At 44.2% G+C, this 233,332-nt stretch overlaps 4 protein-coding genes across 15 annotated transcripts; 1 reads left to right on the plus strand and 3 right to left on the minus strand.

Annotated features, from left to right (window-relative positions):
* Positions 1-4,230: 4,230 nt before the first annotated feature.
* Positions 4,231-27,513, minus strand: ANKRD16 (ankyrin repeat domain 16). 6 transcript variants are annotated; one of them, XR_004301969.1, is made up of 9 exons: positions 27,111-27,513; positions 24,702-24,922; positions 22,789-22,831; positions 20,406-20,514; positions 19,933-20,094; positions 18,997-19,075; positions 10,422-10,851; positions 7,275-7,373; positions 4,231-6,152 (listed from the first exon to the last, which is right to left on the minus strand). XR_004301969.1 is itself a non-coding variant. In XM_032425895.1 (7 exons), exons 1-7 carry the CDS (start codon positions 27,428-27,430, stop codon positions 7,348-7,350), a joined length of 960 nt encoding a protein of 319 aa, XP_032281786.1. In that variant the 5' UTR covers positions 27,431-27,513; the 3' UTR covers positions 7,165-7,347. The 6 variants fall into 6 exon arrangements, 4 of the variants coding, with proteins under 4 accessions (XP_032281786.1, XP_032281785.1, XP_032281784.1 ...); XR_004301970.1 differs by lacking the exon at positions 10,422-10,851; XM_032425895.1 differs by lacking the exons at positions 4,231-6,152; positions 10,422-10,851 and having other exon boundaries at positions 7,165-7,373.
* A 733-nt stretch (positions 27,514-28,246) lies between these two features.
* FBH1 (F-box DNA helicase 1) lies at positions 28,247-178,975 on the plus strand. 4 transcript variants are annotated; one of them, XR_004301967.1, is made up of 23 exons: positions 38,876-39,022; positions 41,212-41,813; positions 45,783-45,913; positions 46,020-46,155; positions 47,844-48,034; positions 50,514-50,606; positions 50,954-51,048; positions 53,008-53,176; positions 53,876-54,098; positions 54,767-54,854; positions 54,939-55,025; positions 55,745-55,881; positions 57,709-57,808; positions 57,903-58,024; positions 59,967-60,042; positions 60,648-60,845; positions 61,373-61,498; positions 63,143-63,249; positions 79,369-79,500; positions 79,863-80,057; positions 80,870-81,045; positions 178,468-178,616; positions 178,883-178,975. XR_004301967.1 is itself a non-coding variant. In XM_032425888.1 (21 exons), coding segments are annotated over exons 1-21 (3,132 nt in total). In that variant the 5' UTR covers positions 28,247-28,325; the 3' UTR covers positions 80,034-80,789. The 4 variants fall into 4 exon arrangements, 2 of the variants coding, with proteins under 2 accessions (XP_032281779.1, XP_032281778.1); XR_004301968.1 differs by lacking the exons at positions 178,468-178,616; positions 178,883-178,975 and adding an exon at positions 143,590-143,724; XM_032425888.1 differs by lacking the exons at positions 80,870-81,045; positions 178,468-178,616; positions 178,883-178,975 and adding an exon at positions 28,247-28,326 and having other exon boundaries at positions 79,863-80,789.
* IL15RA (interleukin 15 receptor subunit alpha) lies at positions 87,079-144,638 on the minus strand. Of its 4 annotated transcripts, none has more exons than XM_032425898.1 (7): positions 144,401-144,638; positions 112,631-112,825; positions 108,517-108,609; positions 106,145-106,339; positions 104,493-104,525; positions 98,185-98,260; positions 87,079-89,127 (listed from the first exon to the last, which is right to left on the minus strand). In XM_032425898.1, the coding sequence occupies exons 1-7, from the start codon at positions 144,495-144,497 to the stop codon at positions 89,046-89,048; spliced, it is 771 nt and encodes a 256-aa protein (XP_032281789.1). In that variant the 5' UTR covers positions 144,498-144,638; the 3' UTR covers positions 87,079-89,045. The 4 variants fall into 4 exon arrangements, with proteins under 4 accessions (XP_032281789.1, XP_032281787.1, XP_032281790.1 ...); XM_032425896.1 differs by lacking the exon at positions 87,079-89,127 and adding an exon at positions 94,399-95,500; XM_032425899.1 differs by lacking the exons at positions 87,079-89,127; positions 108,517-108,609 and adding an exon at positions 94,399-95,500.
* On the minus strand, positions 178,698-201,060 carry IL2RA (interleukin 2 receptor subunit alpha). The gene is made up of 11 exons (XM_032425524.1): positions 200,921-201,060; positions 195,777-195,829; positions 193,419-193,474; positions 192,242-192,311; positions 191,054-191,236; positions 189,109-189,204; positions 186,556-186,771; positions 184,904-184,987; positions 184,288-184,359; positions 183,051-183,117; positions 178,698-178,722 (listed from the first exon to the last, which is right to left on the minus strand). The coding sequence occupies exons 1-11, from the start codon at positions 201,058-201,060 to the stop codon at positions 178,698-178,700; spliced, it is 1,062 nt and encodes a 353-aa protein (XP_032281415.1).
* Between the last annotated feature and the right edge of the window lie 32,272 nt (positions 201,061-233,332).

Genomic DNA, 233,332 nt, shown 5'->3' on the forward strand with positions numbered 1-233,332 from the left:
TACTCACAGTAGCCCAAAGGTTGACAACCCAGATGTCTATCAGTAGATGAATGGATAAACAAAGCGCGGTCTATACATACAGTGAGATATTCAGCCAGAAAAGGAAAGAAGGACTGATACGTGCTGAGGCTTAACGCTAAGCCAAAGACGTCCTGCACAGAAGGCCACATCTTGTGTGATTCCATTTGTATGAAATCTCCAGAATAGGTAAATCCACAAAACAGAAAGCAGGTGGGTGGTTGCAGGCCCCGGGGGGAGTGGAACGAGGAGCACCTGCTCAAACAGGTTTTATTCCGGGCCGAGGAACAGGTTTTGGAGCGGGGAGTGGTGGTGTCTGCACAGTGATGGGCATGCACGGAATGCCGCTGCGTTGTTCACTTCGGAATGGTGAATTTTGCAATGTGAGATTCACCCCTGTCAGAACCAAAACAGCCTCTGAAGTGGTGCGTAAGCTCCAGAAAGCATGTGACGAGGCTGCCCAGGAGAGGAGGGTGACCGAGCGCAGGGTGGCTCAGGACAGCCTCTCTGGGGAAGGGACTTGCTCTGGGGGTCGGTTTCCTCCGAGTGGCCGTGCGCAGGGGCCGAGTTCTTGTTTCCTCCTCCTTTGCACGGAGGCTGGTGTTTCTCACCATAAAATCGGGTCTCCAGGCAGGGTTGGACCCTGCGTCTCGGCTGTGTCTGCTACAGCCATTCTTGGTGTTTGTTACTCTCGTGGGGAGGCTGGGACAAAGGACTATTATCAAGGGCCTGCGTGTTCCCTGCCCGGTCACCGTGGCCCCGCGCAGCATCCCCGGAGGCCAGCAACAAAGCCGCCCTTGTGGTGTGGACGAAGCAGTTACAAAGTACATTTTCCCTTGGGGAGAACTGCTGAGCTGTCAGGCAGGAACATCTCTTTCCATTTCACAGAGCACCTTGTTCTGTGCCAAGGGGTCACGGGCAACAGCGTCTGCTCAGGTCTAGGCTGCGCCCTGCAGAGTCGGGGAACGGTGCAGGGGGCAAGGGGCCACGGGTCACTCTAGGCCTCACTGTTAGCTTTACCAAGGGTTCAGGCCCGGAGGCCTCGTCCCCAGCTTCCCTGGAAATCCCTGGTGACTGACAGAGAATCAGACAGAAGCTGATGGAACGTGCAGAGCCCGGGATTATGGGCACGCATTCCCTGGAAGTCGTCACTCCGCTGCTGCCGGCTCGGCAGGCCAGGAGGCAGTGTCCATTCTCCTCCCTGGGTTTGGGGGCCCCCATTGTGATGCCCCACCCAGACCTTTCCTGGCTTCTCTTCTCTGATACCATCCCACCCATTCTGTGTTTCATTCTTTCCAAGTCCTTCTGACACAAATTCAAAGTACTGTTTGGAGGGCCACCTGGGTGGCTCAGTCGTTAAGCGTCTGCCTTCAGCTCAGGTCATGATCCCGGGGTCCTGGGATCGAGCCCCGCATCGGAGGTCCCTGCTCAGCGGGGAGTCTGCTTCTCCCTCTCCCTCTGCCCTCTCCCCTGCTTGTGCGTGCGCCCTCTCTGACAAATAAATAAATAAAATCTAGAAAAAAACACCCCAAACTACTGTTCGGAGGTTTTGTTCTGGCCAGACCCTAGCGGGTGTTTATCATATGCTGGTTCCTTAGTCCTTGTGATCACCACGTAAAGTGGTTATTACTAAGTTCATTGTATACATAAGGAGATAGACTCCAGGAAGACTGGGATTTGGCCAAGGTAAACAGCTAGTTAGCGGTGGGAGAGGATTCAAACTTTAAATTTAATGTTCTATAAACTGATCCCTCCCTAATAAACCAGTGCTTGGAGACATTATCCCTCCCAAGTGACATCATATCTCGACAGACTAAAAATAAGAGGTTTCACGGTAGTACTGGTATATTTGTAGAGAGATGGGAGGTATTTGGATATATATTTTTTCAGGGGAGGGTCTTTCTATAACCCCCAAACTGCCACATGTGACTGCCTCGTCTACGTTTACCAGAGGCTGCTGTTGACGGGTTTACTTAGCACTCGCTCAATCGTGGTATTCACGCCTTGAACTGACATACAGGTGACTCTGACGTACCGGCACCTCCTTAACTTATACGCCGGAGAACGGAATCAAGAGCAAGGCTCGCCTGAGGTCACAGGCGAGCTGGAATGCTCTTCACAACTCGATTCAAGTCTCTGTCCTCCGAAGCCCCCAGACCCCACCCCACCCACCCGAGCTGCCTCTTTCGTGCTCTTCCCTCCACTAGACTCTGGCGTATTGAGCGGGGCTCTGTGTGAGTAATCGTCTCATCCAGTGCTCTTTCAGTGGGGGGCAGGGGGACAAAAAGGAAGAGAGTGGGGAGGGGAGGAAGGAAGCAATAGAAGTTTCCAGGTTTACAACTCAGTATAAAAAGACAAGCCAGTTAAAAGATGGGCCAAGGACTTGAACAGACATTTCTCGAAGCAAGACATACAAATGGCCAACAAGCACGTGAGAGGATGCTCAACATCAGGAGTCATCAGGGAAACGCAAGTCAAAACCATGAGCTACCACTTCACACCCACTAGGATGGCCAGAACTGGAAAGACAGACAATACCAAGTGTTGGCGAGGACGTGGAGAGATCAGAACCCTTGTACACCGTGGGTGGGAGAGTAGACAGCCCCTCAAACGATGAAACTTACCCATTTGGCTTACTTATACAGGGGCTTGTCATACGCCCTAGAAACTCCACTCCCACTCTGCGCCCAAGAGAAATGGGAACAACACGTCCAAACAAAAACTTGTAAAAGAATGTTCACAGCAGCATTAAGCTGTGTCACAGGCGAAAACAACCCAGATGTCCATCAGCTGATGCATGAACAGACTCTGGTCTCTGCACGCGGCAGTGTTGTTTGGCCATAGGAAGGGACGGAATTCTGACACATGCTACCATATGGATGAACTGTGAGCACATTGTGCCGAATGAAAGAAGCCCAAAGACCCCGTGTTCTAGGATTCCGTGGTGTCTGTGGGTCCACAGGGGCTGTTGTGGGAGTCGGAGTGGGGCATGGGGTTTCCTTGTGATGATGAAGATGCTCCAGAGTGCACTGTGGTGGTGACGGCCCATCACCGCGAATATTCTAGAAACAACTGAACTGCACGATTGCCCTGTATGACATGTGAATTATACATAAACTGTTTTTTTCCTCAAAGTTTCCAGAAGGCACCGTACCCCCTTCTGCAGTTCCTCTTTGTTCATATTAAACTTAATGACTTGAGTTTTGGCTTTTAAATACCTGATATAGATTTTTAAATTCCTCATAAGCATTTTATTTTTTATTTTATTTATTATTTTTTATTATTATTATTTTTTAAAGATTTTATTTATTTATTTGACAGAGAGAGACAACGAGAGTGGGAACACAAGCAGGGAGAGTGGGAGAGGGAGAAGCAGGCTTCCCGCCGAGCAGGGAGCCCGATGCGGGGCTCGATCCCAGGACCCCGGGATGATGACCTGAGCTGAAGGCAGACGCTTAACGACTGAGCCACCCAGGCGCCCCCCTCGTAAGCATTTTAATAAATACATAGCTTTTAACAGCCATTTTCGAGGTTTCTAAATACATAAACCATTTAATTTCTTAATGTAAGGCACATGTTCTCTCCCAAAAGCATAAAATACTATCCTCTACCAGGAATTTCAGGCCTCCGCTTTGTCCTCCTCATAGCCCAGGTCCCCGACTCCATCTGTAGAGTTAGTGTCAAGGAGGAAGGACGTGTTTGTGGCCTCTCTTGCGGGGCAGCAGCGGCGGGGAGAGTCTGCAGGAAATCACAGTCCACTTCCTGCCTGGCCCCGGAGAAATGGAGAGAGCAGCGGGGTCAGATCACAGCTCAACGCTGTCCCAAATGCACGCGAATAAGGTCAGACCCGGGAGAGGCGTAAAGGAGTCCACCCTTGAGAAAAGCATCTGACAAAAATGAGAGCCTTTTGATTTTTAGGAAGATATTTACAGTTTGTACAAAGAGATCTACTTAAATTCAGCTGTAGATGACCAAGCAGCTGGAGAGTCTCACAAGTGACATTTTGGCCTGGCACGTGCTTGTCTTGTCACAAGACCAGCCACGCCTGCTCCTGGCGTCTGGCAGGACCTAGCCCTTGGTAGGAGCGATTCAGAGAAGAGTTCCTGGTTCAACGAACAATGATTCAAACGTGTGTGCAGGGCCTGGCTGGCTCAGTCGGTAGAGCATCAGACCCTTGATCTTAGGGTCGTGAGTTTGAGCCCCATAAAGGGCTGTGGAGCCTACTTAAAAAAATAAACAAATAAAATTAGTTTCATCATTAAAAAAAGAAACACGTGTGTGTGTGCAGATGCGCACAGGCAGGGAAACTACACAAAAAAGTGAAAGTCGTGAATTTGTATAACGAGAGCACGATTACATCAAATCCCCTAAAACTGTCTTTCAGTATGATTATGATGTTGTTAAGTAAGATGTGGGTTAAAATATTCACCTGCAATTATACCCACTCCGTGGAATCCTATGTAGCAGTTAAAAAGTATAAAGCATGTCTATAAAGTACTAGCACGGAGGGATGTCCAAGACACTGTTAGGGGGTAAAAGAAAGTAAATTCCAAAAAGAAAGTATTAATAAATAAATAAAGTATTAAAGGATGATCATATTTTTTTGTAGTGCCCTCCCCCTATATGTGTTTGGTTGTATACAGATAATCTAGAGAGCTGTCCACTAAGCCATTAACTCTGGTTGTTTCTGGGAAGAAGGCTAATAGGAACTTTCACCTTCTGTGTTCATGTTTTTATATTACTTGCATTATTTATATGTACATATTTCTACTTTAATAAACATCTGAAACCTATTTTTAGGCATTTCTTCCTTTTTATGTTTTCCTACACTTGATCATATATTAACTTTGGAGTTAGCAATTTAAAAAAAATGTAAGTCATCCTTAGCTACCCTCAATTTTTTTTTTTTTGTAATTTCATTTTGAAAAGTCTAATTTTTGCAACTTGGGTTCAAGCTGAGGCTTGCACACACCCGTTTTCAAACCAGCACCGTATTTAGCTTTTCAAACGCTCTTTCTCACGATGCAATGAGCCGCTCTTCTATCAAACGGCTCCTCCTTCCTCCCTCAGTGACAAGTGAAATCACCCAGCTATTTTCAACTGCAGTCATGATTTTCTTCCCATAACCTGTCTTCTCCGTCTTCTGTTTTTCCTGTTTATTGGAGGGGTAGTTGTGCGAATTGTCCAGCTGTACCTGGCCACTAGGAAGAACAGTGACCAACTCCAGAGGGGATGATAACACAAGGGGAGCTGGACTTAGTTGCTGACCTCTATTAAGAGTTACCACGGGAAATGCTCTCAATGTTTTTTTTTTTTTTTAAAGCCAACTATAGTGAGTCTTTGGTTGTTCTAGGAGCCCCTCAATTTTGAGGCCTGGAGTTGTGTTATCTATGTGGGGCACCCCAGAGGGTGCCACGCACTTCGGGAGGTCTGCTCCTCCCTCCTGGGAGACAGAGCAAACAGGATGTGACGGTCATTTCTCTCTCAGGGAACACCCTTTCAAATATTTGCTCTAAGTCATAAACCTCATCTTACTTTTGTCAAAGGTATTTTTTGAGCCTCTCTATAGAACGAGGTGTTTCATTTATCACATAGCCTTGAACATACTACTTGCCAATCTGCTGGGGGGTGGGGGGGACAGTCTCTACTGTGATTTGCCCTGTGAAAATGTGTCCAGACTAGAGAAGGGAATCTTGTTACTCGCTGGAAAGAACTTGTACAGAAGAACAGGTTTGAGATGTTTTATGGGTGAACCATTTTGAAGGACACGATCTGCTTGTGAAGTGCACCTCCTCATCTTTGGGTTAAGAGGACAGGGGGAATTGTTGTGTATCCTTAAGAGCTGGGAGAACATTTGATTTCAGCCCCTGTCCCATCTTTGGACACTGGCAGATGGGCGAGGCCACCACCATAAACCAGCCAAGGCTGCCGCAACAGGTCACAAAGCCGGGATGTCTGGGAAACTCATGTTGGTCATGACTTCTCTCTTCCTGAGCTCACGCTGCCGTGTCTCTCGGAAAACTATTTGTAAAGATAAATGAACCCAAGTGGTACAGATGCTAAGCACGGGAGATTCCGCTTCATGATCTCAGGCTCCGTCGCTGGGTCATTGGAAGTTCAGCCTCCTAAGTTCCCTGGACATGGCAAAATGAAACCAAAGTTGAAAACCAAAAAGCAAAGCTGGGGGAAAACGTGGTCAGGCCGTTTCATTGTCAGTCGTCATTAGCAACCCACTCTTGGTGGAGACTAATGTCTGAATCGCTGGGCAGAGTGAGTGGGGCCTGTGAGGGGGACTCAGCCAGGCCACACGGTCAGGCGCGGCGAGGAATCAGAACATCTCGCAGGCTCTTCGCCAGATTCCACGCAGGCAGCGTGAATGCTGGGAGCGGGAACCTGGCGGTCCAGCCGATCCCAGCCAGCACCCGGCTCTGATACCTGAGGGGGAAAGCAGCCAAGTCTCCCGACGGCCTGAAGAAAGGAACACATGCAGCCTGACCCCTTCGCGTGGAAACGCCCGGGGGACAGCGTGGACACTGGTGAGCACTGTGCCCTGGTTACTGAGAGCGCACGGCGCTGGCTGGATTTTGAGACACTTGGCTGTGTGAGCTTGGCCGAGTTATTCAACGTGACTGAACCTCGACTCGATTGGATGGTTTCTTAGATTTAATAATTCAAGATATGAAAAACTTCGATGCTACTGTTCTGTGTTGCTATTGGGAAACCAGCACCATGCGGCAAGCCACGGAGATACTGTTAACGGGTTGCAAACAAAGTAATAATGCTATAGTACCAACTCTTCCCTCAGTACCTCCTGCACCCGGGCGGCATGCCTGGACAGCACCGCTGCAAGGGACGTACTGGGTGGCCTTTTTACAAGTGAGAAGATTCTGGAACGCGGTGCCAAGTCTCATGGATGGAGGAAGGCGGGGCTGTGATTTGAACAGAACCGCGTCCCTTCCATTGGCGCTTGGCTTGGTGGCAACGAGCTCGGGGCACACGGGAAAAGGACCTTTCCTGGCCCTCCTCGTGTCTGGGTGGAGCCACCCGTCTGGTTTTGCTACTGGAAAGAGGCCAGCGTTGACGCGGGCCATTTGCAAGCCTGCCCACAGAAGAGCCACGTGACTTGTCAGGCTGCCCCTGCCCAGTTTGTGAGACCACAAACAAAGGACTCCAGGAGGTGGCACCGCCGCTTAGGGGAAAACTGCCCCGGGGGTGGGGGTGGGGGTGGGCAGACGTTCCATCAACGAGAAACATACCTTTTTTCTGTTAAGCTTCTGAGATTTTGAGGTTATTTCAGTGATGGTTGAGATGCTGGGCTCCAAATTCAGCTCACTTCATTTTTTTTCTGTGTTCAGCTAACAAATCAAGTTCAACAAAATGAATTAAAGGACATATTGTGTGCTTGGTTCGGCGGCACATATAATAAAGGACATATTGTTTTCCCCCTTTAAAGAAAGAGGCCAAGTTTATACATGAATTAGCATTTCATTTAGGATTGCCAAACTCTGCACATGAAAACACAGATGCCCAGTTAAATCCGAATTTCAAATAAACAACAAATACCATTTTTAGTATGAGTGCGCTCTGTGTAATACTTGGGACATACTTATACTGAACAATAATTCATTTATCTGAAATTCAAATTTACCTGCATCATACCTGGCACCCCGAATCTCATTCTATCACATCCTTGCTGTGGACCCTGCTCAGAAAGCTTTTCCCCATCACCTCCACAAACCAACATTACTCCCACCTTCCAGTCCCAGCTCGAATGCTGCTGATTCCTGGAAACAGCCTCCCACGGTCTGTCCTGTGTAGCCCCTGAGCAGCTCTGGCCACACACACGCCCGCCGTGCGGGTATCTAACAAGGCTTGCTTTTTTTTTTTTTTTTAAGATTTATTTATTGGGATGTCTGCGTGGCTCAATCGGTTAAGCTTCTGCCTTCAGCCCAGGTCATGATCCCAGGGTCCTGGGATCGAGCCCTGCATCGGGCTCCTTGCTCAGCAGGGAGCCTGCTTCTCCCTCTGCCTGCCGCTCCCCCTGCTAGTGTTCTCTCTCTCTCTCACAAATAAATAAAATCTTTAAGAAAAAAAAAAGATTTATTTATTTATTTTGAGAGAGAGAGAGAGAGAGAGGAAGAGAGAGTGCACCCACGTATGAGTTGGGGGGAGGGGCAGAGGGAGAGAGAGAATCTCAAGCCGACTCCCCGATGAGCGTGGAGCCTAATGCAGGGCTTCATCCCATGAACATGAGATCATGTCCTGAGCCAAAGTCAAAAGTCGGACGCTTAGCTGAATGCATCCCCCAGGTGCCCCAAGGGTTGCTCTTCCTTCAGATTTTAGATTCTTGAGGGTGGAGATAGTTTGTTTGTCTAGCCCTCGCCCTACCATGTGTTCATTGAACACATATTTACAGAGGGCCCATACCACAGCACGCACAAGACAGGCTGGGTTGTTGACCCTGCGGGTTTCACAGTCTTGCAGGAAAGACAGGCATTACTCAAACAGTCCCAGTTATGAGAAGGAATATCGCCAAGTGTAGAGACCCCAACTGTCCGCCAACTTCAATTCTGCTCTAGCGCTCATGTAGCTGAGCCGTGGCGCATGGGGCGTGAATGGAAATGACACACGAGCCATCTTAAAAAAGGTGCATTTCCTCCCTTCGTCCTTGTCCCCTTCACAGGCTGTGAGCTGGCCTGGACCCCACAGGAGGGCCGCATGCTCGGGATGGCAGAAGCACCAGGAGGGGGGATCCGGGTCACCGACACTGTGAGTCTGAACTGACCTGACTCACCTGAGCTTGGTTTTGCCCAGGCTCTACCTAGGAGAGAAATAAGCTTGTGTTCCTGCTGCTGTAATCTGGGGCTTCGCTTCACTTGGAGAGTTTATATCCTAACTGGTGTAGACAACATATGGGGTGTGAATAGAGTACAAAGGAAGGTCTGAGAGGGAGCAATTACGTGTGAAAGTCTCTCGAATGACCTTTCCCATTGTGTGTGTGTGTACCTGCATCAGGTCAGGGACGTGGGGGTTGTGAAAACACAGCATCCACACCAACAGTGCAGACGTCCATCTTTCTTTGCGTTTGCAGTGTTTTCTCTACTTGCAGAGCGGTTTCTGTCAGCGAGGTCAGCCGGGGAGGGAAGGCTGTGAGACCCGCGGCTCTGAGCCCAGGGGACAGCGCAGCCCCTAGGCTGAAATTGGCGCCAAGGCCTTCCATGTCCATCTGAACCATAGTTGATTGTGGATTTTCAGGAAACGGGGAAAAATAAAGCCCGCGCTTGCCGTAGGCCGCGCAGATGGACGCTCTAGAACTCTGGGGGTTGTTCCCATGCGGCCGCACATTGCCGAGGAAGCAGCAACGCCTCGCATCCCAGCTGTGCCCCCTCTGCCAATCACCCAGTGAACCTCCGGGTGTGTTCGGGAGAGAAGTTGGGTTTTAGACATCACTTCTGCAATGTAGTTGCTTGTTTCATTCTTCTTTCACTTACAAACATACAGCCCACATTTCATTGTTACTATCTGAATTTTGTGTGAAGCTACCTAACATAAAAAGGACTCTTACAAATCAACAAGACAGACAAAACAACAGACAAAAGATAGTGCAAGAGACTGATTTCATATATGGCCCCTATCAAAGCCTGTCTGTATCGTGCACGGGTTGGTGGCCTCTCACACTCATGCTGCGCTCGGCCGCCTGGGTGGTTTGGCTAATGCACTGAGTCCTCCTCTCTCCTCTCTTGGATCCCGGCCACTGTCAGGAACATAAGCCCGGGCTTGCCTGAGAGGAAGAGTCACATTAAAGCAGAGCCAATCCACCCGACACCAGCCTGCTGGCGCGACCTGGCCGCTGACCCCAGACACGGGAGTGAGCCCAGCTAGCAGCTGAGTTCAGCCAGGATCAGCAAAACCACCCAATGACCTGTGGAAAAATTTTTTTTTTTTTTACTTGAGAGAGAGAGAGAAATAGAGCACATGCGAGCCAGGAGGTGAGGAGGGGAGAGGGAGAGACAGAATTCCAAGCAGACCCCCCCACTGAGTGCAGCACAGAGCCCGACATGGGGCTGGATCTCATGACCCTGAGATCAGAACCTGAGCTGAAACCAAGAGTCGGATGCTTAACTGACTGAGCCACCCAGGCGCCCCACCTGCAGATTCTTGAGAAATAATTAACAGTTGTTGCTTTAAGCCATGAAGCCCAATGTGGCGCTCGAATTCATGACCCCGAGATCATGACCTGAGCCGAGATCAAGAGTCGGGTGCTTAACTGGCTGAGCCACCCAGGCGCCCCTTGAGGTAGTTTGTTCCTAGGTAATAGCTAACTAATACAGATAAAAAATACAAAAGGTCAATAAGCAAATCTAAAAATGTTTGATCTGACCCATAATTAAAGAAACACAAACCTGAAACAATGAGATATTAAACCAGGTTAGTAGAAATCAGGTGTGGTAACACAGCTTTGCTGATGGTGTGTTAGAATCCGGCACTTTCGTGTATAGTAGATTCTGGAAGATATTTTGGCAAAATGAATCATGGAACACTACATCAAAAACTAATAATGTAATGTATTGTGATTAACATAACATAATAAAATAAAATTAAAAAAAAAAACAAGTGTAATGGGCATGTGGCACTCAAGGCCCATCCCAACCCCCTTTGTATGTGACTTCATGCATCACAGAAGCAGGAAGTTATAAACTACGTCCCTGAGCTCCAGTAGAGCCAGATTTCTCGATGTGAGTTGGATTCTGCTAATTGCTTGAGTTTGAGGAGGAACCGGCGCTCCTGGGGGTGAACTGTCATCCGTGATTGTTTTCCATGGAGACATCCCGCCTGCAACCAAGACAGCATGCCTCTGGAGCTGGAAGGCGAGGGGCAGCGGCCCAGCCAGCAAGGATTCACCTGACGAAAAAGGCAGCACTTCTTCTCGAGGCCCAGGTCTGCAGGACAGCTCTGGAAGTCATTGCTCCACATTCGACCGAAACCTGTCTTTGAGCCATTGCAACGATTCTGCACACCAGCCCACACCCTGCAGTAAATCTCTACTTACTTACGCTGGCTGGAACGCATGGTGTGCTCGGTACCTGCTACAGCCAGCGACACACAACATTTACAACATGTCCCTTGATCCACATCTAGGAATTTATCCTCCAGTTACACACAGAAGGACACAGAGATCCGTGTTCATTGTGCCGCTGTTTATAACGAGGATTCTCAAAAACCCAGGGTGCATCCTGAATGTCTATGGACAAATCATGGAACATCTGAACGATGCGGTGAGAGAAAGAAGGAGGTCTGCAAGGACGAATGAGAAACACTGTCCAGGGTGCGTTGGTACGTTACGAAAGTTGCACAAGACTAAGTATTACAGGATCCTCTTAGGTAATCAGAACCCCTCGGTGTCTGCCTCTGGTTGGAAAGCCCCCAACAGCGGTAACTTCAGGCCAGTGAACAGACTGGGGAGGGGATTTTTATTTGCAATTGTCTGAATTCTTTTTCACCAGGAGGAGGATTATTACACTTATCATAAAAACTCATTAAAAATTAAATAAGATGCATTAGTGTTACATCGTATAAGCTTATTTCAAATCCACAAACAATTCCTTGAAGGTGCGACATGGGCCAGGCACTGGGCACGGTGCTTCTGGGGTGTATGAGCGAGAAATATGCCAGGGCTGACTTCAGCAGGCTCGACCAGCACACACGCAGCTCCCACACACGGCAAACACGTGATTGATGCTAGAAAGTGCAGAGCAGAGGGGCACCTGGGTGGCTCAGTCGTTAAAAATCTGCCTTCGGCTCAGGTCATGATCCCAGGGTCCTGGGGTCCAGCCCCGCATCGGGCTCCCTGCTCCGAGGGAAGCCTGCTTCTCCCTCTCCCATTCCCCGTGCTTGTGTTCCTTCTCTCACTGTCTCTCTGTCAAACAAATAAATAAAATCTTAAAAAAAAAAAAAAGAAAGTGCAGAGCAGAGACGGGGAGGAGAAATGGGAATCTGGAAGAGGCCTGGAAGGACGGATTGCTCCAGGAGCTCGCGTCGAAGCCTCTGGCCTTTGAGGACCACGGATGTTTCCTGTTCATCGTGGGCCTCGCGTGTGCTAAGTGTTACATGCGGAGACTTGGTTAAAGTTTCCAACGACTCCATGAAGTCGGCGTGTTATCGCCTCATTTTGCGGATGAAGGAATGAGTTTGGAGATGCTCAGAAGCTAGGCTAAGGCGTGGCAGGTGTGCGGGCCCTTAACCACCGCGTGCAGAGCCAGGGATGGGGGGTCTTCTCTCTGAGGGCAGGAGGAATCCGAGGGCAGGCAGGTGCTGGGTATTGACTTAGGTTTGAGGCATAAACCACGTACTAGATATTGTGCTGAATAATCCTTTGCTCCACTTACCCCATCTTTTTTTTTTTGTAAGATTTCATTTATTTATTTGTCAGAGAGAGGAGAGAACACAAGCAGGGGAGCAGCAGGGAGAGGGAGAAGCAGGCTCCCCGCTGAGCAGGGAGCCCGACATGGGACTCGATCCCAGGACCCTGGGATCATGACCCGAGCTGAAGGCAGACACTTCACTGACTGAGCGGCCCAGGCGCCCCCACTTATCCGATCTTGAGGAAACCTAACTTTGTGCCTACTCTGCACCTGAACCCGAGCAGCTGCCCATGGCTGGAGAGGCAGGACGATGAGCCTCAGCCGATGTCCTCCTGCATTTCCCCGGGGCCGGGGGCTCTCACACTGCTGGTCAGACTGGCAGCGTCCACATCAGCGCCCCCAAGCCTGTCAGGGGTGCAAACCCAGACCTCACATCTCCCGTCCAACTCCCCACTGGACCAGGCAATTTGTGCCCAACAAGCATCCAAGCCCAAACTCCCGACCTTCCTCCTCAGCCTGCCCCCTCCTCTGTCTTTCTTGGCCCAGTACCTGGTGATTCTACCCTTCCATCTGCTCAGGCCCAAAGAATGGACTTTCCCTGTTTCTCTCCCATTTGTCATCTAAGTCACCAGGAAGCGCTGCTGATCTCCCTGGACACAGAACCTACACCTTCTCACCCGGGAGCTGTGGGCCAGTGCATGTCACTGTCACACCTCATGTGAGTTACCGTAATGTCCCCTCACCAGGTTCTTGCCTCCACCCGACATTCTGAATGAGCCTGGTCCAACTCATGGCAGATTTCATCACTCCGCTGCTCATACCCTCCTGTGGTTTCCTCCTTCTTGCCCAGAGTACAATGGCCCCAAAGGGCCTGGATGCCTGGCTCACGGATGCCGGCCACAGTCGCTCCCCACCCTCCCTGCACGCGGAGGGCACGTGGCCTCACAGACTTGTGCAGCTGCAGCCCCCACCCCTGGAGTCTTTGGTCAGAGGTCCCCCACGCGGCCCCTGACACTTCCTGCCCCTTCTCTGCTTTATTTTCCCCCCTGGAACTCCCCACTACCTGACACTTCATATCCGTAACTAGTTTCCAGTGTTGGTCTGTCTCCCCAGCTACAACGTGTCTCGGAGATTCCAGGATGAATTTCCCAGGTCCCACGGTGAGTATCCGAATCCATCCGAATCCAGGAAGCCTGATTCTCGCCCGTCCTGGAAACCAAGCTCTGCTGCATCCACCCCGTGAAAACACCTGAACAGTAACCCCTGTGCAGGACGGGGTAGGACGGGTATCTCCACATGTGGCTTTGGTGACTGGGGCGCCCCTCATGCTCGAGTCCGTGGGGCCCTTCAGGGACGGGGCAGGAGGAGATGAGCGAGCACCAGAGGTGGGCGGCTCATCACGTGGTCCCTCCCCAGGGCTCTTCTCAGGGACGGTCATTGGAACTAAGACTCTGGAAGGGCTGTGACGGGCCTCCATCACGCACACCCAGCAAGTCCTTCCCGCCACAGCTGGGCCCTCACTTCTGCCTCGTCCCTTCCCAGTAAGAACCACATCACCCTCTAAGTGGGCGCTGACGTCCTCCACACCCTCACTGGCTCAGGAAAGCAGTTCCCCCAACTGTAAGTTAATATTTACATACGCATTCTACCAACCCCACACCCACCAAATACTGATGTTACATGAGACACACACACGGTTGCACCGGAAACTTCCTCCTTGTCATCCTGTCTTCCTTCTTGTGTGCACCTGATCCTGATCCTGGTGTTCCGCCCCCTGGGGCTTTCAGGCTCCCTTCCGCCTCCTTCCCCACTACCCACAGAGCCCGGCTCCACCAACGAGCCTTCATCTCTCCCCCGAACTCGGCCCTTATCAGAGGCTGAAACACTGGGGTCTCACCCTTTCTGAGAAAACCTATGCTGTTAAACGGTCTTCCTACCTTTCCTTTCTTTTCACCACTCAGCATCTCCAGGAGCGCAGGCCCACTCGGACCCAGCAGGCCCCTGTTGGCTCTGTCTCCCAGTCCCATGAGGCCCTGACCTGGGATCAGACCTGAGCCTTTTTCAGTTCTGATGCCCCTGCCTTTGCCTTCTGTCGAGTCCAAGGGCTTTACTGATGTCCCAGGTCTTCTCTTAACACAGCAAAACGAAAATGAGAATGTCAGAAAATAAATACGGACAGCAACTCTGAGAAGCATTAGATAGTGAACAAAAGTGTGCAAAGTTTTGCAGAGTGTTAGGATATGCTTCCGACCTAAAGTTAGGGTAGACTGTGTGCACGACGTCACCTCCAGCATATACACTTAAAGGCCAGGAGGAAATAAGGGTGGTTATTTCTGGGTAGTGGGAAATAGGCAATTTCTGTTTCTCCTTCACTATTTTGTACTTTTGGTGAGCCTTGCAAGCTGGCGGGACCCCACGGCCAGCTCTCGGGTCTGCCCCCTGCTGGCGGCCACCAGCAGCGAGTGGGGGAATCACATCCCACGCCCGCCCCTCCGAATCCTGAGCTCTCTTCATGGAGTTCTCCGTTTTTTGGCCTGACTTGTGTAATTTCTTCTCTGTTTTGAGAGTTCCTTTTTATTTTGTCTTGTGAATATTTTCTTGCATATTTTTTCCCAGTAATATACGTTAGGCTGTAACTATTTTCAAATGATTGCAATTCTTACTTATTTCTATCTCCTTCCAGAGGCTTCTGCCCCGATCGGTCTTAGGAACAGACCCTCACTGTGGGTCGGGGCGCTTGCAGGACCAGCCAACAGCCCTTGTGGAGGCAGGCGGGGAAACACGTCCGCGGTCAGCACCCCAGTCACCTCGGTGAGAACTCTGGGATAGCCGCACGGGGGACAGCGTTGAGGAGGGCGGGCCCAGGGGGCAGAGGGCACAGTCTGGAAGCTGACGCCACCATGGTCTGGATGATGGCTGGAGGGCTTGAACCCAGGAGTCATAGATTCCCAGCTTCCAGCTTGAGAGACTGTGAACTGCAGGGACATCAACATGGCGGCCAACCGGGTACATATGTAAGCAGCTTACAGAAAAAGTCGGTTTGGGATAAACTGAGTGTGGGATGGCCTAGAACGGACAAGGGTTACAGGGGTGCAGCATCCCCTGTGGGGGGTGGGATCCAGAACAGATGAGATGGCCAAGGAGCACACGCGAAGCTAGCCGACACAAGCGGGGGGTGGGGGGCACACCAGCTTTTCAGGACAGGCCCTAAAACAGGTGCTCACGACGGACACAGACACGGACAAGTCAGAAACACCCAGGAGTGCGTTATCAGCTGTGATGAGGAACGGGCTTCCGGAAGGCAGGAGGGATTTGGACCAACAGTCACACCACTGAAATGAAAGGATCAGTAACATGAGGGCTACACATATATTGCTCGATCTGTCAGCTAGCAAGGCCCTGGTTTCCCTGCAGGGCAGCAGTGAGGGGCCGGCGTCTGTGAGTTGGGGGGGCTGGCTGCAGAAGTCTGGGAGAGAAAGGGTGCCCGACGTGGAGTCGTAACGAGGGGGACGCAGAGAGACCGTGTGGGTAAGGCACTCAGCACCACGTCCAGGACACAGTACATGTTCAAGAACTACGAATCACCATTCACTCATCGACCACATAATAATTTAAACGCCGCTTCATGTCAGGCACCATCTGGGTCGTGTAGACAGCGAGTGAACAAGGGAGACAAAGTCCCACCCCGGAGCTCATGCTCCAGTCGGGAGACATACAGGACTCACAATGTGTGGCGTATCGGGGTGGTAAGTGCTAACAAGGAGAAAGCAAGAAAGGGGCAGGAGGCCTGAAATGCTGGAGGAGGGGATGCAGTTTTAGATCAGGTGGCCTGGTGGGGCCTCCCTGGAAGGTGACTCAAGCACCCATGATTAGGAAGTGAGGGCACGACTCTCTCCTAGCGCGGTGACCCCAGGGGCAGACTGTTCCTGGACTGTCTGCCGCCTTTGCCACAATTAACACCACTGGCATCCACACTCTGGTCCCTGGTCCTCGAGAAGCTTCAGCAGCCACGGGTCTACACCACAGAACGGAGACGGGAGTGCACGGGGAGCAAAAGCGTGGCCTCATGCACCCCAGTCGCTGCTGGTTTGTGGGGCAGACGTGCAGCTGGAGACGTGCAGGGACCCCTCGTGGAGCCGCTGCGATCAGAAGCTGCACCGCGTGTGTGCACAGGGAAGGCGGCTGGCGCCACACCCACCCTTCTGTCCCCCCGCAGGTAATAGGACCATCTTCAGACCCAAAGGGCAGAGACATGGGGGGGACCTCTGAAGCAGCGGGAACTGAAGCTCGAACCAGCGCAGATCACACGGGGTGCCACTTAGAGGTCACGAGACAGATGATACCAGCAGGTGTTGGCTGTCGGACTAGGAACCAGCCCGTGCCATCTGGGATGATAAAGAACTGGAAAGTCTTGCTCCTTCCCTGACCCAGCATGATGCTCAGGCCGGACAGACATGCAGTATGTCCTTACTGGGTCACGACCAGCACGAGGATCAAGTCTGGCTTGTGACGGATGCACGTGATTTCCTAAGAATGACCTGGACTAATTATTCTTTGTGACCCAGAGAAAATGATCTTCATCACCTCCCCCCAAAAGGAAAAAGGAAAAGAATCTAAATGCCTGAGGAAGCAGCCTCCCTTCAATCTATTTAAACTGCTACAGAATTTTTGGAGTTACGATGTCAAGAGTCTTCAACACTCACAGGCTCCAGTGGGCAGGGGTTTGGGACAGGAAATAGGGCATGCGTTTTAAGAACAAACTTCATTCTTTGACTGAGGCAGTAGAAAAGTTTGGAAAATATCTTAGCTGCATTTTTAGGTGTGTTTATTATCTGAAGAAAGCCAACACAGAACCATCAAGTAAAAATAACCTCAAGATTAAAACGTTATGGCTTAACTAGCAGCGCTTAGAATGTACAAATATTTCCATTATTTTCTCTCAAATATGTGTAGGCAGCTCCTTCCTGGCTACAAAACCAAAGTGAAACCACTGTAATGACCAAGAAGAAGCGAGGAAGGAAGGAAGTGGCAGGCCGGTTATGTTTACGGCTCTTGTACCGTTAACATCATCGTCATTGCCATCCCTCATAAAACACCTGACATATTTACGTGAACACGTACTCTGGGTTACATTCACGTGGGTCACGTGCTTCTCTAAGGGCTCCAGACACTGGCTTCATGAACATCCCCTAATTCCACTTGAAGGGCAGAAAAAGCGGAATCCGGGTCCTGGAAAGACTCCACGTGTAGGTCACAGGGCTCGGGAGGTGGCGTCCTCACAGCCCTCTGGCTGGGGACCCCAACGACAGCAGTGGCAGGACGTGGTCACCGTGCCTGTCCTTGCTCAGAAGCACCCTCAGGACTCGGGGTGGCGGTCAAAGCACTGAAGGACGTCTGCACTGCGAGCGAGCTGCTGAGCCAGGGCGCCCGAGACGTCCGGGGAGTCGCTTAGCCCGGACCGCAGGAGGAGCTCGACACAGGCCGCGTGCTGGCCAGCGCAGGCCAGGTGCAGGGCTGCGTGGAGACAGAAGCCACATGGACTTGGAGCAGGACGCCGCAGCGATGCCCATCTGGCGAGCAGCTACAACCCAAAACAAAACTCCTTCCACTACGCAGATTTTATATTTCCACGATTCCTCTCTGTGCCCTTGCCTCTATGGGATCACAGTATTTTCCCTTTTAACCTGACGGGGTTGGAAATGGTTTTAAAAACATCAACCAATTAGAGAATATAAGAGATTTTTGTCTAAAGCCACGAAGCAAGTTCATGAACAGGCGACTTTAAATGGCACAGAAACCATTTTAAAAGTTTTGTGAATTCTCCGTGTCAGTAAAAATATCGCCACGAATAAGAATGACGTGATGAACAGAAAAATGGACACATCCTCCCCTTTGAGAACTAGAGCTCAAGGTTCCTGGTGCTGCGAGCCCTAGGATCCTGCGTTCTGCAGACTAAGCCTCGTGTCCATGGACTTAGTGATGGTCCTGTGCAGCCTCGGAGGGAGCTTCTAAGCATCAGAGAGAGGCTTGCCAGGTGGCCGTGGTGCACAGAATGTTCACAGGATAGCTTATTCTAACCTGAGTCTAAAGAATTAGCTCTCGGGGCACCTGGGTGGCTCAGTCGGTTAAGCATCTGCCTTCAGCTCAGGTCATGATCCCAGGGTCCTGGGATCGAGCCCTGCATTGGGCTCCCCGCTCAGTGGGGAATCTGCTTCCAATTCTCTCTCTCCCTCTGCATCCACCCCCCCACCTAAAATAAATAAACAAATCTTAGAAAAAAATTATAGTGACTCTAGTTTTCAAATGCACTCCAAAGAGAGACGACCTAGGGGGACTCTGAACTGAGGCGGCCGGCAGCGTGGTGGATTTAGCAAGTGTTCTCAGGAGCACACAGTGCCGTGCTGCGAAGTAGAACAGCAGGGACCAGCGGCAGGCCCTGCCATTGCCGTGGGAACAGAGACATTGCCAGAGCTTTGCAAATATGTTGTTTCAAAGACGGGTTGCTGAGCTACTACTAGAGGAATAGTCTAAAACCAGTGTTTTTAACATCAAAGTCCGTGTATTGTTTACATCGATTACTAGTCATTCCCTAGGCGCGAGGGACACGAAGCCATACCTGATCGGTTTCTTTCATCTTTGGAATTGATGTCGGCACCCAAGGATAGGAGCACCCGGACTGTGCTCACGTGTCCTTCCTGAGGGTTGAAATACACTTGTTATCCCGTGACGAGGAAATAAACAAGCCTTTAAACACAAACTAATACATGTTACGTACTTTTTCTAAAAAACTCAGCTGCTAAAATGGAATTTTCACATCTAGAGGGAGACTCACACAGCTCTCAGGTTGGAATGTAAGCTGTCAAATCCAGATTTTGGTGACATTTCGTTATTAAAATACAGAGGATCTACTCTGTAGGCCAAATTACCGACTACTGCTGTTGGGAGCATGCATCCTGATTCACACGGAACATGTGCTTCCAGAATCTCTCCCAGCAAACATGCTGTTTGCTGGAATTTCAGAGAGAAGATAAACAGGGAGTCTGCGACCTGTCCTGGACGTTTGTCACAGCATGCATCACAGCACGTGTCACCGATTACAAGCACCTGACAGGACTCCTGTCCAGCTGGCCAGGCCTCGAGTACCCAGGGAGACAGGGAATCATGGCTGCAAATCCCTTCCATCCCCTCCGCGGCCTCCGCCAGGCTCGGGGCACCCTCGTCTCTCCACTGCCTTCCTGGGGGATAGGAGAGTGCCGTTCACAGGGAAATAATTATTCCTGCTGCTGCTGGAAAAGCCAGTCGGGGCAGGTAGCCAGTGAGGCTGAAGATAACCCGCAAAACACGCCTAACAGTTGAGACCGGGCGTGTAAGCAGTGAGCCTCCACTGCAGAAATATTCCCTTCTGGATTCTAGTGTAAGGACAGAGCAGCAGGACTTTACATGGGGGATTCTTAGGGCTGCAAACGACATTATTCCTGAAAACGGAACAAGGGCAGGTGCGAACGAAAGCCTGGACATCACACGGAGGGAAGGCTTTCCCGGAGAGACAAACCTTAGCGGCGAAATGCAGCGGCGTCAGGCGGCTGGGTGCTGCCCTGGAGTTCACGTCGGCACCCAGCTTGGACACCAGGAAGCGGAGGGCCTCGTCCTGCCCGGTGACGGCCGCCCTGTGGATGGCCTGTGCGCCCAGGGCGTCCCGCGCCGCCCAGCAAGCCTGGTGGGCAGGGGAGGGGAGGCCACATGTGAGGAGCAGGGACCTCCTGGTGGATCCCCAAGGCCTCTCTGGCCAAACACAGGCCAGACCCCACGCTCTGGCCCCTGGCGCCCTCGGTGGGCAGCCTGCGCTCACTCCTGCGGTCCAGCCACTTACTGGATCCTCCTCTAACTGCTCCCTGCTCATCACACACGTGAGCCTCGCAGGGGCCCCAGACAAGGACGTCTGCCTCCCGCTCGCCCACCGTGACACTGAGCCCACATCAGAGGTGCTCCGTGGTCTGAGACTCATGGGAAGAACCGTTTCTATACCTCATGCTGTTCGAGCAGCAGCTGGGCCACATCGATGTGGCCGCACTGAACCGCGTCCATGAAGGGTGTGCAGCCACACCTGTCCGCGCAGTCGGCTCCATACTGGCACCTGCCGCCCGAACCCAAAGCGGCAGGTCAGACAGGGGTCCCTGCCGCACGTGCACGCACACACACACACACGCTGTGGAGACCGGAGCGCGGTCCCTGTCCCCCAAACTCAGCCCCTCCTCGGACTTCCTCACCCCGTTTACAGGCATCGTCTTCCCCTCATGACCAGCCTGTTACCAAAATCTCAATTCTGGGTCCACTTCTCCCGCCGTGGCTCCTGCCTTGCTAACCATTCTCACAGCCACCGGACCACCCTGGGTATGGCCACTCCTGCTTGAAACCTTTACCTCCCAACCACAAAGGAAAATCTAAACCCTCATGACCCTGGGGTCAGGATAATGTGGCGTCTACTCATCTCCCCAGGCTCCTCGGGGCCACCCACGTCCTTCCTGGTCCTCCTCCTCCTCCCACCTCCTTCCCAGTCCTGCTTTTCCCAACTGTCCTACCTTCATCTCAATCCTGCCTTTTTCTTTTCCTACCTACTCCGCTGTCCTATCCTTTCTATTCCTACCTGTCCTTTTTCTTAATTCAGCCTCCAATGTGACCTCCTTCCATTCCTACCTTCTTCACAGTTACCTGTCCTACCGTCTCCCTGGTTCTCCTCTCAGTCCCGACTCCAAATGGACCTACCTTCTTCTGTTCCTACCTTCTCTATGATCCTATCTGTCCTTTCTTCTTGGTCCTGCCTCCTACCTGACCTACCTTCTTCCATTCCTACCTCTCCTCTCTTCTTCTGTTCTTACCTTCAGGGTCCTATCCGACCTACCTTCTTGGCCCCCCTTCCCACCTTTTCTACCTTCGTTATGGTCCTATCTGTCCTACCCTCTTCTTGCTCATTATCTTCTCCTCCAGTTGCCCAGCTTTTTGCTGCCTCTGCATTTGCTGATCCCCTCTGCTTGGAACACTGGTTCTCCCTCCTTCACTTCAGATTACAGCTTCGACATGACCTCACAGAGGCCCCTCTTCTCTCCTCCATCCACAGGAGGACCTTTGCTCCCTCACAGCACTGCATTAAGTCCTGGTCTCTTCTCACTATTCAGTATCTGCTCTGGTAATCTCTTCCACTCTCGTGAATTCAGTCATCAGTTCTATGTTGATGATGCCCACGTTTGTTTCTCAGCTCACACCCCTCCTATAGGTTTCAGATCTGTGTCTGTAGCTGGCCACTCGACATCTCTGCTTGGGCGCCTCAGAGATGCATGCAACTCAATGTGTCCGAAAGTGAAATTATCATCTTCCTGGCGAACCTGCTCCTCCTCCAGGGCTCTCTGTCCCAGTAAATGGCATCAGCACCATCACCAGTTGCTCAGCGAGAAACCTGTCATCCTGACATCTCCTCCCTCATTCCCTTCATCAAATTATTCACCTGGATCTATTGATCCCACTTAAGTATCTCCATGTCTTTCTCTTCACCCCTACAGTCAGGGTCTTAGTCCAGCTACCATTATTTCTCTCCTGTTGAACTGCAACGGCCTCCCAACATTCACGGCCCCCACTCCTGCTTCTCTATTTTCCTACCAGAGGATTTCTGAAAAATGCAAATTTCTTATTACTGTCCACCCGGCACTCTGCTTAAAACCCTTCAATGGCATCGCATACACTTAGAATAAAATCTGAAGTCCTCACATAGTCCTCTGTCCTCCCTAAGTCTGGCCTTCCTCATCATGCACTATTCTCCCTGTCACTCCTGGGGTGTGACTCCAGCACACACTGAACTTTCAGTTTACTAAAGCACCATGCTTTCTCTTGGCTCTGAGCATTCACGGGGATTGTTACCTCTGTCTGGAATGTGGCCCACCTCCCACTTTTAGCCTCCTTCGGATCATAGCTTGAATATCCCGGGGGCCAAGATTCCTCACTCCCAGGCAAGGTGGGTCTTCCTGGCATATGTTCCTGGAGGGATCCTGCGATTCCTTGTACTCCTCGGACTCACAGGATGTGAACAGTGAATCTTGTCTGCCAGTGTGTGAGTTCCATGGGGAGGACCCCTGTCGGCTGGCTTCTCTTGCAGCCCGTGCACATGGTATAGTGCTAAGTGAGTGCTGAGGCACTGAGTATATGAATACTTGCAAAATGAGCAGATGCATCGGTGATTTTTTTTTTCTCATGTTACTTAGCGATTTTTGTTTTATATTCTTTGAGTTATGTCCATTGTTCATCTCTCTTTGGGTACGTTAGTTTCTTTCTGAGCAATTTTTCTGAGCTTTTCCTATAGCATCGATATTAACTGTCACAATTAGGGAACCCTTCCCCCCATTTGCTGTTTTGTTCTTACCTCTGGAGAAGGACCTTCACTGCGTCTAAACAGCCATGCATTGCTGGAAGAAGAGAGTTGAGAGTCAGAGCTTTTTAGTGCAGGTATAAAACTCTTCTTTCCTCCTCTCTCTGCCCCATCCTTTTAGCTAGGACTTACGGGAAGCAGTCATTAAATCAGGGACACTGTTACCATCCTAGAAAAATAAAAATTTAGCTGGGTAAGTGGTAACGATGATGTTTTCACTTAACAGGCACTTAGCCAACACTCGATTTTCTTGTTTTTTTGAGCACTTCCATGGTAAATTCTCAGTCCTAAACTTTCTCCTCACTTTTGTGCTGCAAATCCTTAGGGCCAGTCAGTTTTTGCCCAGGAAATGTAAAACATATTAATAATGATCCATGACAAAATAAGAAGGAATGTAATTCTCCTACTAAAGAGAACGACACTCAATAATAAAGATTTCAACTATCTGTTCTCCACTCTTTTCTGTGAACGGCTAGGTGCTGATTGTTTCTAGGGGAACTAGTCAAATAATTCATAGCAGAGAAAAGTTTTTCTACTCACTTGTAAAGATTTAAAAAGAGGGCGCCTGGGTGGCTCAGTTGGTTAAGTGACTGCCTTCAGCTCAGGTCATGATCCTGGAGTCCCGGGATCGAGTCCCATGTCGGGCTCCCTGCTCGGTGAGGAGTCTGCTTCTCCCTCTGACCCTTTCCCCTCTCATGCTCTCTCTCACTCTCTCTCTCTCCAATAAATAAATAAAATCTTTAAAAAAAAAAAAAAAAGATTTAAAAAGAATTCCTTGGTCCCTAACTGCTCTCTGTAGCTGTAATAATTCTATGCATATTTCCTAAACTATATCATGTCACAGGTATTGATGTTTTGAGAAACTAAGGCCCGTATTTTATTTATTTATTTATTTATTTATTTAAAGATTTTATTTATTTGACAGACAGAGACACAGTGAGAGAGGGAACACAAGCAGGGGGAGTGGGAAAGGGAGAAGCAGGCTTCCCGCCGAGCAGGGAGCCCGATGCGGGGCTCGATCCCAGGACCCTGGGATCATGACCTGAGCCGAAGGCAGACGCTTAACGACTGAGCCACCCAGGCGCCCCAAGGCCCTGTATTTTAATTCAATGTACTATCCAGAAGGCTAAAGATCATTTTTTAAATTTCTTGATCCGGACTCTTGAGGTCTTTAATATCCGTGTTGTCTTACACCACAGCACTTTTTGCTTTTCACTAATTTAAAATAATCTATGAATAGATAGATAATTCAGATTTAAGGATAATTACTCATTGTATCCCACATATTTATTGACATTATCACTAGATAAGTCAAAGACACTCAGGCCCAGGGACCTTCATTACAAGTTCCTATATTTATTTAAATGGATTAGCACTGTGGTTAAGTATTGCTGAGGATATTCGGAAATATTGTCTCTTTTCCTCCTTTGGGTAACAATGACAACGTAAACCCGATCCTGAAAATAGCCACACCCAGTTGTTCTGTGCTCAGTGTGTGTCAAGCACTGCAACAGGGGATTTATATACATCCCGTTCCTTAAACTCTATAGCAACCTTGTGATATGGGCATCATTACCATCATTATTTTGCTGATGAGGAAATTTGCTTAAGAGGCTAAGTCCCTTGCCCAAGGTCAAAGACAGTGAAGAACAGAATGAGCTTTCCAACAAACTGGGGAGGACAGGACAGATACGAATATGAGAAAAAAGAACATATTATGTGCCAAGTTCTATTAGCTGTAGGAACAAACTATATGCTGAAATACCCCAAAGCTGCTCTTATTCCTGGCCCTCTAGTTTCCAAACCCCTCCAGCTCTGTGGGTGCCCCTAACTAGAAGGCGTTCTACAGGGCCCGGTGGGCGGGCTGCACATCCGTGCCTGCGTCTCTGCAGAGCTCCCAGCCATACCTGCCGTGTGCAGAGGAGTTCTCCCGATTTTGCTCTCTGTCTTCCAGGCGGTTGGGCAAACAGTGAGCAAGTACTGGAGGATCAGAGGGTCACCCTCTCGGCTGGCAATGTGGAGACTATTCCAGCCGTCTTTGTTCTTCAGAAGTGGGTTGGCACCATGTTCTACAAGGTCCTGGATCACCTCCAGATTCTTCCTTGTGCAGGCCATCATCAAAGGAGTCCTAAGGCCAATCAGGACAAACTGTCAGACGGAAGGGCAGCTGAGACATTAGAAGTGAGCAGCCGGGTCTTCAGAAAAGCACATGCCCTTGGCAGAGATGGAAAACCTAGAGGACTCAAGGGTCTGGGAAGCAGGAAAACAGCATTGACTGGCAACTTCTTTGCCCGCTGTGAGACTGGGAGAAATAAGAAAGGGAAAGTGATTAGGATGTAGGCGTGCCTGCCTGCAGGAGGGGAATACTGAGGAGGCAAACCTGCTTCTGGACAAGTTTAGACTATGGGACCAAACTGAGACAGAGTTAATCAAAACCATAGACAGTTTGTCTTGAATAATGTATTTTTAAAAAGATTTTCTTTATTTATTTGAGAGAAAGAGAGAGCACAAGCAGGGGGGAGTGGCAGAAGGACAGGGAGAAGCAGGTTCCCCACTAAGCAGGGAGCCCGACATGGGGCTCGATCCCAGGACCTCAGGATCACGACCTGAGCCGAAGGCAGATGCTTAACCAACTGAGCCACCCAGGCGCCCATGTCTTGAATAATATTTGTGTAAGAGATACTCTGCTGGACTTATCCCATTCACTTCAATCAGTAATCATTTATGAATTAAATTGTGCTATAAAAGGGCTAAAAAAGAACATTTGACACAGTGCCTACCCATTAGGAGCATACATTGGTGACATAAACGGAACAGTGTGATTACAGTAAGTTTCTGAACTGACTTGTGTCCACAATTATGGGAATAAACTACATTAATATCAAGGGAGGTGGCTCTATCCTTTCTCTTCTCATAAATGATCTTGGATGAGCGATTTCAGTTCCATGAGCTTCTGGTTTGTCATCTGCAAAACGAGAGAGACATAACCCTTGGAAAGCAAGGGCAGGTCTTATTTACCTCCTGATTCCTAGGGTTAGGACCCATGTCTGGCACACAGCGGGAGCTCACTATACCTAGGAGACCTCTAAGGCCGCATCTAGGATCTATCTTCTAAGATTGCTATGATATTAATTAATTACCAACACTTTTGGGGGGGGGGGATGTAGCAATGAGAGTGAATGAGAAATTACAGAGGGAGAAACCCAGATAAATGAAGGCTGGAACTTTCCAGAAGGACTTCACAGAGGGAATAAATCTTGAGCAAGGCAGGATGATTGGAAAAGCAGGGAAGGTATTGCAGAAAGCCAGAAAGGTGAGAATGGGCAAAAATTTCTCACTGCAACTACACGTCTCACATACAAACTCAAATGAACTTTGCCTCTTTAATGGATTTTTGGGGAAAGGCCAGTTCCCTATCCACAGAATTGTTCTGAGGCATGTATGAGGTCATATGTCTGTTGGAATGGTCTTTAGACCAGTTCACCAGCAGCAGAAGAAAATCAGTCTTGTGCTAAGTCATAGCCAAAGTGCAGCCCTCAAAACATAACCATGCTGACTCCCTCATCCCAGCAGGCAAGATGCACTTTATTTAACTATAAGTCTATCTGTTGTGGTTCATATTTATATCAGATCAGAAATCACTTGCAGGCAGGAACTTCATTATGTTATGAATCTTGGGATGTTCATCACCACATAGTGAGTACTCGAAACAGTGTCTGTCTGACAAAATGCAATTGGTTTGTGTGATGGTACTTCGGAGTATCTCGTCTGTGGAGGTGCTCACGCAAGGCTATTCATGTGATAAAATCACATAAAGCACCACACACACTGAAGTGTCTGTGTAACTGGTGAAATCTGATTAAGTACATCGACCGTAGTAGCAGTGTCAATTTCTTAGTCTTGGTATTGCACTATAGCTGTGTAAGATGGGAACTTTGGGGGAGTCTGGGGGAAGGGCGCACGGGGCTTCCCTGAACATTTCTTTGCAACCTTCTGTGAACCTCTATTCCAAAATAACAAATTAAAACAATGCTACTGGTGAAGTAATCATTTAGCTAGGCGAGGCTCAAGCTATAGGTAGTACAGACAATTCATTGTTTGATCGTATTCCATACTGTTTCATAAAGGGAAAGGGGTTTGGAACAGAGGACTGGAACAGTTTAATCCCGTAAGAGTACCCCACTGTTCACAGAGGGTAATCTGTCCTCCAGGGGGAGTCTCAGAAGCTATGGTGTCGAGGCGAAAAAGTACACGGGAATCCATAACTCTGCGGAGAAGTTGGGGGGGGTGGTCTTTCGGGAACCCCAGCCACCTACCAGTCGGCTTTCTTCAGGCAGTCGACCGCGGCTCCTCTGCCCAGCAGGTAGCGCACGCAGTCCCGGTGGCCCTGCGAGGCAGCCTCGTGCAGAGGCCGCTTGTAGTCTCGGTTGGCGGCCTCGATGTCCATGTCCCAGGTCTCGACCAGATAGGCCAGCACGTCCCGATGCCCGAGGCGGGCGGCGCAGTGCAGGAGGGTGTCCCCGGCGGGCCCCGGGCAGCCCGCGCGCCCGGCTCTCCGCAGCTCCTCCCGCAGGGCGCACAGCTGGCCTTCCTGCACCAGCCGGTAGAGCCGCCGCGGGTCCCCCGGCGCTGCCATGGCCGCGGGCGCCGGTGGGGGAGGAGGGGGCGTGCGGGCCCCCAGCCCTGACCCCCGCGGCCTCCGGGACGCCCGGACCTCCGCTGCTCTATGCGCGGGTGGTCCTCCAGCGGGCGACTCGCCTCGCGGGCCGCCGCGGACGCGCGCTCCGGGTGCGGGCCCGGCTGTGCTCACGGGCCCAAGGCTCGTTCCCAGGCTGCCGCCCGCACGGGCTGCATTTGGGGGAGCCACATCAGGTGTGAGGGGTGCTGCCGCCCATCCGGCCCCGGGCCAGCGCTCGCTCCACGCGGCAGCAGGGTCCGCCCGGCCCCGACAGCAGCCAGCTGGGCGGCGGCGGCGGAGGAGGAGCCGGCGCGGGGCTGCACCCGAGGGGGGCCGGGATCCCAGCCGGGAGCGCCGCCTTCCCGTCGCCAGGAAGCCGCGGGCCCTCAGGGAGGGGGTGGGGCCCCGCGCGTCCCCACCCTCAGCCCCTCCCTCACCCAACCTCAACCCCCCCCTCCACTCCCGGCCGCGACCCCTCCTCGGGTCCGCGGGCGCTCGGAGGAACTCTGGGAAAGTTTCCACTCGCCTCCTCGGCCCCAGCGGAAGCACGGACGGGGCGGGGTCCGCTGGCGGTAGCCGCGCCCCCTGGGGAGCGCGTTCCGATTGGTCAGTGGAGCAGTCCGTCAGCACGCCCCTCCGTGTGCCGTTCCGATTGGACGTGCAGGCAGTCCGTCAGCCCTGGCGGCGGGCTCTTCCCGGGGCTGCGGCTAGGGCGGAGCTGGGGGAGGAAGTCCGCGGCCTGCTCGGGCTGGCGCTGCCCTGGGGACGCTGGGACTGGGAGGCCGGGCGGCCCGGGCCCTGCGGCGGCGGCGGCGGCGACGGCGGCGGCGGGAGGCCCGGTCCGGAGCGCCATAGTGCGTGAGGCCGCGGACGTGGCAGGGAGCGCGGGCGGGGCTCTGCCGTGTGGACACTTCAGCTCTTGGGGTCCTGAGCGGGGGTCCGGCCTGGCGGGGCTGGGAGCAGGTCCGCTGGGGGCGTGGGGGCCCGGGACGAACACAGCTGTGCAGGAGCTCGGGTCCGCCGCGGGCTGCCAGGCTGGAGGGGGTCGGCGAGGCGTGCACGCAGGAGGGCGAGGGGCGCCCCCACACTGCGTCCTGCGGCCGGGGAAGGGGGGGCTGGTCGTTCACCGTCGGTTGCAGAAGGAGTCACGGGGGACGTGGCCTCGGTGGCTGACAAGCCCGCATTTCCTTTTCTACCCTGGTGTTTTGACCTTGGGCGAGTCATTTGATTGTGTCTTCTTGCACAATCCTTATCTGAATACCTCTCCTCTGAATACTAAGAAAATTAGGGTGATGTGGGAGGGCCTCGAGCTTGTCCTGTGGAGGGTATGTTGAGATCTAAGCAAGCTGAATGGGGTGATGCGAGAGATTAGGGCAGGTGCTGAATTCTTAACCAGGTCTTATTGGGTACTAGTCATTCAAACCTCCTGGTTTTTCAGTCCAAAAGTTGCTACTATTTGCCGGGCCTGGAAACAGTTATGCTTTACATTTTGTGTTACGCTGTATGGTTTACAGAGTACGTTAATTAATTTGCAGACAGCCCTGTGAGGCAGTATTACGGGTGGGGAAATTGATGCCTCAAGAAGTTAGTGATTTCCCCATGGAGCTAGAGGTAGTGAAGTCCTCTGGAACAAAGGATGGTGGCACCTAGTAAGCTCCTGCTGGGGCCTGGCACTGTGCTCACATAAATTAAGGGAGATAAAATGAAAGGAGACCTCTGGTATGGACCCATGCAAACAAGCCCATTTCACTAATGAGCAGATTGAATTTGGTTAATTTACTGAATAATATGGGTAGTCACTGGAGACAGAACTGGGTCCAATATCAGCTTTGCCAAAGTTATTGTTCCATTATATCTTGCCACTTCAGCAAAGGGTAGGCTTAAAAGTATTTTGAAATGCGTCAAGTTTTAGAACATGCCCAGCATTGCTCTTACTGCGGCTGTTGGTTTGGTGCAAATGGAAGCTTAGGCATCTTGTAACTTCAAATTTTTTGTTGCTCATGCCCCCCAGCCCCATCCTAATCACAAACGACCCCACTTTTTCTTGCCTTATGTCTCCAGTTTCCGTTTTTATTTTTTAAAGATTTTATTTATTTGACAGAGAGAGCAAGAGAGGGAACACAAGCAGTGGGAGTGGGAGAGGGAGAAGCAGGCTTCCCGCCGAGCAGAGAGCCTGATGTGGGGCTCGATCCCAGGACCCTGGGATCATGACCTGAGCTGAAGGCAGATGCTCAACGACTGAGCCACCCAGGCACCCCTGGTTTCCCTGTTTTTAAAAACAAAATGGGGACACATGGATGCACATAAGACTAGTTCTTTTTTTTTTTTTTTAAAGATTTTATTTATTTGACAGAGAGAGCACAAGCAGGGGGAGCAGCAGGCAGAAGAGGGAGACGCAGGCTCCCCGAGGAGCAGGGAGCCTGATGCAGGGCTTGATCCTAGGGCCCCGGGATCATGACCTGAGCCGAAGGCAGTCGCTTAACCAACTGAACCACCCAGGTGCCCCACGATAAGAATATTTCAAATCCAGATAATTGGTCACTTACCTGGTGCCCTCAATGCAAATCCTCTCCTGTGTTCTTTAGGAATGTAGCTTCTGTATCCCCCTATAGATAACTAGATGATAGCGTATACACATCTGACCATGGCCCTTGTGATTTTCTAGAGGAAAAGCTTGGTGTAGAGGGGAGGAATCTGTACAGTAAGCTGACAGATGGAACTGTGCTTTGGTCTTGCTGATTTCCCAGTTGGGCTGCCCATTTCTTTTCCGTAGGCTTTTGGAATTTGTGGTCTGCTATTTAGTGTCTCATTTCTCTTGTAGTCAGTATTGGCATTGGGATTTGCTATGTGGCTGTCTTCTCTCCTTTCTCCTACGTTGTATTTCGTGGTCCTGTAGCATTCAGCTACGGTCATCGGTGTCCTGATTGTTGGCGTGTTCTGTGGTCTGTGAGTGTGTGAACACTGTTGGTATTTGTCATAGAACTGTGAGTTCAGTTTTGCTGCCATCATCTTTTCTCTGCTGCTTCTCATATCCCTCTATCCTTCCTAGGCGGATTTTATTTGAAAACCGAATTGGATTCTATCTTTGCCCTTCTGGCTTGGAAATCACTTACTCCTAGAAATTTATCTCACAGCATCTCACATCTTACGGCTTCTACTGTCACTCACATGCCTTTTGAGGACCAGTCTCCTATTTCAAAGTTCAGCTTGGAGCTTAAACCGGCATCCCACAGATAACTTTAAAATGAAGCAAAACAAACAACTGCTTTCAAAACGGGGAAACTTTCATCTTCCCCTTCCAGGAAAAAGCAAGAAAAACAAAAACACTCTCTTTTACTCCTTAACGTGGTTGATGACGTGACTTCTGGGTTCCCGCTAGAAATGTCAGTTACCTTTGTCACTCCTTGTCTTTCATCGTTCTTCTCAGTCTTGTTGAAGAAGATGTGTTGATTTTCCTGTTCCTCTCCTCCCTATTTCTGCTGCTGCTCAGGCCTTTCCCAACTCCTGTCTCGGGTAAGGAAGTGGCTTTCTGTCTGATTTTCCCGGTGGTCTCTGTGTCTGCCCATCCTCTACCCAGCTTCCAGGATGACTGTTGTAGAGTGTGAATCTGACTCTACGTTGGCCCTGCTGCTAAGCTAGATGATCCCCCGAAACACCTACACGGTGAAGCCCACAATTTCTTTAGTGCTCTATTTAAGGACCTTTACAATCTGTGCCTTCAAATTCCTTTTCCAGCCTTCTCCCGCATCTGTGAACCTCTTGTTCTAATGAAATTCGGCTTCCCACTGCACCAGTGCTGTGCTATTTCTCTGTGTTTTGTACATACTGTTTCTTTTGCCCTACTGAATCCTACTCGTCTTCTGAGGCTGACTCTTCATAAAGTCTTTTTCAGCATCCCTCCTCTGTTCCCTTTACTCTCACAGCACCGCATGCGTATAGTGCCTGATGTACGGTGATTTGTGATTGTTTTGCTCGCTGCCTTACGCGCAGGCAAAATTGTGTTTTGTGCGCTCGCTGTTTAGCATTCGACACCAGAGAGGAAGCCTTCACGGTGTTTATAATGAATCTGGGATATAGTGACAACTTAAAAGTGCTTGTGGAATGAATTGACAGAAGGAAAAGCCTTTCAAATATATAAAAATATACTCTAGGCTGTAAGTAACAGTCATTTTCTTATTTTTCCTTTCTTTTCACCATTCCTTCTTATCCTTGTGAGAAACCTGCACCTCCGTCCTTTTGTGTTCTAATAAATGAATGCTTTCTCTTCGGGAGGAGCAGGTGTTTGCGGAGTGTGAGATGATCTGAGGAAGATCAAGCCTGTGAGCCAGGCTTGTGGGATTTCTAGGGAAGCAGGATGTGGCGATGGGAGGCACCCCTGTCAAGGGAGCTAGGACCACAGTATCTTCTTTCTGCGTTTATTTCTTGCAGTGCTAATGGGGACACAGTATTTTGAAGTTTTTCCATTTTGAGCTTACTGTAGTTAGTGATTATTTTCTTCACAGTTATGTTTTCTAAATACTCACTTGTTATTAAGTCTTCGGTTATGACATTTCACAATGATGAAAAAAAGTGACCTAGAAATCAAGCCTGAAGTTTTCAGAGGCTGCTTTAAAGCCTGCTGGATACAGAAGGCGGAATGTTACAGGAGAAAGAACACTGCCCCTGGGGAGTCCGAACAGCTAAGTGCTGTCGCCTACAAGCTGTGTCGTGACTTGAAGCAAGCCTCCTCTGAGCCCCGGTTAAAGCGTGGCCCAGTCGTAGGATCTGGTGAGGTTCCAGTGAGGATATGAAAAGGAACTTCTGGGTTTCGAAGTCAAGGAAGAACCAAACTTCTATGGAGGGAAGCGGGGGAGCACTGCGGGGGTGCATTTGTCTGATCGCCAGTTACACATGGAGTGGTATGTGTTGGGTGCTGGGCTGAGGGAGGCCCTCGCTCCTGCCTCCCGCCAGATGACAGAGCTTTCAGTCCGAGTGGAAGACATGTTAATACGCACACAAACAGTTGATGATAATATAATAACAGTAAAATACACTATAGTAATTTGCATATGAGGCATATCGAATACACAGTTTTACAGATAATTGTTACAAGTATCTCAGAGACCTACAGGGTGGTTTTATTACTGCAAAGTGCTTCCTGGCTTGAATGAATACTTCCTGCAGGGCTGAAGTTGGGAAATAATACATTAACTGGTTAAATTGGGCCCTTAGGTCTCACAGGTTGCAGTTTGAGCTGTGAAGTACCTGGATCCTTGCCATAATGGGCCACATTGCAGCGCACCCTGCTATCTCCATAGGAAACCCAAGACGGGAAGTGTCCACTTGTCTGTCTTCACTGAGCCCCTCCGAGAAAAGCAGGCGGCTTGTGGGGAACTAACAGGATGAGGTTAGGTGACTCAGTAAGTTAGCAGAACTGCCCTCTGTGGTTCTTTTAGGAGCAGTCTGTCCGGTCAGGTACTTTGTCCTAGACAATTACCTTTTCTTTTCTTTTTCTTTTCTCTCCTTTCTTTCTTTCTTTCTTCCTTTCTTTTCTTTTGTTTCTTTTCTTTTTCCTTTCTTCCTTTCTTTCCTTTCTTTTCTTTCTTTCTTTCTCTTTTAAGATTTTATCTGTTTGTTTGACACATACACAGAGAGCACAAACAGGGGGAGGGGCAGAGGGAGAAGCAGACTCTCCGCTGAGCAGGGAGCCTGCTGTGGGGCTCGATCCCAGGACCCTGGGATCATGACCTGAGCTGAAGGCAGACGCTTAACTGACTGAGCCACCCAGGTACCCTGATTTCTTTTCTTTTCTTTCTTTTTTTTTTTTTTTTTTTAAGCAGTTATTTAACAGTCTTTCCCTCCAGGAATTGTAGAATTGTAGATAGTTATTATCTTCATCGTGTCCATTTAGGTCTGTAACCTGTAAGTTTTAGAGGACTTTTTGTTAGAAATTCTGATTAGCAATGATAGGGGAAGAAAGAAAATTATTTGGTATCAATTTCAAATGATCCTGGGATGGTTAGAGTAGGCTTGGCTACAGTAACAAATAGACCCAAACATGTAATGACAAAGTTCATTTCTCAATCTCAGGACAATCTAAGGTGGTTCCAGGTTGTGTGTGTGAGAGTGTGTGAGTGCGTGCGTGCGTGTGTGTGTGTGTGTGTGAGTATTGGAGAGTGGGGGGGAGTGGCCCTCTTTGAAGCAGTAATCCAAGGACCCAGGCTGCTGGAGGTGCTTCTGTTTTGAACATGGGGCCTCTACGGATGCTGGGGAGTCAAGTTCCCTGTTAACTGGAATGGGGGCAGAAGATGGAGGAACAAGCCTGAGAGGTTTTGTGGGCCAGGCCTGCAAGGGGCCCCGTCGCTTTTATTTGCATCCTGTTGGCTCGAGCTCTGTCAGAGTGACATCCTAACTGTGGTCAAGACAGAGAAGTGTAGACTCGCTGTGTGCTGAGGAAGAAGAGAAACAACCCAGAGCAGCTCGTTTCACTTTCTGTGACTTGTTTTGTAAGTGGTTTTGCAGTGAAGATTCTGGAATGAAGCCGACTGATGAGAACAGAGTCAAGGAATCATAGCGGCATGCATCTCATTCAACGAGAAGCTCAGGGTCTGTTACTTGCAAAGTATTAAGAGCTTTGAGGAATAAGGTGGTGAGACATGTTCCCAGCCTTCTAGGGGCTTCCAGTCCAGGAGAGGTTGAGAACAGCTATTGCTCAGGGGAGACCTCGGTCAGTGGGCCTGTCTAGAGAGGGGTGGCCTAGGGAGGCAGGGCTAGGGCCGACTGTCATCAAGGTGAAGAGATTTGATGATGGGTACAGGTAATAATCACTGCAGGTAATCACCACTTTGAAGTCAGCACAGAGTGGGAACCTGAGGTGCTGCTCATCTGCTGAGCTGCGGGTTCTTGAAAGGGGGGACCATAAGAGTGGGGGGTCAGAGAGATGTCATGCTATAAGAAAGCCATCACAGAAAAAGCAGTGTGGTAATGGGCAGGGTTCTGTTTGACAAAATGGCTTTCCTACGTCCTCAATTTTTTCCTGTCCTGACACATGAGGGAGATGACACATTTCTGTTAGTCACTGTGGTAGAGTCTCTAAGAGGGGTACAAAACACCCACTTGGGTACAGAGGAGATTCATAGCACAGGGGCCTCATGCAGCTTGGAAAGCCCATGAGTGATTCTGGTCTCTCGCCATCCCTTTAACTGTGCACACTCATCACGGGACACTCTTTACCTTTGCTCCTTAAAGGATCACGAGCAACTCCTAACAATGAGAGAGGTGCCCTTTGAGACTCGGTGCACAGCGCGCTTGCCATTTAGACGGGGGAGGAATGCCACGAAGTTTGGGTGACTCAGGGGAGGAGGAGGTAGCATTTGAGCATCTTTATTTTGATAAAATTGTATTTGAACTGTTGGTTTAGAAGTCTGTTAATAAGAATAGAAGGGTGGTTAGAATTTTGCGGTACTGTTTTTTTTTTTTTTTTTAATTTCACAAGAATATTCATGCTCTTAAAATAAAACGCATGCACCTTTAAGGAGACACCGAGCGTGGTGGGGTCGACATGTAGTTCTAACATTTCAGCCGATAGGTTTTGTCAGCCTCGATATGGATGTCACAAAGTATTTTCATCTGTATTGTCTCATTTGAACCTCAGTCGTCCTGTGAATTCAGTGTGGCAGGTTATTATAGTCCCCATTTTTAATGATAAGGGAATTGAGGCTTTAAGTGTGGAATACACCTGCTAAGTAGAGGAGGTCTTCTGACTCCCAATCGGAAGGTAGCACACGTTGAACCACAGTTCAGTGATTTGTACGACTCCAGAGGTAGACAGACACAGGACTCTGGCTCCCAGTTGAGTTGCGTGAAGCACTCCATCTCTCAGAGGCCTGAGACTCAGATAAAACGCAGTCTGGTTTTTCTGACCTCTAGCTGAAGTCAGAAAAGTAATTTTTGATATGGAAATCCAATAAAAGTGGTAACTGCCTCCCAGGTCAGCAGTCATGGGTGGCTCAGGTGACGCCACTTCAGATGATAATATCCAGAAGCCAGATTGCTCAGCCTGGGTGCCCCTACTCCTCCGCTCTTACCCTTAGTTCCTTCCGCGATAGCTTCATGCTGGAATCCATGGGAATTTACCAGAACTCTCTGGAAGCAGAATACTATATTCTGCTCACTCCTGTTACGTCTTTCTTTTGCTCTTGTGCCTTTCTAAGATTTCTGTAGGCATTTCACCTTCTCAACAAACATTTAAGATTCTGATGTATTTTACAAAATAAATATGTAAATAAGAGCCTACTCTGTCCATGTAACTTAGTTTTCCAAAAACAGTTCCTTTAAGGTGTTCTTGATGTTTTCTCGTGTGGTCTGCCCTTGCCAGTTTCCCCATGGAAACTGTTCTGAAAGCAGTTCTGCAGCAAATTCCTAGTGATCTGGAGCTTAGGGTCCTGGGCCACCCAGCCTTACCACGCTCCCTGCTCTCTTCTCATCCTTCTCCTCTCTCAGCGTTCACTGAACAGGTGCCATGTGTCCGGTACTGTGCTATGTTCAGGGGGTACTGTAGCGGAAAAGACAGAATAGTTCCTTATCTACTTGGAGCACGCTGACTGGACTGACTCCTGGGCGTGTGATTAAGACATTACCCACTAGTTGATGGTCTTTATCAGTGCCTCCCATGTTTTCATTGTGGCATCATTATTACAGATAGCTGGCTGGGGAAAGCTGGGGAGGGCTGGGATAAAGCCATTCTTAGGTACTTTTTACAGAAAAAGTTCCAAGGTGCGTGGCATCTTAGTACCTCTTCTCTACACACCTGCTGTCAGCTACTGTCTTGTTTAACAGTTTGCCAAAGCTGAATTTAAGGGTATGTTGTAGATTTGTGTGGGCATCTAAACCCTTGACTGACCCCAGTGTTCTAACTGGTTCTATGTCTCTCTTGTCTTTTAGATGTCTTCTGTTACCCGACTCATCCCAGTAAGCTAAGCAGGTCTGCGCTGGCCCCAAGGCCCTGGATCGTATGAATTTGAGTGGTTTGATGTTAATCTTATTCCTTTGTGATTTTTATCCACGACAGGTTTTCCTCTCCAGGCCAGTTTGGCAATAGACCTTCACCTTCTTTAAATAAGATATTGTCTATTAGTAGCTTTTTGCTGTAACCTCCTGTTCTAATTCTAGACGTTCTGTTTGCCAGCTCTGAAACAGTTGTGGGTATTTGAAGAGCCAGAGAAGCAAAGACCAGTCACGTATTTGGGATCTGCAGTGTTAGTGGGTTTATTGGTTGGAATTCTGCAGCTGCTACTGTAAGTTGAACCAAGTGTGCTTGGAGCACCCAAATTAGGGGCCAGGACTTGTCAGTGTTCTGGAAGGGTCACTGTAGTTCTACCTTCTGTCTTTTTGCCAGTCTGGCTGGAGTCCGCATTCAGGCAAAATAATTAAGTTGTTGACTTTGTAATATGAAGGGTTTGAGGCAGAAGTGGTCAAGTCGTGCCTTGTATATAAAAAGAGAATAATCAGACCTTAAGCTTATTTTTTTCAATGTAGAAAATTTCAAATATATTTTATTTTTTTAATGTAGACAAAGTGCACATTCATTTTTTGCCTCTGTAAGTGTGAATAAGACTCTTGGTTGTTAGCGTCAAGGAATATATTCAACAGCAACAAAAAAATCAGTTATAAAACCGTTACACTGGAGGGGATATTTTCTGTTCATAATAAGTAATTAAGCTTTTTTACTTTTTTTTTTAAAGATATTCCCAGGAATACAGACATGGTTGTGATTGGACTGCTAATGCACTTCATGTCTTACCGTTAGGTGGCGTCTTTATAATTTGAAAGTTATTTCTGTGTTTTATGCAAATCAGTCATAGCTAAGCTTTGTTAAGTAGAGTAAGCAGAGGGGTATATTTGTGTGGGGCTTTATAGTTCAGTGACTGTTTGTGGGTGTATTTTCTCATTTAAGCATTGTAACACCTCGAAGTCTTAGAGAAGTAAGTGGCCTGAGGTCCGGCAGCTGCTGTGTGGTGGGCCAGGAGCTCACACCGGTGCCCCTTCCTCTCGCTGTGCTTGCCGCTTTGATCCCTCCAGGCATGTTTGTGTCAACGGCTCCGTGCTTCATGTTCTGTCTCTGCCTCTAGCCTCTCAATTCACATAGCAGAAGGTCTCTAGCATCCTTTTAGAGGGCCTTGTACAACTGTTTTTGCATGTAGAAATCATTATTTTAAAGTCTTAAGATATCCATGAAGATTTTTTTTGTTCTAAAACTTCTGTTTAAACCTTGAAAGAAGGAACTGAAATTTGGAAGGATTGTTTCTGAAGAAGCTAAGGGCCGAGAGGGGGATTAATGATTAAAAAAAAAAAAAAGTAAATTGTGCTCATTATACTCATCAGTGACTTAGTTTTAGACATTTTCATGCTGAAATGTTGAGTGAGATTCTGGCATCTGACACTAGAATTTACTCGAGTATTTTTAGGACCTGTAAAAATATGGTACTGACAGGAATGGATTTTATTCTTTCTTGACCATCTTCTGTAAAGGATGACTCTAATTCTGTTATATCTATTCTTGTCCTCTCTCTCCTTTTTCTTTCTTTTTTAAAGTGTAACTATTCAAAGTGTTTAACATTCAGTATAACCGTTCTGTTTAATGCCATAAGGAGGTAGCTAGATCTTACATGTGTTAACAGATACAGAAACATGAAAGTCTTGGTTAAATATGAAAAGGAGTTACCTGATAGACAGTGACTAATGTAGAACTACACATGTCAGTACTCTGAGACAGAATCCTAGGTACAGTTCCTGCTGTAATACATTGCTAAGGCAGGGTATGAAATTTCCTCCTGAAGATCCTTGGGAGCGGATTTGATTCTCTTCTACTCGGGGGCATCAGTCCTGTCCCCTTACATCAGCGCCAGTACGGAGATGCCCTGGGGGCTGACAGGCATACCCGGTGGTCCCCTCTGGGAATTTACAGGGACTGTTCCATTAGTCACCGCGTTCTGCTTCTGAGACTTGGAGAAGCTAGTATATACTGGGGATGATGAATGAGTTTATTTTTGCAAAGCTATAGCCGACTCTTAAATACTTACTGTTATTATGGGAATATAAATGGCTGAAGTCAAAGAAAAGATGTTGGATCCCAACTTACGCATTAGTTGAATAAAGAGTTCATGATCAGGGCTTCCAGAAGGTATAATAAATAAAAGAATCATTTTAGGATCTTATTTTAAAATTTTTAAATTCTAAGGAGGAAATGCTAAGAGACTAGGAAATAACTAAAAGTGGATAGGAACATGGGGAAGAAGGAAAGGTCTGGCTGGGGTGGTCCACAGTCACTAGATTCCTGAAAATTAAGTATAAGCTGTGGCTCACTTGGAGAGTTGGTGATAACTAACAAGTGTCCCATTTCTTCTGCCCGTTGGTACAAAACAGTGAGACGGAAGCACCTTACAGCCATCGACTGCCAGCATTTGGCTCGGAGTCACTTGGCTGTGACCCAGCCCTTCGGTCAAAGATGGACCAACAGAGACCCGAACCATGGTCTCTATCCTAGACCCAGAACAAAAAGAGGGACTAGGGGTATGTCTTCCAAAAATACCTTGCATTTCCGAATCTGTAGTGTGTGTGACCTTTGACTATCTCCTGGTATTTGTAAGTATTGCTGCTGTGATCTTGTAGTTCTGTTGCAATAGTTTGACACGTTTTTCATTATTTGTGAGTTTCCGTGAAAATGGAATCCTATGGTAGCGGTTGGCCAAAGCCCCAGGAAAACGTGGCAGAACGAGTTGCGTTAGCTTGCTGTACCACAGGGTGGTGGAAGACGTGAGCCAGCGTCTCGCTCCTCCTCTCTAGACTGCTGCGATGTCCTTTCTCTAGTGGTCCGTCACTGGGCCCACCGTGCCATTAGTTTGCTCCGAAATGCCCCCATGCCGTGCTTTCATGGTGGACTGTGCCCTTTGTCACCTCGTGCCCAGCTGCTGCAGGGGCCCTTCTCCTTGCCTTCAGGTGTTATTTCTTCCAGATTGGCTGGAACATACAGCGTCAAGTTAATATCCTTGAGTTCCGTTTTCTGTCCTGCCACTCAGGCACCTGCCGTGAAGTGTTTCCCTTTATTATTATGGACGCAAGCTCGGACTTGCCGTCACCTGGTATTTATTATTAATTACATGCAAATTCTACTTCTGGCACTTTGGTTTTCTTATCACCCATCTAGGTGCCAAACAAATTCCTACTTTTGTTAGTGATACCCATCAGGAGAATCCCGATTGCCTTATTTCCCTTTGATATATTTAATTTCAGAATCCAACTCAAATCCTACCAAGTCATCTAACTATTGTAATACGTGTTTGTCACATTTTGGAACTACCATAACCAATGTATGAGGCAGTTTTAAACTCAGTGGTGATATTTTGTTTGTTTTGTGTGTAGAAGTCAACTTCTCTGTGTTGTGAGTTCACTGACAAAGACTTTGTCAGCGTGTGTACATTTCTGTGTGGAGTCCTGGCACTGAGCACGTAGCGGGTTCTTCGTGGATGTTGGTGTGATCGAATGCCACAATTAGAAAATAACAGGATTTCACCCAGATCTGTTGCCTTTAAGCCCTGGGTTTCTATCAGATTGCCCCAGAATCAGTTATGTTTTTTTCCTCTAACATAGAAAAAATATTAAATCTTAGGAATTCTATTAAAGGCTAATCCTGGTCTTCTTCCACTCTCTCATTTTCCACAGTAAGAATTCCAGCTACAGCCACTTCAGGAAGGAACCATGTATTTTGTTATATATTGATAAGGCGTTTAAATACTTCACTGGCATTTTACAATAGGGCTTAAAAATACAGTGGTGATGCGTGAAATCACCGTTTGGACTCCCTTAAGTGCTTGAAAGTCTGAGATCAGGGACTGTATAGGCTGTGTTTCACTTTCTATTTGTCTCAGAATTATAGGTGCTGAATGAACAGCTATTGAATAAATGTGTGGACTAGGTTAGGTATCAATACCTTATCATATGAAGAGAATTCTGACTCCCTTCTTTTTATTTTATTTATTTATTTATTTTTTAAAGATTTTATTTATTTGACAGAGAGAGACACAGCGAGAGAGGAAACACAAGCAGGGGGAGTGGGAGAGGGAGAAGCACACTCCCCGCTGAGCAGGGAGCCCAATGCGGGGCTCGATCCCAGGACCCCGGGATCATGACCCGAGCTGAAGGGAGACACTTAACTGACAGCTCCCCAGGCGCCCCTCCTTCTTTTTATTTTAAAATCAGTTAATGTGTCCGCTTCACAGGAGGAGATAAAAATAAATTAAAAGGGTTTTAAGGGAGGCAAAGAGTGGGTTTTCCTGAATCCTGATAACCTGAAGCGTTTTCTCTTCTACTTAAGCAAAGCAAACTTAGATTCTGTGTTGTATGAGTAAGGCAGGAGAAGTGAGTTCTCGTAAGTGGGTGTGTTCATGTGAGCGGTTGTTGACTTTTTGTCTGTTCATTCGGGTGTTCAGTTTGTACATACTGCAAGGTAGAACGTGCTCTTCAGACCATCTAGAGACTGGTGTCTGTCTCCCTTCCCATGTATGTGTCTGACTACGTGATAGAGCCAAATAGAAATATTTTCTGGATTAAGCTACATATCTATAATCAGTTGGCCAGTAGCTGTATCCTTGTCTCTGTTCTCTATTAATGTACATAATTAAAAATTAGCTTTTCTCATTTGGATCAACAGAGTGTCAGCGGTCCTTCCTATCTTGTTCATTGTGTTTGGGTTCTCTGTCCAGGTCAAGGATGTCAAAGATACAACACTGAATTCTTCCCAGCCAGCCAGCAGTGGTGCATCAATGACATGGCCAAAAGCAATTCTGTGGGCCAGGACACCTCTAAGGACTCGGAGGGGGAAATGATCTTCGCTGCAGAGAGCAATTGTGCCCTGCCTCAGGAAGGTGATGCCGAAGTAAGACTGGGCTCGTCGGGATCCGCTCTGCCTGCAAGGAAGCGGTCTCGGTCCTTTGAGGACGACAGGAATCAAGGGACAGGGACCAGTCAGTGGGATGGGGTTTCTAAAAAGACTCCACGGCATCGTTTGTCCCTGTCGTGCGCAAGACCCAGGGAAGCCAGGCAAGAAGCTGAGGACTCTCTGTCACGGCGCTCCGCAGAGTCTGGAGAACCTGGCCAAGAAGTGGAGGACATTGGTCCTGATCCCATTCCTGACTCTTACTATGGGCTTCTTGGGACCTTGCCCTGCCAAGAACCCCAGAGCCACATATGTAGCCTGCCCAGTGAAGTCCTCAGGCACATCTTCGCCTTCCTCCCCGTGGAAGATCTCTACTGGAATGTGAGCCTAGTGTGCCACCTTTGGAGAGAGATCATCAGTGATCCGCTGGTACGTAGAACGCTTGTGGCTCTGTGATGCTTTCTCGAAAAGCACACAGGTTAGCTTTGCTCAAAACAGACCTCTGATGCTATTGTTTCTTCAGAAATGGTAGTTTCCCTTTGCCTCCAGAATAATACCCGAATTCCCTGGAGGCATTTAAGGCTTTCCATGTTTGTCCTAGTGTTTGTTTACAGCCTCATGGCCCACTTCTCAGCATATCCTTGTATTCTGTCCACCACAGGTGATTTTCTGCATCCCAGCCATAGGCTGCATATTCCTTCCCCTCTGTAGGTTGGTCCAGCTACCTCACCACCCCCGCCGCATGTAAAGGGCCCCTCGTATCTCTGTTGCCATCTCATGTCTTCAAGGCTTCAGTGTATTCCTAGGAAAGTGAAATAGAAATTTCTCACATTCTCTTCCTTGTGCTTCTGTAGCAATTTATACCTCTGTTTGAAGCTTATCACGTTCTGTATTACAGTTTAGAGAATGTTCCGCCTCTTTTTAAAGATTTTATTTATTTATTTAGAGAGAGAGAGTGTAAGCAAGCAGGGGGAGGAGCAGAGTGGGAGGGAGAGGGAAGGGGAAAGAATCTCAAGTTGACTCTGCGCTGAGCGCGGAGCTGTCTCAGGGCTTGATCTCATGACCCTGAGATCATGACCTGAGCTAAAACCAAGAGTTGGGCGCTTAACCGACTGAGCCACCCAGGTGTCCCCCTTCTTTCTCCTTTTAAATTATTGGCTCATGGATAGAAGGCTGCTGGTCCTATTTGTTTTTGCATTCTCCATTGTGCCTCATGATATTTTATATACAGTAGGTGATTCATAAATGAGTCGTGTGGAATCACCCTGGTGTCCCTCTTGCCGTTGATACAGTGGGCAGTCCATGCTCTCAGAAGAGACTTCCTAGTGCTGACTCCATCCTGTCACTGCTCTGGTGCCCTGCCCTTCTGTTGGTGCTTCAGTTACACTTTTTCCCTCCCAGCTCTGGGTTCAAGGGTAAACCCGAGGGCTGGGAGCATGTGTTGCTTGGCTTACGATATCCCTTAGACTAGCCATTGGGGATAAACCCTACAAATAAAGGTGAACTCTCCCTTCAGATATAGTGAAGTTTAGAAATTTAGGGATGGAGGGGCGCCTAGGTGGCTCAGTTGGTTGGGTGTCTAGGACTCTTGGTTTTGGCTCAGGTTGTGGTTTCGGAGGTCATGGGATTGAGCCCTGCATTGGGCTCTGCACTCAGTACAGAGTCTGCCTGGGATTCTCTCTCCTTCTCCCTCGGCTCCTCCCCTCACTCATGCGGTCTCTCTTTCTCTTTCTCTCTCAAATAAATAAATAAAATCTTTAAAAAAATTAATTTAGGGATGGAGTGCAGGGTAGACATAGGAAGACCTAGTACATTTTTCGTCTAAGCACGAAAAGTTTTGGAGAAATTTCGTATCACTCTTACTTCATTCTTTGCTTGAGGTCTTGTCTCCTACTTTCTGAGAACTGTTCTTCTGCCTTTGGATGTGAACTCTGTTTTGTGTCATAGTATTTATTCCCACTAAACTGAGATGTCTCCCATGTGAACTGAGTAGTCACAGATGGGGATAAGTGAGTTTTCTCCATTCTGCTTGAGAAGATCTGGGGAAGGCTATCCCAGTTTATATTTACCTCTTGAAATGGTCGACTGACACTGTTTTTCATCAACAAGGCTGTGACATATTTACTTCTGGTGATCTGCCATAACTCTCATTTTCCTTTCATTGCTCATAGTATCTTTCTCTGGCCTTCTCTGGTTATGCCAGCCTCATAGAATAAATTTGGAGGTCCTCCCTCCTCTTTACTTTTTTTCTGAAGCATTTGAGAAGGAATGATACTAGTTCTTCTAAAGAAATTAATGCTCATTGGAGTTCTCCAGTGAAGCCATCTGGCCCTGGGCTTTTCTGGGCTGGGAGGTTTTTGGTTACCCCCTCAGTCACTTATTATTGGTCTGTTCAGATTTTCTCTTTCTTCATGAGTCAGCCTTGGGTTGTGCTTTCTTCTAGGTTGTCCAGTTTGTTCATGTCCTTTTATTTCTGTTATCAGTTGTAATGTCCCCTCTTTCATTTCTGATTTCAGTTATTTGAATCTCCTCTTTTTTTCTTAGTCTACCGAAGGGGTTGTCAATTTTGTTGATCTTTTAAGAAAACCAACACTTAGTTTCATTGATTTTTTTTGTTTGTCTCTTCTCTATTTCATTTATCTCTGCCCTGGTCTTTATTATTTCCTTCCTTCTGCTAGCTTTTTTTCTAGTTCCTGTAGGTATAAAGTTAGGTTGTTGATTTTTGGTCTTCTTCTTTAATATAGGTGTTTGCAGTTATAAACTTCTCTCTGAGCATGGCTTTCACTTCATCCCATAAGTTTTGGTGTGCTGTGTTTTTGTTCTTATTTGTCTCAAGGTATTTTCTAATTTCTTATGATTTTTTTTTGACCCATTGGTTGTTTTAAGAGTGTGTTGTTTAATATCCACATACTTTTGGGTTTTCCAGATTCTTTTTTTTTTTAATTTTTTTATTTATTTGACAGAGAGAGACACACAGCGAGAGAGGGAACACAAGCAGGGGGAGTGGGAGAGGAAGAAGCAGGCTTCCTGCTGAGCGGGGAGCCCGATGTGGGGCTCCATCCCAGGGCCCTGGGATCATGACCTGAGCCAAAGGCAGACGCTTAACGACTGAGCCACCCAGGCGCCCCTGGTTTTCCAGATTTCTTTCTGCTACTGATTTCTAGTTTCATTCCATAGTGATCAAAAAGGATACTTTCTATAACTTTAATCTTTTAAAATTTCTTTTTTTCTTCTTTAAAAAAAATTTTATTTAAATTCAGTTAACATACAGTGTATTATGAGTTTCAGAGGTAGAGGTCAGTGATTCCTCAGTCTTAGGGAAAACACCCAGTGCTCATCACATCACATGCCCTCCTTCATGCCCATCCCCCAGTTACCCCATCCCCTCACCCCCTCCACTCCAGCAACCCTCAGTTTGTTTCCTATGATTAAGAGTCTCTTATGGTTTGTCTCCCTCTCTGGTTTCATCTTGTTTTTGTGGCGTAGCATGTGATCTGTCCTGGAGAGTGTTCCACGTGTACCTGAGACGACTGTATATGCTGCTGTTGTTGGGTAGAATGTTCTGTATCTATCTGTTAGGTCCCCTTGTTCTTCTGTTGTTCACATCCTCTGCTTCCTTATTGATCTTCTGTCTGTTCTGTTTATTCTTGAAAGTGGAGTATTGAAATCTCCTAGGACTATCATGTTGCTGTCTGTTCCTCCCTTTGGTTCTGTCTGTCTGATTCCTTCATTGAGGAGCTCTGATATTTGGTACATTTGTTTTTATGATTGTTATATCTTCTTGGTGAATTGGCCCTTTTATCATTATATAATCTCCTTTCTCTTGGAATAGTTTTTGATATAGAGCCTTTTCTTGTCTGATATTAGTACAGCCACAGGTGGGTTTTTTTTTTATTTTTAAAAAAGATTTTATTTTTATTTATTTGAGAGAGAGAGAGAAGAGAGCACGAGCTGGTGGGGAGGGGCAGAGGGAGAGGGAGAAGCAGGCTTCCCTTTGAGCAGGGAGCCTGATGCAGGGCTCGATCCCAGGACCCTGGGACCATGACCTGAGCTGAAGGAGATGCTTAACTGACTAAGCCACCCAGGTGCCCCCAGCCACAGTTCTCATGTTATTTGATCTTCATTGAAACTCGGAGCTGTTAGTGTTCTCACGAGGGAAATCACACTAGCTTTTCCCACACTCTATATCAAGTTAGTGTTGGAACCGAAACCAACACCCAATTCTCCTAGTTTCCAGACAAAATGTGTGTAATGTTTCTACCCTACTTGCCCAGCTTTTGAATTGTGAGCTCTAAGTGCTTTTCAAGTGTCAGACGGTTGTCCATATGTTTGTGGCTTAATCTGCTGTCTCATGGCCATTGCCTGCATGTTATTGTGCTTTTTTTTTAAACTATTCAGTTCATTCCTTGGAAAAAGCTGTATCATCGATACCTGATGAATGAAGAGCAAGCTGTGAGCAAAGTGGATGGCATCCTGTTGAACTATGGTATTGAGAAGGAGTCAGACTTGTGTGTGCTGAACCTCATCCGGTGAGTTGGCTTTTCTACCTGGAGGAAGACCTATTCGGAAGTCCTTTCCCATGTATTAGTACTTAGGATCCCGTTTCTCACGGACTCTGCTATGAATGTCGTACAGCTATACGGCCACGACGAAATGCTCCCCCAGCGTGGACCCTGGACGGGCGCTGTGGAGTCTGAGGGACCACCTCCTCCTTCCTGAGGCAGAGGCATGCGTGCGTCAGCACCTCCCTGATCTCTATGTGGCGGCTGCCGTAAGTGAAGAGGCCGTGGGGGATTGCAGGCAGAGGAGACACCCTTTCTTCTCTCGAGAAAGTGTAGTAGTGATTAAGTCACTTAGATGTATTTTCAAAATCCCGCCCCCCCTTTTCTTTTTTAAGAGAGGGAGTTGGGGGGTGCGGAGGGAGAGGGAGAGAATCTTAAGCAGGCTCCATGTCCAGTGCAGAGCCGAATGCCGGGCTTGGGCTCGATCTCACAACCCTGAGGTCATGACCGGAGCCAAAATCAAAGAGTCGGACACTTAACCGACTGTGCCACGGAAATAACAGGCCACATTGTTATAGATTCTTCAATTGGGAAGGAATCTTAAAAAGCATTTAATCCAATTTCCCATTCTGTGGAGGAATCTTCAACAGAGGATGGTCATCTGGCCTCTGAAAGCTTTGATTAATAAGAATTTCTTTACCAGGTAACCCATTCCATTATCAACAACTGGGTTGTTGACAGAACCAGAGAAATGAAGGTTCTACAAACACTCATGAGTCAGTGGGAAGCTAGAAATAGTCTTCAGTTTCCTGACTCAGCTTTTTTTTTTTTTTGGTAAAAAAAGTAAAATTTATTTATTGCTTATATATAATAAGATGAAAAGACACTAAAATGTTCACCATTCCCATATCTTTGGGTGTTGATATGACAGATGACCTTTTATTTTTTTAATTTTTATTTATTTATTTTAAAATTTTATTTTATTTAAATTAATTAACATACAGTATATTATTAGTTTCAGAGGTAGACTTCAGTGATTCATCAGTTGTACCTGACTCGTTCTTATGGCTCCTTATTTAGATCAGGGATTCTTAAATTTTATCTTGGAAGCTATGTGCACCCTCAGCCTGTGTTCTGCAACCTGCAGAGGGTTGGAAATCTAGCCATGTATATTTGTCTTTCTGTCTTTAGTGAAGTGATTGCTGGTGATGGTGGGGGGAGAGTGCTTTCACAGATGGTTGGAGTGAGAGGACCCTGAAATTATAACCGGGATACTTGTAGTAAAGTGAAGAATGAGAAAGATACTTTTCCAGTATTTGACTATTTCCGTGTTCATGAACATTTTCTTAGATACTACTAAATAAAGTATACTGTGTCCATAATAATAAATTTTCAATCATTTATTTCATATTAATTGAAACATTAGAAGTTTAAAGAAAATTAAAACATCTGATTAATATTAGTTAATTAAAATATCAATCAACTTAAATATACCACAAAGTAAATAGTAGATTGATGTCTTAATGCCCAGGAATTGTCAGTCTTGGTTTTGTCCCCGAGAGACCGCTGTCTTCTTTTGCGTCTCCCCTCCGTTGTGCCTTCCCGGTGGGCACTGTTGCCGGGTGAGCTTGCTCTAACCTGTTGAGTCTCTGTGGACCTGAGGGCTCACACTGACCTGGAGAGGAATGGTGGGGTGGTGGGCGTATCCTCTCTAGGCAAGGTCCTATGTTAGATCCTTTCTTAATGTTCAACTAAAGAAAACTAAGAACTCAAATCCAGAAGTGATGAGGAGAAAGGAATCCAGGCTGAAAGGAAAGGTTGCCGTGTTTCCAGAAGTCCCGTGGGAAGTTTGCCCTCGGCTCAGGCAGCCTGAGACTTGGCTCTTCCGCTGGTTGTCTGATGTGGTTTTATTAGTCGTGTTCTGTGTCTTTTCTCCCCGGTCTGCCTCCCTCCACAGGGTGTCAACGTGTGGGCTCTGGTAGCGGCCATCGTCCTGCTGTCCAGCAGCGTGAACGACATCCAGCAGCTGCTATTCTGCCTCCGGAGGCCCGGCTCCACCGTGACCATGCCAGACATCACTGAGACCCTGTATTGCATCTCTGTGCTTCTCTACGCCATGAGGGAGAAGGGGGTCAACATCAGCAACCGGTAAAGCGGTGGGAGGAAGACGGAAAGGCCCCGCACTGGGCAAGCCGTGGATCTCCCAGGGCCCCCGCCCCGTGCTCGTGGCGGGAAAGGGAAGGTGCTGTGAGAACCAGATGTGCCCTGCGAACAGCAAGTGCCGTCCGGCTGTGAAACAGCGCTGAGGCAGGCGGACACTCAAGGCTGTTGAAGCCTGACCTGACGTCCCCTCGCTAAAAGGAGCCTTTTCCTTCTTCCTATGTGGCTATATTTTCCTAAGGAAGCATTAGTATTTGGCTCCTCCATTTCTCTTTTGGGACGGGATGTAAGCATTGTGGCTGAGTCTCTCCTGCCTTCCCGTCTCTAGCACGTGGGTGGTTCGTTCGGAGTGACCGTCGTGGTTTCACTCGCCGGCAGGTGTGCACAGGGCAGCTGGGAGAGAGTCAGCAGATCTGAAGCACGTGCTGCATGTCAGATCGTTTTTCAGGCACTCAGGATGCCCCATGAATGAGTCAGCCGCTATTCCAGTCCTCGTGGACTGTGTGTTCCAGGGAGGGGAGGCAGGTACTGTATTAAGTAAGCGCGTTAAACAAGAACATTGTAGTGAGTGAAAAGTGGTACAAAGAAAATGAACTGGGTGACCAGCAAGGGAGGTGGGGAACACTACGTTAGACTGGGTGAAGAAAAGCCTCTCTGAGGAAGTAACATTTGAAATAAAACCTGAATGTCAGTTTTAAAATGACATTTTAAGACTTGAGGGGAGAGCATTTTAGCAGAAGGCATAGATAATTTCAGGGTCCAAAGACGGGAATGAATTTAGTATATACAAGAAGAGAAGCGGTCCAGTGTGGCATGACTGTAGTGAAGAAGAGGGAGACCGATCCAGGGTTCCGTGAGGCCGGCAGCAGCCAGACAAGGGAAGCTGATGTAGGCCACAGTGAGAGGTCAGAATGAAATCCACACCATGAAGGGCAGCTGTCAGAGGGCCCTGATCCCGGACCTAGAGACAGGCAGTGTGCTGTTGCAGCCCGTCCTGGGGAAGCAGAAGGCCCAGAGGGGATTTCCTTTCTCTGGACTCCATGAGCCCTGGGAGGAACATGGCTGGGGGCACCATGTGAGCTGTGGCCCAGTCGTCCTTGGTGGAGTTCAGGGATGGAACTCGCATGCTCCAGAAATGTCAAGAGTATTTGCTGTGTTTCTGAGTTATGCTTCAGTTTATTAAATGTCAGTTATGTTGTGTCCCACACCATGGCATTGAGGCATGGGACGAGACAAATACACAAATGGTGAATAACGTCCTTAAGTGCAAATACGAACCTGCAGATTCTCTCCATGTTCACAAGGACAGGGAGGAGGAATGGAGGGTAGGATATGTTGAGTTTTGCTGTGTTCATGTATTTCTTCATGCTTTACCTGAAGATAATATGGCTGGAGATTGAAGTGTTGTGTTATTAAAGATATTTGTGCTCAGAGATCACTTTCACTCTGGGGATGGGGAGCAATGTTCTAAATGTGGGCAGTTGGTGATGGAGGGAGAAGAGTTTGGGGTCATTGTGAACCCAGAGAGCTTTGGAGTGGCTTTTAGCGGGCTGTTTGCCCATTTTGGGGGCCTCTGCTGACTGTTCCCATGTCATCTTGGGCCCCTCTTGGTGGCTTGCAGGCTGTTTCGTTTCCAGTCCTTGGTAATCATATCTTGTTCTCTGTGTAACACCCTTTCTTTGGGACCTTTAAAGATAGAATGTTCTTCACGCTTCTACACCAGTTACCACCTTACAAGAAGCAGGGAGCAGAGCAAAGGAGTCTGAGAAAGATAAGATGACAGTAGGTTGATGTCGAACAAGAATTGCACTGCTTGGAGTAGAATTTACATTTGTTTTCAGCTGGTTCTTTTTTTTTTAAGATTTTATTTCTTTGTTTGACAGAGAGAGAGAGTGTGCACGCGCACACTAGCGCACAAGCATCGGGAGGGGCAGAGGCAGAGGGAGAAGCAGACTCCCCGCTGAGCAGGGGGCCCAGTGCAGGGCTCGATCCCAGGACCCTGAGATCATGACCTGAGCCGAAGGCAGACGCTTAACGACTGAGCCACCCAGGCGCCCCTCAGCTGGTTCTTAGTGCTTTTATGATTATTTGTCTCTTAGGGTCACAGCTAGTGCCTTGTTCCCCAAATAGCATGTCCTGGTCTCTCTCCTTTGCCATTACACACTGGAGCCAGGCACCTTTCCAGAGCTGGGCTTTCCGAGAGGGCTTTGGTCAGCTCTAGGTATATTTAAAATCCCTTCCTTCCTTCTTTCCTTCCTTCCTTCCTTTTTCTTTCTTTCTTTCTTTCTCTCTCTCTCTCTCACTCTTCCTTTCCTTTCCTTTCCTTTCCTTCCTTCCTTTTTTTCATAAAATATTGGTAGGTATTTTCTTTTTAGAAATGGTAAGGAGTCCAAATACATCTAAGGGAAAACAAGATAGAGATTGTGACTTAATTTGAAAATCTCTAAATCTGCTTTTTCCCTATTAGGATTCACTACAACATTTTCTATTGCCTGTATCTTCAGGAGAATTCCTGTACTCAGGCCAGACAAGTTAAAGAGGAACCATCAGTTTGGCCAGGGTATGTATATAGGGGTTTGTGTGTGTATGTGTTTTGTCTTCTATTCTCAGTTCCTTCTTATACTTAAGGAGGAGAGGTATTTTGTCTTAACAATTTCATTGAGGTATAATTTACATTACATAAAATTCACCCATTTTAATTGTACAATTCAGTGATTTTCAGTAAATTTACTAAGTGTGCAACCAGCATCATTAACTAGCTTTGGAACATGTTTATTACCCCAAGGGGAGGCCTTTCGTTTGGTTAATTTTGTTCCTCCGATCTGCCTGTTTGCTTTGTGACAGTCCATCACCTGGTCTTTGGAATTCCTTTTTATTTTTCTAATTTCTTTTCTGTAATGATTATAGCAAGAAAACAGCCATCCAACTTACACATGAACAACAGCTGATTCTGAGCCACAAGATGGAACCTCTCCAGGTGGTAAAGATTATGGCATTTGCAGGTAAGGGAGCTCACCATTCCTGGATTAGAGAGTCAGGTTCATGCCTCTTATCCCTGCATCCCTCTTCCCTGCTACCTGCTAGAATTTCTTTACCTTGGTCTATTATCCAACTACTGCAGTTAAATTATTTAATTTAATTTAATTTAATTAATTTATTTACTTTTTAAAAAAGATTTTATTTTTATTTATTTGTCAGAGAGAGAGAGAGAGAGCAAGCAGAAGCAGGGGGAGTGGCAGGCAGAGGGAGAAGCAGGCTCCCTACTGAGCGAGGAGCCTGATGCAGGACTCGATCCCAGGACCCTGGGATCATGACCTGAGCCGAAGGCAAACGCTTCACTGACTGAGCCACCCAGGCATCCCAATTAAATAATTTTAAAAGCAGTTAAGGAATGTTTGGTTTTTTCTTTTTTTGTTGTTGTTTTACCACTCCAGGGAGCATCCACACTGGAGTTCCTGGTTGGACAGATAGTTCATAGGAATTAGTTTGTGGGATAGATACCACCAGGATTGACCCAACCTGTCATTTATCGTTGTATATGCTCAGGCACTGATTGTTCACGGAGAGGCAGGCTGTGTTTCCGTAGCTCCCTGATTTCTGTCAGGTAAAGTCTTGGAGGCTCTCCCTGCACTGGATTCTAACCTACATTCCTAAATATGCTGTCTGTAATTCTCCTGCTTTAGTCAACTAATTGTACTTAACAGTCTCCTAAAGTACTTGGTTATCCTTTTGTCTGAGCCTTTGCTCATACTATTTTCTACCTGGAATTCCTTCCTCCTTCTTTTCTGCCTAAATATCCTACAAACAACAGCAACCATTCATTCAGTGCCTGGCACTGTGCTAAATCCTAACAACATTCTGGAAGGTTGGTTAGTTATCTCTGTTTTATAGATAAGGATCTGAAGCTCAGAGAAATTACAATGATTTGCCCCAGGTTAAAAGCAAATAAGTGGAGAACTTAGAATTCATAGCTGGGTCTGTTTCTCTCCCAGAGCATGCCTTCCCCCACCTCCCGCCCGCCTTCTTTGCCATGGTCTGTCTGACTCCCAGCATTGCTGTTTCTTCTTGGTGGAGGCTTCTTTAGCCATTTGAGTCCTATGTGATCTCTGAACTCTTACTGTAACTAATCATCTGTATTAACTATTTGGTGCCCAATTATTTAATAAGTATAGCCAACACACACATTTTATAAAGACTTCTGCACCGTGTCATTAATCTTCACAGCAGTAGCCCTGTTAGGTAGTGAAAGAGGTACTATTTTTCTTCTTTTACAGGTGAGATTTTTTGTTTCCAAATTCATACTCTTTTTTTGGTCTACTGCGTTGTCATTATACTCTCATTGTTTCAATTGTGTTGGTATTGTTTTCCCAATGAGATTGTAGTACAGGAACCTTGCTTTATGGGTTTTTTTTTTAACATACTTCCAGTGCTTAGCATACAGCTGAGCGTGGAGTAGGTGCTCATAAGTACTTGTTAAGTGAATGATAACTGAACGAACGAATGGTGGAGGGACAGGGCACACTGGAGAGCGCAGAATGGGCCAGAAGCATCCTTGAATCTCACTTGCATGCTCTTGCCATTGAAGCATTACTGATGCCTAGGCCAGCAATAGGTACTCTTACTGAGTCCCTCTGCTGGGTACCTGATGATTGCCTTTATCCTGCCAGACCCTACAAGGTCAGCATTACCCACGCATGGCTGAGGAGTACACTGATGGTCAGTGAAGTCGAGTGGCTCGTCCTTCACTGCTCAGCTAGAACCAGGAGCCACGATCCCAGCCCAGGTTAATCTGGCTTAGAATCTGCCGCTCTTTTCACTACGCCTTACCAGGATTGAAAAACTTGTCACGGTCTGGTCTCAAGCAAGAGGCAGGATAAGCATGGATAAGACCTGATTAGGGCATCCTTTGGAACAGTTTTTCCTGGTCAGAGGGTCACCTCCTTTCCTCTTGGCTTCCCCAGGCACCGGGAAGACCTCTACCCTGGTCAAGTATGCTGAGAAGTGGTCTGAGAGCAGGTTTCTGTATGTGACATTCAACAAGAGCATCGCAAAGCAGGCCGAGCGAGTCTTCCCCAGCAATGTCATCTGCAAAACCTTTCATTCCATGGCCTATGGACACGTCGGGCGGAAGTGAGCATTGGCGCTACCACCATCGTTGTCTAATTCCTGGTTTTCCCATTGTGATTATCATGATTACATATGAACTTAGACACAGCAACACTGAGAAAATGGAATGCTTTCAGCTCCACTTATAGGCAGGAAATAGAAAGATATTTAGTGATTTGCACCTTAACCTGTAAAAATATGTTGTTTGCAAATAATAGTGTCTTACTGAGGTGAACGTTCTCATTTCTCTGAGGCACAGAAAGTCCAAATGACTGGTCTGGAGTGCAGGCTCTCACCAGTCTGATGGATAGGCTTCCCTTGGATGAGGTGGTGGGGGGACACTCAGCTGATGGGCGCTCGTCCGGGCTTCCTGGGGCCTCTGAACTAGCATTCCCTTGGATGGGAGAGCTTCAGGGAACTCGAGTGTCCCCTTAGGGACCTCTTGGAATCTAGTCCACACCATGGCGTAATGGCATCTGCCGTGAGCCACTTCATCTTCTGGGTTATTATCTGAGAATTCCTGAAAGCTGGATGAAGCCATTTCAAATCTTGCATGGACCTTGTTCAACTTCTCTGGCTTTTGTTTACCCTTAACCTATTGTGACATTTAAGGTGGCCAGGTGGTATCACTGTAGGGAAGGGGGTTGGAGTGGGGGGAGACACTTAAATACCATATTGCAGTGGTAACAGTCAAATATTGTTCATTTGGGATGTGTATTACAGGTACCAATTAAAGAAGAAATTGAATCTCTTCAAGTTGACCCCCTTCATGGTCAATTCTGTCCTCGCTGAAGGGAAAGGTGGATTCATAAGGGCCAAGCTAGTATGTAAGACTTTAGAAAACTTCTTTGCCTCGGCCGACGAGGAGCTGACTATTGATCACGTGCCTATCTGGTGTAAGAACAGCCAAGGACAGAGAGTCATGGTTGAACAGAGTGAGAAGCTGGTGAGTATCTAAATATCTTCGGTGTCAGGGATCAAGGATAAATGAGAAGAGCCGACATGATACACTGTTCTGCTTGTCTTTCATTTCTTCAAAACTGCTAGCAGGCAGTCTGACTCCCAGGCCTGTGGTAGCCGTGAGGTGTAGTATTTTCTGTGAAGAGGACTCAGACATGTGACTTAATCTGCACACTGGTCCTCTTAATTCAACAGATGAGGTTCCTTCTACCCAAGGTTTGTAGGAGCTTGTCATTGGGTCTGCAGGATATAGAATCTAAAGATAAGGAATCTCTTTTCTGATTTTTCTCGTCTTTTCAATCATTGGCCATTCTTTGTATGACTTAGTGGTCAGTCATAAATCTAGAGAACGAATCCAGCCTTATCTGGTTCATCATATCTTGTGCTCTTCCCCCCTCCCCAACCACCCCAGATCTTGTACTCTTTGAGCGATGCTTTATCACTGGGCTTGGGATGGCCCCTTCTTACTCATCTCTGCACTTGACATTGTTCAAAGGCTGTCATGGAGGCAGAGGAAGGTTAGGGGGGCACTGCCCCTCACTGTGCTTTGATGGTGCCTTCGTTCGGACCTCTGTATGTGAGAATGAAAGTGATTTCAGGAGATGTCTTTTCCAGGGTCTTAAACTATGACTTGCCATATCACTTGCTTTCTAGAACGGTGTCCTTGAAGCCAGCCGACTCTGGGACAACATGCGGAAGTTGGGGGAATGCAAAGAAGAGGCTTACCAAATGACTCATGATGGTATGCCAGTTCCCACGTCTTGATACCTGTTAAATGTGACTGCTCTGCTTGCGAGTTCTGACTCTTACTGCCCCCTTCTTTTAGGCTATTTGAAACTCTGGCAGCTGAGCAAGCCTTTGCTTGCCTCTTTTGACGCCATCTTTGTGGATGAGGCCCAGGACTGTACCCCAGGTGATAAACTATTCAGGACATCAGTAGTCTCAAACACATAGAAACAACATCGTGATTATGTAAGAGGACATACGTGTGAAATAAGTTGATTATTCTTATTTGTCATAAAGAAGAGGAGCAAATGGTCATTTAGTCACACAGAAATCCTTTATTATTTCACTTTGGATTTCAGCAGTTGTCCTTTACCGCCCCCCCTACCACTCAAGGCGAATTTATTTTTCTGTAAATGTTTTGCTTCGGTTATTCTTAAAACGTTGACTAAGCATAGGTCGTCAGGCGATTGGGACCTAGACTCATGCTGAGTAGGAAAAGCTAGTCAACTTAGAGCGGACAGTTTGTGTTGTGTGTTTTTCAAGTGGCTGATAGAAAATAGCGTGCCTTTGTGGGGTCATTTTTGAGCTTTGAGTTACAATGTTAGAGAAGACAATTTGCCTCATTTTTTATTTGCTTATGTGGTTTTTTTTTTTTTAGACTCCATCATTTATCCGGGACTAAAAATAATCTGCATTCCTAGGCTTAGAAATGGTTTCTCTTGTCCATTATACAGTTGTTTCTTTGCATTGCCTGCATATTCTGCAGGGAAAGACAACTCTGTTGTCCAGCATGCCCTGGCTTTGTTTCATGAAGCGTTTTCATCTTTCTGTCGTAAATATGGTTTCTTTTTGCTCTGTGAGTTGGCATTCCTTCAGCTCTCTTACTGTCCCTCTTATTGGTTGCAGCTATCATGAACATAGTTCTGTCTCAGCCATGTGGGAAAATCTTTGTAGGGGACCCACATCAACAGATCTATACCTTCCGTGGTGCAGTCAATGCTCTGTTTACAGTCCCTCACACGCACGTCTTCTATCTCACACAGGTAAGAGCTCTCTCTGCTTCCCAGTGCCCAGAACTGTAGAAGCAAGCATTGTGGTTCCCCACCCTCGCTTTCCCGTGGTTACCCTGTGCCAGGCGCCCAGTACGTAGCAGATCCTTCCTTCTAAGCAGTGGTTCTCTGTGGCTCTCAGGGGGTCTGCAAAGTCAAAACTGTGTTCACAACGCTCGCGTGGGCCATTGTCCCTGTGTTCACATTTGCACTGCTGATGCCTGCCCGTGAGCCAAGGCGGTGTCACCACATGGTGCTGGCAATCATTGTGCTCTTCTTGCGACGCACTCAGAGTCAAACAAACAAAAGCGGTTCCCTCCGGAACGCCCTGGTGTGACAGCAGACTGGATGGACTGCTGGCCCTTGGGTGTGTCTCTAGTACTGTGTGCGAGCAAGCGGCAGGTGTGAATAAAGCGCTTCTGCACGTGGACGTGTGTTGGCTGTCTGACCGAGAGCACTCTTGGGATTGAGCTGTGAGCTCAGCTGGATGTGTTTGTCGTTGCTGTCCGTCCTTGAAAGAGCAGCTGACAGACTCGGGCCTTTGGCATTCTCTCAGAAATGAAGCAAGTGAGCTGTGACTTCAAGGAAGACAACCGACAAATGTTTGTTGCCCAAGATAAAATTCTTGCTTTCAAGTGAAATAAAAATCTGGAAAACTTGTGTCTGCCACCGTGAGCGTGACAACTCCTGGCGTCCTCGGCTGTCTGAGAAAGCTGTCACGATCCTCCCTTTTCCAGTACCTGTCTGTGGGAGGCTGTCGGGGTATCTACATAAATTATTGAGAATTCCTCTGCAAAGAAGATTTTTATCTTCTTTCCCACTTACTCAATCGTTTGTTTATATCAGCGTGGACTCATGGTTATTTTATTTTATGTTTTGGGTTATGGCTCACTCAGAATGGTCCTGTAGCAACAAAGTACTATTTGTCGAAAGTCTCGTGTTTTCCTAAGTATTACTGATGTTCACCAAAGCACATCGTAGTTTATTACTTTAAGTCATAAGTGCATGGAAAAGGGCAATAAGTACCATGAGTTTGGTGTTTTTCCAGCCGCAGTGATCAAGGAAGTAGGGTATGGGGCTGTGTTTTGAAGGGTAGGAGACTGTTTTGCCCTGCGCCAAGGCGGGGAGCGCAGGGAATGCTCAGGAAGTGAAGGTGCTTGGGGCTGGCTGTGTGGGGCGGCTGTTTTAAATTAATGTTGAGGGAGTCTCTGAGGCGAGGGGAGAAACCCCCTGGCCCTCCCTCAGTCTTTGTATAATTTACGCTTTTTCATTTGCGTTGATTTGGAAGGAAGGGTAGATTTGATTAAAAGAGAAGTTTTCCATTGGTCTTGGGGAATGGAAGGGAAACAAGGCTGTCTGGGCTGTGAGGGCTGTTCAGAGTGCACGCATCACCTTCTTCCTGTTTTGTAGCAAGGTTGTGGCCTGATGAAGGTTTGCGGGCAAGAGTCATCTGACAGAGGCATAGAGACGCATCTGGCCGTGGGAGGGAGAGACCAAGTGGGGGAGGCATGGGGTTCAGGTTGCTGAGCTGGGCTGGTAGCAGTGGTGAGAAAAATAGTCTAGGTCCCGTGGTGGGAGAATTGCCCAGATTTGGATTTGGGGGCAAGGCGTAAAGGAAGATAGTAACCTGAAGGTTTCAGGATGGAAGCTGCAGTTCTGAAAGCTTAGAAGTCAAGTCAGTGATCATTTGATTGTGAGTGGGTTTATGAGTTAGGAATCAACAGTTGGGTTTGGCTAGGCCGGGACTCACGGGGACAGAAATGTGCTAACCTACTTCAGGGAGGGGTTGTTGACTCCGTTTGTTTTGTCGTTTTCCCACAGAGTTTCAGGTTTGGCGTGGAAATAGCGTATGTGGGAGCTACTATCTTGGATGTCTGCAAGCGAGTAAGGAAAAAGACTTTGGTTGGAGGAAACCATCAGAGTAAGGCTTTCAGTTAGTCTTCATTTATTTGTTCCAAAAATTAGTTTTCCTGTTTATTTGGTTTTGCCACAGAGTTTGTGCTCTCTCCCAAAAGGTGGCATTAGAGGTGATGCCAAAGGCCAAGTGGCCCTGTTGTCCCGGACCAATGCCAACGTGTTTGATGAGGCTGTGCGGGTGACCGAAGGAGAAGTCCCTGCGAGGATACATCTGATTGGGGTGAGAGTACATTTCCGTTGACTGCTTCCTGCACAAGCCTAGCCAATGAAAATATTTGGCTTCATTAGGATTATTACACAAGCAAGCATCTGGGGTTTGAGGCACCATCTGCGCCATGACTCAAGTCTTTGCCCCGGGCTGTTCTGATGATGTAGGCCAGATGTTCCTATAAAGACCCAGTAAGGACTGAGGATCCTTTCTTCCACTCTTTAAAACACTAACGCCCTTCTCATCTTTGGCCCTGCCAACGAGGCTGCCCACTGGCTACCTGCGAGTGTTGTGGTGTGTGGTGTTCGTTAGCGTAAGAACAGGGAGCTGCCAACACAGCCGGGAAGTGTGAGCGGGCTCCACGGAGAGGGTGTGCATACTTGGGTTCTAGCTCTGGTTCTGTCACTAACTTTGTGTGGCTTGCGGCAAGTCACAACTTCGTGTGCCTCATTCTCTCCATCTCTAAGACAAAAATCATGCCTTTCCTTTACCTGGTTCACGGGGAAGTTAGGATGACGCGACACGTGTATGACATTTCTAATTCTTCAAGACAAAGCGATAGGACTAAAAGACATTCACTCCTTTTGTGAAAAACAGTGTTTTCTGAGGGCTTACTATGTGGGCACTCAATAAATACACTCAGTGAATCATAATCAGGAGATGTGCTGAGTTTTCTCTTTTTTATGGATAAAGATTAGATAGCCACGTTACAGAAGTTTTGGAAATTAAGAGGGGAAAAAAATCACCCTAAATCTCAGTATTTCAGATAATAATTTTCCCTTTTGCTATTTATGTCTTTGTCTTTATAGACACACATTTCTACATAATTGCAATTATAGCGTACATACAAACGTGTGCATTTTTTTACTCAATACTTAAGCATCTTTTCTTTCACATTGTTCCATTAATGACTGTAGTAATTCATCTAGTAGTTATAGTGTAATTTGGACATTTTTGTCATTGTAAGAAAATAGCACTCTTGGACTGTGGCCCACGCCGGACGTGGCAGACAGTAGGCGTTGTGGTCCTTCCGTCACGCCCACGTGTCGTCTGAAGCATGTGTCTGCACTCGTGATCACATCTGCTTTCCAGCTATAATACACGCTGGCTTATTTCAGTCTCTGTTTTATGTTAACGGTTTACGTGTCCCTTCGCCAAATGAGGACAGATCCTTGGAGTGTGGTGCCGTGGTCCCGGGCAGTGCTCAGTACATGCTTCTAGGTAGAATGGGCTACACTCTAACACAGGCAGGCCCCCTCCTGCAGGAGCTAACCTTCTAGAACATACATCACACATCCTTCTAGAACAGGACTCCACACGTCCTGTTCAGGTGTCCTCGTAGCCTCCATCGTGGCCATTTTTCTGTTTCTGGAAGGTAGATGGTTTTGGTTCCCCCTTTTGGACCAGAAAGCAGCATGCAGCTGATTCTTGCCTCCCTCTCCCCTCCTTTTCTTTTTCTTTTTTCTTTTTTTCTTTTTTTAAAGATTTTATTCATTTATTTGACAGAGACAGAGACAGCGAGAGCAGGAACACAAGCAGGGGGAGTGGCAGAGGGAGAAACAGGCTTCCTGCCAGGCAGGGAGCCCGATGCGGGACTCGATCTCAGGACCCTGGGATCATGACCTGAGCCGAAGGCAGACACTTAACGACTGAGCCACCCAGGCGCCTTCCTTTTCTTTTTAAACAGAGGAAGAGTTTGAGGTAGCAGCCAGGACTTAGCATTTGAGAATCCTGAGTGCTCAGGCTTTGTGATAGCCTAGTGCTTTTGTGCTTGATGAAGTTCCCTGCTGTCTGTTTGCTTTGGGTGCGATTTGAGATCCGTTTCCAAGAAAACATCTCATTTCAAAATCCCATCTCTACGTTTGCTTTACTTTGTTTTGTTAAAATAACAACAATAACAAAACAAAACGGAAAACAGCAAAAAACCAAAAATCCCACCAAAAAACTTTTTCAGGGGATTAAATCCTTTGGATTGGACAGAATCATTGATATTTGGATCCTTCTTCAGCCGGAGGAAGAACGGAAGAAACGTGAGTACCCTCCTGGCCGGTGCAGTGGACGGAAGCACTCCAGTGACGAGGGACGGGAGAAGGCTAGGCTTGCTCTGAGTCAGCATTCGTATTTTCCTCCTGGAGAAGGGTGGAGCTAGTGTGGCTCTCTTCCCATCAAGAGTGGGATGCCCGAGGCCTCCTGGTGCAGAGGTACTGAGAGCTCTTTCCAGACCCTTCTCTCAGGAGGCTGAATTTCTTCCTATTGTCGGTCCCTTAGGCTGTCTTCCCTCACCATCTTTCTGTCTGCCTGGGCACCTTTACCCACCGAAACCTCTGCATGGGCCCCAGATGGTCATTTCTAACATCCTGTGGCATATTTCTTTTCCACACTGCGCTATTTCACATCCCTGTGAAGTAGGTAAGGATGTCAAGGGTTGGGCCCTTGAGCCTCAGTTTGGAGACGGAGAGGCTAAAGCACAGGTCCTTTCTGACTTGCCCAGGGTCACACAGCAGGTTAGTGATGCAGTCGGGACTAGAACCCGGATCTCCCAGGCTTGCACTGCTGTTGGCTAGGAATGTGGAGCTGCTGCCGCTGGAGTTTAGTGGAGCCCTGTCATATTAACCCGAATGTGTGTTCTCCTTAGAGAACCTCATTATTAAAGACAAGTTTATTAGAAGATGGGTGCACAAAGAAGGCTTCAGTGGCTTCAAGAGGTATGTGACTGCAGCCGAGGACAAGGAGCTAGAAGCCAAGATTGCAGTCGTTGAGAAGTATAACATCCGGATTCCAGAACTGGTGCAGAGGATAGAGAAGTGCCACATAGAAGACCTGGACTTTGCAGGTGAGGAGAACAGTGGGTTCTTCATCTCCCAGCAGGAGGGCGGTCGGATGGTCCTCTTCCTGCAGGGATCTCCAGGGGGGCCCGACGGGGCTCTGCAACACTCCTGGGGAGCCTGGGGGGGAAGGGGAGCAGAGCTGCCACTCTTCCTTAGGGGCCCTTCTGTCGTGGGGTCTGCCACTGGGTGCGACTCTGGGCAAGCGACTCAGTGCTCTCTTGGCTCTGTCCCTTTGCCTACAGACTGCAGGGGCTGGGCAAGTCCCTGCGGACTCTGGAACGTGATTCTGACGTACTAACCCGCCTGTGCTGAATTTGCTACTTCCCCATCTTTCCATCTTTCTCTCTCTCTCTCTCTCGACTGTTGTTTCTTGCCCGCCCCCCCGCCCCCCACACCAAGCGACATGCGGGTAAGGAAGGGTCGTGGAAGCGCTGTTAGTTTTAGGAGCATGGCAGGAAGGGCACACTTGTCTCTTCCTCTCTCCTGCCTTTCCCTGCCAAGCCCCCATCTAACTGTGTGCTCTCTTTTCCAGAGTACATCTTAGGCACTGTGCACAAAGCCAAAGGCTTGGAGTTTGACACCGTGCATGTGTTGGATGATTTTGTGAAAGTGCCTTGTGCCAGGCACAACCTCGCGCAGCTGCCCCACTTCAGAGTCGGTGAGGAGCGTCTGCGCGCCGCCCACCTGCGGTGCTTCCCTTGCTTGCCTTGCTTTCTGTTGGGTGCTGTGCCTCTAGAAGAGAAACAAAACACCTCCTAGATCTCGGTTTTTTATTGTTATACCGTGTGTTTGAGAAAAACGAGTCCTCCAGGCCCACCTGTCTCAGGGCTGTGAGTAGGGTGGTCGTGCTTAGGGTCGGCCTGTTTTAGCCCCCAGCTGGGGCTGTGCCACCATCAGATATCGGCTGCCCAGCCCCATAAAAGCTTTGAAGCAATTTACCTGCTCTCCAAAATGTTGTTTTTAAGATTTCATTTGTTTGTTTGAGAGAGAGAGAGACAGGGAGCCTGTGTGCGTGTGCGAGTGGGGGAGCGGCGGAGGGCCAGAATCTCAAGCAGACTCCCTGCTGAGCACGGCACCTGACACGGGGCTCGATCCCAGGACCCTGAGGTCGTGACCTGAGCCGAAATCAAGAGTTGGACGTTTAACCGACTGAGCCACCCAGGCGTCCCCAAAGTGTTGTTTTTTAAAATTAAATCTCCTTTTTACTAAAGAGGCCAGGAAATCATAAAAAAGTAAGCACTTTGTATCATTTGTTTGCTTTTATATAAATTTATACTCAAGGCAAGTTGTTATCTTCTGAGCATCCGTGTGGTTATTTTGGTTTTAAATCTTAGAATTAAACCATGTGAAACAAACAAACGTTCTGTTAACTGTGGGCTCAGAATTTGGGGCATAGTGTACATTGGCAGGCTGAAAGTAGAAATGGTAAAAACTCCTGGTCTCTGATGAATATATCCGTAACATTACAAAAAGGTGTGCTGCTGAAGGTAAATTAGAGCACAGTGGGGCACGGGAGCCGCAACAGTGGCTCCATATTGGGGAAGAAAAGTTTATTTAATATACTACCACTTTTTTTTTTTCCCTTGCTGGCCAATGCATGTTCGCATATTTTTTTTGTTTTTTGTCTTAGAACAGTTTTATCAAGGTCTAATTCACATAGCATACAATCTGCCCATTTAAAGCTTTCAGTGTGTTCACGGATGAGCTGCTCGGTGCCGCGTTGTCACCATTGTGCTGCGCCGTGTGGTGACTGTCAGGGGACAGGCTTCAGGGACGCGGTAGAGCCTTGGATGTGTGTTTCTTCTCTCCTTGTCGTGTGACAGCCCAAGACATTTCCAAAGAGAGAGAGAGAGACAGTGTCAGGAAAAGGGAAGAACGTGGACTTTGGAGACAAGTAGCCTTGGGTTTGGCTCCTGGGCCCTTGCTCAGCCTTGGCCCATGTGTCCAAGTGACTTGGCCTCTGTGAGCCTCAGTTTCCCCAGCAGTCCCACACAGCTGTCGTGAAGAGACCTGGGAGGATGAATGAGAACCTCATGGGTGTTGAATGACCTGTGAACAGGCTCCTGGGATTTACCAGTAGCAGCACAGGTTAAAACTCAGTATTTTGTGCCACTGGTCTGTTAGGGTTTTGTTTGTTTTTGGAGTTGGTGCTTGTAGGAGAAGTTGGTGTGTACAGCCAGCAAGTCTTGAGTGGTTTTCTTGGTGGGGGTGGTGGGGGGGGGGCAGTGAACGCGTAGAGGAGAACACACATTTTGTAAGCAGGCTTTTGAGCTAATACCTTTCTTCCCTTCACTTTCTTTAGAGTCGTTTTCTGAGGATGAATGGAATTTACTGTATGTTGCAGTAACCCGTGCCAAGAAGCGTCTCATCATGACCAAATCCTTGGAGAACATTTTGACTTTAGCTGGGGTAAGAGGAGCCAGTAACACAAGCTAATTTGGCAACATTCAGAGTTTACTGGGGTTTTTTTATTTTATTTATTTTTTTATATGTTCAGTTAGCCACTGTATAGTACATCATTAGTTTTTGATGTTTTGATGTTCAGTGATTCATTAGTTACGTATAACACCCAGTGCTCATCACATCACATGCCCTCCTCAATACCCAACCCCCTGCCACCCCCTCCCCTCACCCTCTTCCTCTCTGAAACCCTCAGTTTGTTTCCTGGGGTCCAGAGTCTCTCATGGTTCGTCTCCCTCTCTGATTTCTCCCCCCTTCAGATTTCTCCCTCCCCCTGTGGTCCTCCATGCTATTCCTTATGTTCCACATGTGAGTGAAACCATATGATACTTGTCTTTCTCTGCTTGACTTACTTCACTCAGCATAATCCCCTCCTCCAGTTCCATCCATGTCAATGCAAATGGTGGATGAATAAGGGATCAACCTGTGGCCTTCAAAGGCCTTTGGTTCAGGATCCTGGGCTGGAAGAGAAGGGCTTCTCTTGGGACTCATGGCTAGTGCAGGAAATGTTGTAATCAAAGAGACAGAAATGTGGGTTCTCTTCTCAGTTCTTTCCTGATTCAGTTTTAATTTTTAAAATAGCCACTGTTCATATGTTTCTTAATTTCTCCCTTGCTCATTTTATGCTGAGCACTCTTGGGGAAACACCAGCAACAGGAAACAGGAACAGAAATCTGAGCTCCCAGTGGTTACTTGGTCCATCTTTCCCTGAACCGAAAATACTTAAGCCAAAACCTAAAACTTAAGTGTAAAAGTTACTCTTTCTTCTGTTGCTGTCTGGTGAACAGAAAAGATTTTGTGCAGCCGAAGCACCATATTTCATGTTCCTTCAGGCAGGTGAGAATATCAGGAGCTGTGGAGTCTGAGCAGTGACATCAACAGCTTTGAACCTCGGGGCGGGGCGGTGGTGTGGGGCAGTAATCATTGTTTAGTAACCGGTGTGGAACTCCTGGCGCTGTTCAGTGGCCGTGATGCAGAACCCTGACGTCAGAACTGAATAGTGCCTGTTTCTAGGCACTGGAGGTGACATGGCGGCCAGAGAACGCCTGCCCTCCCCCAGCCCCCCTTCCAGGTGCAGAGATGGATGGTAAACAAGACAACAGACAGGATTTCTCTTCACATATTTGAGGAAGATGGTGTGAGAGCCTTCCAGGGGGAAGCTTTGTGGACCAACACTCCAGGTCCCGTCACAACAGCAAAAGCTTCTTGCATAAGACAGACTACCTTGTGTGTTGGTAGCACTTTTTTCTTCTGAGCTTCTCCCAGACGGGCCCATCTGGCCATAAGAATGTTTCTGGAATTTGAAATCAGCTGCATGTTTCTCCAAGCAGCTTTGCTTCACCGGGGCCATGCCATGGGTGACGGCTCATGTGTCAGATCGCAGAGCCAGGGCCCCTTTGTTTGGCCATGTCCTTCCTGGCACCTGGGTCGCCCAGCGGTTTCCAGAGAGGACTTAGAGCAGAGCTTTGCACGCTTTTTCTTGAAAGGGCCAGACAGTAAATATCTTAGGCTTTGCAGGCCATGTGATCTCTTGTTGCATCAGCTCGATTCTGCCGTGAGGGCACGGAGCAGCCGCAAGCAAGTCATTAATGCGTGAGTGTGGCTGTGTCCCAATAAAACTTTATTGACAGCAACAGGGACTGGTCTGGATTTGGCCCCATGGTTTAGAGAGAAATCCCCGCCCATACCCCACTCAGTTGAAAATCTGTGTGTAACTTTTGACTCCCCCCAAACTTAACTAATAGCCTACTGTTGACCAGAAGCCTCACTGATCACATAAACAGTCGATTAACACATATTTTGTATGTTAGCTGTATTATATGTGGTATTCTTAGGATAAAGTAAGCTAGAGAAAGGAATACCATAAGGAAGAGAAAATACATTTACAGCATCATACTTTTAAGAAATCTGTGTATAAGTAGATCCATGCATTTCAAAGTTGTTTTAAAGGTCAACTCTAACAATTTGTATGTACAAATAATCTCTACCTATAACAGGAGTTTTTGTATAAACTTTGATCGTAAGTAGTTTTAGAACGGATAGTGTGGTTTTCTCCTAGAAATAGTGCTGCACCGGTGCTTGGGTTTATCACAGAACCAAGTTGTCACATTGTAGCAGGAAGTATTATAGACCCGTAATACCACTTCACGATGTGGGTTAAATAGGATTTTTTTTAACTTTAACTTAGGAAAATTCTGAGATATTTAAAAGTCAAGAAAGTAATGAATTACTACATACAAATCATACCTATATATAACTGGAGTATGTATCTCTAAAAAAAAAAATGGACCTTTTTTCCCCATAATTACAGTGCCATTATCATAGCTTATAAAATTTATAGCAATTCCATGCGGCTTCTGCTACCCAACCCACAATCATACTTTTGTGATTGTCTCAAAAATGCCTTTTTTGAGTTGCTTTGTTCAACTCAGGGTCCAAACAAAATTCAGGGTTGTGAAGTCTTTTAAGTTTCTTAATTTAGAGCAGTCTAAGACCCCTTCTTCCTTCCAATGCTCTTGTGTTGGAGTCAGGCTACAGAATGTTCCACATTCTAGATTTGCTTTTCTATATAGTTGTATAGATCTTGGTTCCTGACAGTATTTATTGATTACTTATTTACACTGTTCTACTGTGGATAGTAGTTATAAAGTAGTACCAGTATTCCTGTAAACAGAATACTGAATGGAATTTAAGATTTCCTAACAGCTCCGTTTCTCTATATTCCACTAAAGATGTGTGGTAGGAATATCATGCCCTGAGGGCTCTTGAAGTAAGTTCTTTTTCCCCTGTGGTTAGATCCGCCAATGTAATTACAATAAGATATATCTGTTTACTGTCTTTACAAGGATTGCTTTGCTTCTTTTTGACTTAATTATCTTTTTTGAATGTATCAGACATTTATGTTTTCAACGTTAGAACTTTGTAACAAGTGTAAAAGTCTCGTTCTGTCTTTGTCCCCTTCAGATTCTCTCCGTCCACCATTGATAGCTATTTTTTAAAAATTAGTATTCGATTTATCCTTTGGTATGTCTTTTTGCAAGTATTAGCAAATATGTATAAATATTTCTATTCTTTTTTTTCTTCTTCTTTTTTTTATTGTTATGTTAATTCCCATACATTACATCATTAGTTTTAGATATAGTGTTCCATGATTCATTGTTTGTGCATAACACCCAGTGCTCCATGCAGAATGTGCCCTCCTCAATACCCATCACCAGGCTAACCCATCCTCCCACACCCCTCCCCTTTAGAACCCTCAGTTTGTTTTTCAGAGTCCATCGTCTCTCATGGTTCTTCTCCCCCTCCGATTTCCCCCCCTTCATTCTTCCCCTCCTGCTACATTCTTCTTCTTCTTTTTTTCTTTCTTAACATATATTGCATTATTTGTTTCAGAGGTACAGATCTGAGATTCAACAGTCTTGCACAATTCACAGTGCTCACCATAGCACATACCCTCCCCAGTGTCTATCACCCAGTCACCCCATCCCTCCCACCGCCCCCCACTCCAGCAACCCTCAGTTTGTTTCCTGAGATTAAGAATTCCTCATATCAGTGAGGTCATATGATACATGTCTTTCTCTGTTTGACTTATTTCGCTCAGCATAATACCCTCCAGTTCCATCCACGTCGTTGCAAATGGCAAGATCTCATTCCTTTTGATGGCTGCATAATATTCCATTGTGTATATATACCACATCTTCTTTATCCATTCATCTGTTGATGGACATCTTGGCTCTTTCCACAGTTTGGCTATTGTGGACATTGCTGCTATAAACATCGGGGTGCACATACCCTTTCGGGTCCCTACTTTTGTATCTTTGGGGTAAATACCCAGTAGTGCAATTGCTGGATCATATGGTAGCTCTATTTTCAACTTTTTGAGGAACCTCCATACTGTTTTCCAGATTGGCTGCACCAGCTTGCATTCCCACCAACAGTGTAGGAGGGTTCCCCTTTCTCCACATCCCCGCCAACATCTGTCATTTCCTGACTTGTTAATTTTAGCCATTCTGACTGGTGTGAGGTGGTATCTCATTGAGGTTTTGATTTGGATTTCCCTGATGCCGAGCGATATTGAACACTTTTTCATGTGTCTGTTGGCCATTTGGATGTCTTCTTTGGAAAAATGTCTGTTCATGTCTTCTGCCCATTTCTTGATTGGATTCTTTGTTCTTTTGGTGTTTAAATTTTTCTATTCTTTTTCATGAAAGGTAACATTCTCTAGATAGTGTTCTTTCTGAACCTCCCTTTGTCACTGAGAAATGTACATGGAGATCACTCTGTTAATAATTCATAGAGTTCTTTCTCCTCCCTTGAGACTGCTGCGGAATATTCACTGGGTCCATGTATCGTGATTGGTGTGGCCCCTCGCTGATGGCTACTGGATTCTTTCCAGTCTTTTGCCTTAAAGAATAATGCCACGAGGCATGACAAGGCACGAGTCATGTTCTGGTTTGCCAGTGCGTCCTGGGGAATACGTTCTAGAATTTCAATTTCTAGGTAAAGGATAAATGGATATGTGATTTTTCTAGATACTGCCAAATTCTTCACCGAGACTGTATACCTGGGAGTCCCACCCTACCAGTTACATGGAAGAGTCGGAAGGGCTTTTTAAAGCTAGTCGAAGCTCATCAGTTGGTTATTGCATACATTTTATGGGGAACATGAATTTTTCCCCATACGGAATTGAGAGAAATACTTCCCCCTTACTGAGGCTGGGTTCGAAAACATCTGTTGCTCCCAGAAGGGCTCTGAGGGAGCCCCGGAAACATGGCCAGCCCATCCGTGTGAGCAGATGTTTGGGTCCGAAAGCCCTTGCGTGAGAGGAAATACTTCTGCTTTTTATCACAACTTATGAATCTGTTGGGAGACATCCTCTTTGGAAGTGGCTAAGTCCCCCTATGCTCAGAGAGGAAGGCTGTAGGGATTTTGAAGGCTCTGGGGCAGGGGACTAGGGTAATAATTTAGAGACTATGAAAGCACATGAACGGGGGAGCCCTGCATGCGAGGCTTTAGAACAAAAGGGAGCCATTGGTTCCTGCTACCTAGAGTGAGAAATCACTTTGGTCTCTATAACCAAGAGTAGGTCAGGCAGCCTCCTTTTTCTCTGTCCCCCTTAGAAAATCTAGCTAATCCCCACAAGCCTTTTTGTTCCTTTGTTTCTTTAAGCTTTGAGGAAGTGAAGAGAATCATTACGTTATTGAATAAAGCGTTGTGAAGTCACGCTTGTTGCTCACAGACAGCTTCTCGACCTCCCAGCGTCCGAGATTCTTAATCCAAGTGGCATAGGTGTATCCTCAGAACGGTGCCTAGCACATCGTTGGTGCTCAGGAAGTGTTTGCCCGCTGGATGAAAGTGGCCCCCGTCCTGGTCTGGGGCTGGGCCAGGCTGGATTCCACAGGCCCTGGATCAGACTGCCTCTCGGCTCACAGCTCAGTTCTCCCAGCCCGACACCTTGTGGGCAAGTCACTCATCACTCTGTGCTTCCGTGGCCTGACCTGGAAAGCTGACACAGGGTTGTACCTGCACCGAGAGGAGGGGGTTAGAGAAGGGTCTGGGTGGCCTGACGGGGTAACTGTATTGGTGCACTGGAGAGTATGGGGGTCCTCTGAGGCGGTTTCTGGTCATCTAGACGTTCGACTCCAGGAGGGAGGTATTGGTGGGGGGAGAACTGGCATCTGAGAAAGAACATGGGGGTTGTGGCATGCATGCACTCATTCATTCGGCAGTACTCATGGCGAAGTTTTGTTGTCATGTGCCTCCTTGTCATGGAGCTTTGTATCTACAGATTGCAGGAGAGAGAGGGAGCCTCACTGTTGCTTGGTGGTGTAAGAACACAGGTTCTGGACCTAGACCCGGGTTGGAGCCCCACATCTGCTGTGGTCTACATCTGGGATCTTTTGCATAAGTGACCTCATTTCTCAACTCTCATGCCCTCATCTGTGCAACGGGGATGAGGACAGGATTGCCCCCGGGAAGTCGTGGGTGAGGACCCTACTGCTAGTGAGGACCCAGTGCGTTTAAAACCAAAGCGGCCTGGAAACATTTAAAGAAGGGATGCAGAGGTAGTGGTATCAGGTGCCTTTGGGTTCCTGAAGGCTGGGGATTCAAAGGAAGCTTTGGAGTAAGTTTTGTTTTTCTTCCTCTGGATAGTGTTTGCCACGGCTGCATGGGTCCCCCTGCCCACACTTGACGGTGTGATGTAAGCCCCTTGGCAGTTCCCTGGATGATGGTGTTTCCCAGCAGCTACTGTCTTCATACCCGTGGACGTAGTGGACCCCCAGGACGTCACGAAAGAGTGGAGGTGGCTTTATTGATTCACCTGTTCACTCTGTTGACAAACTAGATTTATAGAGCCAAGCACTGTAGTTAGCGCTAAGGAGTAGAGGTAACAAGACAAGTAATATGCTCCATGATCTCGTGGAATTTACAGTCTAGGAGGGAAGCTGTTAGGCAGTTTTGGATCCACCAGCAAGATTTGGGGGAGTGGGAGAGTCTGCCGCATGCTGTTTAATCACGCCTTGGGCCAGATGGATAGTCATCTCATCCCACCAGGGCACTGTGCTCTCACTGTGTCCATGTAGGAAGACTTAATTTTCCCATGATGTTTGGGATTTTAAAGGTCTGTTTTGTTTTTTTTAGCTTTTAGAAACTGTTAGACCATGAAATGATTCATTTGCCCAGTGGGATCCCTCTGCATCTTAAAGATCTATTTATGGATGGGAGATAGAAGTTCTCCCTAAAGAGTATGTTCAGTGGCCAATAGGATTTAGAACCTGGTGGAATTGGATAAACTGATTCTAAAATTCGTATGGAAGAACAATAGCCCAGGACTAGCCAATTTAAGGAAGAACATGGTGTGGGAACTCGTGGATGGATATTCAGACTGAGTGTAAAGAGATGCTAAGGAAAGCATAAGAGACAGATCGATGGGAGTTCCCAGAAAGTCCCATGGATGTGTGGGAGCTTCACATGTAATAGCTAGGGATTACAGAGGGGTAGGGAAGGAATGTACTCGTCAGCCAACAGTGTTGGGGCAGTTCGCTTTCCATGTAGAAAAAGTCAAGTGAAATTCTTTATATCCTCATAATAAATTCCAGCTGGATTAAAGACATAAATGTGGGCATCTGGGTGGCTCAGTCGGTGAAGCGTCTGCCTTTAGCTCAGGTCATGATCCCAGGACAAGTCCCACATTGGGCTCCCTGCTCAGTGGGGAGCCTGCTTCTCCCTCTGCCTCTGTCTGTCTCTCATGAATAAATAAATAAAATCTTAAAAAATAAAGATCTAAATGTAAGAAAACAGTTTTAGAAATGTTATAAAAATACTTTAGGATGAGGAAGGTTTTCTTAATAATCTTGACATAAAATGGGAAGTCCTAAACAGTTATTTCTGATTACATCAAGTTGTAAATCTTCAGTGTGATAAAATAATAGCCAACATTTAGTTAACCTTTAAAGAACATCCTTTGAGATGCTTGTTTTGCCAGCTGTGCGCTAGGCACTGTTCTGGGAGTGCGGCTGCGAGCAGACCTGAGCTCTGCCCTCCTGGAGCTGGTGTAACTGCGGAGGGCTGGCCAAGGTCATAAAGAACTGTGGATTTGTAAGAAACAGGCGACCTAGTAGTCCTATAGGCAAGACATAGAGACGAGAAGTTCACAGTGAAAGGAACCCTCACAGTGAGTGAATAGATAAAAACAAACAAACAAAAACCTGTGTCACAGTCTAGGAAATGCAAACTAAAATAATCAGATTGGTAACAATGAAAAGTTTGACCTTTTCAGGTATTGGCAAGAGTGATGAGAGGTGGGCATCGTCCTGGTACTGGTGGGAGAACGTGCGCCCCACTGCTCAGGAGTGTCGTTGGAGCAAGCCCCAGTTTTCAGGTCAGGGGCCTTCCGGGCACTAGTGTCTGACTCCTCACAGTGGATACTGTGCGTGTCCCTGAACCCAGGTTCATCTGCCGCATGTGCCCCAGAGACAGTGACTGACACATGAGGATGCAGCAAGGTAGGGTTTATTCAAGAGGCAGCCTTGGGAGGAGAAGGGAAGAAAGGAGGTGAGAAGGAAGGGAGTCCGGAAGTTGAAAAGCACACGAAAAAGGTCCGGGTACAAGTCGCTGCTGCGTGTGGTCGTCCCGCTAACCCTCTGGTTCTGGGTTTCAAGCCCAGTCTTTTGGTCATTCCTCGTTCTTGAGGGAATTGGGACGATGACCCACCTCCTTACTTCCTGCTGAAATGGGGCGGAGATTGGGGTTAGAGGAATGGAAACCTGCTCTCGTTTAGAAATACTCCTCAGGGGCGCCTGGGTGGCTCAGTCAGTTAAGCGGCTGCCTTCGGCTCAGGTCATGATCCCAGGGTCCTGGGATCGAGCCCTGCGTTGGGCTCCCTGCTCAGTGGACAGTCTGCTTCTCCCTCTCCCTCTGCCTGCCTCTCTGCCTGCTTGTGCTCTCTATCTCTCTGTCAAATAAATAAATAAAATCTTAAAAAATCTTAAAAAAAAAAAAAAAAAGTACTCCTCAGTTCCAGGTTGAAACCCAACATTCTGCATTAGCAAGATTTTTGTACCTTGGTTATGCGTTCTTACAGTGTATGTGACTTCAATTTATCTAGGGCCTTAGGGGAGGCTTGTTGTAACCGGGTAGCTTGTTGTATTTATCAACCGATTTCTTCAGACAAACCCTCCTAAATAGTAGTTTCAGGTTGGTCAGAGGCTCGCTGCTGCAAGCGGGGTTGTTTTGGTGGTTGTCCTTGCTAGACAGGGTGTAGGGACCCTGTGGATCCTGTAATTCGAGTGCGATGGATCCCCGGCTTCCTTCCCTGTAGCTTCACTGAAGAAGGGGTGGTTAGCAGTACCTCGTGTGGCCCTACCGAGGCTGGCGTTGGTCCTATGGGTGCCTGCACCACCCGCCCAGGACTCAGGCGGCATAAGGGCACAGCTGTGGGGCACATCAGCCTGCTGGAAGCAAACATGGATCGAACATACCGGAGAATGTCCAGCTCCCCAACGTGAGCCCTGTCAGGAATTCCTCAGTCATGACAGGTGTAGAAAGAATCTTCCAAATAACATAGCACAGGGGTTTAAAGCCCCTTCTAAGGGCCACTCTTCGTGGTAGCCGAGCACCCAGCAAGGCTTTAGTCCAGTTTAACAGGCAAACAGACCCTCAAAGACTCTTAATTCAGAACTAGAATCTAACACCCACGAAGGTGTGTTACTAGAACAATTTTTCTAAAATCACTCTCATTTTCAATGATAGCGAAACGAAGACTCATTTGTTTGTAAAATAAGTCCAGTTTTAACAAAGTTGACCTAATTGTTCACATAAGCATGGCAAGAATAGTGATTGGCTTTTTTTTTTTGGTTAAATTTGCTTTGCTGGAACTTATAAGGAATTTCAAATTGAACTTTTAACAGCCTCTTGAGGCTAAGAAGACAAGCTAAATACTTGCCATCAGACTTTGCCTGCAGTACCTATAGATTTGGGTGAATTCCTCTCTTTGAGGTCCCCAAAATATCTTGAGGTTCGTGCACCTGCTGGGAGGTGACCTTCTTTACTCCCATGGTAAGGCTGCTGGGAACCCTGTAAGCAAGATACCAGACCGATTTTTCCAGCGGTTTTCATTGGCTCCATAAAGTCATCCTTACTTCCTTAAAACTGTCTGGTCATATCTGACCAAATACGACATTCCTCTCAAAGCCTTGGTAACGTAACCATTATTTCCAATTGCGTTCTGTCATAAGGAGACCAAATTCTTACTGAACTTACGCAAATAAATACATTGCCATGAAAATAAGAATAGTCACGGAGAGTTTCTGAATTCTGGAGGGATCAGGTTGGGAGAAAAAGATAAGTGTTCCATATTTGTTTCCAAAAGAATATTTTACCAAATTTCTGTAAATCATAGCCTCAAATCTGGAAGAGCAAACAGAGAACCAGCGAGATTTTTTTTTTTTTTTTAAGATTTCATTTATTTATTTAACAGAGAGAGAGAGAGAGAGCGAGAACAGGGGCAGTGGGAGAGGGAGAAGCAGGCTTCCCGCCGAGCAGGGAGCCCGATGCGTGACTCGATCCCAGGACCCCGGGATCATGACCTGAGCCAAAGGCAGACGCTTAACGACTGAGCCACCCAGACGCCCTGAACCAGCGAGATTTTAAGCAAGGATCTGTTGGCATGCAGTTTTCCCATTGGTTGAAAATCTTCATCAGGAATGAAGGACTCCCAGCTGTAGGAACGCTGCCCACAGGCCTCAGCTCTCAGGTCCCGTCCAGGATTGCCTTGACTGAAGACAGCTGCCTTGCCAAGGGCGTGCCCCCGACATGGTCACAAACCCTGACTTTTGCCCCTGTAGGTGCCCTGAAGCGTAATCCAACTTTTGGAACTCCTCAGAGAACGAGCTGAGGTATCTGTTGATCCTGAGTCACTGCGCAGCTTCTGTCTGATCTTGAGCTCTTTCACTCCCTTCCCTTTCCCAGGCGTCGATCACTCCCTGATAGACTATTTTCATACTGAGTCTTCATAGTCTTAGTCCTGACCATGCACAAAACCCCTTTCCAAAGAGACCCTCTCACAAACCACCTACAGCTTTACAGAATTGTTTCCCTTATTTCCAGTAAACCAAACACCTTAAATTAACTTTAATTCCAAGTATTTTCCAAGGTCACATGAACTTAAAAAACATTTGGGTTAGTTTCTATCTTTCTGAATTTTATTTTTTTAAAAGATTTTATTTATTTGAGAGACAGAGAGCGTGAGAGAGAGTGATATCACGAGCGGGGGGAGGGGTAGAGGGAGAAGCAGTCTCCCCGCTGAGCAGGGAGCCTGACCTGGGGCTTGATCTCAGGACCCTGGGATCATGACCTAAGCCGAAGGCAGACGCTTAACCGACTGAGCCACCCAGGCGCTCTATCTTTCTGAGTTTTAGAATGCCCAATTTTTACAAGTGCTTGCCTTTAAACAAACTAGAGCTCTTTTATAAATTACCTTTAGCAATACCATCCAGAGTTAGAGGGTCACCTGGGTGTTTCAGTCAGTTAAGCGTCTGCCTTTGGCTCAGGTCATGATCTCCGGGTCCTGGGATCCAGCCCCATGTGGGGTTCCGCACTCAGTGGGGGAGTCTGCTTCTCCCTCTCCCTCTGCCTCCCCCCCAACTCATGCACGCTCATGCATGCTCGCATGCTCACTCTCTCTCAAATAGATAAATAAAATCTTTAAAAAGGCAGAGGTAGAGAAAATTGTTCGCATTTACAACATACATAGACACAGAAATACACGAACAAGATGCAAAATCTTAAAGGCCCAACTTCCAAATATCTCCCTTTTACAAAACCTAATTGCAAGATGGTATTATATAATTTATGGATTTGTTAGTTGGTCATTTTTCTCCAGAGTCTAATGAATATTGTGGCCAAGCAGTGTTGCCAAAAGTGATTGCCCGGTTTTGGAGAATAGCCCAGAAGGCTGCATGTGGGGGAGTCAAAGTGTCATTTCCCATTTTCCAAGTAGAACATGGCTGGTTTTATTCAAAGAGATCAGAAGCTACAGCAACAAACAGACCAAACGAAGCCTGGAGTAACTCTGTGAGCATTGGTTCCTCCCCAGAAGTCAGGGCGGGGGGGTGCTTCATGGACTGAACCAAACAGCTTCCTTGTTTCTAGTTCCTCCCTAAAAGTCAGAGCTCCACCAAATGAACCAGACTGCTTCCTCGCCAGGCTTTTCTTAAGAGGCTAAGAGGCAGCTGAACAGGAGGAAGAAATCTAAGAGCCAAACCAAATGGGAGGAAGAAACAAGCTCTTGTGCCATCAGATAGGAAGTACTCACCAAGAGACATCTGCCCAAATCAAACCCCAAAAGTGTTTCCTTAAATTAAGCCCGAAGGTTGGCTGCACCCAGGCAGAATGGGGCCCCAGGGATGGACCCTAGGACAGAGAGCCAAGGCAACTGCTTGGACTTGTCACCAGATGTGCGACTGGCTGGGGGCCACTGCCGACCAGCCCTCAGCAAAGAACGCCTGGCTGGCTGGCTCGCCGGATCTGAAGCCGAACCTGAGCTTGTCTGCGCAATGCGCAGCAAAGACGGAGACATCAACTATGATCAAGTGTGCCGCAAGCAAAGAGTTTGCTGGGGGCAAGCCTCAGATTCACCTCCTGGAAGAAGACTCAGAGAAATTTAAGGGCAAGTGAAAAAAGCCTGGGTAAAGAGTTGCAGCTGTGTTTATGAGTCCCATTAACCCTTTGGCTGCCAGTGTCATACATGCTCTGTGCTGTTTGTAGGGCGCTAGGAAGTCCTCTGCCCTTCTCAGGCTCTGACAGGCACACGGGGGGAGTTTTCCAGAGGCCATGTGACATGTTGTCACCACAGACTGAACGCAGAAGCAGTTGTCTTCCGTTAAGCCAGACATGAAAAAGATTTGCAAAAATGTAAAACAATGCTACTCTTCTCTAAGTTTTTTCTGGAAATACAGTTGTTTTTGATAAAAACATTAACATGTGATAGGTTTAATTGTTACTCTTAAGAATAAGCATTTTAGTTCTAAGATTTGTGAGTTGTATTATTATATGTCAGGGGGTTGATCTGTTCTCATTGATCTTGGGAGGGGTCCTCTCTGCCTCTTGGACACGAATGCTTGTTTCCTTCCCCAGGTTAGGGAAGTTCTCAGCTACTTTTTGCTCAGATATATCTTCTAGGCCTCTCTCTCCACCCCCTCAGGGATCCCAATAATTCTGACATTGGAACGTTTCATGGCATCTCTCTCAGTCTGATCTCTTGGGTTTTAAGCTGTTTTTCCCATGCCGCCTCGGTTTCCTTCTTTTCAATCATCTTATCTTCTAGATCACTAATTCGTTCTTCTGCCTTGTTTACCCTGGCAGTCAGAGTATCCAGTTTAGACTGCGTTTCATTCATACCATTTTTAAGTTTGGCCTGATCTCTTTTCTGCCCTTAGGGATTCTGTATTGTCGCTAATATTTTTCTCAAGCCTAGATATCAACTTCATAATTGCTACTCTGAAGTCTATTTCTGACATCTTGCTTATATCCATATCCATTAGGTCTGTGGCAGAGGCCATAATCTCTGATTCTTTTCTTTGTTGGGGGTTTCTCCTCTTAGTCATTCTATTGGGGGGTGGTTGAAGGAATGTACAGAGTCCAAAGTATTAACCATGACCCAAGCAAGATGCACCCGTTTTATAGGGAGAAGATCTTTGCAAATGACATTACAGATAAAGGGCTGGTATCCAAGATCTATGAAGAACTTCTCAAACTCAACACCCAAAAAACAAATAATCAAGTCAAAAAATGGGCAGAAGACATGAACAGACTCTTCTCCAAAGAAGACATACAAATGGCTAACAGACACATGAAAAAATGTTCAACAGCATTAGCCATCAGGGAAATCCAAATCAAAACCACATTGAGATACCACCTTACACCAGTTAGAATGGCAAATATTGACAAGGCAAGAAACAACAAATGTTGGAGAGGTTGTGGAGAAAGGGGAACCCTCTTACACTGTTGGTGGGAATGCAAGTTGGTACAGCCACTTTGGAAAACAGTGTGGAGGTTCCTCAAAAATTTAAAAATAGAGCTACTCTATGACCCAGCAATTGCACTACTGGGTATTTACCCCAAAGACACAGATGTAGTGAAAAGAAGGGCCATATGCACCCCAATGTTCATAGCAGCAGTGTCCGCAGTAGCCAAAATGTGGAAAGAGCCGAGATGCCCTTCAACAGATGAATGGATAAAGAAGATGTGGTCCATATATACACTGGAATATTACTCAGCCATCAGAAAGGTTGAATACCCAACTTTTGCATCAACATGGGTGGAGCTGGAGGGGGATTATGCTGAGTGAAAGAAGTCAAGCAGAGAAAGACAATTATCATATGGTTTCACTCATATGTGGAACATAAGGAATAGTAGCATGGAGGACATTAGGGGAAGGATGGGAAAACTGAAGGGGGGGAGATCAGAAGGGGAGACGAACCATGAGAGACTGTGAACTCTAGGAAACAAACTGAAGGTTTCAGAGGGGAGGGGGGTGGGGGAATAGGGTAGCATGGTGAGGGGTATTGAGGGCACGTGTTATAATGAGCACTGGCTGTTATATGCAAATAATGAATCATGGATCACTACATCAAAAACTAATGATGTACTGTATGGTGACTAACATAACATAATAAAAAAAATAATTTTAAAATTCCTTAGCCTAAATTTCTTATGTGGTAAATATTAACAGATAAGACTCAGGTAAAGATACCTTCTTTGGAGCCTGTAATGTTGGAGCCTGTCATGTTTAGTAGTGTCAAGGGGTCCCAAGACCAAAGTGTTTGAGAACCGGTGCTTTGGAGCAATGCTTTTCCAAGTGTCAGTTGCAGTCCATTCATGATTTATGAAACTAATTTAGTGGGCTATGGTAAGTTTTTTAAAAAGCGAGGTAGAAATAAAATCTAAAAGAAGAAAGACTACATTGCACATAAGGTTAAATACTGTTTTATGAAACTGTTATTTCAGCCTTTTATATATGCATGTACGTGTGTATAGAATTGTAACGCTAAGTGGATTTCTTGGTGTGGATCGTGCTCAGAAAGTTTGTAAACACAGAAACCCTTGCATGTGTGGGTGGGAAAGCATGTACAAGCATGTTCGTTGCTACATTGTGGGCAGTAATTTGGAAACCACCTGAGTATCCACTCAGGGAATGGCTGAATCAAATGCGAAAAGAGCGATGTGATTAAACCCTGTGTAGCACTTCAATGAACTAGATAGGAAGCAGACTCAGAGTATAACATATATGTAAATAAGTACCTGTAAGATGGTACCTAGCCTTCTGGGACATACATGTAAACTTAAAGCCCTTTTAGGATGGGTCGGAAAGGGTGCACGCCAAATTCACAACACTGGCTACCTCGGGGGAGGGGGTAGAGATGACAGGTAAAGGGGATTTTGGCAAAACCTGTCATTCTGTTTTGAAAGGACTTCCTGGTTTCGTTGTCCCTCAGTCATTGGTGGGAACACGAGTGTTTATATATTTTCTGTTCTTTTCTGTAGCAGGCAGACAGATCCTGCAAGAGAGAAAGCCAAATCAATCCAAATACTGGATACAGGTTTTGCCGTTGTAATTCAGAAAACAGGAAATCATAATTATTTAGTCAGCAGATATTTGTGGTTCTACTCGTCGGCCACATCTGTGTTAAACTCCAGAGCATAGCAGACCAGACACTGGTCCCTGTCCCTACTGCTTTTCCAGTCTGGAAGGTCATTAACATTTGGTTTGGTGTTCCCTGCGTGCCGGGCCATCCATACACTTAGCTTGTATGAGTATCTCTTCTTCACAACAGTCAAGTGAACCAGGTACTGTGTTGTCTGCATCTTACGGATGAGGAGGCTGAGGCTTGAAGAGGCCAAGAATTTGCTCATTCGTACAGCCTCAGGCCTGGGAGGAGGCAACATGCTGGGTTGACGTGGGCCGATCTTTTAAGGCCCCTGTTTCAGCTCACTTGGCTTGAAAAGTCAATATACAAATAATTTTTTTTTTTTTAAAGATTTTATTTACTTAGAGAATGGGAGAGAGAGAGAGAGCATGAGAGCGGGGAGAGTCAGAGGGAGAAGCAGACTCCCCGCTGAGTGGGGAGCCCAATGTGGGACTCGATCCCGGGACTCCAGAATCACGACCTGAGCCGAAGGCAGTTGCTTAACCAACTGAGCCACCCAGGCGCCCAATATACAAATAATTTTTAATGATTCTGGGACAGGTCAGCATGAGATAAAAATCCAGAACCAGCCCTGAAATCCCATTATTTCGTGTTTGCCCACGTGTTTGCCTTTTTTTTTTTTTTTTTTTAAACTGGCCATTTTATCAAGATTCCAGCTGAACTGCTTTAAGCATCCTGTCTTGGAGATGTTACCGGCAGGGAAAACGCACAAAAACCGAGGGCAGCTGGGGCAGTCAGTGCTTTTCTCCTGCAAGGACTCGGCCATATCCGAAGAGCGTTTCCCACTCTGGTGCTCGCGGAGTTTCCAAGTCGAGTGTGGTGGAGACGTTGCTGTTACCCTCTTTCTCTCTGTCCTCAGGAGTACTTCCTCCAAGCAGAGCTGACCAGTAATGTCTTGAAGACCGGAGTGGTGCGCTGCTGCGTGGGGCAGTGCAACAATTCCATCCCCGTGGACACCGTGCTCACCATGAAGAAGCTCCCCATCACTTACGTATGTGGTCTCGGCAGGTTGTGCTTTCTGTAGGATTTGATTAAGTCGTTTGCATCTTCTTATATGCGAGCGTGGTCTGGGAGACTGGGTTGGGGCCCGACGCTTACAGGACCACTGTTTCCCTGGAGGGCCCGGTTCAGTTTTCCTTGGCTCTTCACCCCTTGCCTTGATAAATTCTGGTTTCTGCCCCAAAGGAATTTGATAGAGTGGAGTCTACCCTAGATGGCTGTGCTGTGGGATATGTCACCTCAGAGGTTTGCCCACGTCGGAAAACATCAGAATAATAAGGCTTAGTCTCTTGGTGGAAAATCCCTGCTGTCTGATCGTCCCCCTGACCTCTTTTTCTTCCCCCCTCCCTGCAGAGCAACAGGAAGGAAAACAAGGGTGGCTACCTCTGCCACTCCTGTGCGGAGCAGCGCATCGGGCCCTTGGCCTTCTTGACGGCCTCCCCTGAGCAGGTGCACTCCATGGAACGCACCATCGAGAACATAGTGCTGCCCAGACACGAAGCCCTGCTCTTCCTTGTCTTCTGAAAGCCAAGAGGAGCTTTCTCCACGGTATAGAATGCCTTGTGTGGACTCGAGTTACTTGAAGAAAGCCAGTGTGGGGTAGGGTTCTCACTCAGCTGAGACTCTGAATTCACTCACAGAGCATTTTTTGAGGAATACGAAGCCAACGAGAGTTGGACCTGCCATTTCTCCATTCCCTGTAGGTAGCCAGTTCCCACTGCCCCTGCTCTATGCGCATCAGGCGGGGGATGCGGGGGATGTTCTTTTGATAAAAAAACATTTTATGTATTTAAACTTTTATTACAAGGTTTCAATTAAACAGGCATTGTAGCACTGGCATACCACTGCGTGACACTGGCCTCAGCCCTGTGGTTTTTGAACTTTCTCCAACTTTCTCTTTGTCCCACTCACTCTTTTCAACATCTGTGTCCCTGCTCACATGATGATCAAGCAGAGTATGAGACTTCATGTCTGGGCGATAATTGACAGATCAGAACACGAGAGGTTTTTGTGCCGTGGGGAGTCACACGTGTATAACATGTAGTGTGTACCTTTGTCATTACACGGGGTTCACGGTTTGAACAGGGGAGCAACATAATACACGAAAAGACAAACACAGAGTGACAACAGCCAGACTTCTTGTGTTTCCCACCTATAGAACGGAGGATCAGAGAAGTGGAGTTGTCTGGCCACTGTGGGGGCGGGGAGAGGGGTCTCGGGAGAGACGGGAGATTGGTACCTGGTTCACTGCCTGGGGATGCTGGGTGGATGTAATAAAGCAATTCTTACAGAAACCGATGACAAAACTCACATCGTCTAGATGTACATGGATCTGGTATTTTTACGTTTCTGCCATACAGCACTTCAGGGATGCAGATGACAGGTGGGGGAGTTGGCACGGCATTGCCCAAAGAGCTCGCCACATCTAGTCTCTGAGCCCACCAAGCGGCGTCCAGGAGCGGGCCTCGTAGCTCCCGTTGTCACAGCCTCCCCTTAGCCTCCTCCATCAGCCTGGTGGAGCTTAGAATGCGGGCCGGTGAGTAAAGCAAGCGTGCTGTCGGATGGGGCTAGGGGTGCTCTAGAAGGGTGAATGCCAAGTTAATGTTTGCATATCGAGGAGTGTTCCCAGAATGGGACCTGAAGGCAGACGTGGGAGACTTTAATGGCCACGGGATGGGGCTGTTTCATCCGCTCTGCCAGGATTCCTGGCCTCGCCTTAATTAATGCTTAATGGATGACTCAGAATAAAAGAGCAAGTGAAAGGGATTTGAATTTGGGTTGGTCATAATTTTCATTGTCCTTCAAAAGAGGGATTTGGGGGAGGGGTAGTAAGCAAGGGTTCATTCACGTGTTTTCTGGAAATCAAATTGTGCCAACCAGAGGGAAAGCCACGTATTTGTTGGAGAAGTCATCAACTCACTGAGCCGTCATGGAGCACCTGTGGTGTGGCAGGGGCGGTGTACGTGGGCGTATGGACTCACAGTGTGGTCCCCGGCTCCCGGAGATTTGGAACCACAAATGTGATTGTAGTTGGAGGTGAACCAGGTGCGGGGGGAGGGCCGCAGGGGTGCTGAGGGATGGACGGGCATCCTTATCCACAGGGGAGGTCGGAGGGTGTCCTGATGGGAGTGATGCTGGAGTTGCATTTACCAACAGGACAGGCAGTTAGCTGGCTGTTCAAGGTGGAAAAATTTTCTAGGAGGAAGGACAAAAAGGACGTGTGTGGTAATGGTACTGCCAGAGCAAAATGTCAGGACTAGCATTTTGGTACGAGTTTTAAAAAATAACAGAATCTAGGAATATTAATACTAGTATTTCATTTTTTAAGTGTTAAGAGTTTTGTTTTGTTTTGTTTTTGAGAGGGAGAGTGCGTGAGCATTGGGGGGGAGCGGGCAGAGGGAAAGGGAGAGAGAATCTGAAGCAGACTCCCTGCTGAGCGTGGGCCCCAGTAAGGGGCTCGATCTCACAACCTTGAGATCATGACCTGGGCCGAAATGAAGAGTTAGACACGGAAGCGACTGTGCCGCCCAGGTGCCTCTCAAGTGTTAAGAATTTTTTTAAAATTAGTGAAACTAAATATTTGGTGTATAAGAAAAATAATTTGTACATAGCAGCAAAAATAGAAATTAAAAAAATAAGTGTTAAATATCTGTTGTCATTTTAATAGGAGTGATTAGATGAGAAAAATAAATGCATTACTCAAAAATGTAAACACTACATGAAAATGAAAATCCACTAAATCTTTTTAAAAGTAGAGTCTTTAAGATAAGAGGCTTTCATGATTTTATTTAGTTGGGAATGTTTTTTTGTGCAGGATTTTCTGTAGTCTTTTTTTTTTTTTTAAACCCACAATAATGGGGAAAATAAGGAAAATAGTTACAAGCTAGTTCCGAATATTTTTCTTTGGCTCATTAATTTTTTATTAATCTCTCTTATTTGATGCTCAGAGGAGATCTCTTTGAGTTAAGAATCTTCAATCTATTGATAGCCAGCTCTAGTTCTTCGTTTCAAAGAAAGCATTTCTGATTTGTCTCCACCTTCTCTTATTTTATCGTGTGTGTAGAGATTCTGATGCAGCTGCCCATATAGACATGAATGCTGTTACGTGTGAAGGTACTTGAAATAAAATAAGAATTGTTCTTGCAACGTAAGTGTTAAAATATCACAGTGTATCCTAGACCATGCGTTAGTTTGTTCCTTCACGTAATTATCCTCAAGACGTCTATCAGATTTTAGATTTTTAAGAATATAATGAGGTGATGGTATTGGGGCAACTGACAATATTTGTTGATAGATATTTTAAAATATGGCAGCATACCAGCCGCTGAAAGTGCAGCCACCGGGGGTGTGAGGCCTTGGGACACTCTGGGCTAGAGAAGAGAGGTCTGTGTGGCTGGAGTCTAGTGTGCGCACGGTAGTAGCAGGCTCGCAGGGGCCAGGCCGGCCATCCACGGACGTGAACAGCAGGCCAGTGAGTCTGAGTGTGATTTGGAAAGATTCTGAGGAATCATTGTAAATTTTAAGACCTCAGATTGCCTTTTTTAGGAAGAGCATGCCAGTTGTAGACTGGAGGACGTTTTACAAAGGTCAGGCAAATTAACTGTTACAGTCCCAGCACAGGGGATGTGTTGCTGGACTAGGGGAACGGAAATGGACGGTGAGGAGTGCTGCTGACTAGATGAGTGGTTCTCAAAGTGTGGTCCCCAGCTCAGCAGCGCCAACATCACCTGGGAACTTGTTAGAAATACAGATTCTCAGTCTGGGTCGCAAACTGTGATGTTGAGGCCCAGCTGTTGGTATTTAACAAGCCCCACAAGTGATGCTTTTGCACACTAAATTGTGAGAATTCTTGTTCTTGATGTTAAGAAGGTAGAACCAATAGGACCTTGAGAGAGCTGAGATGAGGATGGACTGTGGCAGGGTCTCAGCGGGACTTCCGGTCATCTGGCTTGTCGGCCGCAGGATCTGAGTGGGGCTTCCGGTTGTCTGGCTTTTTGCAGGGTAGATGAGGGCACCCTCCACTGAGGCAGAACGTGGGAAATTTAATAGGTTTGTGAACACAATGATGACTTCAGTTTTTGGCATGTTGAATTTGGGGTGCTTATGAGAATTCCAAGTAGGTTTGTCCAGGAGGTTGTTGGGGAAACGGATCTACACTTCAACAGATTGCTTTGGGCTGGAAATAGAGATTTTAGGGTTGTGAGTATGTAAGTGGCAGTTAAGGTAGTTCAGTTTAAGGGTCTTGTGCTTATTCTAGCAGAATAATGAGAATGAAAAGAGCACAGGTGTAAGAAGCCCCAGGAACACCAGGCCTGGGGTAAAGAAAGGAAGAGGATTTGGTGAAGGGAGTGATAACTGATGCCAGGAGATAGAGTTGCTACTGAGGAAGAGATGAGGAGCTTAAACAGAAGTGGACGTCCGCACCTAAGTCAAGTGAAGGTGGAAAGGTGTTTGTCTAACTGACACTCCGAAGTCCATGGTGGCATTAGCATGGACAGTTTCAGTGAGGCTAGAAGCCAGTGGGCAGTCAGATGTGGGTGGGGACTCCGGGTGATTTGGTGGACTAAACATGTCTTCTGAAACCATACTAAGTGGCAATAAAAGGATTTTTTTTTAAAGGCATAAACCTACAAGGGCAAAGAAAACAAAAAGGAGGTAATAGTCATAAAATTTTGGAAGTTGGAAAGCAGATAAGTGAGTAGTAACTGACTTAGCTCGTTGAGTAAACTGAGTCCTAAGCCCAAGAACTCTCAAAAGATGTGGGGATTGATGGCACTAGGTTCTTCTAGAAGGAGGGTGTAAAGGTGGAGCAAAAACCAGGAAGATTGGTAGAAAAATTTATTTAAAAGTTTATTTAGGGGTGCCTTGGTGGCTCAGTCGTTAAGCATCTGCCTTCGGCTCAGGTCATGATCTCAGGATTCTGGGATCGAGCCCCACATCGACTCGGGGGGGCGTCCCTGCTCAGCGGGGAGTCTGCTTCTCCCTCTCCCGCTTCCCCTACCTCCTGCTTGTGCACTCCCTCTCTCTCAAATAATAAAAAATCTTTTTTAAAAAGTTTATTTAAAAGCCAATTAAGGGGCACTTGTGTGGCTCAGTTGGTTAAGCGTCTGACTCTTGAACTCAGCTTAGGTCTTGATCTCAGGGTTGTGAGTTTGAGCCCTGTGTTGGGCTCCACGATGGGCATGGAGCCTACTTTAAAAAAAAAAGGAAAAGAAAAAGAAATAAAAATCATTTAAATCATCAGATTTCTGGGCAGCTTTTCATGCTCAACCATAGCAGAAGACCAGAGGTTTAATCTCTCAAGTGGACCATGTCACATAAGAGACTCGGCGTAGCTGAGGGCAGTGCCATAGTGAAAACAAGGCCATTGTCTTACTGTGCTTGGGCTGCTATAACAGGAGGCCACAGCCTGGGTGGTTCATGAATAACAGACATGTATTCCTCAGAGTTCTGGAGGCTGGAGGTCCAAGATCAGGGTGTCAGCAGATCCGATGTCTGCTGAGATCCTGCTTCTTGGTTCATGGACGGCCACCTTCTTACTGTGCCCTCATATGGTGGGAAGGGCAAGGGAGCTCTCTGGGGTCTCTTTTATAACACTAATCCCATTCATGAGGGCTCCACCATCATGACCTAATGACCTCCCGAAGGCCCCAGCTCCTGATACCATCCCCTTGGGGGTTAGAATTTCAACATTTGAAGTTTATACACACACAAAAACATGCACATACTGGCACACATACTCTCCGTGGGAGGTGGCCAGTTCCTTCGCTGGGGAATATAACCCACCTTAGCAGAAACACTGACAGTGACACCAGGGCTTCCCAAGGAAATTGGCCAACCAGATTACCCAGTGCCAAGAGCTCACAATCTTCAAACTCCACCCAAGTCCTCAGATTTTCAAACACATTAGTGCCTCACTTTCACATAGTAATAAACCAAGGATTGCCAAACATCTGAAGAGAAATTCCAAGGTGAAGGTTGGATATTAAAACAAACAGAATCAACTTGGAGGAAACAGTCCATGCAGGGAAAAGAAACCATCTAAATTTCTTAAGCATATTCAGAGAATAAGAGAAGACAGTGCATCCATGAAATAACAGGATCAAGATAAATATATATATCCACACACATATATGAATGTTTGGACGTAATTAAAAGTACGAAAAAACCCAATAGAATTGTTGGAAAGATAGTTTGAGAAAATATCCAGAAAGTAGAGCAAAAACAAAGATTAAAAAAGAGGAAATACGTAGTCAGAAATAATTTAAGCAGTTGAGCATCTGAATAATGAAAGTTTCAGGAAGAGAAAGACAGAATTTGGGAAATTAAAAAAAAAAATCATCAAAATTACCCACAGCCAAATACATGAGTTTCCAGATTCACATGCTCAGCAAATGCTCGGCAAAATGGATGAAAACTGACCTACGGTGAATTTGTTAGAGTGAAATTTTAGAAACACCAGAGACAAAGATCCTCCAGGCTCCCAGAAAGAAAAAAAGTCATCTGCAAATCAAATGTCTTCAGACTGCACAGCAACAGCACCGTGGAGCTGTACCTTCAGAACTGAGGGCAAATGATTTCCAGCTTAGAATTCTAAACCAAACCAAATGAGCAATAGGATAAAGGCACTTTGACACAACTATTTTATCTACCGAGAAGCTACTGGAGGATTGAATTATATCAAATCAAGAGCAAACCAAGAAGGAGGAGGACTCTCCTCTAAGAAACAAGCTATCCAATGCAGAAGGGAGCGGAAGGCATCCCACATGTTCCTGAACACCTTGGGAGGATACTTAAAGTAACAGAGTGTTCAGGCTGGAGTTGGTGATAAACACCAGAAAACGAAGCAAATGGGGCGGGGAAACAAGGACATCATTAATTCTCTAAAATTAAAGCAACAGGTTGTGTAGAGAAAAAGTAATGACAGGTAGTTTACTACCCCGCTCAGTTGCGCATAGGTAGGCTTCCTAATGTCAGTGTGTGTCTGAGGTAGGGAAACGTGGGGGGGGGGGGTGTTTGACCTCAGCTTTCACAGTAGGAAGTTGTCTACGGTGCCTGGAACTGAGAAATGGAAGTAGATGTCAATAGGAGCTTATCTAGAGATACAGGATGCACACCAAAACAATCTGCTCAAAGATTTTTAAACAATTTACTCCCCGCGGGGGGGAAGATAGAGAGATAGGGTGCCTTTCCGGTAAGGTCTCTCATATCATGATTGGTGTGAACTCCGCCTGTATGACAGGCCTTTAGAATAGGAGTGGGAAGTAGAAACCAGACACCGTCCACATAGATGAGCCTCAAGTGAGGCTGGGAATAGGGAAGACAGTGGATGGGGGGTGACGTGGCATCGGGGAGGGGAGTTCATCTTTATAGAGTGCAAGAAATGTGAGCATGCCTCCGTGTTGAGTGGGAACTGGCAGAGGAGCCGATGGAGGGAGGACACGGGCGAGGGGTGGCTGGTGGGGGGTGGCGGGGAGGGAGTACACGGGCAAGGGGTGGCTGGTGGGGGGTGGTGGGGAGGGCTGGGATCGGAGATAGGAAAGCCCCTATAAATGGCTAAGGAGGAAGTTTTGGTCGCTCTTACTCAATCATTTTAGTGTGTTTTTAGTGAAGTCACCATTCGGGTCACCCAGAGAGTGTGGAAAGTTTGAGGCTGATGTGGAGGGCACGTGTGGAAGTAGATAGCACCAGCTTGACCTCAACACCGTGCTTTTAGCAGATGCATACTTTTCTGTCCAGCTGCCTGGGGGAGGGAGCTGAGGTTAGATTCACACACAGTTTACTAAGCCCCGAACACACAGGGGCAGGGGCGGGGGGGGGGGGGGAGGGGAAATTCCCCCTGCCCAGAAAGTCCAGTCCCCAGGCACGTGTGGCAGTCCCCATACTCCACTCCTCTGGTGGTGCCGGGTCTGCCTCTGGGCCAACTGCCTGGATTGCAGAGGGACTTGGATGCCCCTCGAGATCAGACCACTTGTGGTCTAATGCTTTTCCTCCAGCCTGCTCTTTGCCACCAGTCCTTCTCAGTCCCCCTGCACCGCTGGGTTTGAGGAATGTGGGGTACACCGGGGGACTGGAAGCCGACTGCTTTGCATTGCCAGTGGATGGGTGCGGTAAAGCTGGCCCCAAAGGAGGCGGACCAAGAGTCCCTCCAGACCCGGCCCCAGACAGATGAAGACCTCACGTACCCCTTTCTGAGGTCTCTTTCAATAAAGGCCTTCCCCTTAGGCTTTGAGGGGTTTCAGAGCATTTGGAGGGGACTCCCTTCCTCCCTGGCTACTTAATTACAGATTCTCCAAGTGAGTGCAGTAGTGCTGTCCCTCATGTTCCTCACCACCCATGATTTTATATATTTCCTATTCCTAGTGGTTTGGAGTAAGAGGTAGACTAAAGAGAGGAGTTTCAACCCTAAATGCCTCTGCTTGCTTACTCCATTCAATGTTTTAGCCATGTTGCAAACATCCAAAATGCAGCTCTTGATTTCTTCCCCCGCCCCAACTAGTACCTCCCCGCACCCTTCTTTACATCAGTAAAGGCACCAACGTGCAAATCCTTTTGACCTGACCTCTCGTGAATCTTGAGTCCATCCATTTTTCTCCATTATCCTCCTCTTGAACCGGTGCTCTTGTCCCGCCTGGCCTGTGGCCACGTCGTGCAGTTGCTCCGTGCTTCTGCCGGCTCATTTCTCCTACTCCCCACGCGGAAGCACACTGCGTCTTAAAATGAAGGCAAAGTTACGTCAGCCTCCTGCTTAAAACCCTCCAGGGGCTTCTTGCTGCCTCAGGATCTCAGTCTAACTTGCACCTCAGGCAGAAGAGACATCTGGTCTACCTTCAACTGAAGCTCACGTTTTAAGGGCCTTCCTGAAGGCCCAAGAAGGAGCCAACACAATATCAGCACCTCGGTTTTGTTTTCCTTTCTTAAATGTCCAATTCAATGGTTCTGGATCTTTTTAAGTCATCACTTTCCTCATAATGTGTTTTCCTAATCTGGGCCCCCAGTAAAACAGGTAACGTTTTAATCTGTTGCTTTACAACTACGTAACAGAGGGGCCCTGGCCTCCTAGCCTAGAGTAGTAGGGACCTTACTACCTGCCCTCTGTTCTACTGCCTCTGCTCAGTCAGTTCCCCATATTAGGGTCTGGTAGGATATCCCCATTTTCTCTTACCAAATTCAGTATTGGATTTTGTATCACTTTTTGGGCCGTAACCCAAAACAAAAACTCTAAAGGGCATTGAACAACAAATGTTATGATTTTACCTAGGAGTGCAGAGGAGGACAGACTGTAGGGCGGCAACATAAGCCGCTTGGCACTGTTGTGGAGAAGCCAGGTTCTTTTGCCTCTGCCCTTTGCCCCGGCTGACTTCCCTGCAACAGGCTATTTGCAGAAGTTTTGGGCAGGGCATCCAGATGCAGCAGTGGCAGTGAGAAGCCTGTCTTCTGTGGCTCTTAGGAGCCAGGACACCTTTCCCAGAAGCGTCCAAGCCGACGTCATACTTCCATGGTCACAACTGGGTCACCTGCCCAGTCCTAAACCAATCACTGGCAAGGGCCTGGCTTCAAATCATCAGGATTTCCTTTCCTGGAGCTTGTGGCTGTCCACTTCCTCTGATGTGCATGGCTGCGTGGAAGAGAAGAAATACCTAAATGTTGGGACTTGTTTGAGAAGGAAGGGGAGGGGTAGGTAGCTACCAGTAGCTGATTCTCCAGTATATAAACAGATCTCATTTTGTACTTTGTGCTTTTGGCCCTCTGCCCAGAGGATTGAAGAATCAGCCCTGGGTAGGTAACCATCTCAGTTCGTGGTGATGGTTATCTACCAGAAAGGGGCCATTGGGTAGAGCCAGGGATGCAGCGGGGAAGACCCTACATCCAGTCCCTGCAAGACCTTTGCTCTTGAAGTCTCCTTTATTTCAGTTTGTTTGACATGTGGTTACTGAGCGATCGTGCTGGAGCCCCAGCTCACAGCCTGCCATCTGCCTTACTCTCTCTTGTCTGTGTCCCCGCCTCTGTCCTTGCCCCTTGTAGAACCTTCCCTGCCTGTTTCTGTTTACTTCGATCTTGCCCATCCTTCATCGTAAGTCCCGTCACTTTGAAACAGACTCCCCAAACATCTAGGCCTTTTAGTGATTTCTTCCTTTCCCAGACATCTGCAGCATTATTGTGTTCATGACCCCTGTGGCATTTGTATCGACTAAACTTGCGGTATGAGCTCTTTGTTTTGCTTTGTTTCGATGGGTCTTTTTTTGGCCAGGCTGTAAGCCTCAAGGATAAGTCCCAGGTCTTCAGTTTCAGCATCTCTAGTGTCTAGAGAGAGAGAGAGAGGACAGACACATGCCAGGCACAAAGCACTTTCGAGTATCCCTTTTGCTCCTCACCTTGGTGAGAAGGACCATACATGTACCTCCTCTTTAAAGATGGAACCTAAGGGATTCTTCCAAGCTGACAAGACCAGCAAGGTAGAAAGAAAGCTTGGCCCCCAGGTCTTCTAAGTCCTGTGTTCCTTCCACTGCACAAAGGTAGTAAGAAGCAAATGCCACATTTATAGGGTGCACAATGAATGTTACGGGAGCCCAGAGGCAGGGGATTTTGTATGTTTGAGTAGTTAATAAAGGCTCCCCCGAGAAGGTAGAAAATCGAGCTGCCTCTTGAAGGGTAGATTGGATGTGGAGAGGATAGCACAGGACTGACAAATGAGTTGATGGTGAGTGATGTGCCTGACCTGTGAGAAGACAGTAGGGCAGTTCCTGGGAGGCAAAGGGAAGTGCAGTGAGGGAGGTGGCGCAGAGCAAAGTTCTGGATGGCCTTTGTGGGAGCTGTCCGAGTCTCTTCCCTTGCAGACCAGGAGTCGGGAGGTGGGTCACTAGAAGAACAGGCTTCCTCTTGCAAGATTACTCCTCAGCCCAGGAAGTAGTATTACCTTGAAGTGAGGAGCAGCGTGACCAGACAAAACTGGGGGCTGCTTCTGAGGACAAGGCGGGGTAAATGGGGGAGTAGGGATCCTTGTGAGCCCTGCACATTTCCCCCTGGATCTTCATTCCGATATTATCCAATGAGGGCCCTGCCTCTCAGCTAAGAAACCTGGCGGGCCTGTAAACTCAGCTAATGGTACTCAACGGCAGGAGGACTCAGACTCTTAATTTGGGTTTCCAGCCCTCTTGGCTTTGCTTTCTGAAGGATGAGATTCAGCCTGGTTATAGAAGTCTCTAGGTTTCCATCTGTGGCTTGAATTGAGACCTTAAGGATTTGAGATTCTTACTCTCTTTTCTGAGTTATTCACTGCCATTAATAGTAGCCACCCATCTATGGCCTTGACTTTCTTTACCCATGATATTTTAGGATGGCAGTGATGCAGTCTCCCAGAGCTGGGCCTTCACAGTGGGCATGCCATTCCAGATAACTTTTGGGGAACTAATTCACAGCATGCCATGGGCTGCTGGGTCCCCATCTCAGAATATTAGCAGGACTGTCACTACTTTCTACCCTCTCTCAAAGGCAGATAACCATCATAGATAGTCCCCATTTCTCTACTTCTTTCACTTGCAATATGCTCTCCTAGCACCATATTCCCTACCAGTTAGGAACTTTTCAGTGACAAGTAATGAAAACTGGGTCTGTTCTAAGGAAAAAGAAAATGTTTTGAAAGAACGTTGGGGGCTCATAGAATCATGGGAAGCTAGAGGATTCAGTTTGGGAAACGGAGAGGAACCAAAGCCCAAATCCGCAGAGCCAAGAAACAGTATCACAACCGTTTGATGGTTTAGAAGCATTGCAGGGTGTCGCTGTATCAGTTCTGTTGTGTTTTTTCATTCCGTATTCACAGCACAGCTTCTGAGTGCTGACTAGTTGTGGTATCTGATGAGCCCGGGTCAGGGCCCCACACACTGGTGGGAGCAGGAGAGGTGATATCTGCCTCTCTAAGTTAGTGGGCAGGAAGGCACTCCCAACACAATATTGGGTCCCCAAAATGGGAGGGGTATTACATCCTGGAGAGCTAAAAATAGCAGAAGTGGGATGGGTGGATTTACAGACAGGCTCTTAGGGGCGAAAAGAGTGAGCCAGAATTCCACATAAATGTGGTGTTGTGTATTTATAAATTCTGGAAAAGAGCCACACATTGAATTTCTGATACACCCCAGGCAGCGTGAGGTATTGGGGCTACTATTGTTTGAATCTAGCTGGTCTGGCCTTCAAGGAGCATAGACTTGTGGGAAAACAAACAAGATTCTCCGTTACATTCTTGATATTCTGAGGCTCCTAGTAAAAGGTCCTTCCTTGGTGAAGAAAACAGATTGGACAGTTAGAAACATGGAGAGACCCTTAAATGTGTCTCTTTGGTCCCTGTTCCCTTCCTACTGTCTAGAGGAAGGTTTAAAAAGAAGAAAATAAGAGTCTTATTTATCAATCAAGGAAAAAAGCAAGACAAAAAAGATGAAGATCAATCAGTTTTCTTCATGGCAAATGTTGTGGATGACAGGAAATGAAAGAGGAGAAAACAATGTGAATTATGTATATTTGCAGCCAGCTGACAGATGTGGGCTAAAGGCTTACCAGTTGAAGAACTTCCAAATCCTTTTCCACTAAAAAAAATTAAGATGGTCTCTTCTCAGTCCCCTGCAGGTACCCTTGGATCATTTTGTTCATTCATGCGTCGGGGATTTATTGGCATTTACTGAATGCCAGAGATTGAAACACAAATTCCATTTCTCTGATGGCCCCGGGAAGTATTGTGGTAGAGAGTCTCCAAAGATAGTTTCCATTGATTCCTTTTGTTGTTACCCCTCCCCTTGAATCTGGCTGCCTGGTGACTTGCTCTGACCAATAAAATGCACAGAAGTGACGTGTGGCGGTCCCTACCCTAGCCTTTAAGGGGCCTGGCAGTTTCTTCGACTTCCCCAAGGCTGCCATGCTGCCAGGAAGCCCAGGCCAGCTCGGAGGCATGCTAAGGCCCCGGATGAGCCCGTGAAGCCTTCTTAGACCTTCCAGCTCAGCCCAGCCATGCTGAATGCAGCCGAGTGAGTGTGCCTAGTTGCTGCCACATAAAGCACAGCTGCCCGGCTGAGCCCAGTTGGCCCCCAGAGATCATAAACAGTGATAGTTTCAAGCTGCTGTTTCCATGGTGGGTTTTGCAGCAACAGATAACTAGAGCAAGTAGCATCTTACCAGCTCAATCGGCAGGGACACTTCCCAGGGTGAAGGAATCAGAGGCTTTCGGGTAGGGTAGGGGAAAGTGGTGATTCCGGAGGACTCTGGCATGCAGCCTCCTGATACGGGGAGGCGGGAGGGACTAGGAAGGGGCCGTGATGCAGCAGAAGAGGTGCACCTCACACCCCTACGTACTACTCACTTGCTGGTAGAACTCACACCCGCCCTTCCACTGTAGCTTATCATTGCTCTCTGCGCACTCCTCCTCACTTCCAGGTCCCACATGTCCTCCCCAACCAAACCCTCTGGGCATCAGTAAGTACTATTTTCGTGTAAAATGGGGACAGAACGCGAGGCAGTGCTTGGAATTGTCAAGGCAGGATGGGGAGACCGGATGCAGAAAGACAAGTAGCTGAGTGCCCCCAAACATCACCTCGTTTAGAGCCGTGCCTGAGAATAGGCTACCATATGTCAGAGAAATTTGCTGTATTTTGGTTAAGAATCTTTTATTTTACTTATCCAGAGTCTCTTAATCACCTTCAGGGCACTTCAACAGTCCCTGAAAATTCAAAGATGAAAATAGTTCTTAATTTCAAGATGTTCATCACTGCTCAGTGGGTAAATTCTGGGGCCGTGATATGTCCTGGCATCATAGAGGTTTACTTAGACATGTCCCTAGGACTGCACCACCTACTAAGAGAATTCATTTTACCCCTTTGCTTCTTTAAAAAAAACACTTGATTTATTTATCCACCCCCACCCCACCCGCCTGGGTCCTTCCAGACTTCAACTCCACCCCACCATGCTTGCTTGATCTACTTTGCTAGATCTAATTTTTGTCGTGTGATTTCCCCAGCTTGAACTTGGTTGGTGCCTGATAGATCACAGACTTATTCTGTGATGGACCAGAGCCAGGTGATTCTACAGCTCCGAAATGGGCCCCCCGGAGGTTGTCATATTAGTTTTCCAAAGATGATGGTAAAATGGAACCACAAAGCTGTGAAGTAGCCCTTTGACTTAACTCTTTTACACCCAGTAGAAACCTTTCAAAATTCTGGTTCTACTGAACAGCTGTCAATTTTTTTTATGCCGAGTTGTGTCTTCTGTCAAATTAGTTTTTGAAATCACAAGGGTCAAACTCTTAAAACTTATAAAGAACAAAATGGATCCAGTTAATGATAAACTCTAGAAACGGAGGGGCAAACAGCTGAAGCGAGAAGCAAAACATTTAGGTAATCAGGCAGACTCAGGATAATCAAGTGAGTAAGCCCAGCAAATACAATGGCTCCGCTCATGTGTTAGCGATGAGTTTCCTCTCGTTGGGAAAGAGAATTTGCAGGGAGTGAAAACAGCATGGCTCTAAAATCCCAACACCAGCCACTGGAAAGTCCTACCCTTCCTTCGCTTTTGATGAAACCATCTAATTTGATGACACGAGGAAGTTAGCAAGGAATGGCCCTTGGCAAGCTGCTGGTGACATGTGGATGGTCGCTGAGTCCGTGTCCCACTTTCCAAATGCTTGTGATGGCGGCCTGACTACCCCTGGCTGTGCGAGAGGCTGTCAACGGCTGAGTTCTAGTTGGGGCTGCTCCTCTCCTACCCCATCGCCCTCCCTAAACATTGCCCAGCCCAAGCCGGCATTAATTGAGCCATGTGACCTTGGGCAAGTCAACTTCTATAGACCTCAGTTTTCTCCTCTATAAAATGAGGAGGTGGATGAGGCCCCTGATTTTAGAAATAAATGTTATTAAAAAAAAAAAAAAAGAGCGAGCAGTGCAGGGAAAGAGACAGCGGGTGTGCCAGGCACACCTGGGCCATAACCTGCCACTTACTGCTTCACGCATGGAAATCTTGTTAGAGAGTCTCCAAAACTGTGATCTGATCTAGCTTTAGGCAAGGTTTTTTTTGTTTTGTTTTGTTTTCTCCTTTTAGAAAGAAAAGCCAAGCTCAACTGTTTGGGACTCTGCATTCCTGCTCTTTCTCCTCTTTTTTATTCATGGCACATTTCTTCTCAGTGATTCTTTCAGTGCATTTTTTTTTTATATTGAAAATAGACATTTTGTTTATACAAGGCACAATTTCAAAATAACAGTTATATAAAATATGTAGATATAATAGGGAGTATAAATAGAAATGCATATACATGGAAAATGTCACTGAGTTCAGTTTCCTTCCTTGTGAATCCTTCAGTGGCTTCATGGGGCGCGATGCCTCTTCGCTCCCTTTCAGTGCCTGCAGAGCACCTCAGTAGAGGGACAGCGTTTGGAGCTGCAACACTGTTGTCATCCTTGTAGACAGCTCTTAAGCCAGCAGGAGACTCAGAATTGTCTTAGAGTCTCAGGTGTATTTCTTTTCTCTGTAAACTGCAAGTCAGGATGAGGGGTGGAATAGTCAAGCTGCTACGCTATCCCGAATAAATGTCACAATGAAGTAAAAGGAAAGCCGAGGCCTTCAGCCGCTCCCAGGAAAGCTTCAACTGCTGGGATCTGGGGAAGGCAGCCCTACACCTGAGGCCGGGCAGGGCAGGACAGGTCCCGAGCATCCATCCTGAGACTGCAGAGCCTAGGAGGTGTCTTGGCTGGGTGCTGTTGATAAAATGATGCCAAGATGTTTGTTTTATCATCCTGATGGGCTGTTTCCTGGTGCCCAGCTCCTTGAGTCGTTTCCAGGTCCTCTTCAGCTAGGGCAGGGTTGGCACCTTTGCTCAAGTCTCTGCTGCCCTCAGTCTCCCCGAGTGTCCCAGGTCGTGTGGGTAGTTTTCTGCATCCTCCTCTCTGCTGCTGGTTCCCCTAGTCATTGGCATCTCTTCCATGCTTTCCATTTCAACACTGGGTGTCTGCGAAGTTTGCCTGTAAAGCAGATCAGTCACAGGTTTTGAAAAGAGGAGCGGGTCGCCCTCAGCTTGAGTGAACAGATAGTTCCTGTTGAACACTCAGATGGGGAAAACCTAGCTTACCTCCATTCATGGCTGGTATTGAAATCTTACTTTGGTATTTTAAGCTGCTCGTCCACCAAAGATTGACCAGTGCTGCTGGAGCAGCTTACCCCCTCTTTTCCAATCCTCTGCTAAAAAGCAGTAGTTCAGATGGCAGGCACAAGAAGGAGAGAGTAACTGGGAGCCTGGCAAAGCCAGACATGATCATCTTGATAAAAGTGATGTAATATTCAGAAAGCTTTTAAAACAGTTCTTGGTACTTGGTATGTATTTAAAGAAACAAATATATTAACCAGTTCCTGAGTAACCAAGAGTGGGGGAGGCAGAACATCTTAATTCCACATGTTTCCCAGTCATTGAAGGACCTGTGTTTTTTGGCCCTGAGTATCTGGGCCAGCAATTTTTTCCATGGATTATGTCATCTACCTCTTGAGGATAGGCAACTCTTTAGGACATTTCAAAGTAAACACTTTGAATCCAAAGAAAGCAAAAACACCAATTTGAAGAGATAGCTGCACCCTGTGTTCACTGCAGTATTATTTACACCAGCCAAGATATGGAAGCAACCTGAGTGTTCATTGATAGATGAATGAATAAAGAAGATGTGTGTGTGTGTATATATATATATACATATATATATGTGTGTGTGTGTATATATATATATACACACACACACACAATAGAATATTACTCAGCCATAAAAAATAATGAGATCTTGCCATTTGCAACAACATGCATGGACCTAGAGGCTATAGTGCTAAGTGAAATAAGTCAGAGAAAGACAAACACCATATGATCTCACTCATTTGTGGGATCTAAAAAACAAAATGAACAAACAAAACCAACAGACTGTGGACACAGAGAACAAACTGGTGATTGCTAGAGGGGAGGGGCTGGGGGCAGGTGAAATAGGGGAAGGGGATTCAGAGGTACAAACTTCCAGTTACAAAATAAGTCACGGGGATATAATGTACAGCACAGGGAATATGGTCGATCATAGTGTAATAACTTTGTATGGCATCAGGTAGTAACTAGCCTTGTCATGGGGATCATTTCATAATGCATAAAAATGCTGAATCAGTATGCTGCACACCTGAAACTAATAGGATATTGTATGTCAGCCACACTTCAATTATCAAGGACATAAGCACTTTGAGCTCCTTGGAGTGAGAGCTAAACTATAAATCAGGACTCTAGGCCAATGTACTGAAAATAATTTGCTGAAAGCCAGTTTGTTGAATGACCAATCTACCTAATAACCCATCTGTAAAAAATAAGTTTACAGCAAAGAATTGATTCACCAAATGACCAAGTAGTTATGCTTTTCAGGTTTATCAGTTCTTACAGATATATTTATCAATATTTCTCTACTATAGTCAGTGAATATTGATATTTTCATCTTATCGGCATATTTATTGGCCGTATATACCAAATTTACAAATTCTTGTAAGATCCTATTTTTAATGTCTTATTCTTAAAAAATTGTGTACATTTTTTAAGTCAATGAATATAGTTAGTCATTATACTTTTTTAAGAACGTAACTCCAAATACAACATGTCATGTGGAAATTTAGTTATAACAACACTTTGAAAGTCCTTTTAAAAGTCATTTTTTATTTTGCCAACATTTTAGCATTTTGGGGATTGTTTTGACAGATTTTCGAGTCACACATCAACCTTAGCATGCTCTTTCTAAACGATCTATGAGGTTTATGGCATTTCTTTTGGTTGGGATGGTATTAACAGCTTTCAAAGATGGATGTGAATTTTTAGATGACTTTTTCATTTCGGCTTCACAGTAGCATTTCATGGAACAGTCATTTTGCCAACGTGAGGCTCGAAGGATGGTATCATCCTTATACTGATATATTTAGAAAAGAATTCTTTATGATTAGCAGCCAAAAGTTTTGTTTCAACAAATCTGATTTCTCCTGTTCATTGTATGTTGCTGAGGAAGGATCCAGAACAGCCATATCAACATGGAATGCTGGTTACTAGGTTCTAATTGATACAAGTATGAAATTAAGGGGAATATGCCATTTGAGGCTTTAATGAAAATTATAAAAATGCCTCAAGTTTAGAAAAATAAATAAAAACTGAAATTTTGGCAAGTGGCAAAAACAGTCTTCTCGTCACCCAATGCTGAAATAAGAATTTCAATGATTAGAAATACAAAAGTCAGGCCTACATGAATGAGCACATAAATAAGAAAATATCCCTATATTTAATGAGAACATTCAAGAAAATATATTCATGACTGTATCACAGCAATTGCATATCCATCAAATTGGTTATTGGGTAGGTCTTTCCTTCTGAAAAGGAAAGAAAACTTCGTTCATGCTTTTCTTTCCTTGTGGTAGAGCGGCCCCTTGTCACCAGTTAGGTTCTGGCTGCCGTGTCTCCTACTGGTGGCCTGTGGGGGGCCTCCCAGGGCCAGCTCTCCATTGGCCGGTACAGGAGTGAGCGGGCGTGAGAGCCCACCTCAGTAGCCAGGAAAGGGGGTCTTGCTTTGAGGGGGCAGTGGAAACATAATGATGCAGCTCTTTTCTGGGAGGGAAGGAAGAATCCCGTCCTCTGTGATTCCCGCGTGCTTCTCACCTGGATTTTCGGTAACAGACCAGAAGAAGCACCACACATACTACCCCGAGCACAGCGACAGGTGTGAAGATCGCCACTGCAAGAGAACAGAATAGAGCTGTCCTGCGGAGAGTCCTGGCAGCAGGTTCATGTCTAAGAATCTGAAAACTCTTTACAATTGACAATCCTGCAGAGAGATCCAAATGCCTTCCCAGCCCCAGCTAACTGTTAGTGACATTTCTGGAGGTCCACACAGCCCAATCTGCTCTACTTCTGGGCAGAAAGTGCATTCTTTTCCCACCAATACCACCAGTTCAAACCATCCCCTTTCACGTCGTCCCACATCCCCAGCTCCTAATCCATCCTTCCTGGTCAGGGTGACATGGTGATGGGACGAGAGGAGAAAGTAAAGGCCTCAGAGTTCACAAGATGGGAAGGCTGGTCTGCTGCTCAATCCAAAGTCAGAAAATAGTTGTCCTTGGGACCACCTCCCCCTTTTCTTCAACTTCACAGAATCCCCATTTAGAAACAATAGCATGCAGTGCCATGTTTCTTCCAATTTCATCTTTTTTTTTTTTTTTTTTTTAAAATAGGCTCCACGCTGGGCATGGATCCCAATGCGGGGCTTGAACTCACGACCCTGAGATCAAGACCTGAGCTGAGATCGAGTTGGATCCTTAACTGACTGAGCCACCCAGGCACCCCCATCATTATTGTGTTTTTACTAGCAGCTTTTTATGGCGGAGGAAGAGTGGTAAGGAGAGAAAGGAGGTGTTGTAAAAGGTGTTACGGATAAGAGGAGAGTAAGGCCATGGCTTAGGAGAAGGGAAAGATCCTGTTTGGGCTGAGTTGAAAGGAACAGCCTGGAGTGGTGGGGGCACTTGCAGGTAGGAGGCCAGCAGCTGTAGGGCATTTAAGATTTATTAGACAGGATAGGAAGAGTGGGATCTCCATGTGGAAGCCAGAGGGCTTAGCCCAAGGGCACGGTGAACCTAACTATTTTAAAAACACTTGCATCAATAATAAGCTCCAGGCAGAGTTGGTCAATTTGCCTCCATATTGTGAAATCTCCCTGCAAAAATCACCTACCTACCCTACGTGAAGGATGACAACCCTGAACATCTGGGGGGCCAGTGATCTGACTATGGACCACGAGTCACATGTCCTAGACTGTTTGGCTGTTTGGACCTGTACCTATACAACCAGCACACGACCTCGTGTACAGGATATATCTCCTATCTTTGCCTTCAAAATACAACTCTATCGAAAAACAGAGAAATACAAGGATGTGGGGAAACACTCAGATTCTCCGCCGGGTACGGAGTACAGTTTTTCTCAAGGGCATTCGGCAACATGTAACAACAGCTTTAGAGAAGACCACACCGTTGACTCTCTAGTCCCACTTCTAGGAATTTATTCCAAGGAAATGGGCAAATACATCCAGGAGTATTCACTGAAGTATTATTTAAAACAATTTTTAAAATGTTAATCTCAATCTCTTATTAATAGAAAATTAATTAAGCTGTGGTATACCCATACATTGGACTATCATCCAACTTTTAAAAATTATGAAATGAATCTATATTAACACAGAAAGATGCCTCCAATTACTTAGGTGAAAAAAAACTGGCTGAGATAAAAATGAACCAAAAAATAATCTCCAGTAAGCCATGCGTATGTCCATAGGCCCAGGACAGCCTTGAAGAATAGATACCAAAGTACTAAGTAATGGTGGGCTTGTAGATAATCTTTATTTCCTTTTTTAAAAAGTTTGCTTTTTCCCTGATATTTTTGAAATGGTACTGTAATCAGAAGAAACAATAAAGTTGTCAAAACAAAACTACCTGTGCCTAAGTAAATACAAGAATAGAAAAGTCCCAAAGGAAATAACAAGGAAGCATGGCAAATTAGTGAAAAATGTTTTGAATTTTCAGACTTAACATTAATCATTATGACTAAAAACCAGAAATACTTCCTAAGAGACGGTGTGCCCTAGGGTAAACTATTTCTTCCATTGACTAATCAGCTTGTCATGCATTTACTGTCCGCAGAGGGATTTATTGGAAAAGGCCGGTTGATGTCAGCTGTAGTTTTGCTTTCATAATGCCTCTTCCTGTTTCTTCTGAATGAGAATCACGCCTGCAGACTCCCAATTCCAGAGAGAGAGGAGGCCCCTGAGCCAATGATGTGACAGAGCACTTTGAATCCAGGGACAAACTCATACCCTTGGCCTCTTCCTCCATTATATCCAGGCAAACTGGGTAAAAAAAATTGAAACCAAAATCACAAAGATGCTAGGTAAACAAATCAACTGGCAAGTTCCCCCACCGTTTTGTGTTTCCTAGGGTATGCATGGGTTGTAGAAAAAGGAAGAGAGAGAGGTTTGGTGAGCCAGAGGAGAACGGAGGAGGATTTGAGTCAGGGGCGGGGGTGGGGGGTGGGGATGGATTATTGCTCAGGAGGCTGAGAAAGGCCAGTAGCTCCCTGCCTTGACTTCAACCCCCAGTGTGTGTTGGGTCTAAAGCGAAGAAGGTGGCCGAGGCAACCAGTGGCCATTGTTCAATGTGGATGATGAAAAGGTCCTCTGAGAACAGGGTGGGGGGAGAGCACCATTCCTTAGCAGTACCTGCAAACTAGATCAGCCAGGAAGTGCTGTCTCTGAGTGCTGGTGGACCCGCATCTGATGAAGGCCGTTTTGAAGTAAGACTATCATTATTCCTGGGCAGTGTTTCTCTTCTGTCTCTTACTGCACTAAGCACACAGTAAGTGTTGGGCTCAGAGTAGGTACTCAATCAATACCTAACTGATTGAATGAAACCATTCACAGTCCATAAATTAAAGTACATTTGACGTGCCATTTGCTTCTCAATGAGAAATCTGCATTTCATTGCAACTGAGGACCAACCCGGCACAGAGTTAGAACTCGATCTATATTGAATAAACAGAGGAATGATATAATATAGAGCTAGCTCCTATTAAAGGCTGAGCATATCAACTGCAGCAAATCGATTTCAGATATGAAAGATGAGAAGTATAACACAGTCTGAAGAATTAACTCTTCCCTCCTTGTGTCTTAAATGAACATGGCAATGTAAACACTGTCATAGGTGACATTCTGGCTTTTTACTTTACAATCAGGAGTCCTCAGGAATAGCCTAGTCAAAGATCAGATACGGGATATTGGAATAGCTGAATGAAATTATTGCTTAAAAGGGCTGCCAAGGGGCGCCTGGGTGGCTCAGTTGGTTAAGCATCTGACTCTTAGTTTCGGTTCAGGTTGTGATCTCAGGGTCATGAGATTGAGCCCTGTTTGGGGCTCTGCACTCAGCACAGAGTCTGCTTGGGATTCTCTCCCGTCTGTCCCTCCCCCTGCTTGTGCTCTCTCTCTCTAAAATAAATAAATAAAATCTTAAAGGAAAAAAAGCCTGCCAAGTGAGCCTGTAGACACTTAAGACAATGAAATGAAGACTCGCACTTCCTAAACATTTATTAAAATGTTAAAGTCCTCAAATTAACATATTCATTTGCTCGCTCACTATTTATTGAGCATCTACTATTTACCATTTTCTTTTGAACTAAAAAAAGCAACTTTTATAAGTTGTGATAATCATTTATGTAACTTTAAAAATTGTGATATTGGTAGTTATCAATGGGCTGATGAAAATATTAAGTTAATTAACATTTGCTGAGTGATTATTATGGTAAAGCATCTATATTTGCTTACAAACATGGTCAACCGATTGCTTATTCATGCAGAAATGGCAACACCTACGGATGCCCAAGGAGCCAGCTGGTGTCTCTGCCGTTTGTACCTGACAGGGGCAAACTTTTGGGTCTCAGGTAGCTGGGACTGTACATGACAGACTTGGCAGGCACCATCATTAAATGTTTTTAGAAAACTAGCATGATTTTAATTTCAGTTTACACCTTCTTAGCCAATAAAACTTAAATAACACCTAATGAAATAGAACTCATCTTTATTTTTTATTTCTTTGCTAACAATTACTTGATCTGTCTTGTAAGTTAGGTGCTAACATGTTTATCTTGAAGCCCCCCGGAAGAAGGAAATCTTACATAACAGGAAAGATTTAAAGTTTTTTGTTTTTGTTTTTGTTTTTTAATCTCTATTTCCGCAGTTTCTTGCACAGAGCTATTTTTGCCTATTGCAGGTGTTCAATCAATGTGTATTACATTATACTTCAGAATTTGGGAGAGACTTTCTGATATTTTAATCTGGTGAAAGTCATGAGCTGGAAAAATGTAAGATGATATCCCATAATAAAGTAGTTGTTTGAAAATCTACTTAGAAAACATAGACCCTCAAATTTTATATACAGGATTTTTTCCTACAGATATACTTGCCCACAGCAAAATGATAGGTTTTCCAATTAATCACTGTTTGTAACATAGTCAAAGAATGTAAACAGTCACATGTCCAAATAGGGGGTTGGCTACATAAATTCTGGCAAATCCATATGGTAGGATTTTTTGTAGCTGTTTTAAAGAATGAAGTGGTTTTAATGTATTGATATGGAAGGATTTCCAAGAGATACCATTAGGTGAAAATGAACAAGGTGCAAAACAGTGAAAATACAATACCTGTTTAGCATCATATATCCTCTGTGAGCTATTTACAGGGTGACTCTCTGAAAGGACACACAGAAATCTGGTAGCAGGAGTTGCTTTCTTCCTGCAAGGGGATTTTCAGTCTGAGATGGGGCTTTTTGCTCTATATCTTTTTGTAATTTGTAATTTTTAAACCCTGTGCAAATATTACCAATTCAAAAAAAATGAATAAAAAATGTAAAACTTTGTAGAAAGGTTAATGTAATATGTGACATAAGGAGAAAAATTAGGTTAGCTACTTTATTTACTGGTTGCCTCTTAAGTGATAAACATATTTTTGTTTCAGTGTCCTTGTCATTAATCCCACAGTTTCTCCATGAAAATACTCTCCAGAAGGGCTTTTTTTTTTTATTGTCTTGCCTTTGCATATACATTTTGATCATTTTAAAAACCATTCTAATCAACTAGCTGCTGAAATGACCAAACCCACTTGGTTGGCCTTTTTTTTTTTAAGAGAGAGTACTTGCACATGACCCTGTGTGGGGGAGGATGCGGTGCAGAGGGAGAGGGAGAGAGGGGCTCCATCCCACAATCATGACCTGAGCTGAAGGAGTTGGATGCTTAACTGACTGAGCTACCCAGGCACCCCTCACTTTTTTTTTTCTGGATGACACTTCTAAAAAAAGATTTTATTTATTTATTTATTTACTTATTTATTTATTTGAGAGAGAGAGAGAAGAGAGTGGGAGTAGGGGGAGGATCAGAGGGAGAGGGAGAGAAGCAGACGCCCCGCTGAGCATGGAGCCAATGTAGGGTGATGCGGGGCGACGTGGGGCTCAATCTCATGCCCTGAGATCACGACCTGAGCTGAAAGAGTCTGATACTTAACCAACTGAGCCACCTGGGTGCCCCTAGATGACACCTGATGCAGATATAATATAGCCACAAAAATGAGTCATTCTCCAGTAGAAAAACTTGTAAATGGAAAATAGAAATAATTTTTGTCTGTACGAAGTTACGGTGGTTTTTTTCTTTTTTTTTTTTTGCTTCTTGAAAACTTGTCAGACAAAAGTCTTAGATTCTTTCTTATGATTGCAATTCTCTCTCCCTTCTCTCTTCTTCCTCTCTCCTCCCCTCCCTTCCTCTCTTTCTTTAATTCTTGCGAACGCTTTTCCACTCCCATCCTCACATTCCCTGGGTCATTCACTTTCTCTCCTAGCTTTAAAGTTGGGTGCTTCTTCTGTAAAAAGAAACCTCTTATATTGAGACATTTGAGCAGCCTTGCTGTGAAGGGCATCATGCTGAAACCCTGTGAAAGATTAATGCAGTTTATGACAGAATAACAGCATTGCAATGACAGTAGTACACACGTGTGGTGTTCTGATAAGTCCTGCATGCAAGTCCAGCCCCGCTTAGGGGAAGGAGGCTCTTTTGTGATGCGTCAGCTCTCTGGTCGGCTCACTTGACTCCCCAGAAGCAGCCCACGGGTTGCTGACCTCTCTTAAAGTATGCAAAGCCAGTGCTAACCTGGCGTCTCCTGACAGGGAGGAGCTACCAATAGTGAGATAAGCAGTCATGTTAGAATCCCATAAGTAGGGTGATCCTATAACTTACTATCTAAACCGAGACACTCTTGAGCGGAGAAGGGGATGCTGCTGGTGGCCAGGCTGGGGCAGCACATAAACCAGGACTGTCCCACCCCCTGCGACTGAGGTCCTCCGGGCATAAACACTGCTAGGACAAGAGAAAAAAAAAATACTTACCAGTCACAGCTCCAGAATTGTATGAATATGTACCTGCAGAGAAGAGATTGCAGCTCAGTTATTGCTGTCTCTCAGTTAAGGCACTAGTTTCTCATTAAGCAGGAGGAATTTTGGACAATTTGGTTTCCATCCTAAAGCCTTGAGAGATTGATGGCTGGCAAAACCAAATTCCCTTTAGCAGAGAACAAGGGTAATTTATTTAGATGCTGGGCCATGCTTAAGAATCAAATATGCCCTGTTTGCACAGCGAAGGAAAACATCAACAAAACAAAAAGACAACCTACTAAATGGGAGAAGGTATTTGCAAGTGACATATCTGATAAGGGTTAATATCCAAAGTGTGTAAGAACTTATACAACTCAACACACACACACAAGCAAATAGTCCAATTAAAAATGGGCAGAGGACCAGATAGACACTTTTTCAGAGAAGACACACAGATGGCCAAGAGGCACACGAAAGGGTGCTCATCATCACTGATCATCAGGGAAAGGCAAATGTGAAGCCACAATGACACATTATCTTACCCCTGTGAGAATGGCTAGAATCAAAAAGACAAGAAACATCAATTGTTAGGGAGGATGTGGAGAAAACACTGTTGGTAGGAATGCAAGCTGGTGCAGCCACTGTGGAAGACAGTATGGAGGTTCCTCAAAAAAATTAAAAATGGAAAAAGCTATACGATTCAGTAATTCTGCCAGGTATTTACCCAAAGAAAACAAAAACACTAATTTGAAAAGATATATGCACTCCTATGTTTATTGCAGCATTATTTACAGTAGGCAAGATATGGAAGCAGTCCCAAGTGTCCATCAGTAGATGAGTGGATAATGATGTGGTATATATATACACAGTATTACTCAGCCATAAAAAAGAATGAAATCTTGCCATTCAATAACCATGGATGGACGTAGAGCGTATTATGCTAAGTGAAATAAGTCAAACAGAGAAAGACAAATACCATATGATTTCACTTAGATGTGGAATCTAAAAAACGAAACCAATGAACAAACAGACAAAAGCAGAAACAGACCCATAAACACAGAGAACAAACTGATGACAGCCAGAGGGGAGGAGTGTGTGTGGGGGGGGGGGGGGGTGGGATGGGCAAAACGGGTGAAGGGGGAGCAGGAGGTCCAGGCTTCCAGTGATGGAATGAGTAAGTCACGGGGATGAAAGGTACAGCACGGGGCGGGTGAGGAGCATAATCAATGGTATTGTAGTAGAGAAAAACACGCCACAAAGAATCAGCTATGCCTTTACGGAAGATGCAGATTACCAAGAGCTTTTCCATCCCACAGACTGTGACTCCAGATTGCAGAAGGCTTCCACTGTCCTCCCGTATTGGGAGGAGGCAGATATTACTCAGATTGGCAAAGCCTCTGCCATGCAGGTCTGTACGGTGAGCCTTGTCCCATCCAGGAGATGGACTTTCTTTTCCAGCTGGGCTGAAGCAGGGCAGAGCACAGAGGTTAGAGGGCAGAGCAGGGAGGCTTGGCACAGAGCAGCGAGCAGGGGGTTACTGAGTTGTCTGGACTTCGGGTCAGATGGTATAATGCTGTGCAGTCGGCTCACTCGAGGTCTCCACCCGCTCCCCAGAAGCAGCCCACGGGTTGCTGACCTCTCCTAAAGTATGCAAAGCCAGTGCTAACCTGGCGTCTCCTGTGAGGCGGAGGGAGTGCGTTCCAGGGCCTTTGCCGTTGTCTGAGGTGGGGCTTGGGAGGGTTCCTGACTGATCGGCCCTGTGGTTCCTGTAGCAGGAGGCTTTGATGGCATCGGCCTGGAGCCTGGCACAATATCGGGCTTTGTGGCCACTGTGGTGTCTGACGTGGAAGTGAAAGCTGGTTCTGTAGGAAAGTGCAAGATATGGAGAACATGAATATTTAGACTCGTGTCTCTGCTCAGCTCCAGAAGAGAGTGGACTTGGTGCTCTAGTGAAGCCCACCGCGGGTCAGCCCTCCCCCGGCACACTCCTCCATGGCTCTTTGGGAAAATCCCTTAGGTGGGTAACCTGTTCATCCAACTGGAATGGCCACGGGACTTTCGAGAATGCTAGAGGCTCTGCAGCTGTTTATCATGGGGCAAAGTTCAAGATGCCACGGATTTGGGTAGACTCGGATGCTATGGGAGGCTGCTCTCAAAAACCGAGTGCAACTGTATTTGCCAAAGACATCTGGGGTGCGGATTTTCATTTATTTTTTACGTATTTGCACATGACTTCTGAAATGGGGGGGAAGCCTGAGGTTCAGCCTGACCGAATCCTAGAGAGCGTATTTGAAGGAAGGGTCCTGGTTTTGCGCTGATCGAGGGGAGGGCAGCCCGCCTTGTGTCCAGGCCCTCACCGTCCCTGTCGACCTGGCAGATGGCTGCCCCCAAACTGTGAAGCATGGTACAAGTGCCTCTGTGACCCCAGCACCGTTGGCTGTCTGGCCACGCCGTGTGGGGCTGCTGTCCCAGCCGCTTATGCTTTTAGACGTCCTTCTGCCCCTTCGTCCCCCATCAGTACCTCACACGTACCTCACACCATCCGGGCTGCCAGCACTCTGGGCGCTCTGCAGACAGAGCTCCCCCAAAGCATTTCCATCCAAGTGCCCATGGCCACGTCACCCCATGTCGGAGATTACACTCCCACGCCTTTCACCTGACCAAGTGTTCCATGCACGAAGGCAAGGCTGACAGAGACCAGCCTTGATTATTCTCATCAGTTGGTGCACCGGATGTGACTTGGGTCAAAGGGGTTTTGGAATTACTCCAAACTTAAATGTAGTCAGCGCTCAACCATATCCTCCTGTTTGTAGTCAACAAACTACCTAGCTAACTAGGAGGAAGCCTCCCTCTGGCCTCGCCATCCCCCCTTCGGCATTGCTACTCAGCTTTGGCTCCCTAAGAACCACCTGGGGAGATTCTAGAACCCTAATTCCCAGGCTGCTCCCCAGACCGCCAGAGTTCCGGGGAGGTCCCCACATGTGTCCACGGTTAGGAAGCTATGCTCAAGGGGAGGCGAGCCCGAGCAGTGCAGCCAACCGCAGCAGGATGACTGTGCCGGGCACGAAGGGGGAGACGGGGGCGGGGAAGCACCACACTGGGTAACGGGACACAAAAAAATCAGGAGTTAAGTGTAAAGTAAGGCTTTCCTAGGATGTAGGGCACATTGTCCCAAGACATTAGCATCTATGGTTTCAAATTTTCTTAACATCAGGACGGTGCTGAGGAAATTGGGATAGAAGATTAGCTAAGACCCTGGAAATGCGTAACGTTGGCAGCTTTGTGCAGTGCTTCTGTACCCAGCAGCCCCCCGTTGGGGGGACAGTTCTGCATGGGTCCCTCATGTTTCTGCACGTCTTCTCGGCAGAGGCACCGGCAGCCCTCTCTTGGGACTATCTTTCCAAAGATGTTCCTATAGCCTTGGAAGGTACAGACAGCGCCTCGCCCTGGAGCAAAGGACAGACATGGTCAGCCGGTTATAAAAGACACCAGTTTCTTGAACTCAGGCTTCCTCTGCTATGAAGCAGCCTGCTGGATGTGCAGGCATCTTGGAGGCCCCTCCCCGTTGCCCCTGTGGGATATAGAGATGAGGAAATTGAGGCAAACATGCCGAGGGTCCTGCTGCCTGCTGTGCCCTGGAAGGAAGAACGTCCTTGGTCTCTGGAGCAGGAACGTCCTGTTTTCCGCGGGCACCCATGACGTGTTGGCGGGCTAACATGCAAGGCAGGCAAAACCGCAGATCCTCCCCAGTTTTGATGAGGAAGCACGTCTACAGCTAAGTCTGATCTGGCATTGTAAGAGTGGGTTTCGAACCATCATTAATTATGTGCAGCCAAAACCTAGCTATCAAGGTTTTAAAAGAGAAAATGATTTAAAAGAGAAAATGAAGCTAATATAACGTTGATGTTAATAAAAAGTGTGTCCTGTTGTTTAAGTTGGCCGTGGAACTCCAGCGGTTGGTCCAAGAATCTGAGGGGCTCACGGGGACCTGCGTGGTCGCAGGGAATGGGAGTCCTTAAAAAGTTTCCAACATCCCTACCTTTTCCAGAAAGGGAGGTGCTCTGTGGCTCTGGGGTCACCCCTGCTGGCACTTCTGTGGAGGATGGCCTTAGGTGAGTCAGGGAGGGGTCTCCTAGAGAGAGGATAACCACATGGCATTCATGAGCCTGAGGGTGGAACCTGGAGTGCTTCACAACCACATAGCAATAAAAAAATAAACATATAAATTTAAAATAGAGATATCTGGCTTCCCGGGATAGGTCAGAAGCTCGAGAAATATGCAACAATGTTTCCCAATCTGCAATTCCCAGGCAAATGCAAACAGAGGGCAAACTCTTTTTCTAGCCTTTCAGAAAGACTGCACACATATCAAATGTCTTGTTATTTTCAGTTAGAATGATATCAATGAGATCAACTCAGTTTTATAATACTGTCTTTTACATGGGAAAATAAATGATTATCAGTAGATTCAGTTGTTTTGTAAGGAAAAAAAAAAAAAGCATTCCAAGCACAGGAGGTTAGGAAAAGTAATGGAGGGAGTTGTTAGTGGTAAAAGGTGAGGATTCTTTGGGCTACATGAAACCCAAAGATCCTCCAGTCTTTAGGTTCTAAAAGTCTATGATCCCAGGTCTCTCCCCCTTGCTTTCTCTACCCCCACCCCCCACCAACCAGTTCAGAGCCTACAACTCTTCCCCATCTTAGATTCATTCACCCAAAGGAATTGGCACTTTGAAGAAACAGTCACTTTGCCTGTGCTGGAAAGCCCTTATTTTTGCCCCTGGATTACAGGTACCAGCAGGTGCCCACACTGGACAGAATAAGATGTCTACTCTGTGTCTTTGCCATAGTGTTATTGCTCATACCTGTCGTCACCCAGCTAGCTCAGCACTTCAATCGCACTTGATGCCAGGTGGCACTATGTCCCCCAGCTGAGCGATTCCTTTGCAATAAATAGAAGGCTTCTTCCTTGCCCTGCCTCTGATGTCTGCATGATGTCATGCAGGGGGAGGGGGCAGGTGCACAAAATCAATGAGAAAGTCTGGCTCTTCAAGGAATCCTACAGCAGAGTGAGTTTGCTCTAGAACAACCCCTTTTGTCCACTTCCCCAGAGAGGAGTTGAGAATTTTCACATATATGAGAAAGTCTCTAGCTTGCAGTTGGACATGTACCAAATATGCAATAAACCATGAGTTAATCTTTATTTTTCTAGAGTAAGGGCCTTAGTATTCCTGGAAATAGCACTATTGACTTCCACTCCAAGATTGTTGGCTTCTGACATAGTTATCCAGTTGTGGATGGTTCATAAAAAAATAGATTCTGACAACCATCCCTCACATGGGCTCTGGAGTGCTGGCTGGACACCAGACATGGGTGACCAAGCTAAGGGAGTCTCTGCTCCTTGGGTAGCCCCCATTCTTCTGGGTGGGTAACAACAAAGAACCCTAATAATTTCCCTACAGGTTGTCTTCTAGGGAGAAATTGGGAAGCTCTCTGGGAAGCAAGCATGCCAAATTCTTGCTACCATCATCTTAAAGGCATATGTCAGAGATATTGTGGGTTCTGTTCCAGACCATCACAATAAAGTAAATGTGGCAATAAAGCAAGTCAAATGAATCTTTTGTTTCTCAGTGCATAGAAAAGTTATGTTTGCACTATACTATAGTCTATGAAGTGGGCAATAGCATAGTGTCTAAAAAAAATCAATACATATACCTTAATTTAAAAATACTGCTAAAAAATGCTAACCATCATTTGAGCTTTCAGTGAGTCATAATCTTTGCTGGTGGGGGGTCTTGCCTCGATGTTGATGGCTGCTGACTGATGAGGTGGCTGTGGCAATTCCTTAAAATAAGACACTGATGAAGTTTGCCCCAGTGACTGACTCTTCCTTTCACGAATGATTTCTCTATAGCAGGTGGTGCTGTTTGATAGCATTTTACCCACAGTAGAACTTCTTTCAAAATTGGAGTCAGTCCTCTCAAACCCTGCCTCTGCTTTATCAACTGAGTTTATGTAATATCCTAAATCCGTTGTTGTCATCTTAACCAGGAGTAGATTCCATCTCAAGAAACCACTTCCTTTGCCCATCCATAAGAAGCAACTCCTCATCTGTTCAAGTTTGATCATGAGATCGCAGCAATTCAGTCCCATCTTCAGGCTCCACTTCTAATTCTGGTTCTCTGGCTGTTTCTACCTCATCTGCAGTGACTTCCTCCACTGAAGTCTTGAGCCCCTCAAAGTCATCCATGAGGGCTGGAATCAACTTCTCCAAAGCTCCTGTGAATGTGTATATTTTGACCTCTTCCTGTGAATCATGAACGTTCTTAATGGCATCTAGAATGGTGACTCCTTTCCAGAAGGTTTTTAATTTACTTTGCTTGGATCCATCAGAGAAATCATTGTCTGTGGTAGATATTGCCTTATGGGACATATTCCTTAAATACTAAGACTTGAAAGTGGAAATGACTCCTTGATCCGGGGACTGCAGAATGGATATTTTTTTAGCAGGCATGAAAACAATATTAATTTCATTTTCATCTCAATCAGAGTTCTTGGGTGACCAGGTGCATTGTCAATGAGTAGTCATATTTTGAAAGGAAACTTCTTGAGCAGTAGGTCTCAACAGTGGGCTTAAAATATTCGGTAAACCATGTTGTAAGCAGATGTGCTGTCATCCAGGTTTTGTTGTTCCCTTTATAGAGTGCAGGCAGAATAGATTTAGCATCATTCTTAAGTTTCCTGGGATTTTCAGAATGGTCAGTGAGCATTGGCTTCAATTTAAAGTCATCAGCTGCATTAGCCCCTAAAAAGAGTCAGCCTGTCCTTTGAAGCTTTGAAGCCAGGCATTGACTTCTCCTCTCCAGCTGGGAAAGTCCTAGATGGGCTCTTCCATACTAAGGCTGTTTTGTCTACGTTGAGAATCTGTTGTTTAGTGTAGCAGCTTTCATTAATTATCTTAGCCAGATCTTCTGGATAACTGGCTTCTTCACTTTGCAGTCTTATGTTATGGAGATGGCTTCTTTCCTTGAAGCACATGAACCAACCTGTGCTCGCTTCAAGCATTTCTTCTGCAGCTTCTTCACCTCTCTCAGCCTTCATGGAATTGAAGAGAGAGCCTTGCTCTGGATGAGGCTTTGGCTTAAGGGAGTGTTGTGGCTGGTTTGACCTTCTATTTGGACCCCTAAAACTTTCTCCATATCACCAATAAGTCTGTTTTGTTTACTTACCTTTTGTGTGTTCTCTGGAGTCGCACTTTTAGTTTCCTTCAAGGACTTCTCCTTTGCATTCATAACTTGGCACAAGAGGCCTATTTTTTGGCCTATCTTGACTTGACATGCTTTTTTCACTAACCTAATCATTCCTAGTTTTGACTTGAAGAGAAAGATGTGATTCTTCCTTTCACATGAACCTTTAGAAGCTATCGTAGGGCTGTTAATTAGCCTAATTTCAATATTGTTCTGTTTCAGGGAGTAGGGAGGTCCAAGGAGAGGGAGAGAGACGGGGAATGGCCAGTCCATGGAGCGGTCAGAAGACATATACAACATCCATTGATTAAGTTAACCATCTTACATGGGTGCGGTTTGTGGTGCCCCAAGAGAATTCCAGTAGTAATATCAAAGATCACTGGTCCCAGCTCCCATAACCAATATGAGAAAGTTTGAAATGCTGCGAGAATTACTAAAATGTGACACAGAGATACAAAGTGAGCAAATACTGTTGGAAAAATGGTGTCAATAGACTCTCTTGAAGCAGGATTGCCACAAATCTTCAATTCGTAAAGAACATGATTATCTGTAAAGTGCAATAAAGCAAAATGCAACAGAGTGAGGGATGGCTGCAGCTAATACTGACCAGGTTTCACGGCACATTGCTACAGCCCACACCGTTGACATCGGGTTCATTTTCTAGATGAGGAACAAAGACTTCCAAGATGGTAAGACACTTGCTCAAGGAACCCAAAACTGTGACCCTAAAGCCTATGTATTTTCAACTCCCAGGGGCGTTGTTTAGAGGCCCATTGGTTTATTTAGCCTCAGACCTCAACACAAACGTCTTGTCCCCCAGAGATGGGCTCATTCAGCTTCCCACACTACAGTCTGCTCTGTACGGCTTTGGGAAGGGGGATGGAAAGACTTGCAGGGATGGCTACTTACTGATGCACTTGAGATTGGGAATGGTCCAGTGGGCCACGTTCATGGTCTTGTTGAACACACATTCGGTCAGGCTGGATGTCCCGGCTTTACGCTTGAAGCCAGAGTTACATGTGTACCGCTCCCTGGAGCTCAAGTTGTAACTCTTGACCCGGATGTCTGCATGTTCGACCGACGTGGGAGGAGGGCATGTGATGCCTGCAGGGGTGCAGATAAGACAGGACAGATGAACACATTTCAGCTTGTTCAGAGGTGTTCTCCAGGGCAACATGGGTGGCACTCAGTGCCTTTGTAGCCAGGGTCTGACTATCCGAGGGGCCCCTTAGGATACACCCCAGGTTCTAAGCATGTGGAAAATGTTCAGTAAGGGCTCTCATCATTTAGAAGCCTTCTAGGAGCCTTGTCTTAAGTGCTCACCAACCAGCATGGCTAGGGACTGGGGAGTCATCCGTGGAAACCCCTTTCCCTTCCCTTCACTCCCCGTCAGTCTCTCACCGTCTCTATCTCTTTGGCCCCATCCAGCCTGGCCTCTGCACTCTCTTGCTTGAAAGCAGCAATAACCTTTAAATTGGTCTCCCTGCCTGTTCTCCCTGAAAGCCTTTAATCCATTTCTGTAATACAGCCAGTCATCTTCAGAAATGCGCATTGGATGACTTCACTCCTTCCTGGTTGCCCGCTGCTCTTAGAATAAAAACTAAAATCCTCAAGAAGTCTTCAATGCTCTGCTGGACCTGCCCCCAACCCCCCCCAGCTACTCTTCCCCCTGGCCACTCTGGCCTTCGGTCCACCCCCCCACCCAGGCCACTCACCATGCCCACTGCTCTCCCCAGCCCATCTCCTGCCATTCTTCCTAACGTGAACATGACTTTCTCAGGAAAGCCTTCCCTCCCCTCCCCACCCAGTCAGCCAGGTCCCATAGTTCTGTGTTCTCTCCCTGTGCGGCCAGCCACTCTCATGGTTGTACCAAAGACAATGAGATGATGTAAGGGCTGTGTCTCATCATTTGCACTTTGAGCGGTGGCAGCGGGGGGCACATCTGTCTTGCCCAACATTGGGTTCTCTGAGCCTCGTACAATAGCTGTTCAAGAAAGAGCATTCAGAGAATGATGCTTATTATGCACATGCCCTTCACCCCAGCAATTTCACTTCTAAGAATTTACCTTACAGATATACTGGTATATTTATGGAGTGAGTATGTACAAAGTTATTGGTCATAATAGCCAGTACCTATAAATTACCTTGTATGTGGTCAGCAGGAGACTAATTTAGTAAATTACAGTACAGCTACCCTACGAAGAAGTACCACCCAGCTCTTTACAGTAGATGAAGAAAGCTCTTTGTGCACCCAAGTGGAAAGATCTCCAAGATACACTGTTAGGTTAGGAAGAAAAGGAATAGGACCCTATGTTTTATATGCTACCATCAGTAAAAAAAGAAGAAATGGTACCTATACACAATATTTTGTCTGTATATAAAATCTCTGAAAGGATGCAAGAGACTATTAACACTGGAGATGAGGCAGCTGAGAGATGCACTGGGAGAGACTTTTTACTGAATGCCTTTTCATCCTTTTCTTTTTTTTTTTTTTTTTTTTTTTTGGTCTTTTCATACTTTCTGAATCTTTAGTGGTGCAAATGTTTTACCTGTTAAAAATGCTTTTGAGGGGTGCCTGGGTGGCTCAGTTGGTTAAGCATCTGCCTTCGGCTCAGGTCAGGATCCCGGGTCCTGGGATCAAGTCCCGCATCAGGCTCCCTGCTCAGCGGAGAGTCTGCTTCTCCCTCTGTCTCCCCCCCACACCCCCCACTCTGCTTGTGCTCTCCCTTATATTTAACAAGCAGTGCCACCCAGATGCTGACCAATCAGAATAGCTGCTGGAAATACTTGGGACTGGGGGAGGGGTGACCACTGGCCACAGATGAAAGGCCACACTGATGAGGACTGGCAGAATATTAGTTGTGCCTATATGTTACACTGTTTTAAATATATGAAATACTGCATAATAGAAAGGTAGGGGATGGGAGATTTTAAAGTACCCTGCCACAGGAACTCAGAAATCTTGGTTGAGCCTAGGGCAGGAGAGGGATAAATCCTGCTGAGTGGCGGGTGTTCGGTGCTTTGGCTGGAATATGTTACCTGCTACAGGAATGTGAGAAATGCAGGAGATTCTGGAATTAGGAATTTTTGCCTTTCTCTGAGCAAGTGAAGGCAGCGTGGGGAAAAATTGAAGGTGAGAAGTTTGGCAAGGTCATCTGGGAGGATTCTGGACACGCTTTTGGGAGACAGCCCCCCCCCCCCCCCCGCCCCAGTCACTCCCAGCAGACTGTGGACGTGACAAAGTGCATGCCAAGTGATACCTTTTATCAGAAGAATGTCACCAAAAGAAGGTAAGAGCCAGAGCTAGAACGATTCAAGTTTTCTCTAACCTGTACAACCGTGTTAAAAATGTCCCTCTTCTTTTAATTAGAATCTGAAAGATTTGAGCTTTTCCTCAGTATGAAACTTCCTGGCTAAAAGCAATGTCCTGGGACCTGCCTGATCATGTACATTCATTTCATTTTTGTGGCATTTCTACAGATAGGTGCTCAGTAGATCTGCAGGATAAGCTGGTCTAATGGCTTTTGGGAATGACACCTGGTGAAGTTCTCTCTCATGTCTGAGTTTTGGAATGTACCAGGAGCAGAGAGTTCTGGTCTGAAAGTCTGATGATTGAGCTACCTGCAAGTACGGTAAACAGTCCAAATCCCAAGTGGATGAGGTGAGCTCAGTCACCTACCCAGATGAGACCTTGGTGTTAGGTCTGAGGGGGACAGATTCTGGAAAATGGGACCATCTTCTGCAGCTCTGCATGTCACAGTGAGGATTCTGGCTTCTGGAACATGAATTCCCATCCATCCTGGAAAATGTAATGTCTTAATGATCTTAAGCTGGGTGTTCTAAGTGGGGCCGGTTTCCTTCTGTATCCCTCAAATAAGCCACTCTTGTTTGATTTACCCAAATAGTATCGTGCTTTCCAGCAATCTGAGCCTTCTTTGGGTTGGGCAGGATCTGGGGTCAGCTTTGACTGGCCATGGGCCCCCAAATGGCAGTTTTCTCCTTCCTTCTTACCTGCTCCCTGTGGGTTGGCCTGTCTCTGCCTAGAAACCCTAGCTTTGGGGACTAGGGCCCTGACCCCCGCTGCCCAGGTCTTGCCCATCTTTTCCTCCAGAGAGCAGTCCCTGGATTGCCACACTGCCCAGCCACTGGCTTAGGTTTGGATGTCCAAGAATGACTGCCAGAATCACCAAGTGTCTGACTCTTGATTTCGGCTTGGGTCATGATCTCAGGGTTGCAGGATTAAGCCCCATGTCGGGTCCACACTGGGTGTGGAGCCTGCTTGGGATCTTCTCTCTCCCTCTCCCTCTGCCCCTCCCCTCCCCCACTCATGGGCACACAGCCTCTCTCTCAGAAAGAAAGAAAGAAAGGAAGAAAGAAAGAAAGAGAGAGAGAAAGAAAGAAAAGAAAGAAAGAAAGAAGAAAGAAAGAAAAAGAAAAGGAAAGGCAGAGGAACTATTCCAGACTGAAAGAGGCTAAAGAGACATGGCAACGAAATGCCAAATGTGGCCCTGGATTAGATCCCGAATTAGGGAGAAAATGGTGAACAAGGCCATTATTGGGATAACGGACAGAATTTGAATACAGCCTGAGTATTAGATAATAATATTGTGTCAAGGTTAAATTTCCTGATTTTTTATAATTGTTCTGTGGTTATGTGAGAGTGTTGTGTTTTAGGAAGGTATGTTAGAGAACATATTCTTTTTTTTTTTTTAATTTTTTTATTGTTATGTTAATCCCCATACATTACATCATTAGTTTTAGATATAGTGTTCCATGATTCATTGTTTGTGCATAACACCCAGTGCTCCATGCAGAACGTGCCCTCCTCAATACCCATCACCAGGCTAACCCATCCTCCCACCCCCCTCCCCTCTAGAACCCTCAGTTTGTTTTTCAGAGTCCATCGTCTCTCATGGTTCTTCTCCCCCTCCTATTTCCCCCCCTTCATTCTTCCCCTCCTGCTACATTCTTCTTCTTTTTTTCTTTCTTAACATATATTGCATTATTTGTTTCAGAGGTACAGATCTGAGATTCAACAGTCTTGCACAATTCACAGCGCTTACCAGAGCACATGCCCTCCCCAGTGTCCATCACCCAGTCACCCCATCCCTCCCACCCCACCCCCCACTCCAGCAACCCTCACTTTGTTTCCTGAGATTAAGAATTCCTCATATCAGTGAGGTCATATGATACATGTCTTTCTCTGTTTGACTTATTTCGCTCAGCATAATACCCTCCAGTTCCATCCACGTCGTTGCAAATGGCAAGATCTCATTCCTTTTGATGGCTGCATAATATTCCATTGTATATATATACCACGTCTTCTTTATCCATTCATCTGTTGATGGACATCTTGGCTCTTCCCACAGTTTGGCTATTGTGGACATTGCTGCTATAAACATCGGGGTACATGTACCCTTTCGGGTCCCTACTTTTGTATCTTTGGGGTAAATACCCAGTAGTGCAATTGCTGGATCATATGGTAGCTCTATTTTCAACTTTTTGAGGAACCATACTGTTTTCCAGAGTGGCTGCACCAGCTTGCATTCCCACCAACAGTGTAGGAGGGTTCCCCTTTCTCCGCATCCCCGCCAACATCTGTCATTTCCTGACTTGTTAATTTTAGCCATTCTGACTGGTGTGAGGTGGTATCTCATTGAGGTTTTGATTTGGATTTCCCTGATGCCGAGCGATATAGAGAACATATTCTTAGGAAATATATACTGAGTATTTAGGCATAAAGGGGCATAATGTCTCCAACTTACTTTCAAATGCTTTAGAGGAAAAAGCACATGTGTAATAAATATATTTGGTTAGAGATGGGGGATGATAAAGCACTGGGGCAAAATGTAAACAGTTGGTGAATCTGGGTAAAGGGTATTCAGAGGTCTTTTCTGTTTTTGCAGTTTTACTCTAAGTTTGAGGTTGCATTAGAATAAGTTAAAAAATAAGCAAAGTAAGTAACCAAACAAAAACCACTTGGTGAATGTCGCTTGGGTCCCTTTCTTTGAGGATTGCTTTTTTTTTTTTTTTAAGACTTTATTTGACAGAGAGAGGACACAAGCAGGACGGAGCCACCCAGGCGCTGAGGATTGCTCTTGAAGGAAACCCTAAGAGCCTTTGACAACTCAGGCCAAGATTATAGTTTAGTCAGGAAAATGTCCTTGAATTATCTCCCTACTTGTGGTTTTCAGAGTGCTGCCTTTCCCTCTTTCCTTGTCCCCAGTTCACACCGTTTAGAGTTCCTCCTTCCATTTCCAGGGTCTAAAAGTAGTGTTTGCACTCTCTCCACATTTGGTATTTTGACTGCAGCTTTGGTTTGGTATACGGGTTCATCATTGCCATATTTGAGTCCTCGTTCTGCTACATCAGCTCTGCTCCTTACGCCTTCATCTTCATCTTGGGCCCTCTAGGTCAGCGATTCCTAAATATGAGTGTACAGTAGAACCACCTGGGGGGTTTGTTAAAACTCAGAGGGCTGGGCCATCCTCCCGGAGCTCCTGAGTCAATAGGTCTGGGGCAGGGCCTGAGAATCTGCATTTCTAACCAGTTCCAGGTGCCAGTGATGCTGCGGGAAGCATGCCCCATCCCACATAGAACCATACTACATGGCATTCACAGGTGTAGAGTCTCCCAGCATCAAGTTACTTTCTAGTGTGGATTTAAAGCTTCTCTTGAAGTTATTAACAACTGTTTGTTCATACCTTTCTATGGTGTTGATACCATCCATGAAGATTTCTTTTATAGGTTCCTCCTGATGTGCTCTTCTGAATTTCTAGTCTAACAGTTTTTAATTGGACCCAGTTCCCCCACCTCCATCTAAAAAATGTACTCACCCACTGTGCACATGTGTGCGTATGTGTGTGTGTGTGTGTGTGTGTGTGTGTGTGTGTCTGTGGGTGTGGGTAGTTAGCTTGGTAGTACCATGGGTTTAGCTCCATGCCACCAAAATCTTAAATCTGTGTTTGTGGGGTGCTTTACTCTATGTTAACATAGATGGGAAAATACTTAGAGATGGAGGGTGGGGTGGAACGAGGAGGAATGATCATAAAACATGCCACTCTAGAAATATTTAACAGTAGACCAGAGCACATAGTCCCATAAAAATACTAGACTCTGCTCTATGATAAAGTGTTCCTTCCTTCTGAGGAAGCCTGGATTGACCACGGACCTTTGGACCTCTCAGGTAATGTTACATCATTGGTGACTGGACAGTCTCCATTCAGCCACAAATCAGTGACACCAGAGGACAGGAGAGACAAGAAGTCCTCAGAGGGAAAGGCTAGGCAAAGACTGGATTTAGCTGGTACGAGTGTATTTAACTGGTTTTTCCTTACTTACCCCTTTCCTTCCTTATGCCAAGTTTGCTCTTTGATGGGCCTGGAGGAACTTGTGAGATCACAGAGTCAAGCTCTCAGCCTTGGCCCCTACCATGGGTTATTCTGAAACTTTGGAAGGGAGGGAGAATCTAAGAACCCTTACCTCACCCCAAACACCACACCTACAGTTACTTCCAAGACCAGTCTGTTTTTGGGGGGGATTGCAAAGACGTCTTGCACACAACCATATTTGTCTTTTTGTACCTGACTATTTCACTTTAGAATATTGTCCTTAGCATAATCCATATATGCTACAAATATTACATAATTTCCTTTCTTTTAAAGGCTGAATAATATTCCATTGTTATGTATATACCATATTTTGATTATCCATCATTCATTTGTTGACAGACACTTGGATTGATAACGTGCTTTAGCTCTTGTGAACAAGGCTGCTATGACCATGGATGTACAGATACCTCTCTGAGACCCTACTTTCAAATCGTTCTGGTTTGAAATGGAATTGCTGGATCATAGGGTGATTCTATTTTTAACTTTTTGAGGAACTGCCATACTGTTTTCCACAGTGGCTGTGCCAGTTTGCACTCCCACCAACAGTGCACAAGGCTCCTTTCCTCTACATTCTCTTGTTTTTGTTGTTGTTGACAGTACTCATCTTACTGGGTATGAGATGTATCTCATTGCAGTTTTGACTTGCATCCCCCTAGTGATTAGAATCTTTCCATGTACTTGCCGCCACTTTTATGTCTTCTCTGGGGAAATACCTATTCAAGTTCTTTGCCCATTTTTGAATTGGGCTGTTTGGTTTTGGTTGTTGCTGAGTTTTAGGGGTTTTCTATACATTCTGGATGTTAATCCTTTATCAGCTATACGATTTGCAGATATTTTCTCCCATTCTGTGGCTTGATTTTAATTCTCTGGATGGGGTCTTTTGGTGCACAAAATTTTAAAATTTTCATGAAGTCCAATTTGTCTATTCTTTTCTTTTGTTTCCTGTGCCTTTGGTGTCATATCCAGGAAATCACTGCAAATCCAATGTCATGGAGCTTTAGTCCTATGTTTTCTTCTAAGAGTTTTATTTTTTTTAGGTCTTATATTTAGGTCTTTTATCCATCTTGTGTTAATTTTTGTATTTGGTATTATGTAACATACCAATTTCACTATTTTGCACGTGGATGTCCAGTTTCCCCAGCACTGTTTGTTAAAAAGACTGTCCTTTCCCACTTGAATGGTCTTGACACCCTTGTCAAAAATCATTTTGCCATATATGTGGTGGTTTATTTCTGGGCTTTCCATTCTATTTCATTAATTTGTATGTCTGTCTTGATGCCCATACCACACTGTTGTGATTACTGTAGCTTTGTAGTAAGTTTTGAAATCAGCGTGTCAGTCCTCCACTTTTGTTTTTCAAGATTGTTTTGGCTATTTGGAGTACCTTGTGATTCCCTATGAATTTTTGGATGGGTTTTTCTATTTCTGCAAAAGACATCATTGGGATTTTGATAGGAATTGCATTCAATCTGTAGATCACTTTGGGTAGTATTGACATTTTAATAACATTAAATCTTTCAATCCATGACCATGGGATGTGTTTCCATTTATTTGTGTCTTCTTTCATTTCTTTTAGGGGTGCTTAGTAGTTTTCATTGTAGAGGTCTTTCAGCTTCTTGGTTAAGTGTATTCCCAGTTATTTTATTATTTTTGATGCTATTGAAAATGGAATTGTTTTTGTAATCTTCTTTCAGATTGTTCACTGTTAGTGTATAGAAATGCAACTGATTTTTGTATGTTGACTTTGTATCCTGCTACTTTACTGAATTCATGTATTAGTTCTAACAGTTTTTTTGTGGAATTTTAAAGTTTCCTACATATAAGATCATACCATCTACAAACAGAGGTAATTTTATTTCTTCCTTTCCAACTTGGATGCCTTTTATTTCTTTTCCTTGCCTAACTGCTGTGGAACTTTCAGTGCTATGTTGAGTAGACGTGGTCAAAGCAGGCATCCTTGCCTTGTACCTCATCTTAGAGGAAAAATTTTCAGTCTTTCACCACCGAATATAATGTTCACTGTGGGTTTTTATGTGTGGCTTTTATTATGTTGATGAAATTTCCTTCTATTCCTAGTATTTTGAGTGTTTTATTTTTTCATATATATATATATATATATATATATATATATATATATATATATCACATCTTCTTTATCCATTCATCTGTTGATGGACATCTAGGCTCTTTCCATAGTTTGGCTCTTGTGGACATTGCTGCTATAAACATTGGGGTGCATGTGCCCCTTCGGATCACTACATTTGAATCTTTGGGGTAAATACCCAGTAGTGCAATTGCTATTTTAAACTTTTTGAGGAACCTCCATACTGTTTTCCAGAGTGGCTGCACCAGCCTGCATTCCCACCAACAGTGTAGGAGGGTTCCCCTTTCTCCGCATCCTCACCAACATCTTCGTTTCCTGACTTGTTAATTTTAGCCATTCTCACTGGTGTGAGGTGATATCTCATTGAGGTTTTGATTTGGATTTCCCTGATGCCGAGTGATGTTGAGCACTTTTTCATGTGTCTGTTGGCCATTTGGATGTCTTCTTTGCAGAAATGTCTGTTCATGTCTTCTGCCCATTTCTTGATTGGATTCTTTGTTCTTTGGGTGTTGAGTTTGATAAGTTCTTTATAGATTTTGGATACTAGCCCTTTATCTGATATGTCATTTACAAATATCTTCTCCCATTCTGTCAGTTGTCTTTTGGTTTTGTTGACTGTTTCCTTTGCTGTGCAAAAGCTTTTTATCTTGATGAAGTCCCAGTAGTTCATTTTTGCCCTTGCCTCCCTTGCCTTCAGTGATGTTTCTAGGAAGAAGTTGCTGCAGCTGAGGTCGAAGAGGTTGCTGCCTGTGTTCTCCTCAAGGATTTTGATGGATTCCTGTCTCACATTGAGGTCTTTCACCCATTTTGAGTCTATTTTTGTGTGTGGTGTAAGGAAATGGTCCAGTTTCATTCTTCTGCATGTGGCTGTCCAATTTTCCCAACACCATTTGTTGAAGAGACTTTTTTCCATTAGACATTCTTTCCTGCTTTGTTGAAGATTAGTTGACCATAGAGTTGAGGGTCTCTCTATTCTGTTCCATTGATCTATGTGTCTGTTTTTGTGCCAGTACCATACTGTCTTGATGATTACAGCTTTGTAATAGAGCTTGAAGTCCGGAATTGTGATGCCACTGGCTTTGCTTTTCTTTTTCAACATTCCTCTAGCTATTCGGGGTCTTTTCTGGTTCCAGACAAATTTTAGGATTATTTGTTCCATTTCTTTGAAAAAAATTGATGGTATTTTGATAGGGGTTGCATTAAATGTGTAGATTGCTCTATGTAGCATAGATATTTTTACAATCCATGAGCATGGAACGTTTTCCCATTTCTTTGTATCATCCTCAATTTCTTTCATGAGTTTTCTATAGTTTTCTGAGTACAGATCCTTTGCCTCTTTGGTTAGATTTATTCCTAGGTATCTTATGGTTTTTGGTGCAATTATAAATGGGATCGACTCCTTAATTTCTCTTTCTTCTGTCTTGTTGTTGGTGTATAGAAATGCAACTGATTTCTGTGCATTGATTTTATATCCTGCCACTTTACTGAATTCCTGTATGTGTTCTAGCAATTTTGGGGTGGACTCTTTTGGGTTTTCCACATAAAGTATCATATCATCTGCAAAAAGTGAGAGTTTCACTTCTTCTTTGCCAATTCTGATGCCTTTTATTTCTTTTTGTTGTCTGATTGCTGAGGCTAGGACTTCTAGTACTATGTTGAACAGCAGTGGTGATAGTGGACATCCCTGCCATGTTCCTGACCGTAGGGGGAAAGCTCTCAGTTTTTCCCCATTGAGTATAATATTCGCTGTGGGTTTTTCATGGATGGCTTTTATGATATTGAGGTATGTACCCTCTATCCCTACACTGTGAAGAGTTTTAATCAAGAAAGGATGCTATACTTTGTCAAATGCTTTTTCTGCATCTATTGAGAGGATCATATGGTTCTTGTTCTTTCTTTTATTAATGTATTGTATCACATTAATTGATTTGCGGATGTTGAACCAGGCTTGCAGCCCAGGAATAAATCCCACTTGGTCATGGTGAATAATCCTTTTAATGTACTGTTGGATCCTATTGGCTAGTATTTGGTGAGAATTTTTGCATCCATGTTCACCAGGGATATCAGTCTGTAGTTCTCCTTTTTGATGGGGTCTCTGTCTGGCTTTGGGGTCAAGGTAATGCTGGCCTCATAAAATGAATTTGGAAGTTTTCCTTCCATTTCTATTCTTTGAAACAGCTTCAGAAGAATAGGTATTAATTCTTCTTGAAATGTTTGGTAGAATTCCCCTGGGAAGCCATCTGGCCCTGGGCTCTTGTTTGTTGGGAGATTTTTAATTACTGCTTCAATTTCCTTACTGGTTATGGGTCTGTTCAGGTTTTCTATTTCTTCCTGGTTCAGTTTTGGTAGTTGATACGTCTCTAGGAATGCATCTGTTTCTTCCAGATTTTCTAATTTGCCGGCATATAGTTGCTCATAATATATTCTTGTAATTGTTTGTATTTCTTTGGTGTTCGTTGTGATCTCTCCTCTTTCATTCATGATTTTATTTATTTGGGTCCTTTCTTTCTTCTTTTTGATAAGTCTGGCCAAGGGTTTATCAATCTTATTAATTCTTTCAAAGAACCACCTCCTAGTTTCGTTGATCTGTTCTACTGTTCTTTTGGTTTCTATTTCATTGATTTCTGCTCTGGTCTTTATTTCTCTTCTCCTGCTGGGTTTAGGCTTTATTTGCTGTTCTTTCTCCAGCTCCTTTAGGTGTAGATTAGGTTGTGTATTTAAAACCTTTCTTGTTTCTTGAGAAAGGCTTGTATTGCTATATACTTTCCTCTTAGGACTGCCTTTGCTGCATCCCAAAGATTTTGAACAGTTGTGTTTTCATTTTCATTTGTTTCCATGAATTTTAAAAATTCTTCTTTAATTTCCTGGTTGACCCATTCATTCTTTAGTAGGCTGCTCTTTAGCCTCCATATATTTGAGTTCTTTCCAACTTTCCTTTTGTGATTGAGTTCTAGTTTCAAAGCATTGTGGTCCAAAAATAGGCAGGGAATGATCCCAATCTTTTGGTACCAGTTGAGACCTGATTTGTGACCCAGGATGTGATCTATTCTGGAGAATGTTCCATGTGCACTAGAAAAGAATGTGTATCTGTTGCTTTGGGATGGAATGTTCTGTGAAGTCCATCTGGTCCAGTGTGTCATTTAAAGTCTTTATTTCCTTGTTGATCTTTTGCTTAGATGATCTGTCCATTTGAATGAGGGGGGTGTTAGAGTCCCCTACTATTATTGTATTGTTGTCGATGTGTTTCTTTGATTTTGTTATTAACTGGCTTATATAATTGGCTGCTCCCATGTTAGGGGCATAGATATTTACAATTGTTAGATCTTCTTGTTGGATAGACCCTTTAAGTATGATGTAGTGTCCTTCCTCATCTCTTACTACAGTCTTTGGTTTAAAATCTAATTTGTCTGATATAAGGATTGCCACCCCAGCTTTCTTTTGGTGTCCATTAGCATGGTAAATGGCTTTCCACCCCCTCACTTTAAATCTGGAGGTGTCTTTGCATCTAAAATGAGTCTCTTGCAGACAGCATATTGATGGGTCTTGTTTTTTTATCCAGTCGATAGGCTGTGTCTTTTGATTGGGGCATTTAGCCCATTTACATTCACTGTAACTATTGAAAGATATGAATTTAGTGCCATTGTATTCCCTGTAGGGTGACTATTACTGTATTTTGTCTCTGTTCCTTTCTGGTCTATGTTACTTTTAGGCTTTTTCTTTGCTTAGAGGACCCCTTTCAGTATTTCTTGTAGGGCTGGTTTGGTGTTCGCAAATTCTTTTTGTTTGTCCTGGAAGCTTTTTATCTCTCCTTCTATTTTCGATGAAAGCCTAGCTGGAGATAGCATTCTTGGCTGCATATTTTTTTCATTTAGTGCTCTGAATATATCATGCCAATCCTTTCTGCCCTGCCAGATCTCTGTGGATAGGTCTGCTGCCAATCTAATGTTTCTACCATTGTAGGTTACAGACCTCTTGTCCCGAGCTGCTTTCAGGATTTTCTCTTTGTCTCTGAGATTTGTGAGTTTTACTATTAGATGTCGGGGTGTTGACCTATTTTTATTGATTTTGAGGGGGGTTCTCTGTGCCTTCTGGATTTTGATGCCTGTTTCCTTCCCCAAATTAGGGAAGTTCTGTGCTATAATTTGCTCCAGTGTACCTTCTCCCCGCCCCCCCCCCCTTCTTCTTCTTCTTCTTCTGGGATCCCAAGTATTCTAGTGTTGTTTTGCCTTATGGTATCATTTATCTCTCGAATTCTCCCCTCATGATCCAGTAGTTGTTTATCTCTCTTTTTCTCAGCTTCTTTATTCTCCATCATTTAGTCTTCTATATCACTAATTCTTTCTTCTGCCTCATTTATCCTAGCGTTTAGAGCCTCCATTTTTGATTGCATCTCATTAATAGCCTTTTTGATTCTGACTTGGTTAGATTTTAGTTCTTTTATTTCTCCAGAAAGGGATTCTCTAGTATCTTCTATACTTTTTTCAAGCCCAGCTCGTACCTTTATAATCGTCATTCTGAACTCTAGTTCCAACATCTTACTAATGTCTGTATTGATTAGGTCCCCAGCAGTTGGTACTGCCTCTTGTTCTTTTTTTTTGAGGTGAGCTTTTCCGTCTTGTCATTTTATCCAGAGGAGAATAGATGAACGAGAGAACAAAATGCTAAAAAAATGCTAAAAGGGTAACATCGACCCCAGGAAAATATACACTAAACAAATTAGAAGAGACCCGAAACGGGGCGGGGGCGGGGGGAGGGAAGGAACAGGAAAAAAAAAAGAATATGATCAGGCTGCTGAATATAATAGAGCCATTCACTAGATTTTGGGTGTAGTTTGGTCTGTTAGAAGAAATTGCCTCCCAATATTTTAAAGAAAGAAAAACTTATATATATACACAAAAATAAGGTAAATATGATGAAGGGATGGAATATGACTGTAAAGATGAAAATTAAAAAAGATTTTTAAAAAGGAATTGGTAAGATAAGTTGGTTGAAAAAAGAATGAAAAAAATATAGAAAAAAAAAGAGAGAATGTAATCAGGCGGGAGACTAGGACAACGTCCTACACTAGATTTAGGGTGTATTTTGATCTGTTATAAGAAACTGTATCCCAAAATTTTAAAGAAAGAAAAACATATATATACAAAAAAGGTTAAATACAATGAAGAGATAGACTATTACTGTAAAAATGAAAAATTAAAAAAGATTTTAAAAAAGGAATTGATAAGATGTTGGTTGAAAAAGGAGGGAAGAAAAATTCAACTAAAAAAATAGAAAAAGAGAAAAATAAAGAAAATTAAAAATATTAACTTTGAAAGACTAAAGAGTCATGGGGAAAAAGCCATGAATTCTATGTGCAGTATTCCCCTAGCGCTGGGGTTTTGCTGTTCTCATTGGTTGGTAAACTTGGTCTTGGCTGGCTGTTCTTGCTGATCTTCTGGGGGAGGGGCCTGTTGCCGTGGTTCCCAAATGTCTTTGCTGGAGGCGGAATTGCCCCGCCCTTGTCGGGGGCAGGCTAAGTAATCTGCTCGGGTTTGCTCTTGGGAGCTTTTGTTCTCTGTAAGCTTTCCGTGCAGCTTTGGAGGACAAGAGTGAAAATGGCGGCCTCCCAATCTCTGCCCGGGAGGAGCTGAGAACTCGGGGCCCGCTCCTCAGTGAGCCCCCAGAGAAAAGCAGTCAGTCACTCCCGTCTCCTGGTCTCCGGCTGCACTCCGTGCTCACCTGGCCTGTGACCAAGTGTTTCTATCTCTGGCACCTGACCCCGTGTGGAGTCTCCAAACCCAGCAGATCCCTGCGATGCGTTCCTGTGCTGCTCCTCCCGGGGGAGGAAGGGGAGTCTCCCCGGACTTGCAGCTTCTTGGGTCCCTACTGGAAGAGCAGTGGCCCAGCTGTGTCCCAGATCACGGTTTATGGCAACCCCGAGCTGAGAGCCCACTCCTCGGCTCCGTCTCTGCAGCCGGCTTCCCCGCTCCGATACCTGGGAGCTCTGCCGCACTCAGGCACCCCTGGTCTTTCTGTGACCCCGAGGGTCCTGAGACCCACTGACCCAGAGAGGGTTCCACCCCCCGCTTAGCCACTGGAGCGACATCCCTCAGCGGTGCAGACTTCTAAAAGTTCTGATTTTGTGCTCCGCTGCTCTATCACTTGCCGGTATCGGCTGACGGAAGCCCCCCCACCGCCGTCTATCTTCCCGAATATTGCCTCGGATTCACTTCTCTGCACGCACATCCTACCTTCCAGAAAGTGGTTGCTTTTCTGTTCAGAGAGTTGCTGCTGTTCTTTTCTTCGATCTCCTGTTGAGTTTGTAGGTGTTCAGAATGGTTTGATTAACTATCTAGCTGAATTCCTGGGACCAGACGAAATTTAGGTCTCCTACTCCTCTGCCATCTTGCTCCTCCCCCCAATTTTGTGAATTTTCTAGTTTTCCTTCTGTTATTGATTTCTAACTTCATCCTACTGTGATCAGATTAGATACTTTGTATGTCTTCTTAAATCTATTGAGACTTAATGTGTGGCCTAACATATGGTCCATCCTGGAAAATGTCCCATGGATTAAGAATATATATTTTGGTGGTCCGTTATTCGATACATAAATGTTTATAAATGTTATATCTTCTTGCTATATCAAATATATATAATGTCATTTTTTGTCTCTAAACTTTATTGATTTAAAGTCTATTTTGCCTGATATTAGTTAGTATAGCCATCCCTACTCTCTTTTGGTTACTATTTTCATGGAATATCTATTTGCATCTTTTCACTTTTAATCTATTTGTGTCTTAGGATCTTCAGTTTGTCTCTTGTAGACAGCATATAATCAGGTCAATGTGTGTGTGTGTGTGTGTGTGTGTGTGTGTGTCTTTGCCAGTCTCTGTTTTTCCATTAAAGAGTTTAATCCATTTACATTTAAAGTAATTACTGGTAAGGAGGGACTTCTGTCATTTTGCTCTTTGTTTTCTACATGCCTTAGAGCTTTTTTTGCCCCTCATTTTCTGCATTACTGTCCTTTTTTATGTTTAGTCAGTTTGATGTCATGAAATGTTTAAATTTCTTAATTTCTTTTATTTATATTCTATAGCTATTTTATTTGTGGTTGCCATGGAGATTACATTTAATATCCTAAACTTATCATGCTCTAATTTGGATTCATGCTCTAAGTTAGATTCACCAACTTAACTTCAATGACATAAAAATTCTGCTCTTTTATAGCTCTGTCACAAAATCACATCTTTATACATTGTGTGTCCCAAAACATAAGCTAATAATTCTTCAAAACGCATTAGTCTTTTAAATTATGTAGAAAACAAGATTTGGAGTTACAAACCAAAGTTACACTAATGTTACCTTTTATACTAATTTTTTTCTTTAAATATATTAGTCTCTTAAATCATGTAGAAAACAAAAATTACAGTTACAAACCATTGTTCAGTAATACCAGCTTCAATAATTGCCCATGAATTTACCTTTATTGAGATTTTTATTTCTCCATTCAGCTTCAAGCTATGTGCTAGTGTCCTTCTGTTTTGCCTTTCAGGACTCTGAGCATATATTGTAGGTCAGGGTCAGTGTAGTGGACTCCCTCAGCTTTTGCTTATCTGAGAATGTCCTAATTTCACCTGACTTTTGAAGGACAGTTTTTCTGGATATAGGATTCTCAGTTGGCAGTTCTTTTCTTTTAGCACTGTGAATATATTGGCCTGCTGCCTTCTGGCCTCCAAAGTTTTTGATGAGAAATATACTGATAATCTTATTGGGGAATTCCTTGTATATGATGATTTGCTTCTCTCTTGCTGCTTTCAAGATTCTCTCTTTGGCTCTGGCTTCTGAAAGTTTGATTCTATTGTGTCTTGGTGAAGGTCTCTGAGTTCATCTTACTTGAAGTTAATTGAGTTTCTTGGAGATTTATATTCATGTCTTCTATCAAATTCGGGAAATTTACCACCTTTATTTCTTCAAATATTCTCTCTGCTCCTTTCTGTCTTACTTCTTCTTTTAAGACTCACACAATGTTGGTCTCTTGATGGTGTCCCATAGTCCTTTTAGGCTCTGTTTACCTTTTTTCAATTTTTTTTCTTTGTTTCTCAGACTTGATCATTTCTGTGGTTTCCATCTTCATATTTATTAATTCTTTCTTCTACCTGTTCAAATCTGCCTTTGAATCTCTCTAGTGAAATTGTCATTTGAGTTATTGTACTTTTCAGCTCCAGAATTTGTTTTTGGTTTCTTTTTAGATGTTCCCTCTCTTTATTAATATTTTCATTTTGTTCATACTTCATTTTCTTTGACTTTCTCCACATCTTCCTTTAGTTCTTTGAGGATCTTTAAGACAGATGTTTTAAGTCTTTGTCTAGTATATCTGCCATCTGGTCTTTTTCAGGGACAATTTCTGTTGATTTATTTCTTTCTTTTGACTGGGTCATACTTTCCTGTTTCTTTCTATGATTTGTGATTTTTTTTTTTTTTTTATTGAAAACTGAACATTTGAATCTAATAGTGTGGTAACTCTGGAAACCAGTTTTGCCCATATCTCAGGGTTTGCTGTTGTTTATTTATTTATTCTTTTGATTGTTGCAGGCTGTCACTGTGCCAGGGGTCAGCCTGAGTTATAATCTTAAGGTCTTCTCAGGTCCTTTCTAAACTTTTCTCTGAGCTTGCATGGTCACTTTCTATTTTTCCCTGAATATGCAGTTGTTTATGAATGTCTTAGTCTTTAATGTCTGGCTCCCAAAAGGAGGGAATAGGAAAAAAGAACGGGGAGGGGGAAGGGTGCTGGCTCTCTAAATTCCCCTGGAATTCACTTCAACTGGTTTGGGAGGGGCTTGCAGCAACCGGGAGAGTTGCAGCAAAATGGCTTCCCACCTCTTTGGCAGCACATTTGTGATCAGAAGCACCCATCAGCAATACAGCACAGATCCCTGGTATTTATAGGACAGGGTCCTTTTTGCCCTACCCTGACTCCTGCAAGCTGTGTGCAGGCTTCTCCAGGAACACACACACAGCTGCCTGCCATGTGGCTGGGGGTGGCTGATGGGTGTAAGGAGCTGAAACTGACCACCATTTACCTTTCATTTACCTTGCATTTACCTTGCAACCTGGAAGTTGCAAGCTTTCAGTATATTCCAGAGTTCCAAAATAGTTCTATCAGACAGATTCTGCCAATGCAACTATTGTCTAGGTGAGTAAACAGAGTCTTGATACTTCCTACTCTACCATCTTCCCAGAATCCTACTTCACCCTACTGTTTTGAATAAATGTTTCCTTGGGTATACAATTCCAGCAGATGGTTTTTGTCCTCAGCACTTTGATGCTTTGTAGCTTTTAATGTTGGTGTTTTACTAAAAAGCCCACTGTGTGTCTAATTCTTGTTTCTTTGTTAGCAATTTGTAAGCAATTTGTCTTTTCTCTCAGGATACTTAAGATCTTCTCTGTTTTGGTGCTCTGCAGTGGTTCTTGGTATGGGTTTCTTTTTGTTTATCTCTCTGCTTATTTAAGTTTCTTTCAAAAAGTTTTATGATTTTCTACATAGGGAGTGATGTATCTGTTGATTTATTCCTAGGTAATTAATTTGGGGCAGGAAGGTGTGCTTTGTAAATGTCATCTTTTAAAAATATATATTATCGAAATGAAATGCTTTTTGCAGGTACAGAGAAAGAATATTGATTCTTGAATATTTTTTTTTTTTTTTTTTTAAAGATTTTATTTATTCATTTGAGACAGAGAGAATGAGAGAGAGAGAGAGCACATGAGAGGGGTGAGGGTCATAGGGAGAAGCAGGCTCCCCGCCGAGCAGGGAGCCCGATGCGGGACTCGATCCAGGGACTCCAGGATCATGACCCGAGCCGAAGGCAGTCGCCTAACCAACTGAGCCACCCAGGCGCCCTGATTCTTGAATATTGACTTTTAATTTAGCAATCTAGCTCAATCCTTAATAATTTATCTGCAAATTATTATGATGGAATAACAGTCATATGTCTGAGAATAATGAGAGCTTGAAAAGTTCTTTTCCAACCTATATAATGTTTGTTTTTCTTGTCTTACTATATTGGTTGGGCCTTCTTGTTGAAGAAGAGGGGTTATAGTGTGAAACTTTGTCTTGTTGCTGTTTTGAAAGGGAATCTTCAGGTTTATCTATTCTATTTCTTCTTGAGTTAGTTTTGGTAAATTGTTTTTTGTTTGTTTGTTTATTTTTAGAGGGGGGAGGGGCAGAGGGAGAGGGAAAGAGAATCTTAAGCAGGCTCCACGCTGGGTGTGGAGCCCAGTGCGGATTTGATCATGACCTGAGTGGAAATCAAGAGTTGGACACTTAACCACCCAGGCATCCCAGTAAATTGTTTGTTTGTTTTTAAATAAGGATTTGTCATCTATACTTTCAAACTTATTTGTATGAAAGTATTTTAAATGTTTTATTTATATCCTCTTTTACATGCCTAATATTGTTTGTTTATGCATTCTCTTTTATTCTCGATTAATTCTCCTAGAGGTTTGTTCATTTTAGTAGATTTTTCAAAGAACCAACTTTTAGATTTGTTGCATCTCTCTAATGTACATCTGTTTTCAGTATTGTTAATATCTGTTTTTATCCTTATTTTTTTGCTCCTACTTCTATTCGACCTATTCTGCTTTTTTTTTTTTTTAAAGATTTTATTTATTTATTTGAGAGAGAGAGAATGAGAGAGAGAGAGAGCATGAGAGTGGGGAGGGTCAGAGGGAGAAGCAGACTCCCCGCCGAGCAGGGAGCCCGATGCGGGACTCGATCCAGGGACTCCAGGATCATGACCTGAGCCGAAGGCAGTCGCTTAACCAACTGAGCCACCCAGGCGCCCTATTCTGCTTTTTTAAAAAAGATTTTATTTATTTATTTGACACAGAGAGTGAGAGCACGAGTGTGGGGGAGGAGGGGCACAGGGAGAGGGAGAAGCAGACTTCCCACTGAGCAAGAAGCCCAATGCAGGACTCGATCCCAGGACCCTGGGATCATGACCTGAGCCAAAGGCAAATGCTTGACCAACTGAGCTGCTCAGGCACTACCCCTATTGTGTTTTCTTATAATATCTATAGTTGGATGCTTAGCTCATAATGTGAGGCTTTCCTTCTTTTCTTTTCTTTTTTTTTAAAGATTTTATTTATTTGACAGAGAGAAAGACAGCCAGAGAGGGAACACAAGCAGGGGGAGTGGGAGAGGGAGAAGCAGGCTTACCGCTGAGCGGGGAGCCCGATGCGGGGCTCGATCCCAGGACCCTGGGGCCATGACCTGAGCCGAAGGCAGACGCTTAACGACTGAGCCACCCAGGCGCCCCGAGGCTTTCCTTCTTTTCTTTTTTTTTTTTTTAATTTTTTTATTGTTATGTTAATCCCCATACATTACATGATTAGTTTTAGATATAGTGTTCCATGATTCATTGTTCGTGCATAACACCCAGTGCTCCATGCAGAACGTGCCCTCCTCAATACCCATCACCAGGCTAACCCATCCTCCCACCCCCCTCCCCTCTAGAACCCTCAGTTTGTTTTTCAGAGTCCATCGTCTCTCATGGTTCTTCTCCTCCTCCGATTTCCCCCCCTTCATTCTTCCGGCTTTCCTTATTTTCTAACGTAGATACTCAATGCTCTAAGTTTCCAGAAGATGGTGTTTGGTGCTTTTGTTTTGCTTTGTCCCAGTTAATTTTCTAGTTATTTATTTTTTTTCTGACTTGTATTCCTTGTGGTCAGAGAAGTTGGTCTATATAACTATCATTTGAAATGTATCGAGGCCAATTTTATGGCCTGGCAACATATAGTCGGTTTTTATAAATGTTTTCTGTGTGTTTGAAATGAATCTGCGTTATTCAGTTGTTAGACAATTTGATCAAGCTTGTTAATTGTTTTCACAACTTTTGTATTCTTACTGATTTATTTTCACATTTGATCCATCAAATACTTAGAGAGGTATGTTAAAAATTTCCATTATGATTGTATACTTGTTAATATATATTATATATATATTATAATAGTTCTGACCATTTTTGACTCATATATTTTGAGGCTGTGCTTTAGAATTGTTACCATTCCGTGTTAAGCAACCTATCTCCATGTGGTGATTATACTAACCTCTTTGACATGTGTCCTTAATAACGTGGAGAAGGTAACTGATATCCACAGCCTTCTCCCCAGCAATACAAGAACCTTAGAGATGCTTTAATGCCATTACCTGTTATTATTTTCTCTTCCTTTGAGTCTTTATTTCACTATCTTTCTTAAATGACAGTTTTGTGCAGCATAGAATTCTGCATTAGCAGGTAGTTATACCTTCTTTCCATATTCCACTGCTGTTGTTGAGGATTTAGCCATCACTCAAATTTGCATGCCTTTGTTGATTTTTTTTTTTTTTTTTTTAGAATTAGCCAGTGAAGCCATCTGGGTCTGGAATTTTTTGTTGGAGTTGTTTTAAACTACAAGTTTAACTCTCTAAGATATAAGATGACTCAGGTTATTCCTGAATGGGCTTTCATATTTGTATTTCAATGACTTTGTCCATTTTACCTAAGTTGTCATATTTACAGCCATAAAGCTTTTCATAATAAAACTTTATGACCCATCGGATATTTGTAGAATCTGCAGTGATGTTCCTTTTCCTTCCCAATGTTTCATTCCCAGTGTAGTTCATGTTTATTCATTTTTCTTCTTGATCAGTCTGGCTAGAGATTTACACTGTTATTGATCTATTGAAATAACCAGCCTTTAGTTTAACTGATATTATCTATTGTTTTTCTGCATTCAATTTCATTGATTTCTGCTTTTATCATTATCATTTCCTTCCTTCTGCTCAGGGTTAATTTGTTCATTGTTGTCTGGTTTCTTCAGGTAGAAGCTTAGATCACTGACTTGAGACTTTTCTTCTTTTCTAATACAAGCACTTAATATGATTAATTTCTTTCTAAAATATCTTTTAACTGAGTTCCACAAATTGTAACTTATTTAAATGTATTTTATTATCATTTTCAACTAAAAATATTTTCTATTTTCCCACAGGTTATTTATAAGTGTTTTGTTGAATTTTGACATACCTGAGGATTTTCCAGATATTTTTCTGTTAAGTCATTCTAATTTAATTCCATTACATATTCTATGTAATTTCAATGATTTGGAATTTGTTGAGGTTTGCTTTAGGGCCCACAGTATATGGTCTCTCTTGGTGAATGTTCCATATGTATTTGAAAAGAATGTGTCATAAGGGTCTTTTGTAAATGCCACTTAGATTAAAGTTTTGATCTTCTATATATTTACTGGGGTTTTTTTCTATTAGTTTTTTTTTATTACTGAAGGAATAGTGTTAAAGTCTCTAACTATAATCCTAGATTTGTATTTTACTTCCTTCAATTCTATCAGATTTGCTTTATGAATTTTGAAGCTACATTGTGTAGGTGCAAACACAATTAGGGTTTCTATGTCTTCTTGGTGAATTAACCCCTGTATTATGTAATGTCCCTCTTTATCCCTGGTAATATTCCTTCTTCTGATGTCTACTTTGTTTGCTATTAATACAAATACTCCAGATTTCTTCTGATTATTGTTTGCACGGTATATCTTTTCCCATCCTTTTTCTTTGGACCTATCTTTGCCTGTATATTCAAAGTTGTTATTTTGTAGTCAGCATATAGTGGAGCTTTTTTTTTTTTAATTTAATTGAAGAATCTCTGTTTTTTAATTGGTGTGGTGAGATCACTTGTATTTAATGTAATTATCGATGTGGCTGGATTTAAGCCTACCATTTTGCTATTTTCTATTTGTTCCATCTGATCATTGTTCATTTTTCCTCTTTCCTGACTGTTTTTGGATTGACTATTATTTATTATCCCATTTTATCTTCACCATTGGCTTATTTTATGTATCACTTTAAATTATTTTTAGTGGTTTCACTAAGGTACACAGTATACATCTTTATTTTATCAAAGGCTACCTTCAAATAATATTACAGCACCTCACATATAGTTAAGAACTCTACCAATGCATACTTAGAATTTCTCCCTCCCATTTTTTTGCTGTCATACATTTTACTTTTACATATTCTATAAATGCAATACTTTGCTATTTTTGCTTTAGACAGTCAAATATTTTTTAGAGTGATTTAAAAGAACAATTATATTTTATTTACTTCCATTTTAACTATTTCCAAAGAGTTTTTCTTTTTAGAGATCCAAGTTTCTGTTTAGGATTATATTCCTTTTGCCTAAAGAATTTTTTTAAATGTTTCGTAAAGCGTAAGTCTGCTGGTGTTGAATCCTTTCACTTTTTGTTTGTCAGAGAGTCTTTATTTTGCTTTCAGTTTTCGAAAGATAACTGGTTATCCTGGTTATAGAATTCTGGCTTGACAGGTTTGTTTTGTTTTGTTTTGTTTTAGCATTTTAAAGATGTTGATCCATTTTCTTATGGCTTGAATACTTTCTGATAAGAAGTCTGCTCTAATTCTTATCTTCATTCTTCTGTGTGTAATGTATCTTTATCCACTTTATCACAGTTTTTCTTCATCTTTGCTTTTCAGTGGTTTGAATACAATGTGTTTAGATGTGAGGGTGTTTTGGATGGGAGAGAGGTGGGCATTTATCCTGCTTGATGTTCTCTGAGCTTCCTGGATCTGTGACTTAATATCTTTTATAAATCTGGGGACATTCTCAACTATTATCTCTTCAAGTATTTCTTCTGCTCCATTCTCTTTTGTTTCTGGAATTCTGGTTACACATATATTAGACCATTTTCTGTTGTCCTATAGCTCTTGGATACTTTGTCTCACATTTTTTTTCTCTCTCACTTTTTCTCTTTGTGTTTCTATTAGAGTAATTTCTACTGACCTATATTCAAGTTTATTGATTCTTTCCTTTCTTCATCTCTATTATTGTTTGTTTGGTTTCTTTTTAATTTCTAACATTTCCATTTGACACTTTCTTATGGTTTCCACCTCTCAGCTGAAATTCCCCATTTGTTCAGAAATACCGTCCATCCTTTCCACCAGAGCCTTTACCAGGTTATTGATATTTATTTTAACTTCCAGTCTCATAATTCTGATTTGTGGGTCATCTCTGAATCTTGTTTATTGCTTTGCCCTTTGATAATGGGATTGTGTTGTTGTGTTTTTGTGTATCACGTAATTTTTGATTGAATGCTGGACTATGTGTGTAGAACTGAGGTAAAATACTATTTATGCCTGAAAATGGGAAAACTTCTTTGGCTAGACTGACAGAGTGGGGGAATTGAGTCAGTCTAGTCAGTTGTTGAATTGGGTTTGGATTTTGTTGTGCTAAGTTCGCCTTCAGAACACCACTGGCTTCAAATTCCTCTGGTGTTATCTTGTGCTTAGGGTGGGTGCTGGAGGGCCAGAGGGTTTCTCTGTGTTCCTAATCCACCCTCATCTTTCAGTCCTTCTCTATGTATCTAAACCCCAAGAGGTTATGTCCACACTCTTGCCCACCACACCCTCCGCGGCTGACGGCTATGCTTGTTACTTGGTGCTTGCTTGCCTGGAGTCAGGAGAAGTTTTCTGTTGTCCTAGTCTTGCCAGTCTTAGGCAGGCCCTGTGTGTCTGGCTCCTGGGGTTGGAGCTTTCAGTTATATTGCTCCTTACTTCCTTGCAGTCACCTTCTCCCCTGCATCTTTACAGGTTTTGTGTAGGAAAAAGCTTCTTTCCCCTTATCCCATAGTAGTGGACCTCCAGTGGTGTTGGTATAGGATCCTGAGCCAGGACCAAGTATGAGTGGGTTGATTTCTGAACTTGCTATTCTGTTCCATTGATATATTTGTCTGTTTGTTAATCTTGACACAGTACTGCACTGTCTTGGTGGTTGTAGCTTTCTAATAAATCTTTGTTAATCAATTCCAAAGTTGAGTTTGGTCCCTTACTGAATTTTAGAATCAGTATATCAGTTTCTGCCAAAAAAAAAAAAAAAAATCCTGTTGAAAGTTTAATTGAAATTGCATTAAATCTACAGATCAAGTTGGGGAAGAAGTGACATCTTAATAATATTGAATCTTCTCAATATCTATAAACAGTATCTCTCTCAATTTATTAAAATCTTCAGTAATTTATCTGAGAAATGTTTTATAGTTTTTGGTTACTGGTTTTGTACTTTTTTTGTCAGATGTATTCCTAAATATTTCCTTTTTTTATGTCAACACAAATGGTGTTTTTTCAAATTTTTCAATTTCTAACTGCTTGTTGCTAGTATTTTATATATTGATATTTGTAAGTTAAGCGTGTATTCTGCAATTTTGCCAAACTCACTTATTCTAAGAGCATTTTTGTGGATTCCGTAGGATTATCTATGGAGATGATCATGTCATGAGATTATTTGAGTATATTTCATGATTTCATTTTATACACTTTGTTGGCTTACTAACTGTCATTCTTTTGATTATATGATTTTGGTGGTTGCTTTAGGGCTCATGGTAAATGTCTTTACCTCATCACAGTTCACCTTCAAGTGACATTATACCGCTTCACATATACAGTATAAGAAGAACCTTAAGCACTATCCTTCCGTTTCTCTTCTCACAGCCTTTGTGTTATTGTTGTCATACATTTTGCTTCTATGTATATTATAAACACCAAAATAGATTATTTTTTTGCTTTAAATAGTTGATACATATTTTCTTGGGTCTGGATTTTAATAGATATTTGCTCTATATTATTCATCATTTCTGGGTGTTTTGTAGCAAGAGGATTTTTCAGAATATCTACTCTGTCATTCTGCTGAAAAAGGAAATCTACTAGTGGTCTAGTAGATTGTGAACAGGCCTCGAAGAAAGATAATAATTGATATATGAATGCACAAGGATATCAATATACTAAAGCCAGCCCCGTCAGCCACATGGTGGCCCATTATTTACCCTACAAAGCTGGACTCTCTCATAAGGACACTGGAGATAATACATTTGATTGTATCAATAACCTTTCTTTCTAGAGACCCCCGTCACATCTTTAGACACTTCAATTATAATTTCTCTATATATTTTCTCATAACATTATTCCTTAGATATTCCACGTAAGCAAGTGTTGTCTTATTTACAATATTGTGAGCTCTTTGGAGGTGGTGACTGTATCTCAGAGTTCTCTGGTGCTCCCACAGCGCTAAGCCTGGTATGTGATAGGTACCTTCTGGGGTTAGCGGCTTGTGAATATACAGAGAGGAGTGGATGAAATAATGTAAATAGTTGTAAACTTACGGTTCTGGGATTTTAGAAACTCTTAAGTAGCCAAAACAAACAAACCCATATACAAGTCCCAGTGATCATAAATGAAGTCACCAAAATAGTGTGTAGGCCACACCTTTCTCTACTTTGCAGATCTTGTGAGTCAGACTTCTTTATCAGATCGGCTTACACAGTCTAATATAGTAAATATCCTTGGCCTAGTCTCATACCCAGAGTTCAAAAGGTATCGTGTTAGCATGCCCCTCCCATTCTTTGAGGAGAGTCAGAATCCATTCCAATACTTTTTTTCTCTTATTCTACCATGTATATGTCTACAGCACGCTAAGTGTGGTAGGAAGTATCAGATGTAATTTCCCCTTCAAGAAGCTCACTGTGACACTGATGCATCGAAAACATAAAGGCCTCTGTGATCACAGCAATCCATTTTCCTTCATTATTTTTCTAGCTGAAATGCCAACCAAGCCAACAAGTTCATTTCCTTTGGCACTCACCGTAAGTACGCGCTCTACGCAGGTCATTATCTTTAACTCATCAATTCTGTTCTTTCTCTCTCAGGCTCCCTAACTGAAATTCCCTGCCCCCATTTTGTGTGGTAGATGAATTCATCTTGGTTGGGGTCTTTAAATATTGTTTTATGAGGGCTTGGAACAGTTGAGTGGCTATAGGCTGAAGAGCAAACAAAAGGGAAAGAATAAAATACACTCTATGCTTGTAAAACTCAAGAGGAAATCTGCCCCCTCCTCTCTTCCTTATTGAGACTGTCTCAGTCCAAGATTTCATCACCATTTACAGGAACTGTTGCAAAAGTCTCGAGCTTGACTGCCTGCCTCCAGACCCTCTTGCCTACAGTTTACTCTTCACATTCTTTACAAGAGTAATCTTTCCACCATGCTGGTCCAGGTAATGTCCCTCCTGCCCAGAGACCTTCAGTGGCTCCATACTGCTCAGAAGAAAATCAAGTCTTTCCCAGTAGAAAACATTCAAATAACATCAATCATGCGTAATGAGTAGCAGGGATATGACTCTAAATATATATACTAGGGGATTTTATACATTTATTTACGTAGTTACACACTATTTAGTAAAATCAATTTGGCAAAAGTGCTTTAGCCCAAAACAAGTTAGTTGAAGTGATGATTTGATTGAAAAAGAATATCCCCAGAAGCATTTCTGCCATCTTTTTTTTGACTTTGAGGAGTTTTCCCTTGCCCTTTTTGCTCTCTATAGCTTATTTTCATCCAGTTGTTCCTACTCTGTGCTTTTTAGAACATCAAACATTTTGAAACAACCTAAATATCCAGCCTACACACAGCTCTAGCAATAAGAGTCACCAAATTGTAAACAAATTGTAAAATGTATGCACAAATGCTATATATGGTACTTTATAGTTCTAGAACCCTAAATTGGTTCCAATTTGCAAAATTTATAGTCATGAAAACATTGCCAAACAAGATCTGCTGTAATTAGTTAAAAATGGTTCTGAAAAGGGCGCCTGGGTGGCTCAGTCGTTAAGCTTCTGCCTTCGGCTCAGGTCATGATCCCGGGGTCCTGGGATCGAGGCCCGCATCGGGCTCCCTGCTCCGCGGGAAGCCTGCTTCTCCCTCTCCCACTCCCCCGGCTTGTGTTCCCTCTCTCGCTCTCTCTCTGTCTGTCAAATAAATAAATTAAAAAAAAAAAAAAATGGTTCTGAAAAAATCCCCAAATTCTATAACTTTTTTTGAGCTACTTCTTTTGTAGTTTTATTTTCTTTTTACAAAGCCAATTTAAATTATGACAGAAAAATAAGAAAAGGCAGACAACTACACACACACACACACACAAACACACACATGCATACAACCTATGGTGTCTCCCTACTCAGTGATAGCTACTTCTAGATCTTCTAGTAAAAACTGAATAATATGATGCATATTATTTGAAAGAACTGCATTTAATTTATGCAGTCCTCCACTGTTGAACATCTAGGTTGAGTTCAATAAATCCCATATTTTGTGCATTTAAGTTTTTATGACTTTTTTTGCTGTGAGTAGCAGCACAAAACAATAATAACTAGATAAAATTGATCTGAAATAGAAAATGAAAGGTTTGGGCAAAACTCCCCAGAATTCTGAAAAATGGTTTTAAAAATGTTTAAAGACACAAAAGTTGTAAAACCCCAAAGCATACTAATACCTGTACAACAGAACGCAAGTTGGTGAGAGGTATTTATCTTCAAACAAATCCTCATCTTTAGCTGCTTTTGGGAAATCGTCTGCAGCCTTTCAGGTTGTGAGGATCTTTAAGAAGTAAATTACTTCTTGCCCAAGATGATGGGTTTCCCCTCCTAAAATGCCTTTTGACTAAGAACAGATAACAGCAATTTGCTGCATCTGTTAGCATGGCAAACTAGCAGGAACATATCTGAGACTATATTATTTGTTCCACTGGTGATAAGGAATGGGCTTCTCTCTATAATTTCTGATCAGGATCATAGCACCAAGTAGCAAATTTAATAATTTGTATCCACTTCCCTTCCAAGCTCATTTAAAAACATTAGGTGCAGTCTCTTCTGTTAGCCCTCTGTTCATCGTTACCCTAATACTACATTGTCTTGATTACTGTAACCTTATAATAAGTCTTAAAATCAGAATGTTATTTCTCCAACTTAGAGAAAGTTGTTTTTCAAAGTTGTTTTGGCTATACTGGGTCTTATGCATTTCCATGCGAATTTTGGAATCAGTTTGTTAATTTTTGCAAGAAAGCTTGTGGAATTTGGACTTGGGGGTGGAATATGGTTACCTTAGCAATAGTGATTTGTCCAGCCCATGAGCATTGTATATGTCTCCATTTGTTTAGGTCTGCTTTAATTTCTCTCAGCAGTGGTTTGTGGTTTTTAGTGTACAGGTCTTTCTCATCTTTTGTCAGATTTATCCATAAGTGGTTCATACTTTTTGATGCTATTGCAAAAGTTGCATATATTTTTAAGTTTCAACCAATTGCTCATTGATAATGGATAGAAATATAATTGGTTTTCATGGACTGATGTTTTGTCTACGGTGACCAACACTTATATGAACATCTGATGTTCAAAATAGGTGTAAGAGCAATTCTGCTGAAATCATGTTTTCAACAAATAGTGCTGGGACAATTGGATATCCATATGCAAAAAACCCCGAAACCAAGCCAATATGGAACTTTCAATCCACACTTTATATTATATAAAAAATTAATTCAAAATGATTCACAGACAGAAATGTAAATTCTTAAAGCTATAAAACATCTAGAAGAAAACATTTGTGACCTTGAGTTAGGCAAAGATTTCTTAGAGATGACACTGAAAGTGTAATACATAAAAGAAATAAACTGAACTTAATCAAAGTTAAAATTTTCTGTTCTTCATCAGACACTGTTAAGAGAATGAAAAGACAAGCCACAGGCTCTGAGAAAATATTTGCAAATCGTATCTGATAAAGGTTTTGTATCCCAAATATATAAAGAACTCTTGAAACTCAATAATAATTCAACAGCTGAGTTTTTAAAAGGGCAAAAGGTATAACCAGACGCTTTAACAAAGAAGATGTATTTGATGGCAAATAAGCACATGAAAAGATGCTCAACATCATTGGTTATTAGGAAAATGCAAATTAAAAACTCTGAGAAGAAAATACGAGAGTCCACTACACACCTATTAGAATGGGTACAAATAAAGAGATTGACCAACCACACACACACACACACACACACAGAGTTTGGTAAATATAGGAGGTGATGAATGTGTTAACCTTATTGTGGCAATCATTTCACAATATGTACATATACTAAATCATCATGTTGTACACCTTAAGCTTACACAATGTTATATGTCAATTATATCTCAATAAAGCTGAAAAAAATTTTTCAAGGAAAAAAAAGAAAGACTGGCCCTACCAAGTGCTGACGAGGATGTGAAGGAATTGGAACTCACACACCACTGGTGGGAATATAAAAATTAAACACACACATGTCATATGATTCAGCCATTCTGTTCCCACTGTCTCTACCCAAAAGAAATGGAAGCCTGTGTCCACACAAAACCGACATGTGAATGTTCATAACAGCTTTAAGTGTAACAGCCCCAAACCAGAAACAACCCAGACGTCCAGTAACAACCGAGTTGGATGAACAAAATGGTGTGATACCCATGCAATGAAATACTTCTCAGCAATAAAAAGGAATGAACTATTGATACAGATTACAAGATGGAGGGAGAATTCTCAGAGCAATTACTATGACTGAAAGTAGCCAGACAAGAAAGAGTACATTTTGTATGACTTCATTTATATAACATTCTAGAAATGACAGCAAGTCAAAAGTGACCAAAATCCCATGGTGGTGGCCTGGGGATAGGGCTGGGTGGGAGGTAAGGGTTACGCAGGACAAGAGGAAATTTTTGGTAGTGATGATTATATTTACCTTCATGATCATGATGTTTTCATGAGTGTATACATTTACCTCTAAACATATCAAATCATGTAATTAAATGTATGAAGTTTATTATCTATTGTATCTCACTAAACCTGTTCAAGAAACACTGAGAAACACCAGGAGCCGCAGAATGGCAGCAGTACCTTTGTGAGGTCAAAAACGAGGCTGTGGGTGGTGAGCTTTGGAGGTCTTGCCTGCAGAGTTCTCTGCACTTGCTGGGCTCTAACTAAAGCTGCATCTCACTTTCACACTGTTCTGGTCGAGTTGCCCCAGTCGGCTAGCTACTGGGCACACTGGCTAGGGAGATGAGAGGAACCGACCAGGTCACCAACATAAGTCAGATTCTCAGATGGGGTGGAGGGGGGGGAATCCATAGTCTCAAGAAAATAAAACTTCATGAAACCCTGCAGAGCTACAGGGTTCACACCAAGCCAGCAAGCGGCAACTGTGGGTGGATACCTCTGATCAAGTACTCTAGGTAGATAGATTGGCCCGACTGGATGCAAATTATTGGGAGTCTTGCCTTAAAACACGCACACACATACAGATCATGGGATTAACTAACTCTTGGAGAATCTATGAATGGGCTTTAATGGGTCCCTGGCCCCCAAATTAGATGCATGTGCATTCATGCATTTTTCTGGGGAGAGGGTTCCTGGCTTTCATCGGACCCTCAGATTGCTCCCTGACTATAAGAAGCGCCAACAAGGATAAAGCCAGACCATCTATCCTTTCTTCTCCTTCCTCTCTAGCTCCCCGGAATGAAAACCTATGAGTCACTCATTCGGTTCTTCTGCGGAGATTACATCTATGCGACCTACGTTCATCTGGAATACACCGAGCCACCACTGGCTTTATTTCTTCCCCCTTTGCCTGACTGCGCGTACTCCAGGCAGCCCCCCACTCCCGCGCCCTTCCACGCCCTTCCACGGTTTCCTGCTGCTTAAGAAGTTGGAGTGGTTTCCAGGTCCCTCGGGAGTGCAACTTGCCCAACACGTTTTTTCTCCTCAGCGAGCCAGTCTCTACCCCATCCCGCCGCCACCCATTTGTATTATTCGCTTTCGTTTGAGGGTAGAGAGCAGGTCGCTTTCCTCGGACCCCTGTGGGCACTGCGCGCGGTGCAGCGTCTGCACAGCTTTCCTCGTGGGGCTCGGAGAACCGCCTCCACGCATTTCTCTCAATTGCTGGGAAACTCCCACCCGGAGCCCCCACTGCAAACCCCGCGCCTTCCCTTCGCCTCGGACATCGGGAAGACGTGGAACTCAAAGCCTGGCCACACGTCTCCCTTCCCTGGGTGACCCCGCAAGCTGCGGTGGGTCGGCTCCCGGCGCTGCTCTCCCCACCGCTGCCTCCACGTGTCCCCGCGCGCGGGCGCAGCGCCCAGTCCCTTCTTCCCCACCCGCGCAGCGCCCGTTCCTGGGCTCCGAGTCGCGGCCGCGGTAGGTGGGGCGCTCGCTGCCACCCGCCTGGGGCGCCCCGGCCGCCTCCCGCCGCTCCGCGCCCCACCGCCGCGCCGCGCCCCGACGCCCCCCTGCCGCGCCAGGGGAGCACGCCTCTCCCTACCCGGCGTCGCCGGCCCGAGCGTCAGCAGCAGCTGCAGCAGCGACAGCAGCGCGGGAAGGGCGCTGACCCTGCAGCCAGACCTCCGCCGCCCGGCCATGGCCCGAGCTGGGCCCTGGGCTAGCAGCGGCCCGGACGCCCCGCCGGCCGCGCGGGCAGATGCCCGACCGTCCCGGAGGTGGTGCTGGGCGCAGCTCCCGGGACCGGCTGCCCCGCGAGTCGCGTTCGCTTTCGCTTTTGCTTTAGCCCCCGGAGGGCTGGGGAGAGGTGAGAAGCAGTGACAGATCTGTGACTCAGCATCCCCACCCCCTCCTCTCGAAAAAGCCCTGGCCGCCGCCGTGCCCCCCGCGCAGCCTCCCGCGTCCCCGGAGCGCTGCTGGCTGCGCGGAGCGGGGACCCTGACCGGCACCTGCAGAGGCCTGGGGTCCTCCCCCTCCTCTTCTCTCCTCGGCCCTGGGGACCCCAGAAGTAAGTCCATTTGGTCCTGTGTCCTGTCGCAGAGGGAGTCGGCCCATCGGGAAGCAAACTCTTACCAGTGAGCACGGCCGGTGGGCGTTCACACCTGCTTTCTGCGGCGCCGGGTCACTTCCCTGCGCTTATCTCCGCCTGTCACTCCGACTTCGACGTCCCAAGTGTCCCTGCTCTGCCGGGCTGGCGGGCGAGTGGCCCTGTGCGCCGCTGGTCCCTCCGGTCCGGGTGGCCGCGGAGGTGTCGCCGCTCTGTGGCTGGTCGGGAGTCCTGCCCCCTGCCGCCTGCTGCGCCCTGGCAACAGCACTTTGCCTTAATCCAGTCGCGAATTTCTTCCCCAAGAAAATGTCAGACAGTTGAAGGGGGCGCGGGAGGGAGGAGAAGGACGAAGGGCCTGACAGTTACTCCTCTCCGCGCCTTAGTACCTCTCTTCGGACGAGTTCTCCTACTCTGCCGTCTTGCTCTTTTGCGGGTGGGGTTTTTTGTTTTTTCCTTCCTTTCTCGGGATCTCAAGTGAAGCCTGACGTTATTAAAGACCCGTCTGTAATGAGAAAACTCCGGGTGCACAGTCAGAAATTCCCGATTATAGGACTGAAGTTAGGCAAGATGAGACATCTCTGGGCTGCAGTCTGTTCCCACAGTGGTAACATCTGGAATCACTCTAATACAGTATCACAACTAGGAAACTGACCTTCATGAAGATCCACAGGCCTTCAGCAGATTTTGTCGGTTTTCCATGCATGCATTCGCGTGCGTAGTTAGCTCAGCGCAGGTTTGTCACACACAGATCCGTCTGTGACCACATTGTCAGGACAGGGCACAGGACCCGTGGCAGGGATCCCTCCTCCTTCTCTGTTACAGCCACAGTCACCTTCCTCTCTCAGCCTCTTTCGAAGCCCTGGCAACCACCCATCTATGCTCCATCCCTAGGATTTCATCCCTTGAAGAATGCTTATAAATGGAATCCGCAATTTGTAACCTTTAGAGTTGGTCTTTTTTCCTCCTAGTGTAATCCCCTCGAGATCCCTTCAGGTTGTCCATTTGTCCAAACTATCTGTGGTCTGTTCCATTTATGAGTAGCACTGATGTTTTTGTTTTTTTTTTTTTAATGTAGGAATCTTTGCCGTCCACACTCCAACAACCCTGTGCTTTTATACACACATAAGTTTCCTAGAGCTGCTGTAACAAAGTACCCAAACCAGGTGGCTTCACACAACACGAATTGATTCTCCCAGATCTCGAGGCCAGGAGTGTTGGCCACGCCATGCTCTCTTGGAAGGCTCTGGGGGCAGATCCTTCCTTGCCTCTTCCAACTCTTGTGTTTGCTGGCAAGTCTCGTGGTTCCTGGGCTCGCAGATGCAGCTCTCCAGTTCCATGGCAGTCTTCTCCCTGTGTATCTTCACATCATCTCTGTGTGTGTGTGTCCGTGTCCGAATTTCTCCTTTTTATAAGGATACCAGTCGTATTGGATTAGGACTCACCTACCCTAAAATAACCTCATTTTAATGTAATGACCTCTGTAAAGACATTATATCCAGTAAGGTACTGGGGGTTAGGATTTTAACATAATTTTGGAGGTTGACACACTTCAAGAAGGTATCTTTCTTTCTGAAAACGGAGTCCAAGACCCGTTTTCTCAGGCCAAAGGAAGTTGAAAGGAATGGCTGGATTCCTGAGGTACAGTGTCTACACTTCAGGGGTGATGCAGGTGGCAGGTCCTTCGGGGGCTCCAAATCAGCATGTCCAGACAGGGCTGGCGAACTTGGCCAGCAGCCATCACTCAGAGCAGAGCTGGAGTTGAGACATTGCTGTGGGGCCAGGAAGGACAATGGCTGGGGGCGGGGTCTTTAGCCGTGTACTGTCCTCTGTGGGGGGATAGACAGCGGACCCTTGGAGCTGGAGGGCAAGCTGTCAGATTATGTCACCAAGAAGGGGATAGCAGGGGCTCAAGGCTAATGGATTCTTCCCTCTCTCTCTCTTTCTTTCTTTCGGCTTTAGAATCTTAAACTTTTAAATTCATATAACATGAAATTCACCATTTTTTAGTGTATAACTCAGTGGTTTTTAGTATATTCACGATATTGCCCAGCCATCTCCACTATCTAATTCATTCCAGAATATTTCTGTCACCTCAAAAAGAAACCCAGTGTGTTAGCAGTCACTCCCAGTTTCTGTTCTCCTAGCCCCTGGTAATCTCTAATCTACTTCTATTTCTATTCTAAATAATTCATATAAATGTAATCATAAAATATGTTCTTTTGTGTCTGGTTCCTCTCAGCATAATGTTTTCAGGTTTTGTCAATGTTGTAGCATGTATCAGTATCTCATTCCTTATTATGACCGAATAATACTCCATTAGATGGATATTACATATTTTGTTTATTCATTTACCAGTTCGTGGATATTTGAGTTATTTTCATTTTGGGGCTGTTATGAGGAACTAAGTATGGTAGTGCAACCAGAAAATGGCCGTTAATGAAATGCATAGATCTTATTCAAATTTTGTGTTTTTTTCCATGCATTCATTTGTTTGTGTGTGTGTTTAGCTCTGTGCAGTTTTGTCTTATATGTGGACATTCATATCCATGCTTTTGTGTAAACACGTTTTCATTTTGCGGGGGTTGTGTACCTGGGAGTGGAACTGTTGGGTCATGTGGTAATTCAACGATTCTTGGGCGCCTGGCTGGTTCAGTTGGTTAAGGGTCTGCCTTCAGCTCAGGTCATGATCCTGGGGTCCTGGGATCGAGTCCCACATCGGGCTCCCTGCTCGGCAGGGAGTCTGCTTCTCCCTCTGCACCACCCCCCCACTCATGCTCTCTCTCTCTCTCGCTTGCTCTCTAAGTAAATAAATTTTTTAAAAAGATTTTATTTATTTATTTGACAGAGAGAGAGACACAGCGAGAGAGGGAACACAAGCAGGGGGAGTGGGGGAGGGAGAAGCAGGCTTCCCACTGAGCAGGGAGCCCGATGTGGGGCTCGATCTCAGGACCCCAGGACCATGACCTGAGCCACCCAGGAGCCCCTAAGTAAATAAATTTTGAAAAATCTTAAAAAAAAAAAGATTCTTGAAGGACAGGAAGAAGACTCGTGGAACCATTTAGGAAGTAGGCACACTAGGTTCTCAGACTAGGGGGTGATGCATTTCTGGTGCTCACCAGGTGGTGGTGTACAGCACTGTGGGAGACACGGACTTAGGAACTACGAGACCAGCATAAGGGCATCCAGCTGCTGTGGCTACCCTGGGGAAACCAAGGTGCGTGGAAATGAGGTGAAGGGAATGAAAGAAAACTAGTCTACCCATAGAAGGAGTTTTGCTCAAGAACAGAAAACAAAAACAAAAGATGTAAAAGGAAAGAATTACTTCTCAGTACTCAAAATATAAAACAAGCACATTTCCTTATTTTTGTAAGTCATATCATATCTGGCTCCGAGCTTCTACCTGCCAAGATCAACAAAAATCTGATAACAGTCTGCCAATTCCCCACCACCCAAATAGCAAATTGTTCTTTTCCTTTCCCCTGGGTCTCACCAGGACCCAGGAAAAATAGGGAGAGGATGTGACCTATGTGTTCTTGGTCACTCCTGATGGTCATTGTCCAGACCCACCCTCTGGCTTCTTGTCTTAGCAAACCTGCCTGACTCCCTTCTCTATAGTCCACCCCATCCCCTCCAAAATGCTGTTTGTGCATCCAGTTATCCTCACAGACAATCTAGGGTGGTTATCTCAATTAGCCTAGGTCTTCCTCCAGAAAAGACCTATTTGGATTAGCCTTCCAATCAAATAAACAAGCACCAAGGAAATTGCATCCCCCAGGAGGGAGAGTCCCAAATTCTAGTACACTAAAGCTTGCCTGGTCTTGGGGAAAATCACCCCTTACTTTTTTCCTTGTGATGATTCTTGGGAGCAAAAAACCCCAAGAAGTCAATTCATTTCTTGATAACTCACCCAGTTATATTCATCTGGAGCCTCATAACCATAACGTAATCACTTCTGCAGTTGAAAAAATTATGCTATGAAATGGATTTTGAGTTTTAAATATTTAAGCATGTCACAGTAGAGCAAGTTTAATAACTATTTAAAGTTGTTCTGTTTTTGAACTCAAAGTTGTTTTGGTAGTTTACGTTTTAATTGACTTCGAAGCCGTATTCTCTCCAGTTCTGCATTTTATTGGCCACATATCTCCTTTCTTAGCACTTGTGCACACAGAAAACACAACAAGGAATGGATGACATGCAGATAAAACAGCAGCATTGAGTAATTCTCAAACCTCTTCTGAGTCTTCAAGAAAAGCTGAATTACATTCCCCCGGACACACCCTTGTTAAATGCCACCGTTTGCCACCTCTTATTCTGGCAATAACTTGTCTGCACCTCTCCTGCGGGAGTCCTATGGATATCTGCTTTTGAGCATATGGGTGAGCATTATGATGCTGAAGGGTTTTGTGTATATGTATATAAAATCTCAAAACCACAATGAGATATCACCTTACACCTGTCAGAATAGCTATTTTTGTTTTCAGAATAGCTATTATCAAAAGACAAGAAATAACAAGTGTTGGTGGGAGGTTGTGGAGAACCCTTGTGTACAGTTGCTGGGAACATAAATTGGTGCAGCCAGTATGGAGAACAGTATGAAGTTTCTTTTAAAAATTAATAATAGAAGTACCATAAGATCCAGCCTTTCCCCTTCTGGGTATTTATCCAAAGAAAACAAAAACACTAACTGGAAAAGATATCTGCTCCCCCATGTTCTCTGCAGCATTATTTATAATAGCCAAGATATGTCAACAACCTATGCGTGCATCGATGGGTGAATGGATAAGGAAATTGTCTTACACGCACACACAAATATTATTCAGCCATAAAAAGAGGAATGAAATCTTGCCATTTGTGACAACATGGATGGACCTCAAAGACATTATGTTTAGGGAAATAATACAGAGAAGGACAAATAATGTATGATCTTTTTTATATATGGAATCTAAAAAGTAAAAAAGAAAGAAAAGAAATTCGATACAAAAACACTATTTGAAACCACAGTCCTGTGGCCCATCTTGATGGATATAAAGTAACATTATTATTTGTATGAAAAGACATTATAGAAGAAAAATGGAATGTAAAATAGTATTTTTAAGACAAAGCAATTGATTGCTTATTACTATGCAGAACACTTGTGTGTACATTAGTAAAGGTAGATTACATAGGACATTGTAAAATACTACATAGGAAGAAAAAGAATAGGGTAAAGTGGATCAAGAATGTTTTATGGGGAAGGCGCAACTGTAAGTATGTTCTCAGTGAGAAGATGACATTTGAGCCAAGACATGAAGGAGACAAGGGCATTTGCCAGGTGGATAATTGGGGGGAGGAAGAATATTCCAGATAGAGTGGACAGCCCATGCAGACGTCCTAAGGCAGAAGTGGTATGCTTGGTGAATTCCAGAGACTGGCTGGATGGAGTACAATGAGCAAGGGGAGAGTATTAGGAGAAGAGATCGGAGGTATTATGGAACAAGGCTATATGGGGCATCTGTAAGGACTTTGGCTTTTACCCCATGTGAAATGGGGAGCCATTGTATGGTTTTAAAAACAAGAGTGAGGCATGTGGACTTATTTTTTTAAAAGATCACCCTGGCTCCTGTGTTGAGAATAGACTGGGGGCAGGTGGATGCAAGGAGGCCAGTTAGAGGGCTCCTGCAGTAATCTACATAATAAGTAAGTAAGGAAATAAATAAACATTAAAAAATTTAAAAACCAAAATTAAATTTCGTCACTTCCCCATGCTTCAGTGGCTCTCCACTGACTTCAGTATAAAATCCAAACTCCCGGCTATGGTGATGAGTGGAAGATTCCTGATCTGGTCCCTTCTTCCTCTTACTCACATCGTGTATCTTATTACTACTCTACTTGTTCCTTAAGTCACAAGGATGTTGAGCCTTTGTACTATTTCCTTTGCTGGGAATATCTGTGTCCACATCTACTGCAATTTGCCTGTCCTTTAAAGTACAGCTGAAGAAACCTCCTTCAGAAAACAATCCTTGACCCCCTTTCCCTGTGTGGGGTTGGGCCCTCTTTGTGCATACCATTTATCACACTATGTTGTAATGATCTCTTTGCTTATTGTGGTTTTTACTGGTGGCTTTCCAACTTTATTGACCCAGACCTATTTTTCTTAACACAACTCCAGTATACACTGATATATATATGTATATATATGTATAGGTATATATAGGTGTATATAGTTTTGAAGAAACCTTAAAAATATAGATCCTTCTCTGAAATCTTCCAGTTTACAAATAGTGATTGTTGTCTTAGAAAAAAATCAATCGAAACACCATGCAAGCCAAACAAAGCCCATCCACAGGCTTTGCAACATCTAATATACAGTACTTTTTATTCAGACAACTATTAAAAGTGTTTCCCAGGGTCCCTGGGTGGCTCAGTCGGTTAAGCATTGGACTCTTGATTTCAGCCCAGGTAATAATATCAGGGTTGTGAGATCGAGCCCCATGTCAGGCTTCATGCTGGATGTGGAGCCTACTTAAGATTCTCTCTCTCACTCCCTTCTGCTCCTTCCCCCCTCCCTCTCTAAAAATAAAAATAAAAATAAAATAAAAAAATTTCTCTTCCTTTACCATGCTAGAAATCAGAAATAGTAATTTACTGGAATGAATTTGAGTCATGAATTTTGAAATCTTAGATCTATGACCAATCACAATGGGTAACCCACAACCTCTTGCAACATTTTGCAATAATTTGTGTGTGTGTGTGTGCATAAATCTCTGTGAATTGGTGTTTTCATTTTCTTCACATAAATACCTGGAAGTGGAATTGCTGGAATTCTGATAGTTCTAGTTTTAACTTTTGAGGAGCCTCCATACTGTTCTCCAGAGTGGCTGCACCAGTTTGTGTTCCCACCAACAGTGTAAGAGGGTTCCCCTTTCTCCGCATCCTCACCCAACACTTGAACTTTCTTGTGTTGTTGATTTTAGTCATTCTGACAGGTGTGAGGTGGTATCTCATTGTGGTTTTGATTTGCATTTCCCTGATGATGAATGATGTTGAGCATCTTTTCATATGTCTGTTGGCTGTCTGGATGTCTTCTGTTCATGTCTTCTGCCCATTTTTTAATCAAGTTGGTTTTTTGATATTAAGTTGTATAAGTTCTTTATATTTTTTAATATTAGTCTCCTTTTTAAAATTTTTGAAACGTGTTGTATCATCTACTTTAAAAATTAAATTTAAAAAGTCTCATGAGAACATTAAACATCTTATTTTTAAAGCAGAACTTTTAATTCATGGGTAATTTTTTTTAATTGAAACATGGCAAGTCAACAGCTGTAATACAGTTTTGCAGATATGCTTTCCAGTGAAAGTTTACTTTGACCAGTTTATTAGGGAGACTTCTAGTATAAAGTAGCTATTTTAAATAAATAATATACCTAAAGTATATTCTAAATTCTAAACAGCCTTCTAAAATGAAAATGTTTCCAACAAAATGAAAAGATAAAATATTTCCAAAATAGTTAACCAATAAGAGATTTGAAGTCTAGCATTCTGGCAGACTGGGAGGCTCAGTTAGGCAAGATTGTTGCATACCTAAAAGATAGTTCATATGTTCCAGACACTCTTTACACACTCTTCCAAAACCAATAGACAATTTTTGTTTGCTGTTTTAGTTGCAAAAGAAATTTGAAAACAGAGACGTGCTTTATATCTTGTGACTCATTTTGAAAAGCCTTAAAAGGTGGGGATGTGCCATTCTTTAGTCTTTCTCCTCCTTCCTAGCTGAAATGCCGACATAATGACTAGAGCTCCAGCAGTCATACTGGACCATGAGGATTCTTGATAATGCAAGTCACAAGCCACCCATATAGTAGAAACAAGATAGAAAAGTTTGGGTCCCTGACACCAGGAGGACCAAACCAGCCTGGACTATCTTCCTTTGAACTTCTTGAATTTGAAAGAGATATTAGATATCTATCTTATTTGTCATCGTTATTTTTGGTTTCTCTCTTACTAACAACTAAATGTTATTGTAACAACATATCTAAAAAGAGAAATTACATTTCAGATAGGCTTGGGTTTTTTCCCCTAATAGATTTTCCTTTTATTAGCCATGTTATTTTCATTTCTGCAATGGAAGAAAAAATATATAGTATACTCATTATTTTCATGAATTTTAATGTACTATTAAGCCTATCCTCACATCTTCATTAGTGGTTTAAAATAAATTTTATTACATTTCATTTATAAAACACATACAATTATGTTGTATTTTTAAAGAAAAAGAAGCCTGCTATTATGATATATAAACTTAATAAATAATTGAATTTATAATACAGTTGCAAGAACATTCTAAGGTCATAAGCTATACAAGTTTATTCTAGTTGGTCTGTCTATAAAGACATATTAACACTGGTCATTTCTTCATTTAACCTGGTGAGTTCAAGTTTAGGGAAAAATTCTGACTAGTCATGTTACCTATCTAGCAATTTATAATATTTTATGATTTAGGTCTTTGAGGCAACATTTGGTTCTATCAGTGGCCTATAACATACCATTTTTAGATCAGATCTTAGTAGCTTTTGAAGGCCACTATCTTGTTAGCTGGATATACTTGCTCACCCAATTGTCTGTACTCCGTAACTCAGGTACACTCATACAATGAAATTTGCCTCATTGACTGACTCTTCTTTTCACAAAGGATTTCTCTATAGCATGCAATGCTGTTTGATAGCATTTTACCTGCAGGACAACTTCTTTCAAAATTGGAGTCAGTCCTCTCATACCCTGCCACTGCTTTATCAACTGAGTTTATGTAATATCCTAAATCCTTTGTTGTCATCTTAACCAGGAGTAGATTCCATCTCAAGAAACCACTTGCTTTGCTCATCCATAAGAAGCAACTCTTCATCTGTTCAAGTTTGATCATGAGATCGCAGCAATTCAGTCCCATCTTCAGGCTCCACTTCTAATTGGTTCTCTGGCTGTTTCCACCTCATCTGCAGTGACTTCCTCCACTGAAGTCTTGAGTCCCTCAAAGTCGTCCATGAGGTCTGGAATCAACTTCCCCAAAACTCCTGTGAATGTGTATATTTTGACCTCTTCCTGTGAATCATGAATGTTCTTAATGGCATCTAGAATGATGACTCCTTTCCAGAAGGTTTTTAATTTACTTTGCTCAGATCCATCAAAAGAATCACTGTCTCTGGCAACCATAACCTTATGGGATGTATTCCTTAAATACTAAGACTTGAAAGTGGAAATGACTCCTTGATCCGGGGACTGCAGAATGGATGTTGTGTTAGCAGGCATGAAAACATGAATCTTGTACATCTCCATCGGAGCTCTTGAGGTGACCAGGTGCATTGTCAAAGAGCAGTCATATTTTGAAAGGAATCCTTTTTTCTGAGCAGTAGGTCTCAACAGTGGGCTTAAAATATTCAGTAAACCATGTTGTAAGCAGATGTGCTGTCATCCAGGTTTTGTTGTTCCCTTTATAGAGCTCAGGCAGAATAGATTTAGCATCATTCTTAAGTTTCCTGGGATTTTCAGGATGGTCAGTGAGCACTGACTTCAACTTCAAGTCCCAGTTGCATTAACCCCTAAGAGTCAGCCTGTCCTTTGAAGCTTTGAAGCCAGGCATTGACTTCTCTCTAGCTGGGAAAGTCCTAGATGGGCTCCTCTTCCACACTAAGGCTCTTTTGTCTACACTGAGAATCTGTTGTTTAGTGTAGCAACTTTCATTAATTATCTTAACTAGATCTTCTGGATAACTGGCTGTTTCACTTAGCACTCTTATGTTATGGAGACGGCTTCTTTCCTTGAAGTGCATGAACCAACCTCCATTAGCTTTGAACTTTTCTTCTTCAACTTCCTTACCTCTCTCAGCCTTCACAGAGTTGAAGAGAGTCAGGGCTTTGCTCTGGATGAGGCTTTGGCTTAAGGGAATGTTGTTGCTGGTTTGATTTTCTATTCAGACCCCTAAAACTTTCTCTGTATCATCAGTAAGTCTGTTTTGCTTTCTTATCATTTGTGTGTTCTCTGGAGTAACACTTTTAATTTCCTTCAAGAATTTTCCTTTGCATTCACAACTTAGCTAACTGGTGCAAGAGGCTAACCTTTTGGCCCATCCTGGCTTTTGGCATATTTTTCTCACTAAGCTTAATCATTTCTAGCTTTTGATTTAGAGAGAGAGACATGTGATTCTTCCTTTCACTTGAATACTTAGAGGCCATTGTAGGGTTATTAATTGGCCTAATTTCCATATTGTTGTGTCTCAGGGAAAAGGGAGGCCCAAGGAGAGGGAGAGGGAGATGGAAGAATGGCCAGAGCAATGAGAACACACAACATTCATCAATTATGCTTGCTATCTTATATGGGTGCAGTTTGTGCACCCCAAAATCATTGTAATAGTACATCAAGGATCACTGATCACAGAGCACCATAACAAATATAATAATAATGAAAAGTTTGAAATATTGCAAGAATTACCAAAATATGATGCAGAGACATGAGCTGAGCAAATGCTGTTGGAAAAATGGCGCTGATGGACTTGCTCAACCCAGGTTGCTGCAGACCTTCAATTTGTAAAAAAAAAAAATGCAGTATCTGCACTGTGCAATAAAGCAAAGTGCAATATAAGGAAGTATGCTTGTAAATTCTTGAGGCAGAAAGAATATGAGACTAGAAAGAAATTTTGATCTACACATAGGAATGAAGAGTGCTGGAAATGGTAAAAATGTGGGCAAATATGGAAAATGCTTATTTATAATTTTTTAATCTCTTTAAAGGATAATTGACTCTCTAAAGCAAAAAGTAACAACGAATAACGGGAAGTATATGTAGAAGTAAAATGCATCCCAACAATAGCACAGAGGATGGGAGAGAAGAAAAGGAAATATGCTGGTGAAAGATTATTATGCTTTAGGTGAAGTGCAACAATATTATTTGCAGATAGGCTGTGACAAAAAAAGATACATTAGAAAACTTAGAGCAACCGCTAAAAAAAAGAAAAAGTATAGCTAATAAACCAATAGTGGAGATAAAATGCAATCATTAAAAAATAATAAAAAAAGGCAGGAAACGAGAAAAAAAGGAACCAGGAGGACATGGGACAAATAGAAAACACAAAGCAAGAGGATAGATGTCAACTCAGCCGTGTTGATAATTAAATATAAAAGGGTTAAGTAACCCAATAAATTAGAAGAGGTTGCTAGATTGGGTTTAAAAAGCAGAACCCTTGGGGCGCCTGGGTGGCTCAGTCCTTAAGCATCTGCCTTCGGATCAGGTCATGATCCCAGGGTCCTGGGATTGAGCCCAGCGGCGGGCTCCCTGCTCAGCGGGAAGCCTGCTTCTCCCTCTCCCACTCCCCCTGCTTGTGTTCCCTCTCTCGCTGTCTCTTTCTCTGTCAAATAAATAAATAAAATCTTTAAAAAAAAAAAAAAAAGCCAAACCCAACTATATTATCACTATTAGAAACCCAGTTTAAATAGAAAGATACAAATGGGTTAAAACAATGGAAAAAGGCATACTGTCCTAATACTAATCAAAGAAAACTGGAGCTATATTAATATCAGACAAAGTAGATTTTGAACAAAGAATAAAGAATATTACCAGGGATAAATAAGGACATCATATACTAACAGGGTAAATTATTCAGAAAGACCCTGCAGTCTTAAATGTGAAAGTAATTAATAACAGAGCTTTAAAACACATTAGCAGCTGAAAGGACTGACAGGAGAACTAAGCAAATCTATAATGATTGGAGTGCGGTTCATCTCTCCTCTCTCAGTAATTCATAGGACAACTAGACCAAAAAAATCAGTATTAAGATAATAGAAGATTGAAAACACTACCAACCAACTAGACCTAATCGATATTGATAGAATGCTCCATTCAACAAGAGTATAAAATGCATTCTTTACAAATGCACATGAGACATTCCATCAAGATAGGTCATTTTCTGGGTCAGAAAAAATAAGATTCTATTCTTAACTTCAATAAATATAAAAGGTGTCATACCATACAAACTATATTCTCTGATCACAACATAATTAAAGTGAAAATCATTAATAGATAACTGGGAAATTCTGAAATATTTGGAAATTCAAAATATTTCTAAATAATCTATGAGTCAAGAAAGAAGTCACAAGATGAGATAGAAATTTGTACCTCAATGATATGAAAATACATTTCAAAATGTATGGGCTGCATCTTATGTAGAGCTTACAGGAAAATTTACCATATAGAAATCCTATATTAGGGCGCCTGGGTGGCTCAGATGGTTAAACGTCTGCCTTCGGCTCAGGTCATGATCCCAGGGTCCTGGGATCGAGTCCCGCATCGGGCTCCCTGCTTAGCGGGGAGCCTGCTTCTCCCTCTGCCTCTCTCTCTCTCTGTCTCTCATGAATAAATAAATAAAATCAAAATCTTTAAAAAAAAAAAAAAGAAATCCTATATTAAAGAGAAAGAAGGATCTGAAATTGATTTCTCAACTTCCACCTAAAGGAAGTATAAAAAGTAGAGCAAATAAAAATAAAAGTAAGCAGAATGAAGGAAATAATAAAGATATTAGCAGATCATTGAAATTGAAACAGAAAATAGAGAAAATCAAGGACACTAATAGGTAGTTTTTCAAAACAGGCAGTAAATTTGATAAACCTATAGCCAGACTGATTTTTTTAAAGTGACAAAGACACAAAATTTTTTTTAAAGATTTTATTTATTTATTTGACAGAGAGAGACATAGCGAGAGAGGAAACACAAGCAGGGGGAGTGGGAGAGGGAGAAGCAGGCTTCCAGCGGAGCAGGGAGCCCGATGTGGGGCTTAATCCCAGGACCCTGGGATCATGACCTGAGCCGAAGGCAGACGCTGAACGACTGAGCCACCCAGGCACCCCAAAGACACAAATTATTAATATGAATTAAAAACCACATGTCACTACAGACATTAAAAGGATAATTAGAAATATTAAGAGCAACAATTTGGTAACTTAGATAAAATGATTAAATTCAATGAAAGACAGAAACTACCAAAACTCACCCCAAGAAGAAATATATAACCTGAATATACCTACATTTATTAAAAGAAGTTAAATACTTTCCCACAAAGAAAACTCCAGGCACCAATGGCTTCAGTAAGTGCTACCATTACCCTGATACCAAACACAAGCAAAAACATTACAAGAAAAGAAAATTGCAGAGCATATTTTTCACCAAGTCAATCCACACATTCTTCATAAAATATCCACATATCAAATCCAGCAATATATAAAAAGAATAATCAAGTATGATCTATAGGGGTGCCTGGGTGGCTCAGTCAGTTAAGCATCTGTCTTTGACTCAGGTCATGATCCCAGGGTCCTGGGATCAAGCCCTGAGTCGGGCTTCTTGCTCAGTGAGGAGTCTGCTTCTCCCTCTCCCTTTGCTCCTCCCCCTGCTTGTGCCCTCTCTCTCTCACTCATTCTTTCAAATAAATAAAACCTTTAAAAAGGTATGATTTATAGGATTTATCCCATAATGCAGTCTTTGAAAATCAGTCAATCATCATACCAATAGAATAAAAAGAAATCATATGTCATCTCAAAATATGAAAAAAAAGAATTTGATAAATTAAACATCCCATTCATGATTTTTTTTTAAATGTAGTAAACTAGGAATAGAGAGGAAGTTCCTCAACATGATGAAGGGCATGTATGAAAAACCTTCACCTGACATCATACTTGATGGTGAAAGGCTTGGTGCTTTCCTACTAAAGTTCAGGAGCAATGGACAGATAGATGCTCTCATTACAACTATTAAGCATTGTCCTGGTGATCCTAACCAATGCAATGAGGCAAAAATAAATAAGTAAAAGGCATAGGGGTTGGAAAGGAAGTAGTAAAGTGTCTTTTGCATAGATGACATTGTCTATGTAGAAAATCCTAAGGAATCTACCTGTTCTTTAAAAAATTATTGTAGATGTGTTGGTTAATTTTATGTATCAACTTGATTGCTCCATAGGGTGCTCAGACATTTCTTTGAACATTATTCTGGGTGTGTCTGTGAGGGTGTTTTTGGATGAGATTAGCATTTGAATCCCATAGACTGAGAAAAACAGATGGTCCTCCCTGATGTGGGTGAGTCTCATCCAATCCCTAAAGGCCTGAATAGAACAAAAAGACTGAGTAAGAAGGAACTCTTCCTGCTTATGTTTGAGCTGGGACATCAGTCTTATGCTTTGGCATTTAACTGGAACTGGGACTACACCATTGGCTCTCCTGGGTGTCCAGCTTGCCAACTGGAGATCTTGGGGCTTCATAATATCTTATTTGTTCTATTTCTCTGGAGCCAAAACCAAGTTGGATGCTCAACCGACTGAGCCACCCAGGTGCCCCTGATTTTTACTTTACTTTTAATTGTTCATTAGAACTTAATCTTTTAAAGAAAGCTAGTTCAGATTGTAGGGCAGCACACAGGTTGATTAACTCTTCAGAGCTATCTAAACCTCCACTTTACAGACCAGCAGCTTCCTCTAGTCCCATTTGTTTAATCATAGTTCTTTCTTTCTTTCTTTCTTTCTTTTTCTTTCTTTCTTTCTTTCTTTCTTTCTTTCTTTCTTTCTTTCTTTCTTTCTTTCTTTCTTTTTCTTTCTTTCTTTCTCTTTCTTTCTTTCTTTCTTTCTTTCTTTCTTTCTTTCTTTCTTTCTTTCTTTCTTTCTTTCTTTCTTCCTTCCTTCCTTCCTTCCTTCCTTCCTTCCTTCCTTCCCTCCTTCCTTCCTTCCTTTCTTTCTTTTCCTTTTTTTCTTTCTTTCTTTTTTGAGAGAGAGAATCTCAAGCAGACTCCATGCTGAGCACAGAGCCCAATGTGGGGCTCAATCTCATGACCCTGAGATCGTGACCTGAGCTGAAATCAAGAGTCAGATGCTCAACAGACTGAGCCACCTAGGTGCCCCATAGTACATTCATTTTGACACAAAGTATTTATCCTGTGCATGCTTAGCAGCCACAACAATATTACCTTAGTGGAGAAGAGAGGAGTTGAAGAACAGCTGGGAGAATTGGTGTATTCATTTTCTCTTGTTGCAGTAACACATGACAACAAACTTAGTGGCTTTAAACTAACAGAAATTTATTATCTTATTTTTCTGGAGGTTAGAAGTCATACATAGGTCTCACTGGCTTAAAATCAAGGTATTGATAGAACTCCAGGAGAGAATCCATTTGCTTATCTTTTCCAGCTTATAGAGGCTGGCTATATTCCTTGGCTGGTGGTCCAATTGCTTCATCTTTAAAGCCAGCAACACTGTGTCTCTCTGGTCCTTCTTCCACCATCTTCCATTCTTCCCTATGACTCTTCTTTCCTACCTCCCATTTCCACTTTTCAGACCCTCATGATTACATTGGGTCCACATAGATAATCTTGCCATTTTAAGGTCAGCTGATTAGTGACTCTATTTGCATCTACAAACTCAATTCTCTTTTGCCTTGTATGGTAACATATTTACTTACAGGTTTCAGGAATTAGGATGTAGATATATTTGGGGGCACCATTCTTCTTCCTACCACAGCTAGAGTTTAGGTACACATATTGAAATGACAGCAAGATAATTTGTACAGATAATTGACATAATAAAGATTTTTTTCCCAAACTCCAATATCCTCAGAAGTTTCCAGAATTCCCCTATAGAATCTCCATAAAAATATGTACTACCACCTCATCTTTCTTTAATAAAGTCTGTTTTTCCTAATGCACCAACACTGTAGATAAGTAAAGACATTTTTGGGGTAGGGATAATTAAATGATTCATTAATATGCCAGTATTGGTTTATTTTTATTTAAATCATTTGGAAATGAGGTATACAACATGTTTGCTACTAGGTAGGTTAAAAGTAGTGGACTAGAAATCTAACTAGGATTTTATCTGAGTGTGCGATGCACTTCAACTTATTTTCCTAGTGTCATCATCCAAGCTTCCACTGCCCATCCCTGAAGGAAATCAGGTAACTATTTCTTGAGACTCCCCACTCCCTGCTTCCAGCAAATTTCCCAAGACCATTAGAGGCTTAGTTCAAAGGCAGTGGGTTTTGCATACAAAAACCAGAGACAGAGAATAAAAAAATTTTTTTAGTCTAGTTGGCACATTAGTTTCAGGTGTACAACATAGTGATTCGACAAGTCTGTACCTTATGCTGTGCTCCCCGCAAGTGTAGCTGCCGTCTTCACCATATAATGTTATTATAGTACCATTGACTGTACTTCTTATGCTGCAGAGGCAGAGAATTTGAAAGGCCGGTTAGTCCCCTACTTCTATTGCTTTTGATATTATCATATAATGTCACTGTTGAAAATAATTTCAACATGGTCTGATCTGTCCATGGCCATCTCTGTCCATTACCATCATGATGTTGACTGTTGGGACAAAGTCCATCATAGTCCATCCATACACTCTTTTGTACTGCTTGGGCTAGAAGCCTGAGAACTACGTTTCTTAACCTCCCTTGCCAGCTGAGTCCAGTTAAGATTTGCCCAGTGGTACAAGATTCTAAGTAGGAAGAATGCATAAGCCATTTTGCTCTTGGAAACGGATTCAGAAGGAATATAGAATTCCAGGCACCTCGACCATCAGCAGTGATGGCCCTAACATCAGGAGTAGCGGCAAGTGTGTGCACATGGGCTCTGGGTAATACCTTCTGTAACTCCAACCCTAGGGACAGGAACTGAACCATAGGTAACCCCACCTTTTGCCCTGCTAAGCATTCCAAAACTCTTGCAACCAAGTGCCTGTATTCAATCTCCTGTGTCTGAAATACATAGAGAGGTTTCTCTTCTCCAGGCTGGATACTGACTGATACAAGTCGCGATGTGTGTTTACTAAAGCAGACTGCCTTGTTTGCTGTGCTAGGTCCAGCCATCACCATAAATATCTGAGGCCTAGCTTGGGGCATGGTCCCTGGTACAGATTCCTGTTCCCTCGTGGTGTGTGGGAGCTTTAGCTGTCTATTCCCATGGGCATTCTTCACTGGAATCCTCTTAACGTATTAGAGAAGTTCTACACACACTGAACTCCAAAAGAGAAAACATCTGAGTGTCAGCTTCCTCTTTCTAGGAAGCTCCCTTAGAAATGTACTTTCCATCTATCAGAAATTCTACAAGCTGAACAGGTTGGGAGGGTAGCCTTTCCCAATTGCTTAGAGGTCTTGTCACACACTTTCCCAGGGCCAGAGTTGAGACATTGCCTCATCTTTGCACAACAAAGGGGGCAATGACTCAAAATGGGGAAGAGAAGCTCTGTTCCAAGGCAACCAGCAATATCCGTCCAGAGAAGAGATTGGGTCCAAAGCTTAAATAAGTTTAAACCCCACCTCCCCAGACACACTGCTAAATATGGGGAAAAAATAAATTTTGAGTTCCAAACACCCGCTTCCTTCCAGATAAACTCTTGATTTATAAGCCATTGTAAACAGGAGACTTCCATTCTGGAAAGGAAACCCATTAAAGAGATTTCCACAAGTAGAATCTAAATGTCATCATTATGGAGTTCAGTTTGCAGTGAGGACAACAATTTTGACCTAAAGTCAAGATGGAATATGTTCTTGCCTTTTTAAACAAAAGAAAAAGAAAGAAGAAGAAGAAGAAGAAAAAAGCCCATATCATTTAGCCATTAATTAAGGACTTTGAACTTAGACAAGTTAAGAACTATGGGTCAGCATGCCTGTTTGACAAGAATAATATTTAGAAAATAATTAATGTGCTTTTCTATTTTGTCTTTCTGAGACCACGATCTTTAATCTGGTTTGCCTGGGGTATCCACATGTTTCGTGGGGAGTGGGGAGAGGAGAGTTTAGGATTGTTATAGGAGAAATGCAAAGAAAAGATTAAGTGACCAAAGGTCATTGATTCTAAAACATACATTATGCCCCACATTTTTAACATTTCTTTTTTTTTTTTTTAAGATTTTGTTTATTTAAGAGAGAGTCAGCAAGTGTGTGTGAGAGAGAGCACGAGCAGGGGGAGGGATGGAGGGAGAGGGAGAAGCGGACTCCCCGCTGAGCAGGGAGCCTGACGCGGGGCTCAGTCCCAGGACCTTGGGATCATGACCTGAGCTGAAGGTAGACGCTTAACCAATTGAGCCACCCAGGCATCCCTTAACATTTCTAAACATGTATTTTACAGCCTACAGTGTGTCATAGTTTTAGTGGTTTTGCTCTTTCTTCCTCTCTTCCTCTCCCTCTCTCTCTCTCTCTTTCTTTCTTGTACATAAAATAATGATGAGTCTTACAATGACTGAATTGTATGACTGGATTGAATGAAAAACAGTGATAGTTTCTGATGTCCAGTATAAGATTAACATTTTTAGTTGAGATAGACTTTATATAATGAATTTTGACAAATGCATGCATCCAAACCCCTATCAAGTCGTGGACATTTCCATCACCCCTGAAAGATCCCTGGTGTCCCTTCCCAGTCAATTCCCACACTACCCCCATCCCCAAAGCCACTGTTTTGATTTCTTTTATCATAGATTAATTTTACCCATTCTGAAATCATATAAATAGGATCATACAGTGTGTGGTCTTTTATGTCTGGCTTCTTTTGCTCCGCATAATGTTTTTTGAAGTTTATTTTGTGTATATCATGGTTTGTTTCTTTTTATTGTGAGGGAGGATTGTTGTAATATACAATCTGTTCATCTTTCTCTGTTTGTTGATGAACATGGAGTTGTTTCCAGTTTTGGGCAGTTATGAATAAAGCTGCTATGAACATTTTTGTATAGACATTTTGTGTATGTATTGTGTGTGTGTATATATATATATATGTACACATATAAATGTATATATTGTATACATATCTTTATATAAATTATGTGTGCATACCTATATATTAATATATGTGTATACATATGTATGTATATGTCTTTCTATATAAATTTATATACATATAGCACATATATATATATTTCTTTTAAAATTGTTCTAGGAGTAAAATTACTGAGTTACATGGTAGGATTGTATTCAAGCTTTTAAATGGCTGATCTTGATTCATTATTATCATCACTAATGATGATGATAATTTTTATAGCCACCATTTACTGAATACTTTATAGATGTCAAAGATATTAAATTTTTTTGCATATGAACATTTCATTCAGGCATCAGATAAATTAATACCCACATTTTACCAATGATGACATGGAATATCAGGGAGGTTACATAAATTTTCCAAGGTCACTAGCTAGTTAGTGACAGAGTAGGTTTGACTTCCCAGCATTGCATTAAATGCTTTTTCTTGTGTGCTTCACAAGTTATCCCAAAATAGGATTTTGGAGCAAAAGATTACATAGGCTTTTTGGCCAGGTTATGTTCTTTTTTTTTTTTTTCAAGATTTTATTTATTTATTTGAGAGAGAGTAAGAGACAGAGAGAGCATGCAGGGAGCCCAATACAGGGCTTGATCCCAGGACTCCAGGATCATGACCTGAGCCAAAGGCAGACACTTAACCAACTGAGCCACCCAGGCGCCCCAGGTTATGTTCTTGAGAAAGAATTATCATCAAGCCCTGTCTAGCATATTGCTAGGTTTGGTTGCTGGCTTTTTAGGGTTTTATATATGAAGTCCAGACACCATGATCTGGGGGGAATGTCTGCCCTTTTCTTGCCCCAGGGGATGGTGAGAAAGACAGGCATGTACAATGATGGGGTCAGATGTGGGGGCTCTGTGGAAAGAAGGATGGCTGCTTTCTGCAGTTGGGACTTACATAAGATGTACCTCTTAATCTGTCCCCACACCACCGCGAGGCATAGCCATGTGGCCCCCTACACTGCAGTGTGTTCAGGAGGGAAAGAACTTTATAGTTGGGACCCAGAAAATCATTGCAAGCCTGCTGGGAAGCCTTCCAGCGGGCTGAATGTAGTGAAGGAAGCCTAGGTGGCTTAGGTGGGACTCAGAACCCCCAGAATGGTCTCTGAAGCCTGTTGGAACAGAGATAAATCTGGGTCAGCAGGGAAGGGCTATCAGGGATGGTGGTCAGACCTAAAAAAGTTAGGGGCACAATTTATTACTGTTGCAGCTGCCGCTGAAAATTCCAGCTGGGCAATCAGTATCGGCGTCTGGAGAAAGCAGAGGATGGATTTTGGGGACCCTGACTCTTTCCCATGGCCATGAAGTTGAATGAGCCTTACTTCTCCTCACCCCCTCCACACTACCATGTTTGGGCAAGAAGCAGAGAGAGAACGAGGATATTTGAGACATTGAGCATTTTTATTAAAGAGAGACTGAACATTGCCTACAGGAATTGTTTAAATTGGATAGGATATTTTGTTTACTTCATTTTAATTTTCCTGACAACTAGTGGGTAAGGCCTGATTTGTTATGGATTAAATACAAAAGCTGCAATTTCTGTGCATCTCTGAGTGGTAGTGTATTAGTCAGAATCAGGCAGGTTAAGCTTCAGTGACAAACAGCCCTTACATATTAGTGTCTTGTAACAACACAAGTTTGTTTCTTATTCAAGCTACATTAATCAAAGTTTGCCTAAGACTCTGCTCTGGGATTTCACACTGCAATCCAGGCAGACAGAGAAACTTCTATCTAGAAACTTACTGTGGAAAGGCATGTGCTATCTCTTAAAGGTTCATTCAGCACAGAGGTGGCACATGATACATGTCACTTCTTCTTCTTTTTTTTTTTTTAAGTAGGTTCCATGCCCAGCGTGGAGCCCAATGTGGGGCTTGAACTCACAACCCTGAGATCAAGACCTGAGCTGAGATCAAGAGTTGGACGCTTAACTGACTGAGCCACCCAGGCACCCCACATTTTTTTTTTGAATTCCAGTATAGTTAACAGACAGTGTTATGTTAGTTTCAGGTGTACCATATAGTGATTCAACAATTCTATACATTATCAGTGCTCATCATGATAAGTATATTCTTAATCCCTGTCACCTATGTGACCCATCTATCTCTGTCTCTGTCTCTGTCTCTATCTCTATTTTATCTACATCTACATCTATCTATCTCTGTCTCTATATCTCTATCTCTATACACCACACCTTCTTTTTTTTTTTTAAGATTTTATTTATTCAGTTGACAGAGAGAGAGACACAGCGAGAGAAGGAACACAAGCAGGGGGAGTGGGAAAGGGAGAAGCAGGCTCCCCGCTGAGCAGGGAACCCGATGCAGGGCTCCATCCCAGGACCCCGGGATCATGACCCGAGCCGAAGGCAGACGCTTAACAACTGAGCCACCCAGGCACCCCTACACCACACCTTTTTTATCCATTCATCTATCAGTGGACACTGGGCTGCTTCCATAATTTGGCTATTGTAAATAATGCTGCAATAAACATAGGGGTGCATATATCTTTTCTAATTAGCGTTTTCATATTTTGGGGGGTAAATTCCCAGTAGTGGAATTACTGGATTGTGGGGTAATTCTATTTTTAATTTTTTGCGGAACCTCCATACTGTTTTCCACAGTGGCTGTACCAGTTTGCATTCCCACCAACAGTGCATGGGGGTTCCTTTTTCTCCACATCCTCATCAATACTTGTTGTTTCTTGTAACTTTGATTTTAGCCATTCTGACAGGTGTAAGGTGATACCTCATTGTAGTTATGATTTGCATTTCCCTGATGATAAGTGTGTTGAGCATCTTTTCATGTGTCTGTTGGTCATCTGTATGTCTTCCTTGGAGAAATGTCTGTTCATGTCTTCTGCCCATTTTTAAAACTGGATTATTTGTTTTTTTGATGTTGTCTTGTAAAAGTTTTGTATATATTTTGGACACTAACCCTTTATTGGATATGTCATTTGCAAATATCTTCTCCCCTTCAGTAGTTTGTCTTTTCCTTTTGATGATTCTTTCCTTCACTGTTCAGAAGTTTTTTATTTTGTCGTAATCCCAATAGTTTATTTTTGCTTTTGTTTCCCTTGCCTCAGGAGACATAGCTAGAAAATGTTGGTATGGCCAACGTCAGAGAAATTACTGCCTGTGCTCTTTTCTAGGATTTTGATGGTTTCAGGTCTCACACTTAGGTTCTTAATCCATTTTGAGTTTATTTTTGTGTATGATGTAAGAAAGTGGTCCAGTTTCACTCTTCTGCATGTAGCTGTCCAGTTTTCTTAGCACCATTTGTTAAAGAGACTGTCCTTTTCCGTTTGCGTATTTTTGCCTCCCTTGTTGAAGATTAACTAATCAGATAATCATGGGTTTATTTCTGGGCTTTCTATTCTCTTCCATTGACCTAATGTGTCTGTTTTTGTGCCAACATCATACTGTTTTGGATTGCTACAACTTTGTAGTATATCTTGAAATATATTGTGATACCTCCAATTTTGTTTTTCTTTTACAAGATTGCTTTGACTATTCGGGGTCTTATGTGGTTCCATACAAATTTTAGGATTGTTTGTTATAGCTCCATGAAAAAATGCTCTTGGGAGTGCCTGGGTGGCTCAGTCGGTTAAGCATCCAACTCTTGATTTCAGCTCAGGTCATGATCTCGGGTCATGAGATCGAGCCCCGTGTTGGGCTCCATGCTGGGTGCATGGAGCCTGCTTAGGGATTCTCTCTATCCCTTTCCTTCTGCTCCTCCCCTGGCGGTCTCTCTCTCTCTCTCTCTATCTCTAAAAAAAGAAAAAAAAAAGAAAAATGCTCTTGGTATTTTGATAGAGATTGCATTAAATTAGCAGATTGCTTTGGTTAGGATAGACATTTTAACAGTACTTTTTCTTCCAATCCAATATTCCATAAGCATGGAATATTTTTTCATTTGTTTGTGTCATTTTCAATTTCTTTCATCAGTGTTTTATAGTTTTCAGAGTACAGGTCTTTCACCTCCTTGGTTAGGTTTATTCCTAGGTATTTTATTCTTTTTGGTGCATTGTAAATGAGACTGTTTTCTTAATTTCTCTTTCTGCTACTTTGTTATTAGTGTATAGGAATGCAACAGATTTTTTATATTGATTTTATATCCTGTGCCCTTACTGAATTCGTTTATCAGTGCTAGTAGTTTTTTGGTGGAGTCTTTAGGGTTTTCTATATATAATATCATGTCATATGCAAATAATGAAAGTTTTATTTCTTCTTTACCGATTTGGATGCCTTTTATTTCCTTTTTTTTTTTTTTTGGTCTGATTGCTGTGGTTAAGACTTCCAGTATTATGAAGAATAAAAGTGTTCAGAGTGGACATCCTTGTTTTGTTCCTGACCTTAGGGGAAAAGTTCTCAGTTTTTCACCACTGAGTATATGATGTTAGTTGTGGGTTTTTTATATATGGCCTTTATTATGTTGAGGTATGTTCCCTCTAAACTGACTTTTTTGAGTGTTTTTTCCCTGACTGGATGTTTACCTTGTCAAATGCTTTTTCTGTATCTATGGAGATGATCATATGTTTTTTATCCTTTTGTTGTTGTTGTTGATGTGATAAGTCACGCTGATGGCTTTGCAAATGTTGAACCACCCTTGCATCCCAGGAATAAATCCCACTTGATCATGGTGAATGATATATATATATTTGATGAATGATACTTTTAATGTATGGTTGGATTCAGTTTGCTAATATATGTCGAGGACTTTTGCATCCCAAAAATATTGGCCTGTATTTCTCTTTTTTCTGTAGTGTTTTTATCTGGTTTTGGTATCAGGGTAATGCTGGCCTCATAGAATGAATTTGGAAGCTTTCCTTCCTCTTCTATTTTTGGAATAGCTTGAGAATAGGTATTAACTCTTCTTTAATGTTTGGTAGAATTTACCTGTGAAGCCATCTGGTCCTGGGCTTTTGTTTATTGGGGATATTTTTTTTTTAAAAGATTTTATTTATTTATTTGACAGAGAGAGAGAAACAGCAAGAGAGGGAACACAAGCAGGAGGAGTGGGAGAGGGAGAAGCAGACTTCCTGCCGAGCAGGGAGCTGGATGCGGGGCTCGACCCCAGGACCCTGGGATCATGACCTGAGCCTAAGGCAGACACTTAACGACTGAGCCTCCCAGGCACCCCTATTGGGGATTTTTTGATTACTGATTCAGTTTCATCACTGATCATTGGTGTGTTCAAATTTTCTATTTCTTCCTGATTCAGTTTAGGGAGGTTATGTTTTTAGGAATTTATCTATTTCTTCTAGGTTGTCCAATTTGTTGACATATAATTTTTTATAATATTCTCTTATAATCCTTTGTATTTCTGTGGTGTCAGTTCTTATTTCTCTTCTTTCATTTCTGATTTTGTTTATTTGAGTTCTCACTCTTCCTCGCTCCCCCCCCTCTTTTTTTTATGAGTCTGGCTAAAGGTTTACCAATTTTGTTGATATTTTCAAAAACCAGCTCTTCTAACCAATCTGTTCTATTTTATTTTTAGTTTCTATTTCATTTATATCTGCTCCAATCTTTATTATTTCCTTCTTTCTTCTGGTTTTGGGTTTTGTTTGTCCTTTAGGTGTAAGGTTGGTTTGTGTATTTGAGATTTTTCTTGCTTCTCGAGATGGGCCTGTATTGCTATAAATTTCCCTCTTAGAACAGCTTTTGCTGCATCCCAAAGATTTTGGACCATTGTGCTTTCATTTTCATTTGTCTCTGTGTATTTTTTTATTTCCTTTTTGATTTCTTGGTCGACCCATTCATTGTTTAGTAGCATGTTATTTAACCTCCATGTATTTGTGTTCTTTCCAGATTTGTGTGTGTGTGTGTGTACATGTGCATGTGTGGTTGATTTCTAGTTTCATAGCATTGTGGTCAGAAAAGGTGTATTGTATGACTTTAATCTTTTTTAATTTGTTGAGGCTTGTTTTGTGGCCTAACACATGATCTATTCTGGACACTTGAAACGAATGTGTATTCTGCTGTTTTAGGAGGGAGTGTTCTAAATATACCTGTTAGATCCATCTGGTTCAATGTGTCATTCAAAACCACTGTTTCCTTGTTAATTTTCTGTTTGGATGATCTATCCATTGATGTAAGTAGAGTGTTAAAGTCCCCTGCTATTACTGTATTAGTATCAATTACTTCCTTTATGTTTGTTATTAGCTGTTTTATGTATTCAGGTGCTCCCATGTTGGGTGCATAAATATTTATAATTGTTATATCTTCTTATTGGACTGTTCCCTTTATAATTATATAGTGTCCCTCTTTGTCTCTTGTTATAGTCTTTGTTTTGAAGTCTATTTTGTCCAATGTAAGTGTTGGTACCCCAGGATTCTTTTCACTTCTGTTTGCATGATAAATGCTTTTCCATCCCTTCACTTTCAATTTGCATGTGTTTTTAGGTCTGAAAAATAGTCTCTTGTAGGCGGCATATAGATGGGTCTTGCTTCTTTATCCATTCCATCACCCTATGTCTTTTGATGGGAACATATAGTCCGTGTACATTCAAAGTTATATTGTTAGATATGTATTTATTACCATTTTGATATGCTTGTTTTAAGTTTGTTTTTGTAGTTCTTTGCTGTTCCTTTCTTCTCTTGCTCTTTTCTCTCATGATTTGTTGGCTTTCTGATATACTTGGATTCCTTTCTCTTTATTTTTTGCATATCTATTATTGGTTTTTGATTCATGATTACTGTTAGGTTTATATACCACATCTTATGCATATAGCAGTCTATAAACAGTTGGTTGCTTAAGTTTAAACCCATTCTAAAAGCACTAAATTTTTACTTCGCCACCCTCCACATTTTAGATATATGGTGTCATACTTTACATGCTTTTATTTTGTGAATCTTTTGACTGATTTTTATAGATACACTTAATTTTACTGCTTTTGTGCCACCTACTTTTCTTACTCCTGCTATGGTCTTTCCTTAACACTCAGAGAATCCCCTTTAACATTTCTTGTGAGGCTGGTTTAGTGGTGATGTATTTCTTTAACTTTTGTTTGTCTGGGAAACTCTTTTATCTCCCTTCTATTCTGAATGGTGGCTTTAGTGAATGGAGTATTCTTAGTTTCAGTGGGTTTTTGTTTGTTTGTTTGTTTTCTTTTTTCTTTCAGCACTTTGAATATATCATGCCACTTTCTTCTGGCCTGCAAAGTTTCTGTTGAGAAATCTGCTGATAGCCTTATGGGGTTTTCTTTGTATGTAACTGTTTTCTTTTCTCTTGCTGCTTTTAATATTCTCTATTTATCAACTACTTTTTGTCATTTTAAATACTATGTGTCCTAGTGTGGACCTCATTGGGTGGATTTTGTTCGGGGCTCTCTGTGCTTCCTGGATCTGGATTTCTGTTTCCTTCCCCAGATTTGGGATTTTTTTTTAGCTGTTATTTCTTCAAATAAATTATCTGGCTTCTTTTCTCTCTCTTCTCTTTCTGGGATGCTTATAATGTGAATGTTTTTATACTTGATGGTGTTGCTGAGTTCCCTTAATCTATTTTAATTTATTATTGTTATTTTTTCTTTTTCCTGTTCAGCTTTATGGCTTTCCATTACTTTTTCCTTCAGGTTGTTGATCTTTTCTTCTGCTTCCTCTAGTACTATTTATTCCCTCTAGTGTATTTTTAATTTCAGTTACTGTGTTTTTCATCTCTGATTGGTTCTTTTTTATCTCTTTGTTAAGGGTCTCACTGAAGTCCTCCACTCTTTTCTCAAGTCTAGTGAGTATCTTTATGACCATTACTTTAAATTCTCTATCAAACATATTACTTATCTGTGTTTCATTTAGCTCTTTTGCTGTGATTTTGTCCTGTTCTTTCATTTGGGACATATTTTCCTATCTCCTCATTTTGTATAACCCTTTGTGTCTGTTTCTGTTAGAAAGTCAGCTACATCTCCTGCTCTTGAAAGTAGTGGCCTTATGAAGAAGAGGTCCTTTAATGTCCTGTAGTGCAATGTCCCTCGTTCCCCAGAACCTGGAACTTCAGGGGTGTCTCCTATGTGTGTTGTATGCACCCTACTATTGTGGCTGAGCCACATTTGCCTTCAGTCCAGTTGTCTACAATGGCTTTCTTTTCTTTTTGTGAGCAGGGTTTGGGCCCTGTGTTGTTAGTGGGCCAGTCTGGGGCTACCTTGGGCTTGAGTTTAGTCAGACCAGTCATTTGCCAGAGCTGCGGTGGCATAGAGATGCCGGGCATTCTCCCTGTGCTGTCTCCTGAGAAGCTTTCCTTGGTGGGTGGGGCTTGTAGTCAGACCAGATGTCTTCCCCCAGCCCACTGCTGGGGCTGCAGTTGGATTGGTGGGTGTGGGTGTCTTCCCCTCTCCCTGGGGCAGGGATCACTTTGGAGTGATGCTGGCCTCTGTCAGGGATGCCTGCACACTGCCAGGTTCATGGTGCCACTTTGGATGGACTCTTTCCAAGGGTGTGTTGGAGGGGGCAGATCCACCGAAAAACGTGGAGGGAGGAGCACATGGCACCAGCAAGGTCCTCATAGGTCTAGTCCGCTATGGAAGGGCCCTGCAGCTGTGCAGGAAAATCCTGCCCAGGCTGGGATGGAGGGGGTGGGTTTGCAGAAGAATGTGGGGGTGGGGCATGCTTTTGGCAAGCCAAGTGGACAGTGTTTGCACTGTGCTGTTTCCCCATGTGTCCCTGGTATCTAGGTTGCCGGGGGGGGGGGGCTGGCAGGGGATGGAAATGGCACCCTCCAGCTCTTTTGTTCTTGCAAAAGTCTCCCAAAGATTCCTGCCTTTATAGCACTTGCTCTGAGATTAGTAAATAAATCTCCTTCTCATATACCCCAGGCATTTTTCAAATTGCTGCTTCTATGCTGTCTTAGCGGGGCTGTTGGTTGTGCTGTCTCGTTAAGGGGCCCCCAAACCCTGACAAACACTTGCACTTCTCTCGTGTTCTTAGAAGTTGGATAAACTTAATCACAGCTTTTGGGACAACAGGTGTCTTACCTGGCCAGATGACACCCAAAAGCTCACTGTAGTATCTGGGTCTTGAATTTTCTGTGGGTTTGCTGCCCATCCTCTCCCTCACAGATGCTCCAGCAAAGCCCACAGGGTGTCCTGCAGCAGGGGCAACTCTTACAGGTTAACATTATATCATCCATGTAATGGACCTGTTTCACTGATGTGGGAAAAGAGAACAGGGACAGGTCCCCCATACTATCCTGTGACACATGGTTGGGCTGTGCAGATAGCCTTGGGGGGTGGTGCTGGAAAGGTTTATTATTATCCCTCCCACGTGAAGGCAAATTGATCTCATCTACTAGAAACCTGTCAGAGTCTTTTCCACGAATCTCCTTGAAGATGAAGCACTTTTGCAGGAACGCTTTTTGCCAAAGCATCAGATAAAACAGTAACTGTCTGCAAATGACAAAAGACTTACAAATGGCCATGGTTATAGATCTGATGAGAGTTCATTATAATGCAATTGACCAGGGGATTTGGTTATTTCTCTGACATACATTTAAAAATTATGACGGGGCGCCTGGGTGGCTCAGTCGTTAAGCGGCTGCCTTCGGCTCAGGTCATGATCTCAGAGTCCTGGGATCGAATCCCACATCAGGCTCCCTGCTCAGCGGGAAGCCTGCTTCTCCCTCTCCCACTCCCCCTGCTTGTGTTCCTGCTCTCGCTGTCTCTGTCAAATAAATAAATAAAATAAAATAAAAAAATCTTTAAAAATTATGACGATACCATTATACTAGGACATTCCAGAGTTTGGGCAATTTCATACAAATATACCCTAAAGAAAGTTTAGCATTGTTTCTTATTTGACAATGCTTTCCATGAAATTTAACATGTAACAAAAGTTACAAAGTTGTAAACAACTTAGCTTTTTTAATAGGGGAGACTTAGTTTCTTGAGTAATCAAAGAGCTGATAAAGACAAAAATGACAAAACACAGAATCTTTGTTTTCCAGGCAGATTACATCAAAGGTAAAGAAAAGCCTTTGTTTACAATTTCTTATTAAGAGCAAACCAATCATCTAAGAAAACTTTCTCCCTTTAACACAAAGAAAAGTAAATTCTAATTTTGTACCAGTGTACTTTTGATAGTAAAACTGTTTTCTTTTTAACTTACGTAAGTCTATTTGAATCATAGTTCGACTACATATAAAATTCCTTTTTCAATATTTCTTTTCCACAGACCTTCTCCAACTTTCTGTATCTATTCAGCGTTCATTCCCAGTCTGTAGCTGTGACTCAGGTCCCCACTTCCATGGCTAAAGCTTTTTATTGTTATTTGTGATCTTTCAGAGGCTGTGGACTGGGTTCTGGGGAAGGGAGCTCCTACAGCAAGCAGTATTTTAAATAGCCTCCCTCCCCCGCCCCCCCCCTTTATTTTCTTCAGTCTCTGTGAGCAATGATTTGTTTATCTCTTGGGCTGTTTACATTTCAAAGACACGATAAGATTTACAACATCAAGGGAAAGAGAAAGAATGCAAGTTTGTCCCCTACGAGTTTTGGGATCATTGCAATTTAAAAGGTTCTTTCCTATTACTGGTCAGAAGGCAGGGCACATTTTATCCATTTTCTCATCAGTTACCATAATATCCTTCTCTTCATTCTTATCATGTTCTCAGAGATGCCATCTCTTAACTCCTACTCAGGCTTTGTCACAAATGCCCGGATCTTAATCCAAAGCATCTGGAGCCCTCCTAGCTTTTTACACAGGGTATGCTAAGACCTCTTGTTTTTTGTTGTTGTTGTTGTTGTTTTTTTTAAAGTAGGCTCCACACCCAGCCGGGAGCCCAATGCAGGGCTTGAACTCACAACCCTGAGATCAAGACCTGAGCTGAAATCCAGAGTTGATCGCTTAACCGACTGAGCCACCCAGGGGCCCCTAAGACCTCTAACTTACCATCCTGCCCTCCCACCTTGTCTGCCAGCTCTGAAGCCTGCAGACTGGTGGACACCAGCACGTCCTCCCCTGATAGCTGTAGCTTGCTGACTCGAGCTTCAGCCTGGAGGGGGGCGTCGGTGGCCCGCAGAGCTGCCTGAGGCAGAGGCCAGCCCACTGCGTGGCCTTGCTTCCCTTCCCTGCCGAGGAGAACTGTGTGCACTTCCTCAAACAAGCCCCTTGGAGCAGCTGGTGTTTTCAGGGTGTCCTGTACTCATGCAACAGGCCACAAGCATCTGACATGTGGGCCACCCCTGCCCACACAGAGGTCACCGGCTAACCCAGGATTTCCCTGCCATGACCTCATTCCCAGGGCCCATTTCTCCAGTTCCCTGGCTGGCCCACCCATTGCTGGTTTGCAGCCTCCTCTGGAGCTTCTCCAGGGAAATCTGAAACCAGCGTCTGTTGGAGGAGGGCAGGGAGGGACTGAAGAAAAAGGCAGGCCACTCTAGGGTTGGTAGGTGGCAGTTTTAATAAGCAAGGGAATTTACATACAAGACTTGGCTGGGGGGGTGCAGCAAGGCAAGTGGATCCCCACACCCACCCACCCACTGCATCTTAAAAGTTTAGAAAGAAGCCTTAACTGTGTCAGTCATGTATATCGTGCAGATGTTCTCAACACATCCCTATCTCAAGGCTGTGTCCTTGGAGCAGCCTCTGGGAGCAGGGAAAGGCATGCGGAACCCACATTCCAAGGACAGAGGAGGGGGTGAGGAGCCTCCAATCACTTGGGTCGGGCTCACACGTCAACTGGCGATCACCTCTTCTTGATGACCGCACCCAACCCCTACTCAACACTTCCGCTCCAATCCCATTCCAGTCCTCATGCTGCAGCTCAGGTACCAAGTCCCCATTTTGCTTGGACAGCCTAGCACTTTGTCAGTGGAAGACCCTCAAAAAAGCCTTTCGGCATCCTTAAAAACTCCCAGATGCCAGTGTTACAAATCTGTTTGTCCACATTTTTCTCTCCTGCTCCCATGACGGAGCTTTGATAACGGTATGACTGATGTGAAAATTTAGGCTCTCCCTTAATAGAATAATACTGGCTGGAAGCAAAGGCACAAAGAAAAGTGTGGCTGCTTCCCCTGCATCCATTCTCCCTTCTCTTGGTAATGACCTACTTTTCGTTTGGGTCTTACTCTTCTGTCCACTCCAAGCAGCCAATGAGGGAAGTTGGTTCTACTCTTTGTTCGAGAGGTGGGGTAGAGGGCTCAGGCCTAAGGAAATAAGCATCGCCTTACATCCTGTGGCCACAGTGCAGACCATGAGGCCTCATTTGAACCACTGAGACCAGAGAAGCCTGTGGTGGTGCCTCTTTGCTTGCACACCTCAGGGGGGATAGATGGGGCAAGAGGGGCTGGAGTTGCATAATTCCCTTTCCCATGTGGGAGGATAGAGCAGGTCAGAGTTGGGTATTTCTGTTTTTTCTGGTTGCTTAAGTAAAACCCAAGGTAGTTAGGAAAAGTTTCTCCTGAGGACAGGCCTTGGTAAGGCATTTCAAAAATGGTTCCTTTCTCCCTCCCCCTGTGAAAGCATGAGGTGCTTGTATGTTTAATGTTTTGAGGAACCACCAATCTGTTTTCCACAGTGTTCGCATCTGTTACATTTCCGCCAGCAATGTACAAGAATTCCTGTTTCTCCACATCCTTGCCCACATTTGTTACTCTCCTTTTTGCTGAAAGTCATCTTCCTGGGTATGAAGGGGTATCTCATTGTGTTTTTTTTTTTTTTTTAAGATTTTATTTATTTATTTGACAGAGAGAGAGACACAGCGAGAGAGGGGACACAAGCAGGGGGAGTGGGAGAGGAAGAAGCAGGCTTCCCGCTGAGCAGGGAGCCCGATTTGGGGCTCGATCCCAGGACCCTCGGATCATGACCTGAGCCGAAGGCAGACGCTTAACCGTCTGAGCCACCCAGGCGCCCCTCATTATGGTTTTGATTTGCATTTCTGGAACGACCAATGATAACGTGTTTGTTAACTATTTGTCAGGACCTCTGTACATTATTAAAAAGTATTGAGGAGGGGCGCCTGGGTGGCTCAGTTGGTTGACCATCCGGCTCTTGATTTTCTTTCAGGTCATGATCTCAGGGTTGTGGGATCGAGCTCTGGCATTGGGCTCAATGCTGGGCATGGAGCCTGCTTAGGATTCTCTCTCTCTCCCTCTCCCTCTGCCCCTTCCCACCCCACCCCCACCCCTGTGCTCTATATCTCTAAGGAAAAGAAAAAGAGTATTGAGAATCCCAAATTCATCTGTGTAGTTATAGCTAGTGATGCCACATTTAGACACTAAAACCAAGAAATTTAAAAAATATTATTTATTAGTTCTCTTACAAACAACAGTAATAAACTCATTACATGTTAACATCGGAGCAATGACATCATCACATATCATGTAGTTTCTGGAAAACTCCACCATATACTTAGAATGAGCATGAAAAAGGTAAATATCATCTTAATTATTATTTAAAATATTTGATCTCATACGTCTTCCCCACCCCCAACTCCAGAATGAGTCATGATAATTCAATTCAGTTTTACTCAAGATAAGTAAGACTAAAAACAAAAAATTTTTTTTTCTGGTCTGAGATTCCTCTCAACCCAGAAAACATGTACTTGGGGGCGTGGGGAACATGGACACTGGAATCTGGATTGTACTTGGTTAGTCATAGAAAGGGCAGAAAATAGTTCTTTAATCTGGATATGGACCTGCTGACGCCTGCCCATTTTAAAAGTAATACTTTTCTGGCCTTTCAGAAATGAAAACTGGCTGGTTTTAACCTTTCGTTAATCTCCTTAATCATGTGATTTTTGAGAGTGGGTGGGCATGGAGACCTAGAACCCAGTGGTTCTCAAAGTGTGGTCTCCAGACCACTCTCAGCAGCATCACCTGGAACTTGTTACATGTGTAAATCCTCAGCCGGCCGGTACCTGCTGATTCAGAAACCCTGGAGATGCCCCCTCCGTGGCCGAACCAGGCCTCCAGGTGATTCTGATTTGCTAACCATGTTGCTAACAGTTTGAGGGCTACTAAGGGGTGACCTTTTCCATGTTACCTTCTGTCAGTGTGATCTCCCTCCCTGTGCCATACTTCCTTCTTCTTTCCTTCCATCCATAAACATTGAATGTATTGATCCCTTATCAGTGCTTTTATAACACTGATTCGGAAATGTAAGCATTCACACGTGATGCGTCTGTGAACATCACATTCGTGCAGACCAAATTCAGAGCATCATTTATAGCAATCCCACAGAAACTAACTTGTAAGGGGGCGTGTTAGTAATGTACAGGTAGAGCTTTTTACTAGGTACAGTTCATTACCCGGGACTTAGTTTACCCTTCTTTTCCCAGCATACCTCTAGTAAAAATCCTTTTAAACGCTGAAGCTCTGTGATCCCCAGACGCTTGGCTGCCCTCTGTCAGTGTTACCCAAAGATTACTCTGCTATGGCTTCTGTTTAGAAGTTCAGACTGAAGGTTCAGTGAAAGGGGGCTAGTTTAGAGGACGGAGCTAAGGACAAAAAGATTCAGAGTTCTTAGAAAGCATTCATTAAGGAATGTGGCCAGGAGAATGGACTAATCAACCGAATCAATCAGAAGCTGGGGAAGGATCTCAGTCAATCACAGGATGGGGTCCAATTACATAGGGTAAGGAGTGTGTGTGTGTGTCTATTTACGTTCCTGCTAGGGTTTTCCTTGGGATTTCTAAACTGGGACGTTAGGATGGAATTAATATGAAGCCACTGTTCTTTATACCATATATGGTGTGGACAGAGTCCCATGCTATTCAAGCTTGAATGACCATGTCGACATGAAAGTAAGACCTACAGTTCTGGCGGTTCTTTCCTGTTCTTCCAGTGACCTTGGACCTGCTGCTGAGAAGCAGGTCGAGTTCACTCATTGATACTACAGAGCTGGTTTTGTCATGAGGTTGCAGTTGGTTGGTGTGTCAGCGTGGGACTTCAGAGTTTTCCAAAACCGAAGAGATCACGGGAGATGCCTCTTGGGTGAGTGTTCGACTTCTTTGATTTTGCTCGTGCTTTATGACTTCTGTGAGCTGTTCTTGGCTTCTTACCACTCCTGGTTTTCTAGATTGTTCTTCTCCTCTTCCTCCTGTAGTGATACAGCTAAGTCACAGTCATAGGTGTAATACTGCACCAAGAAAAAAAATGTGATCCCCACCCTAAACCGATGTGCCTAGAGCCTTCCACATAAACCCCCACTGACCTGCTAACTTAAAATTCCACCCCTGGATCCTGTTACCTTCCCACAGGCTGAAATCTGACCCCAAGGCCTCTCGGTGCCTCCAGAGGCCCAGACTGGCTGCCCCGTGGTTCCTCCAGCAGGATGATGCAATCACTGTGCTGTGAGTAGGTCTTCCATTTCCTTGTCAGCTCCAGGGCTGGGTGGTTACGGGTGTGGAGCCTGCGTGGATCTCAGGACTGCAGGATGGGTTCTGCTTTGGGGCTGATCCCCCAAGGGGTGTCCTGCTGTTTGCATTTATTTCATCCAGAGGCTAAGGAGTCCCCCTGTCATACTCGAAAATCTGGGGTCATCCCTGCTCCATCCATCTTCCTTAACCCTTAGTGCCAATCAGCTGGAAAATCCTGCTAATTTGACCCCCTTTATGTATTTCTTGATTCTTGTCCTCCTTTTTAATGTGTGCCCACTGACCTAGCTCATGCTCACCGTGTCTCTCCAAATATTCTGTCATAACTGCCACCATGATTCCTCGGTCCCTTAATCTAGCCTCTGTTGTAGCCAGACTGTCCGAAGGGCCAGTGCTACCATTTGTCCCTGGGTCAAGCTTCTGTGGCTCTCTGTTGCCCTCAGTATAGGGTCCGAGCCCCTCTGTCTGACCTGTGGGTCTGATGGTCAGTGTCCATCCCTACAGCACTGCTGTCACCGCTGCCCGTGCACCTCACAAGCTGATGTTCAGAACTGCCTGACTTCTCCGGACATTGTCCTTACCTTACCTCTCCCCTTGCTCCCCCCCCCTCCCCACTTAGCAGCCATCTCCCGTCTTCCTTTATCTGGCCAGAGGCCCCGTCAACTCTTGTTGGCACCCCCATGTAGGATTAAGTGTCCTTCCTTTTTGCTCCTATAACACCTCAATCTTGGGCTTTAAAAATTTGTATTTGCACTCTCTATTTTTGGCCTCTTCTCCATGGGTCTGTAAGCTCCTCAGAGCAGGGGCCATTTGCATTCATCTTTGGGTCCCTAGCAAGTGCTTGGCACATAGCAGATATTCTTGTGACAGTGTTTTGTTTTTTTTTTTTTTAATTGAGATACGATTGACATGTAACATTGTGTAAGTTTGTAGTATACAACATGTTTATATATTTTTTACTATATTGTATTACTGTATTGCAACATGATTACCACCATAGCGTTAGCGAACACCTCCATTGAATCACATAATTATCATTTCTTTTTTGTGGGGAGAACATTTAAGATCTAGTCTCTTAGCAACTTTGAAGTATATAATATGGTATTGTTGACTATAATCACTATGCTGTGCATTAGATCTCCAGAAATTATTCATTTTCTAATTGTGAGCCTGTGCCCTTTGCCCAACATCTGTATAGGAGATATTCTATAAATTTTTTTGAATTATGTGGAGGACAGTAGGTGCAGAGAAGGGATAATAATAGTAGCGGTGCTAAGTGATTTTCATGAATTGAAAGCTCCTAGTTTCTAGCCAGCACTGTACTATAAGAACTTTCTGATGATGGTAATGTTTTGTATCTGTGTTGTCCAATAAGGTAGCTGTATGAGGCTACTGAACACCTGACATGTGGCTAGTGTAGCTGATGAACTGAATTTTTTATTTTATTTCATTTATTTAAGTTTAGACTAAAATATCCACCATGTGGCCAGTGGCTACCATGCTGGACGCTATAGTCCTAGACCTTCCCCAGCCCTTACCGAGTCCACAGGAACATCTCATCACTTCCTGCCTTGCTCAGAGCTCCCGTGGGGCAGGGCTGTAAGAATGGTGTGCTCGTAAATGATTAACAACCAGCTTTCTGAAAAAGTTGGCCTATTTCCATGGTGTAAGTACTCCCACCACGCCCAGTTTCGAGCTACCAACGTGACATAAGTGAACACAGAATTGGGAAGAGGTATGCAGTAGCAGACCATCATATTGCAATTCCTCGATACAGATACAATAGATTTAAATAACCCTGAGAACAAAGAAAGTAGTAAGATAATTAGAAAGTGGCTACTTTTGAGTATTTATTAACTTTGTTTTTAATATAACCTATGTAACTATGTTTACATATTGAATTTTTGATAATGGCTGTGCTTAAAAACAGTTCACAAAATTCATGAAAATTCAGCTTTTGGTTGTCAGGAGCCAGGGGAAGCCAACAGCTGTTGTTTATCACTGGCTCCTAATAATTGGTCCAAAAAAAAAAAAAAAATCAAATGTAGGATTTCTGTGTGGCCACAAGAGGGCACCACCAGATGAAATTAGATTCTAGGAAGGCTTTTCTCCCTAGCTAGACCGGGTGGCAGAAAGCTCAGTTTGAGGAATGAATGTGTGTCTCCTGAAAGACCGTAATTCTGGGAGAGCTTCTGGGAACTCATCTAGTTTCAGGCTATTCGTTATGTCACAGCATAAATTCCAAACGTTTACCACTCCCAAATACCTTTGTCCCTTTGTGTCTGAAGGCTTTTAATCTTGAAGCTACCAAGTGAAAATTTCCTTGAAGGGTATTAAGTCTTGTCAGCGCAGGGAGGGGAGGACCGACCACGTGTTGGGTTCCCACAATGTACTGAGTACCTGACCCACTTCATCTCACATAATCCCAAAATAACGCCTCAGGAAGCAGCTCATACCATAGAGAAGTTGGTAGACTGTCAGGTATTTACATGAGCAATTCCTAATACAATAACCCTAGGGGGCTTATCCTCTGCATCACAATAATTGGCACTTTTTAATCCACATGAGGGAAATCAGGAGTATTTGTGGGCCCGATGACCAATAGAACAATAAAAGACATCTGATGTTTTTTCTCTGTCTGGGCTAATTATAGGATCTAAGTGCTCTGGGTTTTGGGGGATGAATCTGTGTGTTCTCAGGGTCTTCCTGGGGAGTTTAAATCAAGGTGGGTTAAATGGCACATTTGTGGGATGTCCTGGATAGTCAGGACAGTGACATAGGAGGTCTATAGTCTACTGTCTAAAGGGAGGGAGAAGCTGGCCTTTCTGTGTGTGTGTGTGAAATGAATTCACTCTCTTGATCCTTCCTGCTATCTGTCTAGTGCAGCGGTTCTCAAAGTTTGGTGCCTGGAACAGCAAGCATCAATATTACCTGGGAATTTGCTAGAAATGTAGATTTTTTAGGCTCCACCCCAGACCTGCTGAATCAGAAACACTGGAGGCAGGGCCGGGCAGACTATGTTTTAACAAGCCCTCCAGGAGCTTCTGATGAACAAGCCCACTCAAGTTTGGGAATTACTGGCCTAGCACAGAGTTGTCAAAACTGGATGCATGTGTATTCAGTGCCTCTGAGGAGTTTTAAGGAAATACCAGTGTCTCAGTCACAAAAGTTCATATACTGTATGATTCCATTTATGTGAAATGTCCAGAACGGGCAAATCCAGAGATGAGAAGTGGATTTGTGGTTTCCAGGGAATGGGGGAATTGGGGAGTACAGGGTTTCCTTTTGGGGTGATGGAAATGTTCTGATGTGTAATGAGATAGTGGTGGGGTATATATACAACATTGCCAAAAACCACTGAATTATGCACTTCAAAATGGTTAGAATGATGAACTTTATCTCAGCTGGAAAGAAAAATATTGATGTCCTAGAGATTCTGGTTGGAGAGCAAGCATTGGTTTAAAAAAAAAGAAATCTCTCCTGGTTGTTCTAATCAGCAGCTTGAAAATCCGAGTTAATGCAACTAAGGCCACAGGTGGGTCACGTCCCAGTCAAGGGTGTTCTGGTCTGAGTGTCTGCAGTAGGTGTAGTGGGGAGCGCCGGAGAGGAAAACTCAGGGGGACACTGCCCTTGATTTCCTTCCAGCCACATGATGGGAGCAGAAAGGTCTTGGGCTCTAGATTCAGGTTGCAGTTTTGGCCTCTGCCATGCACACCTGTTTGTGTTGCTTGATCAGGGCACCTGTAGTTGTTTCAAATGTTCAGAGAAGTTCAGGAATGTTCATTAGATACGCATCGAGCCTGGCATACAGTAGGCGCTCAACCAATGCTAGTTTCCTTTGCTTTCCCATTTCCCTGCGCTTGGGTTCTTGTTGAGCACTTTGGGGATGTGTGGGTTGACCAGTTCTCTCTACGACTCCCCAAACCGCTGCAGGTTCATAGGAGAAGGGGGTGGGTGGGGGGCGAGGGGATCTCTGCCCAAGCTCTTCCCACACCAGGCCCCACCAGCTAGCTCCGGCCAGGGCTTCGTGACCCCGACCGCCCGGACTCACCATCTCCGCCGCCAGGTGAGCCCGCTCAGAAGGAGGACGCTGATGAGCAGGAGAACGCAGCCGGCCACTGTCAACAGAGAAGCAGTTCAGCAAAGGTGCCCGCTGGGCCAGGTTGCAGATCAGGCTGAGAAAATCCCCGCAGAGCAAGGGTTTCCCGAAGAGGGGGGCACTGGCGTTTCTGCCTTCCCTTCCCAGAACGCAGCTCCCACCCGACATGATTTCCTAGGAGGCTCAGGGACTGGGGCTGGAGCCCTGGGGAGGTGGGAAAGGGCTTGGCGCCTTTCCTCGAGGGGCTTGGCTCTTTCTCAGGGGCATGAAGTAACTGACAAGCACGCTTTTCACCAAGGTTCAGAGGCCTCAGTTAAGGGGGCCACCAGGGAGGCCTGCGATGGGTGAAGGAAACGTCGAAATACAAGGAGAAAGGATAGACACATAAGCATCTCTTGAAAGTGTTCCTATTTCCCAAATGCTGCCTTCCTCTGGTGCCGGAGCCACCTCCCTGCCTGCCCCGCTAACCACCCGTCTTGCATGGGCTTCACAATGCATTTTTCCTTTTCTTCCCCAAACTGTCTTGACACATAACTGACATTTGCGGCACACAAGGGATTGATTTGATGTGAGTGTACATCACAACACAATTAGCACCGTAGCACTAGCTAACACCTCCAACCACCCCTCCTGTCTACCGTTTCCTTTTTGCGGTGAGAACACTTGAGATTTACTCCTTTAGCAAATTTCAAGTATACAATACCGTATTGTTAACCAAAGTCACCATGCTGTCCATTAGCTCCCCAGCACGTAGTCATCTTCCAACTGGGAATCTGTGTCCCTCCACCAACATCTCCCGGTTTCCCCCTGACCCACAGCCCCCACAACCACCACTCTGCTCTGTTTCTATGAGCTCGGTTTTTTCTCCCCCTCTCAAAGCCTGTTTTTCTCTCCTACCAGGAAACAACTGTGGGGTTTATGGGGTATTTTGTCATTTAGGATCCATTCAGGAGGAGCTTCTTGGGGCTGCTTTGAGACTTCACAGTCCGCTTACTATGACTGATTACTGTGAGTTTGTATTGTTAATATCCGGATTAGTCTTTTACTCGTGTAACTATTAAACAGTGTAAGGAGTGGGGCATTTTAAGCTAACCTACCAACCGACCGACCCACCAGACCACCAAGCAACATATCCCACAGTCTCTGTCTGGGGTGTGTTTTGTCAACAGAAGGCGCGCCCCCTACCCACCTGCTATCTGATACTCGGTTGTGAATATGAATGACTCCACGGTGGTAGCCGCTTCTGTGTGTTTGTGGAAATCTGTGCAGAAGAGAGATGAGAAGATGCTCGGTTTGTGCTGATTATCAGACTGCGCTAGCTGGAGAGCTTAGGACCTCTCGTGAGCTAGAGCCTCGGAGCCTGGCAAAAGGCGTGTGACGGACAAGCATTCCTTCCTCTGCCTTGAGATGCCATCCTCAGCCTGGCTTCTCCTGTTTCCGACACTTGCTTTTGACATGTTTGTTTGTTTTAAAGATTTATTCATTTATTTGAGAGAGGCAGAGAGAGCAGGGGGAAGGTGGAGGGAGAGAGAGAAACTTAGACTCTACACCCAATGTGGAGCTGGACATGGGGCTCGATCTCACGACCCTGAGATCACGACCTGAGCCAAAACCAAGAGTCAGACGCCCAACTGACTGAGACACCCCGGTGCCCTGCTTTTGATGTGTTTGAGGGTTGGGAGGTCGGAGGGGAAGGTGCTATTGCTGACCCAGCTGCGGGAGGGGCTGCCCCAGGCAAACAGGCTTCCTCCTCTTGCCTGACCTTCAGGGCCGAGCTTTTATCCTCCCAGAAATTCTAGTCTTACCTGTAGCACTTGTTGTTATCAAGGGACAGGAAGTGTCTCTCCCAGGAGGAGCATGGGTGCTTGCTTGAGGCTCTTCTTCGTCATCTGGTGGAGAGAGGAAGTGATGAGGGTGGGGAATGCGGGTTTCCTCAGCTGACCCCAGACACACTCAGTGGGGTGCCGATCTCCATTCTCAGCACGTTGTCTGGGGGTCCCACACAGTGTGGCTCTACAGCAGGGTCTGGGGCAAGTGGGTAAATGGCTCCAGCAAAGCCCAGTCAGAGGGAATTTTGACCCTGATCCTGGCTCTGTGGAATCCTGAGCAACTTCTCATCCCTAAGCTTCCTATTCAGCCCTGGTTTCCATCTGTGGCTTGGAAACAGGTCATAATAATTCAGATACCACCGAAACATCAAATGAAGTAGAAATGCACAAAAGGACAGCTTCTCTCTGTGACAGGTTCCCTGTTCTTTGCGGGGGTTTCCAGTTACCCAGGACACTGCCCTGTCATCCTCTTCCAAGGGAAGCGACACAGGCGGCAAGTGCCCCGGCCAGCCATGTGGCTCCCTGCAGGCACACTGCCAGGGAATGTCATCAGAAGGACATGAGTGCCAGCTGACCCATGGACCCAGGCACTCGGAGGCTCCTCACCCCCTTCCCTGTCCTGAGAATATGACTCCCGCTTGCCTTTCCCGCTCCCAGAGGCTTCTCCAAGGACACCGCCTTGAGCTAGTGATGTGGTGTCGAGAACACCTGCAGCGTATATGTGACTGAACCCGGTTAAGGCCTCTTTATAAACTTGAAAGATCTGGTGGGGGAGCGCGGGGACCCATTCGTCCTGCGGCCGGCCCCACAGGAGCCCCGTATGTAAGTTTCCTCTGCTTACTCAAACCGCCACCTGCCAACGGTGCCCTGCCTCTTTCTCTGGTCTCTCCCCGCGCTGCGCTCCTCTTACCGGGGTGGTTTCAGATTTCACCCAGGGAAACTCCCGGGAGAGGCGGTGAGGTAAGAAACCGGTAACACTTAGGTTTAAATGTGAGCGGCTTTTGGTTGTAAAAATAGTAATACGCTTTCAGAATGAAAATAGTAGACCTCCGCATAGGTGGGCTGTACGTTTGTCTGAATGAGTGTGTGTGCGCCTGCACGCGCGCGTGCACGTGCCTGCTTGAATCAGCCCCTTCCCTGCACATTTGCACTTTTATCAAAGCTCAGGGGGGAATTACAGGAGAAGGAGCATGCTAACAGTGGAGCGCTGGACAAATAATGAGTGTGCATTATATATCAGTAAATTAGAAGCGCGTGGGCGGCAGGCTGGACTTGCCCTTTCGAATGAGAGGAGGTCTCGGTAGCTTAGAAGAAGAAGTCGAATTTCAGGATCGGCTAGGACGGGGCAGCATCGTCTCCAGTGAAGTAGCATCTGGGATGCTTTGCAACACTCGAGAGATCGTCCCTCCTCTTCCACCTTCTACCATTTATCCTCACTCAGGGTATAGGGAACCTTAGGTGATAGAGACCTTAGTGTATCTGGTCTATTTTCTAGAATGAGAGAAAACAGAGGCCCAAGGAGACGAAGTGGTTTGCCCGCGGTCACATAGCTGGTGGGTCAGGAATTCCACTCCACTCAGCCCGATGGAAAGAGCAGGGTGATAGAGCCCAACCAGGTGCCTCCACACCTGGAAACCAACCGTTCTTCCTTTCACTTATGCACTTGAGCTGGGGCTGTGTCCACTGGGTCTTCCCTGAGATGGTTTTGCAGACGCTCTCGTCAGAACCTCTCCGCAGGGCCCTGAATCCCTGCGCGCACTGGTAGCGAACCGTCTGCCCCACCACAAAGTGGTAGATTCTCTTTGAATCTTCATGTTCCCAGGAAGGAGGCTCCCTGCAGTGACCTGAAGAGGGAAAGGAAGTTCTGAAGGCATCCTGAGTGAACCCGAGTTCGACTTGCCTCTTTGTACACACTGGACCTTGGTTCTCATTTTGTTCATTCATTCAGTCTTTTTTTTTTTTTTTTTAAGATTTTATTTATTTATTTGACACAGAGAGAGAGAGCACAAGTAGGGGGAGGTGTAGACAGAGGGAGAGGGAGAAGCAGGCTCTCCGCAGAGCAGGGAGCCCGATGTGGGACTCTATCCCAGCACCCTGGGATCATGACCTGAGCCGAAGGCAGCCACTTAACCGACTTAGCCACCCAGGCGCCCCCATTCGTTCTTTCTTTTATTCAACCAATATGTACTGAGAACTTCTGTGTGTCAGGAACTTTGCCAGGCATTTGAGGGAAGGCACACAGACCCCATCACTCCCGTGGGAGTGGACGATGAATTGAATGAGGAAGACATCTGAAGGCAGAATGTGCTGAGTGTTATTGCTGAGGAGCAGACATTTGCTGTGGGAACCCAGAGGAATGAGCAGTTACTTGTGGTGATGGCCAGGGTTCTCATAAGTGGACAGGAGTGGGAAGGGCAGTCTCAGCTGAGGAATAAAGGTAGGCTCAAGCCCACTGGGGCCAATGAAAGGTGAAGCCCACCGTGAGTGAGGAGGCACATCCCCGGGTGGTGGCTCCTGGTCATCTTGGGGCTATGGCTGAAGGACTGGAGATAGAGCCAAAGTCAGAAGGAGGGAAGGGCTGAGAGAATCTCGGGGAAATGGAACCTGATCTCTGATCAAGCCATGCCTAAAGCTTGCTCTATGTGAGCCCTGCCAAGGCCTCTGAAAGTTCTCCATGCCCTCAAACCTTCTACTCGCCCAACTAAAACCCAAGCCTGACTGGTCTTTAACCCCAGTGATCATGTCCTGCTCTGATTTGTTCTCAGGATTCCCTACCCCACCCCAAATCTGGATATACGGGACCATATGTACCCTCTCTCCCCAGACATGTGCTCTGACCTTCCAGACCTTCCACAATCTGAATACCCAATACGACCTTTAAAAGTATCTTACACATCACCCCCCTGCCCCGGAGAGAAGCTGAGAGCTGTCCCGTCCCGAGTGATCTGCTCTAGTGTAGCACCTTGCAAATCATGGCTGAACTTGTGCTTTAGTCTCAGAATAAAATTTCTTTAACAGCCAATAAAATCCATGATGGTCTGAACCTGTTTAAATTACATTTGCTTCTCTCAAATGAAAACATCCCATTAAGAGGATCTGTGGCCAGAACCAGTGGTTATCTCTTGAATAAGGACAACAAACATTGACCTCCTGAGAAACCTTGAAATAACCATTCAGGGTAATATGGGAAAAAGAGAGAAAAACAAACAATTAAATGTGTTTTGAAATGCCATGCAGACCAAAGTTGGGGTACAACATAAAAACATCATATTGCAACAGTGTCCCTGGATTTGTCTTTTTTTTTTTTTTTTTTTTTTTTAAATAATGGAAGCTGCAAAGAAGTTAAAATTAATTTAAAAGAAGTAATCAGTAGAAAGGTCCCTAGTAAGACCTGAGGACTTCCTCCTAAATGTGAGTTTATCCAAGTCTTTTAACTTCTCTGTGTCTCATTTTCTTCAGTAAATCAAAGTAATAATCCTGCTCCCTGACTCACTAGGTTGTGAGGTTCAAAAGAAATTATATACAAGATGATAAAGTTTTTTTGGAAGGTAATACAATTAGCATAGGACAATAGGGTCTTGTAAAGGTCAGTGGGTCCCCCAAAAGCTCAGGTTTTCCTAACGGCTCTACGTCCTCGCGACATGAGGACCCAACTTCACCGTGATTCATTTTGGAGTTGTGCTCGCTCTCCCACATCCCCTTAGCTAGGAGGTTTGCAACTTTCATGCTCACCAAGATGGCACTGCATGTTTCACAACCCTGTTTATAAGGTAAACATTTTGAGGTAAATTGCTTTGCTGGCAGTTGATTACCTTGTATTGAAGCGGAAAACACAGAGCATTTCCTCGAGGGCAGGAATGGCTGTCTACAGGGCTGGGCACGGTGAGTCCCAGTATACATGCTTTTGAACTCAGATCAGTTGCACTGGGTTGAATTGAATTGAGCCCAGTTCTACTTGGCCAGCTCCCAAAGCAGGAGGAAGCCCAGAGCCCATGTTGGCTTGAAATCCTGAGTGGCGCTAGAGTCCGCAAACACTGCACAATCGTTCTTGTTTACCTGATATCCTGACAGAGGAGGATCGTGGAACAGACTTCCCTCCTCCGGGGAGCACAGGGTATACCCGCGGGAGAAGGGTTGGCTCCCAGGAGTCAGCGAGACCGCGGTGCAGATCCACCTCTTACCTGGAAGGTTACCCTGGTCCATGGGCGGCGTTTGGCTCTGCATTTCCTTCTGTTCTTCGGGTTTAGGAGTAACTTGTCCTTCTGTGCTCTTGGAGGCTAGAGAATATAGATAGAAAGGAGCAAATAACTTCACAGAGGCTTAAAATAGAAAACACTCTTTGTGTATTCATTTATTCAAAGAGCACCTTTCCACTGCCTGTGACATGCCAGGCAGTATTGGGGTGCAGGGGTTACAAAGAAGAGCCACACACACACACGCTGCCCTTGGGGTGCTCTCAGCGGGGCCTGGCAGTGCATGACGTCAGTGGCCCACAACGTGTTTCTGAAGGAACTGAAAGATTGTCTGGTGCATGTGTGTTGCCCCTAAAGGGACTCCATTCCTACCACCCACCTGCCAGCCTTGTGCGCAAGCGGCGCAATGGCCAGGAGGAATGGTGTGACTCCCCTTGTTTCCCGAAAACAGTCCACTTAAAAGGTAAAGGGATTCAGTCTTAAAGCAAGCACAAGAGAAGCCTCCTACCACACTCCTCTCTAATGTGAAGACTTTGGCAAAGGAGTTGAGTATGGGCACCGCCGTGAGGGGCTCGGGATTCTAGTTGAGGGTCTGGGGAGGGTCTGCTGGGAAAAGAGGCAATGGGGTGCTTCAGCAGAGGTCCCCAGACCTTGCAGTCTGTGCCCGGTGTGGATGGCACAGAACTCGCTGTGGCTCACAGACACCATCTCCAGGGCTGAGGAATAAAAGGACAAATGGACCCCCCCACTTTTCACCACGTTCTAGTATCACAGAGTGGACAAAAGACCTGGTAGAGAAATCGGGCTTGTGAGAGAGCTTTCAGGATTCAAAGAAGAACATAGAATAGCAAAATCAGCGCAACTTAGGTTTAGAAAGCCCCTCGGGGATCATTCCCTCCACATTCCACTCCAGGAAGGTGACCTGCCTACAGTCTCCGAGCAAGCAGTTCTGCCTTCTCTGCTCGCCCTCGCCAGCAGCTATGAGGTTCAGGACCCTTAGTCCACTGCTGATTCCAGTCACGTCTGGCAGTGAGGGCCACAGGCTCTCAAGCCAGGTTAAAAAGTCCAGAAATAAAGACATTCGAAGGGAACAGCTTCCTCTTCCTCTCTGCTTCCCCAGTGTAGATTTGGGGTCTCGCCCACACACCGGCCTGACCTGCCTTTGGACTTGATTTTCTCCTTGCTCCCCCAGCGCAGCCAGGGTCTTGCAGGACTGGAACAAGGGGACAGTGGGGTTTTGGGGGGAATTTATTTCTCACGCTCTGGAATGCCAGTTCCTGACACTGGGCTGGGAAGACCCTGGACTGACAGTCCTTTCTGCTTGACCATGTATTTGCCCTCTGAAGAAATGCCCAAAAGACCCCATGGCAGTCACACTGAAAATTTCCGTAATAGGGGTGCCTGGGTGGTTCAGTCGGTTAAGCATCTGCCTTCGGCTCAGATCATGATCCCAGGGTCCTGGGATGGAGCCCCGCATCGGGCTCCCTGCTCAGCGGGAAGCCTGCTTCTCCCTCTGCCCCTCACCCCGCTCATGCTTTCTCATGCTTGCTCTCTCTCAAATAAATAAATAAAATCTTAAAAAAAAAAAAGAAAAAGAAAAATTCCATAATAGATAAGACTCTCTGACTCAGTAGCATGAGCTTCTCTTCCCTTTATTTTTAACTCTCATCAGGGAAGGAAATGCCTCGCCCACTGCCTCCACTTTTCTACCCAGAGCTTCTTCCTTAGGGTTGTGGATATGGACACTGAAGAGGGAGGGCACAGAGGCATCCTGGGGAGCTGTTGGGAATTCACGCTGCCATGTTGCTGGGGGTGGAGCTAGGATAGGTCAGTGGCACCAGTCAGCATATGGGTGGCATGAGGTGTGAGCTTCTGTCTCCCTTTTTGCTAGAGTTCTTCTCTTTCCCTCGGTGTCACAAAAGGAAACACTTACATGTACTTATGCATTGGCATTTGTTTTCCCAGGAAGCGTGGCTAGAGTTTCCTGCACAACGCATGAAGTTGCTTAGTCTACGGAAGCCTCTCTCACAGCCGCAATTTAACATTGTGCCCATCTTGTATTCGAGAGCTTTGTATGTGGCATGCTGGAGGTTTGGTGGGTTATCATCACAAAGATCTGCAAAGAAAGAGAGGCATGTTAGGAGTTCAGGAGGTTCCACTCTAACATTCACATACTTAACCCTGTGATGATTTCATCACACATTTCTTCACTTTCTTTAAAGGATTTATGGGTGCCTCCACCTCTTCCCAGAAAGAAATGAAGGCTGTCGCCACCGTCCTTTAGAAACCTTTGTATCAGAGACGGTGCAAACTTTGACTTCAACCAAGTTCCTCTCCAGATTACAATTTATTTCAAACTAAATGAATAGAAACGAATGAGGTTTTATTCTGAATATGTCTCATGCTGAACAAGTATAGAAAGAGAGAAGATGACCAGAAGATATGAGGAAAAGAAGGAGGAAAGCCATGTAAATTTAATTGAGGGACATGTGTCGGTGAGAAATACTTTTCAGGAAATAAGGATTGTCAGAATTTCTATAATTAATGATTCTGTACCACTTTTCTTTTCTTTTCTTTTCCTTTCCTTTCCTTTCCTTTCCTTTCTTTTCTTTTCTTTTTGAGAAATATATGTAAAGTGCTCCACCCAAAGTCTGGCAAGTAGGAAATGTGTATTTTTCACTCACCTACACACCGCTGAGTTTACCAAATTCCTTCTCATACCACAAAAACTTGACCCTTTCTCAGCCCCCTTCAAAAATAGACACTGGTTTCCCACCAAGGACACCTGAAATAGTGGCCAAATGCCCAAGTATTAAGGAAATAAAAGGCGCTGCTCAAATCAGAAAAATGATTCCACTGCATATCTTGCAACAAGTCCTGCTTCGAGAGATTAGATTTTTAGGGAAAAGCCACAGGCTGGATAAGGAGAGTGGCTAGGAAGGATCACAGGAACCAGCACAGGCACCAGATCCAGCTGGTTGCTGCACTCGTTGCTGGCAGAGGACAGTCCAGCGATTGCTTATTAATCATCACTCCATTGGAGTGAGACTTCTCTTTGTCCTTATGCTGTGCCCAGCATCTTGCCGTGCTGAAGACCACCCTTGTCCAAGACTCAGGATACTCCTGATCTCCGAAATCACGGAAGATGAGGAGAGTGTGGACAGCTCGCCCCAGCTCTCACCAAGAAGGGTCTAAATGGAAACAATTTGAGTGGCTCAAAGGGCCAGTGATTGTGAAGGGACATGTAACATATATACTGAATAAATACTGGTAATCATAATAATCATCATATTAAGGCAAGAAAGGTAGCATGGTGGAAAGGGGAGAAAAATGGGCTTCTAGATCCTAGCTCTACCAGCTTACTAGCTATATAGTGTCACTGCTTTTACTTATCTAAGGCTTGGCCACTTTTTCTGTAAACTGGGTATTATAATCATCATCATCATTTTACTGTTTGTTTTATTTGTTTATTTTTATTTTTTTTAAGATTTTATTATTTATTTATTTGACAGAGAGAGAGAGCACAAGCAGGGGGAGCAGCAGGCAGAGGGAGAGGGAGAAGCAGGCTTCCCGCCGAGCAAGGAGCCCGATGCGGGGCTCAATCCCAGGACCCTGGAATCATGACCTGAGCCAAAGGCAGATGCCCAACCGACTGAGCCACCCAGGCACCCCTTACTGTTTGTTTTAAAGATTGCATGAAATAACATACAAAGGTAACTTGCAGAGCACCCCGCACATAATAGACAAAGAATAGATGCCCGTTCTGCTTCCTTCCTTTTTTCCTCTGTCCAGGAAAGGAGAATGGTAATTCAGATAGAGGCAGGGCTGAAATTTACCTTAACTCTGTCTCCTGCAAGAGGTCATCTCTCTCTACAGCCCATATCCTCACTACCATTCACTGATACTTGTTGTACATCAATACCAACCTATGTTTTGAGTATCAGAAGGTAAATCTATTGCTAAAACAAGATAATAATAATAATCCCCAAAACCAATGAAAGAACAAGGCAAGGATGTACCCTCTCATCACCACTTTTCAACATGGTGCTGGAAGTCCTAGCTAATGCAATTAGAAAAGAAAAGGAAATAAAAGATGTACAGATTGGGGAGGAATAAAACTTTCTTTTGCAGATGACATGATTGTCTACATAGACAATCTTAAAGAACAGACAAAACCCCTTGTGGTACTAATAAGCAATTTTAGCAGGGTTGCAGGATACAAAGCTATTATACAAAAGTCGGTTGCTTTGCTATATACCAGCAAGGACAAATGGAAATTGACCTTAATAACACAATACCATTTCCATTAGCACCACCACAATAAAGTGCTTTCGTATAAATAGAACAACATTATCTATAAGAACAATACGAGGAAAACTCAATCAAAGAACTCAATATATGGAGAGATATTTCATGTTCATGGATAGGAAGATTCAATATTGTCAATATGTTAATTCTTCCCAACATGATCTGTAGATTTAATGCAATCCCAATAAAACTCCCAGTAACTTATTGTGTGGATATCAATTCTGATTCTAAAATGATTCTAAAGTTCATATGGAGGGGCAAAAAAAATCCAGAATAGCCAACACAGTATTGAAGGAGAAGAACAAAGTTGGAGGACTGACACTACCTGACTTCAAGATTTACTATCAAGCTACAGTAATCAAAACAATATGGTATTGGTGAAAGAATAAACAACACATAGACCAATGTAACAGAATAGAGAAATAGAAATAGAAATAGAAATAGAAATAGACCCACACAAATATAGTCACCTGATGTTGGACAAAGGAGCAAAGAATACCATGGAGCAAGGGTAGTCTTTTCAATAAATGGTGCTAGAACAATTGGGTATGCACACGCAAAGAAACGGATCTAGACACAGACCTTACGTCCTTCACAAAAATTAACTCAAAATGGATCACAGACCTAAATGTAAAACACAAAACTATAAAACTCTTAAAAGATAATATAAGAGAAGTCTAGATGACCTTGGATTTGGTGATGACTTTTTAGATGCACCATCCAAGGCACAGTCCATGAAAGAAAGAATTGAGAAGCTGGACCTCATTAAAATAAAAAATTTCTGCTCTCAAAAGACACGTCAAGGTAGTGAAAACAAGCCACAGACTGAGAGAAAATATTTGCAAAAGATATATCTGCTAAAGGGCTGTTATGTAAAATATACAAAGAAGACTTAAACCTCAACAATAAGAAAATGAACAACCTAGTTTTTAAAACGGGCCAAAGACCTTAACAGGCACCTCACCAAAGAAGATATGTAGATGGCAAATGAGCATATGACAAGATACTGCACATCATATGTTATCAGGGAAGTGCAAATAAAACAACAAGGAGATACCACTACACACCTTTAGAATGGCCAAAATCCAGAACACCAAATGCTGGCAAGGATGTGGAGCAACAGAGACCCACATGCCTTGCTGGTGGGAATGCAAAATGGCACAGCCACTTTGGAAGAGGGTTTTTACAATTTCTTACAAAACTAAACACACTCTTACTGTGAAATCTAGCAACCACGGTTTTTGGTATTTACCCAAAGAGTTGAAAAGTTATGTGTACATAAAAATCTGCACACAGATGTTTCTAGCAGCTTTATTCATAATTGCCAAAACTTGGAAGCTACATTTAGCTGTCCTTCAGTAGGTGAATGGATAAGTAAACTCTGGTCCATCCAGACAATAAAATAGTATTCAGTGCTAAAAAGAAGTGAGCTATCAAGCCAAGAAAAGACATGGAGGAAACTTAAATGCATATTCCTAAGTGAAAGAAGCCAATTTCAAATGCTACATACTGTGTTATTCCAACTGTATGACACTTTGGAAAAGACAAAACTATGGAGACGGTAAAAAGATCCTGGTTGCCAGGTGTTAGGGAGGAGGGAGAGATGAACAGGCAGCATGCAAAGGATTTTTGAGGCAGTGAAAATACTCTGTAGGATACTATAATGGTGGATACATGTCATTATACATTTGCCCAAACCCGTAGAATATGCAACACCAAGAGTGAAGCCTAATGTAAACTGTGGACTCTGGGTGATAATGAAATGTCACTATAGGTTCATCAACTGAAACAAATACACTACCTGGTAGGGGCTGTTGATAATATGATAATGTGGGAGGCTGTGCATGAACAAGGTCAGAAGTATATGAAGAATCTCTGTACCTTTTGTTTGGTTTTGTTGTAAACCTAACACTACTTTAAACCATAAGGTCAATAAAAAACAACAACAACAACAACTTATAAGCAATGGCTATTCCCTGAGCTAGATAAAATAATTGAAGGGGGGAAAAATCAATGAGGACTTCTGCCTCTAGCCATGACAAAATTTTGGTACCAAAACTTACCCTCCTGCTGAAAACAACTTTAAAACCAGACAAAATGTGCAAAAAAAGTGTTTCCAGGTATTTAGTAACAGACAGTGCAGCACTATATTATTTGAGAAGAGGGAACCGTGAAGTGAACCCCACCATTGCCATGGATTCCTTCATGGCCACTTTCCTGCCAAGTGGCACCAAAGCAGAACCCAAGCAGAGCCATGGTCTCACTGCCTGAGGAGAGAAAAAAATCAGAGTTCTAGGCTGCTGGCATGGCTGGAATTTGGGTACTCCCCCAAACAGACCCACCCTTACAAAGACTAAAACCAAACCTGTTAGACAGGAGGATGCCCCAGTAATTGAACTGCCTGTAAGAACAAAATTCAATACCTCTTAAAGGAAGACAACATATTCCAGACCTTCTAAATGTATAATTCACAATATCCAGCAAGTTTTTAAAAATTCTGGACATGTGAAGAAATAGGAAAATGTGATCCATTTAAAAAAAAAAAAGGAGTCAGTTGAAACAGACCCTAAAATGACCCAGATTTTGGAATTAGCAGACAATTGATCACCATTTATTTTTATAAAGAAAGTTTTATGGGAACAAACCCACACTCATTCATTTACATTTTGTCTGTGGCTGCTTTTATGCGGTAAAGGCAGAGTTGAGTGGTTGCAACAGAGACTAGGTGGCCCGTGAACTGAAAATATTTACTCTCTGGCCCTTCAAGAAAAAAATTGTCAACTACCAATTTCAAGGAAACATGGCCATAATGAGTGAATCAATAGGATATCTCAGAAGATAAATGAAAACTATAAGAAAGAACCAAATAAAAATTCTAGAACTGAAAATTATAATATCTGAAATAAGCTTCACCACACCTTGAAGACAGATCAATAGAAATTATCAAACTGATGAGCACAGAGAAAAAAATTTCAAACAAAAATTTGAATAGACCTCCAGTAACCTGTGGGAAAATATCAGATAGCCTATCATATTTAATTGAAGTCCCAAAGCAGTAGGACATTAAGAATGGAGCAGAAAAAATATTTGAAGAAATAATAGCCAAAATGTCTGAAATTTGATGACAAACATTGACTTAGAGGTCCAAGATGCTTCAAGCAGTGAATTCCAAGCAGGATAAATATAAAGAAAACCACACCTAGATACATCATAGCCACACTGCTGAAAACTAAAGATAATGGGAATATCTTGAAAGTAGCCAGAGAAAAAGGACACACCACATACAGGGAACAATAGTGAATAATGGCTGACTTTTCAGCAGAAACAGTGGAAGTCAGAAAATAATGGTAGAACATATTCAAAGTTGTAAAAAGAAAAAAAGCCTGCCAACCTGGAATTCTTTCAAAAATGAAGATGAAATTAATATATTTTCAGATAAATGGAAGCTTAGAGAATGTATTACCAGCACATCTGTGTTATAAAAGATAATGCTGAAAGGAAATTCTGCAGGCTATGTGGATAATTATGACAGTTAGAAGTAGATCTACAGGAAAAGAATGGAGTGCTGGTAGATATTTAGGTAAGTAGAAAGATCATCTTTTAATTTCTTTGAAAGAGAACTATTTAAAATAAAAATAATAGTGCATGGTGAGTTTTATTGCATATGTCAATGTAAAATGTGTAACAACTATAGTATAACAGTTGGGGTAAGTGGAATATTTCTTTCATAAAGTTCTTATATGTGGAATGATACGATCCTAAGTCTAAGGAGATCGTGATAAATTAAGGATGCATACTGGAAAGCTTAGGGAAGTTGCCAAATAACAATACAAAGAATGTAGCTAAAATGGCAATAGAAGACATAAAATAGAGTATTAAAATACTTTTTTGGTTAGCCAAAATTAAGAGAGAAAAAGAAGAATAGAGGAATACAAAACCAAATGGGACACCTGGGAAACAGGGTAGCAGAAGGACAGACTTAAAGCCAACCATGTCAGTAATTGTATGAAACATACACCAAACACATAAATTTAAAGATAGGAACTTTCAGACTGGATAAAACAGCAGGCCCCAACCCTGTACTGTCTACAAGAGAGCATACTTCAAATACAAAGACACTGATAGATTGAAAATAAAATATATATAAAGATACATTATGCAGAGGTATGCATAAGAAAGCTGGTGTGGCCACATTAATATCAGAAAGTAGATTTCAAAATAAATGTTATTCACAGATGGCTTGATTGCTTACATAAAATTACTAAGAAATCTGAAAAATAACTACTACAACTTGGTAAATATAGCAGTCTTAATATACAAAAATCACTTGTATTTATTTCTATATACTGGAAGCAACCAATTAGAAAATTAAAAAATTTAAAAACAATTTCATTTATGATAGCATCAAAAAATAAAATACTCATGAATAAATTTACTAAAAGCTTGCAAGACTTCTGAACTGAAAACTCTGAAACATTGCCTACATAAATGGAGAAATGTACAATGTTTATGGATTGGAAGATTCATTCTTTGAAAAAAGACATCAGTTCACCTTAAGTTGATCAACAAATTCAATGCAATCACAATTTAAAAAAGTCCCATACACTTTTTGGTAGAAATTTGACAAGTTGATTCTAAAACCTCTTTGGAAACACAATAGACTAAATCTATCTTAGTAAGAACATACAATTTTGGAGAATTCATATCATCTGATACCAAGACTTCCTCTAAAGCTGCAGTAACCGAGACAGTTTAAACTGGTAGAAGGATAGACAAATAGAGTAATGGAACAGAATAGAAAGGCTAGAAATAGACTCACACATGTATGTTCAGTTAATTGTTTTATAAATATGCCATGGCAGTTCAATGAGGGCAGGAAAATCTTCTCAACAAATGCTCTGGAACAAATGGATAGATTTATGGGGAAAAAGAACCCTACTTCACATACAAAAATTAATTTTATTATATATCTGAACATAAAAAAATTCATACCCTAGATTTATCCATGATAGGTATACAGATAAGAGTTAAAATTATTAAGCTTCTAAGGGCCAGTGAAGGCAAATAGCTTTGCAAACTAGGGATAGGCCAAGATTTCCTAGAGAGGACCCAAAACGTACCAACTGTAAAAGATAAGTAAATGAAAAACTTCTGGTCATCCCAAGACATTAAGAATATGAAAAAATAAGTGATAGACTGGAAGCATATGTTTGCAACACGCACCTCTGACAAAAAGACTTGTGTCCACATTATCTAAAGAACTACAAATCATCCTAAAAAGCAAACAACCCAATAAACAGATGGGCAAAGACTTGAACAAGTCACTCCTCCAAAGAAGACAGATGATTATCCGTAAGCGCTTGAAAGGATGCTCCACATCCGTAGACATCAAAAAAAGCAAATTGGGAACCACCACGGAATATTCCATCAGAACAGGTAATATAGGTAAGACTAACAACAACAAAAGCAGGAGAGAAGGTAGAAGTACCAGAACTCTCTTACATGACCAGTGGGAGTATAAAATGATACCATTCCTCAGAAAGCTGAGAGTTGTTTTTGTTTTTTTAGGGAAGTTAACTATCTATCTACCCATCCTGGAATCCAACCATTCCACTCCAAGGTATTTATCTAAGAGGAGTGAAAGCATATGTTCACAAGAAGACTTATACAAAATATTTATAGTGGCTTTAAATACTCTCAAAGATACTGTGTTGAACAAAAGAAGACATACACAAAATCATACATACTGTTTGATTCCATTTGTAGGAAGTTCGAGAAAAGATAGAACCAGTATACAGAAAGAAATCAGAGGTTACTTGTGGTTCGTGGGACTGGCTGGAAGAAGACAGGTGATGGAAATGTTGATTATATGGGTGTACATATTTGAAAACTCATCAATTTGTACACTTGAGAGCTGCACTTCACTATAATTTTGCTTCAGGAAAATCAGTAAGAAATATACTTAGAAACTCTTGTAATTATTCATTAGCACAAATAATCAAGGATTGACCTCAGATGCATTTGGATTCTGGTAACTTATTCATAAACCAAGAACATTTCTAAACACCTAAATCTTTTTTAAGGCAAATTGCCTTTGAGGCAACTTTGTGTCCTTAAAAACTGTTGAATTACATGACGATATGCTTTTCTAAATAAGACCATGGAAATTCCCAGAGTCATTACAAATTAGCTTGAATATCTCAGGATATTCATCATGTGGGGACAAGGGGAATTCCAGAAGTTCTTTCTCCCACAGATTTCATTTTCATAAAAGCATCTTTCCTGGAATTTAGAAACACTGAAACTTCTCTGATCTATATAAGAACAGATGAAGAGCTTGGCTATAATCCTTTTCCCTGGAATGCCTTGCCAAGGGTGTTCCAGATAGCATCTGAAGAAATAGGAGGTACAAGAGTATGGGAAAGGTAGCCCTGAAACATTCCTTTTTCTTAATCTAACAAGAGTAAGTCTGGGATATTTTTAGCCCTCCTAGGTATCATAAAAAACAAAACAAAACAACAACAACACAACCAAAAAACAAAAACAAAACAACAAAACCCCAGCAGTACAACATCTGGGGGAAAAAAAAAAGAATCAAAAACCACCGTCTATTCCGAAGTCTTGTACAGGAGTAACGAAGAATTCCGCATATGTGACTCAGCAAGATGTCTTTAAATACTTTTCCCCTGTATTATCACTTACAAAACTTCTTCCCACACAGCATGGCAGCCACATCCATTCACTAGGTTTACTCACTAAAAATTCTGAATATTCTTCCTTGAAATTCAGCCAACAGGGGCTTTTCTCTTTCCAGATCCATTTCTTGCTTCGACCAGCGGCTCTGACTTTTTAAAATAAATTGTTCTATGCTCTCAGTTCTACTCATTCTCCTGGCTCACACCACAAGTGGGCCTGGAAGCTCAGGAAACAAACACAAATTTTCTTTTCTTTTCTTTTCTTTTTTTTCTTTTCTTTTCCTTCTCCTCTCCTCTCCTTTTCTTTCTCTTTGTTTTTTTTCCGGAATTTTCTTTAGAAGGTGGGTAGGGGAAGTTTCCTCTCTGTAATTTTTCAGTATTGGTCTAATTCTGGATTTAGATATCATTTTCTCTTCTGAGAGTAAAGTGTCTGTTTTCTATGGAGTGGAGGAAAATTTCAGATTACTAACTTGGCGTTGGATGGTATCAGCAAATGCTCGGAGCTTGAAAAATGGGGCTCCGAGGACAGGAGTTCTACCTACCGTAGGCTCAGGCTCATAATATTCCTGTGGCCTTGCCTTCTAGCTCTTGTACCTTTTATGTGGGCAGAGGGGAAAAGAGACAGACAATGCCTATTATTAATCCTGAAAATCCCAAGGGCTTTGTCATGTACTGAGAGGGAGTTAAATTAAGCTTTTCTGACATTGACAGTGTTTCACATCTTGTTTTGGAGTTTTGCTCTGAATGGTAATTTGAAAGACACAGGCAGGTTCCCACGTGTTTCCCCTCTTTCTCACACTTCACCTTCATTCATCACTGCTCCTGCAACAGAGTCATGGGGCATCTTCCCTTGGGATATTTGCAGGTTTGTTGCCTCCAGGAATTTCCTGCTCAAGTGCAACGCCCCTTGGGTGCTTTTGGCTTCTTCAGCTGACATTAGCGACAGTAACTAGAGCCACCTTCCTCTGGGCTGTATCGCCAAACAGGTCTGGGGAGAAGGGTGAGTGAGGATGAGGAACCCTAGGACACTCTTCTCTTTTCACGGTTGTTTTGTTTGGTTTTTGTTTTCCCTCCAATGGATTGCTGGAGGCTCAACGTCCCCATCTCACCGTGCCCCTGCTAGGCGGGGAAAGATTAGGTATTTGTAGTTCTCGTGTCGTGGAGGACAGGAATGACAACCAAGGATGCACAGCAACAGATTTAGAAGTTCAAACCAGCTTTTCTGTCTCTCAGGCATCTGTTCTCTCAGGTAGGCCATCCCATCAACTACGCACCACTGTTCCCAGGAGGGCACCTACGCAGCCTCTCTGCTTGGGTTTCAAATAAAAGCTGAGAAACTTGGTGAAATGAGGTACTTTCTTCCTGTAAGGGGCCCTGTCACACAGTGAGAAGGATAGGAGCGAGAGATGCAGACCAGGGGATCCTAATTGGATTTGGAATCCTGACACCCCCTTTATTTCACTTCTCCACATGCCCTCAGCTCTATTCCCCCAATATAAAGCTACTCCTTTATCTTTTACCCTTTTGTTTTTGAAAGGGGAATAGTACTAAAATGAGTTTTCTGCTGATATTTTTGTGTCCCTCAAGTGAACCAGAAATACTAACACCGTAGGTCATTTGATCTGAGAGAGTGACGTCTAAGGTGGATTCTCTGCAAACAGTGGGACTATGCTTATGTTGTCCATGGGCGTGGGTCTCAAATGTTACTGTGCATACAAGTCGCCTGGGGGTCTTATTAAAATGTACATTTGGATTCGGTAGGGCAAGCTTGAAGGCTAATGTGATTTCTGACAAACTGCCAAATGCTGTGGGTTCCGCACAGTACCAGTGGCTGCCACATCTCCCCTCTCCATCTGCCCCTTTCCAAAGGACCTACCTGTCCCCTGGTGGACAGGGAGCAGGACTCAGGTGCTGGTGATCCTGTTTACAATGCACTTTGTTTCCACGTGCCTTACTCAGTATCTAAGAGGATGCAGTGAAAACTGACTTGGCTGGAGGAAAGGTGGGTGGGTGAAAAACGGTTGTGGGCTAGGTGATTTGTTTTTCTTCTCTGATGTTGTTCAAAATGAAAGAGAACTCTTTTGGCCCTTGTGGCCAATGTGAGCAACATGAAAGACAAGGAAAATAAAGGGGATTCAAAAGGATGTGGACAGAGTCTAAGATAAGATTCTTTTCTCAGTGGGTGAATCAAGGTCAAGTGATGTTTACCCACAGCCCAGCCAGCACTGAGTAGAAGGCTTCAGCTTTGTGCCTTCGTTTTCTCCACCAGAACAATTAACTAAGCACAGAAACTTCTAGATGATGATTTACTAAGCTTACGTAAAGGACATAGGAGTACATCAAGAGCTTGGTGTACTTGATAAAGAAATAATCTGGTTCTTGACCTAAAGCCATTCATTTCCTCTGTCAGATCTAAGAAAAATCCCAAAAATTCTACCTAATGTCAAAGATAGTCTCCAGCTTCCTTGGCAAACCCATCCAGCAGTTTGGGCCTTATAGAAAGCAAGTGTTTTGGTACAAAATAAAATACCATAGGACATGTTGAATATTCCTCTTAATAGGATCCTAGGATCTGAGAGCTGAGAGAGACCCTAAAGATTATTTAGGTCCATCCACACATTTTGTAGGTAAGGAAACTGAGGCTGTGTGTCATGCCTCAAGTTTTGGCAAGCCTGACAATAGAGCAGGACCCCTGATTCCTAGGTCGGTGCTTTCCCATCACGTAGAATCATAATCTTCAGGAACAACGGTGCTTTCCACCCAGTGGTGGAAGGTTCTTTCTTGCTGAGAGGTAGAGCTACGTCTAAACTATCTGGGTCACTGGGAAGTGTTTGCGAAATGTTGTGGTTTAATTCAGATCATTATCTTTGAAGAAGTCAGAGAGCTCAGATCCTGTATTTTGGGCAATATATATATATATATATTAGTAACTATGATATCTTAGCCCTGTCTGTGTGCTGCTTCTTTGTATAGATTACCTTTAAAGCTCACAACAACCCTGAAAGGTAGATATTGTCATCCCACTTTACACATAGGAGGAGATTGAGGTTCAGAGGGCTTAAGTAAATTGTCCAAACCACACAGCTCAAGGTGGTGGGACAGGAATCACAAGAAAGCCTAATATTGCAGCCCTCATTTCTGCCTTTAAAAAAAAAAAATCTCACTTTTACTTTCAGAAAACGCTATCAAATAACAAACTTAAATGTGTCAGGAAGAAACAAGAATGAAGAGGACAGAAGTGTAGAAAAAAGGTTTTCATTGACATGAGGTCACCACAAACACTCAGAGGACAATGCAGTTGGTTTCTCTGCAGGAGCAGGACTCAAAATATTGAAGAAGCAGGCTTGCAGGGTCAGGAACCAATGGGAAGAGACGCCATAAGATCCTGGGGGGTCCTGGAGTCCCTGCATGCCAGGGACTAACCCTTTACAGGCATAACTCGAAGATATTACAGGTTCAGTTCCAAACCACTGCAATAAAAATATCACAGTAAAGCAAGTCCAGTGAAATTTTTGGTTTCCAAAAAAATTGTTTACACTATACTGTAGTCTACTAAGTATGCAATGGCATTATGTCTTTAAAAAACAATGTACAACCCCTATGTTTATAGCAGCATTATCTACAATAGCCATGATATGGAAGCAGCCCAAGTGTCCATCGGCTGATGACATGGATGAAGAAAAGGGGGTGTATATACACAATGGAACATTACTCAGCCATAAAAAAGAATGAAATCTTGCCATTTGCAACAACATGGATGGAACTAGAGAGTATAATGCTAAGTGAAGTAAGTCGGTCAGAGAAAGACAAATACCATATGATTTCACTCATATGTGGACTAAGAAACAAAACAAACAAGCAAAGGGGAAAAGAGAGAGAGAGACAACCCAAGAGACAGACTCTTAACTCTAGCGACCAAACTGATGGTCACCAGAGGGGAAGGAGTAGGGGGATGGGGACACAGGTGATGAGGATGAAGGAGAGCACTTGTGATGAGCAGCGGGTGATGTATGGAAGTGTTGAATCACTACATTGTACACCTGGAACTAGTATTTTACTGTATGTGAACTAACTGGAATTTAAATAAAAACATAAAAAAATAAAAAACAATGTACATACCTTAATTAAAAATACTTTATGGCTGAAACAATGTTAACCTCATGTTAACATCATCTGAGCTTTCAGCAAGTTGTAATCATCACAAATCACCATAACAAACATAATGACTAAGTTTGGAATATTGTGAGAATTACCAAAACGTGGCACAGAGACACAAAGTGATCAGATGCTGTTGGAAAAATGACACCCACAGTGTTGCTCAACTCAGGGTTGCCACAAACCTTCAATTTGTAAAAACAGTATCTGTGAGGTGGAATACAGTGAAGCGTGATGAAACCTGGAGTATTGTCGTTGCTGATGTATGGGTGGGGCAGGGGTAATGAATTCGGAGGGGTCATTTGAGAGGTCTGACCAATGAGCCTAGAAGTATTTCAGTTTTTAAACAACCAACATGCACCCCAATGTTTATAGCAGCAATGTCCGCAAGAGCCAAACTGTGGAAAGAGCCAAGATGTCCATCGACAGATGAATGGAAAAAGAAGATGTGGTCCATATATGCAATGGGATATTACTCAGCCATCAAAAAGAATGAAATCTTGCCATTTGCAACAACGTGAATGGAACTAGAGGGTATTATGCTAAGCAAAATAAGCCAGTCAGAGAAAGACAAATACCATATGATTTCACTCATATGTGGAATTTAAGAAACAAAACAGACGAACATAGGGGAAGGGAGGGAAAAATAAAACAAGATGAAATCAGAGTTGGAGACAAACCGTAAGAGACTCTTAACTCTAGGAAACAAACTGAGGGTTGCTGGAGGGGAGGTGGTGGGGGAAGGGTAATTGGGTGATGGACATTAAGGAGGGGATGTAATGAGCACTGGGTGTTGTATGCAACTGATGAATCACTAAATTCTACCCCTGAAACTAATAATATACTAATGTTAACTAAATTGAATTTAAATAAATAATTAAAAAATAAACAACCAATATGACTAGGGCAGTGATTCTCCAGTCTTTTTATATCAGGACCCCTTTCACTCTTAAAAATTATTGAGGACCTAGAAGCTTTTGTTTTTGTGGGTTGTATCAATCATTATTTACCATATTAGAAGTTAAAATGGAAAGTTTAAAAGTGCCTATTTATTAATTCATTTTAAAATAACAATAACAAGCCATCACACTAACAAACAATTTTTATAAAAAATGACTACATTTTCCAAAACAACAGCAACAGAAAGCAGTGAGAAGAGTGGTATTGTTTTACATTTTTGCAACCTTTTAAACTGTCTGGCTTAATAGAAGGTGGATTCTCACATTTGTTTCTGCATTCAAGCTACTGCAATATGTTGTTTTGATTGAAGTATATAAAGAAAATCCTAGCCTCTTACTGTTATAAAACGGAAAAGTATTTTATTTTATTTATTTATTTATTTATTTTAGATTTTATTTATTTATTTGACAGAGAGAGAGAGACACAGCGAGAGAGGGAACACAAGCAGGGGGAGTGGGAGAGGGAGAAGCAGGCTCCCCGCTGAGCAGGGAGCCCGATGCCGGGCCCGATCCCAGGACCCTGGGATCATGACCTGAGCCGAAGGCAGACACTGAACGATTGAGCCACCCAGGCGCCCCTGGAAAAGTATTTTTTTTTTTTTTTTTTAAAGATTTTATTTATTTTATTTTGAGAGAGAGAGAATGAGAGACAGAGAGCATGAGAGGGAGGAGGGTCAGAGGGAGAAGCAGACTCCCTGCCGAGCAGGGAGCCCGATGTGGGACTCAATCCCGGGACTCCAGGATCATGACCTGAGCCGAAGGCAGTCGCTTAACCAACTGAGCCACCCAGGCGCCCTCTGGAAAAGTATTTTAATAGCCTTTTCAGATAACGATGGATATTCTTTGTTACTTACTCAACAAGGGGTAGTTTCTTCATTGTTAGCTGCAGATCAGTGATCTATTAGACTAAAATCCATGGGTCTGTCTTAAACTTTGAACTTTGTGCCCATACCTGATTTTGTAGTACCATGCATCAGTCATTTGGAAAAAAATGGTTCACTGAGTTACATAGATCTTCTAAATATCAACACATTCATTATTCAATAACAAAAATTTAGATTTTTTTTTTTTTTTAAAGATTTTATTTATTTATTTGAGAGAGAGAATGAGATAGAGAGAGCATGAGACGGGGGAGGGTCAGAGGGAGAAGCAGACTCCCCACTGAGCAGGGAGCCCGATGTGGGACTCGATCCTGGGACTCCAGGATCATGACCTGAGCCGAAGGCAGTCGCTTAACCAACTGAGCCACCCAGGCGCCCTCAAAAATTTAGATTTGTTAATGTCACCTCTCTGATCTCATTAGAAAAATCTTTAAGTATTAGAAAGTGGTCAAGGTCACAGTGAAGATACAAATTCTAATTTTGCTCAAATTTGATCATTTTATCAAAATTTATCATGTGTCATTATCAAACCTCAAAAGTTATCACAATAAATACTATGAATTGTTTTCCTGGAAGTGACAGGCTTACTTATTCAATTTCAAGAAATGCCTGCAGACTATCTACCTTGAGAACCTCTGTACTAGGTTATTATGTACTGAGTATTAGTTAACATTTCTCAGCTTCTAGAATATCACATCCTTCTGCATTTGCTGGAAATGGCACAGGATTAGAATGTGTTCCAAGATTCAGGTATGGCAGGTTATTTTTTTTTTAATCTCTTATGTTTTATTATGTGTTTGGTTCAGCTGACTTGTCTATAATATATGTGGATTATATATAAATACAACTCTGGCTCTTTTAAAGAGATCTGTGCTCCCAGACATGGTAGCAGAGTAGCATGGAATTCTGGCTCCCTCATGGAAACCCAACCTGGAGGGTCACAGAAGAAAAAGGGGTGTTAAGAGATCTGAGGAACTGGCACAAACACGATGGAGAGTGGCTGGATCTTTCTTTCTGTTTGTTTGTGTATTAGGAGGTGTGAGGCAGCCAAGATTGGGGGGGTAGGAAGCCACCTTTGGGGGTCAGAGATTTTAATTGTCCTTTTCTCTCCCATATGCTTCCTTCTCTATCACCTCTGTAAGTCAGAAAATCAGCAGCCAGCTACCTCTAGCAGTGGGGAGTGGGCTTACCCCAGGGCAACGTTAAGCAAGGCTGAGTGGAAAGAGGGACAGCAATAGCCACAGGGGACTGGCTGGTCCCTGGGCAGTCTCTCTTCCTGCTCTTTCCTTTGAGGCTAGGTGATTACCATGGAGAAAGACAGCTCTTGGAGAAGAGCAGTGCCCTTGTCTTCAGAGAGGTTGCCTGAAGGTGAGGGTAGTGGTGTGGCCAATAGGGGAGGGGGAGGCAATGGACCTCTCTGGCCTGAAGGTTTACCCCCTTCAAGTCCCAAACTCACCAGCTGGCCATGTCTGGGGCCCAGCCTTTGCCTCTTCTCCTAGGACATTTGGGTTGATATCCCCAGGAACAGTGATCTCAAAGGGGAAAATAACAAAACAAATGAGGAATGCCACCATTAAGAAAGAAAGAACAACAAACTGAGAAGCCTATACTTGCCAAAGCAGAATCAATAGGGCAGAAAAAAAATTTTTTTAATATCCTAAAAGGGATGAGGGAGAATTTGGAAAACATGAGGCAAGAATAAGAACATCTAGAGATTGGTTAAAATAACTGAAAATAAAGGACCTAACAGATGGATTGAATATAAATATAGCAGAAACATGAATTAGATATTTGGCAGACCTAGATAGAGAAACTTAAAAAGTTGACAATTTTATTAATTTTTGTTTTGTATAATTTTGAAGCCATGTTATTGGTGTGTTGAACTTTTTTAACCAACATTTGGATTTCTATTAAATTTTTTTAACTGCAGAGTTTGGTCCATTTACATTGATTATAACTCTAATGCATTTGGATTGATGCTACCAGCTTACTCTGTTCTAATGTTGTACTTCAAAAAGAAAGGTAATGAGTCTCTAGCACTGGGTGTTATACGAAAACAATGAATCATGGATCACTACATCAAAAACTAATGATGTATGGTGACTAACATAACATAATAAAATTAAATTAAATTAAAAAAAATAAATAAAGGTAATGAGCCCAGAGGGAACATATAAGTTGCAAGAAGAGATGGTGAGTAAGGTAAAGGTAAACTTGTGAGTGAATCTAAACCAATATTGACTGCATAAAATAAATAAAATGTCTATTTTATAGGGCTAAAAGACATCAAGATGGAATTAAAATCTTGGAAGTCAGGAAGCTGAGTGGAGTTAAAGCATTCAAAGGTTATTTATTATTTGGGAGGAAGGTTATGTTATTGATTAAATTTGGACTTTGTAATATCTCGGTTCATGTCAAAATTTTGAAAATGATATCTAAAATGATAGAGTCAAGTGAATACCTTACAGAGTAGTAAAGAAAAACCAATGGAATTGAATAAAAACTCCTGTAAGTCAAAAGAAGGGAGGAAAAATGCATAGAAAGAGAAGATCAGAACAAAGAAAATAAGATAGTGGGAATAAATCCAAATGTATCAGCAATGAGAACCAATGTAAATGGACTAACAATGCAATTAAAGAAAAAGAAATTTTTAAAAATAAACTTATATGATGTTTGTTTATAAGAGACATGCTTCAAGCATAAGAGCTCTGAAAGTTTGGAACTAAAAGAATGTACGATCACAACCCAAAAGAAAGGACAATCACAATCCAAAAGAATTACATTAATTACTATCAGACTTTGAGGCAAAAGTGTTAGTAGAAATCCAGAACCTTGGTAAAAAAGTTCAATCGAACAGGAAAATATAATAATTCTTCACTTGGATGCACCCAAAAACATGGCTTCAAAATATACAAAGCAAACATCAAAAAACAAAAATTCTTTACTCATATGTAACATAGCTTTAAAGTATATAAGGCAAATATTGACAGAACATGAATGAATTTACTAGTCCACCATTATGAGAGATTTATTAAAGCCTTCCTTTGTGATTGGCAGATCAAGCAAAGAAATCAGTAAGAATATACAGAAATTGATAAACATGACTAACAAAGTTAATATAATGGACAACTATAGAAAAATGTTCCAACAACAACAGAATCCACTTTTTTTTCCAAGCACACATTCTACATTTATGTGATAGTAGAGGAGTTGAAGGAGTTGAAGAGATAGTTGAGGGAGTCCAAGGAGTTGAAGTTGAATGGGGACATAAGAGATAGTGTTTATGGGGAAAATGAAAGTATAGATAAAGAACAAAGAGAAGGAAAATAACAATAGAGAGGCATGTTGTATAGACCCATGAGGACAGCACACCATAGATTTTAATTATTAACTCAACTCAACTCTTGATCCTAATGTAAAATGAATGAATGAATAAGTAAATAGATAAAATGAAAACCAAAACAAAGGTTTATGTAGAATCAACAGGGATCCAGAGCATACTAAGAGTAGCTCAAAAAACAAGGAGAGATTTTTCTATTCTAGCACCAAAGGATGGTTGTCTCTAATGATTTGCTCCAGCTCTGCAGAAGAAAGACTTAAGGAATCTTTTCCTGGAAGAAGCCATACCCAGACATTGTGATAGAAAAAAATGGGGGAAAAAGGAAAAGTTTTTCCTTCTGGTAATGAATTGCTTTTCGTTGTTTTAAAAAGAAACACAAGTCTCTTTGAAACCCAGGAAAGAAGGGATTAACAGCATTCAGTTTTTTATAGATTTGTGACAGTATCACTTTTCAAAGGACATTATTATTTTTTAAGTTTTTATTTAAATTCCAGTTAGTTAACATACAGTGTAATACTGGTTTCATGTGTACAATATCGTAATTCAACACTACCATACAACACCCTTTGCTCATCACAACAAGTGCACTCCTTAATCCCCATTCCCTAATTAACCCACCCCCCAACTCCCTTCTGATGACTATCAGTTTTTTCTCTATAGTTAAGAGTCTGTTTTGTGGTTTGCCTCTCTTTTTCCCTTTGCTCATTTGTTTTGTTTCTTAAATTCCACATATGAGTGAAATCATATGGTATTTGTCTTTCTCTGACTGACTTATCATTATACATTCTAGCTCCATCCACATCATTACAAATGGCAAGAGTTCAATCTTTTTATGCCTGAGTAATATTCCGTTGTGTAAATACACCACCTGTTCTTTATCCATTCATCAGACGATGGACGCTTGGGCTGCTTCCATAATTTGGCTATTGTAGATAATGCTGCTATAAATATCAGGGTGCATGTATCCCTTTGAATTAGTATTTTTGTATTCCTTGGGTAAATACCTAGTAGTGCCATTGCTGGATCATAGGGTAGTTCTATTTTTAACTTCGAAGGGCATTATTGATATGACTTGTCTGCTCTACAATTGATAATGTGGTGTTGTAGACCATACACAACACCCAGCATGTGTTGAGCTCTTGCTAAGGCCTGGGGATTAGAGTGAATGGTGAAGATAGGCCCCTTCTCTCATGCAACTTTTAGCCTAGACAGATATTATATTAAAACAGATATTAAATAAATATTACAAATAAGTAGTTACAAAGATATAGAATACCACAAAGATGTAGTATAAGCTACTATTAGAGCATATTTATATTTGACACTTTTCCCTTTTGTTTTATTTGATAATGACATTCTGTTTATGATTAATAATGTGAATTAATATTGATCCAATGATTATTTTCTAAGTGTTTATGACCCTGGAGGATAAATTAAAAAATTAAGCTGTGGTCCCTGCCTCCACGGTCTTTATAATTTAGTAAAGAAGATAGGACAGGTATATGATTTTAATGTAAAATATAAAGTGATAACTGTGTTTGGATCCATTCTTTAGGAAGAACAGGTGTACCAATGGTGGGGTGCCGGCATGGCTCAGTTGGTTAAGTGTCCGACTCTTGATTTCAGCTTAGGTCATGATCTCCGGGTTGTGAGATTGATCCCCACATCAGACTCTGTGCTGGGTATGGAGCCTGCTTAAGATTCCCCCTCTCTCCCTCTGTACCCCCCACCTTCTCAAAAACAAGTGTAGCTTTTTTCAGACCTCATGGGTCTACAACAACATGAGGTTAGCTGGGCGCAGCAGTGGGGCAGACAGAGGTGGGAGGCGGGGTGACTAATTAGGCTAGTGCTTCTCAAACTTCTGTGTGCATCTGAGTCACCAGGGGAAATTTATTACAATGCAAATACTGATCCAGCAGGTCTGGGACAGGGCCTGAGAATCTGCATTTCCCCTAGGGCTTTCTGACGCTGTTCCAATCACACTTTGAGGAGTAAGGAATTAGGGGATCACTATAATAGGCTGGGTCAGAGCCAGGAGGAATCTGGGAATGGGAAGGAGCAGAGGGGATAGGTAGACTGGAGAGATGGAAAGATCAATAGCACTGGACAACCACTTGCAGAGGTTGAGAATGGAAGAGAAAGAATCGATGACAGGGAGGAATCCAGCCGGGGCAAGGAGAGTGGCTGGTGCAGTCAACAGAAATGAGTGTCAGTAGGTAAGAAATGTGACCATCTTATAGAAGGGAAATTTTTGTCCTCATTTTAAGATGTCAGGTATTGAGCACGATGACTTTGAGTTGAGAGCTCGCTGTCCTATTTGGGTCTACCCCTTAAGTGTCGAGGGAAAGCAAGTCAGCTCTGGGTGTCAGAGACCTGAGTCTTCTTCCCGTTCCACTGACTGCTCACTCTGTCCCCTTCTCACCTCAGATGCTCTGTCTGGAAGAGGGAGTGGGAAGAATTCCTCCCAGATCCCTGGTCAAATTTCACAGTGCTTTAAGCTCATCTGCCTCCAGTGGGAGACTAGAAGGAGGACATTGGAACCAGAGGCTATCTGTGATAGTTGGGTGAAGTTTATGAGAATTTGGGGATCCTTGGGTTGGGCTTTACTAGCTGGAAAATTATAATGTTATCTTTTGGCACACAAATTTTTTTTTTAAGTTTACCCAAGATTTTCATAACATCCCTTTGAAAGGAATGGCATCTCACTCATAGATAGGGAAACACAGGTTAAGAGTGAATAGCGTGTGCGGAGTGAAATAGAAATCAGAAGATTCGGTGCTACTTCTGCATTCCTACTACTGCCCAACCTTAGCCACACTGAGAGTTTGTCCACATGAAGTATTAGCTTGATCGCCCCTTCTCACTTACTCTTTATTTGTCCCCTCATTTCTGAACTTCCTCAACTTTCTTTCTGTATCTCACCATTTCCCCATCACGTCCCCTTTAAGTCGTCATAGGCTCTTCCTTCTGTCTTTCCATGTAAACCACATTCCTGGTCTCGCTAAGGCCAACATGGTGTGCCTCGGATCACTTCCTCTCTGCTGCCTCTGGAGCGGTGCCCCATCAGCTGCCCCTCTCTGGCATCCCCAGTCTCACCACCACCTCCTCAGCCTGGAAGCATCCCAGGTACTTACAGCCGCCCCAGCAGTCAATCTTCATTTCCTTCCCTCGGGATTCAGTATCTCATGGGAGTCCTGCAGCTCATGGTTCCTACATCCTCCCTTCCCGCTCACTCCATAACTGTTCAGTGTGCCTTTGGCTTGCACTGGAATGATGTTTTTTTCAGTGACGCTTGTTCGCCTCAAAGTTTGGTTCCTTGAACTCTGGTTCCTTTAGCATCTGGTTCCTTTAGCTCTTACTCCTTGAAACTTCATTCACGGTATCGTAAAACATCATGACCCCCTTGTTCTGTGTCTCCTTGGCTTTCTTTCCCTGAATGCTCACTTTACGCTCGTTTTATACATCCTCTGACCCGAGTTTTTCCTATTATGGATATCTTAGTGTGTACATTTGTCACCACTAATAACCAATATGGGTACTTTATTATTAACTAAAGTTTATACTTTACTCAGATACCCTCAGTTTTCCCCTACTGTTCTTATCCTATTCCAGGGTCCTATCCAGGATTCCAAATTTAACTGAGTTGTCATGTCCCTTCAAGCTCCTCTTGGCTATGAGGATTACATGACAGTTTCCCAGTTTCCTTGTTTTCGATGACTTTGACAGCTTTGAGGAATACTGGTTGGGTATTTTGGAGGATGCCCCACTATTGGAATTTGTCTGATGTTCTTTGCATGTTCAGACTGGGATTAGGAAGGCGATAGCTTTCATAAGAGTCGTAAAGGAACCCGTGACCCAAAAAGTGTTCAGAAGGGTTCAATGGAGGAGTTTCCCAATGATTTGACCTTGGCTCTTGCCATTCTATTCTCAGGAGGCTCATTGCTTCAAGTCTTACCTCTGTGCTGAGGGCTTCCACATGATAAAAGAAGACTTAATGCTTACTGAATTTCTTACCAAGTTCAAAAAGCTGTTCTAATCTCTTTACATATATTAATTAACTAATTCAATTCTATGGTGAAATAACTGTTATAATTATTCCTGCCATTTTACAAATGAGACACAGAAAGGTTTGATAAACTGCCTGCAGTCACCCAGTGAGGTCACACAGCTAGAGGACCCAGGAGCTAGGCGTCTCAGCTAGGCTTCAGAGCCTATGTTCTTTTTTTTTTTTTTTTAATTTTTTTATTCTTACGTTAATCCCCATACATTACATCATTAGTTTTAGATGTAGTGTTCCATGATTCATTGTTTGTGCATAACACCCAGTGCTCCATGCAGAATGTGCCCTCCTCAATACCCATCACCAGGCTAACCCATCCTCCCACCCCCCTCCCCTCTAGAACCCTCAGTTTGTTTTTCAGAGTCCATCATCTCTCATGGTTCGTCTACCCCTCCGATTTCCCCCCCTTCATTCTTCCCCTCCTGCTACCTTCTTCTTCTTTTTTTTTTTTTCTTAACATATATTGCATTATTTGTTTCAGAGGTACAGATCTGAGATTCAACAGTCTTGCACAATTCACAGCGCTTACCAGAGCACATACCCTCCCCAGTGTCTATCACCCACTCACCCCATCCCTCCCACCTCACCCCCCACTCCAGCAACCCTCAGTTTGTTTCCTGCAATTAAGAATTCCTCGTATCAGTGAGGTCATATGATACATGTCTTTCTCTGTTTGACTTATTTCGCAGAGCCTATGTTCTTAACAATGATGCCCTGCTGCCTCTTCCAGATTCCTATCTCCAGCCCTGAGCTCGGGTGGAGACATAACGCTGTGCTCTTTCACCTTTCCACCTCCAGTGCTTCAACTCTATTCAAAACTTTGTTTCTAGGTAAAGATACTATTTCTTCTTCTGCTTAACATTGCCATTGAGGTTTTAGCCAATGCAATCAGATAAAAGAATGTAGAGGCATAAAAATTGGAAATAAAGGAAATACAAACTATCTCTACTTGTAGATTATATGATAGTGTATCTGGTAAACCCAGAAGAGTTCATGATGAGAGTAATAAAATGATGAAATTATTTTAAAAGATAGCAATCCATAGAGATACCAAAAGAGCGTGGGGTGGGGCTGGGGAGGGGAGGAAGCTCTCTTTTACACGAAAATGCCAGCTAAGAAACGCAGAAAGATGGATCTCAACGGAATTATGTTGAGTGAAAAAAAATCCAAATTCAAAAGTTACATTTTGTATAATTCCATCCCATAGCATTCTTAAAATGACAAAAATACAGAGATGGAAATGGTATGGTGCCAGGGACTAGGAAGGAAGGAAGCAGATGGTTGTGGCTACAAACGGTAGCTAAGGAGAGATGCTTGTGATAGGAACTGTTGTGTATCTTAACTGCGGTGGTGGTCACATCTCATAAAGTTGCACGGAACTAAATACACACAGACACTATTCATATCAAATTGGTGAAATCTGAATAAGATTGATGGATTGTATCAATGTCAATTTCCTGATTGTGATATTGTGCTATGGTTATGGGGGAAAGTGCACGAAGGCTGTATTGGATCTCCCTATATTATTGTTCACAACCGCATGTGAAGCTACAGTTATCTCAGAATTAAAAGTTAAAAGCAAACGCACAGTCCTCTCTTCCTCTTCTTGTCCTTATTTCTTTTCATGGTCCTTGTATTCCCATCATCTGTGTCACCTAAGCGTGACACTTCAGCATCCTCTTTAAATTCCACCCCCTCTTTGCCCTCCTATCGAATCACTTCCCAAGAGTTACGATTTCTGCCTCTGCCATCCCTCCTGTACACGCCTCCTCTCACGCCCACGACCTTCACACTCCGCTCACCCGCCATAGCAGCCGCCTCTTACTATTCCTCTCCACCTCCCATCTCTCCACCCCTCCAACATGTCTTTAAAATGTTGCCAAGTCAAGCATCCTAAATTACAGAACCAATTGCACTAGGAGCATAGTAAATGGCCTGGAGGTGAGCTCTAGGATGTTCTCCGCCCCTGTGATTAACCTGTGGTTGTGACAATAAGCCTTTAACCCTGTGCGCCCCCCCACCCCATTCCCAGCCCTGTGACTTCGAACGTTGTTCCTGCCACATTCCAAACCTCAGGAGGATCCAGAAAGTGGGTTTGTTGAACACGGACTGGGTTTTGTTGGGAGGTACGGACAATAGTTCATTGCTCTAGTTTGGAGATGGAGTCTGCTGATCAATCAGCAGGTGGCAGATTCCTCAGGGTCATTAACTAACCGTGACCGTGGGAGCTTCTTAGTCACTCCAAATCATTGCTTTTTGCCGTGCTCATTGGTCTTCTGGGCCTCCGAACATGGTGGCCCCTGCCGGGGAATTGTTCCCTGTCTGGGAGCCCGGTAAGGAGGAAGGCTGCTATTGACTATACCATGTTTGAAGGGCAAATAGGGTTCACCTGGCAGGTTCAGCAGATGAGGTACCCCTGGCAGAGGGACTCTTGTGTTCAGGCGGCTACCAGTCGAACGTTTTGCTGGCGTGTGAATTGCAAGGGTATGAATAACAGAAATGCGTCGGTGGAAATAATGTGAGTGAAGGCTCTTGAACTCTGTAAAATGCCCACAAATCCTCATTATTGCTCTTACTACCCCTCGAGCAGTGTTGTTTTCAGGACCAAATGATAAAACGTGTAAGGTTACTTTGTGAACTGGAAAAAAAATATTTAAAATGTTAATTACTTAAACCTTGATCGTGTCAGAATGAGGAAATGGAGTTTCTTTGAATTCATCTTCTAAGAACTGTTTATGATAATTCTCTGTGACTTTCCTTCTTCTCACCTATGTTCACATGCATAGCTTATAATGGATTTCAAATCTGTTAAAACACAGTCCATTTCCTGTTCGCCACCAACCGATCACCACGGTTTGGTTTAAATACTTCCAGTCATTTCGGGTTGTTGTTGGCTGCCCGCATCAACTTTACTTATTTAAATTATTTCATCACTGTGGGCAGCAGGAGGCACTGAATAAATGCATGGGTGTATTGGTATTGGCAATATTGTCCATTCATTCATTCATTCAAACATCCATCTTCCCTGGGCAGGCATAAATGCAGCAGGGAACGTGGCAGGAACAACGTTCAGCGTCACAGGGCTGGGAACTTGGGGGGCACAGGGTTAAAAGAAGTGAGTGAGTGAGTGAGTGCCATCAAAGAAAATGTGCGTGGTCCCTGGGGGAACAAAGTGGGAGGCCGTGTGCTCTGAGGGAGAACATCTCGGTGCAGATGGGCACATCCTACAGTCAGGAGCACCGACCATCTGTGACTCATTGTGTTATCAGACCCACTGTTTCTGAGGTCTGGCTGCACCTGGCAAGCCACATGGTCAGTTCCCACAACCCAAGAATGAGTGACTTACAGGGTGAGACCCTTTGGAGGACAGCTTGTGCCTTCCTGAACACTTGTTACCAAGGGGGAAAAAAAAAGAAGCGGGGATGGGGTGGGAATCCAGTTACTTTCTGTTTACCTTGGAAGGGAGGAAGGAGGCAGGGAACCAGAAATAGTCTTCCCAGCAGCTGTCTCTGATCAACAGGGACATGTTTGGGGATCTCAAATGCCTCTGCAAATGAAATGGGCAGGAGGTGGTTCTCTTTGGCTCCGGGAGCCTTCTCAGTTGGCAACAAGCTTCTGTTCGTGAAAGAGTTAACCACACGCTTACCACAGAATGTCAACCTGATGAAAATTAAAGCCTTATCAGATAAGAAAAACAATATACTCTTGTTCTTTGAAATCTAAAAGCAGTTTTTCTTCAAACCTTTGAAACCTATTTCTTGGGATGGAATGATATTTTTAGTAGAAATATGGTACATCGGTGAATCCCATCCAGAGTCTGCCGCAGGGACTCTTCTGCGAAATAGAATCGAGATTTTCAACTGGAAAGCAACAGAGTTTCCACTGAGATTTCAAAGAAGACCAGACAGGTTAAGTATGATGCTGGTAGAAACTTAAGACCAGAAGGGAAACATAGAAAGAAGGAATGAGGAAAAAGTCTCGGGACACGAGGGAGGCGAGGGAGCCTTCAGGAACGACATGCTTCTCCGGAGAACCACAGCCCAGCCTGGGTGTCAGGCGAGGGCAAGCCGGGCTGACGCGGGTCCTAATTGTGTCAGGCACAGTGAATCCATATGCTCAGAAGCCCGGATGGCCCTGGATCCAAGGCGGCCAGCAGCCACCCCTGTGTCCCGGGGGTCCCCCTTGTCCTCCTCACTTGGAGGGCACTCTGCCTTCCTGCTCTCCAGAATCACTCCAGTTTTAAACAAGACATTGTGTATACTGCTTGGACTGGGTATTTGCACCCCTCCCCAATTCATATGTTGAGAAACCCTACTGCCCAATGTGAGGGTGCAAGGAGGTGACGAGGTCATGAGGGTGAGGCCCTCTTGGATGGGATGAGTGCCCTCACGAGGGCACTCTCGGAAGAGCTGGCTTCCTCTCTGCTTTCCACCATGTGAGGACACAGTGAGAAGGTCGTCTGCTGCCCCGGGGCGAGTCCTCACCTGAATCCCACCATGCTGGCCCCTGATCTGTGGACCAATAGATGCCAGTCTATGGCATTCGTTATAGTGGCCGGAATGGACTGACGTACGCACGATGCATTTCACAGAGCGTGACGATCCACACATGGAAATGCAGGTCACAAACTAACTGAAGGGGGAAGTGCTTCTTTAGGTCCCGGGGTTCTTGGTGCTTTGGCAGCAGCCCGATCTGCTTGTCTACTGTGCCTTGCTCATGTCCGGGTTAGTATCAACAAACAGCAGCCTAGAAGTGTTCCCCAAATCCATGTGTTGACAGGTGCTACCCCACAGACAGAAGGACAGGACATTTCAGTGTGGGTGGGATGACGGGGTGGACCACACAGCACAGGGAGGAGGTTAAGACTGTCCATTAAATTATATCAAAAGCCCTCACCTGTGCTTGAGAAACTGGCCTTGGAAAAGCAAACTCCACTTAGTGGCTTTAGCTGAGTTCAGTCTATGGGCTCAGCCAGCGCTGAAAGAAGTACAGCCTTCCACGTTCCCTAGAGCTCCCTGTCCAGTGTCGGCTCTACACCATTCGTGCCTTCCATAAATTCCTAGTTAACACACAAAACCACAGTCTCTGATCCTTTCAGTGAGCAGATGCTATTCTTTTCAACAGATACCTCAAAGTCAGCGATCACAGGGCGTAATCACAGGTGATGATCCTGCAGTGGGCATGAGTATCGGGCTTCTTGCTGAATTTAAAGCCGAGGTGGCTGCATTTTTCAAGGACGTAGGAACTTAAAGACTGTTACCATGATTCACTGGGAATTGCTTTGTGCTGCAAAGTGACAAATGGGACTCATCAAGGATGTGGTAATGAAAGCATGAACTGGATACACCTTCTTCCTTGGCTTGAACAATGCCTCGGTGCTGCTCAGGAACGGACTGGATGCAGGTCGCGAGCTTGCTGTCCCGGGGGGAGGTTAAACGGCTTAGTCAGCACAGCGTTGAGGAGATACTACTTTTCACTGTGCTCTAGGGCAAGTATTTAGTCAGCGGCAGATCATCGGGGCTCAAAGGGGGCTTGAAGACCCTCTCTGTCCATCTGCTCGCATGCATTGATGGTGCACACTTTGTCTCAGAGTTACTGCATGCCCGATACTGTTCTAGGCACTTTATACCTGTGCACTTCCCGCATCCCTCCAGCCAGCTACAAAGTAGGCTATTACCAATATTAGTGATAATTAACACAACTATTATTTTATATTATTATAATTAAAATATAATCAAATATATAAGTATGTAATAAATAATTACGATATATAAAATACTATAGTATTAATAGGATTATAAATAACACCACTTAATAATTAATTATTAGGTAAGTAGTTACTGTCTCCATTTTATAGACGATAGGAGTGAGGCGCATGGCTCCGTGACCTTCCCAGAGTCGCACAGCGGGCTGATGACAAAGCCAGCATTGGGACTGACGCGAGTGGGTGCTCATAACCCCTCCTGCATCTCCTCCCTCCGTGTCTTGGCTGGAGCCTCTGACCTCCCGCTGCCCTCGTCCCGCATCGGACCCGCGTTGTGGGAAGGCTCTGGCAGGCGTCTTGGCGGGGGTGATGAGAGGGAGCATGGAGAGATGGTGAGGGCTGGAATCAAGTGGGGGAGGATGGGGGTGCCCTTCACTGAAACAGGAAACAGAGGACAGAGAGCAGGCCCAGGGGGACAGTTCTGTGTGTGTCGAGTTTGAGAAGCCTGTGAGATATCCAGGGGGAAGGCCGTAGAGTTCATGCTGGGCCTTGGACTATGCAGATTAGGAGTCCAGCAAGTCATGTTTATCAAGCACCTGCTATATCCTGGTTACTTTAGGCAGGCTGTCTTGCAAGCCTTGCAGCCACCCAGGACGGGGGTGTGATATTCCCATTTCATTTTATTAAGGATTTTATTTTTTAAAGGAATCTCGACACCAACGTGGGGCTCGAACGTACAACCCCAAGATCAAGAGTCGCTCACTCCAGTGACTGAGTCAGCCAGGCGCCCCTGTTGTTCCCATTTTATACCCACATTTATACCCACTGAGGCCCTCGGAGGTTTAAAGAACCCACCTGCCATCAACTCTTACCTAGACTGTCAAAAGCACAGATCGTGTCTCTCCCTTGCCTGACACCACTCTGTAGTATCCTGTTCGTTGCAGGATACGGTCCAGAGCCCCGTACTTGGCAAAGCTCTGTGTCATAGCTCATGCCCAGCCTCAGAAATCTCCCCCTCCGCTGCCCGCCTGAACTCTCCAGTCTGCTGGAAGTGTGTGCAGCTCTCAGAGCTCACTGTGTCTTTTGTCTTTGGCCTTGCTCGTGCTGTGCTTACAGCTCAGTTCCCGTCTTCCTGACCCCTGCCTCCCCTGCAGGCCTCCCTCAACGTTTTTCTCTAGGAAGCCTTCTGGACCCTACTGTCTGGTTTTGTGACAGTCCTCTGCACTCCCACAGCACCCTGCTGTTTCTTCGCCCAGTGCCTACCACCCTGTGTCAGTCCGATGCCCATCCCCTTGCTTGTGCCTGCAGAGAATGGCACCCACCAGTTGTTCTGAAGGGAAATAGAGTCACACAAGTCCAAGCGAGTCTTTGAATTCAAGCCTGTAGACTCCCGAAGTCATGAGCCCTTTCTGCTCTCCCAAGATGCTTTGCAATTGGGAAGAATGCCAAGCAGGCAGAGGAGATGTGGAAGATTATTCCAGTAAGAGGGGAGGTGCCCCTAGGGGCCAAGCTTTGGAACCACAGGTGAGGAAGTTGTGTTTGCAGGTCAGAACTGCTGGCTGGGATGCGTGAAGCTGGGGGGTCCTGTGAGCAGAGGACATGCAGATGGTCCCAGGTAGACAGAATCTTGGACACCAGGCAGAGGAAATGGACCGGGTCCCAGAGGCAGCAGGGAAGGATTTGAGCTCTTGGGTCAGGGACAAGGCATCATGAAAGTCACTTTCAGGGGACTTAATCTGGGGATGGATGAAAGAGGACTTAAAATGAGAGACTTGAAGGCTTGCCTAAGAAGCCCCTGGGACTCAATGACACCTGTCGACAGCTTGCTTCCTTTATACGGGGATGGAGCAGATAGCCCAGCTCGGTCACTTTCTCGGCCACGTGAGTTACTGCCTCAACACTTTGGATGCCTCATCTGTGGAATGGGGATGATAGTGGTGCCCATCTGGCGGGGCTGCTGTGAGGGAGCCTGGGATGGTGGGTGTGGAGTCTGCAGCCCCGCGGGGCTCGGTGGCACGCGCCCGCGGCGAGCTCAGGCCGGAGGCCCTGGGAGTCGGAAAGTGAAACTGACAGGCTGCCGGGTGAAAGGCGGTGACAGTCAGTGAAAGCCCCAAAGTGAACTCTACGGCACAGGGATGGAAGTGAGCTGATATGCTTACCCTTTGCGGTCTCTGTGCTCCCCCAGGCATTAGCGGGGTGTCTGAGGGAACTGCCTTTCATTTTACAAAGGTGTTTTTTTTTTTTGGTAGTTGTTTGTTTTGCTTTCCACTTAAAATGAGGAGTTTTCTCTTTACAAAGGTCCTTTTATTCTAAATCAGGCTCTGAACAGAGGTGTCACTACCACAGGGGCCGGAAGCAAGATACCACACGGCTGCTCAGCTGGGTTCAGGGCTCTGGCCGGCCTCACGGCGGGAAAGCCACAGCGGCCAGGACAGCTGTCAGGTGCGTCGTCTCCTGCCAAGTCAGCGCCCCCAAAACTCCCGGGAAACTCACCAAGCTCCCAGACAGGAAGAAGCTGACGTCAACTTAAGTTTCAGGGCTTCAAGCAAAACTCTTAGAAATGATTCCTACGCCCTTTACTTGGTATCGTCATAAACTGATCTTTCTCTGTCTGAGGAGAGGGGCCAGTTCGCTCCACGGGGGCTCATTTCATTTTGAAATGAACAAAAAAACACAAAAACACTGTTGCTTTGCTTTTAAGTAGGGATCAGGTGCTGTTCATCTCTTTCCTGGAGCGGCACCTGCTTTCCGGACATCTAGGGCTGGGGACTTGCTCACACACAGTTGGGGGTGCAGGGGGTTGGCCAGTGAGGGTCTCTATGTGCTGCTTCGCAAATACTTGGGGGCTGTGGGAGCAATCAGTTTGTTCTTAAAGGAATGTCAGTACCCCCACCTGAAATGTTTCCGTTTTCTCCATTAAGGAGTTTCTTGAGCAAAAGAGAGCGTCTGCAAATCCTCTGTCTGTATGATTCGAATAGTAGTGTAATTCGACATCCGTGGTGTTTGGTTGTAATAATTTTAGTAATTAATAATGACAACACAATGCTCTCAGCGCTCCTTCCTGTTAGGGTAAACGGGAGGCGGTTCGTGACCGGGCTCGCAATAAGGAGGAACGTCTGTGGCCCATCCGCTCTTCCTTCACACTTAGATCTTAGACCTTACCGTGTGTTGTAATTATCTCTGCAAGCTATTTCTCTCCTGCTGGGTGAGGAGTTCCCGGAGGCCCAGGAACCGGGCTGCCACATTCATCTCTAACCCTGTGTCTGACCCACAGTAGTTGCTCCATAATGACTCGCCGAATGATTAATACACGAAGGAAATGAACATGTAACTAAAAGCCCTGCCACAGACGAGGCTGGCCCCAGCCACCCCACCCCTTCCCTCTTCCACCCGTCTATCCACTGTACCTTGGCGGCAATGTTTGCTAAACTCTGAAAAACTCCACAGCCGAGAAAACTCCCACTATCACGCCTCGGGGGCATACACCTTACCCTCGCCTTGTTTTTTTATTGCTGAGAAGACCAAAAGCAGCAAGGCTTCTAAAGAAGGTATCTATTTCAGGCCCAAGCAGAGAAGAGTGGGGGATGCTGTGGGCAGAGATTCCTGAACATGGTGGGGTTGACTCATGCCTGAAGGTGCTCAGAATTTCCTCTTGTTTTGTGGGCGGCTGGGGCAGACTCGGCTCCACTGAAGCGCTTTCTTTGAAGCAGAGTCAAAAGCGAGAAAGGCACTTGAAGCTGCTCTTAGGGGCGGGGGGCCGGGGGGTGGTGGTGGAAATAACACGGGAGGGGAACAGCAGGATTCAGAGAACTTAAGACTCCAAGGAAGCGATGAGACTTGAGAGGTCAATTCGGGCCCTTGAGCAGATGCAGGGGCAGCTTCGCGGCATCGGGGTTTGGATTTGGGGAGCACAGACACGGGGATTTATACAACCACAGGAGCGGCAGGACATACCTCAGAGACACGTATTTCAACTTCCTTATTAATACGGCACATGAATTTATGACCTTAGCAGCAGTTTAGAAGAATAGTAAAAAATTCAGTCTCAAATCCTAGCTGTTCCCTAGCTGTATTACGCTGGGCAACTTAACCTCTGTGAGCCTCAATGTACCAGGTGTAAAATGGGGAGAATAAGGAGGCCTACCTGATTTTGAGCATTAACTGAAGTGACACTCTGCCTTCCCATTATACCTGAAGGAGTGCATGCAGGCCATGAATATTAGCGCTTGTCATTATGATTCCTGTTGAAAAAGTTTCTCGGAACAAGGCTGAAAGCAAATCAGCCTGCAAGCAGGCAGCAAGCATTGGCATGAGGATTCATGGGCTGGCTTGCCTTCAGTGGCCCTCTGTTCCCAGTTCCCAGCTTACGGTTTCGCTCACCTGTTTCTCTCCCGCCATAGGCGGCCGGGCTTACTGGAGATGGGGCGATTCTCTCTGCTCTTCAGGGGAAAGGAACCAATTGCCTTTTTAGAGCTTCCTTTTTATTCTTTAGAAACCTACTGCTCTTTCTTCTGCTTTTGGGAAAATGCACTCAATTGCTCCTAGTCTCCCGGCACCAGCTTACTTTCTCACTGCATATGGCAAGAGACAGGTGGGGAACTTGGAGAGAAAACGAGCCCGAAAAGCACGTCTGACTAATCTGCCTCCCGCCTCCCACCCTGGCGCAGGCCTGCTTAGAGGCACAGAGCTCTGATCGGCACCTAACTCCTTCCCTTTATCTTCCCAGTGAGGTCGCCACCCACACTTTGGTGCCTTAGAGTTTTCTACTGTCTGAAATGGTCCTGTTTGCAGGATATCCGGCACGGAGTTGAGTTGCTGATCAAAAGCCCCAAGGATTGGGTGCATGGGGGCATAGGGATGGGTTGTCAGGAGGGAAGCTCCTAGAATCTAGCCTCATGGTACGTGGTTAGCTGCAGCCAGGTCAGGGGCAAAATTTGGATGTAGGGAAATTAGACCCCGGACTTCCTGACTGTTATCAGGGGTTTCATATGGTACTGGTGATGCCGATCCAATGATTCATCATGTGAAGGAAATCCACCAGACCCCATTGACATGTGTAGACGCCTAGAGGATGAAAATGAGGGGAGGACTCAGGTGCTTTTTGTCTGAGCAAAAGTATGTTTTCCTCAGAGAACAACCAGTCACTTGAGTCTCATTTTGCTCAGCACACACACAAAAGCTTTGGTTTATACATGAAATATGGGCCATCTATTTCATTGCCCTCATAAACTCCTCAGTTTTCAGTCTGTTACTCACAAAGCATGATCCATGTATACAACTTTAGCCAAAATCATTAGAAAATACTATCCTCCACCCCATGTCCTGATAGTCATTATGTCCTAGGACCTTGTTCGCTGAGACGCCTTTCCAGCCTCTCCAGGAGTCGTCCCCCCCCCCCCCCCGATTCGGATCGCTAGGGCATGCGTGGACTTTGCCATGTACTACTTTGTGATATTTGATCTTGTGTCTTTCCCAAATTGGTTTTCCCATTTTAGTTACAAGTTCTGTGTGGGTAGACACAATGTGTGTTTCCTCTCTCACATGGTAGCCTTGCTACTCAAAATGGGGTCCATGCACCAACAACATGGGCCTCATACGGGAACCTGTTTGAAACCAGAATCTCAATCCCCACCCCAGAGATCCTGAATCAGAATCTGCTACATAACAGTATTCCCTGGTGATTTGTAAATACATTAAATTTTGGGAAGTACTGTGTTAAGGCACCTATTCTCAGTGAATAGAAATGAAATAATGGAATCAGACCAACCATGGGAGTCATCATTCTGTGGATTTCAATCCTAACTGTGTCCTAAAATCTCTTAAGGAACTTAGAAAAAAATTATTATGTCCAGTTCTCATCCCCAGAGAGTCTACCCTAACTGGTCTTAATTGGTTTTGGGTGGGGCTTGGATATCATTTGTTAAAGCATCCCAGATACACACTGGGAACCACTGCTGTAAATACATTTCCCAGTGAGACTTGTGTTCTCTTATTGATGGATGCAAATCCGAGAGGAACCATAAAATAAGTCAAATAGCCAAAAACTATCTGAGTAATCTTAGAGAGGAAAATACCTAAAATACCTAGAGATGACTGCATTATTGTTTGCCCCTAAGTGGGTGACTTATTTGAAAGCCTGGTGGGGGTTCAGCGATGGGCATTGACTCATCGGCAGACACTGTTGGCTCTCCTTCAGCTGTCTTCTAAAAGGAACTGCTCAGCAGATGTTTCATCCCCATGAGCAGCTTGAGGGCAAGGACCACCCTCTCTTTCATCTTGGTGTTGCTAACGTGCAGATGGATGGATGGATGTGTATCACTGAGAGTCCATGTAAAGACATGCAGGAATATTAGACTGGAATTTAAGAGGCCGGGATTCTAGTCCTGGTTCTCCACTTTCCTTGCTTGCCTAGTGTTTTTGGTTTGTCATTTTCTTGCTGTCCTCCCTAGGTACAACCATGCCTCTTAAGTTGCCTTTGCCAAGCCTACTACAGATCTCTTCCCAGGGAGGGTAACTTTCTGTGTCTCATTCTCTCTGTTCATGACTATAAGTGTTAAGATGGTAAAGAACAGTTCAGAGGTCTTACTGGGTGACCCTGGTTTACAGGGAGGCTACAACCCAGAGAATTATACTCCAGATTTTGTGTCTGTGTACATTTTTCTGAGGAGACAGTTAGAGCTCATCAAATTTTCTCAAGGACTCACCACTCAAAAAAGATTAAGAACCAAAAAGCTAGATGGATTCTTGCTATCACATTGTTCTCCCTGTTGAGATGTTCAGGCTCTGTGTATAAGAGTGACAAATGAGTTGATCTTTACGCAATGAGGTTCTCTGGGCTGTTTTTTTTTTCCCCTTGATGCTACCTGGGGCATTGGCTGACTCCGCCAAAGAAGAACTTCCTTAAGAAATTATTAGGAAGACAGGGAAAGAGGAAGGTATTTAAGGGTCTTTGAGCTTTCCTCACCTGACACCTGCCTAGATGAAGAGCTGAACAAGAGACGAGGATCTCAGGAAGTTTAGAGACCCCCCGAGAGCTTTTGAGGGCCCCCACGGTGGGCCACAGACTGTTGCCAGCGTGGCACGCATTGTCAGCCCGGAGAGAAGCAGTCACAGATTCTAAGTCCAAAGGGATCAGAGGCTCTCACTTCAGCCTCCTGCCTGGTTTGGGAAATCTCTCCACCCATGTTTGACAACCCCTCATTGAGGCTTCGCTCAACCACTTCCAGAGAAAGGGAGCCCTTGACTCTGTGGAGAGGAAAGGGATGGAGGAACTTTTTACTCCGAATGTCTGGCTAACTGGAAGTTTGCCGAACACAAACCTATGGTTCAAGTTTTACCTTTTCAGAGGCTTCCCCTTGCCCAGTCTCAGTCATCTTCCTTTTCTGTTTCTCGCCACTGTCAGAGTTTGGGGCAGGGGGCAGACAGTGGACTGTGCTTTCTCTCCTAGAGCCAAAAATCTGCACTCGTGTGTGATCTTGGATTTGAAAAATGTGAAAATCACATATCCTTAATTTCATTTTCTAGAAGGGGAAGTAAAACATATTGGAAGGAGGCAGAGGAGAACCAACGTGGATGGTTGGAAAGAGGCCAGAAGGCCACCCTGTCCCTCTTCCCATCCAGCATGGGCACCCCTTGATGGCATCCCCCAGAAGTGGCCAGACAGCCTCTCTTTGAACATTTTCAGGGATGGAGGGCTTATAACTTTTGAAGCAATCAATTGAATGAAGACCTTTCCTTTTCTCACAGGAAATGGCCAGCAATAAAGAGTAGAGAAACAGGTTCCCACTCGTGTAGGACCTCTTCTGTGAGGAACAAGGAAATTGTTTGAAGGCGAAGATTCCCTGAGGAAGCAAACAAGCAGCAGAACACCTCACCAGCCCTCAGTGGTGTTTTGGCCTTGATGCTTACAACTGCAGCATGTACGGAAGCAGTGGGTCATGTCTGAGTGCAGTGGAGTACCTTTCAAGAGTTGGAAATAACCTGCAATGAGATGTTGGGCTTTGGTACTCCGCCACTTAAATGTCTCTTTAACCCAGACCCTGTGTATATGTCTTCAGTCTGGAAACTTTTTCATCTGAAAATACCCCAGCTTGAAAATGCCTTTTAAGCAGAGCTTATTTTCTTTCCTTTTCAGAATTTTTGACAAAACAAGTCTCAAAATCATCTCTATCAACCTTCTCATTTTACAGAGAGAAACCGAGGCCCAGGGAGGGAGAGCAATTTGTCAAAAGTCATGCTCTTCACATGTCTTATCTTCCATCCTCCAACAATGTTTGTTAGGAGGTGCCTTGGCCCACTTTCAAAGTTCAGTTTTCTCCTAATTCTTCTCTTCACTGACCTCAGGTGACAGACCCTACTTTCTAAGGGAACTCTTAATTTTTGAAGTTTCTACTGGCCTCTGGGCAATGAGGGGAGCAAGGAAATTCACTTGAATGGCCACCATGTTGAGGGATAGCCTGGCTCAAGGGTGACTATTACAGGAATGACTTCCACAAGACATAGCAGAGAAGTATCCAGAATGCTCAAGACTTAGCCAAAGAAATCTAAGAATACTTCTCTTTGAGATGAGTGGGGTCAAGTGGTGGAGTTGTAGGGGTCAACAATAGTTCTTTACTAGCACCTCTAACTGACCATGAGTGAAATCACTTTTTTGTGTGCCTTGGTTTGCTCAAATCTAAAATGGAGCATATGTACAGGTGACATACAGCACTGCCTATTTAAAACATGCTGTTTTAAAGAAAGTAGCAACTGATCTATGAGGTATTCCCTAAGCTTACCAAAGCCCTGTCTCTCCAAGGTATATCTTGAAGATGATCAAAGTTAACCATGGTAACAACACTTTGGGATCTAAAGAAATGGAATGATTAAATGTGGAGAGTTAAACATTTTGGGTTTTAATGACAAACCTGAAGATGGGAAATTCCAGTGTGGGCAGTAGTCTTTACAAGAAGGGATAATTAGACAAAAATATCATCTTAATGGGTTTCCACGTTTTGGGTTTTTCTTTCTTTCTTTCTTTCTTTCTTTCCTTTTTTTTTTTTGAATCTAGGGGATGAAGATTTGATCACAGAATTCCTAGAATGAAAGAAAGATGATCAAAGCATAGATAAACTTTCAGAATTTCCACAATTCTGAGAAAGGTGCCTTCACTAACGTGCCATGTTGGTAACATCAGAATTCTCTTTTTAACCACATCCCAGGACCCAGTAATATAGAGACTAAAAACACCTAAGTTGACTAATACATCCTCTGCAACCCATCACAATTTTAACTGGTGGCTTTGGAAATTTTCAGAATGAAAATCTGCCTTATGAATCAGCTAGAAATTGCATCTGTTGACAGTCTGTTTGATTTCGTTAGAGACCTCTCCCCCCTGAGGAATAAAAAGTCTTGTTTATTTTAAGACTGGGTTCCTTCTCTTGGAGGAAAAGGTCTGAGATGAGATTCTTTCTTATCCTGGGGTGGTTCCTAAACCATATGTTAAACCCAGAAACTCAACCCACTTCACTCTCTTTGGCCACCAGGTCCTCATTTGCCTCTTGACTGGACTTAAAATTTTAGGGGCCTCGCAACTTATCTCTGTGCACCTGATCTCCCTCCACTCTATGCCAGAGTCACCTCCATAGAGGTGTCTGCAATGAATGGAAAGAGCTAAGTCAGGGAGCCCTGGGTTTGAACGTCAACTCTGTTCCTGTCTGTGTGACTTCTGAGTTTTGGATCCTTCATCCAGTGAGTTTGTGACATCCACACTGTGAAGCAGTTATGAAGATGAAAATAAGACTTACATGTCTGGCACATAGAAGGTGCTCTTTAGTGGTCATGGCCATTTTTATTTTCTAGTAGTCATTCATTGACTACCAAATGAGGTTAAAGTTTATAACTTGCTATCTAAGGCCTTGGATCATTCATTTGACCCCATCCTATCTTTTCAGACTTGATCCCCAACGTCCCCACATGCCCATCCAGTGTTGGGGCCACAGCAGACCACTTGCTCTTCCCTCATCCTCTGCTGTGTCTTTGCTCATAGGGGCCTTTCTATCTGGAATGTCCACTTGGGGGAAATTTACTAGTCTCTCAGTGCTCTTTTTGCATGCTACTCTCATGAAGCTTCTCTGTTAGTCCTGCTCACATAGATCCCATCAAATTCTAATCTGTAGTACTGTTATGATACCCATGCCTTTCCCTCCCTTACTAAGTTATAAGTCTCTCAAGGATTGAGACTATGTCTTGTTCATTTTTATATTTCCTACAGTGTCGAGATGGGGACTAAGAGGTATTGAATAGATTTTTGGAGACCTGAGTGAATGGAAGAGTCCTCATAATACTCCCACTTGCCACGCTGCCACCAAGACCATTCATATCTTCAGATAAGTCACCAGTAGCTAGCAATAACACAAGTTTACTTGAAATGTGTTTCCCAGAGATATTGTAAAGGCTTTTCTGTTTTAACTTGGACTGTCCTCCCACTTTGCAAAGATTATGCTGAAACAGAAATCTTCTTATAAGCCTTCCAGAAATCATGCCTTCTTTAACTCCATAGTGAAGAAATTCCTACCCCTGGGTCAGTTCACAGCTCAACATAACCTAGTTACTTCACCAAGTAAGCAAAAAGGCGCCTTATATGCAACAACATGTTTCACTTAACACATCTTTCTATGGCCAGTTAGCATTATTATTCATCTAGAAATTAAGGCTATGAAATTGTAGACTTTGATATCTTATCTGTCTTCCTGGTAAGCAAGGGAAGAAGTTATTAGAAAATTCACACTCAATTAGGAAAGGTGGTTTGAGGTAGAACTTAGTGGTTTCTTATTTGTTAAAAAAAAAAAACTTTGACAAAACCCATTTGAAAGGATGAATGAAATCCAAAATTTGCATATGTGTGTGTGTGTGTGTATATACACACATACATACACATATGTATACATGCATATATACACATGAAAATATAAGAAAAAGTAGAGTTCTGAAAGTGAGTACTCTTACACTTTCCAAAATTTCTATAACATTGCACATGTAAGGAAAATCCTAGGCATTATCTCCTGAGGTAGTAAAAAACAGCATATACATCCTTGAAGCAAAACTTAAATTATCCCGGTGTTTCCTATATCGGTTACTAGCATTTCAGGACATTACCCTGGTCTTAGAGAGATTCCTAGTAGATTTTTAGTGTTATCTTACAGCTGGTTGGTGCAGTGAAAAACTGAATCCATTGGAATATAAGAGAACATTTCTTGAGGAATCTGCTCATTAGTATCCTGTTAACATTCAAATATCATGCCACTCTATTCACCCCAGAGATAACAAAGATGGAGTGGCAGAAGATCCCACCATTTCAAGCTCTGTTTATAGATCAGGGATGACTGAAGCATAACATGGGGCCCTGGTGGGTCATGGACAAGGGGTAGACCCCGAGATTCAACCCCTTTGTCTGCATTTTCTACTTAGGTGCCCTCCCCCTGATTCTGTGGCTGGGAAGAGGTAATATCCATTAGCCTTCCCAAGATTCTGAGGGCACCCATGACCTCTTACCTGTCATGTAGCCAGATACTGTGATGAATGTAGAGATTCCCCACATCAGCAAGCTTGGCTCCATCTTCCTGGCACGTGGGATCAGCTGCCTTCTTGAGGGCAGCGAAGAGAAGGTGTTTCTTTGCAGAAGGCCGAGTTTCCTATCAGCCTCTTATTTACATCATGCTGGGAGGATGGGAGATGAAAGGATATCAGCCTGTTCGGGGTGTCAACCTTGCTGTGGTCCCTCTAGTCTCTATAACAGTCTGGAGTTGCTCTCTTTAAGTATTAGGCTGCTTTGTTCAGTCAGGAAATTGTGCCTAGCCCTCTCTACTGTCAAATATAGGAAGTGGTTTTAACCAGGTTTTTTTTCAAGTTCAATTGCTGGGAGGTGTGGGCTGGGGCTGGTGAGAAGGATTGGACTTCATTTATGAATCCTTTCTTCAGCTTCACCCAGAGAAGGGAAGGGAGATTCCCCTGCTGCTGAAAGAGGGTGAGCAAGCATTTCTTGGCAGTGGTCTCATTTAGCATTTCATAAATTGACATCACTGTGAAATCGAGGTCCCCGCCAGACTTGCTGCTCCCTGAGGAGTCAGCAGGTGCCACACGAGATGGGGGGAGGGACCATGGCGGGGTCTTCAATATTGAGGTAATTGAAAAGGAAGCAGAAGACTGACCCATACTCAGAATTCATGAATTGTCTCCCGAGATCTATATTTGGGAGTGGCTATAATCATTTCACCATGATGCCCAGGTTCTTGAATGTGAATTGTCATTTTACAAGATATTTTGCCTCCAGATTTGTCTTTCTCTTAAAGGATCATACTAAAAGTGGGCTTTGGGGGCACGTGGGTGGCTCAGTTGGTTAAGTGTCTGCCTTCGGCTCAGGTCGTGGTCCCAAGGTCCTGTGATGGAGTCCCACATCGGGCTCCCTGCTTATCAGAGAGTCTGCTTCTCCCTCTCCCCCTGCCCCTGCTCCTGCTCTCTCTCTTTCTCTCTCTCACTCTCTCTCATGCATGTGCTCTCTCTCTCTAATAAAGAAATAAAATCTTTTTTAAAAAGTGGGCTTTGGTTTTAAACTTTGGACTTTTTTTTTTTTTTTTTTTGCAAAATTAAATCTTTCTTCCTTGTTTAATTATCAGAGTTATCTTCTGCTTTTCATGAAATGGTTGACTATGTTTTACTATCTGGAAATTCATGTCCATTAGCAATCATCTAGTTATAGTAAAATAAAATTTTTTAAAATATTCAAAAGCAAGCAAAAGGAAGACCATCTGTGCAAACTAAAGCAATTCACGGTTCCAATATGTATTATCTCCACCTCTGACGTTCTCTCAGAAAGTAACTACCTCTGAAGAGAGCCTTGGAATTCTGCAAATGAACTAAGAGTAGTTTCCAAGCTGAGTACCAGACTTTGAAGAGAAAAATAGTCAACTGATCTCTTCCTGGGAGTGAGATGCTTATCAAAGTGTGACGAGATTATTTTTTTAAGATTCCAGAGAAGGTTTAACCTCACTGCTAGAAACATTTTCAACCGTATGCATTAGTGCGGCAATCCCTGTTATCCCTAGAGTCTGTCCCAGTGATTAAAAGCTCTAGCTTAGTGGAGTTTTGCTAGATAGAGTTATCATTGTATAATTTTGAAACAAACTTACAGAAAAAATTTTAAGTACAATACAAATACCTCCTCCCAATAAGCTATGTAAGAGTAGTTGCCAATGCGATGTTCCTTTGCCCCTGAATACTTCAGTGGGTATTTCCTACCAACAAGGAAATTCTCCAACAGCACTACAACCATCAGTTAGGAAACAATGTTGATGCGTTACTACCATTCAATCCTTAGATCCAAGTTTCTCTAGCTGTCTCAGTAACGTCCCTCACAGCAAAAGGATCCAATTCAGAACCATTTGTTGCATGTAGTTGTCATGTGTCTTTAGCAGGTCCTTTGTCTTTTCTTGGTTTTTAAGACCTGACATATTTGAGGATTACAGATGAGCCATTTTGTAGATTATCTCTCAATTTGGATTTATATATGGTTTCCTCATGATTAGATTTAGGTTTTGCATCTTTGGCAGGAATAACACAGAAGTGGTGCTGTGTTCTTACCATCACCCTTTTATCCCATTACTGATGATGTTTACTTTGGTCACTTGATTAAATAAAGAGGTATCTTCCAGGTGCCCCCACTTTAGAGACAGTTTTCCTCTTTGTAATAAATACCTTGTGATATGATGTAAATATCCATTATTTATTCATTTATTTGTATCTATGTGGACTCATGATTTTTTATTTTATTCAGTGGGTTATAATCTATTACTATTACTTATTTCAGTGCTTAAATTGTCTCCATTTGTCAATTGGGAGCCCATTCAAGCTGGCTCCTGTGTCATTTTGATGTGCCCCATCATTCCTCTCGAGTACTTCTTGCTTTGGGGGCATAAAAAGATTTTCTGGGGTGATCTTTGACTGTCTCTGTCCCAGCCCTGGAATCAGCCATTTATCCAAGGAGCCCTGGTTCCTTTAGAGGAAAATAATCTTTAGAAGCCAAGATGTGCTCATTGCCATTGGGGAAGAACTAATCCCAGGCTCTTCCAGTGCA

Source organism: Phoca vitulina, unplaced genomic scaffold (assembly GCF_004348235.1).
Source record: "Phoca vitulina isolate PV1807 unplaced genomic scaffold, GSC_HSeal_1.0 scaffold33, whole genome shotgun sequence".
Classification (NCBI taxonomy): Eukaryota; Metazoa; Chordata; class Mammalia; order Carnivora; family Phocidae; genus Phoca; species Phoca vitulina.

What these genes read in the sequence shown, in the direction of transcription:
- ANKRD16 (XM_032425892.1), bottom strand. Translation starts at nt 27,430, where the DNA reads ATGGCAGCGCCGGGGGACCCGCGGCGGCTCTACCGGCTGGTGCAGGAA. An exon ending in AACTCCTCTGCACACGGCAG is followed by an intron (nt 22,832 to 24,701) that starts GTATGGCTGGGA and finishes CTCTTCTTCCAG; the next exon opens with CAATGCATGGCTGTTTAGAC. An exon ending in CGCTGCATTTCGCCGCTAAG is followed by an intron (nt 19,076 to 19,932) that starts GTTTGTCTCTCC and finishes TTCAACCCTCAG; the next exon opens with GAAGGACACGTGAGCACAGT.
- FBH1 (XM_032425888.1), top strand. An exon ending in TGTGTGCTGAACCTCATCCG is followed by an intron (nt 45,914 to 46,019) that starts GTGAGTTGGCTT and finishes AATGTCGTACAG; the next exon opens with CTATACGGCCACGACGAAAT. An exon ending in GGAGGAAGAACGGAAGAAAC is followed by an intron (nt 60,043 to 60,647) that starts GTGAGTACCCTC and finishes TGTTCTCCTTAG; the next exon opens with AGAACCTCATTATTAAAGAC.
- IL15RA (XM_032425896.1), bottom strand. Translation starts at nt 144,497, where the DNA reads ATGGCCGGGCGGCGGAGGTCTGGCTGCAGGGTCAGCGCCCTTCCCGCG. An exon ending in TCCCAATCTCAAGTGCATCA is followed by an intron (nt 108,610 to 112,630) that starts GTAAGTAGCCAT and finishes TCCTCTCTCTAG; the next exon opens with GAGACCCCTCCCTGACTCAC. An exon ending in CAATTCTGGAGCTGTGACTG is followed by an intron (nt 98,261 to 104,492) that starts GTAAGTATTTTT and finishes GTTCTCTTGCAG; the next exon opens with TGGCGATCTTCACACCTGTC.
- IL2RA (XM_032425524.1), bottom strand. Translation starts at nt 201,060, where the DNA reads ATGTCAGCTGAAGAAGCCAAAAGCACCCAAGGGGCGTTGCACTTGAGC. An exon ending in CAGGTTTGGTTTTAGTCTTT is followed by an intron (nt 193,475 to 195,776) that starts GTAAGGGTGGGT and finishes TTGTTCTTATAG; the next exon opens with ATAATGTTGTTCTATTTATA. An exon ending in GAAGAACGGTTGGTTTCCAG is followed by an intron (nt 184,988 to 186,555) that starts GTGTGGAGGCAC and finishes TCTCTCCACCAG; the next exon opens with ATGACGAAGAAGAGCCTCAA.